The sequence below is a fragment of the Phascolarctos cinereus genome, unplaced genomic scaffold (assembly GCF_003287225.1).
Source record: "Phascolarctos cinereus isolate Bilbo 61053 unplaced genomic scaffold, phaCin_HiC Scaffold_5;HRSCAF=322, whole genome shotgun sequence".
Classification (NCBI taxonomy): Eukaryota; Metazoa; Chordata; class Mammalia; order Diprotodontia; family Phascolarctidae; genus Phascolarctos; species Phascolarctos cinereus.
Window position 1 is genome coordinate 427,998,409 of NW_027555958.1, and position 288,358 is coordinate 428,286,766.

A 288,358-nucleotide genomic window follows, 5' to 3' on the forward strand; every position below is an offset into this window, starting at 1 on the left:
ATGATACAAACCGCTATATCTAGGAACCATTCCTTCATGGGGCTGCATTTGTACTTCTCTGAAGTCCATCTGGTTCTGCCATAGCTTTTAGCCATATCAGATTCCTTCTTGCTCTTCCAAATAATTAAGATGCCTCATATTTTGGGTAAGATTTCATTGTTATAACCCAATCTTTAGCCTACTATTTGCTTCATTAAAACTTCTTCTCGAAAGAAGACAATAGAGAAGACAAAGATGATGCATACTATAGTAAGGTCTTCAAAGATGTTTTGTATTTTGAAATTTAAAGAAGCTAAGGCAAAGAATCTTCTCAGCCAACAGGAAAATAACCAGTTTCTCTCTTCCTGGTTACATGACTGGTTCTCTAAATAATAAAAATAGCTAACATTTATGTAGCACTTTAAGGTTTATGAAATATGTGTTAACTCAGTTGGTCTTTACAATAATCCTGTGAGGTAGGTACTATTATTATCCTCATTTTACAGATGAAGACTGAGGTTGAGAGTGGTTAGTTGACTTGACAATGGTTGTTGTTCAGTCATTTCTGAGTCTATATGACCCTGTGGACTTTGTCCATAGGGTTTTTGTGGCAAAGATACTGGAGTGGTTTGCTATTTTATTCTCCAATGTATCCCCATTTTACAGATGAGAAACTGAGGCAAATAGGTATTAAGTTCCTTGCCCAGGGTCACACAGCTACCAAGTGTCTGAGGCCAGATTTGAACTCAGATGTTCCTGATTTCAGGCCTTGTGCTCTATCTACTGCACCACTTAGCTGCCCCTGACCTTGGTTACAGCCATTAAGTGTTTGAGGCAGGATTTAAACTCAGAGCTTTTTGACTTCAAGTCCAACCATCTATCTAATGTTCCACCTAATAGAATATGCCTCAATGTATTAAAATATTAGCACCTTACAGATAAATGGATCCATTAAAATGTCTATTCTCAATCACCTAGTGTTTTGCTATTTGCCTTTCCAACAATATTTCACCACCTACCGGACAATGAGGTGAAGGAGACAGGAAAAAAAGGAGAAGTGAAATATATCAACAGGTTAGCCACACTCAATTGGCACAAATAGATTTTAGGTTGTAAAATGTGAGCAGCACCAGATGTTTCTTTTGTTTCTGGGAAGACCTTTATTGCCTCAAGCTGCCTCTGACTTATGAATGTTCCATCACTGAATGCTGATTAAAAGTAAAACACCCAGTATGACTTGTTTCTCCCCCTCTTACACAAACCAAAAGGGATTTGGTTCCTAGAACCCTGTCAGCAAATGTTGGTGATGTGACCAGACAAACTGAGGAAATCCTACCCTCCACTCTAAAAAGCCTCCAGTTTTGTTTCCTGGATTCCATTACACAGAGCTCTCTATAATTGAAAATGAAGAATTACACCAAACTCTTCCAGCTGTTCTTAATGCTTGATGTTCAATGGCCTGAACCAAACAAAATTGAACAGAAAAATCCAGCCAGAACAAAGCATACTGACCATGGGGGTCTTAAGCAGCTAGTTTTTGATCTGGTGTTTTAAAAAAAAATAGGTTGACCAACAATGTTCCAGTCTGTGATCCAGAGTAGATTCAATGTAGTAGGCTCAACCATTACCTGTTGATTTGATTTCGTTAAAGATAAAACCAAATTGTAGCTTATGGGGATGAAGAAAAAGTATTTTAATAAGGTGAAAGAAGGAGGATGAGAAGGCACATACTCTAGTAGGGCCTTAAGGCACAACACAATCTCCTATGCCTTTTTGTCTATATCACATTGCAACCTGACTTGGTGAGCAGGCATTGGCTCTAGGAAAGAAGATGGTCCTGGAACTATGGTTTAGTCAGTAGGATCTTTTGAAGCACATGCCATGGGTAAATTGTCAAAGGGTGTTGGAATTACAGGAAGATAGGGCTTCTTTGGTTTTCCAAAACCCAAGCCCCTGCTTAGATTTCCAATCCTTACGGTCATCAATAATGAAAAAGTGTTTGTAAACACAGATGGGGATTGTATATGGGATTGCAATGGTATGGGGAACTTCCAGGTGAAGATTTTTTCTCTGTCAATGCAGGTCAGCACCTTAACAACTGATTCGAGAGAGTTTTCTACGGTACTAAGACGCTGCAGTGATTTGCCATTTTCTTTTCCAACTAATTTTATAGAGGAGAAAACTGAGGCAAACAGGGTTAAATGCCTTGCCCAGGGTCACATAGTTAGCAAATGCCTGAAGGCAGATTTGAACTCAGGTCTTCCTGACTCTAGATCTTGCACCACCTATAGTAAGTCTTTATTATAAGGGCTGTCTTGTGTTAGTCAGTATTGTCTTGATGAAGAATGAGGGAAGGGTAATAGGGAGCACTCTTTGGCTAAAAGAAATTCTTAGAAAGCTGAAACAGTGCCATTCACACACACAAGCATAAAAATCAACACATAGGAATCCTCAGAATTAGTGTGGATAGCAAATTGAGAGAATTCTGTTAAGCATTGTAACTTCTTACAAATTAGGTAATGAATTAGTATAACCCAACCCCACATTTTATCTCTCATTGGTCCCCTCCAACTATACTGCAAATCATGGTTGTGACTTTTGTTTTGTTTGCTTGGTTTCTGTACAAAGCAAACATATGCTATGATCATACCACTTCTCCAACATGTTTTTCATAAATGGGAAAGCCTAGAAGTGGAGAAGTATCTATCTGTCTATCTATCTATCTATCTATCTATCTATCTATCTATCTATCTATCTACCTATCTATCTATCTCTAGAGTCTAGAGGTCTAGACCTAACAAAGATAAGCGCTCAAACTAAACAATAAGCCTGAGCAGGACCAACTACATGTTGAGGGCATGGAGGGCTCTTGGGTCTGCTTTACTTGAGAGTTTTCCATCTTATCCTTATAACCTTTAGTTGTATTTATTGCTATTGGATACTGGAACTCCTCTATATTCACAAAGTTTCCATGGGATATATGAGACGTATGTGAGGTCCTCTACTAGAGGATGGGGCACATGCATGTGGGTAAGGACTGAGAAGGGCCATGTGGGTTTTGCTTTTGGGAGTGGGGAGGAGGAATGAGGAAGAGGTGTCATCAGACCACCACTTTGTTCGCTATACTCTGAGTCTCCAGTATGATCCTGACATTCCTAGCGGTAGTTGGTCCCTAAGCGATGGTATGCTTGGCAGGGAGACAACTACAATCTGATGGATACGTGAGTTTATTTCCCATTCACTATCTGTGCAGGTCTTTAGTATAGCTAGCTTTTGATAGGACGGGGCTGTGTCTTTGGACATAAGCTTCCCCATCAGGGATAGCAATCAAATAAGCAGCTTGAATCTAAATAATCATTTCCCTTAAACTAATAGTATTCAGGGGCCAGACAGATATAATTTTAGTGTGTCTGTGTAAAGCAGAGTGGCTAGCCTCCTGGCCCTTTCTCTGGCTCCCCTCCAGGAAGGTATCAAAGTCTCCAATGGAGAAGGGTGATTAGATTCCAGATAGATATACAAATATATTCATGCCTCGCTTTAGACAAACTATATGTATATAAATAACCTATAGGGATAATATACACTCCAATTGAACACAATTGATTTTTTAAAATCAGAAATCTTTAAAAGTTATTTATGGTACATTATTTAGGAAATTTTGCCATCTAAAACATTTGGGAATTGAACTCATCCTTATGGCTCAACTATGTAATTTGCTTCATTCATTTCTATTCCTGGAATGCAGAAGAACAAAGCCTTACAAATTGGCACCATGACAAAATGAATATTAAAAAAAGTTTGCAAACCAGAGAAATGAAGAAAAGGAACAACTCCGAACCAATCATTTCTAACTTAAGAACTTTGGAGAGGAGTTTCCTGTGTCAAACTCAAGAAACTCTCTGTATTGGGGATGTCTTCATTTGAAGTTGGAGAGAGGAGGGAAAGAACATATTTTGGCAGATGCTGTGATATACTGAAACCCAGAACAGCCAATCAAATCCGAGTGAGTTGTGGGGAAGTTTAATCTTTATCTTTCAGAAGCACACCTGGGATTTTTAAACATCAGACAACCCAAGAATCACACTGAGAGTTGAAAACCGAGTTTTCACTTTGTGGGACAGATGTAAACACCAGGAGTAGACTAGTGGGGATGTGAAAAAAGCTATTTCCTTGCATATGATATAAAATATCTGCTTTGATTGATTCTCCCCCCCATCTTCTCTCCCTATCACAGTATGGAACCAAACAACTAGCTGATGAGTCAATAACCATTTATTAGTGCCTATTATGTGGCAAGCACTGTGCTTTTCACTGGACAAATCACTTAACCTTTCCAAGCCTTAATTTTCTGATCTGTAAAATGTAGTAAAAATAGCACCTACTTCAAGGTCTGTCATGAGGATCAAATGAGACACTATAGCATAATGCTTTGCAAGCTTTGAAGAGCTACCTAAATGCTAGTTCTTATTGTTTTGTGACATTTATACCACCTTCCATGAGGATATATGGCCCTGAGATGTTAGGGTCTAAGTGTCATAATTCCACTGTCCTCATTGGAGAAAATTTATACTGATGATTTGAGAAAAATCTTTTTGATTTTCTTCTTGGGGCCCCTTCTCTTTTTAATCTGTACTATCATCTTTAGTGATTTCATTAGTACCCATAGGTTTTATAATCATCTCTCTGATAATGATTCTTAAATCTTTATATCTAGCCTCAGTGGTTTTCCTAAATCATAATGTTACCTTCCCTCTTCCACCTCCACTCAGTAAACTTCAATGGCTACCTAAAGTCCTTTGTTTGGCATTCAATGAACCTTTATAAGCTGTCCTCTTCCTGCCTTTTCAGTCTTTCTATGCTTTACTTCCTTACACTCATTCTACAATCCCACCCTACTGGCTTGGTGCTCCTTACACAGCCTGTCTTTTAATGCCTTTGCACTGATTGCCCCTCTTTCCTGGAATGCTTTCCCTTCTTTCCCCCATCTCTTTTAATGTCTGGCTTCCTTTGAGATTCAGCTGAAAGGTTGCTTTCTGCCGAAAGCCTTTCTTAGTTCTCCTAGCTGCTAGAACTTTCCCTTTTAAGTTATGATTTATCTATTCTGTATCTTGTATGTACCAATTATTTACGTGGTGTCATCTTGACTAGGGTGTAAGATCTTTGAGGAAAGGGATTGTTTTGCTCTTTCTTCGTACCCTTGGCACCTTATATAGTGCTTGACACATAGTAGGCACATAATAAATACTTGCTGACTGATTAATTGACAGTCTTCCTTCTGCCTTCATCTTTGAATGCTCTTGGGATAATTTTGCTTAGTTGGATATCTTGCCAAGCTTTATGTAAAATGGCATTTACCCTTCACTGCTTTACTCCCTATTTTATAAGATGATCCTTTTCATAATTGTCCATCATCCTTCTCCATAAGATTTTACAGATGAGTTTATATTCTAACCCTATGTAGCCTTTGGCAGCCATCCCTCTCAATTAGGTGAATAAGTCAGATTTTTTCTGACAAATGTGCTTTCTGGGCTCTTTTAATCTCCTTGCTGTGTCTCATAATTTACATTAAATTTTTGGATAAAATTATTAGGGTTGACATCTATGTCATTTGGTTGTCCATTTCCCATTTTAACTTTCAATTATTTGTTCAAATAGTTTGACATTAAGTTGTTTCAATTGTATACCTTATCTTTTCCTCATTCTTTCCTCCCCATTCTAATCTTAGTTCTAATGATTTGATTATAAACAGCTGAATTTAAGCATAGTTTCTATATCAATAATAAGTCTTTAATTATCTATTACAATATAAAATCGATGTCCTTGTTTTGCTGTTATTTGGTACTCATCACGTTCAGGGTCTATCAATTATTTTCTGAAAGGAAATGTTCATGATGCAGGGATATGAGGCTCCTCTTTAATCTGAAAGTTTTTGGACTTTCTCGTTCATTCTTCCTGAACTATTTTCCCCATCTATTTCCACCCACCACCACCTTTTGCCACCTGTGCCTCAAAATCACTACATATCAGAGTGCATGTTGATTTAGTTTGAAGGGTCATACTTAACAAGTTTATAATCGAATTTCTCTACCACATCATCTTCATCAATTTATTTGCTGCATAAGCTGCAATTATCATAATTATTGCAATTCATGGAGGTGGGAAATGGAATTTCAGACTATTTATTTTCCTGACAGCCTTTTTGCAAGTGTTTATATCAAGTACTAAAATGCACGATGACCAAGAAGGAATTTGACTAATGAAATATATGATTGGAAAAGGCGATAGGCTAGGGATATGGCTGGATGATTATAAGTACTGAATTAATTACTGAAGAATTATGTAAACTTTGATTACAATTTTATGGTCTTCAATCTTTTTGATTTATTTTATAATATTTTATCTATTTGCATGTATTGTAGAGGATCAGAAAAGAAAGTACGGCAGTCATACATTGAGTTGCGGTTGTCCAGTTACGGTCTTCATGGCAAAGACACTAGAATGGTCTGCCATTTTCTTCTCCAGTTCATTCTGTAGATGAGAAACTGAGGCAAACAGAGTTATGTGACTTGCCCAGGGTCACCCAGCTAGTAAGTACCTGAGGCCAGATTTGAACTCAGGAAGATGAGTCTTCCGGTCTGGCACTCTATCCACTGCACCATCTAGCTGCTCCCATATATTGAGAGCAAGGTATAAAAGCCAGATAGTCCAAATGGTACACTAGTATCCAAAGAATATTAAAAAACCTGGAGGAACACCTCCCTTTCCTTTATGGGTTCTGGGGCATTCCTTTATGAAGGATCTAAGTGAGGAACACACATAATATAGGATTAGAAGGTCTTGAATGTAGTACTTATGCCATTAGATGGACTACTCACATTTCTTACATGGTACGTCCATTGAGGTGTTATAGAGTTATTCCCCATAATAATTTTCAATTCAGTTAAATTCAATAAAAAATGGTTAAACACCTACTATCTATGGACACAACTGAGATAAAGAAAGATAATCTATGCCCTCCAGGAGCTTACAATTCTAATGGGGAAGACAACACACACACACACACACACACACACACACACACACACACACGCACACACACGCACACATACACACACACACACTGAAAAGCAGTAAGGTGGGGCCACCAGGAGGTACCCAGTGCAAGACCATGATGTTCTATGGTGTTGAAACCAGGCAGAGTTGTTGATGGAAAATGAAGAGTTACCATCACTGTCTTGTAGGGGGAGTTATAGATAGTCTGGTAGCAAGCCTATGCCCACCTAAAGAAAGGTTAAATAACTTCCTCCTCTCTTCTAATAAGTCTGTAGTGATCCTTTAAGCATCCCATGATAGAATACCCATTCTAGATCCAGATGTTAAATGGAAAGTCTTGGGCTAAGGGTGATAACTTCTCAATTATCATTAGTAAATTTTTTGGGGGGACTTGCACCCATGATTTCCCTTAGGTTAGATTCCCAGATAGGAAACTTTCTGTAGCCATAGAGATCAGAAAGTGTTCTGTAACTTGTGGTCTTAAGAGTAGTGTCTGGAGGCCCTCAGAAGGTGTGACTTGCCAAGGTTATAAGAAGCAATATGTATTCAAGGCAGGACTTGAACCCAGATCTTCCCGACTATGAAGCCAGCTGTCTACCAATGGCATATACTGACATTTGTTATTGTTAACTGTAACATGAATGTTTAAAGGTTTTTGATGCCTTTTTAATACCACACGCTTTCCTAATATACCACCCCTTCACTGAACCATTGTTTATATCCAAGAAATACAAAATAGCAAAAGTAAGCAACAAGGGACCTCATCAAACAGTGTATGGAACATCCAGAACATTAATCTCCCACCCCTCTACTGAGAGGAAGCATGTACTATTACTATTAGTTGATATTTTCTTCACAAATTGCATTGGGCCCTGGGAAACTAAACAGTCTCTTCATTGGTCTAAAACATCTGCACTGGTAAAACAAAATGGATGCATGTTGCCGTTGAATTGTGTGGGAAATCCATTGATTTAGTGTATCTATACCTGTACCTGTAACTGCACCTGTACCTGTATCAATCTGTATCTGTATTTAACTATCTCTACCTGTATCTGTATCTGTTCCCAATGTTCTCAGGCTGCTCTCTGCCACTAAATCTCTTTTGGACACCAGTAATTCTTTTTTTTTTTAAAGAAAGTGAAAAAAGTGTGCTTCAGTGTGAATTCAGAGTCCATCAGTTCTCTCTCTGGAAGTAGACAGCATCTTTCACCATGGATCTTTTGAATTTGTCCTGGATTATTGTTGATCAGAGTGTATAACTCATTCACAGCTTACACTAACACCCTCACAATATTTCGGTTACAATGCGAAATGTTATCCTAGCTCTATTCACTTCACTTTTTGTGTTTAAGTATATGTGTATGTGCATGCATTTATGTATATGTATGTATGTGTATATATGTGCTCATGTATATGTGCACATGCCAATACATATGTGTTTGTATGTATATGCACATATATGTGAACATACACAATGCAAATATATTTTATATGCTTATGTATATATGTGCATATGTTACATTTTATATTTGTTTTACATATATACATGCATGTATGTGTATGCATGTATGCATGTGTGTTTTCAGTTCACAGCTGATGTAATGCTTAACAAGATTTTCAGAAACCATATTGCTTGTTTCATGTAGCACAATAGTAAAGCCAGTAATTCTTCCTATAATGTTACTATAATGCTACTGTAATTAATTGTGAATCATAATAAATATATATAGACATACATAATGCACAAATGTGTGTATATACACATCATCTATCTATCTATCTACGTATCTGTCTATGTATCTATCTATCTATCTATCTATCTATCTATCTATCTATCTTTCTGTCTATCTATCTATCTACACACATTCAGGGTGTCCTAAAGTCTTAGAGAAGTTTTAAAATTTAATAGCTTAAAATATGAATAAGGAGGTGATAGTCTGACTATACTCTACCTTGCTCAGATCACTTCTAGAATATCATTTTCAATTCTGCACACTGAATTTCAAAAAGAACATTGATAAGCTGGAAAGCACCCAGAGGTGACTAATCAGGATGGTGGCATATCAGGATATGTTGTGGAAACTGGAGATATTTAGGTTGGAGAAGAAAAGACTCAAGAGGATATGATGTCTCTCTTTCAGTATTCAACAGATTGTCATGTAAAAAATCAAGTCAAATATGTATGCAAAGAAAATATGTATTCAAGAAAAATCATTTGACTTGTTCTATCTATACAGGTGAAATACGTATGTGTTTATATATCTACACACATATGGGAGAGAGAGAGAGAAGAAGAAGAAGAAGAAGAAGAAGAAGAAGAAGAAGAAGAAGAAGAAGAAGAAGAAGAAGAAGAAGAAGAAGAAGAAGAGGAAGAGGAAGAGGAAGAGGAAGAAGAAGAAGAAGAAGGAGAGAAGAGGGAGAGGGAAAGAGAGAGAGAGAGAGAGAGAGAGAGAGAGAGAGAAAGGGGGAGAGGAAGAGAGCAAGTCAAGTGATATTTTTCTACATGACAGCCATCAAATACTTAAAGATAAGTATCATGCCTCCCTTAGTCTTCTCTTTTTCAACCTAAACATTCCCAGTTTTCTTAATTGATCTTGATATGTCACCTTCCTGGTTAGTTTCCTCTGATGCTTTTCAGTTTATCAATGTTCTTTCTACAATATGGTGTACAGAACTGAGAACAATATTCCACAGGTTTCTGAATGGGTCAGAGTTACTATCACTTTTTTCCCCTCTATGCCTTTCAATGTAACCAAATGACCATTTTGAGCTTCTGTTCCACACTGTTAACTCATTTGAGTTTGCATTCTGCTAAAAACCTTGAGGCAGCTAGTTGGTATAGTAGATAGACTGCTGGGTTTGGTGTTAGGAATTGTTCAGTTGTTCTTCATTTGTGTCTGACTCTTCATGATCCTGTTTGGGGTTTTCTTGTCAGAAATACTGGAGTGGTTTTCCATTTCTTTCTCTAGCTCATTTTACAGATGATGAAACTGAGGTAAACAAGGTTAAGTGATTTGCCAGGATCACATAGCTAAGTCAGTGTCTGATGTCAGATTTGAACTCAGGAATATGTCTCCCTGACTCCAGGCCTGGCACTCTATCTGTTGTATCACCTAGTTGCCCAGAAGGAATTAGGAAGATGAGTTCAAACCCAACCTCAGATTGATGATCTCAGGCAAGTCATTTAAACTTTTAGCTGCCTCAGTTTCCTCAACTGGTAAATGGAGATAATTATTGCACCTACCTATCAGGGTTGTTGAGAAGATTAAATGAGATATTGTTTTTAAATGGCCTGACACACAATAGGCACTTAATAAATTATTGTTTCCTTTCTTCCTGCAAAACTCAGATTTTTTTTTCAAACAGACCTAACATGTCTCTCCCATATCATATTTGCAAAATTGATTACTTGAACCTAAGTGTAGATTTTACATTTATCTGTATTAAATCTCATCTTACATTAAACCAAATGTTCTATTTTGCCAGCATTTTTGCTGTTTCTTGTGCACAGTCTTCTAAATCTTAGCACCTTTCCTTTCCCAGTCTATCTCCTGGGCCTATAATCCTCTTAGTGTTCATTTATGCCTCACAGAACCCCTACCTTGCTTCAGTGCTCATCTCAAGAGCCACCACCTTTAAGAAACCTTCTCTGATCCTTTCATTTTTAGAGTTCTCTTCTCTCAAAATTTCCTGGAATTTATTCTGAATGCATTTCATATTTATTTATCTTCACATGTATTATTCTCCTCCTTTAGAATGTAAGCTGTGTAAGGTCAAGGTTCTTTCATTTTTTTCTTTTATCCCCAGTGGCTGGAACATAATACGTGCTTAATAAATGCTTATTGAGTTAAATTTAATTTTATTCAGGTGCACTTTGGGCTAAATGGCTTCTGAGCTCCCGTCTAACCCTGGAGTTCTGTTTCTATGATAATGGCAGCCTTGAACTCAACAGGCTCTTCATCAGGGATTCTAAGCCTTTTTTTTTTATAAGAAACACATTATTCTCTTATTTTAGTCCCTTTTTTCCTTGGGTTATTTATGGTGGCTGAGGGATAAAATCATCAAAGGGATGGAATGATCAAGGACTGGGTGAGAGCTATCCAGGCCCAAGGACATGCCCTTGGAAGGTAACAGGAGGTTGTTTGAACCATTCTTCTATTCCCTCCCTTCCCTTCACTTCACAGGAGATAGAATGACATTTTAAGGATTGATGACTGGTTACCTGGATTGGACAAGAGAAGAGTGAAGGGATGAGATAATAATGAGGGAGAATTATGTATACTGGAAAAAAAAGAATTGCTGGACCTAGAGGGGAATCTCTGAATGTACAGTGTCTTCATGAAGCTACAATAACTTTTGTTATCGAGGAAAGAATAAGGGTAATGCTGCTTCGTTTTCATGCCTGTGTGATGAGAATAAATTACTGCTGTGGTGGGATATGACTGAGTGATGTTTGGGAAGGAGCATGGGAGGAACAATGCGTAAGAGGCACAAGCAGGACTGGGACAAAAGTAAAATGTGACTTAGTGAACATAATGTCCTGTGTTCAGATGGCAAAGATACATTGAGCCATCCTATGCAACCTGGCTGTTGAGCATGCCCAGTTTGCCTAATGTGGATCCCCCGTATCCTCTACTACATGGGTGGGAAAGTCTTTTTTGATTGACTGCCTGCATCTTTAAAAGTGATGAGACTGAGCTGTTCATTCTCTTTTCTGAATCTTTTGTCTGCACTCTCTTTTCTGCCATCTTTCAACCGTGAGTTCTTATTCTGTTTCATTTTTTAAAATTTATTTTATTCTGAACTTAAGAAATAAAACAAGCATTTCTATAACATAGTAGAATAGAAAAACAGATGATTGTACATGAAACTGCAACTCTATTGTGTACAACTTGCTATTCCTTTTAAATATATGTTAAAGTTATCATGTAACATTTTCCCTTTTTTTTCCATCCAGCCCTAGAGAGAGCTACCATTAGATACAAATATAGTTCATATATGTATATATGTATATATGTATACATATGTGTGTATATAATATATACACATGTATGTATATATGTGCATATATATATATATATCTATATATATATATAATCATTCTATACATACTTTTATCAGTTCTTTCTCTGGATGCAGATAGCATCTTCCATCACAGATCCTTAACAGTTAATTTGGGTATTCATAATAGTCAAAATGACTTATTAGCTCAAAGTATTGCTATTACTGTATACAACATTCTCCTGATTCTACTTGTTTTGCTCTTCATTATCTAGTGCATCTATCCATGTTTTTCTAAGATCATTGAGCTCATCATTTCTTATAATACCATATTATTTGATCATGATCATCATCACTAATTCACTGTTGGTGGAACTGTGAATTTTGAAGAGCAATCTGGAATTATACCCAAAGAGTTATTAAACTGCCTATCCTCTTTGACCCTGCAATACCACTAGTAGGTCTGTTTCCAAAGTTGATTTGGGAAAAAGGAAAAGAACCTATATATTCTAAAATATTTGTAACAGCTCTCTTTGTGGTGGCAAAGAAATGTGGACTCTTTTTCAGTAACTGCTATCTGCTGTGCCTAGTGTTGATGCCATGAACTGAACCAGTGAGAGAGGAAGGATTTCTTTCCCCTGTTCTCCTTTTTTTTTAACCCAGTGATGAGAACTGGGTCTGGGTGTTTGTTTCTGTACTTTGTTGTTTGTCCTCAATTTCAGGTGCTGGAGATGATACTCAGTACCTAGGAGTTCAAGCCATGATAACTTTGGAGCCAGGATCGTATGCGGGGTGGTGTAGTCAGCCAACATGGCATAGAAGCCCTGAGAAGCCAGAGTGGTAAGGACTTGATCCCAAGGGGAACTTTGGATTTGGAACTGGGACAGTGTTCAATGGTAACCAAGCTAGGCTGTGAACCTAATGCCTTTTCTCTCCTCAGAGACTGAGGTGGTAGGGGTGATAAGTGGGGATAATGCCCCCCATTTGTATATTTGTGATTATGCCTTTTGGAAGTAAATATTCTTTTGTAAAACCTACTGTGTTACATATACAAGTCCATTCCCCCAAAACTTTTAGGTGGAACAATATCCAGCTCTTTGTATGGTGCCAGTGAATTGGGAACTAGGGGTGCTCATCAGTTGGAGAAGGACTATATTTATGGTGTATGGATGTAATGGAAAATAATTATGCTATAAGAAATGATGAAATGGATGTTTTCAGAGATATCTGGGAAGATTTATTTGAACTGATGCAGAATGAAGTAAGCAGAACCAGGAGATTAATTTATACAGCAACTAATAATGTAAAGAAAAATAACTTCAAAAGATTTAATAACCCTGATCAACACAATGATCAATAGCAATTCCAGATGGCTAATGATAAAGAATGCTACCCATTTCCTGACAGATATGATGAATTCAGATTACAAAATGAAACACACTTTTTGGATGGGAGCATGGGAATTTGTTTTTCTTGACAATGCAGATTTGTTACAAGGGTTTTCCTTTTCCATCTGTGATGGGATCTATTTTAAGGAACAAAAATAGATTTTTTATTAATTAAATTAAATATTTGAATTCTAAAAATTTATTTTGAAGAATAAAATTTAAAATGAAATAGATGAAACCTTATAGGTTCAACAAAGGCATTAGATAAATTGAAGCTTTGACTAAAGTATATGAGTGACCATATTGAAGGAAGGGATGGAGTGTAATGTTCTATTCCTCCTTTTCCCCTAAAAGGTGTATGAGATCAATTCACTTTAATACATCAACAAACCTTTATTCATCACTTATGATGCGCTAGGCATTGTATTAGGCACTATAAATACAAAGACAAAAATTAAACAATCCCTGCCCTCAAGGAAATTATTATTATTTTTTCATAGGGTAAAACAACATGTAAACAGGTAAGTAAATATTAAATATCTACAAATTAAATTCAATAACTGGGGAGATAATAAAAGGTCTTATTCAGGAAGTTGACCCTTGAGCTAAGCCTTGACTAGAAATAGAGATCCTGAGAGACTGTGATGAGGAGGGAGATTTCAGGCTGGGGAGACCTGTCCAAAGACAACGAAGAAGGACATTTCTCTGTACAAGAATCAGCTAATATAGGAAGTAGAGCTCTTGAAGTGGAGTAATATGAAATGTTTTGAAAGATGGTTTGGAGCACATTGTGGAAGACTTTAAATGCCAAACAGCAATTTGTATTTTATAGTGGGGAAGAAAGGGAGCCATGGAAGCTTTTTGAGCAGGAGAAGTGACATAGCTGAATCTGTGCTTTAGTCATGTCAACTGGCATTAATGAATTACAAAGGGGAGTAACTGGAAGTTGGGAGACCAGTTAGGAGGCATTATGTTTTGATAACATGTATGTTATGATATGAATTGAGTAAATTTTGCTTTGAGCACATTTTTCAATATTTTATGACATTAAGATAAATACACATGCATATTACATATATAGTGCGTATAGTGTTTACACATAATAGGTGATTATAGGATCAAAGATGTAAAGCTAGAAGGGACCTCAGAAGTCATACTCTATGTTTATTGAATTTAATTGAATTGAAAACCAGCTTCAGGAATCACTTTCTCTATTACTCTCACTTTAGCTTTATTGAACACTGTAAACTTTAAAGGACTGTTTACATAAAGTTAAATGGCTCTTCAAGGTTTACAAAGCATTTTGCATATTGGATCCTTATTTTACAAATGAGGAAACTGAGGCTCAGAGAAGTTAAATGATTTGCTCAGGATCACACAGCTAGTAAGTGTCAGAGGCTTAAACTGAATAACAACTTCTTTGTCACTCCAGTCCCAGTACTCTATGTACTACACTTTGCCATTTTTATCAGACGCACAGGTATAATTATTTCAGCTTTTCCTGGTATGATAATGATGATAGCTATCATTTATATAGTGCTTTAAGTTTTGCAAAGTACTTTACATATGATGTCTCATTAGGTGGTGGCGTGCACCACAACTTATAGTCTATAATTTACAGTCTTAGAAGATTGTGCAAGGCTCAAAATCACACAGCTAGTAAATGTCAGAGGGGGAAAGGATTATGCCTCCTCAGGGCACATGGTGTAGATGTTTGGGAGAAGGGGATATGAGGATAATAAAGTATCCCTAAAATCTAGAAGAGAGGGATGTTGACGTGGCGCCCTTGTGTGGTGGGCATCAGGGATGGGGAGTCTTTCTTGGGATACACCGTGTGGATGTTTAGGTAGAGGGAACACAATTATGTCAATAAGTTTATAGGGAAGAGAAGTTTACTTGGTATGCAGGAATTTAAATCAGTACCACTTCCTGGGCAGCTAGGTGGCACAGTAGATAGAGCACCAGGCTTGGGATCAGGAAAACTCATCTTCATGAGTTCAAATCTAGCCTCAGATACTTACTAGCTGTGTGATGCTGGACAAGTCACTTAACCCTATTTGCCTTAGTTCTTCATCTGTAAAATGAGCTGGAGAAGGAAATGGTAAACCATTCCAGTATCCTTGCCAAGAAAACCCCAAATGGGGTCACAAAGAGTCATTCAGGACTGAAACAAGTTAACAACAATAACACCTCTGGGAAAATGTCCTAGGGGTACAAGAAAGGACACATGCTGTCTATCGTTGGCTAGTCTCACACCACCCCAGATAAGAGTCATAGCAAGAGTAGTTAGTATTCAACCTAATTCTTTCTTTCTTTCTTTTTTTTGGCTAGGCAATGGGGTTGAATGACTTGCCCAGGGTCACACAGCTAGTAAGTGTTATGTGTCTGAGGCTGGATTTGAACTCAGGTCCTCCTGAAGCCAGGGCCTATCCACTGCATCACCTAGCTGCCCCTCGACCTAATTATTTCCACGCTCCTTCTTGCACACCAATCTGATGTGGTGATCATTTTGAGGTTCACCTCTGTATAGCTGCTTGAAGAAAGGATGAAGTGAAGTGATGGGGAATTTAATCTATTTCAATACAACAATAATACTTATCTAGGAATACACATCCCACATTGCTTTCTGAATTAGCTTAAGGTGACATTGTGCTGGGGGTACATGTATAGAGTCACCATGAGTATTAGCAGAATCTGAACATGTACATTGACATGACATAGTGTTCTAGAATGTGGAAAGAGGTATAAAATATTAGGACTTTTCTTGGTGGAAGAGATATAAAAATGATTGAAATGCCGATTTTAAAAAAAGTGTCCATTTTAACTATCTTCTCTGTTGGTTTTGGTAGGAACTACTTTTAGTCCTCTCCACCAGCTTTCATCACTTTGGGAAAAAAGAGTTGCCTGTGATGGAATAAGATAAATCCATGTGTTGCCTGCTTTTGCTCCAGGCCCGGGGAGAGGGCACACAATCACCCTCGGCCTAGAAGACAGGTCGAATTGGTTCCTGAAAGTTTGCTTTCACCTAAGGTTAAGGATGGAAATATTTATTTATTTGTTGTGATGATCCTTTTACTATAGGGAGCTTCAATAATCAATGGTGCAATTCACTGACAGTTTGATTTCTCAACAGCGCATTTGCTCAGAGATACGAAGCCAGAGTTCAGGAGTCCAAGGACTTGAGTTCAAATCCCTCCTCAGTACTTGGCTGGCCTCGAAAAAATTACTTCATTTTTTCTGAGTATGAGTTTCCTAATCTGTAAAATGAAGAGGTAGGAATAAATGGCCTCTGAACTCTTCATCTATGCTTTTTTTTTGTTGTTGTTACTATTATTATTATTATTATCATTAAGGCAGGTGTTGCAAGTCTATTTATTTTTTTTTCAATCCCCTATTTCTGGTTCCCTGAAGATAAAATAGACATTTAAAAATTCTTAATAAAACCCTGATTGATTGAAATGAAAATAAAGTTCTAATTATCTCTTCATAATTATCACTAAGCCTAGTGTAATGAGGTTTAATGGCCTCAGTTTCTTTCTTCCTTTTAATTTTTTTTAAATCAAACAAGCTAGATCCTCATATTCAAATCCAGTAAGTACTAGCCTTCTGAGGTGGGAGCACTGCAATTCCCATGGACTCGCTGGGCTTTTAAAGAGAGACATTAGAATGGAGAGGTGTTTTCAGATTGGGACTTTTGTACTGAGAATCTCAGGGGCGGTGGCTCCTGTTTTCATAGCTGAGCTGTCTGCTGCCTTGTTCAGGCAGGGGGAGAGGGGTTTAGGGGCCTGATTTCTACTGATAAAGTCAAATGGGCCAGAGTTTTTCATATACATTTTATTAGCTGCTTTGTACCCAACTAAAATTTTTTAAAAAGGTAGTTGAGCAGGTCAACAAGGGATCAAAGACAGACAATGGCTGCTTTTAAGGGTTGCTGCCTTGCATTTTTATCTATATACAGAGAAACTTGGGCTTATTAACATTTACTTTTCTTCTTAATTTTCTTCCAGTAAAAAGTGATGTACTGTATGGGGTTAAGTTTCAGGCAGCAGGTTTAATTAAAAAGCAGCAATCTTATTTTCATTTAAATGTGTTTTTAATTCCACAGAACTACTGTTACTCATATCTGAGTTTTCTTTTATTAAATCCTTAATGAATGGTCAGGGCTACTGGACATCTCTATTTATTCTTAGCCAATCCAAGCTGGATACATAGCAGTTCCAACTTACCTACCCTGCAGTGAAGTGAACCAGCAGGCATTTAAAAAAGAACTTCCTACCACATGCCAGACAAAATAAAACAATCTCTGTCCTCAGGGGAGACAAATGAACACAATAGGAACACTGTTGGCTTTGAAATCAGAGAATCTGGGCTCAGGTTCTCTCTGACCTGTCCTATCATGTGACTTTGGGAAAGTCCACTTACTTCACTGCTCCTCAGCTTCCTCCATTAGATTATGCAGGAGGTGCACTAGATGACTTTGGAGAGTCTTTCTGGCTCTCGGTTTTTGATCCCGAGCTTACATTCTATTAGGAGAGACATATGCGTAAGTCAGTGTTGTTGCTGAGTTGTTTCAGTTGTGTCCAACTCTTTGTGATCCCATTTGGGATTTTCTTGGCAGAGATACTGGAGTGGTTTGTATGTCCTTCTCTGGCTCATTTCACAGATGAGGAAATTGAGGCAAACAGGGTTAAATGACTTGCCTAGGGTCACACAACTAGTAAGTGTCTGAGACCAGCTTTGAGTTCAGATTGATGAGTCTTCCTGACTCCAGGCCTAATGCTCTATCCACTGCACCACCTAGCAGCATATGACATAGATACATTGCAAATTTTTTTTTGGGGGGAATATGTGTAGCTTGAGAGAATAGGAAGTTTCATGTAGAAGGTGGCTCTTGAGCAAAGTTTTAATGGAAATGGAATTCTAAAACACAGAAGTGAGCATGGAATGAATTCTGGGCATGGTGGTCAACCACGGCAAAGATGGAGATGGAGATATATGGCAGCTAGCGAGATGACCAGTTTGCCTAAAACATAGAGTGTGGAGATGGGAGCAATGTGAATAAGTTTAGGAATGGCACTTTAGTCAGGCTATCCCAGGAACATGCCTTCTCTTGATTTTGTCCCCTTCCTCCCACCACCTCCCCAGGAATTCCTTCCTTTCACAGGAAATGTGATAGTTAGAGGCAGTGCAGTTAGATGGAAAGCATTACCCTTACAATCAAGAGAAAACTGGGTTCAAATCCTGCCCTTGATATTTACTAGCTATATGACTATGGGAAACTTACTTATTCTTTCTGAGCCTGTTTCCTTGTCTGTAAAGTGGGGTTGATAATAATACTAGATATTGCTACTTCATAGGGTTGTTGTAAAGATGAGGGGAGACAATAGGCATAAAGCTTTACATAAATGCCAGTTATCATCATTCCTGGGGAATGAACCAGTCTACTTTACCTTCTCACTTCAAATTTCCTCCAGATGTTCTCCTCCCCAGTCCCATGCTCCTTTCTAGTAGATGGTGACTATCTCACCTCTGTATTAACATAAAATTAACATAATCATAATACTATATATGATATATATATATATTAACTAAATATAATATATATATATAATACTAAAAACATAATAATAACAAAATTAACATGAAATAGGTGTTGAATAAATGCTTGGTGATTGATTTCACATCCTAACCCAGTACTTGTTGGAATTCTGGTCAAATGGAAGGATCAGACTTATTTTGGTAGGGTGAAAAGTAATAGCGTGACAGTCCAGAGAAGCAAACTGAAGGTTTAGTGCCAGGAAAAGATGCCACAAAATCAGGGCTGTCCAAAAATCAAAGGGGCTGCTTTGGGAGGCAATGTGGTCCACTCATTAGAAACAGTGGCTTGATGATCACTTGTCAGGGATGATGTAAGAATTTTCCTTTCTAGGTGGAGTTTAGATTCTTGAGTGTGGCTTTTTGACTGAGTCCAAGTTTTACAGAACAAATCCTGTTATTAAGGGGATTTGTTCTGTAAAGTTTGGATTCCGTCAAAGGGCCACATTTGAGGACCTAGAGGGCCACACGTGGCCTCAAGGCCACAGGTTTCCCAAACCTGATTTAGGAAATAATTGCCTTCTGAGGTCCCTTCCGACTTTGAGATTCCATAATTCTAGGTAGTGGCAGTATGGGAGTGGCAGTGGTAGGTGATAATGGGGGTACTGGGAAGGATCATAGAAACAAAGGTTCTTAGAGCTGGAAGGGACTTCAGAGAGAAGACAGTCTAACCCTCTCATTTTAAAGATGAGGAAATAGAAGCTGGGAGAGGTGTTTCACACTGGAAATGGCAGGGGTAGGATTTGAACCCAGGTCCACTTTGCCACACTGCTTCCTGAGGCAATGGGACCCCAGTACTTGGAGAGTGTTGGGATTAGTCCTCCCTGGTAGGTTATAAAGAGAACATAGACTATTCTGTACCTGCTGACGATTCAACATATAGAAGCTTGGAAGCTGGTTTTGGCCCTGATGAATCAGGATTAGTACTGTGTGCTGATGAAAGGGCTTTTCGTTGTGTGAGGAGGAAGTTTCCATAAGTCTATGAGGAGGGGAAGGAGCAGAGACAACCTCATCTCCTTATCAGGCTACCACTTGTTCCGGAGCACATGGAACCCTTTCCTCTGGTATTTCTTCTTTCCTTATCTCATGTGAATGAGAATTCTGACATCAGAGCACCTTGGTGGCTGGTGAGCCTATGAAATACAATGAAGCCCTCTGAAGACCCAAGACTGCCAGGGTCCCAGAGCAAAGAACATTGGGACCATTGCTTCCCTAATTATGGTTACTTTGGCTAAGTTTTAGTTAAAAATGTTCAGCTTCTGTGCTACTTTATTGACTCATAATACGTGTTTAGCTTTCCTAATGGTTATTTTTAACTCCTGACATTTCCCCTGTTACAAGCAGAAAAGCCCTTCAGAAATATTCAGAAAGACTGTGGGATACAAACAAGAGACTCTTGCTCCTCAATAACAGGGAGACCCAAAGGGTGGTCATAACCAGTTGTACTTTAACTTTGAAGTCAGTCAGTAAACATTTATTAATTACCTACTATGTCCAGGTACTATGCTAAGGGCTGGAGACCAGAAGAAAGGCAAAGGACAGTCCAAATGGTGGAGACAGCATGCAGAAAAGTATGTATAAACAAGATGTACACAGGGAAGTCTCCTTTGCACAGGAGTGCAAAGTGTATTGGAAGGACTGCCATATGGAAGAGGGCTTAGACTGTTATCCTTGGCCTCAGAAAACAGAACTAGGAGCAGTGGATAGAAGTTTCAAAGAGGTCAATTGAGGCTTCATAAAAAGAAAGGCTTTCTAAGACTTAGAGCTGTCCCAAAGTGGAATCAGCTGCCTCCAGAGGCTCCACAGGGTTCCCCATCACTGCTGATCTTAAAGAAAAGCCTAAGCACTGGCCATATTGGGGACAGAATTCTTATTCAGGTACAGGGTGGGCTAGATGGCTGCTAAAGTACCAACTTTGAGGTTCCATGTTCTCATTCTTCTGCATACCATAGGGTAAGAAAGATCATGGATCACTGCAATGACTTGGAAATGGAAAGGGAGGTGGGCAGGCCATTCCCCAGAACCTTTAGAAGGAAAGAGGTGATGAGGTAACTAGTCCAGGATGAGTAACTATACTCGAGTATTCAGAGTATCAGGTCCTGGTAGAAAGGGCTAAAGAAAAGGAGGGGAAGTACTGAACTAGCAACGCTCCCTCCTCTTTGCCACTATTTCTCCATCCCACTCCACATTCTTCATTTTGAAAACCTTAAAGTGTCATATCTGTAAGCTGTTATCATTACTACAGAGAAGTCATTCTTCTCATCTTCAATGGTGCTCAGACAGAAAGCATCTGGGGACTAGTCACTATGTTGCTCTTGTACTTTTGTATTTAATACTTTGTAGACTATTGTATGCACAGTTAAAATGACTGCTTTTTTGTAGTCGAATAAAAGTGTTGGGATGCAAGCTCTTCCTCTGTGAGCTCACTGAAAGCATCTTCTGGACTGCTCCATCAGCAGACAGGATAACAGGAAGGATAGACACTTCATCCTGTTCCCTCATGGTTTGGATTTGTTCCACAAGATTCAAAATCTTGAAAGCTTTTCATTCCATGCAGCTAGGAGAATATGAAACTGGTGCAGTGACATCTATTTAAAACACTGTTCTTATGCTTGTAGGGATCAAGGATGTGTCTGGGCATGATCATTAATCATCACGATTGTTGTGCTCATTTCCCAGTCCCTATTCTAGTCTGTCACCTCTTACCTTAGCCCCTATCTCCACCTTTCATCTACTCCTCCACAAGTTGCCATTTCCCTCTTACTCAGAGTCCCCATCTCAGATCCAGACACCTAGACTTGTTGAAGCTGGCCTTGGTAAAACTCTCTTCAAACCTCCACAACTATAACATCATCACCGGCCTTTGGGAGCTGGGGGGAACCTCTATTCTCACTGCTGGTGTGTGAGAAGGGATGATCATAGTGATGCTTTGGGGAGAGATGCTGCTAGCACATTGCTGGAGCTTTCATCTTACTTTCCCTGAGGAAAAAAAAATTATAAATAGTATTTGGATTCTACCCTCCCTCACTTCTTTCTTCCTTGCCTTCTTCCCTCCTTCTCTTCCTTCTTCCCTCACTCCATTTCTTTTTTCCTTCCTTCCTTCCTTCCTTCCTTCCTTCCTTCCTTCCTTCCTTCCTTCCTTCCTTCCTTCCTTCCTTCCTTCCTTCCTTCTTTCCTTCCTTCCTTCCTTCCTCCCTCCCTCTCTCTTTCCCTCCCTTCCTTACAGTTTTCCTTCCTACCTCCCTTCCTTCTTCACTTTCTTCTTTCCTTCCTTCTTTCCCTAGGCTAGCCACTGGATATACACAGAAAAAAAAAGGAAGAAACAGCCTCAGCACAAAACACTTAAATTCCTCTAGGAGGATTTCTGGTGTCAGGAGAGATCTGGATTCAAATTCCACCCCTGCCATTTACTAGATGTATGACTATGATCAGGTCACTTAACTTCCATGAGCCTCAGTTTCCTAATCTGTAAAATGTGGATAATAGCACCTATCTTATAGGGTTGTTGCAAAGTTCAAATGAGATAACATGTATAAAGTGCTTTGAGAACCTTAAAGCTCCACTTAAGAAGTCAGCAATACTTGTGGTTGTTGTTATTATTATTAGCTGTTATAGTAGATGTTCAGGCTAGTACTTATAGGTTATAAAGTTTTCCCTATTCATTGGCTTTAGAACTTAACTAGTACTTTCAAAATGGTTTCTATGTGAAAATGCATTCTTACAAGCCACTTAGAATGGGCAGCTGTAAAGTTGAGGACAGCATGTCCTTCTTTAAATTCTACATAGATGGAACAACCAGGTAGATGTTACCTGTCATTTAGAGGCAGTTCTCAAATACAAGCCTTCATCAGAACACAGGCCACACTCAATATTACAAATTGTCCCCAATTACAGGCCATGCCACCCTTCCTTTGTTGAATCTCAACTATTTTGCCTTCTCCTCATCTTCTCCTGACACTCCCTTCTTTCCATTTACCTTTTCTACTATTTTTGTTTTCCTTTCCCTTCCTCATGGATGAAGTCTATTTCATGAATGTTAATGGCCTGTATCAGATCATTGTGATTCGGTAGGTGAGAGGTGGCAGCATCCCTAGATTTCTGCCCATCCTACATCCATGGCTCTTTTTTCTTTCTCCCAGCAGATGGCAGTAAAATACTGTACAAGTTCCACAAAACTCAAATCTGAAATGTCATCTTTTTAGGGGAAAAAAGTCTAACAGGTCATGAGGTTGTGAGATGGGAAGAAGGAATGTTTGCAAGCAAAGAATATTTCGTACTTGAAAAATCCCAACACTGCATACATTTAGGTGGCTAGCAGGAGCTGAGTTGAACCTGCCCAGCAATTTAACAGAAATCAATAGCCTTCCAGAAAAAGCACAAGTGTATCTGTGTGTGTATGTGTGTGTATGTGTGTGTGTGTGTGTGTGTGTGTGTGTGTGTGTGTGTGTGTCCATGTACATCATAGACTGAGTAGGTTTCAGGGAAGTAGTCTTCTCAGAAGTTCGTTGTTAAGTGTTGCATGAAATATTACATTCAATCTGCATGAAATAGGAATTTAAGATGTTTTTATTAGTATCCATATGGTTATGCTCGAGTTTGGACACGAGGGAATTTCTGTTCTTACAATCACTCCTATTAGTGTTAATGGGAATGATGTGTGCAAATCCCCAAATCCCAGTGCATTGGAACAAGAATCGACCAGAAGGGCTTAAAATACATATTGGAATTAAATTTGGTGGTGGGGAAACTGAGAGAATAGCAGTTGCGATTACATTTTAAAACTTGGTGGTACTATTTCGCCTGAAATGACATAGCCCCAAGTGTTACTATTCCAATGAAATGCTCAGTTTAGGAAAGCTGTCAGCTGGGTTCAGAGCCGGATCCTGGAGTGGGTTTCTCAGATTGCTGACACTCAAAGCTGGAACTCAGACAACCCCAAAGAGCTTCTCCAGCTATTCCTTGTCACTGCAGAGGTGGTCTTTAGGTCTAGCTTCCAAGAAGAAAGAGCTGTGATAGCATGGTGGAATGGAAAATTCTTTAGATTTGGAGGCAAGAGGACCTGGATTTCATCTGAGTTTTGCTACCTTTGTGACCTTGGGCATGGTTGTTTGGCTTCTCTGGACCACCCTTCCTCATCTACAAAGTTAAAGGCCCGGACAAGATTACTCTAAGGTCCCTTACAGCTGGAAATGACTCAGATCCTACTCATTCATTGTGTGGTCTTGGGCAGGCCATCCACTCCTCTGGGCCTCAGTTCCTCACCAGTAAAATGAGATGATCGGATTAGATGGCCTTGATATTCCTGTCCACTCTAAATCTCCATTTTTTTCTCAGTCCTAATCCCCATCCACCAATCTGCTGTTTGACACCATTTGACACTGTTGACCTCCTGGATACTTGCCTCATTTACCCCCTACTCATATGGGAGTTCTTTCTCAGTCTCCTTTGCTGGCTTATTATCTCCATCATGCCTCCTAACTGTGGGTGTTCCCCCAGGCTCTATTCACAGTGCTCTCATTTTCTCTGGACACTTGGTATACTTTTGTCGTTATTGTTCAGTTGTTTAGTTACATTTGACTCTTTGTGACCCCATGGACCATATTATCCACAGGATTCCCTCCCTCCCATTTATGTATTTATTTTTAGTTTTCAACATTCATTTTTGTAAGATTCTGAGTTACAAAATTTCCCCCCTTCCTCCCTTCCCAAGATGGCACGCAATCTCGTATAGACTTTACATGTACAATCATATTAAACACATTTCCACATTAGTCATGTTGTGAAAGAAGAACCCATGGGTTTTTCTCGGTCAAGATACTGGAGTGGTTTGTCATTTCCTTCTCCAGCAGATTGGTGCTCTTACCTGCCTCTATTTGTTTAGCTCTATGCAGATGACTCCCTGCTCTGCATATGCTTTTTCAGCCTCCCCTTTGAGCTTCAGCACCTTGTCACTGGTGGCTTATTGGAGGACCTAGAGGTCTTCCGAACATCTTATGCTCAACGTGTCCAAGGCTGAACTTAATATTCTACCTTCTCCAAACCCTTTCTTCTTCCAAATTACCCCATTTCTGTCAAAGGCACAACCGAACTTCCAACCTTGCAGACTCATAACCTCAGCATTTTCGTAGACTCTGCACTCTCTCTTGCTCCACATAGTCAATCATTTACTAAATTTGATCATATCTACCTTTGTAACATCTCTCACCTTTGACCCCTTCTCTCCACTCACACAACCGCAGCTCTAGTTCAGGCCCTTATCACTTTTCACAGATTATCGTAGCAGCCTCCAAATTGGTTTCCCTGTCTTAAATCTTTTTCCACTCTGGTCCATCTTACATACTGCTGCTAAAGTAAATATAGATCTGACCAAGTAACTCTCTTATTCAATCAGCTCCAGTAGCTACCTATTACCTCTAGGATAAAACATAAATTCCTTTGTTTAGGTTTTAAAGCCCTATATAACTTGAGTCTATTCTATCTTTCTAGCCTCATTAGACATCACTCCTCTTGCACTCTTGAATCCAGGCAAACTGACCTTCTCTCGTCCCTCACACATAATAATTCATCTCCTGTGTCCATGCTTTTACACTGGCTGTCCTCCATGTCTGAAATTCACTCCCTTCTTTCCTTTGCCATATAAAGTCTCTCTTTTCCTTTAAGATGAAACTCAGATGCCATCTTTTCCATGAAGGCTTTCCTAATTTCCTCAATTGCTAGTATCTTCTCTCCCAAATTACTTTGCCATTACTACTTTGTACATAACAGGAGTAATAATAATACCATTTATATTGTACTTTAAGGTTTGCAAAGTGCTTTACAGATACTTTTTCACAACAACCATGCAATTTAGGCTCTGTTATCCCATTTTACAGATAAAGAAATGGAAGGGCAAGGAAGTTAAGTCAGGGTCACTTGGAGTTACTAAATATCTGAGTCCTTCCGATTGCAAGTATACCACTCTATCCACTGCATCACCTGGCTACCACATATTGTCATAGTGATTAATTTTATATCTACTTTATTTTTTAAATACATAGTTATCCCTTCCATTAGAATTTTAAGCTCCTTGGGAGGAGGGACTGTTTCATTCTTTGTACTTGCATCTGTAGTACCTAGCGTAATGTCTGGGCACGTAACAAGTACTTAATAGATATTTATTGACTGGTTGTTTGGTTGATAAGCCCTTGTTTTCCACCAGGTTTGATCTTATATTCTTCCTACCACATCCCTGGCCCTGCTTCTCTCCTTTTCCTTACCAGTCTTGGGCTGAGACTGCAAGGTCTCATAGCCAGCCTTGTCCCTCCTCAGAACACCCTCTTGGAGCTGCCTCCTCAGCTCCCTCTGGTTTCCATAGCTCCTCCTCTCCCAAGCAAGTTCCCTCCAGAGTGAATCAGTTTGAATCAGCAAGAGAGAAATGTCAGCCCTGCCATGGATTCCAGCTGTCCCTGACTGACAGCCCTGGTCTGGCACCTGACCAAGGAAAGAGAGATAGGAGGGATGCAGCTGAGACATTCCCTGCCCCTTCCAGCTGGGAAGATTCTGATGCCAAGAAAGAAATCCTTTCATGTAGGGAGACAAAGAGCCATCCAGCCTTCCTCTCGTGCTGACCCATATCTTTTTTCTTCCCCTCTTCTTGGTCATGTTGCTCTGGGTAATTAGAAGAAATCTGGGGCCAGGACTGCTGGGGCTTCCGTATGGCCTTATGCCAATGCTAGACCTGGTTCTCTTTAGTGTTTCCTTAGGACTTTTAGGCTTTGTTAGAACACACTGTGCCCTTGAGAATGGCCTAGTTTCACAATGGCTAAGTCAACAGATATTTTAATCACCTAGTCTTGCTTAAATACCTACAAGGTTTGGTACTGGAACTTGAACTCATGTTTGGCACTGTTCAAGGATAGAAAAGAATGCCCCTCATCGTTGCCCTTCTATAATGAACTTCCTATTCTGGATTTAGAGTTAGAAAGGACTTTGTGGCCATCTAAACCAAAGTAGTCCCTGCTATTACCATCATTTCAGCCTCTGCTTGAAGACCTCCAAGATGGGAGGACCTACTATCTCCTGGGGCAGCTCATTTCAATTTTGGATAGATATTACCATTAGGAAATTTGTAGAAATCAAACCTAAATTGGCTTGTTCACAACTTCTGCCCATTGCTTCTGGTTCTTCCTTGCAAGGTGAAGCAGAAGAAGCTTAATCTCTCCAGCCCTTCGGATACTTAAGGATGGCTTGTGTGTCTCCCCTCGCATCTTGCTTCTCCTGGTCTTCTCCAATCTCTACCTAGGGCCAAGGATGTGTTAGAATACTTGAGCTGTGTCATGCAGGGAGAAGGGTAATAGAACAAATGATACGTGAACTGAGTGATAAATTTGGAGTAAGGATAAACTGAATTTGAATCCTGAATATCCCATTAAATGAACCAGTTGTGGGACCCTCAACAAGTCACTGAGCCTCTCTCAGTCTCAGTTTCCCTATCTGTAAAATAAGGATAGTAATAGCATCTACCTTGTCAACAGGCAGACTCAATGTCATGAGACTTATGTGAAAACCAGGTAGGTTGTTGTGAGGATTAAATGAGATGGCATATAGAAAGTGCTTTGTGATCCACATTGGCTATTTTTATTATTGGGTCATAGATTAAGTAATTCTGCAATTTTGAGTTATAAGGAATAGTGTTTTCTAACCGTATCTGTCCTTTACAGGCCTTTAATAAATTAAAAAAAAAACGCCTTTAATACACATTATAAACATGATCTCACTTGATCATAAAGCATCAAAGATTTTGAATTGCTATAAAGGCCCTTATAGGTCATCTAGCCCAGTTTCCACCTCTGACAGATGAAAGGTTTGAGGCTCAGAGGAGGCTAAATGATTTGCTCAGACTCACTTAGGTAAAAGTCCAGAGGCAGGTAGGTTGCTTAGTGGTTAGAGCGCTGGACCTTGAGTTAGGAATTCAAATCCAGCTTAAGGGGCTTGCTAGCTGTGTTACTCTGGGCAAGTTACTTAGCCACTACCTCACTTTCCTCATCTGTAAAATGGGAATAAGGATATCACCTACCTCCCAGGGTTGTTGGGAGGAACAAATGAGATCATATTTATAAACTGCTTTTTAAACCTTGAAATGCTATATTATTGTTGTTTTTATTAAATGGAAGAGCCTTGATTTAAACTGAGGCCTACTGATCTCCATGAGATCTCGATGAGGTGCTATAAATATCACTTCCACTTTTACAGTTGAGGAAACTGAGGCTTAGAGGGGCAGTGACTTAGATACCTGCACACTAAGTGCTTGGGGCAAGATTTGAACCCAGGGCTTGCTCACTCTAAGTTCAGTGGCCTCTCTACAATACTGTTCTGCCTCTCTTATCTGGCCTTTTGCCCTTCTAGGCTAGGCAGAATTCTTATCTTGCAGATAAGGGAGTGTTTTCTAGCTATGCCATGCTCTTCTTATGGGTTATTAGGAAGAAGGACTTGGCAGCTGGTCTGTTGGGGGCTCTCTATCAGGAATGGGGAGCACAGGGACCTCTTTTTGATTTTTATTTGTACCTCTAGAGCCCAGCATAACCCTTGACCCAGGTGGACACTCAATAAATATTTGTTGATTGCTTGTTGAATGGATGGAAAATGAGGAGGAGATTCTAAATTCAGCTCTCTGGTTTTAGTTTAAAGAGGAGGGGAAAAATACTCCTCTTTTTTTTTTTTGAAAACTTATTTTCCCTCATGTCCTATAAGTTTTGAATTGCCATAGTAGAAGAGAATCTTTTTCATTCTCCATTCTGAATGTAATGAAAAGCAGACAAAATTCGCTTCAACCTAGCCTTGGTTCAGTAATGATAAGCTTCACCGGTAGAACAAATTGGCTGTTGACAATGGTTGACTGTCTCTTCCACATCCTAATAGGGACACAAAAGAAAAAAAAAACATTGATTATAAGACTGAAGTGCCCAAATTGTGTTTTGTCCCTTTAAATCTTATTGACTTTATAATGGAGACCTTGGGCCCTCTTAAATGGGAATTTAGTCTGATATTACAATTACTTTTAATCTCACTCAACTCATGCTCTCTGAAAGGTTAGAAATGTTTGGTCACCAGGAAAAACAACAGCACATACTGACAACTGTTTGACAGATGCTTTGCTTAGAATCCAAATGGTTCCAAGCAAAGGAGAAATTTAACATAATTAATAGGGATGATCTGAGGCTACTCTTAAAAACAATCCTAATTTAGAATCATTACTACTGAGATGGATAGCTTCTATTTTCTTAGCACACTGTCTTACTATAGTATTACCAAACATAACCCAGGATCCTTGAACACCTATCCAAACACCAGTACACTTAGCAACTTCCAGTTTCCAGCCATCATCATTCACTCAGAAAGAACGGTAGTAAAAATCAGAAGTGTTCCGCCTGTGGGGTGAATAATGGGAGGTAAAGACCTCTGCATGCTGTCTTTCCCAGGTTAGAGTTTATGATTGGGAAGATATCCCAAATTGAAAAGTCCAATCCCTCAAAAGGAGTTATTTTCCATGAGTGAGCCAGTCTGCTGAACTCATTATGTCTAAAAATATATATATGTACCCTGTGTGTGCAGACTCCTTCAATCCCCTTGCAATCCACAGACCAAAGGTGAAGGCTGAGGCAAATTGAAGATTGAGGTGTCCGGAGAGGGATGTGCTTTAAGTAGCAAGTTACCACCATCTGTTTTCTCCCTGTTTCATAGAAAGGACTTTGGTTTTTAATGAAGTTTCTAGCTAGGTTTATCTGATACTTATTACCTGCCCTAAACCCAATAAGAAGGAAAAACTAAATGAGATATCTCAGACAGAGATATATTTTTCATAATGGTTATTTACAGAATTGAGGCAGGAGAGGAATGAAAATGCTTGGATGTCTGAATATTGTTGGATTGATAGGAATGGGACATAATTGTGAATGAAACATTTTGGCGGGAGAAGACAAGTCATAATGTCGTTAAGGTATTTCTATTTCAACTAGAGAAAGTGTCACTTCTAAATTCCATCTGGAGTACTATGTTTGGTCCTGGGTACCAGATTTTAAGGAGGATATGGATGGGTTATAGTAGCCCAGAGGAAGGCAACAACATGGCTAGGGAAGCAGGGACCATTCTATACAAAGTGCAATGGAAGGGAATGGAGACATTTATCCTGTAGACAAGAAGACACAGAGAAAAGATGAAAACTGTATTCAAGTACTTGAAGGGTTGTTACTTGGTAGTAGCACAAGATTTGGTATTCTTGGACATAGAGAGCAGAACTAGAAACAGGTAATGCAAAATGTAAAGAGGCAAACCAGTTTCATGTAAGGAAACTGGCCAAGCAATGAGAACCATGCAAAAGTAGAATGAGCTGCCCTTGGAAGTAGTGGGTCCCTTATTAATGTCCAATTAGAGTCTCAACAACCCTTTGAAAGTGATAATGTAGAAAGAATTTTTCTAGTGTGAATTGGAATAGATGTCCTCTGAAGTCATTTCCAACTTCGCAAATCTATTAGTATATTTATATACAATCCAGTTTTTGTACTGAGGAATGATTTCCATTTAGGGGAATTGAGATAATTGTGCAAGCCCCTTATCTAGGTCTAGCCTCTCTTCTGAGCTGTGCTCCCACATCATCAGTTGGTTTTTAGACATCTTGAACTAAATATCCAATAGACATGTCAAATTCAATATGTCCAAAGGAGAACTCGGCATCTCTCCTTAAACTTTCCCTTCTTCTCTGCTTTCCTCTCAGTTACCAAGGCTCACAACTGCAGTCATTCTTGCCTCATTCCTACTCATCTCACATATGTGATCTGTGATCAACCTGGTCCTTTCTACTTTTACAACTCTTGTATTTGTCCCCTTCATTGCACTCATATAGCCACTACATAAGTTCAGGTCCTCAACACCTCCCACCTGGACTATTACAATAGTCTCCTATTTTGTCTCCTTGCCTCAAGTCTCTACTCCCTCTATTCTCCTTGCAATCTATGATCCAGCTACACTGGTCTAACTGAGGATAAGAGTACACAGCACTTCATCTTCCAGCCCTTTGCTCTTTTCACTGCCTGTTCCCTATGCTTACAACGCTCTCCCTCCTATCCTTCACTTCTTGGTTTCTTGGGCTTCGTTCAAGACTCAGTTTACATCCCTCCTCTTCAGGCCATTCCTAGTCCTCCCAGACTCTAGTGCCTTTTTCTCTGAGATTACCTCCCATTTACACTGTATATATTTTCTTTGCTCCTAATTATTTACATGTTTATCTCTCCAATTAGAATATAAGTTCTCTGAGGGCAGAGGCCATGTTTTTGCCTTCCTTTGAATCACTAGCATTTAGTGCAGTTTCTGCACATAGTAGGCACATAATGAATTCTTGTTGACTCACTGACTGGCATTTTAAATAAAATGGACGTGTGATCTTACTGATTTGCATGTTCTCCACAAAAAAGCAATTAGCAACCCATGCATGACTGTCCATGCTACTCTCCTCTTACCCATGTCCTCCCATATGTTTACCTGAGGGAGATTACTTGACAACATGCTGGGTGGGAGCCTTCAATTTCTCCAGACTCAGTGAGAATGCTAGTGGAGGGCTTGAACTGTCCATTTCTTATCTCTCATGCTCGCTATATGACCAGCCCATCTGGTTTTTGATCATATATTTCCCTAATGATATCTATTACATCACTTTATCTGCTACAGTCTATTTATATTCACATGTACCACTCCATTACCCTCTGTGTGATATCCATTTTTAGTGCTTGGAGGTTTTTGGCTTCCATGTCCTATTGCTATGTGAATGAATAAACAAAGTTAAAAGCATTTATTAGGCAATTACCATGTTCTAGGCATCGTGCTAAATACTAAGAATACAAAAACAGAGAATCAAAGTACACTCTGCTCCCAAGAAGCTTACTTTCTAATAGGGGAAAACAACATATAAAGGGTAGCTTAAGGTAGGGCAGTACAGAGGGATGGATTGGGGATGCCTAGAAAATATTTAGTTGGTCTTGGAAGTGTGTGGCATATCAAAGCCACTGAGATAAGGTGAAAGCTCATTAAAGAAAGCCTGTGCCCTGAGGGCCAGATTGCAGGCAGCATAACTTGGAAATGACCAGAAACAACACTGGCCACATTTTAACATATAGCAAAATATATGGACAAAATGATAATGGTGCTAAATGAGTAAATGGATGCTGGTATGTATAGATAAGTCCATAACTACAGAAAGTATGAAGTAATGATCCCACAGTACTTAACTCTGGTAAAGCTTTTCCGAGTTTTTCATTTAGATTTCTACCTAGCAACTTACACAAGAAGTATAGAACTTGGAAAAGATCCAGAGGAGGGTAACAGAAATGATGAAAATCCTGGCAAGTGGGCTGTATGTGGGCAGGATAGAGCTGGGGATATTAAGCTTGGAAAAGAGAAGGCAGAGCAGTGTTTATTAACAGTCTTTAGGGATATGAAAGGTTATTGTTTGGATGGTATAAGCAACTGTTTTCCATTTCAACTGCAGATGGCTGTGAAAGAAAACGAATCCACAGTGCTAAAGGGATGAAGTGGTCAATTTCATCTTAATATGTAAAGCAATGTAACTGGCATTAAACAAGTTGTAACTTAGAAAAAAACCCTTATGTGTATAAAACATAATATCTAGCATTTATATAGCCCCTTAAGTTTTACAAAGTTCTTCAATATATTATCTCACTTGATTTTCATCATTTGGTGCTATTTGTAGAAGAGGAAACTGAGGTAGGTAGGTTAAGTGCCTTGCTAGTGTCACATAGTTTTTTTTAGAGCAGTATCTGAACTCTAGTTTTGCTGACTCCAAGTCCACCAACCTATCTATTATTGCTGCCAATCTTATGTATCGAGTTGTGATGCACAAGTACCAATTCTGAAAGAAGACTGCAGAAACTCAATGGAGATAAATTCTGTAACAAGATAAAAATGGATTTTTCTGTGGTTCAGGGTCCCATAACCTTAGACTACCCAGAATCCTCTGATCATAGATACATAATTATGCCAAAGAGAGACCAGGTGTGTGTGTGTATAGTATGCAAATACAATGCAAGTGCTTTAGAAGTGATGAGGATCAGAGAGAAAAGGTGGGAACTGTTTTGGGCAGAAAGATCAAGGAAAGGCTAGGATTGGAGAGACCTAAGATTGACAATGTGAAGCCTCCAATGCAGAGTAAGAGGTTGAAGATATACCACATGAGAGAGGGGATGTTTTCTGGAACAAAGGCCTACACAGAGCAGGCAAGAATACAAAGGTTATGCATGCAGTCAAAGAGCTTTAGTGAGGAATATGACTGCCTTTACTTCTGTGACAAAGGAAAGGAGAATATGTGGAATGTAAGTGAGAAGTTGGGATGAATGGATGAGGGGAACCAAGAGAAATAATATGGCCTACATTTTCCAGTAAAGGGTGAAGTTAAGTCATTTCTTCTGAGTGTGGAAGGTGTGTTGGAGGTGGGAAGAATAATAGGGAGGAGAGAAGAAAATATGGAATCGATGCTGTGGAGAATGAAATTTTGTTGTTCACTCATGTCTGACTTTTTGGGGTGCATTTGGGATTTTCTTGGCAAAGATACTGAAGTAGTTTGCCATTTCCTTCTCCAGCTCATTTTACAGATGAGGAAACTGAGGCAAACAGGGTTAAATGACTTTCCCAGGGTCACACAGTTAGTGTCTGAGGCTGGATTTGAATTCAGGAAGATGAGTCTTCCTAACTCCAGCCCAGCACTCTACTGACTGTGGCACCTCGTTGCCCCCAGGGGAATAAAATGGGAGTCCATAAAAGTAGAAAAGGTTGTCTAATAAAAGCAAAGAATCAGCTGAGAGTAATGTCTTCTCCTCCTGTGAAACTGCTGTCAACACCTGGAAAAAAATAGTGAACAGTATAAGCTCTCATAGATATACTAAGCATAAATAAAGTATTCTTGAGAGATTTACAAGTGTCAAAGCCACATGAGCTTGCAACATCTATCCAAGACTGATCAATCCATCTGTCTGTGTGGCTGTCTGTGTGGCTATCTGTCTACCTACCTATCATCTATAATCTGTCTCTTTCTCCATCTGTCTTTTGATTTATCACCTATCTTTCCACCTATCATCTGTGTAGTTATTTATCTTTCTAGTTAGATATATATGCAGCAGGTGTATGCTGTATACAGGTGGTCACGTGTTTATGCATAGGTACATATGAATATATTTAGAGTTTTCTGTGAATTTCTGTATAAATATATATTTGCATGCGCACAACTTATCTATGTTTATGGGGTAGGTAGATGGTATAATGGCTAGAATGCTTGTCTTGGAGCCAGGAAGATCTGAGTTCAAATCCCATGAAAAGGCATAAAAACCTATTACAGTAGAGAGAAAGAAGGGAGGAAGAAAAGCATAGTTTGAACCTTACTCTCATTGGATTTGGCTCAAAGAGGGAATAGCATAATCAGTTAGGTACAGAAATCTAACTTACCCTATAGGAAGTAGGAGGGGAAAGGGGAAGAAAAGGGAGGAGGCTGATAGAAGGGAGAGCAGACTGAGAGAGGTGGTGGTTGAAAGCAAAACTCTGGTGAGGAGGGAAAGGGAGAAAGGAGAGAGAAAAGCATAAACAGAGGGGAAAATAGGATGGAGAGAAAGTACAGATAGTAACCCTAACTGTGAATGTGAATGGGATAAACTCCCTCATAAAATGGAAGCTGATAGCAGAGTGGATTAAGAACCATAATCCTACAATATGTTGTGTAAAAACCTGGAAAGACTTACATGAACTGATGCTGAGTGAAATGAGCAGAACCAGAAGAACACTGCTTTAGCTTTTTACTAGCTGTGTGATTCCAGGTCCCTCTTAATTTCAGTTTCCCTTTTGGTAAAATGTGGGGTATTAATAGTGCTTATCTCATAGAGTCATTGTAAGAATCAAATGAGATAATATGTGTAAAAGCATTTCACAAAGCTTGAAACACTATATATATCTTCACATATTTCCTCACATAATATGTGTGTATGAAATACATCAATATATTTCACAAAGACCTACTGTGATGCCTCATTGTGACTCTGTGTTCTTGGGACTATTCCAGAGGAGCATTAGCTCTGGCAGGTTCTATCACATTGGAAAAAATTTGAATATGGCCTTTGATGGCAGAGCAAGTTTTTTTTTTCATTTATTTTTTTTTTGTTTTTAACAACAAGCTACTTAACTACAGATCAAACTGATAGGAAGTAGAAAAAGGCATTTAAGAGGACAATGATGGGAAAAGCACCTAGATTGAACCAACTGCACATAGAAAATATCCCCAGTGGAGGTAAACAAAATTGTGAGGGCATTGATGGCCACACATATAAAGTACATGAAGGAGAGGAAGATAACCAAAGGCTTGGGAAAAATCTTCAGACCTTATTAATACTGAAAAAAGTCAATGGAGAGAAGATCAATATCTACTGGCCTACCTGCCTATTCTCCTATCTCTACAAAATCTTTATAAGAGTTAGCTGTATATGAATTGAAGACATCCTCAGTGAGGGTATTAGCTGGAAGTAAGCAGCTTTCACAAGTGTTATTAAGCAATGGGCCACATCATTATCATTTCACAATTAATTGAAAGTGCAGAGTGTATAAAATCACATTGTGCTTATTTATTGTTAATTTTTAAAAAAATTCCACAGAGTAAAACACAACCTTTGGGGCTCTTACAATAAGTTATCTTCTATCCATCTGTCAATATCATTCAAGAATCCTTGAGAGATAAAAGAATATAAATAACCTTATTCAGTGATGCTCTGATTGTAATCAGCACTTCAGCCATGAGAAGGGGTGATATATGTTGATCAAAGGCATTCATTGCTGTGATAGAGGAGACTCAGAGCAGAGTCAGAGTTGAAGTGGGATTCTCTGTAAATGGTAAGACCCTTGGGGTACTCTGTTTGTGGACTATACGGGACAGCATGGCACAGGGGAGGGACAGAGAGAGAGAGAGAGAGAGAGAGAGAGAGAGAGAGAGAGAGAGAGAGAGAGAGAAGCTGGCCTTGAGATCAGCAAGATACATGTCAAACCTGACACACACAAAATTTGCATAACCTTGACCTATCCTATTCATTACATAGGAAAGCCCAAGTGGATGAAAACTTTCTATTGCCCAGATTTTTTAACATGCATTTGGATGAACACCCTAAAGAGCTTGTCTATCATTGTGCATTTCTGGAATAGACAATGCAGTTAGACAATGAGCTGGGTCTAGATCTGAATAATAGAAGGAGAACAGATTCTATTGTCTTTAAGAAATTATAGAGCTCCTTTACTGATTCCAAGGTGTTCCTGAAAGCAAATGTACATCTTTTTTCAATACTCAAGATTCTACCGGTGTTGCTATATTGCAGTAATACATGAAATTCACTTCCCTCCAAAGACATAAAGATGAGTACCACACAGAAGCCAAGGGAGAGGTGAATGGTAGGTTTGAGCAGGATGTAATATATAGCCAATGAAGAGCTCTGAAAATGAACACTAATAAAAGATATCATGAAGGAATTGTCTAATAGGTGGAGAAGATGGTGGCAAAAATGGGGACTGCTGGATTGACAACCAGAGTGCTCCAGTGTTACCCTTATGATTCCAGGGATGCATGAAAAAGGCTTCCAGTGCATTGGGTAGACCTCTAGTGGAAAATCTATGGGAGGACACAGACAAGTTACAGGTAGTTTCTTAATTGCGAGATCTAAAGATCATTTCTTAGTCATCAGCCTTTTCCACCCCTTTGCAGCCTTTGACATTGACAATCATCTTTTCTCCTTGAAATTCTCTTTTCTTTAGGTTTCCATGATATTGCACTTTCTCTCTCACTCTCCTTTTGCACACCTGACCACTCCTTAATCTCCTTTGCTGGATCTTCAACGAGGTCATGCCTGCTAACCATGAATGTCCCCCAGTGCTTTCTTCTGGGTTCTCTTCTCTTCACTCTCTTATTTCACTTGTTGATCTCATCATATCCCATGGATTCAATCATCTCTGATTTCATATCCCTGCAGATGATTTTTCCAATCAATTTGTATTGACCTAACCTCTCTCTAAGCCCCTAGTTTCACATCTCCAACTGTTTATTGGACATCTTTAACTACGCATCCCATAGGTATCTCAAATTCAACGTATCTAAAACAGAACTCATTTTCCCTCCCCACCTCAAACCCTACCCTCTTCCTAACTTGTTGTTATTGATGGTAGTACCAATTCCTCACTCACTCAGGCTGACCACCTGTGTGTCATCCTCTGCTCCTAAGTGCCTTCTCACCACACATATTCAATCAGTTACTAAGTCCTGTCGATTATACTTTTATAACAACTCTTGTATAAACTTGATACCTTCTCCCTTCTAACACTGACACAACCTTGGTATAGGTACTAATGACCTCACATGTGGACTATTGCAGTAGCCTGATGGTTAGTCTCCCTGCCTCAAGTCTCTCCTCACTGCAGTCCATCCTCCTCTAAGTTGTTAAATTGATCTCCCTAAAGTATAGGTCTAACCCTGTCATTCCCTGCTATTCAATACATTCCAGGGGCTCCCTATTGCCTTCAGAATACTCTGAATAAAAAGAAAAAAAAACACACTTGGCTTTTAAATCCTGACATAATTTCATTCCTTCTTACCATTCTAATCTTCTTAAACCTTACTACCCCACCAGATACTCTTATATTGGCCTCCTTGCTGGTCTTCACACAAGACACTCCAACTCCCAATTCTAGGCATTTTTACTACTTGTCCCCAGTGCCTGGAACTCTCGCCCTCCTCACCTCTGCTTCCTGGCTTCCTTCAAATGTCATTTGAAGTTCCACATTCTGCAAGAAGCTTTTCCTAGTCTTTTTAATCTTTAATCTCTGACATCACCTCCAGTTTATTTTGTATATATCTTGTCTGTGTATCATTATGTATTATCTATCCCATTAGAATAGGAACTCTTCGAAGCATGGACTCTCTCTCTCAACTTTTTTGTATTCTGAGCATTTAGCACAGTACCTGACACATAGTAGGTTCTTTACAAATGCTTGTTGAATTGACAGGATAAAGAGGCATGCATTTATTGTAATCTGAATCCTAGTCTGAATGAAGATCACAAATCTGTTGAGTATTATGTATATATGTACATATAAATATACATATCTGTATGTACACACATATTTGTATGAATGTATGCTGTGCATTATCTATACATATTTGTGTTTAATGGATATATGTGTGTGTACATCTTTCTCTATGTATATGTGTGCACACACATGTATATATGGTATACATACACATGTATATACATACATGTATGTGTACATACATGTATACATGCATATATATACACGTACTTATGAATACCAATTTGGCTTCCATCTCCACCACATATGCAATTAGGGAGATAATCTGGCATCAAGTGAGGTATATAATAAGGACATATATGCTCATCAAAGGTGTTTGCCATTGTTTTGGAAAATGTTCTGCTCATAGTCCCAACAAAAGGATTCCTTTTTGATGATGATATTCTGGATTCTTCAAAGTCTCCCCAGTGAAATGTACCATGATTAGGAAGAGATTGATCTAACCATCCACACTGGAATAAATACCAAAGTAGTTTAAAAATTTCATTAACTCACAGAATTTTCAGCAGAAAAGACCCTAGCATCCATCTAGCACAGTTCACATAGGAATCAATCGGTCAATCAACAAGCATTTATTAAGTTATTTGCCAGCCACTATGCCAAGTTCTGAGTATAAAAAGAAAATAAATGAAACAATTGGAAAAAGAATCCTTGCTACAATACACCCAACAAGTAGTCAACCATAGTCCCCATAGATGGGGAACCCATTATTCTCAGAAGCAATCTATTTCACTTTGGGAGAATTCCAATTGTTCAAAAGTTTTTCCTTATATAATTGATTTTTCAAAACATTTTTTATGACTTTCCCACATTGTTGCTCATTCTGATAATCTGGGTCCAAGCAGAGAAGATCTAATTGCTCCTCCATATGATTGATTTTTAAGTCTTCTTGACGGTAGTTATCAACCCTCAAATCCCCTAAATTCCCCCCCCCCAGGTTAACTACCCTTATTTCCTTCATCTGATCATCATAAGTTATGGCCTTGAGACTCTCCACCATTCTGCTTGCTATCTTCAATACAATATCTAGTTTATCAACACCTTTCCTAAACCATTAAAAATATCAGATAATCCTGGACCATAGATCCTTGTACTCACTCCTCTCATAACCTCTTCCAAGGTGAAATTAAACCACTAAGAATTACTCTTCCAGTTTAAGCATTCAACCACTTTCAAATCCATTTGATTATATTATCTTATAGCTTTCTTCTTTCCACCTCCACACTCACAAGAATAGGATGAGATACTTTATTGAAGCTATACTAAAATCTAAGTAAACTATAATATTATGAAGTCTAGATAAATGTGAAGTGGAGCTGGATGGACAGACTATGTATAGATGGTGAATTTTAGTAAGAAGTCTTTGTAGAAATCAGTAGTTCATTTGGAAAACTTTGTCATCATTAGGGAATCCTTTTGTTTGGATTATGTACAAGGCAACTTTCAAAATTGTGGTGAGCACCTTAGGTGAGCATATGGTTCTTCACTTTACATCTAAATTGATGCCAAATTGTGTTCATAGTTGCACATGTCTACATAAATTAAATGCATGAATGGAAGACATTTTCCTTGAAGAAGGCCTTAATGGCTGCATGTGGTTCTTCTGAAACAAATCATAGAATCACCAAATGTCAGAGTTGGAAGGAATTTTTGAAGCCTCAGGGTCCAAGCCATACCCCCATCAACATCATCTATAAAGCATACTCACATAGCTGTGACTTGAAGACCTTTGGCAAAGATAAGATGCAATATATTTGTGAACATAGCTAACATTTATATGGCACGTACAATGCAATAGCCACTATGCTAAGTGCTTTACAATTTTTTCATGTGATGCTCACAACAACCTTGTAAGGTAAGATAAACCCCATTTTGAAGATTAGGAAACTAAGACTAAAAGAGTTTTTTAAGTGACTTGTCCAGAATCATATGGTTAGTGTCTGAGGTTATGTAGCAAGTACCTGAGGTCATATTTGAATTCAGGTCTTCCTGACTCCAGGAACTAGCTGCACTACATCTGTGAAAATATTGTATGAAAGTTAGCAATTGTGATGATGATGATGATGATGATGATGATGATGATAATGATGATGATCCAATATTTCCAAAGGCATCCCGTTTTAGATAAATAGCTGTCTAGTCATGACTCTTCTATCTTGTAATTGTGAAATTGACTTTTTTGACCCTAAGAATAAAACTTTACATTTGTCCCTATTGGATTTCACTGTTAGATTTAGCATCATATTCTAGCCTGTCAAGATCTTTTTCAATCCTGATTATCACCCAATGTGTTAACTATTTCTCTAAGGTTTGTGTTGCCTTTACATTTGATACCCATGGCATCCATTCCTTTATTGATGTTATTGATAAAAATGCTACATCACAACAGCATCAGTCCTGTTGTGTGCCTTTAAAATTGTGCTGCTGTGAGCATGAATTTCTTCTGTATGTATTTAGGGTAAGTCCTCTGGGGCTTGCAAGCTTCAATTTCTTACGTTCCAAGCACTGAGAGCCTAAACAAAATACCCGCCATTGGTGCCGATAAAATTGGATGAGCAAGATCTTTGTTTCAGTTTATTTTTCCTTTTTACCTTGGATCATCATTCTCCCTTGACTAAGGAATGGTTTTAGGATGATGTGGCTTAGCTGGACTTCATGCTAAGTTATCTCAAGGTTTATTTTCTTCACAATTCCTTTTTACTGTCTTGTAATCTGATATTGCTTGTAGGTTCCCATCATCCTCTGCCAGGATGTTTTTCAAATGAACTTGTCCTTTAAATCAGTGTAGTCTTCGGCTGCCATATCTCTACTTGGCAAGATTTGCTGCCTGAGGCAGTTTCTGAGTTTTTTCCTATGCTTGTTCCCCCACTTCAGAGCCCCTCCCCCCTCTTATTTATGGCTTTGTATCAGTTGCATTTCCATTTTTCAGATTTGACAGCTTTTTAAAAACAGTTTGGGTTGGTGCTGCTGTGATTGCACAATGTCATCTTTTCATCTTTGTTCTGTCTTCTGATTTGGTGTTTACTTTGACCTTTGCTCTCATCAGTGGATGATCTGACTGCACGTAGCTAGGCAAGGGATTCTTTGGTTGCTCTATATTTTAAAAGAAAAAAAATTAATAAAAAAGCGCCTACTTACAGCTTAGGTTTTTGAAACACATGGAAAGCTAAGGATTCTCTCTTATGATCAGGAATTTGAATTATACATGTAGAGCTCATCTAGGGCTCTAAAAAAGGACCTCAGAGATTCCTCATTTGACAAATGAAAAAACTGGGATCCATGGCAAATTGACTTGCCCCAGGTCAAAAAGGTTGTCAGTTAGTCAAGAAACATTTATTAAGTAGGAGGTGGCTTAGTGGATAGAGAGCAGAGACTGGAGTGAGGAAGACCTGAGTTCAAATCTAGCTTTAGGTTCTTGTTAACTGTGTGACTCTGGGTAAGTCATTTAACCTCTCCAGGTCTCAGTTTCCTCACTGTAAAATGGGTGTAATAACAGCATTTACCTATCAGGGTTGTTGTGAGGATTAAATGAGATAGTATTTGTATGGCGGTTGGCACAGTGCCTGGCACATAGTAGGTGCTTAATCGATGCTTGCTTACTTTCTTCTTATATAACAGGCACTATGCTAAGTAACAGGGATATGAAGAAAGGCCAAAACACTGTTTCTGTTTCCAAGGAGTTTACATTCTAATGGTAGTAACAGCTGGTAAATAATATTACATTGTACTAAATCTAACATAATCTAAATCTAAATAATTATGTTAAATTGTGGTAAATAATTATGTTAGATCTTACCTAGTTACATTGTGATTTCCTGGAGCGGGGGCTGTCTTTTGCTCCTTTTTGTATCCATAGCACTTAGTACAGTGCCTGGCATACAGTAGGTGCTTAATAAATCTTACTGACTGACTGAATGTTCATACAAGATACATACAGAGTAGAAGGAAGGTGATCTCAGAGGAAAGGTAGTATCAAGGAAGTTTGGGAGAGTACTTCCATTTTAGGAGGTCCAGTGAACACCCACAAGAAATGTCCAACTAGATTCCAGAAAGTACATCTTTGGTGACCTGTCTCATCTTCCTGGTGTTATTGCACCTACCATTTGTCAATCTCCTTCAGTTCTGGCTTTTTTCTATCTTATGTACCTATTTTCTTTCCTTCATGAACCTTAGCCTCACCCTTCTTCCTTGTTTGTTTGACTATGTGTTACTGCTGGAAGTTATTAATGATAAGTTTCTTATGCAAAGTAGCTATCTGGCTGAACTAATTTGCCATTATTAATGATGGATGATTTGCATATTTGTCTTTGGGCTAAAATGTCCCCAAAGTCATCCATGTATCATTTAATTCTGTATACTTACTAAATACAAATTTGTTTTCAAAGAACCTGTGTGATTATGAATCATTGGGTACAACTGCCTAAGATGCTCGGCTGCCAAATCATGGATTGCTTAGACTATTAAAATGTGTATAAGAATATGACACAATACAAAACATTTATTAAGTGCCTATTATATGTGTCAGGCTCTGTGCTAAGCACAGGAGATACAAATAAGAAAAAGAAAGATGGTCCCTGCCCTCCAGGAGCTTACAATCTAATGAAGGAAGACAACACACAAAAGGAATCTGGAAAGAGGGAGGAGGGGAATAACAGGAGGGACCCAGGAATAAGGGTTCCCCATTATCTGGAGTTGAAACCAAGAGACCTGCACATGGAAAGTGGAGATTTAGCTGGTAAGTCCAGGTCCAAGTCCTCTATAAAGGGAAGCTTTGGGAAGAGTTTAGTACTCCCTGCTCCAGCCCTCTGATCAGAGGGAGAGAGAAGGCTAAGGGAGTTGAGAAGGTATTGAATATCCAAAACTGAGTTAGCAGCATCATGGATGGAAAGAAGTGCATGTCCAGGGAAGGAACTTCACTAACAATGGGGTAAGAGAGGACAATTTATGACGTGCTCTTTTGTTTTCAGATAGTTTGTGTGTGTGTGTGTGTGTGTGTGTGTGTGTGTGTGCGTATGTGTGTGTGTGTGTGTGCACGCGCACGTGCGCGTGCACATGTGTGTGTGTTAGTCCTTCTTCTAGGTCTTAATCAAGAAGCATTTATTAAGCACGTATAATATATGCTAGTCATGGTGTTAAGTTCTGGGCATACAAAGACCAAGTTCCTGATTTTGAGAAGCTTACATGCAAATGAAGAAGGCAACATAAACAGATACATACACAACACAAATGAAATAAATACAAGGTAACATGGGGAGGGGGAAACACTAGCAGCTGGGGTTACTATATATTCTGATTTAATATCCTTCCATATACAGTGCTAGGCTCTTGGTATACAATTTATAAGTCAGAGGGAAACTGATTATTATTTTCTCACTATTGACTTGCTTATTATATATTATTGCTTGCTTATTATTTTTAATTTTTATTTATTTAATTTTTAATTTATGGAATAAAACAAGCATTTCCATAATGCATAATATAAAAGATGATTGCACACGAAACTGCAAATCTTTTACGTACAACTCGCTATTCCTTTTAGATATATAATAAAGTTATCATGTAAATTTCCTTTTTTTGTTCTTTTTTCTTTTCCTCTGCCTCCCACCCTAGAGATGGCTGCCATTAGAAACAAATGTGTGTATGTATGTAAAATCATCCTATACATACTTGTATTTATCAATTTTTCTCCAGATGCAGATGGAGTCTTCATATGTCTTTTGTTGTTAATTTGGGTATTTATAATAGTCAAAATAACTTATTTGCTCAAAGTCATTCTTAAAACAATATTGCTGTTACTGTACACAACATTCTCTTGGTTATGCTCATTTCACTCTTCATTATTTCACACAAGTCTATCCATGTTTTTCTAAGATCATCAAGCTCCTCGTTTCTTAGAGCACAGTAGTATTCCATCACAATCACATATCACAACTTGTTCAGCCATTACTTGCTTAGTGTTCAACATGACTTAGTGACTTTCCCTCTGTTACTGGCTCTTATTTGCCTCTGAGTTTAATGAATGAGTGTTTATTGCATGTCCAAGTCATTTTTTGAATCTTCATTCTGTCTTGCATCTCACACACACTCATTTATATCTGAGTATATATTCACATGCATTCATTGAATATCTTCCCATTGAATATCTCTTTCTTATATCCCTATTCATCTTCACCATTACTGCTTTGTAAAGATAAAGCTTCTATAAATACTGCCACCCTACCACCCTAGCCACCATGAATACTGAAGACCTAGAAAAGAAAGTTTTTACTTCCGAAGTCCCAAGTACTATAGATTGGTTCAGCATCAGAAAAGGATATGGTTTTGTCAGTGGAAATACCATTAAAGAAGATGCATTATCATCTGCTTGGCTACTGTAGCCTCATAGAGCCTTTCCATCTGATTTGTAGCTGAAACTCTCCATATGTGTTGTCTTCCCTTATTAGAGTATAAATTCCCTGAGGGCAGGGAATTAGGGTGATATTCCCAGCACTTAGCTTAGTGCTCTGCACATAGAGAGTCCTGATTAATAAATACCTTTCCATCCATTCCTTCATTAATTAGACCAATCCCTTATGTCTTTATCCCCTGAGTTATTCTAACAGCCTCCTTCTTGTTATTCCTGTTTTCAGTTCCTCTTCCCTTTAAATCATCCTGCTTGCTCCTTGCTGTCAGATTTTTTTAAAGACTGACTGTTGGCTTCATCAGTGTAGGGAAAACACTGTAAGGAGTTTCCTTGAAAAACACAAATTTGCGCTTTTCTGAAATGAATTCTCTTAGAGAGTTGTCTAGAAGTGCCCAGAACCTGTGGCAATGCTCCCAGAACAGTAGCTGCTGACCATAGCAGCTATACTGGGAGCTAAGGTAGATACACCAAGGAAAGATAGCCTCAGGGACCATGAATCCTTGAGACAGAGATGTGCAGGTTAGGGATTTTAGAAAGGCACCAATCCTTGGAGCCTCACAGAGAACTGAGGGGAGCTTCATAAGGATGCTGTAAAAGGAGAACAGGACTCCCCATGACCACCTCTGGCAAGTTACCCTTCTGCCACATGTGGTCTCCTTATGTGTGCCTTAGTAATTGTGCTTTAAGTTTGGGCTCACTCTCTCCAGCGACCTTGTGTGTTCAAGGAGAAAGTAGATTTTCTGTTTGGGGGTGATTGTTTTATAACAACTGTACTTGTTAGATCTGCTTGGTAAATTCTCTTTCTAAAAGCTAAGTAAGTCTAGTAGATAATCAGTAGTAAACATGCTCTTTTGCTCTTATGAGCAACAGTACTGGAAAAACCTTATTCCTCAGGGCTACCTTTCTAATCTTGAAGAGCAGTGATGGCAAACTCAGATAGAAGCAGGGCTGCTGGTCCGCACATAAGGACTCCTGCTAGTTGCATATTGACTTAGAAAAGCCACATATTAACATTATCTACATTTTATTATATTTTACATATTTTATAAATTATTTCCCAATTACATTTTAATCAGGTTCAGGCTGCACTTGAGATTATTGTGGGTTGAATGGGGTCTGTGCATGTTTGACACCACTACTGAATAATACTGATCAGCTACCCTCTGGGGCTCTGGTACACCAAAGGGAAGTGGCCTTAGAAGGGCACCATACATTAAAACAATAAGAAATATAAAATACTGTATAATTGCTGATATTTTAAGTAGCACTCATCTCCATCATGATGCCTTTTCCGTGACAACAGCCCTCATTTGTCAATTCCTTACTTTCATTCCCTTTGAGTTTTTTTTTTTGGGGGGGGTCAGACTGCAATAAGTTGGTATAAGTAGTTCCTCTTGAAAGACTCCCTAAGCCAATGATGAGCAATAAACATCTGCTCTGAAACTCCTCCTTCTAGAGTATTTCCTGGGAAATGGAGAGGTTAAGTGATTTGCTCAGGGTCATAATCCAGTATTTGTCAGAGGAGAAACTCAGACCCAAGTCTTTTGTCTTTAGAGATGTTTTCTTTCTTTCTAAATTTTTGCAGTAAGTAAATTAAGTAATCTAGTAAAGTATCTCTCTTCCTCCTCCTCCCATTTCTCTCTCTGTCTCTCTCTTTCTCTCTGTTCTCTCTGTGTCTCTGTGTCTCTCTGTCTTTCTTTGTGGCTGTCTGCCTCTTATAAATGTATGTGAATAAGTAACTGGGCCCAGAGTGTACTCATAAGAAAAGACCACACTGCCTTTGCTTTTGATTCTTCCAATGACCCTAAATGGCTCACTTCTGAAAAAGCTTTGCTTTTGAAGCTTTCAATGACCCTAATGGTTCACTGCTGAAAAAGCCCATTCCTTTGGCATCTCAATTCTTCAAATGATGCTCTGTATCTGTGAATTATGGGACATCACAATTTCTGAAGGTATTGTAGGAACTGTAGTTTGTCCTAGAATCCAGGAAGAGGAAAGGAGTTTTTATTCTGTTTTCCATTCCTCACGATTATGATCTTGTTTTCTCATAAGTCTCTTGCCAATTATGGCTCCAAGAATGAATTAATAGAATGTGATTCCCCTAGCATTACCTTGGATTATCCAAATAGCAGGCTTTAATGTTTGCAAAGGACTTTACACACAGTACTTCATTGGAGCCTCACAGACTAGAAAAGGAGATACTACAGGGTTTATTATCATCTCTATTTTATTGATGAGGAAACTAATACTTGGAGTGGTGAACTGAGTTGCCCATGGAAAAATAGATACATATTACAGGAAAGATTTGAATTCAGATTTTTCAAATTCCATGTCCTATACTATATCCAAGAGGCCACACTGTCTCTAGGAAGCCTTGGCCAATTAAGAGCAAGTTAATTCATTGTTTAAGAATTGATATGATAGAGAACTATTTAATGTTAGTTTTTGCTTTATTTCTATCATTGTCTCAATTTTTCAGAACTCCCAGTGGAGTTGTTTAGGTGCATAGTTTACTTCTTCCCTCCACCCCTGGCATGTGGTTGTTCTTGTTCAGTCATTTTCAGTTGTGTCTGAGTCTTTGTGACCCCATTTGGGGTTTTCTTGGCAGAAATATTGGAGTGGCTTGCCACTTCTTTTTCCAGCTCACTTTATAGATGAAGCGAACAGGGTTAAATGACTTCCCCAGGGTCACATAGCTAGTAAGTGTCTGAGGGTGGATTTCAACTCAGAAAGATGAGTCTTCTTGACTCCAGACCAGGCATTATGTTCACTTCCACCCAGCTACATCCTCTCCCTGCCCCTCCCTCCCCCCAGCCACATTACTCAGGTTTAAATTTAGGAAATCACAGCAGTACCATGGCTTTATCAGGCACATCTCTTAGTCTGATGGTGCTATGGTTGGGTAAGTTTCTTGCCAAAAACTAAGTTCATCCACTTTCCTCTATTTGTAATCTTGATCCTAGAGTTGACCAATTTAACTGCTTCATATTTGTGATTTAAAGCTCTTCACAGCCTGACCAGAACCTAATTGTCTAGTCTTCTCATATGTTGTCTCACCTCTCTCGTTCTGCACTTTCAACACTGGTATTCTTGCTGTTCCTCAGACACATCACTCTTTGCATTGGCTGTCTCCCATAACTGGAAAGTATTTACATCTTAGAATCACATACCTCCTTCAAGACTTTGCTTAACTACTGACTTCTATATGAAGCATTGGGTGCTCTCCTTCCGGTTACTCAGGTTCACAACCTTGGTGGCATCCTTAACTCCTCACTCTTTTTCACTTTACATATAAAATCATTTACCAAATCTTGTCATTTCTGCCTCCAAACATCTGCCATATATGTCCTTCTCTTCACTCACTCAGTGTCATTCTAGTTCAAATTGTGATCACTTCTTGCCTGAACTATTGCAATGGCCTTTTCTTACCTGAAGCCTCTTGCCAATTGACTCAATCTTCCACAGAACTGTCAACATGATCATTCTACAAAGTGCAATTCTGACCACGTCAAAGCCCTCCCTAATCAGGAAATGCCAGTGGTACCCAATTATTTCTAGGATCAGATATAAAGTCCTCTGTTTTGCATTTAAATCTCTTCACAATCTGTTCTCTTCTCACTTTCCCATCACTCCCATCTGCACACTCTGTAATCCATTCATTACTGGTTTACTTGCTGTTCTGAACACATCATAATCCATTTCCCCTTTTTGTACTTGTGCTATAACAATCTTCCACTCCTGGAATTCACTTCCTCCTTACCTCTGTCTCTTGAAATCTCCAATTTCCTTCCTAGTCCACCTCAGTTGCTACCTACTACATAAAGTATTTCCCAATTCCCCTTTTGCTAGTTCACTTCCTCCCTAAACAAACTTGTATTCATTTTGTATTTTTGTTTTCAGTTGTGTTTGACTCTTCATGACCCCATTTGAGGTTTTCTTGGTGAAGATATTGAAATGGTTTCCCATTTCCTTTTCCAACTCAATTTACAGATGGGGAAACTGAGGCAAACAAGGTTAAGTGCCTTGCCCAGGGTCACACAGCTAGTTAGGTATCTGAAGCCATTTTTGAACACAGGAAGATGAGTCTTACTGACTCCAGGTCCATTGCTCTATCCACTGCACCACCTAGCTGCTCATCCATTTTCTATATATTATGTGTATAATTATGTAATTAGAGCCATCTCATATAGCATGCTCAGAACTGACCCCAAGGTCTGATTGACCATATGCCCAGCACTTGGGCATAGCAGAGATGAGGAGCTTCATGTCTGCTTTCAGCCATGTGGTGAGCAAAGGATAAAAGATGGATTTTTAAAATGATGTGTCTGTGAATATTGGCCTATTGTTAGGTCCTAGCTGACAGAAGTGACTCCACGTTTGATCAATGTTTAACTTTCCTAGATGCTGTGAGGTCCCTATATATGCAGTTACTGATTTAACTTCTTCTAAGTCAGGTATGCAAAATGTGCAAGGTTCTCCTTTAATAATTAGTTTAGCAAACTTTCCTAATCACAATGTCCTTGTGGTCAATAAAGGTGTAGGGTGACTCCCCCTAACCAGACCCCTCCCCCCCATCTCTGCAAATATGCCAGCAACAACATTAAGATATCAGGAAAACCAGAATTCTAGGCTCTTAACATGGATATGCATCCTCCAGTGTGCTTGAGCTACAGTTTCCAGTGGACTGAAGGGTTGGAGAGCCTTAGACTTGCATGTCTATGAGTCACAGTGATCCTTGAATGCCTGTGTTACTTCTTGGTAGCTCACTTAATCTCCTCAAGGAGGTGAATTGTGAGTGGTCCCTTGGTCCTTCCCCCATCCCATGATAGCAATAGTAGGGTAGGGTGCTCCATCGGTTAAAAGAAAGGATAGGTTATGGTTCAGTTTCTAGCTTCAATTGTCATGTGTGGATAGTTCTGTCTGTGGACTCACCATGAAGAATTGTGGGGGATGCACTAAAACTCATGTATTTTCCCTCATTCTGCCACTTCTCCCAATGGAGCACAGATTCAATAAAGCAGATGTGCACCTGAGTACCTGATTGGTATTTCTGCTTTGTCTTTCTTTTCCTGAATAGGTGATACAACATCAGCCTTGCAGTGAACATGCCCAGTTTTGGAGGTGAGGATGTGAATGAAAGAAGCCCAAAAGTCCTGGGTCCAAAGGATAGAGCTGGCTAGTGGTTGGAATCTCTTACACTGGAGAAGCCAGCCACTGATAAGAGGACTGGCCCAAACCTGGTGGTTTCACCAGCAGAGATATTCCTGGAATTTGCATAGTATAGAATAAGATGAAATCCAAAATGCTGACTCGGCAACCCCACAAACTGCTTAAGATTTAAATATTAGCTGCCAAAAGACTGTAAATGTGGTTTACAAATTAAGTTACTAAACCCTGCTTAAATTTGTTTTGTCAGATTCACATTTGTGAGTGCTCTATTTACCATCCTTTTTATTTATAGGAAATAAATACCTGTTCCATACTTAATTCATCTAGTACATTGAGTATTGGTCAAGTTTCCATTTTGGGGAAACACTGGGTATGATCTTAAACCCAAAGCCTTCAGTAAGTTGCCCCCAGTGGACTGACTATAGGGGTTTAATAAGTGGAAGAATGAGAGAAAAGGGGACATAAATGTTTCCCCAGGGCTGAACCTACACTGGGAACTGAGTGTAGGGAGGCTACTGCAGGGAGAGGGAGTGAGAGAGTGCCCTCACTCCTCTGGATCCAGCAGCAGATCTTAATGTTAGAGTTAAATACGAACCCTGTTCCATCAGGATCTTGGAGGGCAAGGATTTTTTTGGTGCCTGAAACAGAGTAGAGGCCTCATAAATATTTATTGAGTCATTGTCTATCCTCCACCCTTCAATCCCTTTCTCTCTTATTCTGTTGTTGCTCATACATTGCCAGACTCCAACTTTGGGTTACTCTCACCACCTACCTTTTCCGTCCTTACACCCATGTTGTTGAATGCTACAGAAAGAAATCACACAACTTGCTGACAGAGGCATTAAAAATTTCATATCAATGACACCTCCATTACAGCAAAACTATCCTATAATTCTTCTTTGGTTAGCTTTTTATCACATTCTCATAGCAGTTACTTATTTCTTTTCCTTCTTTAGTGGTTCTTCCTGCACTACGTCCTTCTTTTCCCCTAGCATAGGAAGACTCCACCTAGTATTATACTGAGAAAATTGAGCACATCTGTGAATTCTATCTTCTTCCCTTCTTCACATCTCAAAACTTGTTTGCTTCGTCCCTCATTCTTTGCTGTTATTTAAAAAAAGAAGTGTTCTTCCTCTTCCTCCTCCTCCTCCTCCTCACCAAGGTCAACACTTCTACATCATAGGATTATAGATGTAGCCCTTGAAGGGGCCTTAGTGGACATTTGGGTAACTTTTTTTTTCTGGATGATAAAATAGGGGCTCAGAGAATTTAGGTGACTTTCTTAAGGTCAGTGTTAGAGGCAGAATTCAAACTCATATCTTCCCAATTCCAGATCCAGAGCTCTATCCCCTATACTACTCTGCCTAATTGAATCCTTGTTTTCATTTCTTCTAGGCTCCTGTGATACTTTACCCCATGATCATCTGTGTCCATCCTTTCCAATTTCAATCTCTCTCTATATAATAGTTCTTACTGTTGCTTACAAATGTGCTCAGGTCAACCCTGCCCTTCAGAAACCTTCCATTGACTCTGTCTTTCCCATTACTATTGTCTTATTTCTCTTTTTCTTTTCTCAACTGAAACTCTAGAAACAAAATCAGCTACATTTCCTGCCTCCACTTCCTCACCATCTGCTCATTTCTCAGTCCGTTGCAATCTGGCTTATGTCCCTAGCACTCCACTGAAATTGCTCTCTCCAAGGTTACTGATGATCTCTTAACCGCTAAATCCAATGGCCAGTTCTTAGACTTTATTCTGCTTGACCTCTATTGCCTTTAGAACAAAATATCAACTTCTCAGATTGGCAGTCAGAGCTCTTCACAATCTGTCTGCAGCCTACCTTTCCAGACATATTTCACACTACTCCCATTCACACATATATTCCAGCCAAATCTGGCTAATTCCTATTCCCCAAACTCAGCATTCTGTTGTTCTCCTGACTGAATGAATAAATGAATGAAAACAAAATTCATTAAGTGCTTACTATGTGCCAAGTACTGTGTTAAACTCTGGAGACACACGTACAAAAGGAAGATAGTTCCTGACCAAGAGCTTGCATTCTAAAGGGGTCACCCTACATATGTAAGGAGTGATGGCCAAGGAGGGTGTTTTGGACAGGAAGTCATCAGATGGGGAGTGGAGGAAAGCTGATAGATTGAGAAGGTTGAGCAACAGGGAGAGGGAAAGATGAGCAATGACCATCAGTTAAAGGTGACATTTGAGCTAAGTCTTAATAAAGTGAAGGCTTCTAAGATGCAGGGGTGAGGAGAGAGTGCGTTCCAGGCACAGTGGATGAGCAAATATCTGGAGCAATGCTATTATTGATTGGATTGTGGTTCCAGGGCTGGAAAGGGAGAGGGGTAGCAGGAGGACAGATGTTGAGAAGGTGGCAGAAGTGTAAAGTGAAACACGGCTGGCGTTAGATAGAGTGGGCCATGCGGTGCCCTTATCTTGCTCAAAACTTTGTAGTACTTCTCTATTACCTTTGGGAAAAAACCAGAAAATCTTTAGCCACACGTGGGAAGCCCTACTACTACTTTTCCAGCTTTTTTTTTTCATATTACACTTCTTCATATACTCTGTACTCTGCCCAAATTGAACCAGTAATTGTTTCTTGATCTCGATTTGTTATCTCCTACCTCCGGATATTTTTCTCCTCCACCATGGTTGGAATGCACTCTCTTCTCACTATTTCACCTTGGAAGCCTTAGTTTTATTTATAACTTAGCTCAGGCATCACCTTTTACTGGATGGCATTCCTGGAGGGGATCTCCTAGTTGTTCTCCCTTCTCAAATCACTTTTTATTTATCATTCTGAGTATATGCTGAATGCAAGAACCAGTTCCCCTACCCCCCACTCCAAGTAAATTTCTTGAGAGCAGGGACTCTCAAGATTTGTTTTTTTTTTTTTTGGATGGAGCCTTTGTATTCCCAGTCCTTAGCACCATGCCTTGCACATAGTAGGTGCTTAATAAATATTCATGGAGCTGAATTCAATCGAACTGTTTATTTATGGGTTTGCTTGAGTAAGGGAGGAAGGACTTTAAGATTAACTGGTAATTGGGAGTATTTCAATATGAATGCACACAAAGGTTGAATTTTGATGGGTACATCCTATAAATTGAAAGATGACTGAAAGATCAAATATATCCTTCCCACTGGCAGATCTCTTTCTCCCTTCTGGCAGGTGAGTTATAACACTTGTCAACTCACAAAATGAAAAAAAACCAAAATTCTGCCACTAAAAGAGAATATTTTAGATATGTAAAGGGTGGGGGATCATTTTGAGATCATTGCAGCATGTGTCATCAAATTTCTTAAAAAACCAGGCACAGAAGAGCATAGAGATCATTCTCCCTACCTGTGTGCCCCCCTTGCCCCAAGCTTCCTTCGCCTAGCTCTGCTGACTGTTTTGATCCCGAGCTGCCAAGACCGCCTATGGAGAAAAGACAAGTAACTCAGCTCTGGGGCCCTTTCAGTTTCTTCTTGCTCTCACTGTTGGCAGCAGCCTCAGAGGCCAGAGTTCTGTTGACTGAGAGCACAACCACTTTTCACTGTTAGCTGTGCCTGCAGTGAGCTGTTCGGGGTGTCTGCTCCTGTTTGTCTGATTTGAAAAAATCAAGGCGTGGGATGACTATAGCTTGTGTCATGTGATCAAAGACAGAGGAAAAGGACCCAGGGCTTCAACACTATTTATAGCAGTAATTATTCTAGCAGCAAAGAACTGGAAACAAAATGGATTCCCATCAATTGGGGAATAGCTGGTCAAGGGGTGGTGTAGGGACTTAATGGAATATTATCATGTCATAAGAAATGACAAATATTACAGATTCAGAGAATTATTGAAGACTTACATGAACTGAGTAGTGGGGCCAGGGGAACAATTTACAAGATGACAAGAATAATCTGAAGAATTCTGATCAAACTAACAAACAATAGTGTCTTCCAAAGACTGATGATGGAATATGCCTCCTACTTCTTGGCAGTGGGATAGTGGATTAAAGATGCAGAATGAGCTGTGAATGATCAGATATGGCCAATGTGTTCATTTATTTTGATAATCTATACATATTTGTTACAAGAGAGGGTTTCTAATTTAAGCAAGGGGCTGGGGGTGGTGGATTAGTGGGTAGGGATAGATATATCAGGAAAAAGTATCACCAAATATATTTAAATGCATAGAAAAAAATGGAAAAATCATAGAAGGGGACACAAATAGAACAGTTGCGTTATTACATTGCTGTCATATACGTGTATGCGATGTGTTTACATAACATATGTTCAGTTTCTTATATTTCTCTTTCATGTTCTTTCGCAAATTAAAATGTTTGTGCTTAAATTCATAATAAAAAGAAAATAAAAATTAATAGTATGCAGGTTGTATCTGAAGGCCAACTCTGGAAGCACAATGATAAAATGGATAGAAAGCTAGATTTGAGATAGTAAGACCTGGGTTCAAATAAATTCCATTCAACAAAAATTTAACAAGTACCTATTCTGTGTCACATGCTATACTTGGTTGGTCCTGGGAGTATGAAAACATAACTGAAAACAGTCCTTTCCCTCAAATAGCTTGTTTTCTACTTGTAGGAGTAGTTGAGGGGAGGGCAGTAGTGGTGATGGTGTGGACAGTATATGCAAAATGTAAATGCCAAATGTATATGAAATAGGAGACCGCAGCAGGACCTGGGATTTCACTGCTATAGGAACACCTAGGGAGGACCTTCCTTTATCACTTCAGGTTGGCTCCTTCTCTGTAATTTCTACTGTCTTAGAGAGTTGCTGACAACAGTGAGAGATCAAGTAATGCCTAGGCCCAGTCAAGGTGTATTCAGGTCTTACTAGATCTGAGGTCAGCTCTTTACACATGACACCATAATGCCTCAAACAATAAATAAAAACTATTTGGGAGGCATTGGTTGAGGACAAAGGTTTGGGGAAATTAGGTAAGGCCTTTACTAGGAGAGGGCACTGGAGCTGAGGCTTCCAGAAAGTAAAGGGTTTCAAAGAAAACTCGTTCTGGAATGAGACAGCCTGGATTCAAATCCCCTGATGTTTCCTCACTTAACGTGCTCTACAAAAAGAAAAGGTTGGATGAAATGGCCTCTGGACTCCTTTAGGGCTCTAAATCTCAAATCTTATGATAGATCTTGTGAGGTGGATTTGGGGAAGGGAATGGGACTCAGACCATTCAAAGACACACAGGAAAGGAATGAACTGTTATATTTGGGAACAGCAAATAGTTCACACAAAAAAATATGTTTTCCAGAATGCCTGCATGTGGGCCTTTTCTTGAAGGTGATTCATATCATTCCTGTTTTCCATTTTTTTTGGTGGGGGAGGAGAGGATTCTTCCTCCTATTAAAATTGAGCCTACCCACAGAAAAGCTTAACATGCTTAACAGAAATTCTGGGGCTACTTTGTTCAACCCTCACTTGCATCAGCAATCTGGGTCTCTAGAGGGCAGCTGGCTACTTCTCTCCTCAGAGCTGTGAGGATAATCCTGAGAGGTTAGTGGTGTTTCTCTAGTACAAGTGTTCACAAGCCCCCACTGGTGTGTTTCCCTACATTGAGGATTGGTTCATAACAATCAGCTAAACATAATTAATTAGCTTTTAGAAACTAATATTTACTAAGGTGGTGTAGAAAGAATAGTTAGAGCAAGACCTTTCCCCCTCCCCATCTCCAATATATCCAGTATATCAAATATACTATATATAGGCTCCCAGAGAAATTGGAGTCAAAGCTACAGAGTCCACATGGCAAAAGAATAACACTACCTGGTTGCTGGAAGTCCTTTGGCTCCCCCCGCCCCCTTTGTGGATTTCTCATCATTTACCTTAGTTATGCTGTACATTGCTGCTGTGCTCTTTGGAGAGTCATGAATTGTCTTTCACTAGTGTTTCTTGTTTGTCTTCAGCTCCCAATGAAAACACAACTGTCAGCCACTGCTGTTCTGGGGACACTCGTATGACATCCATTGGAAGTACCCAGTCTTCTGACCTTTGAAGTTCACAAGGCCATACTCTCTGCTCAGTGATTCCCTCTCAGAGACTTGGCTGCACCCACCTTTCATTACTAATCTGGCTCTCTATTGGAATATCTGATTCTGAATGGGCTTATTATTTTATCTAAGCAGCCCAGGGCATGATTGAACCTTTTCAATCAATCCCAAGACACTTCTTTTGGTGTCATTTTATTCCATCCAATGGCTTTTACTCTTTCCAAATTGATTAAGGTCTTATTTCATTCCTAGTCTATGCCTTTAATTGATTGATTTAACAGAGATGTTCTTACCTGATGAAGGAATCAAAGTGTAGAGCATCTTGTTAGTTACTATAAGTAGGAGAGGGATTAAATTGATTGATTGATTTAATAGGCTCTCACATTTACATAGGTATGAAATGAAAAAATAATCTCTTTAGAGAGATTATATGTTGTAATGCAAATACATTGATAGAATCAGAAGATGTGTCAGTTCTTCCACTTACAAACTTTGTGACCTCAGGAAACTCTCAAGGCCTTCATTTATCCATCTCGAAAATGAGGATGTTGAAATAATTCAAAGAGTATTTATCCATGGGTAGACTTGTAGACGTAGACTTTCAGAGGACTGAATTTAAATACGCAATTTCCATATTCAAATCTCACCTTTGCTATTTATTATGTTAGGACCATGTATTTGCTACTTAATTTCTTAGTATCATGATTTTGGGCAAATCACTTTAACTTTCTTGGTCTGTGTTTCCTCATCTGCAATATGACTAATCTCATATATTCATCACAACAAAAACAAAATGCAATGGAGCAGATTTGCCATCATTTTTGTAGGCATTTAGAGTAATCATTGATAATTGCTAAACCACTCCATTTGAATCTAAATACTTGAGGCATGTAGGAAAACACAGTTACAAGGGGCAGTCGGACCTACTCAATGATATCCAAAAGAAATCAGTGATTTAGATAAGCACAAGCATAACATGCTTATTACTTTCATTAATTACATGAAATAAAGTGGAGAGCTACTCTGATGGATGACAGAATTTGGATTGAAATAGATTTTGAAAGGCTGAATCTAATGGGATATTTTTGTTGTTGTCTGGTTAGTTGTGTCAGACTATGACTCCATTTGGGGTTTACTTGGCAAAGATATTGGAGGAGTCTGCCATTTTCTTCTTCAGCTCATTTTACAGATGAGGAAACTGAGGCAAACAGGGTTAGGTGACTTTCCTAGGGTCACACAGCTAATAAGTATCAGAGGCTGGATTTGAACTCATGAAGATGAGTCTTCCTGACTTCAGGCCTGGAACTCTATCTACTGTGCCATCTAACTAGTTGTGATATAGTGCTATTAATTCAAAGTCTTGTGCTTTATGCCAGAGGTATCAAACACATGGCAGGCTATATCATTCCAAACGTTAGCCTGAACCAGATGAAAATGTAATTGGGAAATATTTAAGAAAATAAATAAAAATACAATAGAACATAAATAACATTAATATATGATTGTCTTAAGTCCATCTGTGACCCACAGGGATCCTTATGTGCAGTTTAGTGGCATCATTTCTATTTGAGTTTGTCACTGTTCTATTTTATATCCAAACTATTCCACTTTTTGTCTATAACATTTCCTTCCCCATATACGTGCCTTTGCCTGTATCTGGAATGCTCTCCCTATTCACTTCTGCCTCTTAGAACTTCCTGTACAGAAGAGTTCCTACACAGGAAGAAAGGGTAAACATAAAGAATTTATATAAATGTAGGAGGATTTTTATGATCTAATGCAGAAGATAAGCAGAATCTGAACATTCTAAACAATGAATTCATCAATGGAAAGAAAAAGGTCACCAGGAGGAAACCAAACTCTTACATAATTATATACACACATACACATATATATATATAACATACATACATATACACATGTGTGTGTATACATACATACATACATACCTACCTACCTATATATTCTCTCCAACAGAACAGATAATGATACAAATTTCTTATTGGCAGAGATTCAGGGGAACATGAGTGCGGAACCTTGAGTATAACTTCATACACGGGATAGGATTGGTTATTTTTGCTTAACTGTTTCTGTATTACTAAGGAAGGTTTGATTCTTGGCATTAGTGTTATCGCAGAAGGACAGTGAAAAGTCATCAATAAAATCTACAAAAAGTCCTTCAGCTGAATGAATGTAAAAGTTATATCCAGATCAAAGAAGGTAATATTCCCACTATACTATATACTGATCAATGTTTATTTGGACTTTTTCCTGCATACCACACTCTAAGAACAATGACATGAGCGTGCATGTTCAGAGAGCAGTGTTTGTCAGGAAGCTGAAAGACTTGGAAACCATGTCATTCAGTGGTCAGCTGAAGGAACTGGGGATGTTTAGCCAGAAGAAGCTCTGACACTGGATGGAATGATTATCATCTTCAATTATTTGAAGGGTTTTAGTGTTGGAGGTGGATTTGATTTCTTCTTGTTGGCTTGAAAAGTCCAAACTAAACAAAAATGTTGGAGATTAGAAGGAGGGTGTTGTTTTTTGTCCTTCATTCTCCAAGAGGATAATGACATAATGAGGGTGATGTTTTGACTTGTGAATGGATTGGGTATGGGGCAGAACTGTACAAAGTCATCAGCCTCACTCTCTCCTTCAGTCATTGGAGTCCAATGGCAAGACAAGAGTTAAGATGATTGGCGATGGCCCAGGATAGCAGGATCACATATTTATAGCTGGAAGGAGAAGGCAGATTTCACATGAAGGTAAGAAAGAACTTCTAATTAATTATGCCTAGTTCCAAATGGGATGGGTTGGTTTGTGATTAAAGGAATTCCTCATCAGCAGAGGTGTTCAAACAGAGAAATAGGCTTTTGGAGATACTATACAAGAGGCTGATGTTTCAGATAAGCTATGAGTTGGACAACAGAAGAGGCAGTAGATTTGGAATCAGAAATTTAGGTTTAAACCCTGATTCTCTTACTTAGTGTTTTGGGCAAGTCCCTTAATCCACGTGTGCTTCAGTTTTCAAAGAAGAAAAATGAGACGGTAGCATTAGATTATCTCTAGTTGTCTGAGGTTTTGTTTATCACTATACCTTCCATGAACCGAACTACAAAAAATGAGAGTTCTAGAAAGAGACCAAAGTTTTTACATGAAAATCAGATGATGATGGAAGGATGATGGAAGCAGGAGGGCCACTGAAAGAGAATAGAAAGAGTTGGTCAATCATATAGTGGTATAAAGATAAATGGAAGGATACTATTCTTTTTCTTTTTTTTTTTGAAAGATGGTACATGCCCCACTATCTTGACTGGCATAAAATTATTTGAGTGAGAAAAACTGTTTTTTGTCTTAATTAAGGCAATGAAAGCCCAGAGGTTATGAGTTTGAATCCTTATCCTCAAAAGAGAGAAAAATCTACCAAAAAGCCAAGTACTTTTCAATTCCCTTTAAAATATACCTGCAACAGGCAATATTTACAAGATTTTGAAACATATATTATTTGAGTGTTATTGAAAGAATTGCAGTTTCTCCTTTTCTGTCAGAATGTGAATCACAAATTGAAGAATGTTTAAGGCATCTGGAACCCAAATTTTCCCACCGTTCTGGGACAGGTAATGTATCATGTTGTAAGAAATTCTTGTGACTTTGATAATTCAGGAATCCAAACGGTTTGTGGTTATCTCATCTGACTTTTTGTCTGTTATTATCTCAAATAACAAGAAATGTAGCATAACTATTGACTTTACCACACTGAAGAAGTATTTTTCAGTAATGACAACAGTGAAGGTTCTCTAAAGTTAGCTCTCATTTTAAAGTTACAAAATGATCGCATTTTTCTCTTGCTTGTCACAGAATGCAAGTTCTTCCATATTCAAGTTAATCAAATTCAAATTTTTCAGAGCCAGAGTCCATCTAAGTCAACCCATATCCAAAAAAAGCATCCCCTCTGTGGTGTAGAAATACACCTTTCTCTTTGTTTTGGAGAGATGGGGACAATAGGTGTGGAATGCTTCAGATATTCTCAGTTGTGGTCAATGAATTGGTTGGTTTGGCTTAAATATCTTGTCTGCTTTGTTGCAAGGGAAGGTTCACTGGGTAAAGGAAGGCAGGAATGACATATTTGAAAATAACAAATGCAAAAAAGCAAAGTACATAAAAAAATAAAATAAAAAAATGAAAAAAAAATCTTTTCAACAACAGAGCTGATGAGTGGTCATCTAACCTTTTCTTGAAGACCTCCGGTGGGGAAGAGTCCACTATCCTTTGTGACAGTTTATTTCACTTTTGAGTAGTTTTAATTGTTAAGTATTTCTTCATAGTGAACTTGACTTTTTTTTTAAACCTCTCCATTGTCCTTAGTTCTTCCTCATCAGGCAAAATAGAACAAGTTTAATCTTTCCTTCATGTGACCTTCTTCAAGTTTAACCTACCTGTCATGTCTCCACTAAATCTTCTCTTTCCTAGGCTAAGCATTCCCAGTTCCTTCAACTAATCATGCAGTTTGGGAATTCTTGACTTGTTTTTTTGGGGGGTCACAGACCCCTTTGGTGGTTTGGTAAAGTGTATGGACTCTTTCTCAGAACAATCTTTTTAAATACGTATAATAAAGAAACATAGGATTCCAAAGGAAACCAATTATACACAAATATAGTCATCAAAGTGCCTTTTAAAACCAGGTTCAGGGATCCCATATAAAAAGCCTTTGTTAGTTGTAGTCAGTATGATGTTTAGTTTTACTCACCTGTCTTTTCTTATTATTTATCACAAGGCAAGGTTCCCTGGGTAGGCAAGGGTGGGAAACTATATTTGAATATGACTAATTTCAGCTTATAGTATGATTTTGATCTTTACAATTCTGGTTGTTTTCCTTTGGAACTCTCCAGGTTAATGATATCCTGCCTAAAATGCTCCTCTGAAAACAGAATAGAATATTTGAGATGTAGTGTGACTGGGGCAGAGTACAATGCAAACTTCATCTCCTTACCCAGGATTCTTATGCCTCTCTCAATGTACCTTAAGGTCACAACATCTTTGGGGCTGCCACCCAATACCCCTGACTCATGTTGAACTTGAAGTCCACAAATGTCCTGATTTTTTTCAGAAGAATGGCTATCAAGTCATGCCTCCTCAATCTTTGACTTCTGGTGTTGGTTTTTTGAACTTTACATTGGCCCATCTGAAATTTCATCTTACTCAATCTATCCCAATGTTCCTGTCTGTTCAGAACTTTTTGGATGCTTACTATGACATCAGTGCACCATTTCTGCTAGCTTTATGTCATCTGAAAAAAAATCAATATTTGGTTCTTACATTTGAATTTAACTATTACTCTTTCAGAGAACTAGATATTAAAAAAGGAAGTAAGTGAAATGACCAGCAGGAAACTCAGCTGAATTAAAGTAAGGAATCTCTTCATATTCTTTCAAAGTGAATGCACACTTTGTAGGACCGAATATCAATCGATATTTGTTAAAGCTGATGTATTGTAAGAACAGCTTGAAAGGCAGCAAGACTACCATTGTCCCTGCTCCCCTGCCTCTTCCCCACCCCTTTAAAATGAAGGGCAAAGTAAGCGAATGCCTAGATCACATGATTCTCTAGGCTGTACTGCTTTTGGGTTGTACCGCTTGGGTAATTTTGGAGAAACACATTTCATGAACATAGGATTTTTCACTCTTCCCCCATTATCACAAAGCTTCCCCTGCTGTGTCTATGGGGTGATTATGCCTGATTCAGTAGTCTGTAATACTCTCATCTCACTTGGAAGTGTTGCATACAAATCATCCATTAAAAGGGTAGAATAGAAGATATCATCGAACGTTACTTTAGGATTCGGTAGATGCCTTTTCAATTTTGTGTAGCTTCAGGGGAGGCATCCCTGCAAACTGCTTTCATTTGAAACTTCTCTCATTTCCCCACTAATCCATAAAACCACTTTCCCTCAAACATAGCTTCATCACTCCCTTCTCTCCCCTTGTGGTCTATGGTTATGAAGCAAGGAACCAAGTGGAATGTGCCTCATTTGTTAAACTCTAGAATTGTTAACTTTACCTAGAAAAGTTTTGTGCCAACTTTCTTGGTCAGGTAGATGGCTGGACTTGCCTTTTGAGTCACTGCATCACCATTAGAGAAACCAACACTTTGGTCAAGGTATGTTGTGGGAAAATACAAATAAGATGCTTTCACTCAGGTGGCTGTCAGGCCCACTTCAAGTGATGACCAGCTTTTGATTAAACCTTGGAGCTCATTCAATCAAACTGATAACTTAGTTTGCTGAGACTGTTATATAAAATGCAATTGAGTGATCTTGGGGCAGTCACTTCATCTCATGAGCCTCAGTTTCCTCATCTGTAAAGTGAGAAGGTTGGACCCAGTGGCGAGTTGAAGTTGTTTCCAGCTCTAAATCTCTGATCCTTTCATGTCCATTGTAGAGAGTCAGTGTGGCATGGTGAATTCTGGAGTTTAGGTAGGTAGGTGGTGCCATAGTGCAAAGAGTGCTGGGCCTGAAGTCAGGAAAATTCATCTTCCTAAGTTCAAATCTGGCCTCAAACACTCACTAATTGTGTGACCTGAGGCCAACTCATTTAACCCTGTTTACCTCAGTTTCCTCACCTGTAAAATGAGCTGGAGAAGGAGATGGAGAACCTCTCTAGTATCTTTGCCAAGAAAACCCCAGATGGGGTCACAAAGGTCAGAAATGACTGAAATGACTGAAGAACCACAACCTGTAGTTTGAGAAGGCAATGCTTCTGACATAGGCTAGCTATGTGATCGTGGGCAAGTTACTTAGCATCTCAGTGCCCTAAGTAATTCTCTGAGATGATAAATTGCAGAAGAATTGCTGTTAAACAAAAGTGGGGAGGCTTTTCAAGCCAGAAGTTCCCTAGAGCAATGAAATCATTGGTCTGGTTCAAATTAAGCAAACAAATAATAGTAATAATAAAAATAATAATAGTAGGAATTAGTAACCGCCTGATCATAACATTGATCCACAAAAGTCTAAAAGCAATGTTTTTTTTTTTTAATAGATGTTGTTAATCTGATTAACCCACTATGGCATTTATTCTCTTACCTTAGGAAAACCATTTAACCTTCTTGGAGTTCAGTTTTCTCAATAGCAAAATGAGGAGGTCAGAAAATGGCCTCATGTCCCTCCCAACTCTAGCTCTGCAGTCCTTTGAATACTCCTAACATCCCAATTATGATACAAAAACCTCTTAAATATGGTGACCTAGTAGAAGAAATCAAAACCATGTGGAATAGGAAGAAGTCTATCTAATCTCCATTTTTCTGATTCTTATAGGAGCTGTCCCAAAAATACTTTCTCTGAGTCTAAAGGAGTTGAATTTTCACACCAACAATTTCATTGGATTATAAATAATCACTTATTATCTATAGCTTTTCAATATCTCACCAAACATGAAACATAAAAGAGGCAATAACAACTTGTCCTGGTAACATTTCTATATAAATGTCTTTGAATATAAAGATGAGAAGAATTAAATAATAATGATAATAATATTCAGCTAGCTTATCAACTAGCTTTAGTAATGCTTAGTATATGTCCCTGCCCTCAAAGAACTTATAGTCTGATATGAGAACATGCAAGCAGCTGTGGTGCAAAGAAGATAAATACAGGATAAAAAGGAGATAATCAACAGAGGAAAAGGACTAGCATCAAGATGGATTAGGAAAGGCTTCTTGCAGAAGGAGGAGTCTTATCTGAGACGTTAAGGAAGCCAGGAAAACCTGGAAGTAGAGATGAAGAGGGAGAGAATTCCAGCCAATGAAAGTGGATGGAGTTGGTTGCTGGGGTTTCTTGTGCAAGGAGCAGTAAGGAGGCCAGTGCCACTGGATGGAAGCGTATGTGTTGGGGTTGGGTAGTGGTGCTAAAATGAAGTCAGAAGAACGTAAATTCCTTGACGTCAGGGACTATTCACTTTACAGTTAAGAAAAGTGAGGTTTAAGAAGACTAAGTGATTTATCCCAATTCACCCAGCTGGTAAAAGGGAGAGGTAGGAATTGAACTCAGGTCTTCTGACTCCATATCCACTAAACTGAATAGTAGTGCCTTACATAGACCTGACACAATCATTTCTAAATTTTCGTGCTGCCTACTTTGACATTTGTATGTAATGCATTGAAATCTTTCAAAAATGATACTTATGTGTCTATGGATGTGCCTGTGAATTTATTTATTCATTTGTGATGGCACTTTTTTTCCTTCATAGGTAGAAATACTCTCAAACAATGATGCACACTGAAGTCTATCAATGCCTGCCCATTCTATTGATTCATATCCCCTAATGAGTTTGGCATGGTCAGGGACACAGGGCACCCAATATGATGGGGATCTCCTTGTTTTCTCTGACATGAAGATACCAGTAGAGCATATGGGCTGTCCATTGCTTTCAACATATGGCCAGCACATCTTCTAGAAAGCAGACCATCCCATTGCTTTTAATACAGTATTCTTCTAGTATTCTCTAAATTCCTTGAAGCTAGGGCATAAGCTCATCTGTATCCCTTCAGCATCATAGCACAGTATCTCCAATAGAGCAGCTGCTCAGTCAATGTTTGCTGGATGAATAAGCTTAGAGAGCTGACCCACAGTCAGGAAGACCTAGGTTCAAGTTCATCCTTTTATACTCCCTCTGCCTTGGAGTTGGCTTCCTCTGATTGGATGGTTATTCCTAGAATCCCTATTTAAGGAACACACCAGTTCTTCATTTCTAATCAAGCTGCACTCTTCTGGATGTGATGTTCCCATGTCAAGTACCATCTTCCCCACTATCAGCTTCCTTTCATGTTGTCTCTTCCCCATTAGAATATAAGTTCCACGAGAGCAGGGACTGTCTTTCTTTTTTCCTTATATTTGAATTCCCAGTGCTATGTACAGTTCCTGGCACATAGTAAGCACTTAATTTATGCTTGTTGACTGATTGTGGGACTTAGGATGAGTCCCTTAAGCTCTTAGTGCCCCAGACAAGTCTCTAAGACTATGAAATTGTAGGGAAAGTATAAGTCTGCATTGGTAAAAGGAGTTCTTTACAAAGAACTAAATCTTTCCTTCTATGATCCTAATCACTTAATAAGTATTTGTTGGACTGAATTGCATCTAATAGAGGCAACAATAGAGCTTGAGTTTTACAAGAGAAACAAGATGGTGGTGGTGATATTTGCAAACTTCATAATGAGGATAGAAGAGAGAAAATAAAACAGATTCAGATCTGTCATTTTGTCTTGACTTAATCACTCCAGTCTCTGGCTAGGGTATTTATTACTGATAATGCTGTTATAACTTACTAATTATCTAAACACTCTAATCACTTTCTCCCTCTTCCTATCCTCCCTCTCCCTTTCCTTTTCCTTTCCCTCTCCCTCTCTCCCCTTCTCTCTCTTCCTCTCCCTCCCCCCCTCTCTCCTCTCCAACTAGGCACCTAGGTAGTACAATGGATAGAGTAGCTGGACCAGGAGTCAGTCAGAATTGTGTGCAAATGGCATTTACTAGGTGGGTATCCCTGGGCAAGTCACTTAGCCTCTATTTCTCTCAGTTTCCTCACCTGTAAAATGAGGATAATAATAGCACCTACCTCCCAGGGTTGTTTTGAGGATCAAAGGAGATAATAATTGTAAAGAGCTTAGCACAGTTCCTGGCATATAGTACATGCTATATAAATGTTAACTATACACACACACACACACACAAGCACATAGTTTACACACACATACACATACACTGAAATGTGAATAAAATTGATTTGTTGTTAAAAAGAGCATCTGAAGAAAGCCTTGAGTGTGAAGGGTCGTTCTACCTACTTCCACATTTATTAGGGAGAAAAAGGAAATTGGTTTGAGGAAGAAGACAGAACAAGTCAGAGCAGTGGATGAGTGTTGAAAATGGGAGATGATGAATAAGAGTCACCTAGCTCACCCAAGTTCATAAAGGCTTTGCAGAAAACATCATAACTATATTACACTGAATGAAGAAAAAGCTGTTGTGATAGCCAAGCAGGCTTTGGTGAAGTAATAAATAGCCTGTGGGACAATGACAGTCACCAGGAAGAAGGGTGCATTGAAAACTTGGGTATCTGAACGATACTTGAACAAAGGTTGTATGTCAGCATGTGGTCTCTCTCTGTAGAGGGTAGCCAGTAGTCACAACTTACAGCAGGTAGCAGTTGTCATGACTTATTTTTTGTTGCTCCATTCTTACCACCTAAAATTTCCAAAGTTTATTTGGTGGTTAGGGCATTTACCTTTTCGTCAGCCTTTTCTCCTTTCTCATCCCCCCCACCCCTCCATATACTGGATGCTCTTTCAAATCCATTTCCAATTAAGGAAAGAAGATAAAATAATCATTTTCATGCTGCCCAACTTGGTCTTTTGTAGCTGTGATACTGTAATATGACTCTGAGTCTAAGGGGAAACAAAACCTGTCTCAAGGACAAGTTTAGTGGAAGCCTGTTATTACTTTTTCTTTCTCTCTTTTATTCTGTGTGTGTGAACAATTTTAAGGGTAATTGTACTTTAATAGAGACTCTGTTATTTACAATAACTGAAAAGTGGAAGGTGGAGAAAGAGGAGTTATTTTAGTCCTATTCAAAATGTTGCTGTGGCTTAGAATCATAGAGTTGAGGGGGTCCAATCATGTACCTGATGCATGGATCCCCTCAACAATAACTTTAGTGTCAGGGTGCTGAAAGGGTGTGAGGGAGAAGGAGGAGAGAGAGAGAGAGAGAGAGAGAGAGAGAGAGAGAGAGAGAGAGAGAGAGAGAGAGAGATTTACAAATGTTGTCCTAACAGCCTTTTAAAGTAGATAGTATATCATTATATCATTATTCCCATTTTACAGATGAGGAAACTGAAGTGTAGTAAGATTGTGAATTGCCCATGCTCACACAGCTACTAAGTATCAGAAGTATGATTTGAACCCAGGTCTCATAATTCCCATCCAGTGCTCACCACATGTAAGAAAGATGAGAAGACTGGAAGGTTTGTGATCAGCATCAGAAGACAGAGCTCCAGTAGTGATCTTTGAAGTAGGAAACCACAGATCAATGAAAGTACTAATATGCACTACCATGAGGCCCCCAAATTTTTTCTTTTCTTTTGTAGGGTAAACTTGCCCAGGTACTTTGCCTGTTGCCTGAGTGATTATCGTCTGGATGTCTCTCAGTTCTTCAATGTCCTCCTTTGGCCAGTGTACCCAGATAAGGATATAATATTCCTTGTTTACTCTTAGACTTTTTTAAAAAAACTTTTATTTATTTTGTTCTATTATAAATTCCAAATTGTCTCCCTTCCTCCCTCTTCTTGCATTAGAGTAGGCCATCATTTTACATACACACATGCATATTCACATGCAAACACATATATATGAATACATATTACATTAATGTAAATCTATACTATGCATACTTATATTTAGGAGTTCTTTCTGTAGATGTGGATAACATTTTCCTTCATAGGTTCTTTGTAGTTGATTTGATTATTTATAATACTCAGAAAGACTTAGTCGTCCATGGTTGTTCTTCGAGCAATCTTGCTGTCACCATATACAACATTCTCTTGGTTCTGCTGATTTCACTCTTTATTATTTCATATAAACCTTTCCATGGTTTTCTAAAACCAACCAGCTCCTCATTTCTTCCAGGACAGTAGTATCTCATCATTTGCTTTGACTTTGGCAGAGTTCAGACACAAGAGGCATCACGCCATAGTGATTAGAGAGTTGGCCTTGGAATTAGTGAGACTTAGGTTTGAGATCTATCTCTGACATATGCTGTGCTCCTAGACAAGTTACTTGGTCTGCTGGTGCTATAGGCAGCTCTCAAATACTGTAGGTTGGAGAATGGCTATAAGATCAGCATTGGCAGAAGGAACTACCAATAAATTTGTAGGTTTATTTTTTAATGTCTAGAATAGAAAGAATGTCTTCTTTTATTCTGAACACTCGATTCCTATATTGTAGCCTAAGTCAAATGACCTTTTTTTGGCTGCCATGTTCTTGTGAAGTTGAATTCTTTCTTGAACTTTTGTGCAAAACTTTCTATATGTTTCTATTATATTTCAACCTATTAGATTCAGACCAATGTTTCAGTCTGTCAAGATCACTTTAGATCCTGATTCTATACCTCCCAGATGCATGTTACCCCAAATTTAATGACATTTTAAATGTGATGAAATTTGATGAATGAGGTCTTCATGGACCTAGGTTTTTATTGAAATAATCAATAAAAAATTTGAATAAGAAAGTTAGAGCGCTCCCCTGGAGACCTCCTTCCAGAGATCATAATTTATTCATTTGCTAATCAATCACTACTGTTAAGGTAAAGTTATGGTTCATCCAGTTAACACATCCAATGAATTGTATTATCATTTAGACCAGTGGTGTCAAACTCAAATAGAAATGGCGTCACTAAACTGCATCACACATTGACTTAGAATACCTAACATTATCTATTTTCTATTGTATTTTTATTTATTTTTCTAAATATTTCCCAATTACATTTTAACCTGGTTCAGCAGTAGTCAGGAGCGTTGCAAGCTTTGTGGCCAGTGGGCCCTGTGTTTGATACCTCTGATTTAGGCCATATTTGTCTGCACTGTCTCTAAGTATTTATAAGATTCTTTGTTAAATACGTTCTTGAAAAGGAATCTCAGACTGCAGGTATTTCAGATCATCCTGATAGATTAAAAGCTCCATAAGGGTAAGCACTATCCTTTGTCTGAACTTTGCATCTTCCCCAGGGTGTGGACTTAGTAAATATTTAATAAATATTTGTCAAATTTAATCTTTGAATTACTGAAATCCAGAAATACTGTATACACAATTTCTCTGAGTTAATTAGAAAGGTTAATAGTTTAATCTGGCATGACTTATTCTTACTGAACTCATGCTGATTCCTAGTAATTGCCATTTCTCTTCCTAAATCCTTTCCAACCCCCCCCCCAAAAAAAAACCCCTGAAAAATCAACATTAATGGCACTCATCTGTAGTTTACAAAATCACTTTGAACTAATGTTCAAAGGCCATTTTTACATTTATAGTCTTCTGCTGCCTCATCTTTTTAAACTTTCTAAGGACCGCATCTCAGGGGTTCTTTCTCCTGAGGACTGCTTTAGCAGTATCCCAGATACTTTGGTATTTTGTCATCAGTGGAATTTTCTTTCACATACCTATTAATTGTTTCTATGATTTGTTCTTTGACCTACTCATTATTTAGGATTTCATTAGTAAGTCTCCTTTTGGGTCTATGTCTTTTGTTTTTACTTCCTGAACTGATTACCCCTTTTATTATGCTATAGAATATAAAGGATATGTTTACCATTTCTACCTTTCTATGTTTGCTTGCAATATCTTTGCACCTTAATTATCAATTTTTGTAAAATTCCGTGTGGGGCTAGGAAATGTGTATGATAACAATTCTATTTAGAAGATGTCATTAAGTCTTTTAGCTGTAATTTCTCCAGACATTTGTTCAGTTCTGTATTTTCTGCTTTGTTTATATTTGTTAGATTTGTCCAAAGCTGAAAGAAGAATGTTAAACTCTCCCACTATTATTGTCTTACCATGTAAGTCTTCTTGTAATTCAGTTAATTTTTCTTGAAAAATTTAGGAGCTAAGGATTTTGGAGCAGTCAAATTTAATATTGATATTGATGTGTTGTCTAAGGTTTCTTTCAGCATAATATAGTTTCTTTCCTTCTTTTAAGTTATGAATTTTTGTTTTTACTTTGACTGATAGCATGATTCCTACACTTACTTTTTAAAAATTCATCTGATAGTAAATTTTATTCCAATCTCTCATTTTTATTGTGTATGTTTTTGCTTTTTCTGTGTGTTTCTTCCAAGTAAAAAATCATTGGGTTTTATTCTTTGACCTGATTTGTCATTTTTCACATTATTGGAATGTTTAATCCATTTACACCTAAAACTATGATGACTAAGTTTATATTTTATTCTATTTGTCTTGAATATTATATTTCTGAATTAGGATTCCCTCCTCCCTCTTTATTTGTAAAGAGAGCACTTTGTTTCTTAAGTTATTTGAACTTAACTAACTTGAAGGCGAACCTTTCCCAGTGGGTTTCTTCCCCCATCTCTGATTATCTCTCCAATCCCTGCCTCCAATCCCTTTCCCTAATTCTGGAGTATTGCCTAACTTATTAATTCCTTTTACTTTCTTCCTTTAACCTAGTTATTTAACTCTCCCCCCCTTCCCTCTTAGTGAAGTAGTCAAATAAAAATACTATTCCTTTGTTTCTGCTTCAACTTGTTAGTTATAAATTTCATCTTCTATGCTTTCTAAAAAAATGGTTTCAGTTCTCATTCTCTCAACTATTTATCTTCATTTTCCCTTTCAGAGTTTTATTCTTTGATTCATGGCCTTCATACTTATTTATTCCTTCTTTAGTCTCTGTATTCTTCATGGAAATTCCAAAATTTTCTATCTGTTTAATGTGGTCTTTATTGTCTCATCATGTGATAAATTATTTCTTGATAGATTTTTTCCATTCTTCATAAAGTGGAAAATACTTCATACTGTCTTAGAATGAGTATGAAGGCAGAGTTTTTTTTTTTGTCTTGGTAGCACTGGAGCTTAATATAGCATCATGAACATAGTAGCCTTTGTTGAAGTGAATTGAATTGAATTAAATCCAGAATCTCAAAGTTGGAAAGAATGTAAGAGGTCATCCAGGATATTCATACCTGATGTCTGCAGTTTATCTGGCAAGTGACCATCCAGCCCAGACTTAAGGCTTCTAGAGATGTGGAACTCTCTGCATCCCAAAAGAACATGTTCTACTTTGGGGCAGTTTTAATTGTTAGAAATTGTTCCTTACAGAGAGTAGAAAGCTATGTCTACACAATTTCTGCTCATTGCTTCAGGTTCTGACATGTAGAATGGAGCAAAACACATACAAGTTAAAAATTCACAAGTTGCATAACGAATTTGCAAAGATTGGGTAATTAAGCATTAAATTCTTTTGTACTGAGTGAGCTCTTCATCTGAGAGAAGGGTGAGATCAGAGAATGGAGTAGGCAAGAGTGGTTTCATAGCCGAGTGAACCCAGGTCTCTAGACTCCACATCCAATCCTATTTCAGCTATATCATGCTATTGTCTCATTTCCTCTGATCCTTACTTGATTACTTCTCACTTGACAGAATTTAGGGATATACATCATCATTCCTGAAAAGACAAGCAGCTGCTTCCTCCTCAGAGTGTCCAGCCTAGAAGGCATTTCAGGCAGGGGAGACAGCAAGAATAGAGGTGTGCAGATGGGAATTAGTGGGAGATTTGCTTGAAAAAATTCAACAAGCATTTATTAATCACTAAAATGTGTAAGCCTCTTTACTAAGTGACAGGGATGCATTTTCTTTTGAAAGAAAAGAAAGGGGGAAAAAAGACAGGCCCAGATTTCAAGGAACTTATATTAGGGAAGACACCAGATGATACCAGATCAAGTAAGTTTGAGGTACTGGTGGGACAATTCTAGATGTTCTGAAAGCAACTGGTTAAGCAGGATGAGAGTTCATGGGAGACATTAGGGACAGATGCTTAAATTTGGGAGTCATCTGTGTAGAGGTGATAATTAGATCTATGATATTTTGAAAAGATCATTAAAATTAAAAAAAAAACATATAGAGAAAGAAGAGGCCCTAGGAGAGAACCTTATGGGGCACTCACACTTAAGGGATAAGGGTAAGGCAAAGAATAAGCAATGGAGACTGAAAAGTTTTCAGACAGGAAGAAGAATGAGGCTAAGGCAGTTTATAGAGACCAAAAGTGGGGAGAGTATCATTGAAGAGGGCAATAAGGATCCTTTTGGCTCTGTAATCCCAATGCTTAGAACAGCGCCTGGCACATAATAAGTGCTTAATAAATCCATGTTGATGCACTGGCTGTTTATGGGACAGGAAGGGTCCTAGTCTGATTCAATCAGAAGATGTGGATAGATAAGTAGTGAGAAGTAATTGAACACAGGGTGTGGCACAGGGGATGTATGTCTTGGCTGCCAGGTAAAGAATTTAAACTTGGTGCATATGGAAAGGGGAACCGCTGAAGAGTGTTCGGTGTAGTTTACATCATGAAAGTAGTTTATGGCATTAGTCTGTCATCTGTGCTTAAATAATTATAAACTATTTTATCTTCTCCATTTTTATTCATAAATCTCTTTTCTTCCTACTAACCTGTAAGAACTGATTGTGAATCAATTCAATTTAACTCATAAAATTTTGTTAAGTGACTGCTTTGTGCAAAGCACCAGACACTGGGAATACAAGAACAAAATTAAGTCCTGCCCTCGTGGAGCTTTCATTCTATTGAATGTATTTAGCACTATCTTATAAGTTTTTGTAAAGGATATCACTGTGTCTCATACTTTCACTTTTACTCTTCCCCTTTTAAAAAAGTTTAGCTCATGAAATCTATTATGCACCCCTTTATTGCCTACCAAAATAATACATGTGAAATAGCTGCTCATTTCACAAATGATTCCCATGCACCCTTAAGATTTTACCTATCCATCTCAGAGGGGGAGAGGAAAATTGGATTCAGGAAAATGCATTTACTATTAATGATATTATTAGTATAATAATGAAAAATTTCCCAGGCCAGTTACATTTTGGGCCTATCTATGCAAATGTGGATTATGGATTTCCAAATAGTTTTGTAATATAAGTAAGGGGTAATGACTTAAGGTCTGGGTGCCCCAGGAGACTGACTACCTTATAGCCTGGCTACTGATTGGCAGAAGGAGTCATCACCTCTTGTCTGGACTATTACAATAGACTCCTAAAAGATCTCCATGCTTCTAGTCTCTCCCAACTCTACACGATCTTCCATTAAGCTCTCAAATTGATTTTCCTAAATGAAGGGTCTGACCTTGCTCAAGAAACTTCAAGCGATTCCCCTAATGTCCCTCAAGGCTCCTCTCTTTGGCCTTCATAATCTGAATCAAATCTATCCTTCCAGTCTAACTACACATTACACATCCTCTATGCTTCAGCCAGTCCAGTTGACTTGGAGATTCTCATACATAATAATCCATCTCCCATCTCCACATTCTTGCACAGACTTATTCCAAACACTGAAGCTCTCTGCCTCCTTCTTTCTGCTTCTCAGAATACAGAGTTGTTTTTCAAGACTCATTCTAACTGCTACCTTCTTCAAAGAGTCTTTTCTGATTCTTCAGTTGGTAGTCCCCTCCCTCCTCCCTCCAACTATGCATTTGTTGTTATAGTTGTTGTTGTGTGTGTATACACGTATATGTATGTGTATACATCTATATGTGTATACACACACACACATACACACACACACACACACACACACACACACACACATATATATATATACATACATACACATAAATATACATATACATACACATACATACACACAGATATAGGCAGTTAGATGGTGCAATGGACAGAGTGCTGAGCCTGGAGTCAGGAAGACTCTTCCTGAGTTCAAATCTGGTCTCAGACATGTACTAGCTGTGTGAATCTGAGAAAGTCACTTAATCCTATTTGCCTCAGTTTCCTCATTGGTAAAATAAACTGGAGAAGGAAGTGGTAAATCACTCCAGTATCTTTGCCAAGAAAACCCCAAATGGGATTACAGAGTTGAACATGACTAAAAAATAACTTAACAACAGCATATATATATATATATATATATATATATATATATATACATATATATATAATAGCAACAATATATATTATATATGCATATATATATATATATATATATATATATATATATATATATGCACACACACTGAATTTATATATCTGTGAACACAGTAGAATGTGAACTTCTTGAGGGTATGGACTGTTTCTGGCATTTGTATCCTCAGTGCCTAGATCAGTGCTTAGAACATTATAGGTGCTTGATAAATACTTATTGATTGATTTATTGAGTTTTCATATCAAGAGCTCACTGTACTTGTCAGATTATAAATCCAATCCATCTGGCCAATACAAAAGGGAAATAGAGATAAGCGACATTGAATATAGAGTAGGTCTCAAAGCCAAGAAGTCTTGTATTCAAGAGCTGTCTCTAATGTATCCTGGCTGTCTGAACCTGGGTGAGATACTTAACCTCCTGCCAGTCTAGGTCATTCTAAGACTATAAGTTACTTGCATTGCTACAGGGAGTTCCTTATACCAATGAAATCACAGATCTAGTCCTTTTTCCTAACCCTGTACATTGCTGATTAACATATCTCTGTGTCCTTGTTTCAAATGTGAAAACATGGCACTTTGGCTTTCTCCTCCAAAGATACCTCCTTTTTACTCTGTACCTTGTATGTACTTCTTTATTTACATGTTGCTTTTCTCGTTAGAATGTGAGCTCCTGGGGCAGCTAGGTGGTGCAGTGGATAGAGCACCAGCCCTGGAGTCAGGAGGACCTGAGTTCAAATCCAGCCTCAGACACTAGCTGTGTGACCCTGGGCAAGTTACTTAACCCCATTGCCCAGCCAAAAAAGAGAGAGAGAGAGAGAGAGAGAGAGAGAGAGAGAGAGAGAGAGAGAGAGAGAGAGAGAGAGAAGAATGTGACCTCCTTAAAAGTAGGCAGTCTGTCTTTTTTTTTTTTTGATAGCACTATCACTTAGCACAGTGGCTGGCATGTTAATAAATGTTTGTTGATTGATTGATCAACAACTCCCTTGCATATGGGTGTAGCTAGAATATTTCCTGCCTAAAGTAAAAATACTTATTTTCTTGTCTTTGTACTGCCATTAACCTTGGAAGAGGACATTTAAATAGCATGGCTTCACTTTCCTTATCCACAAAATTGACTCAATGATAATCAAAACTTATGTTTTTACAGCCAAGTTTTACAAAATGCTGACCTTACAAGCACTCAGTGAGGTAGATAGCACACACATTACTTCTTCTTGTGTTACAGAGGAGGAAACTGAGGTTTGATGAGACTTGGGGAAATCGATCAGTGCTAAGGTACAAATGCACCTCTCCTGGGTGACCTTGGTCAAATCACCTATCTTTTTTAGGGCTTTGTATGAAGACAATTGATCATTTGGATTTCTAAGGGCCCTTCCAACTCTAAGGGCATGCTCTAAGCTCTCTTTGCCTGATTTTGCTTGAGGTCCCTTCTTGTTCATTATCCTATATCTCATATAACCCCTACTTTATAAAATGACTTCTGAAGATTGACTAGCAGAATGCTAGTCTATAATGCCACAGCATGTGGTTTTAAAGCAAAGAACATGGGAGAAAGTACCTAGTTAGCAAGGCTAAACAATTATCGATAGTGCATTAATGCTTGACTTTAATCGTGTTTGAGTCAGTAGCATTTCTAGTATAGTACAGAAAATAGGATGGTGGTTTCCAGACATGTGATTTTCAATCCATTTTTTTAAACAAGCAAAAAAATCATTTTTCTTAGATAGGGCATTCTATTCCCCCCATATGAAACCTGGCAAAAGAAATACTGGGCTTTCTCTATCTGGCAGCAAAGACCCTCCCCCTCCCCATCCCCCAATTGTCTTCTTAGAAGCCAGGTTTCCCACTGACATCAATGGTAGGATTGATGAATATACTGTATCCTGGGTTTTAGGTTTGCCATATGGATCTGTGGCTGGGATCTTGCTCCTAGAGATGTCATTACATAAACATCGCCATTGCTTCTCATCCTGTGTGCTCTCAGACAAATTACTTTGCTCAGTATCACCCAGGCTACTGCAGTCATTACGCAGTAGGAAAGCGTGTTTCCTGGGCCAGCCAGCCTGATGTTAACTCACACATGGCTGTGCACGTGTGGCCACTTAATAAATACCCAGTCAGGATGATGTTTCTGACAGGCCACAGACTGTCCATGCAATAGACAAGGAGCTGAAAGGAAAGCAACCAGCCAGTATAGTATCAAATATAGAAGGCTTATGAATTTCCATTTCATTTTTGGCAAAAACTAAGAAAAGCTGATGCAAGAAAATTTCTTTCAGGCATTAGTTTATTTGGTAGGGGAGCATTTATAGGGCTTGGCTTAAATAACAAGGAAATACTTTTTAAAGTAAAAGTGAACTATTTCATATATTGATCTAATTCACATGGCAGCAATTATTACATTTAATTCTGCAATTATTTCTTTGAGGGGAAAATAGTAATTTTTTTTTCCATTAGGGAGATAGACAGCACATTTTCCCACACATGTTCTAACAAAACATCTATAGAAAAGTTTTCAGGGAAGATATGACAGAAATTCTTAGTGATTTCTTTGTTATAAATAATTTTTTAAAAGGTACTTTTTAAAACAGAAAAGTTAATTTATGCACAGTTTCATATTTACAAAGTCCTTTGACAAATGAGAATCATGTGGGGAATTTGGTAATGGGATCTATAAGACTTCAGACAATAAAAAACAAAGCATCTAAAAAGACCAGTCCCCCCCGCCCCCCCTAGATAATACTCACTTCAGGAAAACCAAGTTCAATAGAAATATCTGCTCTATGTACACTGTTTTTACATTTAATGACATGTATAGCAGTGGGCCTTTGACACATGCAGGCAGTAGCTTGACCATTACATCACGTTATACATTTCTCCAACACTGATTTTTTTTTTACTTAATTAAACTCATAAAGGCATAGAAGTGAAGAATCAGCAGAGCACAATTGCCCGTCGACAATTAACTTAAGAAGTGACTGAGTCTCTCCCAGAATATTATTCACAGAGGGAAATTGATTTCTCAGAGATGGGTCTATAAGTTGTTGTCATAGAAATGTAACTTCAGAGCATTTCCTTAAGTTTTTGAAAGGGGTTTATTCCTTCTAGTCCTTATTTCGTCCTCACTAGTTCTTAGCTACTTTACATGGACGAGTTTACCAGAAGGACAGCTCAGTGTTTTGAGTCTCCATTTTCTTTTAATGTTTTGTTCTTCTGTCTCTTCATTCTTATTCTAATGACCCACTTTAGGTAAAGAAATTCATTACTAAAGGAGGGAGGGAGACATGTTTTAAAGTCAGAGTTCAAGAAAAAAAGTGGTTCTTTCATGTTATTTGATCGTTCTGTAGGTAAGAAATAAGATTTTTGATAGATATGGCTCTATCTCTAATAAGAATTCAATCCTTCCCCACTTATCTGGTCTATTATTTTTGACACCAATTTACAATGGCTTGTATGAATGTATAGATTAATCACATATTTGATGACAGTCTCTATCCTGTAGATGGCATGACTGAGTTGAAGTCTGACTGTCCAGTATGTCACTTGGTGTTTTTACAATGCCATATTTCATGAATAAATGTTTAAGTCTGATTTCTCTCTTTATGCCAGTATTGAGTTGGAATGTCCTTTTATTTACCGTAAGCAGCCGGAACAACAAGGAACATTTTTGAATAACCTGTAGTATTCTTCTTGAATCTGGAAAAAAAAATGAAGACAAACAAAAGAAATAATACATTACTTTTACAGAATTCTGTGAATTCATTCATAGTAAATTTCCAAAATCTCTTATAATGATTTAAAAATCAAGGACAATGCAAAAGCATCATACTGAGAGGCCTAAATATCCACGTGTGAAACTTTCCAGAAGCAATTGATAATAGTGGTGATGAAATTCACTGTCTTTAGGAAAGAAAGGCTAAAGCAATTAATTCTCTTCAGATAGTTGTTTTCATTCACTGGGGTATCAGTTTTATGCATTACAAGCAGGAGATACTGAATGAAGGTGAAATACTTACTTTTCTAGATAAAACACAAAGAAATAGGAAGATGAACATCCCCTGGAAAGCATTGCTGATTGTGAAAAGGTATGCTGTCACCACCGATGCATGTACAACATGGAGAACCCCAAAGATCCAGGTGGTTCCAAGAAGGAAGAGCAGGGCCAGGGCTCCCCGTGCACACGACCTAAATCATATTTATAGCATTATAAAGGAGGCTTCAGTACCTTGTTTGACATTCTGAAGCCTTCCATAATTATACCGTGGAAAATTCACAAGCCAAAGAATCTTCTTAAAAAAAGACCGAAAATAATTTTGAATTATGAAAAAAGAAAGCCTACTGTAGTTACATGGGGTGGCCTTTAGGGTGTGCTGCTGTACTGTTGCAGGAACTTATAGCTAAAAGCAGGCTATGTGCAGCATTAAAAAAGCAGATAATTTTTTTTTCCAAAAGAGACTTTCTAATCTGAAAATGTTTTTTTTTTCCCCCTCCCCTCTTTCTGGTATACTGCAGACCAATATGATTTGATTTTAAATCTACTGTTCATGTAATTCCCAAAGGTAAAACATATATCTGTTATGAAGTATTTTCCCCAAGAAACCTTGAAAAATGTGCTGTGTGCTCCATAGGTCAGCCCATGTGCACAACATCAAAAGAATTTTCTGGCTTCCTTTCAGATGCGATACAGAAGAAGGTGCAGGATGTAAAACTAGATTTTCTTCCTTTTGATCTTACAACACAAATGCCTCTCAATTCTTCCAGGGTCAGAGTACTGATGTCTCTATGTTAGAAGTACCTAGTATGCTTGCGTATGTATATCACAAGCATATAACACATGTGAATGTGCGTATAATATATATGGGCATGTGTGTGTATGTACCTACATTTTGACAAAAAAAAAAGAATTGCCTATGACTTTCGGTGAAATATTATACAGTCTTATTCACTGACTATACTGATGACTTTCATTGCCTTGAAAATGGAGTAACTAATGATTGGTTTTTCATTCATTCTTAGTCCAATCACTCCTTAGTATGGAAGATCTTTTAGCCCTGTTCCTTAGAAAATGAATCATTTTCAACTTCATTAAAACCAGCTCCCTCCATGAGACTGCAGAGGGGAAGGAGTAACAGAAAGTCATCAATCACACAATAGCTAAATCCTAACTATAAATCTGGTGCAACACATGGAAACTGCAGGAGTGTTTCTAAGCAACACAAACAGTACGTTGTTTTCAATGTTCCCTATTGTACACTTCAGCTTTCCCTGCACAAACGGTTTTCAAGGTCTCAATAAATCAGTTTTAAGGAGAAAGAGCTGATGGAGAAAATCATGGCAACATGCAATCTAGGACTAATTCTCCACCCCATCAAAAAATATCTTTAGAAGATTTTGTCCTTCTTAGAAGGAAAATGACTAAGAAATGACCTTGTGCTTTCTGAGCACAAGCCCAATCATTTTTTGGGTAACAATAACTGACATTTATATAGTGTAAGCCAGCATCCTGATGTTCAAAGACATCAAGAAAGACCCCTAGCATGTTGGGAAGACCCCCTGTGGCCAACTTGTTGGAAGATATGGAGAAGAGTAACAGAAATGGGACACTCGGATAGTTTGAGATCTGCATGCTCACTGAGGACACACGTCAATGAAATTATTGGTTCACTGGAGTATTTGAGTATATGGCACTTAAAGGTTGGCTAAGCACCATCTAGTGTACTAGTAATAACAACAATAAAAGCTAGCATTTTGTGTAGGGCCTACTATTTGTCAGGCACTGTGCTAAGAGCTTTAAAACTATTATGTACTCATATGTCCTCTCAACAGCTTTGGGAGGTAGGTGCTATTATCTCCATTTTACCATTGAGGAAACTGAGGCAAACAGAGATTAAGTGACTTGCTCAGGGTCACATAACTAGTTAGTGTCTGAGGCTGGATTTGAACTCAGTCAGGTCTTCTAACTTCAGGCCTAGCACTCTCTACTCTGCTACCTAGCTGACTCTAGAATGTAAGTTCTTTGAGGTCATCGACTGTTTTATTGTTGTCTTTGTACTCCTAGTGTCTAGTAAGCATTAAGAAATAATTAGTTAATTGAATTACAACCCTGTGACTTTACAAATAAGGAAGCTGTGGCTTTGACAGATTAAATGTCTCATCCAACGTCATGCAGCTAATATATTAGGCAGGATTTGAACTCAGATCTTCCTAACTCCAAATCCTGCTTTCTATTATACCAACATAGCTTATCTATGGTGATTAAAAACCTTAAAAAATATATTAAATGCTATTGCAAAATAATGAGGGTGAACTTGCTATTTTCTGAGTACTTTGGCCATAGGTTGTTGGTAGCATAGATTAATGAAGGGTCTACCTTATCAAAGAAAGGAGACTTGGAAGAAAACTTACCTTATATTTTCATAACAACTAACTTCTGGTTTTAGCATTGCAGTATGTCGAAAAACTTTATAGATGATCACCCCAAAAGCCAGCAGATTAACCTGAGGAAACATATTAATTTCAATTGACAGTGAAATAATTTTGAATGTTATGATTAGAGGCATATTGAAGAAGATGAGAAAAGAGGTAAAGATTTCACATTGTAAGGAGCCTGGAAAAATCATAGCAGTTTTACATCTTAGAAAAACAAAATCCTTTAATAGACATGAGTCAAGCAAATCTGTAACTCGACCTAATCTTAACATTATCGCCACAAATGTTTATTGATTTATTTTTTTGGTAAATCTGTCCTATTCCCAGTGTAGATTATTTTAAGCAGATGCCAAAAAGGCTCTTCAGATTTCCCACTATCATACATATTGATCAGGGCATATCATCTGTTGCCAGCAACATCAAAAGCTCCGTGAGCATGGAGGTAATTTTGGATTTGGAAAGTGTTGGGAATAATTTAGAAAACAATTTTGATAGAGCCTTTACTGAATGGCATGCGTTACATTTTTACAAGGGTTTCCATGAAGAATGCTGTTAGTGACTTTTCTGAAAAAATTAGTTACTCTCCATTGAAATAGACAAAGGGGATGTAAAAGAAAACTGGAACCTTTAGGAAATAACGATCAATTGCCCCACACAGTCAAATACCCAATAAATGTCTGTTTAATTGAATTAAAAACCATTGCTATGTTTTGTCAGATTTCATGAAGTTTCCTACCCTTCATCCTGTCCCAGATTAATCTCACGACACTGATGACTGCAGTTTATTTCCTTTCCTACATTTTGTGTCAAAATCTCTTCAAATATTTATAAGGTAATATTTTTTTTTTCTGTAAGACATTCAGATTCTATTAACATATGCTTACTTGTAATTTAATTCTTTGCATTTGGTGCCATGAACTAATTATATGTGAATCTTTCCTACCATTTTTAAATCTTCAAAATTTTTTTAAAAAATGGATAACTATTATTATTTATCTGTTTGAAGGATAAAAGTCCCTGACATTATTTGTCTTTGTAAAGTTTTAGAAATTAGTTCAGCTTATAGTGGAGGGGATGGGCATCTGATGAAAAGCAAACTTCGCTTTAATTTTGTACTTATCCATATATGAAGTACTCAAATCAAATGAACATAGTGACCTCAACACGTAGAGGCAAGAGTATTAGATGGGAGTTAGCAAGAGTTTTGGATTCTTATCCTTGATCTTTCATTCATTCACTTAGATCAATATTCTTTTGTTAAGTAGCTTGTGCTTACAATAATAATAATAATAATAATAATAATAATAATGATAATAATAATAATAAATAATGACTTTATATTTGTTTAGCATTTCTCAGGTTTTAATCCACTTTGATTCAAATTCCCCAGTGTGAGTCATAACATCCTATGAAACATACACACCTCAAAGGTAATAAACTGGCACCCATTTTACAGATGTCCTAATTGACAGGACTTAACACAATGCAGCTTGCCCCAGGATAACATTGAAAAGCCATGGTACCCTGATTCCTCATCTAGGGCTTTTTTCCCCCTAACTACTACACTTGCTTTGAATATGTTTTCCAATGGTTTTTCATTTTTGAAACTGTGATAGGCAAAATGATGATAGGCTAACTTTTAAACAAATCATAATAGGGAATTTGTTAAATTTCTCTTGTCTTTGTGTCTGGAACTAACACTAATTAGAAGCCTCTCTTTATGATCTATTTTATGGGTTGTTGGAAATTTTATAAATTGCTATGCATGTTACAACTTTAACCAAAGGGCAGGTCCAGTATTTGCTAAAATATAACAGCATAAGAATAAATAAAAGGAGCTAAAGAATTTTTGTGCTGTTGCTTCTCTATGAGGTTGATCTTTGGAAGCAAAATCTTATGGGTATATTATAAGATGAGGTTTAGGCTCTTCTATACTGGAAAATGTCCATTAATTCTAATTACTTCATTAATTAATTCTAATGGGAATAATGCTTCCCTATCAAGAGAAGAGAAGACCTTTTGTAATTGCAGAGGGGTGATAAAATTGATTTAAATAAATTTAGGTGACAATATTTGAGTAGTCATGCAGGTAACTATTACGATAAATAAGTAATATTTTTATGTAATAATTTCCAATGTCATAAAAAACCTGACTATCCCAGGGACTCTTAATTTTTCTCTTATTATGGATCACTTCTCAGAATAATGTTTGTTGCCTATACTCATAATTGAAGGAAAGGCTAAATTTCATTTAGAAGTCAGTGACATTGAATAAGTAATTTTTTTTTTACCAAGTTCACAGTTCCTCTGAAATGTAGTAACCCTTGGATTAATTCTAGGTTTTTCCAGTTCTAAAAAACTATAATTTCTTTCTAACATCATCAATTAAGACAGAATGGATATTGTATAAGGCAAAAGCTAAAAAAAAAAGCCCACATGAAATATGCTAGAAGTTACTTTTTATGTCTTGAAAATATTTGTGAGACATTCTAAGCTACATTGGTTATCTTGGTAAAAACAGGAGTTAGAAAATATGAAAATGTTCAAAGCAGTTCCAAAGACCCACACATTTTGTAATTTGCAGTATGTTCTAGCAACACTTCTCAAGTTTTGCTTCCAATATAGCTAGCTCTAGGTTGGGGTGGGGAGAGAAAACTGTTGCTCACACCACTCTGGGTTCTGTGGAGTGCTCACTTGTTTGGGCTTTGCAGTCCTGTGCCATATGCTGAAATCAGGGAATAGGGAAATGCAATGTTCCCAAGGGACAACTCATACCTGGAAACTACATTTTCCAATGCAGAATGGAAAACTGTTCTTGTGCTCATAAAAACCAGGTGCTGCTGGGCAGTGGCAAACTAATTCTTATTTCACGAAGGACATCCTTGGATGTTTTTCTAAATCTGCATGTGTGCCCATGTTGAAAGCTTCCCTTTATTGATGGTATTATTTACAATCCAAAATTATTTACTAATCCAAAATTTACATTCATTTGCTTCTTGATTCTTGATGATATGAGCTATAAGCATATGGAACTTGTTACCTGGAGATGTTATTATATACCTCTTCAGTATAAAAATAGATTCAAGAAGGGTTTTGATAAATTCAGGGATAAGAAATCCACAATGACATATTGAGGGGATGTTGAGGATATTTAGGGCATTTCCTTAGCATCCAGAGGTCATAATGGAAAGTTCACATACTCTCAGCCTAAAACCCCTTAGGGCCATTTTGAGAGTAAACATTAAGCTATCCCTTGGGATCTTGTCATGTGACTGTGCTGCTTGACATATTTATCAATGACTTGGTGAAGGGCACAGATGGGATTTTTACCAATGATTTGGTTACAGGCACAGATGACATCCTTATCAAAGTTGAGGATGACACATAGCTAAAACAGGTAAGAATTAAAAGGTTCTTAAAAGGTTAGAACATTGGGCCTAAAACAAGTGACATAATTTAACGTGAATAAATTTAAAGCCTTGAACTTGGGTATAAGAAATTGACTTCATGAGTATAAAACTGGAGAGGCCTCTTTAGAAGGAAATTTGTCTGGAAAAAAACATCTGGGGGTTTTATTGGTTTGCAAACAATAACTTAAATGTGAAATGACAATGGAAAAAATGAATGTAGCCTTGGACTACATTAAGCAATACACAGCTACCAGAAATAATAAAATAGTAGTTTTTCTGCACTCTGTCCTGGTCAGATTAAATCCAGAGCAGGGGTCCTCATCTTTATTTTATATAAAGGATCCCTTTGGCAATCTGGAGAAGCCTATGGATTTCTTTTTAGCATAATGTTTTTTTTAAAGCATTAAATAAAATACACAGGATTATAAAGGAAAATAGTTACCAAAATATTTTAAACAACCATGGACCCTAGGCTCTAAATCATTATTAGAGAAGTGCAAATTAAAACAACTCTGAGGTACCACCTCACACCCGTCAGATTGGCTAATATGACAGAAAAGGAAAGTGATAAATGTTGAAGAAGACGTGGGAAAATTGGAACACTAATGCATTGTTGGTGGAGTTGTGAACTGATCTAACCGTTCTGGAGAGCAATTTGGAACTATGCTCAAAAGGCTATAAAACTGTGTAAACTCTTTGATCCAGCCACTACCACTACTAGATCTGTATCCCAAAGAGATAATAAAAAAGGGAAAAGGACCCACATGTACAAAAATATTTATAGCAGCTCTTTTTGTGGTGGCAAAGAATTGGAAATTGAGGGATGCCCATCAACTGGGGAATGGCTGAACAAGTTGTGGTATATGAATGTAATGGATTACTATTGTGCTATGCATGAGAAATGGTGAGAAGATAGAATTCAGAAAAACCTGGAAAGACTAAATGAAATGATGCTGAGTGAAGTGCTCAGAATCAGGACATTATACACAGTAACAGCAACATTGTGTGATGATCAACTATGATAGACTTAGCTCTTCTCAGCAACACAATGACCCAAGACAATTTCAAAAGACTCGTGGAGGAAAATGCTATCCACATCCAGAGAAAGAACTATGGAGTCTGAATGCAGATTGAAGCATATTATTTTCACTATTTTTTGTTTCTCGTAGTTTTTCCCTTTTGTTGTGATTCTTCTTTCACAACATGACTAATGTGGAAATATGTTTAATATGATTGTACATGTATGACCTATATCAGCTTGTTTACTGTCTTTGGGAGGGGGTGGGGTGTAAAGGGAAGTGGAGTGGGAGGGACGGAGAAAAAATTGGAACTCAAAATCATACAAATGAATGTTGAAAAGTATCTTTACAAGTAATTGGAAAAAAATAAAGTACTATTAAGTGGAAAAAAAACGGTAATAAAAAAAAATCACAGACTCTCAGTGCAGGACCCTACATGTTGGAGGCCTGATAAGTTGAAGAATTCCTTGATGAAGTCAAAGAAAAGTGGCTTTGCATCCTTATCCTATAAAAATTGGTTGGTTGATGGAACTAGGGATGTTTAGCCAGAAGAACTCAAGGGAAACCTGGTAACAGTCTTCAAGTACTTGAAAGTCTGTCACGTGAAAGAGGGATTATATTTGTAATTGCTTGGCCTTAAAGGTCATAAATAGGTATAATGGCTGCAGAGAGACAGATTTAGGCTTGACTTCAAGGAAAACAAATCCTAATGACCAGCACAATCCAAAAGTGCATTAGCCCATCTCAAGAAGCAGTGGGTTCCCCCTCACTGAGATATTCAGGTGAAGACTGGATTATCACTTGTGCATTATAATTGGGATTGTTTTTCAGGCACAGGTTAAACTAACATGCTGCAAAAGTCCTAGCCAATTCCCAATTCTGTGATTTGTTTGATTCTGTTATGTGACATTTCTTTATGTTCCTGTGGTCATTTAGTGACCCCTAGAATGAAAGGATTAAAAATAACTTCCTTTGTGTGTGCTGCCCAATTCTAGATCTATGATGCTAGTATTCTATATAAATATTCTCTCCTAACCATGTTGAGTATGGGGTAAGTTACTTGCAGTTACTAGTGCTTAATTTGAGCCAGTATAATTTTTCACAGAATATCAAAGCTATAATCTTAAAGCCACTGTGGGTGAAGATGATGAAGAGATTTGGAAGAAGACACAAATACAGGGGAAAGAGGGAAACAAGGTAAAGTAGACAAGAAGAATAAGAATCTACCCACAGGTGGAAGGAGGGACATTTACCTAAGTGACTGACAGTGACTCACTGACTGTGGCAAGGGTGGAAAATGATAGGTAAAATCAAATCAAGGACATCAGAAGAAAGGTAAGCCAGGCTATGGAATTTTTGCAATCTGAGCTTTAGCATTAATTTTTGGTGTGCAGAGGAAATCCCAAAGGGACGAAACACATGAGACAAGTCTTGATCACAGTCTTCTAATGAAACAAAATGATAATAAAAAAGAAGTGAAAACTAATTACTAAAATTTTAACATGTATTAATGAATACAGTTTTAAATTATGGATTATCTAAGTACTCTAATGACAACAACCACACAAAGTCCTCCCACTTTTGATTTTCCATATTTTCCCCTAATGGGTTTCTCTTATCAGTGATCTGGAAGTTTTCAGTGACTTGAGCAGATTGAATGACTAATTTTGCTAGTCATTCACTCATTCTGTAATTCAGTGACATATCTCTAACTAGGCCTGTATTCAGGATGGGTCTATTGCAGACCACTAAATTAATGTTTGTAGAACACCTGCTATGTATAAAAGGGACACAAAAAGTATGATATATATCTCTGTCTTTAAGAAGCAGATGTTGTTGAGGAGACAGACCAGGACATATGAGAAAATATACATGAAAGAGGGCTCCTTGGTAACATATGCTCATGAAGATTGCTTGTAGTACTTAAAGGGTTGAGTATGTCTAATGGTTTCCTCCATGAGTAGAATGTAAGCTTCTTGAAGGGAAGACTAGTACCACATTGTTATCTTTAGTCCCTGGGTGGTGTTAGAGATAAAAAATAAAAATGGCACAGTTCTTGCCCCCAAGAAGCTTACATTCTACTTATGGGGAAAAGCATTAGAGATACTGAACAATGGGATGTATGTATACTTTTGTTATCCCAGAAATAATAGACACACATTGGGTGTACCCTCTGTGGCAGTCATAAGAGAAGACATAGTTAAGACCTACCCAGGATGAGCAAGTATGGATGGGGTGCAATCTGCAATCTTGGAGGGATTGCCAACACTGATCAAATCATAGATCCATTTGAGATGCTAAGTATTTGAGAATTACCTCCAGAATCTAGATAGTTCCTTGTACAGAGTGGATACTTTAGTATAATCTTCACATTGATTATTTCATAATATTATATTTTATATATATATATATATATATATAGTATACATATATGTGTTTATATATGTATGTGTATGTATGTGTATATATAACTATGTCATCATAAACTACATGTTACAATAGGTAGTATTTAAAGCTTTATGGTTTGCAGAGTTCTTTACAAATATCTTTTCATTTGATTCTCCCCACAACCCTGATAGGGAAATGCTACTACTACTATTATTATTCTTATCATCTCCATTTTACTGATGAAAAACTTGAAGCAAATGGAAGGTAAGTGACTTAACCAAGATCACACAGCCAGTAAGTATCTGACATTGAATTTAAACTCAGGTCTTCCTGACTACAGGCAGAAAAGCACCTAGATGCCTCTAGGATTATTACTCTAGTCTCATTATTTTTATCCTGAATGTTGGAGGTTTTAAAATGCACAAATACTTAGAGATGAGCACTGATTCACAATTGGTTTGTTTTACAGTTTTTGGACTATCAACTACCACAGCCTGTAAAGTTTTCTCAGGACTGCACATGGAGAATATGCACATCCAGAGTGTGAAAAAGGAGAAAGAAACCCGCTAGTATCCCCCACCATACCTTGCATTACAGGAAAGACTGGAAATGGCCACAGGGGTGACATTTGTCTAGACCAAATAAAGAGACCACTTCTAAAAAGAGAAAGTAAGTTATCATTCAATTTAGAAGTCTGTTGATTTTTTTTTATTCCACCTTCAGGGATATTTATTTACAGACTGGAATCTGTACTCTCCTTCATGATCCATATTCTTTGCAGAAGATCAGTGGGCACCCTATGCTTCTAGTCTCAGTGTATTAGAGCTCGTTCAGTGCCTGTCTTTCTAGAACTGGAAAATTTAACAAGAAGAGCCAGTGAAAAAGCAGGAGATAATTCTGAAAGATTTAGATATACAAGTCCTGATTCAGTCTGAGTGCTTCAAATTCAGACTTCAAAATGAATCCCCCCAAATCAGTCATTTTTCTTTTCTTAGTCTCATTCTCAATAATTGATGAAGCCATCTATATGCTGATGTCAGATCTCACCAAAAAGAATGAGAAAATTTCTCCTGCTGCTCCTTTAGATGCAAGCTTGAATTTTTTACATACATCAGATGGAATCTGGCTCCTTTGGAAATGTGTGATGTTCAGAACTGCTATATTTCTTCAACTGCTCCTATTATCTTGAAATTAACCAATTTATGATAGCCTCAATTTTGTCAAGGGCAAAAGACACAGGTCATTGTGTCTGCCTGGCCAAAGACATGCGTGAATTAGTGGCCTTTTCTCAACCAATGTGCTATTTTAGTTAGGGTACCATAGTGTTAAACAGTTGACAAGGCAACAGTTTAAACTTCCAACTTTTTAAAAACTATGCCATATTAATTGCAGAGAATTGCTCACAAGCTGGCAATCAAGCCGTCTCGGTTTTGTCTCCTGTATGATTTTTCTTATTATTTCCTCCCAATTGGCAGTGCTTCTGTAAATGCTTTAGCTACAGCACTAGTCATGTAGAGCATTGGAAAGCTGGAGGTGGGGGGGGGGAGGAGAACAGCAAGAGACGCTAAAAATTAAATTAGAATAAAGAAATGCTCAGCAGTAGTACATGCGAGATTTTGCAATTATAATTGCTCTGAAAAATCTCAATTATTTAAAATATGAATACTTGATAGCTAAATATATTTAAGACCATGTCTAAATAAGTATTAATTTTGTCATAAAATTATGCATTGCTATGAAAATTTAATAGAAAGTTTATAATTTATGCTCTAGATATAGCATATTTGGCAAGTATGCCAACGTCAACATTTCTGAACATGTTCTCAAGAAGGCCTTTATTTATTTATTCATTTATTTTTTAGGTTATGCCTATATTTTACTTTAAAACAAAAAACCCCCCCAAAATTCTGGCACAAATCATAACCAACAGATGCTGTCCTAAAGTAAAATTAAAATCACTACCATAATTAATTCAAACACATAATCTTTATCCATATTGAAAGCTTCCATTCATGAAGACACTCATTCATTCCACAAGCATTTATTAGTGACCTACTGTGTGCAGAGTAGTGTGCTAAGTGTCTGAAGGCCGTACAGAGTTTGAAGAGACATTCTCCCTCCTCACAAGCGTAGCTCAGGTACCACTCCTACACCATCCTTTCCCTGATCCTTCTTGTTAAAATGGCTTTTACTTTCCCTTTGAAATTCTTTGTATTAACTTTGGTTATACTTTCTACTTATCTGCATGTGTGTAAGTCTGCATATATACACGTGTGTGTGTGTGTGTATTATATATATATATATATATATATATATATATATATATATATATATTTATAGAGTTTTCCCTTCCTCTAATATAATGTAATTATCTGAAGGCAGGAGTTGCCCCTTACCTTTGTCTCCCCTGCTTAGCCTAGAGTGCATTGCACATTATGGGGAAGGGTCAGAGGGAGGAGGGATTTCATTGATGTAAGGTAGAAAACTGCTACCAACTCCCTCTTTCAAAGAAGTTTAGCTGCAGCTCTTTGGTGCCCTGGGAGGACTGCATTGACTTTCAAAAGGCCCCATCACCAGTAGTACTTGAACCTGGTTAATTCTGACACAGACGCTGGCCATCTATTCACTATGCCAGGCTTTATCTTATCTTGAATACAAGAAGCATTTCCTAAATGTTTGCCAACCTGAATTGAACTAATCCACACAATAGTAGGCATTCAGATAAATTGATTTGATACTACTGATATCAAAAGGGCACTGCTAGAGATAGACTTTCATCAAAAAAGACACGACCTCTTACCAATGCTATATTCTTAAAAGTATGCAGGGAGGCAGGATGGACCTTGGGACTTTAAGCTCTTGGGGAAAACACACTCATACCCACTCAGAATAAATACGATCTATGTGACATGCTTAACATCCGACAATCTGAGGTCAACCTCAGGTGTCATTCTTACTGGTTTAAATTCTGCTATTTTTCATCTGATTGCAGATTAAGCATGCAAATTAAGGTGAAAAATAAAAATGTGAAAATTTGAAATGGTCGGTTCAAAGCCAAAAAAAACTCTCAAATAGGATAAATGACAAAAAGATGCCAAAATAAATAGAAAAAACCATATCAAAAAAGATTTAAAAAAAACTGTGAATTAGAATATGGCATTTTCAGATTCCACTAAAAATTCCTTATCTGATGAAACTTAAAGAGTGTGCCAGAGGACTGCATGTCATAGCAGGCTTGACTCTACCTGAAAGGCTTCAAGCATGGCACCAGTGATAGATTATCTCTGTTTTCCTGAGAATCAGTCTAGCTAAGTACTCAGAGGTAAATAACAGTAGGGCTGGCCACTTGGTGATGGATTCCTTGGATATGGCAATACGTAATAATCCCAATTACTAATAACATCTAGAAAAAACTTCCACAAAATGGTCCTCAGTTCTGGGGACCCCCATTCTATTTCTTTGGTGAAAGTGGAAGACAACTAAATATTTTGATACCGGCCACGTTCAGTCAAGAGTTTTTTCCCCCCAATTCCATGATGACATAAGATCATCATTTCAATGAATATTCATCAAGCAAAAGCATTGTAGTCAGTTCTAGGAGAGACAAAAAGTTTAGATAAGACATAGGTCCTTCCGTCACATAGGTTACAATCTAGGTATTGGATATGACATATATGTAGATAACTAACAACCTTAGTTTGGGAAATGCCAAACTGAGTCAAATTCACTACTGATTGAGCCCATTATGGTCTCAGATAATGTCATGGGAGGACATTTTTACAGAATACTATAGTTGCTTTCCTAGACATTAATTTAAAGAAAATTAGAAATAGACCACTAAACATCTTAATTTCCATTAATAACTCCTCATGGCTCATTAATTTTTGTAAACCTTTTAGAATCTAGTTCTATTTTCAGTTTTTCATCTCTTTTTTTTTTAAAAGGGAGGAATATTTTATTAGGGACAGAGTATTTGAAAAGTATATTACTATAAAGAGTATATGAAGGGTATATACCCCAAGATGTAATCTTTACTTCAGAAATAACATTTGAGTTAAGGAAATGGTGAAAGCTTCAGCCCTTATTTACCCATATCATAGGCTACTTAAAAGTACTTAGAATTCATCACACCTTACATATTTTGCTGGGAGGTTATTTATCATCAGCCTATGCATAGGTGGACCACAATGAAAGGAATTAATCAACAGCAGACTTTCTCACTTAGAAATATATTCCCATAGGTTATATCTACAACTGACGTATATATTTTTTTAAATATAGCTAATTTTCTAATCTTAGTATATACTCTTAGGTATTAAACTACTGCTCAGCCCTTATAGCTTTGTGGGATTAAAAAAATATAGTAGCACTGGCAATATAAAAATAACTCTTTAAATTCAACTCAGTAAGTAACTGGAAAAAAAAGAGTTAATAATGAATAAAAATGAGGGATGTTGTGATGATCTAGTGGGCACACCAGAAATCTTGCAAGTTCATTTTTTTTTTAGGCATTTGGGGTTAAGTGACTTGTCCAGGGTCACATAGCTAGTAAGTGTCAAATGTTTGGTCTGAGGCCCGATTTGAACTCAGGTCCTCTTGAATTCAGGGCCAGTGCTCTATCCATTGCACCACCTAGCTGCCCCAAGGAGATCCAGAATCTTTTTATTTATTTATTTTTTTGGCTATACAATGGGGTTAAGTGACTTGCCAGGGTCACATAGCTAGTAAGTTTCAAGTGTCTGAGGCCAGATTTGAACTCAAGTCCTTCTGACTCCTGGGCCAATGCTCTATCCACTGCACCACCTAGCTGCCCCCTGGTTCATTCTTAAAAGTGTTTTGTCATTGCAGATGGAAAGAAGCCATAGACTGATGGTAGGGCAGGAAGTAAAGGTGAAAGAGTGGACATATATTAAAAGTATTAATAGGAAAAGTAATTTTTTATTTGACAGTGAAGTAGACGGTGATGAAAAAACCTTGGATGTAAGATAAAAGCAATGATAGATACTGAAAAATATGGGAGATACTTGATTGAGACCTAGTTTTATACCTGAATTCCTAAAGGGTAATCATAACTCAAGAGTAATTTTAATTATGGAAATTTCAGGCATCCAGACAGGACTGAAAAGATGGGGAAGGAGGAGAGTAATGAATCATTTTTAAACAGCATTTGAGACAACCTAAACCAGTTGGCTTACACAAGGAGGCTGATCTATTTCATATTGTTTAGTGAAGCCAACTTTGTAATATGAAAAGTCATGATCAAAGCATTTTGTACAAAAAAATCCAAGAAATGATACAAAATAAGATTTAGAATAAAAGTAAATATTATACTACATTAAACATTTTTTTCTAACTTTTAAAAATGCTTTTGTATTTATTTTTAATTTTTATCTTTATAATAACCCTATGAGTTAAGCAGAACATGTTTGTTATTGCCATTTTCCAAAGAAGAATCAAAGACAGATTAGGGAAGTCACTTCCTAAAGTTTACCAAGTGACATAGTGAGAGTAATAGAATTAGGGATAGTATCATTTAATTTACATTCCAGTGCCTTCTTCAGGTCACTCTGCTAAAAGAGATACAGTTGGCAATGATATTTAATTAGGTCCTATCAATTAATAAAATAAATCAACAATCTTTTAGTAGGTGTCCACTAATTACTAGGCACAGGTCTAGTGTTAGAAAAATATTCCTAATGAATAAGCATAATCTAATAACAATTTTAAGAAGGAACCTTTCAGGCATTTAGGAAATGAAGACAGTGCTCACTGGGTATTGACCTTACAAGGACAATACTTACTATGGCCTTAGACCTTAGTATGACCATCCATGATCTTCAAAGGCAGACTAAAGGTAAGATGGGATTAGAAGTTGGTTAGGGCTGAAAACTGAGAAAAGAGAACATTTTTTTTTTCTTGAGAAAATGAAGAAATCTATAAGCAAAGAAAAACCATAGAAAAAAAGGTACAAAGCAAGAAACCCGAATTCCATAAGCACTTGTTAAGTATCCCAGCTATATATAACCAGTACTTTTCAAGGGAGATACAAAGGAACAGAGCCCTTTCAGTCAAGAAGCTTCCAGTTGAGTTGAGCAGACATGTAGAGGATTCTAAGGCAAGAGAAAAGTAACTCTCAGCCATTGCATATGGACACTTAGTTGGGCTCATAATTGAACAATACTATGAGGGAGGGCTGGGCTGCCTTTAGACAACAGCATAGCTCTTTTAATGGCCCCAAGCTCCTCTCTGAAACAAAAATTCATCTTTTTGACACCAACATTATTCTAGTGAGGGCTGTATTGTAACTGTTTAGTCATTGTAGATAGATAAAAATCATAGAGTGAGGCTAGGACAGGGAGCAAAAGTGAAAGAGTGCACATATATAAAAAGGTAAGTCACACCTCATGGACAGTGGAGAGATACTCGATGGGCATACCAAGTTTTAAACCATTACAAAGAATTCCATGGGAAGGGCAGGTAGGTGACTCAGTGGATAGAGCTCAGTGGATAGAGGACCCGAATTCAAATCGGCCTCAGACACCTGAACACTTACTAGCTGTGTGACCCTGGGCCAGTCACTTAACTCCAATTGCCTCAACAACAATAACAACAACAGCACAGCAAAAGAATTCCATTGGAGAAGCAGGATGATGATGATGATGATATCTAGCATTTATATAGCACTTTAAGGTTTGCAAAGTATCATACTTGTTATCTCATTCTAACTTCACAATAACCTTGTGAGGTAGTTGCTATTATTATCCTCATTTTACAGATGATGAAACTGAGGCTAAAAAATGTTAAATGACTTGCCCCCATGGTCACACAGCTTGTAAGTGTCTGAGACCAGATTTGAATTCATGAAGATGTGTCTTTTTGATTCCAGGCCCAAAGCTCTATTGACTGTCCCACCTAGCTGCCCACTAGGGAGTCTATCCAATGTGAAGGAGTCCTAGTTCCACTGATATTTTTTGGCTACCTTTGGAACATACAGGACATCTACTAGCTATCCTTCACTCTTGCCATGTGGAAAAAACCTTTTTCTTTTTTGCTTATTCGTTTCTTTGCTGGGGCTCTCCACTCTAAGGCAACTTGGTTGCACCCTAGGTAAGAACACTAAAATTGGAGTTAAGAAGACCTGATTTCGAATGCTGCCTCACTTTCCTCATTTGTAAAGTGATCTGCAGAAGGAAATGGCAAACCATTCTAGTATCTTTGCAAAGAAAACTCCAAATGAGGTCACAAAAGGTTGGACATGACTGACAATGACTCAACAAAAATGAAGTGAAAAGAGTAAGATAGGATGGGCAAACAAAGTTGACATGGCCCCCACAACAATGAGATCATTGCGCTGTTTGTGTATTGAAATTTATGAATATGAGGTTACTACTTCACCTCTAGGCCACATGTTAGGTGCTGAGGAAGCTTGAGCTGCAGGAAAAATCATCATGAGGTATTCTTAGCTCCATGATGCCTTGGTGAAGGAGGTGGAAAGCAAGGCATGAAAGGTTGTAGGGAAAAAAAAAAGCTGTTGACAACAATAAAGTAGATAGAAATACTCTATTAGTGACAAAGAACTGTAGGGATGCAGAAAAGAATTTGACAGAGAAGTCCCTCTAAAGAAATAGGTCTAGTAACACATGACAAGAAGTATGAACTTAATCAAAACTCTCAAAAGACTGGAGTACTAAACTCATTTTTCAGCCTGGATTCTACGAGAGAAATGAAGAAAACGAAAAGGAATTTGAACAATTAGATCTAATGGAGGCCCTGCAAAAATAGCTATCAATAGAAACCAAGTAAGAGAATACTTGAATGATCTGAACATGTATAAATCAGCAAGTCTGGCTGGCCTGCTCACAGGGATATTAGAGATCCTAGCAAACACTACAGCAGTTGTGCGCATGATGTTCTTGGCAAGTACTTTAAAAAAAGACCTCATTTAGAACTGGGAAGAGAGCATGTGATGCCAGACTAGCTTTTCTTCTTTCTTCAACAAGACAGGAAAGGAGCAAGCTTGACATTTATTCTCAGTAAAATAACAGACTAGATGTTACAGAGGGAACATGTAAGAATAGCAAGAGGATGATGGAAATGCTAGGAATTGTTCTTGAGCTTTATTCTGCAATTGCTACGTCTCTCTGTACTTACCTGGGAGTTGTGTGGGTAGACCAGGAAATGGGGTTGGGGAGGAGGAATTAAAAGCATCCAACCCAGGCCCCTTCCTTTATCCTCTTGCTGTCTCTAGATGATATAGGAAAACTTCTGTATCACATTTTGGGGGATATTATTACAAAACTTATTTGCGATCATAATCAATCACACAATAGAGGAAGGGAAGAAGCATTAATAGTTCAAATCTGGCCTCAGATGCTTATTAGCTGTGTGACCCTGGTGACCCAAGTCACTTATCCTGTTTGCCTCAGTTTCCTCCTGAGCTGTAGAAGGAAATGACAAACCACTCCAGTATCTTTGACAAGAAAACCCCAACAGGGGTCCCAGAGACATGATTGCAAAAGGACTTTACATTGTGTGCCAGGTACTGTGCTAAGTGCTTCACAAATATTATTTCATTTCATCCTCACAAGGGAGGTAGATGCTGTTACGATCCCTGTTTTATAGCTGAAAAATCTAATGCAAACCTAAGTTATGTGACTTGGGGTAGCTAGGTGGTTCAATGGATAGAGCACTGGCCCTGGAGTCAGGAGGACCTGAGTTCAAATGTGGCCCAAGGCACTTGACACTTACTAGCTGTGTGACCCTGGCCAAGTCACTTAACCCTATTGCCTACCCCAAATAAACAAACAAACAACAAAGTTATGTGGCTTGTCCAGTGTCACACAGCTAGTAAATGTTTGAGGACAGATTTGAACTCACGTCTTTCTGACTTCAGGTTCAGTGCGCTATCCACTGTGCCACAATAGTTTTCCTCCACTTTGCCACTATGGTGTAGGACCACATTAATCAAGGGATCATAATGGCCTTTTTGAGATCCAGTATGACAGAAGCACAGAAACTCAGACTTAGAAGGACTTTCCAAGAGCATTTCATCCAACCTAAGGATTATGCATTCTAGATTGAATGCTAAAAGAGACCTAATACTCCATATAGTGGAGCCTCTATTACAGGATACATTTGTATTATAATACAAATAATATTTTATTGTTTGTGGTATTGTGCAAAATTTCAGCCTAAGAATCCCCTCTATTACAAACCCAAGAAGTAGTGAACCATTCATTTCTTGGAGACCTAATAATAATAGCTCATGTTTATACAGTGTGTGCAACTTGGCAAAGTGCATCATATGCATTATCTCATCAGATCCTCACAATAACTGTGTGCAGCAGGTGCCATCAATATTTTACATACAATAAAAACTGACCCTGAGATGGAAAAAAACTTTCTAAGGGCCACATAGCAAGTAAATATGTAAGAACTTGGATCCATATTTTCCTGATTGCAGATCTGGCATTGGGTATCTCCATTATATCACACAACCTCTTAGTGAGGAGGTACCTTCAGCATCCGAGGCTGCCCATTTAACTTCTGGATAGTGTCCTAGGTTGTCTTTTTTCCATTTACGTCTATCTAGCCTAAACCTGTCTCTGTAATTTCTACGCATCATTCCTCATTCTGCCCTCTAAGGGAAATAGAACACATCTAATTCATCTTCCACATGACTCTCTAAATACCTGAAGGAAGTTATCATGGTCCCATCCTCAAGTCTTCTCTTCTCTGGGCGAAGCATCTCCAGGTTCTTAAATTGAACCTTCTAGGTTGTGATCTCAAGACCTTTCATCATACTGGGTTATTTTACACTGGATGCTCTCCCACTTATCAATTTCTTTCCTAAAATGTGCCTCCCATCCAGAACTGAATACAAAAACATAGGAAAAGTAGTATATTTCCCCTATATCCTTTGACCAATTAATTTCCACAAAGTAATTTCATATTTACGAGGTTACTATATTATGTATCCCCAAAGAATTTATCAGGGAGAGTGCTTCCAGTCAGGAAACACTCATGAGTTTGGAAAAAAAAATTAGAAACTACAAATTTATTTTTTATTCTAAGTTTTCATTTATTCTACCTATTTTCTCCCATTTAGATAAGCTATTACTTAAGAAGGGATGAACCATTGGTGGAGAGGAGCAAATCATAAAATGTCAAGGTCATTCAGTCACATGAAAAGCAAGCATTGAGCTGATTGAAAGTACAAAATGTGGGGGAAAGGTGAGAACATTGAAGTGCTCTGAATCACTGAGGTCATCACACAAACCTCCCCACAAATAAAGCACTACTAAATTAAAACATGGAATTAAAATGTTAAGGTGGTTAACCATAACCTTTAAGAATTTACAGTGGGTAGCATTTCTAATTCAATTTTAATGTGGTCATCAAAACACACTACGTTATATACAAACTATGGTTTAAATTCTTTTTATCTTATTTCTGTGTTGAAATTATTTCTTTGTTGAAAACTGCAAGAATGCATACAATATCCTTTAGGAAATTCAGTTAGTAATACTTTGTTGAGTGGTATAGTGGAAAGAGCTCGTGATTTGGAACTGATGGAACTGTACCTGAGTCTGGCTTTGTTACTACCTGTCTGAATTTGGACAACTCACTTTATATACTCAACCCTTAGTTTCTTGATCTGAAAAATGAGAAGGCTGAATAAGATGACCATTAAGGTCTCTTTTAGTTGCAGTCTCTTCAATTATTACCTTGAAATGTCTCTGCTCCAATTAATTTATTAGATTAATCACACCAATCATCTTCTGGTGATGTTATAAAGCTGAGAATCATGGAAGACTACAATCTCTGAAGAATTTATGTTGCAGCCAACCCAATGGGCAATGGGAAGCTAACAGTGGCTATGAGTAGTCTGCAACACACTATAAACAAGGACATGAGCTAAAATCACCGGGGATGGGCAGGCACATGTAGGCCAAGATCTGGAGCACTGGAGAGAGGCCACAGATAGACTGGTGCATTTGAGAATGACAAAGCAAATGCTGGCATTGTCAGGGTTTTACAGCTGTAAATTAGCTAGGTCTCCACGTATGCAGAATGGTAAAATGAATTGAAAAAGTCCATACTTGGTGAGATGTATATAAGGAACTGCAAGATCAAGAGTTAAAAAAGGGATAAGGATGATCAGACAGAAAGCTACTCGACTGCAGAGGCAATGACTTAAACTCAAAGGAAGGCTTAATTTTTTTAAATAGTCTTTTTTGGCCAACACTTAATTAGCATTTGTCTTAATCAAGAAAATACTATTCTTCAATGCTGAAAGAATCTACGAGAAACATCAGTTTCTTTTAAAAAATTAAATTATTTTCACAAACTGTTTCTTCACACTTCTATACTTTGATCTAATCGGCAGTATAGTTAAAATTGTTTCAGTAATAAAGATTAGAAATGTGAGAAAGAAGAAATAAATTGTGCAAATTATCTTCAGTTTGCAGCTTGCTTTACAAAGGTTTGCAAACCTCTTTCTTGTAGTACTCCATCTTTTAAATGCATGACCTGCTTCTTTTCATGTCTGGTTGCAATCTTAAAATGACAAAAGGCATCATTCTCAGATAGGATCGACTGGGCCACTGGTTTACACTTCAGAATTAAGAGAGATCCTCCATATTAATGAGCAAACACCTCAGGAAGCAGGGTTACCACTCAAGAAATCAAAAGAGAATGGAACTTAGACTCCAGATGGGAAACATGGGAGTAGTTTGAGTTTAGTTAATGAAGTGGATTAAAGGAAGACTGGATATTTGGGGGGTGGCTGGGTAAGAAGGAAAGATTTTGAAGTCCAGAAGCCATCAGCACAAACTAGCTTTGTTCTTTGTCATTCTATTGAATGTCTCAAAGACGTTTTACTTTGTAATCCCAAAACACAAATATCACAGGGATTCATTCATAAGAGCCAGTAAATACCATTTACAAAGCTTGTTTCTTCCTGTTTGGAGGGAATGAAAACTCTCTATGGAGAAATGATGGCAGTCATTTGATAGAGAGCTCAGTAGTTGTAATAGCAGCTCCCCTGCATGTGATCAGTAAATGCTATGAAGTCCATGACATCCATCCCTTAGGTTGGGGACAAAACACGAACTTGTACAATGTCAGAAATGACTGATTTATACTTGAAAGTTACATTACCTGCTGTGGTTCACTAGGGAATGAAAACACTACTTCTCCTTTTAAGATACCCCACCATTTTCTCAACTCTTTTCTCCCCCAACTTTAAAGTAAGCTCTGGAATAATGGTTTTGGTGGGTAGTTTTAAGGTCCACTCAGCTCCTCCAAAAAACTTGAAACAAACAAAATGCTTGCAAGAATTAAAATCAAAGAATAACAAAGTAGAACTGGAATGAAGAGACATCATAAAAAAAGGGAGGAATGAGCAAAAATAAAAAAGGAAAGTTGGTTATATGGCAAGATGGACAATGGACAGACTGTGTACTCCATTAATATTCTTTTGATGTTTGGAGAAATCAAACAAAGCCCACAATGCACTTGGTTGATGCCCTCTGACAAATGTACGGAGGGAAAAATGGACAAGTCAATAGAGGTTGGGCAGGCTAGAATGGGTTGCAGTCTGTACATTTGAAAATAGCCACACCAATGAAATCATAGATTCAATTGAGTTTTTGAAAAATCAAACAGATGCTTCTAAGCCTTTAAAGATTTAGAATGCTATTTTCAAGATTTAAAAAGTCTTTCCATTTGAGTATTTGAAAAATATATGTACATAATTGTAAATATACATATTTATAGATATACATATAGCATATATATGCCTACCCACCAATAGTTTATATTATACATAAATTTATATATATATTATATATATATGCATGGAATTACTCAGGTATAGGGATTCTTAGCAGGTCTGCAGATAGATTTCAAAGGGTCTATGAACCTGGGGAAAGCAACATCTTAATTTTCAGTAACCTCTAATTGAATTTGAGTATTTCTTTCAGTTACAAATGTAGGCAACAAAACCCTGTTCTGAGAAGGGGAACATAGGCTTCCCTGGAACCAAAAGCATTCATGACCATCATTCAGTCAATAAGCATTCCTTAAGTGCCTATGTACCAGGCACTGTGCCAAGTACTGGGGGTACAAAGAAAGGAAAAAGACGATCTCTATTCTCAAAGTGTTCACAGTCTAATGGAAGAGACAACATGCAAAGGACTATGTACAATGAATACATGTACGTGATAATAAATTGGAATAATAATAATAATTAAATATATATATTGGAATAATTAATTGGAAATAATTAACAGAGGGAAGGCATTAGAATTAAGAGGCATTGGGACACATAAAAAGGTTAAGAAGTCCTGCTGTAATCCAAATTTAGCCATGATTTTCACTTTTGGTTTCTGGTGTTTGTTCTGATGCTGAAAGGATTAAATGATAAGCAGTGTGGTGTGGTGGCTAAGAGAGACAAAAAGACCCTGTCTCTGTGAGTCTAGGCTAGGGAGGGAGGAAGTGTGTGTTAACAGGCCTGGATCTAGAATAAGAAGACCTGGTTTGAGGCCCATCTCTGATACTTGCTAACCGTGTGACCTTCAACCTCTCTAGTCTTCCATTCAATATGTGTGAAATGAGATCAATGGACTAAATGATATCTAAGGGCCCTTCTGGCTTTAAATCTTAATCTATGACCAAAAGAATTTAACATCTCAAAGACTATTGGTTACAGAAGTCTTCCTGTTCTTCAGTGGTGAGGGGAATTTTCACAACAGGATTCCTCCAAACTGATGAAATCATGGGTCTAGACAACCTGCCTCCTCCATTCTCTCCTCCCTTCCCCCCCACCCAAATGTCAGGTAAAACTTCTGTTAACACAGCCACATTTGAGAAGTGGTATTTGCTGCATTTTAAAATACAACTTCTTAATTATAAAGCTTTTCACTAATCGCCTTACTTCTTACACATATCTGCCTCCCCCTTCTCCCAAATGGAAAGATACAGGAGTGGAAGGAATGAGAAAAGAATGCCATAAGATAGCCATCACTCCAAAAGACGGGGACCAAAGTTGCCCAAAAGTGTTTCCACTGTGCATTCCCTGATGATCATGTCATTTCCTAATTATTGTCAGACTTCCCACATTCATTGACAGGCTATTATAGTCAGAATGGATGCTGAAAACTTCCAGCACTTAGAAATGCTCTTAAGACATATAAAAATATCTTTATTTAGAATGGGACACATAATACCTGCCAAATTTGCAGGTTGGAAACCACTTCCAATAAGAATTAAAAAGCCCTCTTTCCAGCTGAAATAGGCCTATCAATAGATGACTTGTCTACCCATGAGAAATAGCAGGTTCTTGTCTCTGACGTTGCAATTTAGTATAAAATAGCTTTTATGATGACGGGGTACATAGGAATGATAAAACTGTAGAGATGACAGTCTAATCTTCAGAGATGACCGATCATCAATAAAAGATTAAGTAATGTAACATCCCAAATGCCAGATTACCAGTCAGTTGGCACACATTTCTTCCTGAATAACACTGAGATAACCACAGCAGGAAAATGCTTTTCCTTATAAACTAGAAATGATTCCCTCTTGTCTATTCCATTCCCCACAAAAGACAGAAAGGGAAAGAATAAAATGAAATGACCTTTGTCAAATATCTTTTTTTTTTCTGACTAGCAGCTTTAAAAGGCAGAATGATAAGTAATGATCAGAAATATCCTTGCTTTTCTTTTGTTTTCACATGTGACTGTCTTTAGAATAATGATAATTATTAAGAAGCTTGTGATTACTCAAATTTAAGAAAAAAGAAATAAAATACACATACAAGAATGATGAGACATGCTGGTCCTATAAAGCTCCAAATAAAGTTATTTTCTGTGCTGAGCCAACATCTGAAAAATAAAAATAAAATAAAAATAGATATAGATGATAGAGATATAGATGACGATATATATGCTTCTTGTATTTTATACTGCGTGACATTGAAAAATATAAATACTTGGTACTTCCTGAAAGTCCCGATAAACTATTTCAGACAAGGAATATGGTATAGAAGATAGGGAGCTGGCATAGAATGGAGGAAGACCAGAATTAAAGTCATACCTCTGACAAATACTATTTGTGTGACCCTGAGCAAGCGATTTTACCTCTCAGTGCCTCTAGCAACTCCCTTGGATTGTAGGTGGTAAAGAAGTTGCTAACCTGGACTGTTATTCAATGAGCTCCAATGGCTTCATCTTGCCTCCAGGAGCAAATATGAAATGTTTTGTTTGTCATTCAAACGCAGCTGTCCCTTACCCTCCAATCTTTTTACACCTTACTCCCCAACATATGCCCTTCCATCCAGTAGTGATACTGACAGCCTGTATGTTTGTTCTATGTACAAGACAGTTTATCTCTCAGCTCTGAGAATTTTCTTTGGCTATCTCCCATGCCTGGAATGCTCTCCCTCCTGTGCTCCAACTACTGACCTCCCTGGTTTCCTTGAGATCCCAGATAAAATCCCACCTTCTCTAGGAAGTCTTCCCCAACCCCTCAATTCCTGTGTCTTCCATCTTTTAGATTATTTCCTATGCATCCTGTATATAGTTGGTTTTGCATGTATTGGTTTGCACGTTGTCACCTCTGTTAGATTGCAAGCTCCATAAGGATAAGGACTGTCTCTCTCTTTTTGTATCCCTGGTGCCTGGCAAGTAGCAGGTGGTAAAAAATATTTGTTGATAGATTGATCGATTGGTAGAAGGAACTTCTGTTCTTAGGAGTTCCCATAGAAAACTACAGGTCTAGTACTTATCCTAAGGAAAACAAAAATAAATAACATGTAACACTTATAGACGTTTCCAGAAAGGTGCACCAGTACACCAACTCTTTCACTGAAGAGAAGGGGAAGGAATTTGATGGGTGTACTAGAATACCCTTCTAGGATGACTTCTGCCTGTAAATATGTTGAATATAAGCAAGCAAAGGGAAATTAGCAGTCATGCCCCCCAAAAGCAGGTCTATGATTATAGCAAGCACTTCAATGAAACAGCAGTCACTTACACTTTTGTTGTCCCATAGTATCTATATCCTAGGGCTGCTGAAAATCCAACCACCACAGCTGGACTGAGGTAGCCAAAAATATAAAAATTCTTGTGTAAGAATCCCTTGTTGTAGATGACGCCCACGACGATGAGATAGAGGTGAATACCTTCAATGCACATCCATGCAAAGGCAGCTAGAAAGAAATAATGTAGCAATCCAGCAATGATTGAACAGAAGAGCTAGAAATCAACCAAAGAAAGGAAGTGGTAAACAAATTTTCATTAGTATTGTACAGCATAACTTTCCATAACTATGCCACTTGGCAGCATGATTGTACGAATTTAACAGTTAAAAATGCTTGTTTTATTCCATAAATTAAAAATAAAATAAATAAATGTAGAGAAAAGAATTTAACAGTTAGGAAAGTGCATTAACCTTGTAAAAATATTCAAAGATCAAAGGATTTAGACTTGGAAGGATCTTAGAGCAGAAGCTGGTGCTAATGATCTTCATTATAGGAATAGGAACTGAACCTGTAATTCAGTTGGTATAGAGAACTCCCAGGTAATGAAACTCCCTTTACCAATATAAGTCAGCACTTACTCTACACTTTATAGCCTTGGAGAATGGTCTGGATCACTAAGAGGCTAAGAAACCTGACTAGGGTCACACATCATCATTATAAGTGATGTTTATATAGCTCTATAAGATTTGTGAAATACTTTAATATGTTTTCTCACTTGACTCCCCAAATAACCCTACTGGGAATATGCCATTATATTTTCTACTTTAAAGAAGAGCCATTGAGGCTCATACAACCGAAATTACTTTCCCAGGATCACATCACTCTTACTTGTCCAAGGTGGGTTTTGAACCAAGGTGTTCCCGATTCAGGGCTTGAAGCACTATACCGCACTGCCTTAATCATCTAGTTAAACAACCTCATTTTATAGATGAGGAAACTGAGACCCAAGGAGTTAGGATGACTTGCTGAAGGTCACACAGATTGTAGTGGAGATCAGATGTGTTGGGGTGGCCATGGTCACAGACTCTCTAGCTTGGGAAGGACATCAGAAGTTAGCAAGTAAAACCTCTGACCCTAATGATAACTTCTTCTAAAACATCTTTCACAAGCGGTCATCCAGCCTTTGCTTGAAGATTACTAGTGAAGGAAACTCACTACCTCTCAAGTCAGCACATCCCATTTTTGTAAAGCTCTTTAGGAAGTTTTATTTCTTGTTTTTCTTTATTTCCCCTTCTTCTATTGAGCTGAATTTTGCCTCTCTGCAGCTTCAACCCATTGCCAGGCATTCTCTCCTCCAGGGCTAAACAGAATGATCTAATCCCACTCCCAAGTCAACTCTTCATATTCTCAAAGGCAGCAATTACATAGCCAATAAGTCTTCTCTCAAGTTAGTCATCCATCCCTAGCTCCTTCAGTCCATTCTCAAATGTCACAGCATTCACTCCTTTCTCACCATCTGTATTCTCCTCGAGACATACTAGTTTGTTAAAGTCCTTCTTCAAATGAAGTATCCAGATTGGAACAAAACACTCCAAATGGAGCCTGACCAGAAGAAAGGCCAGTAGAAGTCACTTGTCTTATTCTGATTATGACTTTCTCAAAGTGTCCCAAGATTATGCTAAGGTTTTTTTTTTGGCTGCCATGAAATTCTACTGTGTCACTTTGAGCTTGCAGTATACTAAAACTCTCAGATCCTTATATCCCACAAATCACTGTCTAGCTATGCCTCCTCCATCCTATATTTGTGGAACTGATATTTTAAAGCTAAGTGAAGGAATTTGCATTTATACCTCTTAAATTTAATCTCATTAGATGTGGCCCATCATTTTAACCTGTCAAGATCTTTTTAGATCCTTTGTCATTCAGTGTTGATACCTCTCTCTTCTAGCTTTGTATCACCAGGCAATTTGATGAATATATTACCTATGCTTTTATCCACATCTCTGACAAAAATATTGAATAATATAAGATCTAGGAGACACCCATGGGAGTTCTCCATTAGAAACCTCTCTTCATGTTGACATTAACCCCTTAATAACTACTCTCTAGGATCAATCTTTCACCATGTTCTAAATCTGCCAAACTGCACTATAGCCCATAATTCTTCATCTTGTCAACAAGAATATTGTGAGAGATTTCTATGAATGCCTTAATGGCATTTCATAATTGATGATCTAAAATTATTGTTGACTGAAGGATTGGCTACATGTTTTAGTTTTCAATTAACTGGCTATTTATCTATGTGATGTCAAACATCTCCTTTTCTTCTTTCTTCTTCTTTTACCTAAACGCCAAACTTCCTTAAGACCATCCTTTGCTTTCTAATCTTCTTTCTCTACACTGTCTACTTTGTTGATAAAGGGTGCTTAATTTGGCAATGAGTTTGCATACAGGCTTAGGCTTTTGGGCAGCTAGGTCGAAAGAGTGCCAGAACTGGAGTCAGGAAGACTTGCCTTCAACTCAACTGAGTTCAAATCTGACCTCAGATACCTAGTAGCTGTGTGCCCCTGGGCAAGTCACTCCACCCTTTTTGTCTCAGTTCCTTATCTGTAAAATGAGCTAGAGAAGGAAATGGCAAACCACTGCAGTATTTTTGTTAACAAAATCCCAAATGGGGTCATGAAGAATCTGAAATAACTGAACTGAAATTAGACTTTTCAAATAAGATGCTCAGGGAATGATCATTAATGATATTATCTGAGAAAAGCTAATTGTTTTGTTCCTGAAGAAAAAAAAAGCTGAGTGAGTGTGTGTGTGTGTGTGTGTGTGTGTGTGTGCACATGTGCATGTGTTCATGTGTGTTTGTTTGAGCACCATCAAAAGAGAAACTCTCTGGAATGTGTTAAGGATTAACTGTTAAGAATTTTGTCTTCAGATAAAAACCTTCCTAGGGCTAGTTGTTTTGTATTTCTTTTTTTTAGGCAATTGGGGTTAAGTGACTTGCCCAGGGTCACACAGCTAGTAAGTGTCAAGTGTTTGGTCTGAGGCCAGATTTGAACTCAGGTCCTCCTGACTTCAGGGCCAGTGCTCTATCCACAGCCCCACCTAGCTGCCCCCTTTTTTTGTGTTTCTTTTTTTTTCTTTCCTAGGACTAGTTGTTAGTTAAAATCTAGGTTCTGTGTTTAAATATTGGCTTTGTAATTTTTACAAAAATTTATTGATTTATAATTTACCAACTATGTGATGCTGGGAAAATCACTTAACCTCTCTGATCCTCTTTTCCATATCTGTGAAATGAGATGTGGAGATGGATGGACTTTGAGGTCCTATTAAGCACTAGAATTACCTGTGATGCTAGGGTTAAAGAGAAACAAGCAAGATAAAGGCATTCATTTGTTCCTGGAGGATTTTAGATCCATAAGGGAGGGAAGGGTCTTGTAATCTGACATGTGGAAGCACTGAGGAAATTGTCATCAGCCTGGATTGTGTTTTCCCTATGAATGCCAATTTCAGTTCTTGAGTTCCAGCTAAAAGCTCTACCTTGATCCAATCTTCTTCCTGCTTCTGAAAGACAGTGACCTAATAGAAACATCACTAGACCAGGAGACCACAGCTTGGATTCTAATGCTGCCACGTCTACATATTCATGGATCTATCATCTATGTACATATGTATCTAGCATCTATGTCTGTCTGTCTTTCTTCTAGCTGTGTGACTCTTGTTAAGAAACTTAAAGAATCAAAGCCTCAGTTTTCTCAATTACAAAATGGGGTTTACAGTATGTGTATGACTAGTCTCATAGAGCTGTTGTATGGAATATGCTTTACAAACATTAAAATGAATTTTTATATTAAAAGACATAAAGTCAGTTTCCTCATCGGTAAAATATGGTTGAACTACTTGACGTTTGAGTGATCTCCAAGTTTAGCTCTATGATCTTATGAGCTAAGAAGGTATGTCTTTTGTGTACTGACAATATTTGAAGCTGATTTCCAAAGATATGTAACACTGATGGGATTTTTTGCTAAAGAACTAAACAGAAATGAGTTAATAAATTATACTAACATTACCAAATTTTAGTCTCCTCCCTCCATCTGATTTTGACTTTTGGCAAGAGTTGTGGTGAGAAGGAAAGGGATAGTTGGGGGAAAATAATATTCTATAATTGCTTCATGGAGATGGCAAGTGAAGTAACGTCCCCAGCCAATACCTGTCAGGAAGTTCAAAACACCCAGAAAATACCAAAGACCTACCTTATTACTGTTTGTGTTAATTCCAACAAGGAAAACCAGCTCTGCCAGAAAGAGGCTGCAGCAAAGATTCTTGTGAATGGTGGTCCTTGTGCTCTGAATTTCACTAAAAAACCAGAAGGTGACAATGCACATGGCCAGGCAAACCAATGAAATGATTATTCCAAGTTGAGTGATCCTTGTAAGAATATCGTAATCTTTAACACCCTGAGGACCAAAAATAAGAAAAGTCTTAAGCGATTAACTCAGTTGCTTGTCATATGGTAAACCTTTATTTTTTGTGAATCATAATCAAAATGGTCAGTAGGTGGAGAATGAGCATTCTTTTAGAGGAAAAACATCTTGCTACTTTTGACAGGCTTTTATGTGGCATTTCTTAAGCTGCAGGAAAATTAGTGTTTGCATTTTTTGTTGCCTATGATATGAATTAGCATGATGATTTTAAGATATCTTCACCATCATTTGGGTGACACAGTGGACGGAGCACTGGCCCTGAAATTAAGAAGACCTCAGTTCAAATCCAGCCCAACACTTTGCTTTATGACCCTGAAATTCACTTAACTTCCCTCAATCTTATTTTCCTCATCTAAAAAATAATACCACAGTTGACAAGGTTGTTATGAGTATCAAATCAAACACCAAACTTGTATAAAGCACTGTGCAAATCATGAGCTATCTAAATGCTAGCTAGTGTTTAAGTAACATTTCTTTATAATTCTAAAACAATTTATTAGTAAATATCTAGGATGCTGCTAATTTAATTAAATTCACAAAATGTCACAAAAACACTTTTTCCTTTTTCTTTTTTTTAACCAAGCAGTGATTCATTCAAAACATGCTGAATAAAATTATAAGGAATGCTAAATATATAGAATATTAAACGTAATTGGTATAGCTCAAAGACTTTGAAATTGGTTTGCTTATTTATTTATTTATTTGTAATTAGAGAAATATATCTTGAAAGTGTGGTTGCTCTGGCTACTTGGTATCCAGTGAAAAGAACTTTTGAAATATTTGCCTGCACATTAGTTTGGGAGAGATTTTAGTTGGTCATAAGCTATACCCAAATATAGATTCTAAATATTGGCAGAGATATCCCTCTATTCTAATTTAGGTCATGATATAAATTGTAAAATGAAAAAAATCATCTTTGATGAATATGTATTTATGAATCAGAGAACACTGTTCCAGTGTATATATATTCAGATCTGCACCTACACTTGAATTTTGGGGCCATCAAAGCAGCAATCTTGTGGGTATGGGGGAATTCAGTGTAGAAATTCTCTGCCTCCTTATAAATCAATAAATCACTTATAAATGTTTGGGAGAGTGTTACCTGAAGTCTTGAGATATCAAATGAATTGATTATGGTTATTTAGCTTTTAAATGTCAAATACAGGACTTGGTCCCTGGTCTTTATGACTTTAAAGCCTGCTTTGTACCCATTAGAACACACAGCATGCCTCTGCCTCTTCCCCTCTCTCCCTTTCTCTCTCTATCGGTTCCTTCTTTCTATGTATATACATGCAGTACATATAACAAAAATAAGTATATACAAACATATGCACACACATTTTCCTTATATGTGCATAGATTAGTGTTTCAGAGGCATTTAAATAATAGTAGCCAATAGCAGTCAGCATTTAAATAGTATTTTAGGGTTTGCCAAATGCTTTACAAATATTACCTCATTTTATTCTCACAGTAACCCTGGGAGGTTAGTGCTATTATTATTCCCATTTTACACATGAGGAAACTGAGGCAGACAATGGTTAAATCACTTGATCTGGGTCATAATAGCTATTAAGTAGCTGAGGTAGGACTCTAGGTCCAGTCCTCTATCACTACACCCACACCCACACCCACGTGAGTGTATTTGTACATATACATGTATACATATATATTTGTGTATATAGACACACATACATAATGCACATGCAATTAATTAGTCACATTGTCTTGCTGATAATTTTGTGTCAGGGTAATGAAAGCATTATAGGAATTCAGTCATAAAAATAACTAGGTTTTAGATATCAAGATATAGGCATCCACAATAATGCAGTAATTTACTGAGGCAGGCTAAGTAAAATCTGACTGACATTTAAAACAAAGAAATCTGGAATAAGTTATTACATCACTGTTGAAATACATCCTGGACATAAGGACCTAGGAATGTGTAGGCTTAAATGAAAGGTTATTTCCATTCTGTAGAATTTACGTGGTGAATTTACCAATGGAAGGGAAGTGAGATGAAATCAAAGATATATTCTCTTTAGGAACACTAAAAAAAAACAACCTCCTACAAGTCTTATCTTGATACTAAGTGGTAAGACCCCCAAATACACTTACAATAGAGGCACCTGAAGACATCAGAATAGCAAAATGTGTCAGATGATTACATTTACATGAGGTATGAGTAGAGTTGGAATGCATCAGTTCACAGCCTTCTGTAGACCAGCTGCCATTCATTGTATTACTTGAATAGTTCCAAAAGGCACACTCACTGCTATCTTTCTCTCTAGGCTGAAAAAGAAGTGTACTGTTTTATTGAGGGAGAAAAGAAAAAATTTCTCATTTACTGTTGGCACATTTGAAATGCAACTCTACTATATTCTATGACATCAATGGAGTTTGGGTCTTTCTTCCAATGGTACAGTTCTTGACCCATTTACACCCACTCCTTCTGTGTGACTTTTAGGTTATATGATGACCCACTTAAAGATGTATTTTGTAAAATCCACATCATTGAAGTTGACCTTCAGTAAGGAGACATATTCTAAGATCACATGCCCATGGTGACATCACATCTTCTAAAATAATGAAACAATAAAAATAATAGAGGCAATAATTAACAAGTACCTGCTATATGCAACCCTACAGAAGATTAAAAAGATCAGATAAGATGTTGGCCTTGATTTTAAGGAGTTAATAGACTAATAGTGGGGTAAGTTACCAACAAAGGTGGAGAAAGAGGAGACAGATGGAGAGGAAGAGAAAGAAAAAGATGAAGGAGAGCATGGGGAAGTAGAATGGTAAATATTATTATTACCATTTTGTAGATGTTTAAACTAAGATCAATTTAAGGCCTTGTCTCAAATCACACATTTTCTCTTTCAAAGTCCATCTGTTCTTTTTACTCTGTGTTCATGTTTTAACATGCTCATCACTTTCTAAATTATTGTCCTTCCTGATTATTCTTATCAAGGAATTTTCTTGGACTAAAATTCTCAAAAAATATTATCTATTTAGTTTTAGGAAGGGAATTGGCTGAGAAGCATGCTGCATGGAAGTTCAGGGATGGTCTCTGAAACATCTTAAATATGCTTTAAAAATTCTACATATTGGAGAAGTGAAGGAAGCAGCCCTACAAATGGGATTCCTAAATTATACACCATTCAGAGTTCAACATGTCAGAACATTCTTATTGAAGTAGATTGGCTGCTCTGGGAATCCTAAACCCAGGCAAGATGACTATTTTCTTATGAGCACAAATAAAAATATTGAACTTTGTACAAAGACTGCATGTTGCTGCTCATTCCACTGTCAACGGTCTTTCTGACATCTGACCCACAAAGTTGCTAATAATACTGTGACTTGAACTTTGAAGCACTTGAGTAAAGGAGTTTTCTGTAGTGGTTCCTTTGGATGTTCCATTTTCTCATTATATTTTCTGTCATCCTCTTACTCTGTACTGGGAAGTATGTGTGTGTGTGTGTGTGTGTGTGTGTGTGTGTGTGTGTGTATGTACATGTCTATGTGGAGCTGGTAATGTATTGTACTTCAGAGACCTATGCAAGATTTCCACGTTGTGCTGATCTGTTGTATTTTAGAAATATAGGTGAGAACAAAATATTTATTTCCATAGAATATTAATCGATCAATTTCCATTTATTAAGTAACTACTATGTGAGCTAGGTACTTAAGATAAAGCATTTAAGTACTTATGCAAACTAAGTATTACATATATATGTAATGAGATATGTATATGAATTACATACATAATGTGTAATATATGTACACATACATACACATATACATTTGTGTGTGGGTATATATATATATATATATATATATATATATATATATATATATATATATATATATATACCCACACACACAGAGCCACACACACACACACAGAGCCACACACACACACACACACACACACACACACACACACAGACACACACACATATATATATATATATACCCAAAATAGAAAAATTAAATAATTCCCGTCCTCAAAGAATTTATATTCTGAGCATCAGTGTGTGTGCAGATGAATACATATAGAATAACTGCAAGGTGATTTTTGAGGAGTGTATAACTAATAGCTAGGTAAGTCAGAAATGGCATCATGCAGTAGGTAATATTGAGCCAAACTTTGAAAGAAACTAGGGTTTATAAGGAATACAGGTGATAAGGGAACACATTCTAGGTACAAAGGTATGGAGACGGGAGATAACGTGCGTGAAGAAGAATGAAAAGGTCAGTTTGGTTGGAATGATGAATGTGCAAAAAAAAGAGTAATATATAATAAGGCTTGAAAGGGAGATTGAAACCAGGTGGTACAGGATTTTGAATTCTAAACAGAAGAGTTTATATTTGATCCTGGAAATAATAGGGAACCATTGAAGTTTATTGAAGAGTGACATGGTCAGACCTATGCTTTAGAAAAATCATTTTGGTAACTGTGTGAATGGTGGATTGGAGAAGAGAGGGACAATACTGAGGGACCAATTAAGAGGTTATTGCAATAATAATCCACATTAGAAGTAATGAAGGCCTGAACTAAGTTGGTATCTGCGTGAGCTGAGAAAATTTATGGATTCAAGATGTGGAAGTATAAACTAAAAGAGTTGATAAGTGACTGGATATATGGAGTGAGGGGATGAGGAAAAGTCTGAAATTTCAGACTTGATGATTGAATGGGTCATGGTGCCCTATATAGAAACAGATAATTTAGGAAGAGGAAATGGATTGTGAGATGGGGGTGGGGGTGGGAGATAGTAAGTTGTGTTTTGGAAATATTGAATTTAACAAGACATCTAGTTTTAAATGTCCTAGAGACAACATGGCATAGTGTATGGGGTGGTAGTGGGGTCAAGAATACCTGTGTTCAAGTATTGCCTCCAAAATTTACTAGCCATGTGACCATGGGTAAGTCACCTAAATTCATGGAGCTCCAAGTGACTTTCTAAGACTACATATTGCAGATAAGTTGACAGTCTGCATCAGTGGAGGAATTTTCAGTACCAGATAGTCCTCACAACAATGATATCACATGACAAGACCCCACAAAAATATTTTTTTAAAGAATCAGGCAACAGGTATTTATTAAGTACTTACTGTGTGCGAAGAGCTGTGCTAAGTATTAGGGATGTCAAGAAATGCAAAAAATAGCTCTTACTCTCCCAGACATCACATTTGCTTCTGAGAATATACTACTAGGAAGAGGGATGTGCATGTGTGTGTGAGTGTGTGTGTACGTGTGTTTGATGAAGATAAAATCTTGTATATGTGTCCAGAAACATTTTATATCGTTATTAGCATTTTATAAATAAGTTGAATGAATGCTATGCTACACAGAAGAAGGTGGAATAATAAATATCTTGGCATATATTAATCCTTTAAACTGAACATTAAAAAAACCCAAAGCGTAAGTGGTAAGATGGTTGTTGTTCAGTCATTTTTAGTTATGTTCAGCTCTTTGTGACCCCATTTGGGATTTTCTTGGCAAAGATACTGGAATGGTTTGCTATTTTCTTCTCCAGCTCATTTTACAGGTGAAGAAACTGAGACAAGCAGGGTTAAATGACTGGCTAGTGTCTGAATTTGAACTCATGAAGATGAGTTTTCCTGATTCCAGGCCTGACCCTCCATCCACTGTATCACTTAGCTGCTTTAAAGATAAGACAGTATGCACCAGTAAGTATTTGCCAAGAATGGTGATATCTTGTTTCACTTATAAGATTACCAATGTTAAGATGATTCAATTCCTCCCATAGTATAGCACCTTACTGGTATTTGGATAGAGATGTCACATTTTGAGTACTAATAATTAAATTAATGCTTCTAGTATAGAAAACCACATAATTCTTGGAAATCTCTGCTTCCTTTTCTTTTCTTTTCTCTTCCCTTCCTTTCTCTTCTGTCTTCTCTCTCTCTTTTTTCTTTTTTTCTTCCTTCTTTCTTTTTCTTTCTTCCTTTCTTCTTTCCCTTCCTTCCTTCCTTCCTTCCTTCCTTCCTTCCTTCCTTCCTTCCTTCCTTCCTTCCTTCCTTCCTCCCTTTCTTCTTCTCTTCTTCTTCTTCTTTCTTCTTCTTCTTCTTCTTCTTCTTCTTCTTCTTCCTCCCTCCCTCCCTCCTCCCTCCCTCTCTCTCTCTCTCTCTCTCTCTCTCTCTCTCTCTCTCTCTCTCTCTCTCTCCTTCTGCAATTCCTCCTTCTCCTTTTTTGTTATGTCATTACATAGTAAACAGAAGTAAAAGGAGGCCATACAGGATTGATTTTTTGTTTAAGGGTTTGCCAGGGCCAAAGAATCCATCATCTGTTGCCTAACCTGCTAAGGGACAAGTCTGTCTACCAATAGCAAGGTTGGTTATAGAACAGAAAATACTTTCTAGAAAAATGCTTTAAGCTCTTTCTGCCTGGCAGACCCCAACATACCTTGGGATCCAATAGCAGAGCCTTTGAGAAACTTGTATCTTCTCAACATTAAGATGAAGCACTGGAGAGGAGTGTTTGGTCAAAGGTGTCTTGAAGGTTCTCAGCAAGGTGAAAAAAAAATTTTCATTCTTTGTTGTGTTCCAGGGCAAGGAGACAACTTGTTTCATGGAATGATTAAGTGCTTTCCCTCAGAGTGGCCATGAGGGACAAAGAGGAAAGGGGCCCACTATGAAGAAGCTTGTAGCTTTGTGCCCCAGCATCTGTTACTGAAAATGTAGCAAAATTTGGTGGACTTAAAACATTATCCAAACTAAGTCAATAAATACTTTGATATTCAATTACTTCACTGGGAAGGTGGACACAGGGGAGAACAGCAAAAAAAAAAAATATGCTGGAAAAATGGTTTGAGAATTAGAAATGAAAGAGACCAAAGATTTTCAGATGATTCAGAAGCTTCATGTATGCATATCATGAATATTTTGTTTAAGAAGAATTGGAACAGGTTGGAATTAGCCAGCATGGATATATATCAGAAGGAAATGAAATTGATTATATATTAACAGACATAAAATTACTCATTGCTGATGTGGGAATCACTCATGAATTAGCTCTTTCAGTGAAATCATCTACTAATTAAAGCAATGGACAAAATCAGCACCATACTGGAAGAAACAATAAAGGTGAGAAGACACTGAATACAATTATGACAACTCTATCCCAACCTATTTAAGCGAACTGTTTTCTATTCAAAATGGGAAAAGAATAAAAATAAAGTTTTTGACTTGATTATACTCATTTCTAAGAGAAATATAGTTAATATAAACCAATGACCACAAGAAGGAGATCAAAAGATCCTGGAGGAAGGCAATTTGAGTGGTGAAAAGACTTGAAATCTTGCTCTATGAGAATTGGATATATCGAATGGACATATAGAACGTTTGGCTTGGAGAAGAAAGGAGTGTGTGTGTGTGTGTGTGTGTGTGTGTGTGTGTGTGTGTGTGTGTGAAATAATGACTTCATATACATTTAAGGTAGAAAATGGATTTGAATTTTTTAGAGGGTAGAACCAGGAGCCAAACAGAGTGGAGGTAAAGGAGGAGCAACTTAAGGTGAAAAACATGCCAACAATTAGAGCTATTTAAAAATTGAATAGGAAGTAGGGAGTTTCAGATCATTAGCAGTCTTCAAGCAGAGGTCAGGTGACCATTTGTCTACCTAGATGTGTAACCTTTGTCATGGTGCCTAGCATACAGTATGTGCTGAATAAATGTTTGTTGATTGTTTGATGGTAAAAGAGAAGATTCTTGTGTAGGTATAAGTTAGATACCAGGTGACCTTGAAGTTTCTTTCTAACTCTGAGACTCTATTCTTCTGTTATTGCTGGAAGAAAATAAGGCTGATTTTCTGTTTCTGAAAAATCTGTTTTCATTTCTGAAATTGTTCACACCTTTTTTTTTCTCAACGTGATGTTCCACAATATGTTTAATGTTGCTGATTCCTATTTACTTACTTTCCACAAGCTTGTTTCTCTCCACTGTATGATGTGTTTGTTGATGTACAGTGACATATTTTTGTTTGTGTGTAGGCATGCCTGGCCCTTTTGTTATAGCAAATGCATCTTTTTTTCCCCATTAAGTATGGGAATGATTGGTCAACTTCAAGTTTCTCCATATGGCTTTACTGAGGCATTTTAATCATGTACTAAGATTGTCCTTTATAATAGTACTCTACTCCTGGAAAAATCAAGACATTTTCAACCACTCCATATGTGAGAAGTGGGGAATAAAAATAATAACTGCCATTTATATAGCCCTCTATCTAAATGATCTTATTTTATCCCTAAAACAACTCTTTGACATAGAGAGTACTGGTATGATGATCTCCATTTTATAGAAGAAACTGTACAGTGATAGAAAAGGCAATGCTCATACTGGCTCATCAGTTATTTAGAGCCAGGAGGAATCTTAGAAGCCATCCAATCCAGCCCCTTCATTTTACAGATTAAGAAATTGAAGGCAAAGAAGTTTAGTGTCCTGACCAAGGTCACACAGTAAGTGGAAAAGCTGGAATCAAAAAATAGATTTTCCAACTCTGTTCAATGAATCTGTTCAATGCTTTCTCCACTCCACCACCCCTGCCTTCAGGCATAGGGCACATGTTGAATCTTGAAAGTTTCAAAATAATGATCTACTGGGTCTTGTAGGTCTTGTGATTCTCTTGCTATTTCCTCCATGTTGTGTTTTTTCTTCATATTAAAAAGAGACTTTAATAATTTGATGGATCTGTGATACAGTCAATGTCAGTAACCCCTCCCATGATGCAGATTACAATGTACCTACTCCTTGTCTGTGTCTTCCTATAAAGTTTCCCACTATGAATCCACTCAGTGTTCTGGATATGTTGCTGTAGAACACTTGACATGTTGAGAGAACCAAGAGAGTATGGAGTCTGTCCATTTGTCATCCACTACTCCTGTTATTTGTTGGATTGTCTCTGCATATTTGTCCAAATCTAATCCAATCATCCTTTCACTATTTAGTTCTGGGCCTTGCTCATAGCCCTCCTGTACTGTCTATCATGACAAATGAATAGAACAACAAAGAGATGAAAAATGAATGCGTGAATACATGACTGGATAAATGCATAAAAAATCATTAAATTCTCCCTATGTGCCAAGCACTGTGCTAAGTGCTGGGGACATAAATGTAGATGTAAAGGCAATTTCTGTTCTCAAGAACACTTCACTGTATAGTCATAGGGAGGGACAACATGCACAACCACTTCAGTCCAGGAAGTTATAGGTTGGTGACTAGGACCACAGAGAAGTCATTGGATATACCCCTTCTAGGAACAATAGCAGAGTCGATTTGATTATGTTCCAGAAATGGAGAGGTGGTGGAGGAAAGATATAGCCATAGAGACCAGGAATGTTTTTGTTTTTTATTTTTCTTTGTATCCTCAGTGCCTGGCACAGAATAAGCATTTAGTAAATGTTGGCTTGAGAAGATGGTAGAGGAGTAGGAAGTGGAGTGAAGTATAACTAGGGAGATTGAAGGGCTAATGCCTATGGCTCTTGGTCTGGGGAGCAGCTGTTTTCTTCATCAATGACAGTAGAGCCATCATATCTGGACTGTCATTGTAGAATCTTAGGGTTGGAAGAGCCTTTAAGTATCATCAAGTCCAATGTATCCCTGAGCAACAATCCCCTCTATAACACAATTGGTAAGTGTTCATTCAAAATTCTCTGAACTACCTGAAGTGAGTGGTGCCCTCTGACTCAGGAAGAAACTCATTCCAGAATCCCTGGGAAAAGCACAGTGAGAACAACTGAACAGAGAGCCATGCACTCAAACAAGGTCTGTGCTGGAGGTGGTAATTTTGAGGACCTTGGAGGATTCAATCTCAAGATGTAAAAGAATAATTTAAGAAGATAGTGTATTTTATTTGGGGGGAGGTTAAAAAAGTTCAAAGGAACGTAATAAAAGGACTTGTGCTAACTTTCCAATGAAACATTTTTGGACTACTGGTACTTAATCTCTTTATTGGATTTATTTATAACCAGGCCCAAACACTTTCAAAGTCCTGTTCGACATACCAATTGAAAACAAGGCACATGAATTCCCTTCCTATGAAAGTGATATATTTCAACTAGACCCCACGACTTCACATTTTCTTGTAATACATAACACGTTTTCTTGAGGAAAAAGTGGCTTTCTAAGGAAACAAGATCCTTAACACAAAACTAAAGTCTGTTTAGTTTTAGAAGCTCTCTCTCTCTCTCTCTCTCTCTCTCTCTCTCTCTCTCTCTCTCTCTCTCTCTCTCTTTCTATTTCTCTCCTCTCCCTGCTCCTCCGTCTCCCTTTCTCTTTCCTTCTTTCTCCCCTTCTTCCTTTCCTTTTCCCCCCCCCTCCCTTTCTCTTTTCTCTCTCTCCCTCCCTCCCTCTCCTTTCCTACCTTCCTCCCTCTCCCACTCTCTATATGTACATATAAAAATATAGAAGTATGTATATATATATATATATATATATTTATAACAAGTATATATAGATGGATAGCTATAAATACATAAATAGATTAGCTAGATAGATTGACCAACATGTCCAAATATGATGCAAACTTACCTTTACATGACTTAATGTAAATGTGATTTTCTCAAGCTGGTAGAGTGCAGATGGCTTTGCACTAATTGAGACAGACACAACTGAGGAGATCACAATTTCCTCCTGTTCAGGACTCTTGTCGCTCTCTGTTTCCTGGGAGTCACTCTGAGATGATGAAAGCAAAGCTCCAATACTCTTATAATGCAAAAACACAACTGCAATGGTGCCTGTTAAACAAATAGCATATTTGGTGGACTTTTCCATAGAGAAAAACATATGAGATCTTGAGAGAAGTCTAATATATGCTGTAATTTTCATTTAAACATGCAAAGTCATATGGAATATTTTGAGGAAATGGAAGAGCTTCAAACTGAAAAAAAAAGTCTTCTTGATTTATCTGTGTACATCTTGTAGCCTTCCAGTAAAATGTAAGTATCTTGAGGACAGGGACTGACTGACTTTCATTTTTGTCTTTGTCTCTCCATTACCTAACATAGTGTCTTGAATAAAGCAAATATTTAATCAAGGCTTATTGAATTGAACTGAATTGAATACAGCAGGCACTTACCTGGCATATGTACTAACAAAGGGAAAGTTGAAATAATTTATATATATATATTATATAACATAAATTATATAATATATATTATATTGAATATATATTCAATATATTATATACATGGTTATATATAAATCATCTTTTAAACATCTAAGATTAGGAGTGGGTATTTTTTTTTATAAAGGGATTTCCCCTCTGAATTATATACAGAACATGTGGAAAAAATTTTTATATAATTTCATGCCCAAATCCAGAATAAGGATGATTAATATAAAGATAACTTGAAATTTGCAAACAGGAAAACTACATACGTAGTCTACTAGATGTTTTTGCATGTTTGATAAAGGAGGGAGTTCTAGATAGAAATTGTCAAAGATTTCTATAATCTGAGAGTCAGAGAGTTTCCAGAAGTTGCTTAGTTTGGTTTCCCAGTTATTGAAGGAATCTATTCTATATTCTTGACATGATTTAGAGAAGCCATGGTGTGTTCAAATATCTGAAGGTGTATTAATATGGAAGAGGAATTAGATATAGTATGTATAACTACAGAAGGTAGAACTATGATCAATGGGTGAAAATTACAGAGACAGGTTTCTGTTCAGAGTGAGGAAGACAAAGTTAACAACTTGAACCATGAAAAATGGAATGCTTTAGGGGCAGCTAGGTGGCGCAGTGGATAGAGCACTGGCCCTGGATTCAGGAGGAACTGAGTCCAAATCCATCCTCAGACACAACACTTACTAGCTGTGTGACCCTGGGTAAGTCACTTAACCCTATTGCCTATCCAAAAAACAAAACAAAACAAAAAAAATGGAATGCTTTGGAATCAGTGAACTCCCTGTCACTGGAAATTGTCAAACGTAGAGTAGATGACCATTTCTCAAAGTAATTACGCAAGAAATTCCTGCATTGGATTAGAAGTTGGACTGTATAATCTCTAAGACAAATTTCCAGTTCTAAATTCCATGATTCTGTGATTCTAATCTTGGATTCTAAACATGCAGTCTTCCCGTGATGGGGAATTTACTACTTCGTAAGGCAGCACATTCCATCTGCCTCCCTCTAATTCCATTTACTAATCCTAGTCCTGAACTCTGGAGCAGCATAAAATTAATCTAATCCATTTATCCACATGCCAGTCCCTTAAGCATCTTAGCATTAGTCTTATCTTTTTCAGGCTAAGCATGCCTAATTCCTTCAATGGCTATTCACTTAACACTATTCATAGAAGTTTCACTATCTTGGTAAATTATGTCTAGATACCGACTAGTTTGTTATGGTCCCTGTGAAAAATACACCTCAACTGGATCTAATACTACCAATAAATCTGACAAGTGCATTTTGGAGTGAAAGTCTTTATTAGTATTGTAGACTATTAGATATAGAAATGGTACTTGAAATTATTTAGGTCAAATACTTTAAGAATTTTTGTTGTTCAGTCATTTTTCAGCCATATGCTGACTCTTCATGACCTCATTTGGGATTTTCTTGGTAAAGATACTAGAATGGCTTGCCATTTCCTTCTCCAGCTCATTTTGCAGATGAAGAAACTGAGGCCAACAGGGTTAAGTGACCTGTCCAGGGTCATACAGCTAATAAGTGTCTGAGGCCAGATTTGAACTCAGAAGACAAGTCTGTTGCCCTGGTACTCTATTCCCTGTGCCACCTAGCTGCCCATTTTAAGGATAAAGGAAACTAAAGGCCAAAGAGGTTGTCATTTTGTTCAAGGTCAAACAAGTGGGAAAACTGGGATCCAAATCCAGATTGCCTCATTTTCAGGTCTGTGCCTTTTCCACTGAAGCATTTGTAATAAGTATAGTATATCTGTATCAAGGAAATCTAAGATTTCCTAGACTTCTTCAGTAACAACATGTTCATGTTGAGTTTGTGACTAATTAAAATCCCCAGAACTTTTCATATGAATTGCTTTAAAGTCAGATCATCGCCATCTTATATTGTGAGATGATTTTGAGGCTGCTGTCTTGATTTTCTTTTTTTTTCTTCTTAGCCCCTAGAAGAGCCTGGCACATAACAGGTGCTTAATAAAATGTGTGTTGTTTGACTGATTCATTCTTGTTAAATTTCATTCATTGGTTTTGGTTCATCATTATAATCTATTGAGACAATATGAAATCTGGTCATTAATTGAAAGTGACATCTCTCCGTTTTATGCCATCTGTAAATTATGTGAACATGTCTTCTTTCATGCAACTGAATGAACAATGTTGAACAAAACAGTGTCAAAACCAGATGACCGTAGCTGGACAACAGGCTCAATCAGCTAGAAATCCACCTAACTGGCATATTACACCATACACTCACTGATAGAGGGCTTCAATTTACTCCTTAAAATGTTTGTTCTACTATTTCCCAATGGAAGAGCATTCTATTTGATGGAGAAAATGGAATCAAAATGAGAGTTAAGTACCTTTATCCTTTCTTGGTATCTATAAACATGTATTTTTTTGGGGGGGGGTTAGGCAATAGGGTTAAGTGACTTGCCCAGGGTCACACAGCTAGTCAGTGTCAAGTGTCTGAGGCCGGATTTGAACTCAGGTCCTCCTAACTCCAGGGTCTGTGTTCTATCCACTGTGCCATCTAGCCGCCTCCTGTAAACATTATATCTTCCACTCTAAGAAACAGCTTTATCCCTTTACTCTTCTAGCTAAAATGTCATTTTGCTGTTATTAGCATTTTTTAAAAAAGCTTCATTTTTTCTGGGTCTTAATGATATTATTCTTCAGATTTATGTCACAGCTTTGAAAGAATTCTTGATTATATATATGTGTCCTCTGTTTCAGCACGGTACAGTGGATAGGGTACTGGATTTGGACTCAGGAATACCTGAGCTTGAATCCCACCTAGCTGGGTTACCATGGGCAAGTCACTTAACCTCTTTGTGCCTTTATTTCTTCATTTATAAAAAGTGGGGTGGTGGATTTGACAGCTCCCAAGGTCCCTTATGGTGCTAAAACTGATTCTATAATCTTTAATATGCATTCTTTTAAATCTGAGCTCATCAAAGAGATTTTTATGCAACATTGGTTTCTTTAGACACTTCCTCTTTTTCTTCCTAACCTATATTACTAGACATTTTGGTCAGATTTTCATTTTATAGATTTTTTCCCTCTCTTCCCCTCATCTCTGTTGTCAATAATGCAGCTAAATAGTGAGCAAATTGTGGATGTGACCAGTGAGATGGGATTATTGTAGTTATCTGGGCTGTCCCCCTGAAACCTGAAGTGAAATGAAATCTTAAATGTAAAAAAAAAGCCCAAACCAAAAAATCTAGTGCATGCCTCTGCAGACTAACACACCTACTGCAAACTTTTACTCTAAAATACACAAAGAATCACTGAAGTAAAAATATTGAAATACCTCCATAGAAAACTTAGCCATTATTTGCCATGCAATTTTTGGTGAGTCTCTTAGTAAATTGAGTTCATTCTATAGAAGAGAAATAGATATTGCAGAGAGTGAAGGTGGGCAAGGATGAAGGCACTGATTCTTGCCTACTATCCCTGATTTAGAATGAATATGTCTACAATGAAATCGAAAAAAAAATACAAGTTAGTAGAGTAAATGCAAATTTACATAAAAGAAACCACATAACCTCTGGTGCCTTAAAAGAGCTAACTTAATAACTCTGCCAATAATTTAGTCTCATAGTTTCTTGATATTCTCAGTGAGTTTCTCTACTGAAAATAATCACCATACTTGATCTTTTTCTTCTACATGCATACCATTAAGAGCTGATGGGTGAATGTCTGGGACACTTACAAGAGCTGGACAAGGAGAAGGGAGCAGTGGCACAGAACTGGATATGTGACACATACTGCTAGCAAATCCACCCCAAAAGGGAAGCGACTGCCCGTGGGGTTTATAATGGGAGAGACCCTATGGCCAGGCATCTACTGGCAATTCGTAAACAAGCTAGTCTGTTATATAGCAACAGCATATGGGTATGAGGTTGCTTAGAGCAAGAGAGAAAGGGAAATAGGCTTTCATTACTCTGCTCACTCATGGTACCCCATACCTCTTTTAGAGGACAAACTACATGATGCGTTGAATTATAATTATTCCTGTACATACATCTTCTTTCCTATTAGCTCATAAGTTGTTTAAAAGGTAGGGATGCTTTCATTATTTTTGTATCTTCCTCATTGTATATTGCCATACATAGAGTAGAACGCGATAAATGTTTGTTGAGCTGAATCCAACAAAACAAATAGATACTCAAGTGCTTATTGTACACAAAACATTGAATTGAATATATGCGACAATCTTGTGTGAATAATTATTCTTGATGCATGTTACAGTTGATGTACTTTTTAATTCAACACATTCTGTTCAACAAATATATAATTACCTACTATATGATGTATATGTATACATATATATTTGCAAAGAATATGGTTATATGTCTATGTATGTATGTATTTATCTATCTAATTCAGTTCTGTACTCTGCAAAGACTAGTCACAGATATGCTGCTGTTCAGTTGTATCCAACCCTTTGTGATCTCATTTGGGGTTTTCTTGGCAGATACTGGACTAGTTTGCCATTTCCTTCTCCGGCTTATTTGACTGACGAGTAAACTGAGGCAAATAAGTTTAAGTGATTTGTGCAGGATCATACAGCTAGTAAGTATCTTGAGGCCAGATTTGAACCCAAGATAATGAGTCTTTCTGACTCCAGGCCTGAATCTCAGTCTACTGTACCACTTAACTGCCCTATTTCTTGATGTAGATTTTCTGAATTAGAAAAAATCAACCAGAATGTGTTAAGAACACACACACACACACACACACACACACACATACATACACAATTTAATAGTTATTCAGCTAAGTGTTCTGGACACTACACATACACACACACACAAACATACCTACAATTTGGTCCACACCTGTGATTTCATTGGCATAGGAAGCATTCCCGCAAATAATTTATACCAGTCTCTCATCTACAACTTAAAGTCTTAGACTGTTGTCAAGGGCACTGAGAGGTTGGTTAAGTGACATGCTCAGGGTCACACAGCTAGTATATATCAAGACCTCTTGGCTCTGAGGCCACTATTTCTGTGACATAACCTAATGAGCTTCCTTTCAGTTGAACAGATTTTTATTAAACACTATGTGCATGATGTGATTCTCATGAATGATAAAACACAAACAAAAGGAGGCCATTCTCTTACCATTAGAATCATATTCATCTTTTCTCTTTGGGTAGATTTTTATATAATTTCCTTCCATGTTCACATGAGGATGAATATGTTTCATATGATGAGAATCAAAAGCAAATAATTTGAGACCTGAAAAGAAGCAACACAACCCTTATATTTATTTGAAATAGTATAATGAATAAAAGTTTTACACAATTAGAAAATGACCCTACATTAGTATGTTACAGTATATGACCTATGTCAGTTTCAATGAAGACAATTAGCAGACTTGGTTATTAATCATCAGGTTCATATATAGGCCGCACAAAAAGTCTCAGTGCAGTTATATGCAGTAATACCTTAGTGTTGTTGTTTTTCAGTTGTGTCTGACTCTTTGTGACCCTACTTGGGGTTTTCTGGAATGGTTTGCCATTTCCTTCTCCAGCTCATTTTACGGATGAGGAAACTGAGGCAAATAGGAGTAAGTGTCTTTCTCAGGGTCACAAAACTAGAAAGTGTCTGAGGCCAGATTTGAACTTAGGAAGATGAATCTTCCTGACCCCAAGCCTGGCATTCTATCCACTGTGCCATTTAGCTGCCCCATAGTAGATTATTAGCTATCAATTAATTATTTAACTAATAATTAACTAATCAGTTAGTTATCAAAATATCTAATAAGTTATTATAAGCACTCTAATAACTAAAATACTTTGAGGCTATTAAAGCTCAAAACTGCAATGAAATTTTTGTGACACCCTGTATTTGTGGCTAAAATTTTTAGTTTTTTTCCCCATGAAATTCCACTTTAAATTTACCCTATACAAAATGAGATTAGGATACAAGCATTTTGAATGGATTATAAATCACAATGACTAGAATCCTTACAAAGAAATTTAATGTTTCTGGATTTCAAAGTAAGTCAAGCAGATGGGTTTGAATAACAGCTCTGAGATTATTTTCTAAATAATGTTGGGCCAGGCACTTCTGTGGCCTTCATCTGTGTAAAAGTGGGGATAGAAAAAAGAAGGTGTTCTAACCCTATGATTCACCGACCTTAATACTCAGATGCTAAGGCATCCATAGATGGACAAGAATACAAAATAATGAGTAAATAGAGTCTCATTTTAAGTGAAGAATACTTCACACATTCAATCACAACAGAATTATCATATGGAAATTCAGGCTTTTTCTATCCTAATTACAATCATACAATCTTTCACTTCACATTAATGGTAAATATTAAAATACCTAAATGTATTTGTGAACCCATTGATGTATGTGTTCCTTCCAATAATATTGATTGCAACCTATATGTACCTCCTAATTATGTGTTACTTGTCCATGTCAGGCTCCCCAAATCCCGGTACAGTGTGTCTATATGTGCTACAGAACTTTTTTGTTTTTCACATGAAATGCTCAGTCTGTGTAGGCATTACCTCTTCCTCATGTCCTTATGGACATGAATAGTCTATCTTCATCAACCATATATTTCTCTGATGACATTCTTTATTTCTGTTATTTTGTTAGGCATTGCTAGTAGCTAACATCTACCATATATCTCTCTGTTTCTCTGAGTGATACTCATTTCTAATTTTTCATCAACTATACTATTCCATAACTAGAAACCATACAATATTGACAAAATATCAATGTTTAAAAGATGAGACTTTTTTTGGGGGTGGGGTAGGGAAATTCAAGGAGTTTTGCAATTTCCAGGAAGCAGTCCAACCTATTCTTCTGTTTAAATCTGGTCTAATTTATTGTCCATTAAAACTATTTGTCCAAGATTTTACATATATGCATACCTATACACATACACATACACATACACAGACACATACATATACACATATACATATACACATACATATACATATACATATACATATACATATACATATACATATACATATACATATACATATACATATACATATACATATACATATACATATACATATACATATACATATACATGGTATCCTAAAAGTCTTAATACAATTTTAAGTTATTAAAGCTAAAGTAAAGCTTTGAAGGCTTTTAAAACTCCACCACAATTTTTGGGACAACCTGCACACACTATACACATATATGCGTGTACATGTATATTTGTATATATTGTGTATATACACATATATAGGTTGTCTTCTTGACTACCTATATGCACTTACACAATATAAATGTAGATATATGTATATAGAAGTTTATACATAGCTGTATCTATGCAGATATATAGAAATGTATCTATCTATATATTTTAGCTATAGATACACACATAAAGATAAATTTAGTGCTTCATACATACATGCATGCATACATAATACACACACATATAAATGCCTACACATACACATGCTGATACACAATATACACACAAATAGATCTGCATAGCCTGATGGCTGAGCTCTGTAAGTTTGCACACATGGACATGTATGTGTATCTACATGTATACATATAGGAACATAATGATGGCTGAGAAACATTGTCCATCTAATTAGATATCATAATCTGAACAACAGGCATAATTAACTAACTTGATTTTTTTCTTGTGGATAGTCATATCATCAGGCTGAACACTATGAATGATCAGATCTCACCTAGGAGATCTTCATTTTTCTGGAATGTGATGTAACCAGAATGATATCATCTGAAAACAGCACCATCTGGAGGAACTTGCCATCCCAAAGGAATCATTCTTCATCTTGAGCTCAACACCATATTTCTCCATTGCAATGGTGAATAATACATTTGGGGAAGATATATTTCCTTATTTTATTCCTCACCTGTTATTAATCATCAAAGGGTCATCAAATAAGTTATATCTATTGTTCCATCTTCCAAAGAATCTTAAATCATTTTAGTGTGTGTGTGTGTGTGTGTGTGTGTGTGTGTGTGTGTGTGTATGAAATTAGACATAAGTTGGTGATTCACATGGCTGACTTTGTTGTGTATAAATGTGGTCCAAAATCTTTTCCATGCCTTCCATATCTTTATCCTTCCAATACCTTGTGCATCAATTCCTGAATGCTTTTACATTATATCACCTTCAGCAGAGATCTCATCTATTTATACCTGGTTTAATCCAGTTGCTTTTTTCATCTTCATTCCTTTGAATGTCAGTTTTACCTATTCTATGAGCACGTATAGGAGTATGATTAGAATCCAAGTGTAACAGCTTTACATTGTTTTGGTGGTGAAGAAAGTTTGATATAATACTAATGTAATTAAAACAACAAAACAATAATAATTTGTATTTATATTTCTAAAGTAAATTGCATTATCTTCAGAATAATTCATTGGATTAAGGAGCTTGAATAGTATTTTCTCCATTTTAAATATTAAGAAACTGAGGGACATAGAAGTTAAATGATATATCAAACTGAAATGGTTAGCAAATGGTGAAACTAAAGTATGAACCCAAATCTTCTGAAATTCAATTTATTGCTATTTATAATATGCCAAACTGCCTCAATGTTGATGTGTATCAGGGTACGTATAATACAGAACTCAGTGGCTATCTCAAAAATTTGACTGATTTCCTGGAATGCTCCCTAAAGGCATTCTAGGGCTAATTCCATATTTTACAGTCTCTATTGAAGGGCATGAGGATATAGAAAAGGAATGATCAGTGATTATTATTGTTTAAATGTCTTGCTAATTCTAAAATTTGCATTCTCAAAGAAGAAGTATGTGTGTGGAAAAAGGGAGTGCTTTGGATGAAGTATTTCTTGATTAATTAGAAAATCTCTAGAAAATGAACAAGGGGATAAAGTACAACTTCCCTGATATGGGTAGCTCCAGATGTCAGACAATAGTGTCAAAGTCAAAGAGTAGCAGGCGATGAGGGAGTTAGAAGGGAAGAAATAAGTTTACATCCATTGATCAATATATTTTTGACACTAGAAAAAGCTAAAATAATTTTTGATGGCTAATATAGAAATGTTTTGTATGACTTGACATGTGTAATGGGTACCATATTACCTGCCTTTTCAATGGGTGTGGGAAGGGCTAGAGAAAGGGAAACAATTTGGAATTTGAAATAAAAAAATCATGTTAAAATAAAATTGAAACATTAAAATGCTGCTATAGCTTTTTTTTTTAAGGAAATAGGAGCATCATACACAAACAGTGTAAATCTAAAATTTCTGTTATTAAATAAATATCTGAGAAGAAAATGAAACTATATTTCAAGACTAGAGGGTCACATAAGGAGTGATTTCTTTCCTTACCCATGTCGCTTGAATTAATCTCTAACTGGGTTGTCTTTTTGAAGTTCTGGGACATGCTTAGCATGGTCTGCTCCGTTGTGTGCATCAGTTTAGTGAGACTGGTTCTTCTATTATCTGCAGACAGCTTGTCCCAAATTGTAATTTTATCCTTTTGAACCAAATTGTTTACGGCGTTAACAAAAACCTATTGGCAGGAGAAACGTTTTTTTTTTTTTTAGTATTGGAGTCTCTCGCTATTCACAGGAGCAAAGGAAAATATAATCACAAGCCTCGGGCTACTTACATTAATAGTTGTATTAGTAAATGCTTCCTTCTCAGAGATATTGCTACTCATATAACTCAAGAATGGAGAAGATGCAGACAGTGCTTCGACATTGGTAAGCACATCAATGGGGAAAAGTGCTTGCCCAGAATTTTGGTAGATTTCTTGCAGCAGATTTAAGGGCTCCTTTATGTTCTTAATCTGGGAAGAAAAGAGGGGTAGCAGTGACAGAAGGAAGAAACTCAATATATAGCACTGAATACTAATTTTTTAAAGATGAAAACATAACGTATTTTTTCCTGGAAATGTTCTGTTAACTTGGGTAACGGCGTATAGACACCCATTTGTACATATGCATACTTTCACTTTCATACACATGTGTATAAACATATATACATACACACATATACAGAAAGGTATATATTTGTATATACGTGTGTATGTATGTGTATATAAGACCTGTGATTTCTTTGGTGTGGGAAGCTCCTGGTGAGGAATTTCCTCTATAATGCAGGTTGGCACCTTCTTTACAACTTAGTCTTAAAGAGTTGGCTAGTCACTGCATAGGTAGGATTTGAACACAGGTCTTCCTGGATTCAATAGTAGCTCTCTATCTATTCTGTAGAGTTTTTTTTTCTCTGTAAAAAAACATAACAGTGGTAAATAGAAACCCTGATTTGGACCCAGGGACTAGTTATGTAATCTGACCAAATAACTTGAATGGAGGTAGTTATTTTGGGAAATAACAGCAATCTTTTCAGGATAGATACACTGGTGGACAGTACTATGTCAATGTGTGCTACAGTGGAAGGGCTCACCAGTCATTGCACCTGAGTTCTGCCTACTAACTATGTGGTCTTATAATTTCCTTGGGCCTCAGTTTCCTAATCTCTAAAAAGAGATGGTTGAATGAGATGTCCCTTCCCATAGCTCTAAGTCTATAATCCTCCTCTAGACTCCTGATCAGAGATGTCAGAAACTTCTGTTGATATAGCTTCTTCTACCAGTGTTTATCAGTACCAGGTTAATGACTTAAGAATCTTAGAGTTATCTGAAACTGAGTAATTTGCCCATGATCTTAGCTAGTGCTCATCAGAGGTAAGACTTTGACCCACGCTTCCCTGACTCCAAAGCTGGTTATCCATGGTACCAAAGCTGATCCATGAGGTCTCTCTGGTAAGTAGTGCACAAAAGCAAACAATTTATTTTATAGTTCTTCTTTCCTGCTAAATGATATATCTATATATCTATATTTATATCTATATCTATATGTATGTATATACACATATATATTCCAATCTACTTTAGTTAATTGATGTATCAAAATAGGAAATCATTTTTCTAAATAATAAGCACACAGCTAAATATTAAATAATAAATTAATCATCAAATTAGACTTTTGAATCTAATCCAGGAAGCACATTTAAGTTTGATGATAGCTGAACTCTGTTTTTGATACTATCCAAACGCTCATGGCTGAGATTTAGCTGGTTCACTTCAAAAATTGATTGTCTTATGAACATATTCATTTATGCCACTTTTTCTTTGAAATTTGCACCTTTAGGGGAAAATATGGTTACATGATGTTTCTGACTTGGATTTACAAAGGTCTGGGTTCAAATCCTGCTTCAAACTCTTACTAGTTTTGTAACCTTGGGCAAGTCCCTTAACATCTCTGTGCCTTATTTTCCTCATTTGTACAATGAAGGAGTTGAATTAGATGGTCTTGAAGTTTCCTTCTAATTGTAAATCAATAATCCTATGAATTTAACAAATACTCCTTTGAATGGGACAAAATAAGGCAGGCTTTTGCTATCTTACTTGTCAGCTGTCCCCATTTTTTTATTGAGTACATTTTCCATCATGCCAAATAATAAATCACAAAGTACAATTAAATGTGGAAAAAACCCTATCTTCACTATTTATCACTAAGCAACAGAAACAGTTTGGTTATTTTCCAGTTCATCAAATTTTTGATGCTACCCAAACAAATTATAGGAAATTAACAAGCTAATTAAACCTTAGATTTAAATAAGTAAGCTACTTCCAATGTTCTAGAAGTCTAACTGCAGGCTCCCATTCCTAAAAAAAAAAATCATTTTGAAAGCATATTTACAGAAACAAAAGTGTCAAATTCAAATAAACCATGATCTTCAAAGCTTATGCATAAACCATTATACTTACTTCAATTAAAGTTTTGTTAATATTTGCAGCAATGCAGACATCATCTAAATGACAGTTTGCCTTCGCATTTTCTGTAGAAAAAGAAAATTCACCATCTGGTAACTTTGTTTTATATACTGCAAATGGTTTATTGAATAATTCAATTCCCAGTTATTAAGTAGCATATATGCTCACTGGATATATTTGAATAATTTCCAATGATATATGGATCTTTTCCTCAAACTGTTAAAAAGAAAACAAAAGCACATTTCTCAACGTGTCTGATTTTTTTCTTGTGTTCAGAATAATCTTATTTTCATCCGGAAACTTGACTTAAGTTACTATGCATGTCAATTATATCCTCATATAGTTGTAATGACAACGCTTTGCTTCTCTTCTTGATGAACCTTATCGGGGCCCTAAGGAACAGTGATGGTCTCTTTAGAAGAGGTCATTCTATCATAACACAGACACCTTCATAATATCATTTACCTTGGCAGTAAGTGCCATCACTTGGCTTAAATTGCAATTTTCCTGTGGATGGTTGATAACCTTCTTTGCAGGCACAGTGATACCCTCCATGTACGTTTTCACATTCAGCATGATCCCCACAGGCATCTGGGGTTGCTTCCTGACACTCATCTATATCTGCAAATATTGTGAGAAATTGAATTTTTTATTAAGTATTTACAGACTAACACCTTGCTACCTTGTTGATAATAGCACTGCATCCTGTTAGCCATTTCATAACAAAATTGTTTAAAAAAAGTGAGGAAATGAAAAACCAAATGTAATTGGAACACATCTGAAAATGCTATCAAGGAAAAATGACAAAGTAACTTTAGCTGAGCACATAAAAAAAGCATTTGGTTTAAACAATCAGCTTTGATATGATGGTGAAAACTGTTTCAGAGACCAAATTCATGTGTGTACTTCTTTCCACCTATAAACAAAGATTAAGCACAAAAAAGCGTTTGGGTATTTAGGTGACTGAAAGCAGTTGGAGGACATTCTTTGTATTTAAGGTATGCCTTTTAAAATTAATTTAATAAAGATTTGTTTCTTTAAAGAAAGCTGTTCCTGCTATTTCTTCAATGATATCCAAAATGTAGTTCTTCTTGCATATTACTAAAGCAATTATCACAATTATTTTACTCAGCGACATCAGAAAAAATAAACAAGGGTCTTTCACGTTAATATTTTCTGAATCTGGTACTTCAAATATCAGTCATGCACTTTAGCTAATGTCGAACACTGAAAAGTACTCCTTAAAATGTTTGCTTTATCTTCTTCAAAACATTTCTTTTTTTTTTTCACCACAAGTTATTGTGAACATTAAATTAAGTTGCAATTTCATTATGTCACCATGTTGGCTACAATACATTCCTCTCTAAGGTTACTTTGCAACTGCTTTTGTATGTGTATGGGTTCTCCAGTCAGTTGCCAAAGTGATCTTAGAGCAGATCCAACCATGTTCCTGTCCTGTTCCGTAAACTTCAGTGGCTCCCTATTATCTTCAGGATCAAATATAAAATCCTATAAAAGTCCTTCATAATCTGTCCCCTTTCTACCTTTCCATTCTTTTTCTTATTTTTAAATTAAATTTTATTTTATTTTCAGATCTTCATCCTTTCTTTCCTACTTTTCTTATACTCTACTTGGCTCTGTGATCTCTACGATCCAGTGGCACTGACCTTCTTGCTGTTCCTCCATCTTCCAGTTGCATGACTTTTTACTCACTACATCTCCTCAAATATTCTCTTTTCTCAGCTCAACCTCCTGGCTTCTCTCAAGACTTGGCTCAAACCACACATTCTACAAGAAGCTTTTCTTCCTCCCTCAAATTGCTGGAAGCTTCCCCCTGAGATTTTCTACCATTTACATTCTATGGATCTTGTACATGGGCAGCTGGATGGTAAAGTTGTTAGAGTGCCAGGCAGGGAGTCAGGAAGACTTATTCTTCCTGAGTTCAAATCTGGCTTTAGACACTTACTAGTTGTGTGACTCTGGTCAAGTCATTTAACTCTCTTTTCCTCAGTTTCCTCATTTGTAACATAAGCTGGAGAAAGAAATGGTAAAACAGTCTAGTATATTTTCCGAGAAAACCCCAAATGGGATCACAAAGAGTAGGACCCAACAGAACCGATGAAACAACCACCACCACCCTGTATATACATAGTTGTTTGCCTGTTGTCTCCCTCATTAGACCAGGTACTCCTTAAGGGTAGGGGATGTGTTTCTATCTTTCTTTGTATCCTCAAAACTTAGCATTGTACTTGTATTAAGTCTATAATAAATGCTTGTTGCCTGACTTGTGCATTCATTCATATATACATGTTATCTCCCACATTATAATTAAACTTCTAAAGCACAGAGACTGTTTCATTTTTGTCTTTGTATCTCCAGCACTAAAATAGGACCTGACACATATTAGGCACTTACTCAGTGCTTGTGGGTGGATTTGTATCCTCGGCTCCTCAATGGTGCTTGGTACACCACAGGCACTTAATAAATACTTGCTTGTTTGATTAATTGCTCTATTTATTTCAGTGTCCTAATTTACTAATTATTTTGGTTTATATTACATTGTTATTTGTAGTAATCTTATGTTTAGCAGTTTGCATTTTTTAAAAAAATATTTTATTTTTAATTTATGGAATAAAACAAGCATTTCCATAATGTGGTATAATAAAAAAAGATGATTGACAACAATTTGTTCATGTCCCTTGGCCACTTATTTATTGGGAAATGACTTTTGGTCTCACACATTTTTTTTAGCTCCTTATATATATCTTTGATACTAGGTACTTATTGATGCTACATGATGCAAAGATTTTTTCCTATTTGACATTTTTTCTCTTATTCTAATTGAATTGCATTGATTATCTGTGTAAAAGCTTTTCAATTTCATATGACCCAAATTATCTATTCTATTTCCTATGATCGCCTCCATTCATTTTTTAAATGGTCATAGCTATGAAAGGTACCTGAACTTATCCTCTTCTAAATTTTTAATGCTGTGACTGTTACCATTTCGGTCATTTGCCCATTTTGAGCTTATTGGGGTAGATAGTGTAAGATGATCTAAACCCAATTTCTGCCAAACTGCTTTCCAGTTTTCCTAATATTTCTTGTTAAATAGGGAGTTCTTCCCTAAGCAATTTGTGCTTTAAGGTTTATCATTCATTGAGTAATTGAGTTTTCTTGTACCTAAAAATTATTCTCCCTAAAAATTATATTTATTTGCAATATATCCCCAATAGAATAAAAACTCCTCAAGGCCAGAGATTGCTCCCTGATTCTCTGAATGTCAGCCAGCTCCCCCTTTCCATTTCCTAAGCAGCAACTCTATCAGAAGCCACATACAATTCTCCTTTTCTCCTAGAGAAGAATACTCAACATCTTTCACCTGTCTGTATGGTCAGAGCAACTCCGTTATTGCCAACTCAGTGTAGTTGCCCACTAACCTTTGTGCCTATGCAATATCACTAAACTTGAGACCCTAATGTAATTTTTTTACTCCAGTTTATCTTTACTCTTTTCATTAACTGGACTATCCCTTTGTGTGTATAACGACTTCATGGCTCCATAGCCTACATACACCTAGGCTAAATGTCACCAATAACTGAATATCCTGGTGTTTTTATTGTACTTACACTGAAATCAACTAGATATTTTCCAAAATTTGCAAAGAGAGAAATATAATCTTGCTTGATAGGCAGAAAAAGGAAAAGGAATAGAAACGCAATGCTCATCATACTCAGGACTTAACAGTATGACATTTCTAGCAGATGAAGATTGTGTGTGTGTGTGTGTGTGTGTGTGTGTATGGGGGCATCGTAAAATAGATCTTGCTATGTTATAAAATTAACCATATTGTATGACTCTTTTATTCAAAGGACTAGAAAGAGGAAGGAAGAAATCATTTTAACTCCTTCCATAGATATTATAGAAACACACACACATATGCATTCTGTATCAATAGAATATAACTTCATAGAATCAAATTCTATGATTTCACGAGAGTAGGGTATTTCTAATGTGAGGGGTCCATTCCTCTGGTGCTAAGCATTTATTAACAATCTTCTATGTGCTAAATGCTTTATTATTATGTTATTTGATCCTCATAACAATGTTGGGAGGGAGGTGTTTTTATTATCCCCATTTTACAGGTGAGGAGAGTAAGACAGAGGTTAAGTAAATTGCCAAAGGTTACACAGTTAGTAAATATTTTAGGCTGTATTTGAACTCTGAATGTCTTCCCGACTCCTGTTCCAGTACTCTGTCCATTGTACCTTTTGGCTACTTCTATCTGAAAAACAGCTATCTCTATCTATAGCCTCTATTTACAGCCTTATAAACTCATCTTAGATTATATCCTTACAATGTCCTGGAACACTGAGAGGTTACTTGATTTGCCTATCTGCTATGTAGCTTTTGTTATTGTTCTTAAGTCATGTTTGACTCTTCATGAACTCATGCACCATAGCATGCCAATGCTGTCCATGGCATTTTCTTGGTAAAGATATTAGAATGGTTTGCCATTTCCTTCTCCAGTGGATTAAGGAAAACAGAGGTTAAATGACTTGTCCATGGTCACATAGCTAATAAGCATCTGAAGACAGATTCAAATTCAGGTTTTCCTGACTCCAGGACCAGCACTCTATCCCCTGAGTAACCTAACTCTCTGTTACATAGCTAGTATGATCTGGAATCCAGGATTTGAAACCCGGTCTTCACTCTAAGGCTAATTGTGCCACTCTGCCTGTCTTATTCTATTGGAGTTTTTCATTTCTTATTTACAGTGCATTCTAATGACTATAATTATCAGACCTGTCAAGATTATGCATCTACCAACATTTGGAGTTAGCTGAAATCCAGGGAAAAGAGGCATACTTGGGTAAGGTGGTAATAGATGTATTGCTTTGTTCAAATTCCCTGAGGATGACCAAAGTACACAAAGAAAATTACTACAGGATTGAAAAAGAGAAATAGTTGTATGGCTGCCAAAGAAAGGTAATCCTTAAGAACAGCAAAAATTGGGGAGAAATAGCATTTTTCCAGAGAATCTGTTTTGCACTGTAATCCTAAAAATAATCCATGAAACAAAACATAGGTAGAAGCTTTAGCTCTGGGAGTTGGGTACAGGACTTCAACACAACTCTCAATGCCCTGGACCAAAGAGTATTTAAAGTAGAACTTGGGGGAAAGAAAATAATTCAAAGTATTAGGGCCATTCTATGAAAGTGCAATAAAAGAACATTGTTAGAATGGATTTTGAAATAACAACTATATTACATCTAAAATAATTGTTCTGCCTTTTAAATTCATGTTATTAGAGAGAATATCTGTGTGTGTGTGTGTGTGTGTGTGTGTGTGTGTGTGTGACTTCTAATGAAAACAGAGGTAATTCTATCCTTGAAGGTATCATCAAGGACTGCATAAAGTGGCCCTTCGTGATTTGGGGTTTTTAAGTAATATGAGCAGAAGACAAGTAAGATGTATTCTGGAAACAAGATATACCTGGGAATGGAGCAGCATTAAAATTATATTAAACTCCAGTGATTAAGATGTTAAGGGTTAGATTTTTTTTTCCTTTTTGTAACCAACCCACTTATGTTTACAATTGTAGATGATAATTAAAGGCAAATTCCACATTTTAGGTGTCAGGTCTTTCCTGATGGTAAACTAACAAAACATATTCTGCTCAGGAGAATTAAGAATTCTGGGCAGGAACTTCATGCATTGAAAATTCTAAGTGAAAATAGTTGATTATTTTAGAGTTGAAATACTAGTTCTTATTTGGAGGAGCAAAGCACTCTGCTGACATCTATTTGAAAATTTCAAATAGTATGTATATTTAAATATCTAGTGCAGCGAATAATGGATTGGGGGTCAGGGGACTGGGTTGCCAGCCCTGGCTGTGTCTGCTTTAGAAGCATCTAATCTTGTCTTGGGGAGCTAGATGGCTTAGTGGAAAGACTGCCTGGCCTGGAGTCAGGAAGACTCTTCTTCCTGAGTTCAAACTTGGACTCAGATACTAGCTGTGTGGCCCTAGGAAAATCTCTTGGTACTGTTTGCCTCAGTTTCCTCATCTATAAAATGAGCTGGAGAAGAAAATGGTAAATCATTCCAGTATCTTTGCCAGGAAAACCCCAATTGAGGTCACTTAGAGTCTGAAATAACAACAACAACAACAAAAATTTTGTTTTATTTCCTATAAATTGAAAACAATAATACTTATCCTGGCTAACAAGAGCAACAATAATTTATAGAGTGCCTTAAGGTTTGCAAAGTTCTTGACATATGTTGTCTTGAACCTCATAACTACTTTGTGAAGTAGGTTTCATCATTATGCTCATTTCACAGATGAGGGAATAAACTGAGAATGATTAACTGACTTGCCCAGGATCACACAGCGAAGTCAGAGGTAGTATTTAAGTTTGGATTTTCCTGTCTCCAATTCTATTACTCTATTCACTTCACCAATTCAGCTGTCTGTGGTTGTTCAGTTGTTTTCAGTCATGTCTCACTCCTCATGACCCAATTTGAGGTTTTCTTGGCAAAGATGCTGGAGTGTTTTGCCATTTCCTTCTCTGGCTTAGTTTATGGATGAGGAAACTGAGGCAAAGAGGGTTAAATGACTTGCCCAAGGTATCACAGATACTAAGTGTTTGAGACCAGATTTGAACTTGGGTCCTCCTACCTCAAGTCTCAATGCTTTATCCACTGAACCATGTAGCTGCCTTCTCTACCTCATTAATTTTCAGTATTACATATTTTGAAAAGTGTAAAGCAGATTCAAGACACTATTATGATAACCATTCATCATCATCTTCATATCTTAAATGATAGTTTTTCTTGAAGATTGACATTGTTTTCATCATAGCTCACAATTATATAGCACTTTAATGTCTGCAAAATATTGTACATGTCATGTGACCCTCAAAGTAACCCTGAGAAATAGGTGCCATAGGGTATTATTATTCCAATTTTACAGATGAAGAAACTGAGGTTCAGAGAGTCCATTCTCACACTGACACGGGTAACCACTGTTGAGCTATCTGCAATTCTCAAATTTCATTTGAAATCACATCTTTTGTTTTGTCTCCATCTTTTATCCACAGAGGTTAGCACAGTACTTGGCATGTATAATAGGTACTTAACATGCATATTGATTGATTAATTATTATCTTTTATTTTTATATAATCTTCATTTTTGACAGTATCCATCCTCTATCCCCCTAACCCAGTAGGTCAATGTTTAGGCCTCCATATTTTAAAAATGGGCAAGACAGGCAGTATGGTGGAGTGAAGATTGCTGGATTGGTTAACAGGAGACATCATTTTCAATCATACCTCAACCATCATTTAACCTGTTAAAGCCTCAGTTTCCTTATCTCTAAAATGAAGATAATAACACTTGTAATACTTATTGCACAAGGATTGTTGTGAGCAAAGCACCTCAGAAATGTTGAACATTATGGAAATTAGAGCTATTCTAAAGAACTTGATTCCCCAACATAGGGCTGAGAATGTCATAATGGGCAGAACCAAAAATTATACTTCCATCCAAAGATAGCTCATGAAATTCCTTATATGCTTGGCACCTAACAGGTGGTTAATAAATGCTGAAGGATTGATTGATGTGCTAGACAAGAGATAATAGTTTCCTCATGATGGCTTCCTAGGTGCTAGATGTAGCTCTCCCACTGCTTTGCCGGATGACTTTGGGCCAAGCTAACATTTTTGAGTCTCAGTTTCTTCCATCAGGAAAACAGAGCAAATGAACTCTAAATTCCTTCCAGTTCTAGCATTCTATTATTCTACATTATTTACTATTGAGTACCTTGTGGGCTGCTAAGTGGTGGTAAATTGATTGATGAGAACTTCTCAAGTTCCAAAAGAAAGTTAATTTCAAAGGTCAAAGAATTAGAGTCACCAGAGAATTTGATTCTGAAAACTGTGCCTATTAAAATCCCTGAATATCTTCCTCCCCTATCAGAACCAATTCAAACCTCTAGCCCCTAGTGAATTCAGTTGTTGATTTTCAGTAAATGAACAAATTACAGTGCAAGAACATTTTCAATGTCCTCCAGATAGTCTGTTTATTATAAACACAAGTTTGGAATAATCTTCCATTGGCATAGGAAATGAATGTATCTTATTCATAGGAAATCAAATATTTTCAGAAGATATCTTCATGAACCTGAACTAACTTGCTAAACAGTACCATGGGGTCATGCATATTCCATAGCAGTGTCACTTAACGACAAGCTCACAGCAAAAGCAAAGGGAGAATCTGCCACACAGAAATCAAAACTGAATATTTTTCAAGACCCACTGGGACCAACATCTGAATACAAATTTACAAAACTCAGAACACAAACAACAACTTGTGACCAGAATATATTTTGTTTCTTGGGCATAACAGATCAATTTTTCAAATTTAATATTTATTCAATTTGTTGCAACTGCACCCTAGGCCACTAGACCTCGGAGCTTTCTAAAATTATTTTCTCTGTATGTTATTTGATTTGGTTTTCACGGCATAAATTCTTCCTACTTCTGAAGTCATTGGAAAAACTAATGCTCTAAAGCAACTTATTAAATATAAGGATTGTTTGAAGGAAGTGGAGACATTTATCCTTGAGAAGAGAAGACTTGGTTGGGAGGCATGGTAGATACCCTTAAGTTTTTGAAAAACTGTCATGTTATCATAGATTTTGAAAATTGTGAGAGATTTCAGTTGTCATCTAGTTCAACCTGTAATTAAAACGAAATTGTCACAATAACATCCCCAGAAGTGTTCATCCAGCCTCTTGTTGACAGTCTTCAATAAAGTGGATTCACTTTTGGATAGCTCTAATTGTTAGGCAATTTCTCCTGATGTTGGGACTAAATTAGAATTTAGACTTGACTCTTTTATCATTGCTTTTGGTTTGTCCTATGGGACCAAACTGAACATTTCCAATGCTTCTTCCTCACGGCAGATTTTTGAATATTTAAAGATAGCTATCTCTGCTTGACTCTTTTCTAATATTACCAATTCTTTCAACCAATCCTTGTATGACATGGACTCAAATATATTCGCCATCCTGGTTGTCATCTTCTAGATGCTCCACTTTATCAATGTACTTTCCAAAATGTGGCATCTAGAACTGAAAAAAATTGAACAAAAGAAAACCAAAAAAGTCCAGATGTCTGACCAAGGCATATTCTCTCTTGACTCCATTACTGTCTCTGGATATCTCTACCTTTCTCTAGCAACCTTCTCATCCTGGAAGATGGCTACACCTAGGGATTTGCTGGAGCCAGATTGTTTTGGCTCTGCAGAGCTGATTGTTAAATTTGCAGTGTGAGTACTTATACCTCAGAGACCAGCAAATGCCACAAAAGAGGGCTTGATTTATTATTTCATTGATTGTCTAGACTTAAGAAAGTGATGGAGAAAATGTTGATTGTGAATAAACATTAAAGTTTGTAGTACTCCCCCCAAGGACTGGTTGTTAAACATTTACCAGTGTACCCCTGTCTCCACCATCCAAGCCCCACCTCTGATTGGTGAATTCCTCCTACCTCCACACCTTCCATTTGAGGAATGGCCAGAACAATCCATGCTCACTCTTGTCTTAGCTTGACTCCTGACTCTCCAGCTTTCTTCACCTTGCCATACATTCCTGCTTTTCAGTTCCCTTTCTTTTTTGTACTGTCTACCTGCACTAGAATGTAAGTTCCTTGATGGTAAGAATTGTCTTTCTTTTCCCTTGTATTTGTGTTCCCAGTATGTAGGCAGCTAGGCGTTGAAGTAAATACAACACTGGGCGTGGAGTCAGCAGGAGATGAATTTAAATACATTTTCAGACACTAGTTGTGTGACAACTTACCCTCTGTTTTCCTCACTTTCCTCAACTACAATGGGGATGATGATAGTATCTGTCTCTCTGAGTTGTGAGAATCAAGATAATATTTGTAAAGTACTTAGGACAATGTTTGGCACATAGTAAGTGATTAACTAATGCTTGTTTCCTCCCTTTCTTATCCCAATGCTTGGCATAGAGTAAGTAATTAATAAATGCCATATCATTTCTCTCTCTCTCTCTCTCTCTCTCTCTCTCTCTCTCTCTCTCTCTCTCTCTCTCTCTGTCTCGGCAAGGTAGAGATCCCCAAGGCTCATTTTCTATCAAATTAATCTATCTCATAAGTAAGAGTCAGAAGACAACTTACCTATACAAGTAGTTCCATCATTAGTTACGAACTTGTTTTGGGAGCTGCTGGATATAAAGCCAGGTGCGCACATGCAGAAATAACTTCCCTCTGTATTAGTGCAGTTGGCATTTTCACCACAAGGTTGTGTAGAGTTTTCACACTCGTTATCATCTAAGAAAATATAAATTGAAGGGTCATTTTATTTTTAATTCCTGAAAATATATTATTTGAACATAATTGAAAGTATGCTCTATTATTCTGCAGCATCTTAATTTGATGATTTCAATTGTTGGAAATTTAGAATAAAAAGCAGAGAAAATTATCACTACTAGCACATAATGCATGGTGTACATAGAAAACCAAAGAAAATGTTGGAGAAACATTAATAGCTTTTGTAAAGTGGCAGAATAAAAATGAAACACTCAAAAATCACCAGTACTTCATATGATAGTAACAAAATCCAGAAAAATAGCAATATGTGAAATTCCATTAAGTGTAACTACTAAACGCATAAAATATTTTGGAGTTAACTCATCAAGACATATATATATATATATATATATATATATATATATATAAGATTTATATGAATGTAACTAAAATACACACTATATGAATGAAAAAGTAGGGCTTAAAAGGGAAAAGAGTTGTTCTGGGCTCATAGTTTTGTTGTAAGAGCTAGCATTTGCATAGACAGTTAATGTTTACAAAGTGCTTTACATATGTTAACTCATTTGATCCTCACAACAACCCTATTAAGTAGATGCTATTATTATCCCCATTTTACAGATGAAGAAATGGAGGCTAAGAAAGGTTAAGCAACTTGGCCAGGGTCATGCAGCTAGTAAGTATGTGTGGCCAGATCTGAATTCAATTCTTGATTCTGAGGCCAGCACTCCAACCGTTGTGCCACGTAGTAGCTATAGTAATGTATTAAACATGGCAATGATAGCTGAATTGATTCATAGATTTAGCACTATACCAATTAAGTAGTCAAGTTACCTTCCAATGGGAGATTTTATTCAACCTGAGGAAACACTTGCAAAATTCCTAGAGGAAGAAATCCTGTCTCTAACATCTACTATGTATATGACCTTGGTCAATGAACCTATCCAAGTCTCTGCTTCTCATGTATAAGATGAAAGGAAAATAATTGATGACAACCAAGTTACCTTCTGGCTTTGAATCTATGATTCTACAAAATTCCCAGAATTTCAAGGGAAATTATGGAAGCTGATTTAGGAATGAATGAGGCATAATATTACTAGATATCAGACTATATGCAAGGCAGTAATCATTGGAACTACTTGGTACTGGTCAAACAATATGAAAGCAAAGCCTTACCTGAAACATTCCAACCCTCACCTCTGTGTCTTTACAAAGATGGTACCCCGTGCCTGGAATGAACTTCCTCCTTTTCCTTTGCTTCTTAGAATCTCTAGTTTCCTTTCAAGATCAAATCAAACCTCACCTCCTACATGAGGCCTTTCCTAAGCCAATCAGCTGTAGTACCTTCCTTGTAATTATCTTGTATTTAATTTATCCATATCTTGCATATACTTATATGTTCATATGCTGTTTCCCCAATAAATTGCAAGATATTTTGTTCAGTGACTATTAATTGTTTTTCTTTGTATCTCCAGCAATGCCTGTCACACAGAAGGGCCTTGATAGCAGCTTGTTGGCTGGCTGGTTGAGAATGGAAAGGTTAGGGAGAGTTCAAGGTAACACTTAGGTTTCAAGCATAGGTGAATGGGAAATGCTGATATCCCTAACAAAAACAGTGAAGTCGGAAGAAGAACCACTTTTAAGGAGACTGATGAAAAGTTCTGTGTTGGATTTGTGGAGTTGGAAGTTCCACCAGGACATACAAGTACACATGACAAGTTGACAGTAAGAAATGAGTTGAAAACTCAAAAAAGAGATCAGGGTTAGAAAGATAAATTTGAGCATCTTTTTGATTGAAGGGATAACTAGAGCTATGAGGATGAATCAGATTTCAAGGAAGAGAAGAGAAGGCAAATGACAGAATCTTGGGGAACCCCAGCTTCAGGAACCAGGGAGGGGACTAAACTGAAAAAGGTCAATGGTCAGAAAGATTGGAATAGAACCCAAAGAGTCCATTGTTTTTAAGTGACAAAAATGCCTATCCATTGAGTTAGAGGTCAAGAGGATAAGGACAACAAAATGCCATTAGTTTTTTTTAGTAGTAAAGAAGTCATTGGTAGCATTTGAGAGAACAATTTTCTCTCCAGTGACCTTAGCTCATAAAGGAGAGATTATGTCCTTAGAGCCTTAACACTTCCGTTTCTAGATTCCCTACCTTGAAGCTCCTCTGTACTGACTAGTAAATGCCTCATGTGGCCCACTACATCTAAGTTGGCTCCAGCCATGCTTCATTTTTACTTCTTAGACATCTTCTCCTCAGTTGCTTTATTATCATTGTAGTTTGTACCCTCCAACTCCTCTTGCTATTTTCAGTTCCTGAACCATAATCAAATGAATACTGTCATCAGTCCTAGAAGGGATGTGTCAATCTATTTCCCTATGGTTATCATCCCTGTAACTTCTACAAAACCCAATACCCTTCTCTGAAAATCACTTTTCTATATTTCTTGTCTTCTGCTATTAGAATGTAAGATCCTTGAAAGCAGGTGTTACCTTCACTTTTGTATTGTATTCTGAGGACTTGGCATGGTTTTTGGATTTATTTATTCAGTTTCTATCAAGTGGCAAGAAAGAAAGATCAATGGCAAGGGATTGACATGAATGAGTTGGAAAAAAAGATGCAGCCAACATAAAACACTTTTTAAAATAAATTTGGTACTGAAATGGAGATGAATTAAAAATTAACTTGCTGGGACAGAAGACTCCAGTAAAGGGTCTTTTTAAGATTAGGAAGTCTCAGTGGAGGTGTAAAAAGAGGGCTGAGCTTAAGAGTCATGGGACTTGAAATCAATGTTGGCTCTGCCACTTATTACCCATGGTTCCTTTTGGCTTTAAATATGTAATCCTGTAAGCAGGACTTAAATATACACACAATACACACACTTAAAGGTTGTAACATGTACTAGTGAAAGATGAATTTATACAAATGAAAGCAACATCTCTTGAAATCTTGAGTGGGAGGGACAGTGGTGAATATGTTTGTAAACATGAAATGGGAAAGGGAGAGACAGAAAATAAGAGTCAACAAGCATTTATTCAGCATTTATTATATGTTAGACACTGTACAAAGTTCTGGGGAAGCAAAGAAAGGCATCTCCTGGTATTAAGGGGACATATTGGTGTTGCTGTTTATTCAGTTATATCTGACTTTTTGTGACCCCATTTGGGGTTGTCTTGGCAAAGATACTGGTTGGTTTGCCATTTCCATCTTCAGTTCATTTTACAGATGAGGAAACAGAGGCAAACAGGATTAAGTGGTTTGTCCAGGGCCACACAGCTAGTAAATGTCTGAGGCTGGATTTGAACTCAGGTCTTCCTGAACTGCAGGCTCAGTTCTCTATCTATTTCACCACCTAGCTGTTTCTATTTACCAAGTAACATTGAGGAAAGTCTGGAGGAGTTGGAAGGAATGTGACCAAAGGAAAAGTACAAGGCAAGTACTTAACATCTGTATCACTGCCTCTTCAAGAGTATATGTTCTGGAGTGGCAGGCTATATTATATTATATTCATGAATAAGATTAAGACTATATGTGGGATTGAGAGATTATGTTTAGCAAAGGTCAGGACTACTTTCCTCTCAGATAGACACGAAAGAGGCAGAGAGGGATAAGAGATAGGAGTTATAAGGTATGGAGAGAGGAGGCTGGAGGACCTAAGGATGAACTTCCCACTAAAGGAGAAGGTAAGGTCATCTACTGTGAATGCAGAAGAGATAGCATCTGGTGATGTCCTATTAAGATAAGCATTACATAAGGACACCAACTACATTTATTCTCAGACAATTGTAAGTAATCCTGGAAAGTTTTCTGTTCTTATTAGTTATAATACACTCTGAAAATGTATTTATCTAGAAATGTAAAGTCGATCCTCAGTATCCTTCAGAACCAGCCTTGTCAACTCAAACCCAGAAGGAAACAAAGGCTAGAGTCAGTTCTCATTAATACTATCTATGCTAATGTAAGGATTAGTGAATTGCAGCAATTAATCTAGTGGTAATGATTATCCAGGACTGTCACTGCTTCTACTCAGTTCATTCTCACCCCAGTCCTAACCCTTCATGGTCACTTTTGTTGCTCAGCTTCAGGCTGTCAGTTTCTATGACAGTCAGGACGTTCTTATCACCCATTACTTTCCTGGTCAGTCTTCTGATTCTTCCCCTCCTCCCTTCCAGTTAAAAATGTTCTATTTCTCCAAAATTTTGAGAATATTTTGAGTGGATTTCTCCTTTGCCTTTTTCATACTTTATGCCATATCACACTCATTTGAGAACATGTCTTATTCCCCAGTACAATTTAAGGACCTTAAAAACAGGGTGCATATGTTTTTATACATTTGTATCCCTGATGCCTAGCACAAAATTATTATTATAGCTAACACTTAGGTAACTCTGCAAAACACTATACACAGTTTATCTCATTTGATCATCACAAGAACTCTGTGAAAGAGGTGCTATTATCATTCCCATTTTACAGATGAGGAAACTGAGACTGAGCGAAGTTAAGTGAGGTTAACCTAGGGTCACACTACTAGTAAGCATCTGAGGCATAATTTGAATTCAGGTCTTCCCGACTCCAAGTCCAATATGCCATACACTGTGCCAACTAGTTCCTGGACTAAGAAATATTTGTTATGTGGAACTGAATCAGTGTTACTGTGCCTATTGCTCTCAAAAAAAGTCATTGCTATAGCTTGAAAATGGTATTCATTCCTTCATTCAAAAATATTTCTTAAATATTTCCAAAGAGCAAGGCACTGAGCTAGGTTTCCAACTTAGACCTCCACCAAAGCAGTTTAAAGCCAGTCCACTATTTCTTAACAGATAATTTCATCAACTGTTTTTTTTTTTTTAAAGCCAACTTCTGGTGTTGAGCCTCTCTCAGTTTAGTTAGACTGGTTTTGGGATGACAACCCATCCCAGGTTTTTTTTTTTTATTTGAAAGCCTTTGCATCTTGGTAGGATTAACTAAAGCTTACATTCCACCTGTAATCGTGAGAGCTAAAATCTACCTCCATAAAATAATGAAATGTCAGGGCAAGACTTTATGTACTGTGGTCAATAGAGAGAAGAATAGATCCTAGAGGCAGCATAGAGTAGTGAAGACAAAGTGGGACTTGTGAGTCATGTAACTAGGTTCAAATCCTGACTCAGACATCTCGTAATTGTGTGACCCTGGGCAAGTCACTCAACCTTAGCATTGGTTTCATCTATAAAATAAGAGTGTTGGACTCATTGTCCTCTAGGAAACCCTTCCAGATCTAAATCCAGCAAATCTGTCTTTCTTTGCTGTTCCTTGCATGTGGCATATCATTTCCAGTCCGTGTCATTATGCAGGCTGTCCTCTATTCCTAAAATGTACTTCCCCCCTTCTGCCTGTTTCCCTAGTTTCCTGCAAATTCCAGATTAAACACCACCTTTGTCATGAAGTCATTCCTCATTCCCCCTTCCACAGCTGTTCCCCTTCAAAATTACCCTGTATATATTTTATAAATATGTATATATGTGCATTCTGGCTCCCTTGGCACAATGCAAGGTTCCTGAGGCTATTTCCAGAGTAGGTGTTTAATAAGTGCTTGTAGAATGATTGATAGGTACAGTTGTAATATATGATTTGTTTCTATGATAGTTATCCATAGCAACCCAGTAAAAGATTTGGTTGGCATATCATGGACTAGGTGAAGGAGAATTTTCCTGTATCTTCTACCTGAATTTTGTCTTCTGGTACATTTCCAAATATCATAGACATGACCAGTGGTTCAAAAAATAATTTTCCTGCAGCTTGGTCTGGAGAAAATGAGTTAATGAAGCTGATCCACATTGAGAGAGCAGGCAGCATTCATTGAAACCCTAAGTCCTCCTTTCCTTCTTTTCTTCCCTCCTTCCTTCCTCTGTCTTTCCTTCCTTCCTTCCTTCCTTCCTTCCTTCCTTCCTTCCTTCCTTCCTTCCTTCCTTCCTTCCTTCCTTCCTTCCTTCTTTCCTTCCTTCCTTCCTTCCTTCTTTCCTTCCTTCCTTCCTTCCTTCCTTCCTTCCTTCCTTCCTTCCTTCCTTCCTTCCTTCCTTCCTTCCTTCCTTCCTTCCTTCCTTCCTTCCTTCCTTCCTTCCTTCCTTCCTTCCTTCCTCCTTTCCTCTTCTTTCCCTTATTCCTTCCTTCCTCCCTTCATTTCTTCCCTCCCACTTCCTGCCCTGAATATTCCAAGAATAGGATCAATCTTCTGTCTTGCGGAAATGTGTTCTACAATTAATCCAGTTTTAGGTTTGAATGAAATCTTAATTAATTTTAAAGCCAGAATTCATGCTATTAACCAAATGCAAAATTATGCATAGTTATCAAGATAAAGGAGGAACATATAAAAGTTAAATTTCCTAATTTAATATTAGATCATAGTGGGAAAGTGGCATAACAAAGGTTTATACCTTTAAAAACATGAATAGCTAAATGTAAGGAAATCTATCTTATTTAAACTGCCATTCCTCATTAATTTATAACACTAAAAAAAGTTTGTCATATTTTAAAATGTAAATTTGATATTTAAGTTCTATGCAATTTATAACCATGAAATATCAATGTGGGAAGAATTAATGAATAACTAATCATTCAATCAAAGGAAATTTGTGTTCAACAGGCCATACAAAGTCTTTCTACACATATAACTTTTTATTTTTGATTTTTGGTGGGGAAAGGAGAACATTAGTAAAAGAGAAAGGTCATTCCTATTCTAGGTGTAAATTAATATTTTATTTGCACAATATTTGAAAGTACAATGATTATTTTATTATAATTCAGTTTCAATTAGCATCTTCTATTTTACTATTCATGGATACATTTATTTAAACATAAATATGAAAATAATTTGTTCAATAATGTGATCATCTATGAAATCAGGATACTAATTTATCAACTTGGATACAATTTATTAAAATATCTTAATAAAAATTAAGTGAACTTTACTTCTCAAATTATATCTGGAATAACTTGAGAATTTTTAAAAATACAAAACATTCTAATCAAAACAAATTTTTACATGCAAACATTTTGCCAGTTTTTGAAAAAGAGAACAACTATCAGTGACTGATATAATGGATATGAAAACTGTTTTTCTAAATTCAAGATACACAATGAAAAGTACATAATACGTGATTCACTTTGCTGTAAATAATGCTCAAGCTTTGGATTAAAGGAATTTGTCTATTTTATGGCAGTCATTTAACTGAAAATTGACATTTACTTGGGGATATCAGATTTAAAACTGTTCAGAGAAACAATGTAGGAATCCTTGGTTTAGTATTGTAAAGGTTAAATTGGATAGAAAAGAATGAAATGGAACCTTTTGAGAATGAAATTCTGATCTCACAAATGCAAATGATTACTATTTGGAAGAAAAGGAATTTTGGTAGGAGGGTGATGGTGGATTTTCTTTGGGAGAAGTACAGAGATCCCTTCAACAAATTCAAATTTAAAACAAAAAGAGGCTTACAGAAGATAAAAACAAAGGAAGGCGACTGAAGAGGATTTTTTTAAAAAGTGGTATCATATAAGAATAATAAAAGAATATAAAATTCCAAACCAAACTCTGGGGATTAACTAGCAATAATAATAACAGCTTACTTTTACATAGGAAAAGCTAAATGGCTCAGTAGAAAGAGTGCTGGGCTTGGACGAGGAGTCTTCCTGACTTCAAATCTATTCTTAGACATTATTGTGTGACCCTGGGCAAGTCATTTAAACCTGTTTCCTTCAGTTTCTTCATCTGTAAAATGAGCTGGCAAAAGAAACATATAGTTAGAGTGACTGGTGAAACCTATGGGACCTCTCTCAGAATAATAGTTTGAGTGCTTAGAATAAAATGTACAGGATAATAAAGGAAACAAATTGTAGTAAAGTAAAATTATCAAAATATTAAAACAAATTTATAAATCTAGGTTAAAAGTCCTGTACTATAGAGAGGCTACTTTGAGGCATCTGTATCACTAACCTTCTCCACCTGTGACCTGATCAGCTCATTATTGACCTATGAATCCCTCCAACCCTACATACATACATATGGACCAAAAAGTGTTTGCAAGAAATTTTTTTCCCTCTAGTTTCACAACAGGCAAATCACAACCTCACAAAACTTGGGAAAAAAAATAGGCAGCCACTGAAATGGAAGAAGCAGTTTTCCTTGAGACTACTGTTGTTATGAAGAGCTTTTATGTGCTCAACCAGTATTTCCCAGCACAACTTTTGTACATATAAACAAGAAGAGCCTATGGGAGGCAAGAAGGTCCAGGGAATTGGTCTTGGATGCTATGTGAATAGAAGAGACTATGGATGGAATGTACACGGTATGTCAGAACCTTGGATAGCTCCTGCTTGCTAGATTTTTCTTATCCATTTCTTGTTCCCTAATACGAATGCTAAAATAATGTGAGTATAATACAATCAAGAACTTAACATTTATCTCCACTGATTAGTGTTTGCTTACTTAGATGTGAAGTTGTTTTTCAAGTCTTAAAAAAAAAAACTAAAGGAGCAAAATCATTATTCTGAGAGTTCCTTTAAATAGAGAAAATTCAGATCAAGAGATGGTTGCAAAAATTAATATGGTAAAAGTCTATCAGTTACTTTGGCTGAAATCAACCACATTTAATAATAACCCCAAGGTTTAATGTTAAAGCTTACTCTTTAATATTTCAAAGATCCATGATTTTATTGGTGTAGATATTTCCCACCTCCAATAAAGATCAAAACCTTTCTTTCCTTATTAGGGAATTTTCTTTATTTTCCATGGCTAAAAACAAAACAAAATAAGAATCGTCTAGTAGTCTGCCTTTTACTGATGAAGCTTTCTAAAAATGGGCAAGTCTGGTCCTTGGATGACTGTCTGCAAGCCAGCATCTTAAGTCTTTTCATAATGAAAAGATTATTCAAAGTCAATGCTTTGATGGAAGACTCTTGCTAAAACCTGTGTCACCCACACAACATGTAGAGGTATCATAGAGGGTGCAAAATAGAGGTCCTAAATGTTACACAGTAGAAATATAATAATATACACATTTGAATTTTTATGTATCATTATAATGAGAATCTATTTTCTAAACTGTCTCACTACAGAGACTAAGATGGCAAGAAAAGTGATATTCAAACACAACATTATCTTTTGATCTGGATTAAATCACTAATAATTAAAAGGATGCAAATTAAAATAACTCTGAAATTCCACCTCACATCTATCAGATTGACAAATATGACACAAAAATAAAACAACAAATGTTGGAGGGCCTTCAGGAAAACAGGCACATTGGTGCAGTGTTGATGGAGCTATGAATTGGTAAAACCATTATGTAAGACAAGTTTGATTTTCATAATTTTTGTAGGTTCTTTTCCACAAAACAAAAGACTCTGCTTCGAGTGAAACCTATACATAAAACCTCCACATTTCCTTGAAGTAGAATTCTACTTTTATTAATGTGGTACAATGCTAAGAGCAATCGATTTTGAGTTAGAGAATATGAATCTATTGATTAGCTGTGTGACCTTGCCCAAGTCACTTAGCCCTCTATGTGCCTTAGTTTCTTTAGCTATAAAATGAGGGTTGATCTAGATGATTTCTGAGGTCTCTTCAACAACTAGATCTATGAATCTATTCATCTGTGATTTAGATGGTATGGGTTCTTTCACTGATATAGAATAAGAGGTCTTCACTTGGGGCCCAAGTTTGGGGAGCCCTTCGTAGGTTTCAGGACGGGAAAGACATGTTTATTTTAAGACAATTGGCTCCCTTGGTAATCCTATGTATTTTATTTTATGAATTTAAAAATGTTATTCTTAGGAGAGGCCCATAGGTTTCACTGTACTGCCAAAAGGGTGCATGTTACAGAAAAAGCTAAGAGCCCTGATGTAGAGGGACCTCAAAAGTTGCTATAACTAAAAATGTATTAAGGACATACAGCTCATTAACAGACCACATCTGAGACCTTTTTAGCCTGGTAGGACATATCAGATGTTGCTCTCTCTTGATCTGTTCTTTGAAAATTCAATCTAACAAACATTTACTAAGTGCCTTCTACATTCAAGAAGCAGTACCATGTTCTGAAGATATCAAGACAAAGGAGCTTACTATCTATTCAGAAAATGCCAAAAGTACACAGAAAAGTAAATATGTTTCAATCTAAAAATTAACTCTCCCCCTCCATGTATATGTGGTATGTGGGTGTGAGTGTGTGATTATGGAGAGAGAAGGGTTAACAAGAGAAAGGAGGAGGAGGAGGAGAAGAAGAAAGAGGAGGAAGAGGAGGAGAAAGCGGGCAAGGCAGAGACAGTGATGGTACAATAGATGAAGAAACAGCCTGTAAGTCAGAAAAACATGGCTCCAAGTCTTCCTTCTGACATGTAATGGCCTGGGTGACCCTGAATATGTCTCTTAACCTCGCAGTGATCTAGCCCAGAGGTGTCAAAGCCAACCAGCCCAAACCATTTTAAAATGTAACTGGAAATATTTAACAAAATAAAAATACAATATGACACAGATAATGTTAATTTATGTTTTTCTAAGTTAATTTACAGTCTGCAGGAATCCATTTGTATTTGAGTTTGATACAATTGCTCTAGGCAACTCTCTAAGACCAAAACTCCTAGAGAAGATAATGACCTGTTTTAGTAGAGGAAATTTCCTCTTTTGAGAATTCCCTATGTCAAGGAAATAAACAAGTCTAGGCCTTTTTCTCAGTTAATATAATTATTCACGTATAGCCATAGAGATAAAGAAGCACTTGTAGCTATAGAAATAAGCATCATGCTTAAATTGCTAGAAAAACATACACACTTAAATATAAAATATATTTGCATATAATTTCTGTGTGTTATATAAACATATAGTTATTTATCACATATACTTATATATGCTTATTTTTGACTATATGTGCATATATGAAATGTCCGCCGTCTCAGTATAGTTTTAAGCTGTTAAAATTTAATAACTTAAACATTATACTTTTATGTAATATATTGCATATTTATGTATAATACATGTAACACATATACTTAATAGGATAAATATATACTAAAATGTAATAAATGCTTATATATTTGTTTCTATACTTATATATAAACATATAATTATATATCAATATAAACTTACATAATTATTTCTGTAGCTATCTGTGTATGTGTGTATGTATGTACACATGTGTGTATATATCTGTACATATGTATATATACATGTGTGTGTACAGAGTCTCCAAAAATCTCAGTCAGACTTTTGGGACATATTATGTGATTCATTACATAAATATATCTATGTCTGTATCATATGTATATGATACATATATTTGTGTACATTACACTTAGTTCTATAGTTATACGTGTCTCTATATTTATTGAGAAGTAGCGAAATGACCTCCAATTTCAAAGTCAGGAGACCCGGAATGAGTGCTTCCAAGACTCTAAGCCTCATTTAGCACATATGAGCAGTGAGGACAATAACACTTATATGACCTCCCAGAATTTGGTGAGGCAAACTCTTGAGAAGCCTTAAAGCACTAAATGACTGAGTTATAACAGAAATCAGGTGACTATTTCATTTGAAAACTTTCCAGTGGTTCCAGAATTGAACAGAAGCTGAAAATAATTTTTACTCCAATTGGGTATAGATTCAGTCACTCAATTACTCAAATATTTATTGAGTTCCCAAGTGTGAATTTGGCTCTACCTGGAGATAAGTGAAATTTAATCAGAAAGACAAAGTCCTTGCCCTGTGATCAGAGTTCATATTCTAAAAGTAAGTTAACATAGAAACATGTAATTGAGTTTTTTTAGGTTAAAATTTGGAAAAGTTTTCTATGGTTTTATTACATATCACACACACACACACAATCACACATACTGCATATCCATTCCCATACATTCCTAAATTTAGGTTATTTCACAGTAGAATCCTGGGAGAAGTTCGAATTGACTTTAAAAGGAATTGTGCACTCAGATCAGTTATAGGTAATATGAAGGAAGATGAAAATTGGATCCCCTGTGAGTTTCACCTGTAGAGGTGATATACAGAAAAAAGAGGTGCACTAAGAAAGGATGTGAACCAGGCCTGAGATGGAGGTCTCAGGAGGCTTTTCCTGAGAGTCAAGAAGTGGTAATGAACCACTTTCCATTATCTAACTGAATATGTTTATAAAAATAAATTAAAATACCGAGAGGTTAAGTGCCTTGCTAAAAAAAGGAAAAAAAAGTCAAATGAAGAAGAGAAAGAAAATCCTGTCATTGACTCTGCCTCCTCACTTTGTGATTTGAAGCCAATTACTTAACCTCTTAGCTCCCTTATCTACAAATTGGGGCTAATGATGCTTTTTCTTTTCCACCTCCCACCCTCTCAGACATGCTATGTGAATTAATTAGTTAATAGCCCATTTCTCATTTTTCTCCATAACCTATAGAGCTTATCTGAGTGAGGACTCCTTATTGAATTTTAAAGTAACAGAGACAGACAATGATGTCTTGGAGGGAAAAAATGTAATTGCTAATTACAGAGAATCTTCAACTTTTTCAAAAGCTAGGTTCAAATATTTAAATTTACAGCAAAGTACTGCATTACTGTAGTTTCAAAATGGGAATTTAAATTCCTCAGTCACAGTTTTGTCTACTGTTTTCCAGCCTGAATCATTTGGTTTTGCTACTATAATTCTTTTAATTCTTATTGGGCAACTAGGATAATAACATTTAAATCGGAATATCATTTAGGAAATTTAGTATGACATGTTTGATGTGACTTAAAACTTTCAAGTTACATGCAATTCAACTAGTAAGAAAAACTATTTTAAGATGAAAATAGGATCTGTATCAAGAAAAAAATTGAAGATAACTTAGAAGTCTTCTATGATTGGGGCCAAGCTTGAGTGTGTTGGAGTCAGCTTATACTGGCTCTTGAGAGGCAATTGTTAAATTTTCTGTAAGACAATTTACACTCTGGAAATTAGCAAATGCTCCAATTCAAGGCCTGATTTATTATTTTCTTGGTTGTCTAGGATTAAGAAAGAGATTGAGAAAATGTTATTAATGCAGATAAAACTTAAAAGTGTGTCATGTTTTCAGAAAGCTGGCTGTTAAATCTTTACTATTATCTCACCTCTCACTATGCCCCCCTCCCACGATGTACCCAGTGTTTCAATTAAACTGGATTATTCATTATTAATGAGCACCCTCTATGCTTTACTTTCTCTGTTCCTTGGATTTCTCACTATCCCCTATGCCTGGTGTGTGCTCACTTTCCTGCCCTATCTCTGCCTCACAACATCTGAACTCTCCTTCAAGTCCTATCTAATATGCCAACTGTTCAAATCTCTACTGATATGCCATTAATCCTTTTTGTGACTCATCTCTTTGTCCTCACTTTGTCCCAAAGTCCCATGTAGAACCCATGTAATGGAAGCTGGTACATTTGGTCTTGTCTTACAAATCCATGTGTGTATATGATATTTCATCAACTACAATACAAACTCATTGGGATAATGTTATCTATCATTCATTTTTGCATTTTTATTTGTGCTTTAGTACCTTCTGCATAGTAGTAAGTAGTAAACATAGTACCTTCTATAAGGTAAGTGCTCAAAAACATGTTGGATGAGTAAATAAATTCATTCACATTTTAAAAAATAATTTTAGTTAGCTAAGAAGTTACATGCTTAAGGGCAGGAAATGTTAATGCTTGTCGTTTAGGAGTTATTTTATTTGGGGTTGGATCTGTAGAGAATTGCTGCATTTTATATCTAAATTCAACAAATATTTATAATGATGTGCACATACTGTGGTAGGTATTGGAGATGCAAAACCCTGGTATATTTCCTACTCTCAAGGATTTTATATGCTACTCAGGAGGATATAACATGTCTATAGGTAAGTATGATGTAATAAAGGGTATGACGGAATCAAAGGAAACATCCAATAGCTTCTTTAAGAACAAATGACACCAGGCCAACTTAATTTCCTTTGATGATCAGACTACAGTAAGGGAATGTAGATATAGTTTATGCAAATTTTAATAAGGAGTTAATCAAGTACATCATGTAATGATTATACAACAGTTAGAGAGATGGGCTCTATAATTGGGTAAATTGGGAAGTGGTTGAATGGGCAAAGAGGTAAATTATTAAGTGTTTGACATCAAATATCCAAAACAGGGCACACCAAAGATGACCAAAAAAAAAAGGGAATTGTCAATGTTGGAGGGGTTGTGGGAAGACAGGCACCAGCAAAGCACTTCAGTGATATGTGCTTAACCATGAACTGTTTTTATACCCTCCTCACCAACAACTTGAATAAACTCAGAGTTGGGGAATCAAATCTACAGATTACCCAAAGTTGGGATGAATTGCTAACATATTAGATGAAAAAATCAGGATTCAAAAATATCTTAACCTGTAAGAACATAGGGGCAAATCCAATCTGATAGCATTTGATAGGGATCAATTTTAAGTTTTTATCTTGGATTGAAAAAAAAATCAACCTCACCAGTAAAAAGAGGAGTCAGGAATAGACAGTAGGCTTTTTCCTCCAAAAAATAATATCTGAGAGCTTTAGCACAATGCAAACTATATATATGTATATATGTATATATATATATATATATTATATACACACACACATGTATATATATACACACACACACACACACACACACACACACACACACACATATATATATATATATATATATATATATACATCTATGTCTATCTCAACATTCAGATACAGTAACAGCTAACATTTTTATGACACCTTATGATTTCCCAAGTATTTTATATATGCTATTTCATTCTTATGATAACCTTATGAGGCAGATGTTATTATTATCCCCATTTAACAGATGAGGAACCTGAGATTGAGAAAAGTTAATGACTTGCCCAGGGTCACTCAGGCAGTAATGTAAGAAGCAGAATTTGAACTTCGGTCTTTCTAGTTCTAAGTTGAGCACATCTACCCTACTATTTAGTTGTCCCATATACATTTATATTTATGTACTTGTGTGGAAATACATATGTTCATATATATGCACACACATATCCACATGCATATGTAGTTATAGAGAGAGTTAGCCATATTTATATAGGTATGGTCTATATTCTTGACCCTTGTCTTCACACTCTTGTCTCTTCCATTGAACCTATACCTACTTTTGTGGAAAAATGTGCTCTAAAGTGTTCTCTTAGGTTCCTTCAGTATTAAATATGTCCGTGTATCTTTTCATGTTTATCTAATTCCTTATATTTGTTATTTCTCACTGAATAATATTCAACAACATTATGATTTCTATTTTTAATCATACCCAATTGATGGACCCCAATTCTATTGCCTGTGGTTTGCTACCAGAGTATTACTATAAATATGATTTTGTCTTTTGCCTTTGACTTTCTTGAGGTACATACCAAGAAATGAAATCTCTAGGTCAAAAGATTTGAAGTTGAGACACAGTAATGTATAATAACAAAGTAATTATTTGTACCGAGGTAGCTAGGTAGTATGATGGATAGAGTGCTGGGCCTGGAGTCTGGAATACCTGAGTTCAAATCTGGCCTCAGACACTAGTTGTATGGTGCTGGGCAAGTCACTTAACCCTGTTTTCCTCAGTTTCCTCATCTGTACAATGAGTTGGAGAAGAAAATGGCACACCCCTCCAGTATCTTTGCCAAGAAAACCCCAAATGGGGTCATGAAGAGTTGGACATGGCTAAAGTGACTGAACCAATTGGTTGTACCATTTCACTGATATGTCAACAGGGTATCAATATAATTCTGTCGACATGTCTGACTTCCCATTTTTTTGGTCATTGTTAGTATGGCCTTTTTTCAAAGATTGGTTTAATTTTTTAAAGTGTAACTCCTTCCTAGTCCTACCTCTGTACTCACCCCACCAAATCCCTTTGTTATTATTACTGTTGCTTCTCACATTCTCACATTACGCTTTCTTCCAAATTAAGGATGGGATTTTGAATGACCTTTCCAAGCAAAGCAGGCATAGTTTCTGTAGTTTGGACTGAAGTTCCAAGCCATACTAATGATGCATGGTGGGTGATCACCATTAATATGTGATTGTACTTCGGTTCTGCTCATGATGAGATTGAATTATACTAGTATGATCAGATACTGGCACCCTAGGATCTGAACAACCATTTAGCTTGTATTCCATTTTCCAACCTATTGACTGCAGACTGGGAAATTAATTAAAAATGGGATGAGCTTCCTCTCCTCTTCTCCAGTGAGCATTATGCCACTGGAAATTTTCACATCAATCATAACAACTTAAAAGCTGTTGAGTTTGACAAGTGCCATTAGCCCTGCACACATTGTCCCTGTGACAGAGCTGCCTGGAAGGCTTTGCAAATACTGCTCCTTCTAAATAAGATAACCCCTCCAGAGTCATATTATCACCAAGGCTCAATGGTACCTGGGAGCCCAAATGTGCCTCCTTGTGTAAGAATCTGTTGGTCTCCTTACTACTTGCATATATTTCGTGTGTTTGCATGTGGACTTAGAATACTGAAACACAACCAGACACACACACACACACACACACACACACACACACACACACACCCCACTGGAGCTGCTATTGGTGAAACAACCAAAACGTATCCTGTTTGTTTTTCATGCACTCATAAAATGCACAGCTAAGCCTAATTCCTCACATTTGTTATTTCTCACTGAATAATATTCAGTTACATTATGATTTCCATTTTTAATCATTCCTTAATTGATGAACTCCTATTCTTTTCCTGTACTTTGCTACCAGAGTATTACTTTGAATATGACTTTGGCTTTTGTCTTTGACATTCTTGGGGGCATATGCCAAGAAGTGAAATATCTGGGTCAAAAGATATGGACAGCTAAGCCACACATTGTATCATAACAAAGTAATTGTTTGTACTGAGGCAGCTAGGTGGTGCAGTGGATTAAGGGCAGGGTCTAGAGTCAGGAAGGCCTGAATTCAAACAGGCCTCAGACACTAGCCGTGTGACCCAGGGCAAGTCATTTAACCCTTTTTCAATAATCTTGAAATTATTTGGTTCACTATAATAATCATAACTCAAAATTATGTATGAAATACATCATAAATAGAGTGGTGGCCTCAAGGACTGGAAGACATGGGTCTCTGACACATATTGCCTCTGACATATATTCCACTTAACCTCTTGATTCTCCAAGCAACTGCCTATGGGTACAAATGGCAATGAGGTCTCAACCTGCATTTGTAAGAGAGTTTTTTCTTCTGGGATTTTTCTAATACAAATAAATCACAGCTCTAAGCTCTCTCATTATCCCTATATTTATATAGCAATTCAAAGTTGGCAAAACATTTTATGCATAGCAACTCTCTGAAGTAGGTAGTACTAGGATTATTTCTCATTTTTGCAGATGAAGACATGGAGACACATAGAATATAAGGGACTTGTCCATAAACACACAGCTGAGCAATGGCACAGGTAGGATTTGAACCCAAATCCAGCACTCTATCCATGCCATTATAATGCAGATACAAATACAAATCATATTGATATCATCATAGTAAAGGCATTAGCAACTGCCTAAATGTTGGAGGGGGCAGAATGCTGTAGTGGAAAGAAGATTGGAATTTGGAGTCAAAGGATCTGAGAGCAAATACTGTTTTTTCAGCTCACTAGTTAGGCAACATTGGGGAAGTGAATTAGCCATATTGGGCCTCTGTTTCTTCATCTGCAGAATGAAAAGTCTGAATTTTAAGACTTCTTAGGTGCCCTCTAGGTCCAAAGTTCTAATCCCATTCCAGGTTGTTGTATAATTTTTTAAAACATTCAGTAAAGTGCCATACGTAATTAAAACATAAAACTTATTCTGATTTTTTTGGGGAGAGAGGGATGGTTGAGTATATACAGTGTGTATGTGTGTATTTGTGTGTTTTAGGGGTAGTGAAAACACCTTCGATTTTCTGTGGCATAAATGTAAGCAGCATTCTGTGGTTTGGACAGCTTGGGTCCAAGCCTTCCTCCAAATACATATAGTTCATGTGACCCAGGTCAAGTTACTTAACTTCTTACTGCTGCTACATAACTCTCTAAGTGTCTAAGTTGTAAAACAGTTGCTGATATTAAGTTTTAGAAGAAATTTCTCTGACCAAGAAGCTGCCTACACAGAAATGAAATGGTAAATGTCTACACCCAAAAGTCGTCCAGTAGAAATAAAGAAACCAAGGTTTCTTTATGTCTGTTGCTGTTTTTGCTGATTCTCCATTTATTCATTTGTTGAATGAAGTACCAATCACCATATCAGCTTTATCTCGATGCTAGAAGTAAATATCTGCAGAAGAAGGGGGAGGGATATTATGGAAGATTCTGTGATTCTCTGACAAGATGTTATTGTTATTTTATACACTTCACTAACTCCTAAGGCAACAACATGGAAAGCAGACTTTTAGGGACACTATTAGTCCTTTTATCCATATTGCTCATTGATGGTTTTCAAATTTTTGCTTTGATCCTTTCTGCTTTATCATAGAAATATATCCTTCATAGGATTCCATATTAATCTCTATGAAATCTTTTATTATGTTACTTCATGCTAAAGTCCTTCAAGAGTTCCTCCATAGGATATATTTGAAATGCCTCAGACTAGTATTCAGGGGTCTGTACAATTTTATCCCTGCCTGCTTTTTCCATCATTATTTATTACTATTTCCCTATATAATCCCTCTTTCCCAATCAGACTTACCTCTTCATTGTCCCCCCAAAATATGCAATTCATATTCTTCCTTTAGTGCATTAGTCCATTCAATGTCATTCCCCAACTGCTTGAATTCAGTCTCTCCTTTCTAATTAGTAAACTATTGTTTGTATTGTAAAAGCCAACTCAAGTCTCATTTCTGCCTGTCTATAGGATCATAGGATTTAGGGCTGGAAGAAATCTTAAAGGTCATCTAGATTTAATTAATCATTCATTCATTCATTTGCTCATTTGTAATGAGGGACTAGCCACTGAGTTCAGTTCTTATGGACATGCACAAAGTGACACTGATGCAGTTCTCCCTATGGAAAAGCTGTGGAGCCTTCCTTTCAGCTGAGTTGGATATGTAAAGGAATGCTTTAGAAAAACTTTGTAGTATGTGCAGAAACTTTGTAATTGGTTCTAGTCTTCTTATCACATGATGTAGAGAAGACTGTTTGATTGGCTTCTGCTGCATAGGCAGAATTGAAGTTATATTCAAAAAGGTTTGGTTGGTTCACATAATCATTTATTTACATATGTATTCATTTCTCCTCTCTTTAAAATAAGGAACTGCCCCGAGAGGTCAAGTGTTTTATAGTTCAGTAATTTTTGGGCATGTCCCACTCTTTGTGACTCCATTTGGGGTTTTCTTGGCAAAGATACTGGAGTGGTTTGCTATTCCCTTCTCCAGCTCATTTTACGGATGAGGAAATTGAGGCAAACAGAGTTAAATGACCTGCCCAGGATCACACAGCTAGTAAGTGTCTGAGGCGGGATTTGAACTCAGGAAGATGAGTTTTCCTGGCTCCAGGCCTGGCACTATATCCACTGTGCCACCTAGCTGCCTCAAATATATTGTCCAATGCTGAAATCCAAGAATTAGTGTAGAGATTTAATTTGAGAGTGGACATTATTTTATTCTTTTGTGTTTATATGTCCTGGAAAATGCCTGGAAAATAGTAGGCACCTTACAAAGATTTAAGACTACAAAATTTAAGACTACAAAAATTGCATGCAACAGATTCCTTCTAAAATGATCATCTTCCTCCCAACCCCTATGAAATAGTGGGTGTTATTTCCTTCAAATAAAAGTTTTTCTTTATTTCCACTGAATCCTTCTTTACTCAAAGACTCTGTTGTTTTAAGGCCAGTATATAAAGCAAGAGGGAATTGGATAGATTCCTACGAACAGCTTAGTCACTGGCTAGAAATTTGCCTTTATATAAATCTCTCTGGGCCCCAGTTTCTTCAATTAAAAAAAGAGGAATTTGGATGATTCATCCATCAGTCAGTCCTTTCTGGCTCTAAATGATTTTTCATGATACATACACATATGTATGTAATTAAACAGGGTGGTGTAAGGGCTAGAGAGCCATGAAGACCTAGGTTCAAGACCTATCCTTAACATATACTGGCTGTGTAACTCTAGACAAGGCACATATTCTTTCAGTGATCTGGTCAACTCTCTTAGACTAGAGGTTTCCAAGAAGGTACCAATTTGCTTTGGTAAAGGCAGTTTCATCACCTGAGAGTTTCCTATTCCAGTGAAATAGTACCATTAGATTGTAAGTTTCTTGAGGTTAAGGATTATCTTTTGTCTCTTTTTGTTCAGAGTTGAGCACAATGCCAGGCACATTTTTTGTTGTTCAGTCATTTTCGGGCATGCCCCATTCTTTGTGACTCCATTTGAGGTTTTCTTGATAAAGATACTGGAATGGTTTAACATTTAGTTTTACAAACCAGGAAACTGAGGCAAACAGGGTTAAGTGACTTCCTGAGTTCAAATCTGAAGGAAATAGCAAACCACTTCAGTATCTTTGCCAAGAAAACCTCAAATGGACTCACAAAGAGTGGGACATGCCCCAAAACAACTGAACAACGAAATACTTGACCTCTTAGAGCAATTCCTTATTTTAAAGACAGGAGAAATGAATACATATGTAAATAAATGATTATGTGAACTGACCAGTCCTTTTTGAATATACCTTCAGCTCTGCCTGGGGTCACACAGCTAGAGTGTCTGAGGCCAGATTTGAATTCAGGAAAATGAGTCTTCCTGACTCCAGGCCTGGCACTCTATCCACTGCCACCACCTAGCTGCCTTCCCTGGGCACATAGTAGGTGCTTAATAAATATTGATTGATTGGTTGATTGAAATAACAGGTCCAGATCCTAAACTTTTGTTTTATGTTGATATATTTGCATATTTATTGTTTGCCTCCCATAGAATGTAAGCTTCCTGAGGATTGGGATCCTTTCCTTTATGTCTCTGACTCTCTAAGGCTTAGAACTGTATATAATAAATACTTGTTGAATTGCATAAGTAGCTTCAAATACAGCAGAAACCTTAAGAAAGATGAAAGTTCACAAAAGACAGTATGGGTAAAAATATTTAAAATTCATATTATTAAAAAATCTTTTTCCATCTTGTATTTAAATTTTTAAAAGTTTCCATAAGCTCACTGTAATGACTAGTAAACTACAAACACTTAAAAAGTTGGAGATATTCACTGATTCTAATGATGAGGTGTTTCATAGTATTTTCTTTTATATAAATTTTATATGAGAAGCAGTTACTTTTTGTTTTAGATTATTTTCAAATTCTCTATAGAAAAATCTGTTTTTGATATATTTATGATTCTTACTGAAGAGAGTAGCTCTATAGCAGAAATATCTAAAATTGTGTTTTTATGGACTAGTCCATGCTAGGAAGCCAAAATTCCTTTTTAGAATATTGGATTGAATTTTTTCTTCCAATCTGATTTACAACTTTTTTTTAATTAAAAAACAGTCTGTTTCAATTATAACTTTTCCTGACTTTAGCTTGGAAGGATAACAACCATGTCAAAAATCCAAAATAAATATAGCTGTTGTTAATAATGACTGTCATTTATATAGCTTGCAGGGACTTTACACAAATTGTCCAATTTGATCCTCATAATTACCCTGTGAGGTAGATAATACTGACATTATTATTTACATACCAGTGTTGAATAGTGGTTAGGCTGTTAATGGAAGACCTGGGTTCAAGGCCTACTTTTGACATATACTGGCTCTGTGAGGTTAAGAGACTTTCTAGTTCTCTATCCATTTCACAAAAGGTCCTTGTCTGGATTGGTAGAGGGTGTCTCTCTCTCTTGGGAGTTCCTCTATACCAGGGAAGTCATGGGTCTAGTCCCTAAGTCTAATAATGGAGAAACTAATGGTCACAGAGAATAAGTAATTTGCCCACATTCATACAGTTAGTAAGGTTTTGAAGTAGGCTTTGACCCAGGTCTCTTTTGACTTTTGGTACAATAAGCTTTCTGTTATCATAGCATTTATCAGATGATACTGCTGAAGGATGTAAGGAATGAAGACAATTCCTAAGACTTAACTTTATGTTTATTGTGTTTACACAATGGATGAAATACAATGCTGGCCACTAGAAATAGCTTCTTATTTGAGAAAAAAAAGTTGATTTACAACATTCTATCTACAGATTTACACTTAAACATCCAATTGGTTCAATGTTGTCATGATTTATAATGTGCTAATGATGGTGGTCTCAATGTGCTCACGCTTGTCCCTCGTGCATGTCTCTTGTCTGTGTCCTACTACAAGTTTGCCATAGAGTGCTATCCACCCAATCCTCTGGAAGCCTTTCTCATTCTCCTGACACCCTGTGAATAACAGTGGAGTGCTCCAGCTGTCCATCTCCCACTCTTTGCTATTACCATGTGACCAGTCCATCTTCTCCTCTCATACTTTTTTTAACATCACTTACTCCTTTTCTTCTTCCAAACTGCTCATTGATTGCATGTAGCTTCCTCTTCTCACCTTCCAAGTGTCTTTTGCTATTATTCTCTGTGTGAGAGTCACTTTCAATTCTTTAAAAATAATGTGTTCTATAAAATGGTGCTGTATAATGACACACATAGAATGGCGCTGTGAAAAAGATGGGCCTTTCTTTCTGGGAGATGCCAGAGGTCATTAAAGGTGCTTTATAAAATTTTCTGAAGGTAATCTAGCCCATTTGATTCTGGGCCAACACTGTGGATCCAAACTGATATATGATATAAAAACTATGTGACACATTTTAAAGCACACATGAAGCTCATAGAAAATTAATTATAAAGTTAGAGGCCTCCTGACCCCAACCAACATTTTTTGTCGTTACTTATCTGTACTTGTGTATCCTACCTAAAGAACCTAAGATCCTTGAGGGCAGACATGATTTAGTTTTTTTAATTTTTTATTTCTATCCCCAGTTCCTGAGCACAATGCTTAGTAAATGCTTATTAAATTGGATAATTGAATATTGATAGATAAAAAACCCCTTTAAATATTTTGTGCAATTTAAATTGTGAGATTATATATTAAGCAAATAACTTACATTTTATAATAATTTAAGGTATTATTAACTATGATAGAAATAACTATATAAAATATTTTTCTAGCTAAGCTTTTCACATAAATGAGAATATTTAGTACATGGGAAATTTACTTAATTTCTTTTCGCTTTAATTTTCTTACCTGTAAAATTTGAAGGTAGTGAGGTGAAATAGAAAGAGCAGTAGATTTCAAGTCATGGAATCATAGATTTAAAGCTGGAAAAGGCTTTTGAGCTCACCTTATCCTCTCCCCTCATTTTGGAGATAGTGAGGAAACTAAGGTACAAGGGAGGGGAAGTGAGTTAGTTACCCAAGGACCTACAGATCATAAGCATCAAAGGTATGTGCATATGGGGGGCGGCACTTGAATCTAGATGCTCTTAATATGGAGCTAATGCTCTTTAAACTGGACCACCTTTGAATCCTGCCTCTGTCAGGAACTGTCTAGTTGACAATGGATAAGTCACTTCCCCTCACTGGGCCTTGATTCCCTAATCTGCATAACCAGAAAGTTTGACTAGATGATGTCTAAGACTTCATCAAACTCAAAAAATATACTAATCTAACAATGAAGCTTATAGTACCCAGTTCTGAGTGTTGTTGTGACGCTCAAAGGGACAAGACATTTAAAGACATTGCAAAATGTGCAGCCCCATAAAATGTCAGCTATACGGAAGATTTCTTCTAATCACATTTTTTTTTCTGTACTCATTTTTTATAGAACTCAATTCTGAAAATCAGCCAAAAAAATTGAAACCACAAAAACAGTCTTCCTGAAGTTCTAAAACTGAATACTTAACATCAATGTTTAATGCACAGCTGTGCTGGTTTTTTTTTTTTAACAATGCAACATTCATGCCAACATATTTAAAATAATAGTACTACAATTTCTGTAGGGGCATCTTGCCATAAAGAAAGATTGAGGCAAGAGATGAGCAGGCTTACAATGACATATTTACTCTTCTCTTTTCTTGTGAAAGTCCTTTGTTGATTAGCCTTATGTTGGATGGAATAATGACTGAATTGGTCAGTCACTGTGTAAAGAATAATTAGGATTTACAGATGTTCAAAGCTGAAATACATTTTATAAAAAATGCCAAAGAAACCTGAAATAATTTAAGGTAAAAAGGGCTTTCAAAAGTTTTGGTAGACCATAAATCTTTATTATAAATTATTATTATATTTTCTGGGAGGAATTGAGATCCACTGTATTTTATTTTAAAATATAAATTCAATTTTGAATATGTGTTAATTTTTAGAAATTATCTATTTCACCTATAACAGATTGAATGAAAACCAAATAGCATATTGCAATTAGAAGGCATTCTTGGATAGCGTAACCTATTTTTAACAAGTATAAAATGATTACATATGCTTCAGTATTAGAAAAAAGGCATTCTTATTTAAAAAGATACTTTTCATGTCTTTAGCTATTCAAATTTTTTGAAGTGCTTTTATGATCCTAAAAAGTACTGATTTATGGAATCCCAGAATCTCAGAGTTGGAATGGATCTTACGGTGATCTACTGCTTGAACAAAAATGCCCTCTTAGATACACTGGAGGAGTGGCCACTCATTCTTTCTTTGCAGTCTTCCAAATAAAGATCAACTCATTATTACCTGAGTCATCCCATTTCATTTCCGAATGGCTCTTATTGTAAAGCAACATATCCCGGGCAGCTAGGTGAAGCAGTGGGTAGAGCACTGGCCCTGAAGTCAGGAGGACCTGAGTTCAAATCCGGCCTCAGACCAAACACTTGACCTGTACTAACTGTGTGACCTTGGGCAAGTCACTTAACCCTGATTGCCTCACTTAAAAAAAAAAAGAGAGAGAGAGAGAAACATATACTTAATTGACTTCTTTGTAGGCAAGCCAATCAGCTTCACTGGATCTCAGTTTCCTCATCTGTAAAATGAGGAAGTTGGGCCTGATGACCTCAGCAGTTCCTTCTAGTTCTAGCTTTATGGCTCTCTGATCCTTATGTTTCTCTGATCCTTGGGACTCATGTTTCCTGGTTATGCCCTCTTGGACCGAGCAAAGCAAGTCTATTACCTACTTGATAAGTTTTCAAATACTTGAAGAGGGCTATCATATTTCACCTGCTAACTCTTCTCCTTTCTAGGCTAAATATGTCCAAGTCCTTTATATGATCTTCATATTTCCTTTCCCTATCTTTGTTGCCTTTCCATGGACGCTGTCCATAGTTCAGTTTGTTTCCTATGATAATGTATTGGGGGAAGGGATCAGGATTTGTGATTTCATTAAGGTGGGGTATTTGGTAAGAAAATTCCCTCAATCACATCTGCAGCTCTTTTTTTAATGTGACTTTAAGGGAACTGTCTGAACACTAAGGGGCTAAGTGACAATCAAATTAAACAACAAGCCTACTATGGTGCCTACTACGTGCCAGGAACATGACTGGGCACCAGAGATACACAGTTAAAAATGAAACAATTCCTTCCTTCAGGGAGTTTAAATTTTAATAGAGGAGATGACTTGTACACATATAAATATATGTACATATTAGTATATGAATATATATTTTTTAAGTATTTATAAAATACATCCAAATTATTGTTACTCAGCCAGTGCGTATCAGACCCAGGACATGCACCCAAACCTTTCTGATGCTATGGATGGATTTATGCCAGTGCAGCTCAGAGGAAAGAATTCTGACTTGGAAATTTGAACCCTGCTTATTCCACTAACTCCCTATGTGATTTTAGGCAGGACACTACATGTTTCTGGGTCTCAGTTTGCTCATCTATAAAATGAGGGTGATGGAGTAAGATAAATTCAACAGTGTCTTTTAGTTCAAATCTATGCCTCTATCAATTAGATCATTCTGCCTCTCATGAAGATGAATTTAAAACATCTTCCTTTTAAAAATTTCCTTAGGTTACCATTTAATGATTTTTCTTTTCCTTAACCTTTCCATAGGTCTCTTAGTAAATATTTCCATGATATATCATAAAGCCCTTTGGCTCTGAACCTGTTCTCTTCATTGGAAGCTATAACAACGTGGTAGCTAAATATTGTGTATGTTTTACTTTAAGCAAAAGCTTAAGGTGGTGAAGGGGCTAAAGAGATCAGTGCTGTGACCCTCTATTGGCTCTATTGCAAAAGAATTTGAAAATAAACTTGCACCCAATAAAGTTAAGGTTCCAAGAAACAATTAGGACACATACAAAAACACTGGTTTATGGGGCATACAATCAACATATGGACCTTTCTGAAACTGCTGGAGAGTTCATTGAGTTAAATACTGTTATTGTTCCAAAAAAGGCCTGAGTAATTTAATTTATAGCTGTTCAAACAACAATGATGCTGAGGGTAATCAAATATTGTAGCATCAGGTCATAAAATAATTGCCTAAAGGGGTCAGTTGGAAATTGCTTTCCTCCATCATTTCTGCAGCATTATACAACTGGTTAGGTATACTCAGCTAGCTGTGGGAAGACAATTTTGCCAGTTGGACTGACCCAGGAAAAAGGCATGATGCCTTATTTTCTGGACCACTGGTCTGACCCAGGATGGGATGAGGAAATATATTTCATATATTAATATCAAAGTGCTTAAAAGGAATGAAAGTGGCTTAAAAACTTTGCCCGTGCCTGAGTCAGTCTTAAAACAAGGTGTTCACAATCATTATGCTTGGGGTGATGGCATATTTCTCCCGTGATCATCCCGATGTCTTTTCTAGCCCAAGGTTGCACTGTTTTTTTTCTTCTTATGTTTAATAACAGCCTTTTGTGACAAGCCACACTCAAGTCTTGGAGGCATCTCATCTTTATTTGATCAAAGTATAGAGCAGGAAAGGTCAAAATAAGAACTTTAGAATGCAAAAAGTAAGTGAAAATAGCAAGGACATTCAAGACGCCTTAGTTGAGCCTACTTTCCCGATATATATTTAAAATGTTTGGTTTTGTTTTCCCCTAACTGTACTGCTAGCAATGTCATTCTAAAATCCAATAAAATCCTTCTATTTAAGTTCTTTCTTCCTGAAATGTTTCATCAATCATGGTAAAGATGCACTCTGTCATTGGATAATTGCAAACTGGCATTCCAAAAAGGGCATCCACATGTCCTCATCCCCCCTTATCTGTGTAGTGCATAGGGATGACAGCCAATTTATTAGGTGAGATATTGTTACCCTCATCAAATAGAATACTGTTTTCTCTTTCTGTGATGTGTTCTGTTGTGGAATCAGGTTGACTGTTTCAGCTGTGTGTTCAAAGGCAGCTGTGCCGACGGTGCCAATGCTTAATAATTTCATTGTGTAGGTATGGCTTAGAGAAAGGGGATCTTGTTGGTGTAGAATCAGGACCTTAGGCCTTTCTAATTTTGTTGTACTTTTAGAAAGCCTGACATTAGTGCTCAGGCCTGTGGATTGCTTAGGTATAGCTGGCATAAATAAACCACAGAAAAAATGTATTCCTATGGGGGAAAAATTCTCTCTGAGACAGCACAATGAAAAGCACCTCTTCCACAGGTAGTATTTGTTTCTAGAATGTCCCAATCATGATTCAGTCCCTTTTTTCCACTAACCATACCTTCATCAATCTCCAAATTTTGTACTTTCTTCTCTAACATTTTATTACGCCACATTTATCTTTCTTAGAGCACTGGACTTGGAGTCAGGAAGACTCATATTACGCCTTAGATCCTAGCCGTGTAATACTACACAAGTCACTTAATCTACATCTCAAGCTGATTCAGTTTTCCATGCTATAAAATGGGATTGGTAACACCACTTTTCTTACAGGATTATTATATCAAATGAGATAACCTATGTAAAGCACTTTGCAAAACTTAAAGCGCTATAAGAATGCTATCACCATCACCACCACCACCACCACCATTATCATCATCATCATCATCATCAATCATTATCTCAACTCTATACTACATTCAATTAATTGTCTTCTCAACAGTTGCAAAACTGTAAATTGGCATCCCTATTCCATACACCAGGTGGCTGGGGAATACCACTGTAAGATCCATTTTTATGTCTATGATCCTGTTCTTTCCTTTGTGTACAAAAGTTTTAAAAAAGTCCTCATCTAATCAAAAATAAAAAAAAAAGATGCAGAGTATTGAATTAGCTCTTTGACTCTGAAATTGGAGATCCATTTTCAACAATTAGCTTACTTACTAGTTTTTTTTTCCATTTGCTTAACAAGCATTTAAGTGTTTATTGTATGCCAGGCACCTTGCTAGGCACCGAGATAAAATAAAGAATGAAAGTCTCTACTCTCAATGAGCTTAAATTCTACTGGATTAAAACAAAATGTATACAGGACTAAGCAAATACAAGATATATGCAAATAACATTTAAAAAAATAATTTGGGGAGAAACTAGCAACCGAGGCAATAAAGAAATGCTTCATACAGTCTGCACTCTTTTGTTCCTAATTTCCCTCATCTTTAAATGAATTCAGTAATTGTTTTGTAACATTTTATGTATATCTTTCCTTTTTATATCACAATTCTTACTAGATATATGTCCCCCTACCTCACCATTATGTGAGCCTTCTTCTGTAACAAAGAAAAAAATCAGTTTAGCAAAACCAATCAACACAGCAACTGTGGCTGACCATAGTTCCACACCTCTTCAGGGAAAAAGGGAGGTACAGTTTCTCTTCTCTTCTCCCATGCCAAAATTGGTCATTATAATTACACAGCTGTTGCTTCTGTTTTATTATTCTTTTAATTTAGGCTGTTGTTGTCATAATCAATTTTGTTCTCTTATTTCTGCTTACTTTAGTCTGCATCAGTTTATATAGATCTTCGCATGCTTCTCTAACTTCCTCATATTGATTATTTCTTAGGTAATAATAATATTCGATTTGTGCATCATATTTTCCTCCAGTCATTCACAGTTGAATATCTACGTTGTTTCCATTTTTTACTACCTCAAAAAAGGCCTATATTTTAGCATATAGAATCTTTCTGTCTTTAGCCTTTTTGGTATTTTGTGTGTGTATGAATGAGTGCACATATAGTTCTCTCTGTCTATATATATATATATATATATATATACATATATATTATATATATATATATATATATACACATACATGCACACATGCATACATACACATATATGTACACACACACATATACACACACACACACCCTGACCAAAGGGTATGAACAGTTTAGTGACTTTTCTTCCACATTCTAAATTCTTTTCCAGAGCTGTTGGATCAATTTACAGCCCCACCAACAATGTATTAGTGTGCCTTTCTTCCCACAGCCCCTCTGACATTTCTGCCTATTGTCATCATTATTAGTTTGCTGGGTGTGAAGTGTTACCTAAAGGGGTTTTAATTTGCATTTCTCTCTTTAAATTCAAAGAATACACTACATTTTAAGCAATTTCAAATCTACTAGAAGGGCTGGGAATAACTGTTACAAAAATTTTTCATCCTATCATCTCAATTTTCTTTGCCTTATTGATAAAAACATTCACTGTGCCAGTTGAAACAGCTGCTACTTTAAGATAGTAATAGTTTTTGTTTCTTCTAGTGTTAAAGCAATATATTATTGTTGTTATTATTAGTGATTTGGTTCCAGCTTTGATGTAGTTTTTGATAGCTTGCAATTCTTATTTTGAAAACTGCTTGTTCATGTCATTTGAACCCTTATCTATTGGGGAAAGGTTCCTGAGTTTATCCATGCTAAATCCCTCTATATCTTGGATATAAGTCAGCAAATATTTACTGGGCAACTACTATGTGCAACAGATGGTGTTATACACTGTGAAAGTTACAAAGCAGAAAAAGAAATAGTCCCTTACCTCTTATAGCTTACAGTCTAGTATATGACATCGATTTTCTGGAGTTGTTTTCAGCGCAAAATCAGAAAATATTCAAAAACCTTTTTTTCAAGGTAGAAGTACAACAGAAATAGTACAGGGAGCAATCAGGTGGAGCCATAGTGGATAGAGTGCTGGGCTTCGAGTCAGGAAGACTCATCTTCCTGAGTTCAAATCTGGCCTCAGACATTAGTACAGGGAGCAATCAGGTAGAGCCATAGTGGATAGAGTGCTGGGCTTCGAGTCAGGAAGACTCATCTTCCTGAGTTCAAATCTGGCCTCAGACATTTATTAGCTGTGTGACCTGTGCAAGTCACTTAACTCTGTTTGCTTCCATTTCCTCATCTGTAAAATGAGCTGGAGAAGGAAATAGCAAACTATTCCAGTAACTTTGCTGAGAAAACACCAAATGGGGTCACAAAGAGTCAGACATGACTTAGCAACAACAATGCCAGAAATAGGAAGTTTTATTAACAATTATGAAGGCTAGAAATTCTTCCTATCACAGCACAAACACTATAAAGTTCAATAAGTGAGTAGATTTTTATCTCTTTGTCATTTACAGATAATCACTCAATGTTTCAGTAATCATTAGCAATGTTTTATTTCTAACACCCAAAGAAAAATGAGAGAAATCTATGAAGACAATTGTTTCAACCTCAAAAGTTTAAAAGGAAAAGAGTATTCCTTTAGAAATGAACTCTAGTTATATGAAAAATCCTTCAAAAGAAGGATGATGAAACATGAAATAGCAGAGCCAGTTTTTGACTTGTAATCAGGTACATTAGGGATGGTATCTTGCCTTAGACACTTGGGAGCTATGTCAACCCAGGGAAGTCACTTAACCTTTCTTGGCCTCAGTTTCATCATTTGTAAATTGAAGGGGGGTGGATAGATGACTTCTGAGATCTTGTACAGCTCTAAATCTAGGTTCCTTATGTGTATTTTAACATTTTGTAGATCTAAATAAACTTTTGAAAAAGTGTTAAACTTTGATAAGTTCTTTAACATGAAAACCAAATCTCACCATACATGGAGCATCTCTTTCCTTTTATTTGCTTGTCTTGAAGGTTAGAGGAGAATCCATTGTGCAGAGGAACATGTAGGCCTACTTAATTTTCTATTGAAATCTTTATTGTCAGAGGGGACTTGAGTCCTGAATAGCTAAACCTAGGAATTAAACACTAAAGAGAAAGTTACTTACCTCATTACACTATCAACTTGGTAATAATTGCATGAAACTATTTACCAGGGATAAATTAGAACAATAGCTTATAGTATTCTCTGTGTCCTGTGTTGTAACTGGAAGGTTGCTTTGCAGTTGACATGATGGAAGAATGGAGAGTAATAGGGTGGGATTTGGAAATTCTGGTTTCTGGTCCTGCCTCAGGTACTAACTAGCTGTGGAATTTGGGATGAGTTCTTGATCTCTCTGGGTCTGAGTTTCCTTACTGTAGTAATAATATGATGTTGTAAGTATGGTGAAGGATTTTACCAATATTTTCTTATTTGAGTCTCACAACCATTCCATGAGATAGAAGCTACTGTCATCTTCATTATACAATTGAGGAAATTTAGGCTCAGCAAAATGGTGTAATTTGCTCAAGGTCAAGTACCTAGGAAGTGTCTGAGACAGGATTTAGACCCTGGTCTTCCTGCCTTCAAGTCTAGCTATCTAACATACCATATTTCCTCTTATGTAAAATTAAGGGGTTGAATTAAATGAACAACGGCATCTTCTAGATTCTAAAAACTGTACAGTGGGCTTAAATCTTAGTCTCTCCCGATGGAATTTGGAGACAATCCCAGTTTTTACAATGCTTGGTGGTTGTATAGAGTTGTATTAAGTATACCTTTATTACAGCAGCATTGTTTTAATTTCAGTGTAAGGACAGTAGTTGCATCAGGTTAGGATGAGAAAGATAGGATTTACAATCTTGTTTAATAAAGATTGCCTTATTAATAGGAGACACTGGGCATAAGTGGATAGAAGCCAAAGCAGCAACATGAATATTGGTTTACCATGAGTCAACTCAGAGTTGGTGAGTGATTCAGAAAGAAGCTTCTGGGGGCAGTTAGGTGATGCAGTGGATAGAGCACTGGCCCTGAAGTCAGGAGGACCTGAGTTCAAATCCGACCTCACACCAAACACTTGACACTTACTAGCTGTGTGACCCTGGGCAAGTCACTTAACTCCAATTGCCTAAAAATTAAAAAGAAAAAAGCATCTAAGTTTCTGCACCTTAAATGGCTTTCTCTGAGGGATTGTGAGATGTGTGGAAACTAGATGGGAATACTGGGGTCAATGCTACCAAGGCAGGAAGCCAAGTTACTGCAGAAAAGTGTGACATGGTACCTATGGCTTCCTGCTCCTAAGTCTAGCCTTCTTTCAAATTCAGTCTCTGATCAGTATCAGCTGTGTGATCAAACTGTCATTTAAGCTCCTATCACATCTTTTTTAAATTGATTGATTAATCTGTGTTGCTAGAAGGATCTTACATTGGGAGATTCCTACATCTCTGAAATCATGTGCCCAGACCCCTTAAACCCTACCCTCTACCATATTAATTACATAATGCAGGAAAATAGATTAACAGTTGATTTGGATAAAAGCATGGTTATTATATGTTCAAATTTATAAATAAATATTTTGACAGAGGCCAGAATTTATACATTCTTATATAATTTCAATGTGAATACTTGTTGCTAGCAATACTGGTTAGATTATTTTCCCTTTAGTAAAAATGTAAGCACCTAATTTTACATAAGGACAGATGGACTCGCAAAATGACTTGCAACATGAAACACTTAACATGAGAAAAATCAAAGATTTAGAGTTGGAAGGCACCTTGAAAGACCTTTGAGTCAAATCACTTTCTGGAAGGGAAAACTGAGGGAAGAAAAGGTTAAACAACTTGACCTGGGTTCAAATCCTGCTTTTAATACTCATGAGCCTTGTGTCATTGTAAGTATTAAAAACAGGATTTGAACCCTGGGTTTCTTCTTTCCAGGTTCAGTGCCTTAGCCACTACATCATTTTTCCAATTCAATCCCAAACACCTTTAATAAGTGACTATGTGCCAGGCACTGTGTTAAGTGTGAATGATACAGATATAACAGTGAAATATCTCTCATTTTAAAAAAGATTTTATATTCAAATACCTAAATTATTTTACACTGAGCACTGAGTTATCTTTCTATTGCCTAAAGTGATGAACTAGCTGATTATTCAAATTATATCTGACATAATATTTATCTTACAGGAGGATTTTTGGAGGGTTTATAATATGGGGTTTTTTTGAGGAAGGGAACTTTTGGGTAGGACATTTGGCTTCTGATATGTAGGACATTAATTTCCTTCTAGTATCTCTTTTTGGAAATATGTACAAATCTCCAGATTCATTTCTCAAGTTTTAATACTTGTCACAGTAGCTTTATTACCACCATGTATCTGCTCATGATTCCGTCTAATTTTTTTTTTGGCACCATAGTCACACTCTGTTTGCCAAGTCATTTCCCCCCTCTTTTCCTTTACTTTCCCCAACTAAAAGAAAAAAAGAAAAAGGAGAGGAGAAGGAGGAGTCGGGTAGAAGGACAAAATTGCTTGCAGTGGCCAGCTCTAAACCAGGTGCAGGCTTGTCAACCACAAACGGTAAACAAAATGAGGATGAGGAAAACATGTGCTCTAATTGTAAATGAGGCCAGACAGGTGGTATCCTCTGGTTTCTAGCTTGTTGGCACTCTATTCTCAAATGTCTGATTTCCCCCTCTTTGCCCTCTTATTTCTCTTGCTCCTTTTTACTGTTAAATGCTTGATTCAAAGAAGACTTTTGTTTTGGAAGCTCCTGATTTTCCTACATACTTTATAATGTGCACGACCCTCCTGTGTTTTCCTTTGTTCTAATGCCCTTATTAACAGGAACAGATTATCACTTTTTCTCATAATAGTGGCTGTTTTGCTATTTAACTCACAATACAGCTGTCATCCCAACAAAAATTAGTAAAGCACTCTATACTCACCTCATCACTAAAAGAACAAACGGGGATGTGATCAAGCTCAGCCATGCAACCTATGTATAAAGCTCATCAGATTAAATTAGGACCTTCCTAGGTTGTTTTGAAGCATTCAGTGAGAGATGTATGGATGTAAAAGAGCTTTGGGAAGTACAAAGCATAGAATTTGAGTCTCGATTCTTTTTTTGTGATTATCAGACAAGGCAATGGAGGGAGAATCCCAGCTCTGATACTTACTGGATGTATATGTTGAGGCCACTAGGTGGCATAGTCAATAGAGCGCACGAAGTAAAATCCTGTCTCCTTCTAGCTGTGTAATCCTGGACAACTCATTTAACCTTCTGTTGCCTCACTTGTAAAATGAGGGAGTTGGCTTCGAGGATGGTCTGGAATGGTGGTATATGCTTGTAATCCTTGGTATGGAGAGGATGAGCCTGGTGTATCTCTTGAGCTCTGGACATCTTAGCTACAGTGGGCTACTGATTGATATTATATAGTGACCGCCAGAAATGGAAGTAAGGGTGAACCAGCCCAGTTGAGAAATGGAGTAGGATGCTCCCACGCCAATTACAGGATAATTAATCTTGTGAAACTCCAGCCTAGACAAGGTAGGAAGACTTTTTTTTTTAAGTCAACGGCAATAGGAACTACATGAATAGGGGTCTCAGGAACTACAATGGCAAAGAATAAAAATACACTCCCTACTCTCCCACCCCCACCAGAAAGAAAAAGGTTACTCTTAGTATGTGAGTTTGAATCATATTGGAGTGGTTGGGGCTGGGTCCTGTCTGAGGGCACCACCCTTACCTGACAAAATGGGGGCAGATGAAAGAAATCAATCAATCAATCATTCAACATTTGTTATGCTCCTGCTATGTGGCAGGCATAATAACCTATGTACTGAGGATACAAAATGAGGAAAATAATCCCCACCCTCAAGGAACTTACAGTCTGATGGAAATGAACCAGCCCCAGCCCAGGGAGAGACTCTGAGGAGAGACAGGAGTCAGTGCCCACCAAGGCTACACATACTACTGCAAAAAATGCTTAAACACTTTTGTTGTGCATGAGGCCTTACTTACCATCTTTGACCTCATTGCAATAGATGCATTAGATCTCTGGGTCAAAGTGTACGAACAGATGACTGATTTTTCTCATCGAATTCAAGCGTCTAGATCTAACACTGCCTCAGTGTGCTTATCTTCCCACAGCTGTTCACCACTGACTATTTTCATCTTTTGTCACTTTGTAAATCTGATGAAACCTCAGAGTTGTTTTAAATTGTATTTCTCTTATTAGTGATTTGGAGCAGTCTTTCATATAGTAGTCAATAATCTGGGGTTCTTTTAAAAACTATTCACATCTTTTTTGATCAACTGGTCAACAAAGCATTTATTGTCCACTTGGTGCCAGGGCGTGTGCAAGGTTCTGAGGCTTTTAAGAAAAAAGAAGAGTAGTCCCAGCTCTTGGGCAGCTTGCAGTCTAGCTGAGAGAGACAACTTATATACACAAACGTATATGAAATATTGCTAAAAGGTTATTTTTTGGAGCGGGGAGTAGCAACAGAGAAGGATCATGAAAGAATGTATGCAGGAGGTGGTAAAACTTGAATGAAATTAGGGATTCGGAGAGATGACAATGTGGAGAGAGTACATTTCAGTCAAGAGGGCCAGTCAGGTCAAAGGCACGGAGTCAGGAGATACAGTAAGGTCAGTTTGATTAGACTGGTATACATGTGAAGGAGTTATATGCGATATGGTTGGAGAAGTATATTGAGGCTACTTCATAAAGGGTTTTAAATGGCAAAAAAGATAAAGGAGTTTATATTTGATTCCAGATGTAATTGTTGTTTGTCCTTCATGCTCAGAGGACCAAAATGACATCAAGATACTGGGGTCAACGTACAGTGTTTCCAGCTGCGGCTGATCAGACCAATATGAGCTCAGAAGGCTCTACCACAGGTCGGGCACACATATTCCATATGGACATTTGAAGTGGAGATGTCTCTGAATTGGTGCAGCTCACATTTCTTTGGAGCTACTGCAATTCAGTGCCTTCTTTGATGCAGGCACACTATGCTGGATGATCCTATACCAGTTTTTTGAGTATAGGACTGAAGTGGTCAAACTTCAAAAACAAAAAATATGCTTAAAAAATCACTGAAGTGGCTATGTGGATGATTAATTAGTTTTAGGAGATGCTTGAGGCAAGGAGTCAATTAGGAGGTTATTGCAATAATAAGGTGGTGGTTGATAAGGACTTAAACCAAGTTGGTAGCTGTGTGATTGGAGACAGGGGGAAAGCTGGAAAATTTGTGAAGGTTTAAATAACCAGATCTGACAATTCAGTGCTTATCTCTGGGGGCAACAGGCCTTACTCTCCTTCATATGTGGTAATTTCCCACGTATCCTGGATATCAGTCAGCCAATGTGTATTGGGCACCTATTATGAGTGAAAATGGTTCTAGATGTGATGGGAGTTCCAAGGGAAAAGTTAGGTAATGCCTGCTTTATATCTCACAGATTGGAGGTGGTGAATTTTATATCTATTCTCTCTCTCTCTCTCTCTCTCTCTCTCTCTCTCTCTCTCTCTCTCTCTCTCTCTCTCTCTCTCTCTCTCTCTTCCCTCTCTCCTTTCACTTTCTCACTCTCTCCATGGCCAAAATGTAAATTTGTTCCATTTAACTTTTATTTCTTAAAGGGCAGGGCTTCCATTTGGTGGGCACAAGTTGTGGGGGCTTAGTGAAAATTATGCAAACAAAAAGAAAGAAAGAAAAAGTCATTGGAGAAACACTTAAAAATACACCAAAGACAGTTGAAGTAAATTCAGTAGCAGACATAATCAATCTGGGCAATTTTGTTATTTTTTGTGTTAAATTTAATACTCTCAAATGTTCACACAGGGCCCTGATCTCATCAATTCTGGAGCCTCCCAAATGATGCAGATCACAATCCATCTGTGGTTACATTTAACATACACTCAAAAAAATAACTATACTTAATGGAAAGTCACAGATTCATATACAATCCTTTTTCCTGCTCTTCTATATTTCAAAGTTCAAGCTCACTAGTTTGTCAATTTTATAATAAAAAGATAATTTTATTTTTAAAAATTTCAAGACTAAAAATTTAATAAAATAATTTTGATGTCACAGAGTATAGAAATGATAGAGAATAAACATTTTCTAATGAAATTTTTCTTATCCAGCTTTGTATGAAATTAAAAAAAAAGAGTTGAGCTACTCATATTTATCAGTCAAACATTTGTTAAGTGCCTTTTATGTGCCAGCCACTGCATTAAATGCTGGGGATACAAAAAGAGGCAAAAGATGGTTCCTGCCCTCAAGGAGCTCACAGTGTAGTGGGTAATGTCATACACACACACAAAACACATACACACACATATAGTATCATAGCTATTAAACCAATCTTAAATAATATTCAAAAATATTGAGATCAGTTACATTCATTTCCTATGATTTCTTTTCTAGCTGAATCTTCTTATGGCTCTTTATGACAAAATTCTATCGTAAGGCATGTACACATGCACTAACAAAATTTCTGGGCAGTAAATGACCATGCATGATAACCTAACCTAGTTTCCATTATTTTATTTGTATGAACAGTATTCCCACAATTTTATGGATAAAAATGTGGTTGCAATTCCCTGAATACTATGACGTTGCTAATACATATTTGCCAGCCCACGCAGACACACACAGACGCACACAGACACATGCACACACACACACACACACACACACACACACACGTGAACTTTTGAGGTACTAAAATATGCCAAAGTCTGCAAAACTCCCCTACTTAATTTTGTACTTGGGGAACCTGATTTGCAGGAGTCCTTCAATGATTATCTTTAGACATACTGGAGGCAATCACCTGCAGATACCCACCTCTGGACATGTGTTTTAGGACAGCCTCACCAAGTGTCATCTCTTCACATAGGCTTTTGCCAAGCATTCTAGCTATTTTGTAAGCAAAGTAGAATTCTCTGCCTTTCACAAAGTCCTCTGCTTTAAAATCTTTTTATAATTCATCCCAAACATGATCCTAGGATTTTATTAAAAGAATGGGGGAAATGAATGAAGGTAGAGAAATATCAACAACATTAGCTTCCAGACAGTAAAGATGGAGATAGATCAGTTTCCTCTTTTTTAAAATATTTTTCATCCAACACAGGAAAAAAATGAATATTTTTGTTCCCCCTCAAGCACAGAAATGTAGAGCTCTTACAAGTAGCTAGGAGATAATTTGGGGATAATAAGAGCAGGCTCTGCTTTTCACCACAATGAAATTCTGGAACACCTGTTAGGTGAAACTCTGTAGAGCGGAATCATAGTTTTCCCACAAGAATGATATTATAATTGGGAGATTATGTTACTGACAGAGGCATCCTAGTCAAATAAACCAGCTGTAACCAACAATATTTGACAAAAGCAAAGATATAATAACTTCAAATTACTAGAATTACTTAATATAATAAAACTAAAGTAAAATCTATGATCTACCTTCCATCAATTTAGTGCTAAGAGGGATACAGTGGATGTGGGGGATAAGGAGAATGGATTTACAGTTTAGGATTTAAAAGCCCCCAAATGTGAAGTAGAGTTGTGGAAAATTTATCTGAAAAAAATGTCCATCATAATAAACAATAATAAGGGAATACATGCTTATAAACTACCTTACAATTACAAAGCACTTATGCATATCTGATTTTTTGTGTGCTTCCTTTAAAAAAGTTTTTTTTAAATCAATGCTCTTTTCATTTTTTGAACATCACTCATAGTTCTCCCCCCCATCCCCAATAGAACTCTTCTTTGTAATAAATATATATAATCAATAAAAAAAATCAGCACCAAGTAATAACATTACTAGGTCTGTGCCACAAAGACATTGAAGACTGTATTTTTTCGTATCATTCCATGACTTATAGCCCAAAATCACTTACTATTATTATGATCATCTTATCTTCTCATCTTTGTTCAACGGAATTCTGACAGAAACAGCCCCAAGATTGGCTGCAATCTTTTTTTTTTAATTCTTGGGTAGGCAGACAAACTGCTTTTTGTAAATGAATAAAAGTATTGAGTATTTTGTGAGCTCATTCCTATTACTGTTATTACTATTCTACGTCATTACTATTATTACTACTATTTGTGTTCATGGTGCATAGTAAATCCTTGTTTTCTTTTTGAATATAGTTCCTTAATGGATCATAAGTTCTATGAGGATAAGGGCTCAATGTTTTCCTTAATCTTTGTATTGTCCCTCCCTGACAGTTCTTCCCAGGGCATATCACATTTTCCTACAGAATAAGTAGGAACTTAATATTTTTGTGATTGAATTGGGGCCAGTCTCTTTATACTTAGGAAATGTTACTCCCAGTTGCCCTTGAGGTCTCTCAGCTATAACTATTAGTCAAATATACCTTAAACATCCTCCAGTGACTCCTCAATTTAGTTCAGCCTATTTTAGGAACAAGGTTAGCTATTTTAAGCTCAATTCCTGATCAGCATCTGAATGGGGTGTGGAAAATGCAAAAAAAACCTGCCAGGAGTTTTGGAGACCAGTTCTGGATTTTTGTAGAGTATCAATATAAATGACCCTAACTGTTGCTAATCCTTCCTTGCACGCACTTAGACACATATCCTTCAAAACACACACACACACACACACACACACACACACACACACACACACACACACACACACACACACACGGCACTGCATCTCCCTGAAGGAAGATTTGGTTTCCAACCCTGAAATTGAAAGATTTCCAAGATTAGTCATGTCATTCCCTTACTCAAAATTCAAAACTGGCTCCCTGTTTCCTTTAAGACAAAATAGAAACTACTTAATCTGGTATTTAAGTCCCCCACAATCTGGCCCACATTTACCTTTCCTGACTTCCATGCTTATTTCCTACTAATTCAGCCAGAATGGTCTCCTAGCTACTCCCCAAGCACAACCTGCCATTGAGAAAGCTAGTTGGTAGAATGGATAGAGCCATAGATTTAGTCAGAGAGACCCAAGCTCACAATCTTATTTTAGACACTCACTAGCTGTGTGACCCATTCCACATGGGTGGTTTAGTGGTAGAATTCTTGCCTACCATGTGGAAGTCCTGGGTTCAATTCCTGGTCCATGAATATGAACTGTATGACCCTGGACAAGTCCCAACCTCTTTCAATCTCTCAGTTTCCTCATCTGCAAAATGAAGCTAATAATAATATCTACCCCCCAAGGTTCTTTTGAAGATTAAAAAAGGTTTTATATATATATATATATGTATATGTATATATGTATATATGTATGTATGTATGTATGTATTTATACACACACACACACACACACACACACACACACACAGGCCCTTTCCTTTCTTTCCAAACTTATTACACTTTATTCCCCTTCACACATTCTATGACTCAGTCACACTGACTTAATTATTTCAATATAGTGATAGCACCAACCACTAGTGGCATCAGAAATAGTTTCCTGTAGGAGATGGCCCCTGAGCTGGGCTTTGGAAGCAAACCTGGGGTTTCATTAAGCAAAGTAAAAGAGAGGGCCCATTCCAGACATTGGGCACAGCTTGGGCAAAGGCTAATGTATTAATAATCTACTGGGTTCGTAGAAATTCATTATCATTATGAGTCATAATTGTGGTGGTGATAAGGATGATGACAATGATGATACTAAATAGCTGTCATTTAAATTGTGGTTTGGAGTTTGCAAAATGCTATTCATGCATTATCTCACTTGATCTTTCCAACAACCTTGACAAGGATGTACTGCAAATACTTATATTTTATAGGTGAGAAAGCTTGGACCTAGAGAAGGTAACTGATGGGCTATTTGTTCCCAATTTTAAGTGAAAGAGTTATAACTGGATCCTACATCTTCTAATGGCAGATCTGAGGTTGTGTCTACACTGGTGCAGGCTGTCCTCATTCATACCTGGACAATTGCAATAGCCTGTTGGTTGATCTCCTTGCCTCAAGTTTCTCCCCATTGTTGTCTGTCCTACACTCAACTGATCTTCATGAAGTGCAGATATGAGCATATCATTCCCCCTTCCACACTCAATCAACTCCATTGGCACCCTATTGCCTCCAGTAAGAAATATAGAAATCCTTTGTCTTATAAGGCCTCCACAACTTTGTCCCCTCCTACCTTTCTGATTCTTCTTATTTGGGCAAGTAGGTGTCTCAGTAGATTAAGAGTGCTGGTCTTGGAGTCAAGAAGACTCATCTTCATGAGTTCAAATCTAGCCTCAGAGACTTACTAGCTGTGTGACCCTGGGCAAGTCACTTAACCCTGTTTGCCTCAGTTTCCTCATCTGTAAAAATGGGCTGGAGAAGGAAATGGCAAACCACTTCAGTATTTTGCCAAACCCAAGAGTTGGAGACCACTGCAAAATGACTGAGTGAATATTTTATTTACTCCTTTCCTAATCTCTCCCACTACATGCTCTGTGATATGGTGACCCTGACTTCCTTTCAATTCTTCACACATGACATTCCATCTTTGGACTCCAAACATTTCATTGTCTATCTTCTTTGTCTGGAACTCTCTCCCTCCTCACCCCTGCCTACTGGCTTCCCTGACTCCTTTCAAGTCTCAACTGAATTTCCGCTTTTTTCAAGAAGGCTTTTCTCCTTAATGATATCTCTATTGATTGCCCGGTGAATATATGATTTGTACACAGTTGTTCACTTGTTTTAAACTCCTTTAGAGCAGGGATTGTCTTTTGTCTTTCTTTTTATCCCCCAGTGCTTAGCACACTGCTTGGCACCATGTAATCAATGCTAGCTGACTGACTAGCATTGCTGCCTCTTTAAGACCTTCTTGTATTCAGGCTTTGGTTAGCTCACTAATTAATTACACATCTTCCTAAGAGTTTTATCACCAAAACTATGGTTACAAATGTGTCACAGAGTCTGTTTGTCTAGCTCCTGCACACATTTTAAATTCAAGATGGATTAATTTATTTTTATTGCATTTCTAAGCATCCAGCTTGTCACCAAGTCAGAAGAAGCTTGTTCGGTATGAAGATGTGCTGATTTGTTTGTTTAACTTTTTCTGTTTTATTGTTTTTAGTTTTTTAATTGTCTCTAGTCTTTTCTCAGTAGGGCATTTCCCAATTCATTGATGGTAGCTTTTCTCCCCTGTTTCTGGGAATGAAGGAAGAAGGGAAGGAAAGAAAGAAGGAAAAAAAGGAAGGAAGAGAGGAAGGAAGGAAAGAAGGGAGAAAGGAAAGGAGGAAAGAAGGGACAAAGGAAGGAAGTGAGGAAAAAAGAAGGAAAGAAGGGAAGAAGGAAGGCAGGGAGGAAGGGATAGAGGAAGGGAGGAAGGAATGAAGAAGGAAACAAACATTTATTAAGCACTTACTATGTGACGGGTACTGTGCTTTATGGCCATATTCTCTGGATATTCTACTATAAGCTCAATTTCAAGAAAAGAAAATGTACCTATAGTGATGAAATACACATGCACACAGGTGTACATTTATGCATATATCTCAAAATATGCTGCTTTTGGGCTTGGACCAGAATATTATTAGGGCATAAAAATTAAATTGTGATTTCTGGAATAATCACTTTTCTCACATTAAGTTTAGGATGGTATAAACATTTAAAAGTATTGTTAGATGTCTTCCAGACAATATCTTTGAGTTGACACAGCTATCTATGGTCTCGGAGTCAGGAAATTTGGCTTCAAATCCTGTCTCTGACATTTCCTGGCACTGTAACCTCTGGTAAATCTCAGGCTTTCTGTGCTTGAGATTTATAATCTCTAAAAGGAATATAACAATATCAATAGCATCCATGGGGTTGATGTGAGGAGCAGAAATGATAATGAGTGCAAAGTGTTCTCCAAGCCTGAATGTGCTATATAAATAGTTATTATTTTCAAATATGTATTGCTTACCTGTTCCCAAAAATCTTTTTTTTTTGGGGGGGGCGGTAAAGGTAGAGGTAAGAATGACATTAAAATGTCCATTTCTCCTTTTTTTTATTAGCTTGCTCACATAATTTAATAAAAAAGAACACCTTTCTTTATCTTTAATGTGCCAAATATATTTAAAAACTATTTTTCCGATTTCCCCAATGCCTTCAAGTTGCATCTAATTTCCTTCTTTAGCTCATCTCATCTTGCTACACTTTCATTATTTCCTTGTTCTCCCCCCATACAATCTGCCTTAACTTCCACCTTCTGTGGAATTCCCATTTATAATTCAGTTCTCTGATAGATCTATTCAAGCATTCCTTAGCACTTTTGTTCATAAGATTTTTTTCTACCTTACACTCTCATGCTATTTTTCAAAAGAAAATAAGTCTCCACTGAAGTTTGCAGGTATATCTCCTTTCTATTAAAACACTTCAAATGATTTCTTAACCATGTGGGGCTTTATTTTATTTGTCTTAATTTTATTTCTTTCTACCTACTCCTAGAATCTTGAACTTGGGGTCCAGTCTCTTTATTTAGAGTTGTCTCTGCTCCTTAATTGTCTTTTTTCCTTTTTCCTGTTTGTACCAAAGTTATGTGTCCCAATTAAGGAGTTTCCTCAAATTTGTATAATCCAGACCAGTGACTCAGCACATTATGACCCAATCTGTAGGCCAAGGGGGAGGCTGCTGGGAGACAGCAAGTGGCCCTAGATATCACTTAGTGAGAGAAGTGAAAGGACAGTGACAGACTGAGGGCCTACTATGCTGGAGTAGCGAACCAAGCTGATCATCTTGAGCATGTAGGTCAGAAGTTGACAACTTTAAAAATTAATTTTAAAATAATTAAATAACTTACATAATTTAAATAATGTGGCTACATCACCACTCCCCTCAAAAATCTTCTGTGGTGGCACCTTAGATAGAGTGCTGGACTTGGGAGTCAGAAAGTTGTTTTTGAGTCATTTCAGTCATGTCTGACTGTTCATGACCTCATCTGGGGTTTTCTTGGCAAAGATACTGGAGTGGTTTGCCATTGCCTTTTTCAGCTCATTTTACAGATGAGGAAACTGAGGGAAACAGGATTAAGTGACTTCCTAGGGCCACACAGCTGGTGTCTGAGGCTAGATTTGAACTTATGAAGATGAATCTTCTTGAATTCAGGCCTTGGCACTCTATTCACTGTGCCACCTAGCTGCCCTAAAGTTTGAAAGACCTCATTTCAAATCCTGCTTTAAACATTTATTAATTGTCTGAAGCTGGGCAAGTCACAAAACCACTGAGCCTCAGGTTACATATCTGTAAAATGGTAATATTAATAATACCTTTCTCATAGGGTTGTCCTAAAGCTCAAATGAAATTACACACACACACATACACACACACACACACTTACCTATATATGTATCTTAGAATGTTCTTACTCCTCATCTCTGTTAAATTTCTACCCATCCTTTAAAGGTCAACTGCCACCTTCTCTTTGAAGGCTTCCCTGAGTTGCCAGTAGATCAGTAAACCTTCCCTTCAAACTTCAGAGTACTTTGTTTTATCTCTCCCTAATTGATTTATCATATAATATTTTAATATTGTCTATTAAATTTGTCATATAGCATTATAGTTATATATGCCAGTATCTTTTACCATTAAAAGAATGTGAGATTTATGAGGAGACAGTCATGTCCTATCTAAATTTTGTATAGATTTGAATACCTGACACAATGCTCTCTATAGCAGACTCTTTAAATTTTATTAGGATACCCAAGAATTTTAATTTCCTGTTCAGTTTCTCGAGATTTCTTATTTAATTTCCTTATATTTCATACCTACTATGTGTAAAGCACTGAAGATATAAAGACAAAAATGACAAACAGGTCCTGCCCTCAAGGAGCATAATCAACATGCTCAATGAATGAATGTAATATATAATGTTGTTTTTATAGTGGCTGGTATTTTATGCAGTTAAAAAAACAACAACAATAGCTTGGTTTAAAGGTATAAAGGATATTAGAGGTGATTTTGTCTGACCCAACTCATTTTATTAATGAGCAAATTGAGATCCAGAGAAAGTAAGTGACTTTCCCAAAGGTTAAATGACACAGCTAGCACTAATGAGGTGAATTCAATTCAGTTTAATAAACATTTATGAATCAGTAACAGAATCCTGTCTGCCCAACTCCTACTGCCCTTTCCATATCCCGTGATGATTAAAAAATTATCTGGATCCTCAAAAGTAAATTTAATAAAAATTTATTCTGATAGAAGATAATTTCATGAAGCTAAGGCAATGTATTCTTACGCTTTGATTTTCCTTCCACAAAAGGTAAAATTGAGAATGATTTTCCTACCTAAATGCTTACTAAATAATCCTGAAGGACTTTTTGCTATTCTGGTGATTCATCTGATTCTCTTATTATAATGAAATACGTATTTTTCTGGATTTGTGGTATCTTAATAGAAAGCACAGAAGATAGGTTTTCATTGGATGAGATGTTTAAGACCAAAATAAGTTCTCACATAAGCTTGGCATCCTATCTTTGGGAAGCTGAAGGGGAGCCATGAATAGGAAGTGGAAGGAAGGTTGACAACAGAAATTAGAGTACCAATTGGTGAACTGGATCAGGACTGGTTGAAAGACTTAAGAAAGGAAATGGTTCACTTGTCTTAGTCCTTTGGGAGCTGCTGAAAACAGTAGGAAGCCTGACAGGTAGCAAAAGATTATATAATGAGAGTGAGAGGAATGAAGTCAAAGGAATTGAAAATAAAGAATTTTAAAAAAGGAGAAAAGAAAAATAAAGAGTAGAAAGAGAAAAGGTTAGGGGAATAAAAGAAGAAAGGAAGAAAATGAATGAAAGGGAAAAAAAGCTTATTATTTAATACTATGTGTCCAGCAGTGTGATAAACACTAGAGGGGAGATATTCCTAAACTCTAAAGCAGTTACCATTGTAATAGTGGGACATAACAAAGAAAGGGGAGTAATAGCTAGGGAGGGATGTTTTGTTTTACAAAATTACTGGGATGGTAAGCAGACTCTTAGAGGAGTAGATTAACACACTCTTTTCAGGAGCCCTCAGTATTAATTTGATTATGGTTTTGAAACTGGACAGTATTTAGAGCAGGGGAAAGAGGGCAGATACGGTCCTGGAAGCAAAGGGGCTGGTGAAAAGGGAGCCTAACAGGGCAGTAGGGAAAGTGGAAAAGAGAAAAGAAGAAAACATAGAATCAAGGTAGACTAGAAAGGAATAGGACAGTTAGGTGGCTCAGTGTGTAGAATATCTGCCCTGGCTCAGTGGATAGAATATCTACCCTGGAGTCAGGAAGATCTGAGTTCAAATTTGGCCTCAGATATTTACTAACTTTGTGACCCTGGGCAAGTCACTTAACCTCTATTTGCCTCAGTTCCTCATCTGTAAAATGAGGACACATTGGAGAAAGAAATGGCAAATTACTTCAGTAGCTTTGCTAACAAAACCCCATGGACAAGTTCATGGGGTTATGTAGAGTTGGAAACAACTGAACAACAACAAAAATAACAACGGCAGCATATAATAACAATAATAGCAACAACAGTCAATTAACAGTACAGAAGGCTTTACACACATTTTCTCCTTGAGGAAGTGGTGAACAATATGGGAAGAATAAACATGAAATAAATAAAAGAGGGAAAGACATTTGAAAGCAAAAAGGTGGGGGTAAATCTGTTGGAAAATTAGAATGGGTGCAGAAAGGAGGAGGAGGGAATAAACGGAAGGGATTAATTTATGGTTCTTTCACTTAATGGGACTGTGGTGGTAAAATTCCTAGCTTAATTTGCTGATTTTCAAAGTGGAAAATTGTAATCCATATAAATCCATATAACAAAGAATATAAATAAAAACTAAATCCAAGTGAAAAAAAAGAGAGAGAAATTAATTCATAGAGGATCCTAAATAATAAGAATGCATATTAACAATGCATCATTATAAAGGTATCTAACACAAGGACTAGATGAATAGCCCTATAATTATGAGGATAATTAACAATAAATGTCTTTGGCAAAATTTGGGCTATGAAGTAATTGCAATGAATTTAAATTGTAGTGCAGGTTTTGAAAAATCCCAACCAGCATCTGCACAATAGTGAAAGCCATTTGCTGTTGAATGAGACATTTTCATTGTACTCATTGTTATGCATGATGGGAAGCTTAGTCTACTGGAAACTGCATTTGGCTTGGAGATCCCGGCTCTAATCCTTTAGTTCCTAGAGTTCTCTCTCCTTAAATTGTCTTCTGTTTCTTCATCTGTGTAAATACCGTAACTCTCACCTCCCTACCCTACCTGCCCACTTCAGACTGCAAACCCTTTGAAGACAACGACTTCCCTCCTCTAGCTGCCCCATTTTTTCTTTGTAACTAGCCACATTCATTCCTCTCTTGGCCTTGTGCTGGGTTTATGGACTCGAAATCATGTTGTTTTGTCCTATAACTTCCCCCAATGCTTGGGGCCTCATCACCTTGGAATATCCAACTACTAGGAGGTGGATTCTCAATGTGGGTTGTGAGGCCACTTCCTGTCCACCATAGGTGAGTTCCTTCTAGAAAGGCTCAGGAGAGACTAAGGCCAATCTTCATTCTCCTCTCTGCCTTGTTCCTATACCCTAGAACCATGTCCCCTACACAAAGTACCCCTCCTCCTGCTTTTCAGCTCCGCCTTCTGTATTGTCTTTCCCCATTAGAATGTAAGCTCCTTGAGTTCAAAGACTGCCTTGTATTTTTATCCCAAGTGTAAGCTTAGCACAGTGTCTGGTATGCAGTAAGCCCTTAATGATATGCTTGTTTCTTTCCCTCATTACTATTAGCACAAAATAGGTATTTAATAAATATGTGCTGAGTCAAATTCAATCCTGGCTCTCTAGCCATGACCTTAAATAAAAATCTTTACATGCCTCAGCTTCCTAATATGTACAAAATATGATGCCTCTCCCATACATCTCACATACACCAATCAATCATTCAATCAACTGGAAAGCATGTAAGTGATAATTATGTATCAGATTTTGTGCTAAGCACTAGCCATTCATAGACCTGTTATAGTGATGAAATTAGATAGTACATTGGAAATCTTTTAGCCATCTTACTCTTATTTTACCATAGCATAGTATAAAAGAAATAAAATTAAGATTTTAAACACTTTTATTGGCTGAGGATATATGGCATTATATGCTACATTAGTTGGAAAACTGACTATGGCAAAATATATTAAATGAGATATCTAAAAACTATTCTATATTATATTTGAATTCCTCTTTAATTGAATTATTAGATGTTCTTGTGTTACTCTATATCGGTATATTTCTTAATAAAAATCAGTAACAGTTAGGGTTTGCAAAGTGCTTTGCATATATTGTTTCATTCAATACTTGTAACAACCTTGTAAATAGGTGCTCTATTATTTTATTTTACAGAGTAGAAAACAGAGTTTGAGAGAGGGTAAGGGACTTGTTTTGCCCAGAATTGTATATTTTTTGAGTTGAATAGTTATCCAGTTATTTTATGCCTACCCCTGCCCCAATCCCATCTTCCACCACCATGTATTTGGAAGTTGTCTTAAAAAAAAATCAAGTGTGAGGTTTCACTTTTTATCTCCACAGTGTTCAATCTTCTAACTTTAGGATTTTTTTTTGGACCTCTCAGCTATTAAGTACATGAACTATCCCTTACTTAGTATCCTCTGAAAACCCCCAAACACCATCTATGCTTTACCTAAATCACTGGTCAAAATGTGAAAGAATATAGGCTCAAGCACAGATCCTGAGGACATTCCACTCTACTAGAGACCTACATCCCTTCAAGAAGAAATCAAACTACTAATGAACACCTTTTTTACTTGCCCATTCAACTATCTCCAACAAAATCTAACTTTATCATCATCTCTCTTTTCTAGAAGAATACCTGAAAGACTTTATCAAATATTTTCTAAAACCTAAGTAAACTAGGTGGTACAGTAGGTAGAGTACTGGGCCTGGAATCAGGAAGACTCATTTTCATGAATTCAAATCCAGCCTCAGATACTTACTAGCTGTATGGCCCTGAGCAAGTCACTTAATCCTGTTTGCCTCAGTTTCCTCATCTGTAAGATGAGCTGGAGAAGGAAATGGCAAACCACTCCAGTGTCTTTGCCAAGAAAACCCCAAATGGGGTCACTAAGAGCTGGACACAACTGATAGGACTAAACAACAGCAAAGTAAACTACATCTATATAACATGCAGGGAATATTTTAATAACTTTGAATTTGATTATAAGTTTTTAGACAACTTAATTGACCTGGTACTGCCTGACATTTGAAATATTACTTCATTAAAATATTTCACTATGAAACCTGATTTTTTCCTGTTTTTTTCTATAACTCCAACTTTCAAAACTTATGGTATAGAGTCAGGCATTGTAACTATTACAATCAAATTGAAATCCAAATGTTATGTTTGCAATTCAAATTCAAACATTTTCTGAATTGTTGACTTATCACTAGCTAAAAGCAGCTGGAGTCCTATTTGAAATGATTGTCAATTTTAAGTTAAAGCACTAGTCTGGTATCAGAAATAGAAGGGGAACATGTTTAGAAAGAAGATCAGCTAACAGGTCAAAAAAAAATAGGAGGACAAAGGGAGACATCCTAAAGCAAGAGATACTTTGAAGACATATTAAACTCAATGAATGTGGTGAAATCCAAACACAGATTGATCATTTAAAGAAATTTGGATGGGGCTTTTAGTGTCTGTTTTAATACTAAAATTTCCATCCCAGATGGAATGGTTTCAGCCATCCTACTCTAACTTTACCATAGCATATGGCTAAAGGAAACTGAAGTTCATTTAAATTTCATTTAGTAAGTATGTGTTAATCTCCTACTATGTGCCAGACACTATGCTAGGACTCGGGGTATATAATGACAAAAAATGTGTAGTTCCTGCCCTCGGAAAGCTTGCATTTTATTGTAGGGTAAGATAGCTGCCACTCTCAATATCTAAAAGTGTTCAATATATCTAATAAACAAAATTATGGCATTTATGGTATATATCCCCAGTTTTAAACATATACACTGTTTAATACATCAATCTGCATCAAGGTTGGCAATTATGATACACTTGTAAGAAAAATATGGCAGTGCCATGAGGTCAGTATTCTACATTGGCTGGTACTTAGTACATGTATATTCACAGAGTGCCCTATTCCTTTCCATTCTAGGGCCCTCCCTGAACCCTATTATCCCAGATAACCCAGTTTCCTTGTCCACTTCTGCCTGGCTGAAACAGGATCTTGACATGTTCAAAAGCCAACCCATGGACATAGCCATCAGGAAATGAACATTTGTACCATCTTTTACCCTCCTTTAGATGGTATTCCTTCCGATTCTTGAATATACCCATCATTGTCTCCATCAGCAAGTCTTCTCTTCTCTAGGCTAAACATCTTTAATTTTTTTCAAGCAATGCTCGTATGGCATAAGCCAGAGGCCTAATATTCCTTTCTCAATGTCCTTCAGCTTAATGCTTTTCCTAAAATGTGGCCCCAGAAAGGATCATCATATTACAAAGAGATCTGAAAGCCACAGTCATTCTGATATGAATATAAGATAAGAGGTAGATACTTTAATAGAAATAATAACAGTCAATAAAAAATTATTGTGTCTGCTATGTGCTAGGCACTGTGATTAAACATTGTAGATACAAAAAAAGGGGAAAAGAGTCTTAGCCCTCAACTAGCTTACAACCTAATGGAGAAGACAACATGCAAACAAATATATACAAAGCTAGCTATATAAAGGATATAGAGGAAATAACTAATGGAGAGAAGGCACTAGAATTAAGAGGTACTTGGGAAGATTTACCACAGTTGTTGAGGATTTAGGTGGGGCTTAAAGGAAGCCAAAGAGGTCAGTAGCTGGAGTGAAGGAACATTCCGGGCATGGGGGACAACCAGAAAGAAACCTGGAACTGAGAGATGGAGTGTGTTGTTCCTGGAACGTCCAGGAGGCCAGTATTGCTAGATCAAAGGGTAACAATTTTTTTCTTTAAAAAATTTAACTACGCTAACAAAATGCCTTAAGATTGAAAATAATTGGTATGACTTTATCTCATATTTTCTTGCCAAATTGCAAAAATTAAAAGAATGAAAATGTTGGAATGGCTTTTCAGGAGGTAAAGTACCCCGTTACTTCTCTTAGTGTCCTCATTAGCACAGTACTTGGCACATGGCCAATTCTTAATAAAACCTTTCCAAGTTGAATCAAACGTTTCCTTAGCTTCTCCCTCATTTACTTCAAAACAAGGAAGTATAATCTGATTCTTGGGCTTTGTGAAGGATATCTACAAGTGACTTCATTTCTACTTTTGCAGCACCTTAAAGAACTTGAAAAAGATCAAAGATGGAAAAGGAGCCATCTGTACTTGGGATGCTCTCCCCTCACATCTGATTTCAACATTTATCATCTTTCTTGCAGCTTGGGTGTTCCCTCCTTGCCCTTCTCTGACCCTCTCATCCCTATTTCAACCAAAAGTTAATTTTCACCTCAAATCATCTTAGGATACTTTGCCTGGCTCTATTTTTTTCTCTTTATCCATTGTTGTATCATTACAGTTGTGTTTAACTCCTCGAGACTCCTTTTTGGGGCTTTCTTTGCAAAGATACTGGAGTGATTTGCCATTTCCCTCTCCAGCTCATGTTAGAGATACAGAGACTGAAGCAAACAAGGCTAAGTCACTTGCCCAGGATTACATAATTTGTAAGTGTCTTAGGCACAATTTGAACTCCGATAGATGAGTCTTCCTGACTCCAGGTCTAGAATTCTATCCACCTAGCTGCCCATATGGCATCATATGCATTTGTTTGACATTGAAAGCTCTTTGAAGATGAATGGGGCTGTTGGTTTTTATCTTTTCATGTCAAGTGCATAGCACTCTGCTTTGGCTGTAGCAGGTTTTTAATAAATGTTTACATCAAATTAAAGAATATTTCCAGATTTCTTGAAGTCAAAATCTTCATGCCATCTCTTGATCTTAAGACGTCTTCACTTTTTGGAAAGGTGAAAGCCAGTGTACTTCAGAGATAAATTAGAGGACATTCCATGGTCTCTCCTGTTTCTGAATTTATGCTTATCACTTCCTATAACCAGTTCTCTTTTGTCCTCCTAATTTTATTTTATGAACCACATCATTTACCATATGCTGTGCTATAATACTGATGTATAGATGAAGTAAATGCAGCTACAGTTTCTGACATTTTAAGGTTATTCAATGCTATTTTCATACTGATAGGCATGCATTAGGACAAGATAGCTCTCACTGAAAGTTGTTCCTTTTCTTTTGCCATATCCAGCCAGCTTCAAAACAGTGAAGGATCTCAGTTGCCCCACTAGAATCTGGCCTTTACGAATATGAAAAGCTACCCTTTTTTCTTACCAAAGTACTTTATTTGATAGGAAATGGAATGATTGGATTGATTTCATGGCAGAGATGTGAAAAGTCTTAATAGAGAGAAGAAAAATTCAAGCAATAGGGGTTCTAATTTTTCCTGTTTAAATATTTTTCTAAATTTAACTTTATAGAGTTTATTTCATACATTTGATTATCTAAGGTTCTAAGATTAAGGGAAATCTCTCATACCAGAGTCTTTATTTGTATTCATTATTGTTATTGTTCAGGCCTTTTCAGTTATGTCTGACTCTTTGTGACCTTATTTAGGGTTTTCTTAGCATGTATTCATTATATTAAACAACAGATATGCTCCAGTGATTCCAAGAAGTTCAAGTACAGAAACTTTTTAAAAAATTATTCTTGCCAATATTTTATTGGGTGGGGCCATCCTTCACTTTCAGAACCACGCCCAATGATGGTCTTACAACTAACCCCTAAATCAAAAAGGGACAACGTGAAAGGAAAAACATCCATAAACCCTAAATTTGGCATGAAAGCAAGACATCCGTAAATTTATGGCCCATCAATGATGTCATTACTATCTGCTTATAATTAAATGTAGAGTGGGGTCTAACAATAAGGAGGTCAGAATATTTACAAAAGTAGGGAAATTTGGTAATCGCACAGAACAATATTCAAATTGAGCTTTAGTTTTCTGTAGGGGCAGCATAGCGTAGTGGATAGAGTGCTGTACATGGAGTCAGGAACACTCTGAATTCAAATCCTAACTCTAATACTTACTACTTGTGTGACTGTAGGCAAGTCACTAACCCTCTGTGTACCTTGGACAATTCCCTAGGTCAAACCTAGGTCCTAGTTAACTGAAATCTGTGTTGGTAGGAGGAATTCCCAAAGCTCAGGAAATTATAGATTCTTGAAATTTCAGACTGAGCAAGAAAATTTGTAGGAAATAGGGAGGAATGAATATATTACAATCTCTCCTCCAAAAAGAAACCTAAAACAAATTAAGGATCTTTTGAAGTAAGAGGATAAGCAAAAGCTTTTTATTGAGCCTTTTCTTTACAAGGAATGTCTCAGTAGATATTGATTTTGTATTACTTTTCATAACAATTTCATTCTGAATTTTAGATAAGAATATTACAGACAGGGGAAGGGACTGGATCTGTGACTTTAGTCATAGTGCACTCAATGTAAGGAAACTCTCTAGTAATGTTGGTCGGCACCTGTTCTGCAACTGATAGTCTTAGAGACTTTTCTAGAGAGCAATGAGAGGTGAAGTATCTTGCACAGGGTGACACAGCCCATCTGTATATTGAATCTGGCTTTGTATCTCAGAGGTTGGCTCTCTGTCCATTCTGCTAAAGTACTTTTTAATATGGAGTATTACATCACAAATTAAATTTGTGCATCTATTATACTATCTCCCCATATCTATCTAACCATTGCTATTTGTTTGTCTGTCTGTCTGTCTCCTCTTTCTATTATCTATCTGGTTATCTGTCTATCTGTTATCCATCCGTCTGTCTGTTATCTCTCTTACCTATCTATCCACCCATCCATTTATCTATCATCTGTTATCTATCTATCATCTGTCTCATCTATCTATCTACCTACCTACCTATTATCTATCTGTCTGGCTGTTATCTCTGTTATCTATCATTTATCTACAACTTCAAAATGTCTCTAACAATGAATAATCTTTTTAGATTAGGGACCCTTACCCTTTCCTGTGTTATAGTACAGGAAGTCTGGTAAAGCCTGTGGGCTTTTCAAAAACTTTTATACACATAAAATAAAATATACAGGATTACAAAGGGAACTTATATTGAAATACAGGTGTTAAGATAAAGGTGTGAATATGTGCATGCCTATCTGTTTATGTATGTATATAAAAGTTCATGGACTCCAGGTTAAGATCTCCTGTTCTAGACATATATTGGCAAAATTAATCATCTAGTTACATGTATGAAGAAAGTTTACAAGGACTATAGGGCCAGAAATAAAATGAAATTTATAACAAAAATGAGTTAAGCAAGCATCAGGCAAAGGAAGAGACACTCAAGAAAGAAAGGACAATCTTCTGTGAAGCAAGTTTACAGAATAATAGTATCTGGTCCTTTAGAAAGGTTTGGGGAAAACTCAATAATGAGGAAAAAGACCCCTTCTTTTTTGTCTTCAAAATGCAGTGAGCATTAGGCAGCTAGGTGGAAGATAGAGCAGTGGACCTGGAGGTAGGAAGACTTGAGTTCAAATCCTTCCTTGGACACTTACTGACTGTATGAGGTTGGGTAAGTCACCTAACTTTTCTCACCCTCAGTTTCATCTTCTATAAAATGAACCTAATAAAAGCACTTAACTCACAATGTTGTCGTAAAGATCAAATGAGGCATATATCATGCAGCTAGTCAATAGACATTTATTAAGTGCCTACTATGTGCAAGGCACTGTGCTAAGCTCTGAGCATACATAAAAAAGCAAAAGAGAGTCCTTGTTCTAAAGGATCTCACAATCTAATGGGGGAGACAAGCAAATATTTACAAGTGAGCTGTATGTAGGATAAATAGGAAATAATTAAGAGAAGGAAAGAACTGAAATTAAGGGGGGTTTGGAAAGGTTTCCTGTAAAAGGTGGGACTTAAAGAAAGCCATGGAAGCCATTAGGTAGAGATGAGGAAGGGGAATATTCCAGGCATGGGAGAGTCAGAGAAAATGCTTGGAAATGAGAGATGGAATATTCCTTGAATGGCCAGGAGGCCAGTGTCACTGATTGAAGAGTTCATGGCAGGGACAAAGATGTAAGAAGACTGCAAAGACAGGAAGGGTCAACTGGAAGGGCTTGAATGACAAGCAGAGAAGTTCATGTTTGATCCTGAAAGCCAATGGAAGCCAATAGAAGCCACTGTGGATTTGCAAACCTCAAAACTTTACATAAATAGTAACTATCATTTGAAGCAAAAGGATCTGGAATTTTCTCCTGGAGAGCTCTTACTGGCTATGTGATTTCAGCTAAGTTACTTAACTTCACCATTTCTCAGTTTCCTTACCAATAAAATGGGGATAATAATTCCTATCATGCTTTCCTATAACATTATTGTAAAGAAAAGGGTTTATAATCTAGAAAGAACTATGTTAATATGAGCTATTTTGATTAAAATGTAACCTACATAAACAATCTATAAATTGGAAAAGAGTAACATGTTACAAACATATGCTGAAATGGAGGTAAGTGAGGTCACGATTATCAGCACAACTGGGCAGATACCCAACATGAGCATTTGGCATTCACTTGGTATTTGCTTGATGTAAATGAACGAATCGTCTTCCTGCTTTATTAGTCAGAATTTACAACCAAATAGAAATTTCACAACTGTCAATCAATTTATCAAGCTTTGATCGTCATTTCAGAAATCTACTGAGCTCTCCCAGAAAGTAGTGGGTCCTCCTCTTCACTGGTTAAAAATACAACATTGAAGCAAAGACTGTATGGTCATATATATTGATTTACTTGGTGCCACTTCCATTAAATCGTGAGCTTCTTGAAGTGCAGGGACTTTTTGCCTTTCTTTTTATCCCTGGTGCTTAGCACAGTGCCTGGCACATAGTAGGAGCTTAACAAATGCTTATTGATTGACTGATGACCACTTATTGGGTGTGATGCAGAGGACAAGAGTTAAACTACATGAATTCTGAGGTCTCCTTCCACAATGAAATTTTCTGATTCTGCTTCATAACAAAATGACAAAAAGAGAGAATTTTATTTACAAAAGTGAGATTGGAGCAGTTTTAATTCCACTAAAGGGCTATTCCCTAAGAGGCCTAACCTGAAAAAGTTAAGATGTTATTTTTTTCTCAAAATGTGCTATATTGTATTTATCAATTCTAAATTACATTCCGGCTTAAAAGAATAACCCAATATTTTAAATCCCTTTTGAATTATTTTTCCCCTATTTTGTAATGATTTGACATTTTCACCCAGTTTGGTATAACCCAAGAGCTGCATAAGCATATCATCTACTAAATATTTGGGTCAATCATTAAAAAGCAATATAAGCTAACAGCAAAACCTACAAGCAAATCCAATGGGACATCACTGCATACTGCCATTTAGACTTGAATGAGGCTATTTTGGCATGGTCACTGAAGTGCTGGTCTGAGAGTCAGGAAGTTCTTGGTTCAGATCCCACCTCTGACTCTGACTAGCTATGTGACCATGAAAATGTCATTTATTCTCTGAGCCCCAGCTCCCTTATCTGTAAAATGAATATAATAATACCTATAGCATACACCTTATAGATTTATTCTGAGGTTCAAATGGGAAGATGATTGTAAAACATTTTGGAGACTTCAAAGTGATACATAACTATTATTATTATTAATCTTTTCTACTCGTTAATCCAGATTAGATACTTATTCATATTGTACTGCCTAAATTTACTAAGAAAAACAGGATCAAAACTCAATTCAGAATTACTCTTTACTTCATCACCATAAGAGAATTTACAGTTGCTGTGATTTAACTTTTTTAAAGTTCTGAAAATAACCTATTGGCAGAAAAATAACTGCTTCCTGATGGAAACTTTCAGAAACATTTTTCTACAAATAAACCAGTTTCAAAAATTGAAATCTAAAGTACATCTGATAGGCCATACTCCTCCACATCCTGGTGTATAACAAAATTGCTGCAATGAACATAACATTAGTTGAACAAACATAAAGCTATAATCAGGCATCTGCTTGTCTGCACCGCGCTCCATATGCACCAGAGTGCTGTTCTAATTTCTTTGGTTTTCTCAATGGGTTTCTTTAACTATATGTCTAGAATTAATCTTCAGAAGCCATCCTCCATATGGCATAACATTGGAACCTTTATGACATGGAGGACACACAGCTCTCTTTTAAAGAAATAATAACAGGCCATACATATGTAGCAACAAGAACAAAAAAATTTGAAATGACTAGTTACATCTTTGCCTCTGTTTAATGTAAACACAATTCATTATCAGATGTCTGATCAAATTCCAGAATGAATAATTCTAAAAGACTATACATCCCTTCCCCAGTCCACTTTTTCAAATACTAATATGATTCAGTCACAGAACCCTGTAATGAATAGAGTCCTGGTCTTGGGTTCAAAAGACCTGGGTTCAAATCTGGCCACTGACACTTTCTAACTAAATGACCCTGGACAAGTCATTTAATTTTGTTGTGCCTCAGGCATTTCCCTACGAGTTATTTACCAAATCATTGGTGCAGTCTAATCAATATCTGCACTGATGCCACACTGGGAGTGCCCTATGCGGAAAAAAATTTCAAGTCCACATAGATCCGTCAAGTGTTTGTTTAAATATCATTCAGATTGTATTTTAGCATAAACACATTCTGGAGAAGCAGGAATATGTTTTCTGTAGTGTACAGTAAATGCAGAAAGCAACTCACTAACTATGGTTTTGATTTTGACTCTCAGATTACGTGCACACATGGAAAATAGAGACATAAATGTTGACCAGGTAATTATAATGTAGACAACCAAAATAGTTATGCAAATCAAACGTTTTTTAGGCCTTAGTTTCTTATGAAAAAATAAAGGATTTGGAATGGATGTTCTGCTAATTATTATAGTGCTGTGTGGTATATTAATTCAAGTACTCCTTTCCTTTTTAATGTGTTTAAAAAATTCTTTAAAATACACCCTAACAAAAAAAAAAAAAACAAGAAATCTTAAGTTCCTTTCTCCATATCTAATTTCACAATGACCCTACTAATTCACTATGTAAATCCAACATTTTTGTAAGAATATTTTGCTAAACGTTATTTTATTCACATTTAATGCCAATGTTAATTCAAATGAAAACCATCAATCTTCAACTAGAGTGACTCAACTAAGCTTGATGCTAATTATATAAGACCCCACTCATCAGACAATAAACAGGGGTTGTTCAACTTCCATGTTCTACAGCAAAACGGTGGCTTCCTTCCTCATGGTGATTACAACTATGATTAATTGCAGAGTTCAAGGTGAAGGAATACTATGGTTCCAGGCATGTACGGTTTCCTTTAACCTAGTCAAGACATAGTGCCAGATATTTCAATTAATGCTCACCAAGGTCACAAAATCAATTTCTTATCAGCCAAAAACACTCATACTGTAAATTTTATTTTCAAACGATAATCTCTAAATTAAATCTATGTCCCTAAAAAATACAGTGCAGAAACTCAGTCCTCAGGTTTTCTTCCCGATAGCATTTTCACAAATGGCACAAGGCTTTGTGCTCTATATTTAGAATACAATGTTTGGTTAGATTCTGATCTTGCTAGAGAAGGTCATTATCTCTATCCATGGCAAGTGAAGGCCCAAAGCGTTAATTTCCTCCCTAAAGTGCTTTATATATACAAGATTTGACCAATTTTTGACATTTATGTCTTTTAGGCAATGCAGTTGGGGAAATTTAAAAAATAATATATAAAGAACTTGGGCAAAAATATTCCAGCTAGATTTCTGCATGTAATATAATGATATATTGGAGTATTCATACACACACACACACACACACACACACACACACACACACACAGAGGAAAATCCATGGTTGAAATCGAAAATATCATCCAATTGCATTAAATATAATCCATGTAATAGAACCGATCTCTAATGAAGTCAGTCTGACCAATAACACTCAAGTTATTCACATTTTAATGCAAAAACCATCTGAGTTGCATCTAAAGATATCATCTTCCATTACACTTTTTCTGCAGCATTCTTCTTCATATTCTAATTCCTCTGAATAGAACATTTTCTACTAGTTTCTTTCTCAGACCTCACAAATATAAGCATAACAATGATGATTTAAAGCCCAAGACCTTTACAATTCACTCTATGGCAAGGATCTAGATAGCTGAAGGTATTGCAGTCGGTAATCTATCCCAATAACCTTGCACCACAATGTTTTATTATTTAGTGAAGTATACCTTCCTTACTGAAAACAAATCACATTTTTATTTTGTAAAAACCTTTCCAAAGTTTACTGTTAAATTTGTGATACATTTATACAACTACTAAATCCATTTTGTGCAATACTCTTTCATATTTCTGCCTAACAAATTAGACAAATCTATTCGTTACTCCTGGGCCATGGGACCAATTTGATGTTTGATACGGGAACACAGGATATAAAATCATATCTCTGGCAGACAGAAAGTGGAACATTATCTGAGGTAATACATTAACAGCTTCTTAAGTGAATTTTCCTACAACAGCCAAACATGTAATCTGTTGGTAGATTTCAGAGTCACTGAAAATGATGAAAAGGAATTTTCCTAGAGAAAGGAAGTTAGTAACACTTGGCAAGGGTTAAAACACATTTTTTAATTAAACATATACATCTCCCTATATGAATAATCAACTAGACCTTCAGAAAGCCTCTTGTGGCTGGGGGGATGGATTTTTTCAACAATACCCTTCACATGTTTAGTTGTATTCAGATGCTAATAATAGTCCTTTCAAAGACATAAAGAAAAAAGTTTCATTCCTTCCTGACTCATACTTAGAGCAGGTTAAGAATAATATAAAATTTAGTGAGCTAAGAGTCCCTCAACCAGTGTACATTCAGGCACAAAGACACTTCAAACAATGAGTGAGAGTAACATGTGGCCCTGTGAAAATATCCCATATATTAGGAATGATATTTTAAAAGGCCAAACTAATGAGAATATTAATATATACTCAACAAGAGTCTATTCATTTGAGTAAAAACAGAAACAACAAAGAAGCCAGGCAAAGATGTGTCCATACTCCACCATTATAGAACAGTTTCTGTGAGGTGATGAGAGGCAATGTGGTATAATAGATAGAGCCTTGAACTCAAAGTTAACAAGACTTGCGTCTAAATACCATCTCAGACACTTACTAGCTATGTGATCCTTACTAGCAAGTAGCTTAAAGCTCTCTGGTCCTTATTTTATTTTTCTAGGTAAAAAAAAAAAAGGAGTTGGACTCAATGACTCCTAAGGTTCCATCCAACTCTGAATGTATGATCCTGTCTGTAGAATTGGAAAGAGAGCACTGAGTTTAGACACCACATCAGAAACCAAGATGTCAGCATCCAGTTGGGAATGTTAGATAGAGTGATGACCTTGATGTCAGGAAGATTTGGGTTTGAATCTCACCCCTGATACTGGCTAAGCCACATCACTTAATCTTGTCTATAAAATAGGGATAATAATGTGAAGTTCTTAGTGAGTCTTAGTTTTCTTAGCAGTCTTAAGATACTCAGATGAGATCCAATCTAATTCAAGAAGAATGCAGTAAACATATACTATGTGTAAGGCGGTTGGGGAATATAAGGACAAAACAGTAAACAGGTCCTGCCCTTATGTTTTCTATTATAAGGAGATTCTTGCTCATGAATAGATTACCCTAATTGGCTTCTAGGGTCCTTTCCAAATCTGAGATTCTAATGTTGATTTTGGTGATCTAGTTTTTTTTTTCTTGATTGAAAACCTCCGTTAAGTGTGAACCTGATGCCTCTGGAGGCAACGCATTCTACCTAAGGATTGCTCCCATTGTTGGACAGCCAGGTGGCACAGTGGACAGAGTGCTGGGGCCTGGAGTCAGGAAGACTCATCTTCCTGAGTTCAAATCTGGCTTCAGGCACTTGCTAGTTATGTGACCCTAAGCAAGTCATTAACCCTGTTTAGCCCAGTTCCCTCATCTGCAAAATGAGCTGGAGAAGGAAATGGCAAACCCCTGTAGTATCTTTGCCAAGAAAACCCCAAATGGGGTCATGAAGAGTTGAACACAACTGAAAGGACTGAACCACAAATACGTGTGTATACATACGCACATACATATATGTATGTATGTATACAAACATGTTTGTTCTATTTACAAACTATTTACAAACAAGACATATGTATATATGTAAAGTATACCATATATATACATATATATATATATATATATATATATACGTATACATATATATGTCTTGTTTGTAAATAGTAGTTTGTATATTGTCTCCTCCTTTAGACTGTGATCTCCTTGAGAGGAGGGACTATTTTTTGCCTTTCTTCTTACGCTCAGCGATTAGCTCAGTTCATGAACGTTTGTTGATTTTTTTTCTTAGTCCATTGGGGAGACAAAATTTTTTTTAAAAGTTCCAAATATTGACCCAGAAGCTTGGGCCAATTTAGCAAATTGACAAAAGAATATTTAGCCTCTCCTGGCAGATCTCCTAGATTCAAATCCTGTGTTAGACACTAATTATTTGACCTTGAGCAATTCACTTAACTCCTCTGGGCTCAGTTTCCTCATCTGCAAAAATGAAGGGAAAGGCTAGATGGCGAAGTGGACAGAGCACTGGACCTGGATTCAGGAGGACCTGAGTTCAAATTTGGCCTCAGACACATAACACTTACTAGCTATGTGACCCTGGGCAAGTCACTCAACCCCATTACCTAGCTCCCACCAAAAGAATGAAGAAGAGGAGAGTGGATTGGATGGTTTCTAAAGTCCCTTCCAACTATAAATCTGTGATTTAATCTATGATCCCACAGTAGCCAATTCCCCTTTTGGAACTGCTCTAATGGTTAGTATGCCTTGCCTTCCATCAAACCTAAATGTGCCTCTCTCTAATCTTCACACATAGCTCCCGCTTCTGTGCTTTGGGACCAAATAGATGAAGTCTAATTCCCTTTCATTGCTATGATGTGCCCTGTTAGGCTGGTCTTCTTCAGGCTAAGGGTTCACAGTTTTTTTTTTTTTTGATCCTCATATGATGAATTTTCTAATCCTCTCACCATCAGAAGAGGTGGTCCTCTTCTGTGCACGCACTAAAACTGACATCCGAAATTAACCTATTACTCCAGATGCTGTCTGATCAAGGTATGATACAGCCAGCCATGCAATAGGGTTACGCATATTGAATTTATGTCCTCTGTAAGCACTTTTTAATACTCATTCAATTTTATGTTTTCTGTTGCGTTATGATTATTTTTGTATACATATGATTTTGTCCCTTCCAGACCATAAGATCCTGAAGTGAAGGAACTTAATCAGATTAATATGGTTTTATCTTGTTCTATGAGTGGCCCAGTTCTTTGGAAATTAATAAGCACTCAAAACACTTTTTGAAACGAGCTGAATTATCCTGGGTTCAAATCATACTTCAGACGTATGCTAATTGTGTAACTACAGGTATGTAATTAAATCTCTCAAAGTTTCCTCACCCTAAAGTGAAGGATAATAATATTTTATTAATTAGCCCAAGGACTGTTGTGAGTTGAGAAGGGAATGTTTGGTCCTCTGAGCTGCAAATGCCAAGATGCCAGTCAGTTCTCATTTAATTTCTGATTTTTAATTTTAAAATTGGGAAGGCACTTTATAGATCTTAAGGGACCATACAACTCTGAGTGATTACTATTATCATCCCTACACTTGCACATAATTTAGAACAAGACTAGTAAACCCACAGCTATTGTCCATGTGTACAGAAACTAAATGACATATACAAAATGGCTAAAAACTTCATTTTTGCCAAAGATTTGATCAATCTTGTGACACCAAACCTTTTATTACAAGATGCCTTTAAGTAATAAATCAGCACTGGTGAAAATATTTGTATGTTAACTAAATGAAGAGCTCTCTGGCAGATGTTGCAAATAAAAAGTTTCAATAATGACTTTTTGTTTTTAGAAAAGATATGGTCCCTGACCTCATGAAGATTATAATCTAGTAGGGAGAAAAGAAACACAAATGAGTATAATACAAAATAATCCAAAGGTAAGTGAATAAGAGAGGTGCAATAAAACTCTCCTGTGATCGCGGAGGGAGAAAATCTGTTGCCTACTTGGGGGGAGGAGATGGTCAGGGACGACTTGATAAAGCAGATAATATGGAAATTCCGTATTAAATTTGGATGATTTGTGGAACTGAATACTGTAAACTTATAACAACCAACTTTGTTCCGAAATAATAAATATAAGAAGGCACCTTCTCCTATGTATTTGGAGAGGTGGTGGATTACGGAACACTGCATATGTTTTCAAACTTTTTTGATATATTGGTCAGCTTTGCTGCATTGTTTTCCCTCTGTGTTTATTATTATTATTATTATATTAGTCCCTATTCTTTATTATTAGAGATTGCTTTTTATCAGAGAGTGAGAGGAAGGACATATTGGTAAATATAGGTGACATGAAGATGAAAGACATCAGTGAAAATACACTTTTAAAGAAATGAATGATGAGTTTTTCCTACTTTACTTCTTCCTACCCACCTTCTGGCAGAAAAGTTATGGAACAGTAACATTTCTCCAAAATTGGGCATTTGAAGGTAGAAGGAGAGAGAAGAAGAGAATCAGTAGAAAACCAGGCAATCCTCAAATTGAATCATCAGTTTCTGAAATAAGAAGAGTTGGCTACAGAGTATGTTGATTTCCTATAAAACCTGGGAGCTGACATTCCCAGTTCAAAGCAAACACCATTGGTATTTACAAATCTTCAAAAGTTGATGAGGCAGGAAGGTGACACAAGACACCAAGAGACACAGACCATTATGATGTGTTGGTGAAGTATTCGTGTTACCCCTTTGCTCTCCTGCCAGTCGTATGATTACCAAGCAAGAGAAGACTAAAATGGATGTGAAATCCCACATTTAGGGCCCAGCTTTAATCTCTAAACAGCTCAAAGCAATAGAACTGAAGGAAAATTGGAGAAGGCTAAGCTCACCCTTTCATTCCCCGTGTAAATTGAAGCAAGTCCCTGCAGGACATCTTCCAAAAATGCTTGTTCCTGTTGTGGCTTCACCTTCACCTTGGACTGTATGATTTGTCCTCTACACTTGGTACACAACAATTACTTTAGCACAAAGCAGAAAGGGAAAATGAAGGCTTGGTATTCATGAGTGTATAGGAGAATGTGGGTCTGTGTGATACTTCCATACTGTACGTCTTAGTGTCAAGGTGTGAAAATTCTGAATTGTGACTTCTGAAACAAGTAGTTTTAACAGATTTTAGTCCTCTATTATAGGGGTTCTTAACATGGGCTCCATGGCAGATTTTGGGGGCTCTGGAAACTTAGATTGGAAAAATACACTTTTATTATCACTAACCTCTAACTGAAATTTAGCATAATTCAATAATAAATTGTTTTAAAACATTATCCTGAGAAAGAGGTGTAGGAAAAGTTTATGTGTGTGTGTGTGTGTGTGTGTGTGTGTGTGTGTGTGTGTGTGTGTTGTGTAAAGGTTCAGAGCCCTGCTCTAATGTGATTTCTGAAGCAGGCAGGTTTAGATTATTTTAATGCTCTGCTTTTTTTTGTTTTTTGCTCTGCTTTTTAAATACAGAATTTGGCAACTCAACTTTGGTGGATAGGGAGGTGCTTGTAGGAGGCAATGGACAGAATACTATAAGTGGAGTCAGGAGGATCTGAATTTCAATCCTCCTCCAGTGACAGGAAACGTGCCATTTTACTAGGGGTGTGGCTATAGCCAAATTGTTTGACTTCCTAGAGTCTCAGTTTCCTCATTTATAAAATGTGAGTAAATAGAACTAAGGGTGCAAGGTAGAAAAAATAAGTGTTTGTTTATGAAAAATTAAAAATAAAAGATTAAAATAATATTTAAAAATATGAATGTTCCTTTTTAAATAAAAAGATTCATACATTTTTATAGGAATGTTAAAAGCAGCAGACAGTAAAAATACTGCACAAATGAATGAATATGCAAGTTCCTTTGGATAAGACAAGGATTTTTTTTAAAGCGTGTGTAAATGTGAACTTGAAAGAAAAATCAGTGACAACTGGTATATTTTTATGTTAAAAATGTTTTACAGCATGAAAAACATGCAGACCAAAAGACCTTGAACTATTTTTTTCTCCATACAAAGCATTTACTGCTGTTTAGTTGGTTATCAACAAGGAGAGAGAAGATAAAAGAAAGAAAAGAAAGAAGAATACATATACTGGGTAATGGTGGAGATATTAAAAAGAAAATATTAAAAACATCATTAAAAGCTGGTTGTCAAAGGTCCAAATGGAGAAAAATTATTGATGTTAATAATGGTAATTATGACAGTTGCCACCGACCTATAGAATAAAGTCTGAAAGCTGATTACTAAGAGCTGTGGTCCTGGCAATAATAGCTAGAGAGGAAACATATGCAAAGGTGATTGATGGGGCTATTCTGAAGGTCACTGAACTATCAAAATGTGATGATGCCATTCAATTAACTACCCCATAAAAATCCAAGATTATTTATTGGAAAGAATTTTGTGGAGTCTGTACAACAGCATATTACAAATTCCTGCTGCATGTAGAGAGCAGGCGAACACCCGATCTAATGTACTATTAAGCCATTGTAGCTTTGCTCTACATATTTTAAGCATTAAACTAATTATGATGAGGCTTAGCCTGACTATGCTGTATATTTAATCTTTTTTAAGAGCCTATCAAATTGAATCACACAATACAACTTGTTTATGCTATAAGCAAACACATGCAATATTAACAGTGCTCAGTACACTGGCTTAATTAGAAAAACCTCAGTGTTGTCTTAAATACATTTAGGGGTATGATATTGTGCCGTTCTCATCTGAACTCACCATTTAATTATATTTTAAACATAATTTATGTGACTTGGAAAGTTTTTTTTTCTTTGTTGAAGGTTGGTCTATTGACCTCTTCAAAGGAATCATAAGAATCACATAGAAGAAACCCCAGAAGCCACTCACACTAACCCATACAAAGAAAGGGATCCTCACAATAACATGAGTGACAAGTGAACATCTAGCCTCTGCTTTCAGACCTTCAAGGTAAGGCAACCTATCGCCTCTCTAAGTAGCTCAGTCCTCTTCAGTACAATGTCAAGGCATTAGGGTTTTCTGTTTGTTTGTTGTTTTTTTTTTTTTTTCTCCCTGGCATTAAGCCTAAATTTCTCTTTGACAATTCCACTCATTGGCATGTCTGCTGAACAGGCAGCATAGGCTGAGATCCTGCCCCTCCTTTATTCCAAAGCAATGGGCAGCCATTAGGAAGCACCAAGAGAAGTGTAAGCTTTTGGCATCATTAGCAGGATAAGCTGGTTTATTTATTTCATTTGTTTCCCGTGCTTCCCCATCACACTTATTCTGCTCTTCCTTCAGCTGCTTGTGGCTGCCTTGGAGTCCATTCCCATGGCACACCTGATGGCTGAATGCTCCTTCTGCTAGCAATAACCAAGCATCATCTGAAATGCTCTTCAAAACCCACCTCTTCCACAAGGTCAGTCAGTCGACAAACATTTATGAAGCCCTTACTATGTGCCAGGCACTGTGTTAAGCATTGAAGGTATGATGATAAAAGTGACAGTGTTTGCCCTCAAGGAGTTTTATTCTATTGAAGGAAACATAAAATCTCCCCAGTTTAAAAAAGCAAGCAGGATTTACTTTGCAAACATAAATGCCAATACTCTACCTTCATTTGACTGCCTATGGAATGAACTTCTTTTTTTTGCTTAAATACAGTCAACATATGGTTTAACATGCTAACATCTTTAAAGAATAATGGAAGAAAAAGAACCCATCCAAGTTTGCATCAAGAACTGATAGAGCGATAGAAATTTCCATCATTGATATGAGCAGAATGGATGCCATTGCTGGTATCAGCTTTGTTTCAATGTCTTCTTCCTGCTTACGGTTTTTCAGGTCCCAATGCACTGTCTCGGCCACCTTTTGCACTCATCCACTGTGCCATTCATGACCTGAATGCTGCTACCGAGCTTATGAGCTCACTATACTGATAAGCCCTGTCTCAACAGTTTCCATTTTCCATAGAGTCACAGGACTTAGAGCTAAAAGAGGTCTCATCTAGTCCCAGAACTATAACTAAAGTGAGATGACAAGGCCTCATCTCCAGGTTACTGGGACAAGAGGGACAAAGTTCTCACCCTTTAACCTGTGATCTGCTTGTGTTACAAGGACCACCACTCCTACCTCTTGCCATCGTAACTACCACTGAACTGAGCTAAGATATTCTTTTGTTCTTTGTGCCACCCCATGCCCATTTAACTGTGTCTTTTTTCATTCTTTATGCCATTACCATTCCTTCTGCCGAATTTGCCCTACAGTACCCTAGTGCTCTAGAGAAAGCAACAGCCTTCTTTAATCTACCAGCCTCATCTTAAGAGATGAGGATCCCAATAACAAAAAAAGATTCAATGACTTTGCCAAGGTAGTAAATAGTAGGGGCAAAATTTAAATTAAGGTCCTTTGTCAGTGTGGTTCAGCGGAAATAACACTAGCCATGGAGTTAGAAGGCTTGAATCACTTAACCTCTCTATATTCTCTGAGGTCCATTCCAGCTTGGACCCTAAAACTACATCCAGACATTTTTCCACTTTGACCACTGCCTGTTAAGGCATATTATGTGATATTGTGTTTCCATGCAAAACTAGTAGCAAGAGTCAACCTTGGCTGGCCTCATGAAGAAAAAAAAAAACCTCATGCCTCTATGCAATCACTTGGGATCCGGAGATTCTTCTCAATTGGCTTCCTGAAGAGTCAATCAATCAATTAATGAGCATTTATTACATGCTCACTTTGGGCCAAGCCAAACACTGTGTTAAGCTCTGGATACAAAGAAAAAGGGAAAAGAAATCCCTGTCCTCAAGAAGCTATTATTTTAATGGCGGAGACAACATGTACATAAGTAGGTTTATGCCATACATACAGAGTAATCTGAGAGGGGAAGGCACTAGCAGCTGAGGGGACTGGGAGGGGCCTCTAGATGGAAGACGGCCTTTGAGATGAATCTTGAAGAAAGCCAAGATGTAGAGGAGAGGAAGGAAAACTGTCTAGGAAGGAAGGAACTCAAGACTCAACAATCAACCTCAATATATTATGAAAGAGGTAAAATGGTGGTCAAGGAACACATGAGCACGGCAACATCACATGGAAAGGTTTCTCAGTTGGTTTTTGTGCCTCTCATAGCAGCTAACCACAGTGAAAAAGGTCTTACTCCATGTGATAAACTACCTTTATGAGATCTGTAGGGGGACTGTAACGGACAGAAGTCTTGGAGTCCAGAACACCTGCCTTCTGGCCCAGCCTCTGATACACATCAGTTGAGGATTCAGGAGGAAACAAGTCACTTAAAGTTCTCAACTCTTGAGGTAGCTCTCTAAACTAATTAATGACAGGTTAAGCAGTGGACCTTCAATAAGAGGGAGCCCCTACACAGGTTATTTCCCACAGGGATAAATCATAGATGTAGACAACACCTTTCCCTCCTTTAACTGCCCCCCCGAAGGGAGAGGATATAGGCCTGGTCCATCTCAAATTCAATATTCACCAAGTCAAATCTCTATGAAATCAAGTTTTTAAAAATCATATTATATACAATTGGTAATGCAAGAGAATAGTAATACTTGTAGTCAAGTCTTCTCCTACCCAAAACAATCCTAAAAGCTATGAGAGAATGCTTACCTTTACATATTGTTATGCCATTTCCTGTGAATCCCGGGAGACAATAGCAGCCTTCGATTTCATTTCGAATCTCACATTTTGCTTGTGCGTGACATTGGGTTTTGGCACAGTTCTGAGCAAAGGCTCCATCCAGCAAAGTGGACAAGCACACTAAATGAAAGGAGACACTTAAAATATACATTTTCTTTTTGTTTTTCTTTTGTAATTCAATTGGGGAGTGTACAACTCAAACCATATAACCGCATCTATTGAAAAATTGGGAGGTTTAGAGGACAAGGCTTTGCATCCCAGCTATGCTACTTATTATCTGTATGTCATATGGCAAATCCATTCACCTTTCTGAGCCTCAGTTTTCTAAAACGAGAAGGTTGACCTCTCAGGTACTGCCCATTTCTAAATCTATGATCTATGCTCCCATGAGTGGTACTGTAAACAACAGATTGCAATCATTTTTTGGTAAAAAAATTAACATTTACTTGCTTCTTTAGCTAGGACATAGAGCTTTCAATTAGTCTATTATCAAACATTTATTAAGCGCTATCTATTTATCTATCTCTATCACTATCTATATCTATATCATCTATCTCTATCTATTCATCCCTTTCTCTGTCCATCTATCATCTACCTGTCTGTGTATCTCTCTGTGTCCTTTTCTGTCTCTCTCTGTATCTGTCTGTCTCTCCCCACAAATATAATTCCTTGATAGCAAGGACTGTTTCATTTTTTTTGTCTTTGTATTTTCAGCCCCTAAAACAATGTTTGACACAGACAAGGTATGTAATAAATACTTGCTTAAAGATTGACTGATATCCTGGGTGTTGAGGTAGGGGCTGGGAATATAAATACAAAATTGTCATCCTCTTACCTCACAGAGCTTACTTTCTATGACCCACTAGACTTAACAGTTGGAAGGAACCTTAGAGACCCACCTAGTTTAACCCCCTCATTTTACAAATAAGGAAACTGAAGCCCAGGAAGGTAATGTGACTATCTCAAGATCAAATAGGTTATTACACCCCCACTTTGGGTAATTTTAAAGTTAAATTAAGATGATTTTAAGTTCACTTTTCCAGAAATTTTTTCTGTTTAGCAGCCAATGCACACTATGCCTGAAAACTTTCCAAAGTTTGAATAAAAAGTTGAAATAGTCTATTTTTTCCCCTTAACTCGAAAAGTCATGGCATGTGATATAGGGTCAATAGACTGTGTTTCACCTATTTTCTGTAACACAAATGTTAAGATTTTTCAGCCTTTACTATTCACAGAACAAAGACCAATCTTCAGGAAATGGAAAGAAGCACAATCTGGAGCAACTTAAAAACAATGAAACACAGGACAGAACAAAACTTTATCTCTAAGTGAATGAAAATAAAGTTGGACAATCTTTAGTGGACTGTTAAGAAGAGATAAGGGAACTCCCTGGGAAGGCACACCTCCCCCTTCCCTCCACCCACCCCCAAGTTTTTTTAAATTGTTGTTTCAAGAGGCCAACTTGCAAGAAACCCACTTGGGGCTGAATTGGTATGAGTTATATAAGTTATTGTTCCAAGAAAAGTGAGGAGATAAATTTTCCTTATCTGGTAGCAAGAGATTCCCAGGCTAAATCCAAGCGCTACACAGGGGCTAGATGTGACCATATCTCACTCAAAATCCATTTGCTGTCATCAAAGGATTTAATTTCTTCATATAAGAACATCATTTAAAGGGGTATTCGAATGAACCCCAATGCTTGTAGTTTCCATGGCTTGAAATGAAGGTCCTTCCAAGAAGCCCACTTAGTGCAGGGGCTTGGGATTTAACAATTTCTTTTCCCTCTGGGACTTTCTTTGCCAAGGGAGGGAAGAAAACCAGTCTCTCAGATATAGAGGCCAGAGGAATAAACTATTGAGTTGAGAGGCCCAGAAGAGAACCAGACCGTGCATTTAGTACACAGGTTCTTAATTGGAGATCTGTGAACTAAAAACAAAACAAAACAAAACAAAACAAAAACTACATTTCAATGTATTTGGTTTCTTTTGTAATCCTATTTTTAAAAATACATTTTAAAAACACTATTCTGAGAATAGGCTTGCCACACTGCCAAAGAAATTGATGCGAAACAGATTGAAAACCAGTGATTTAATGCTAAAGAGCTTAAGCTACTCACTGCATTTTAAAGCTGAGGAAATTGAGGTCCAGATAGGAGAAATCACTTACCTAAGATCGAACAGGGATTAAGTGGCAGGATCCCATCTGAACCTGGGTCATCTGACCCTAGACGTTGAGGGTGAGTGCCACAATGATCTCCCCAACTCTACGCCCAAGCAAAATGCTGGCGTGCCCCTGCTCCCTCCCAGGGTCAAGGATAGTAACTCACCTAGAAGCGGGATCAGTTTCATTGGGCACAGAGGGGACGAGCTAGAAGCAAGCTAGCTGCTTTGGACTGGGGCTGTTTGGCTTCTCCAGTTGCGAATGCAGGGAGCTTGTTCCACCCTTGCACCCTGGATGCAGCTGGCTGGGGGTAGGGAGGTGGGGGGGTCAGCTGAGGTGGAGGGAGGCCTCAGTGTGCTGGAGCAGTGACGCTCTTCACTTCCTTTAGAGACTTCCGGGCCCTTTTGTGTATGTATGTATGTATGTGGGAAAACAACGAAGCCACCTCCCATGTCCGGCCACCAGAACTCTACCCTAACCTGGCTTGATGCCTGGTCTTGAAATGTTCTCCTTATTACTCCAAGACTCTTCCACATCCTCTTGTGCTCCTGGAGAAGCTTCTACCTGTCCCTCCCTCTCCACTTCTCCACAGCCATCTCACTTGTCTCAGGGGTCCTTTAGTGCAACACTCTCATTTTACAGATGAGGAAACTGAGGCCAGGAGAGGGTAAAGTGTCTTGCACATGATACTAAGAGACAGTCAAGATTTTAACTTTTATCCTGTGATTCTAAATCTTCTGGAGAGCTCTTGATACTCCAAGCAAACAAAACTGTGCATCCCGAACCGAGGCCGAACTCCAAACCTTATACAAAAGAGCCTCTTTTCTTGAGCATGGAATTGCACAAGCATATCTGCTTCCCTCCAGCCAGCCCTGTATATACAACTCCAAAGAGGCAGGAACCCAAGATTGGCTTCAACTTTTTCCTTCTAGCCATTTATAATCTTGAACTCCTCATCTGTAAAATGGGTTTGTTCCCTGACTCACCTACCAACCTCTTAGGATGGTTGTGAGGATGATACATCAAAAAGTGAGTCATAGATTTACAAGTGGAAAAAGGATCTTGGGGGTTATGTGTACAACTTCATTTTACAGAGAAGGAAACAGAATCAGAGTGATGAAATACTCTCCAAAGACACAAAGCTGGTAAATTTCAGAGCTGTGACTTGAATCCAGGTTTGCAAATCAGTTACTCTTTCTACTACTATATAGAGGAATTATATTATCCACAATATAAATAAATATAGTATAAATGCAACACAAACAATAATATAAATAATAATTTATAATTATATTTTAAGCAAAATAATTATAAATACAATACAACCATAATATAAACAGGATGTTTGTAAAACATTGAAGCCATACTCCCCGACAATTTCATTTTTATACATCCACTGTTTTGTCCATAATATGAGTTTAAGAAATATTAGTTGAGTTGAATCTACAGTTTCTCTAGTTCCCCAAAATGTTCATGTGTATATCATTTTAGCTGAATAGCTAACATCATAATATATATATGAATGAATAATATATTCTGGTTTAAAACTCAAATAACTAACCACTTTATTTTAAATTCAACTAGCTTAATTTTGTTCCAGGCTACTATAGCATTTTGCATATTTTGGTTTGATTCCACTTCATGGGAATATAGCTTATCTGTATCAAAATGTATGCATATAGCAAGTTCAGTTTCAATGTACACACATTTACAACTTAGCTTCAAAAAGCACATTCCTAAGTGTCTCTGTTTCTCAAAGAACAGAGCCAAATTCTAAACTAGATTCCTATCTAATTCTAAGATTCTACAGAGCATGTGCATGTATGTGTGATATAAAGAATAACTATCAAAGTGGTTAACAAGGGTAAGGCAGCTTCGACATTTGCAAAGGCCGTGTAAAACTGTAGGGTGCAAAAAATATATGAGATACATAATTGCTATTCCAAGCAAGCCTTCCTATTAGGGTAGGAGTTACAATTTTATAGTTTTGTCTGGAGTGGGGGGAGGGGAGTATGGCTAATTATTATGCCCTACTGCTCCCAATATTTAGAATGAATACTGAACTCCTCTCCTAAAATAGTTCATTTGTTTCTGTGTCCCATAAGCATGCTTTTGCTTTAATAGAAACTTGAGAGAGCCAACTCAAATTCAAATATCCTATAAAGTACCTTACTTTGTTCAATTCAAGCTCCATATACAAAACAAGCTTGGTGGGGGTTTAAAAGGTAAATGAAAAAGTTTATCTTCATCCCAAATAATTTCTCAGTCATATCTTCCCCCCCCCCTTGTTTTTGTTGGCAGATGGAAGTTTACTCAAAACAACATAATTCTTCTCAAAGGAGAGAAAAAGAACTCAGAGAGAATAGGCAATGTTTTGCAAAGAGCTTTCAGTTTTAAGACTGCTCTTTTGTAAATCTCAAAATTACTCAGAATCCCCTTTATCAAAAAAAAAGTTTTCTTCAGGAATTAACGGAGTCACTATGTGGCTTCATCATCATGTATCTAATCTATCTTCTTGAGGAAGAAGAAAAAGTTTAAATTTTTGTTTAGGAAAGTGGTTTATTTTATAAATTTTAATCTATCACCAAAAAAATCCTGAAAGAAAATTTTAAGGGTTTCTTAGAATTACTATTAAAGGAAAATATAAAGACTTGAAAATAAATCAATTTCCCCTAGAACTTTTCCAACATTCTTCAATTAGGCACTATAACCCTGAACTTCTGTTACAGATCATCAATTGTCTATTGGACTTTTTAAACTAGATGTTGTAGAGAAATCACAAGCTCACCAAATCTCCCCTCTTAACTTCCCTAGTGCTATCAAGGGTACCACCCTCCCTTCAGTCTTTCAAGTTCCGGGCATTGGCATTATCTTGGACTCTTCACTCTCCCTCATCCCACATAGCCCATCAGTTACCGAATGCTGCAGTTTCTTCCTCTACAACATCTCTTCACTTTGATTCCTTTTCATTCTCATAGCTACCATCTTAGTTCAGTCTCTCATCACCTATCTCCAAGATTATTGCAATAACCTCCTCATTATTGTCCCTGACTCAAAGATCTCCCCACTCCAGTTCATGCTACCAAAGTGATTTTCCTGAAGTACGGATCTGACCCTATGACTCTACTCAATCTCCTCTAGTGCCTCTTGGATAAAATATCAAGTCCTCTGTATAGCTTTGAAAGCCCTTCACAACCATGTCTCAACTTGCTCTTTTAGTCTAATTGGACATTACTTTCCCTTCTGCAATGTATAATCCAACCAAACTGACCATTCCACTCCTCACACAAGACATTCCATCTCTTTCCTGCCTTCATGACTCGGCACTGTCTCACAAGCCTGAAATGCAAGACCTTGTTAACTTGACCTCATAGATTCCCTGTTGTCCTTTAAGACCCAGCTCAAATGTTATTTCCTTCAGAAAGCCTTTCCTGATTTTCCCAGCAGCTAGTGCCCTCCCTCCCAAGCTACATGTTATTTCATTATTTTTTATTTATTTTCATTTATACTGTGTATACATATATATGTATTTCCCACCATTAGAGTGTAATCTCTTTGAACAATTTTAAAAGAATTAAAGAGAAAGAGGGAAGGGAACACATGTTTATTAAGCACCTGCTATGTGCCAGGAGCTACACAAAGTGCTTTACAAATATTATCTCACTTGATCTTTATAACAACCCTGGGAAGTAGGTGCTATCATTATCTCCATTTTATAGTTGAGGAAAAGGGGGCACACAGTGGTTAAGTAACTTGCCCAGGGTCACTTAACTATTTCTTCCTAGAACTCAGTTCTTCATGACTTCAGGCCCAGTACTCTACCCACTATGCGACATAACTGCCTCAATTTAGAACTTTGAAAAACACAATGACCAACTGTGATTCAGGAGGGTAGACGATAAAACATGCTACCCACCTCCTGGCATAGAGGTCATGGATTCAGGGTACAGAATGATCTAGACACAAAGTTTTGGATCTGGGTAATGTGGGAATTGATTTTGTTTTGACTATATATTTTTGTTACCAGTGCTTTTGTTTTCTTTTTTCCCCCCAGTGTAGGTATTGAGTTGCAGTAAGAGGAATATTTTTATTGACCACAAAAACAAGATTAAATTTTAAGGAAGAATATATTCTTTGCTAGTGGTGAGTTTCATTCCTTGTATTTATATTCCAAGTGCCTAGCACAGTGCCTGGCATGTAGTAGGTGCTTAATAAATGCCTTCTGATTGATTGATTTCTTGATCTTTAACTACTGGAGACATCATCATCACCGTAAGTTGAGATTAAAAACACTTCTCAAATACTTAAATGGATCTATTATTTCATCATTTTGGAAGTTCTCTTCAGTGGCACAGATGGCATCCTATTTATGTCCACCTGTCCTTTCCACATTTTCCTAATAGTTGACTGCAAACAGTCCACCCAGTCTTTTGGAGGCCCTCCTCCATTTCTCCTAGAACCATGAAGCTATCAGGTGAGCACCCTGGCTGTCCTATTATCATCCCTTGCTCTTTCCACATACCCTGTCCTTTTCCTGGTCATAGTAACACTTCTTTGGGGCCTATGTTGTGTTTATTTGTGTCTAGATAGGATCATAGCTCTCAAGCCAGAGGAGAACTCAAGGGTCATCTGGTTCAATTCTCTCAATTTACAGTTAAAGAAATTAAGGCTCAAAGAGAAATTACTTGTCCAATGTCACATGAGTGACAAATAACAGAACTAAGATTCAAACCCCCAAAGCAAAGTCCTCTGCTTATTTATTGCTATGCCCTCCTAGAAGATAAAATAGATGCTAATACATTAAAGAGAAGCTTGTTAATTTTAGCATCATTGTTGTCTAGTTCAATTCAATTCAATTCTACATGCATTTATAAAGTATCTACTATTTGCCAAGCACTATGATTGATGTTGATAGATAAAGACAAAAAAACCAAGCAGACTTTGCCCTCAAGGAGCTTACATCTCACTTGCTTGCTTTGTGAAAGCTCTATCCCTAAAAAAAGAGATTGCAATTGACTAAGACACTTTCATACATTCCAACATGCCAACTTGATTGTAAGCTCCTGGAGGATAGGGGCATGCACTCCACACTCCTATTTCTTTCATGGGTCTCTTCTCCCTACTTCTCCCCAATCTACCTCTCCCTGCCCTAATCCTCAGAAATTGTTTTTTTTCTTTTTTCTATCAGAAACTTCCCTAATGATAAGTTTTTGGTCAGAATAGACTTGTATCACATTCAAATTCAAACTTATGTTAACCTCATCAGCCTTGAATCTTTCAAAGTTTCTATCAAACACATTGTCTCGATGCTGCTGAGCAGAGCAAAAGTGAGCTCTGGAGGTCTATCATACATTTCCATTTTATTTATAAATATAAAAAAGACATTTTTTACAGGCTCACCAGATTTCCATTTATATCAGGAGACAGGGTGAACAGGGGGGCTTAATTGGCTTTTATTCTCCAAACTCCTTTAGAAAAACAAAAACCACATCTGGCAAATTTTACAGCTGATTGACTGGAAGGGAGGAGACCTGAGTTCCTTCCCCAGCCTTGTCTTTCCATTGTTCTGTGACCTTCAGAAAATCACTTAACCTCTCTGTGGTTTCATTCACCATCTGCAGATCTCCCAGTTTCCTCTCTCTCTCTCTCTTCTCTTCCTTGGTCTGGATTATGAAGATTAATAAACTGGTAACTCAGACTTTCGGCCTGCGCCCCTTGGTTCCTGCTTCAATCCCTTCTCAGAGGGCCAGGATTTGCCTGGAAGTATACCCAGATTCACGTTAATAACCAGCTGCTTTTTAACTCACTCCTGTTGCATGTCATTAAAAAGAAATCTCTGCTTGATCCTCTCATTTCTATCATACTGTTTACCCTGTTCAGAACCTTTTTTCATTTAAGGGGGAAAAAAAAGATTAAGGTGACCTCATTTTGTCAAGGGTAACAACAGGCATCCTTTTAAAAATCACCTCTTATTCCAGATCCTTTGCATTTTCCTGTTTTTGCTGAATGCGTGCTAGCATCTTTTCCCTGGTCTGGCTGTTATTATGAACTAAGCTGTCCACAGTGGCACCAGGAGAGGTTCTAGCTAATTTGAAATCCTTCGGGGTGTATGGGTCCTTTAAATGATTTCTCTCAATGGCCATTTTCATGAACTTGCCAACCTAGGATCTCATCTTTCATCATGTGCCGAAATTATTGTTTATTATACCCTTTTGCAATTGCCTGTGTTGTTCTCCTATTTATTTATTTGTTTTTACTAAATTAAATACTGTAATTGTGTGCTGTCAGCATCTTTCTATATCTTGTTATTCACCCCCATCTTCCATATTATTAATAAGGCTATTGAAAGAGTGAGCCTTTGGTACTGATCTCAAGAGAACATCATTATTAACTTCAGTTCGCCCTGAGAATTATCCTTTTAGTCTCATTCTTTACTTCTTATTTCCTCTCAAGTTTTTAATCTCTGACAGGATTTTGCTTCTCCTTTCATAACAGGTTTTCTTAATAGCCTTCTGTGGGAGGTACTGTCTAAAAATGAAAGAGATGTTTTGAAGGTCTAAATAAATTGCATTCACTGGGTCCCATTTGTTCATTTGCTTCATTTTAAACATTTTGTTTCTTGCTATATTCACCAGGTTCTGGTGGCATTTCCATTTAATGACATAATGAGCATAAATAAGTTCTGTCCAAGACAGCAATAACCTTCACTGAGTTTCAGTGGATTACAAGTGAGTTTACAACTGAACAATTTACCTTCCCAAAGTTGATAACAAAAGATGATAGATTTAGGATCACAGAACCAGATTTCAGAGACCAATTTTCTTATTCTGCAAATGACAGCACTGAAGTCTGGAAGGTTGAGTGACTTGTCCAAAGCAGTGAGTACTTATTTGGATGGGAAGCTTCAAAGTTGGGATCTGAAGCCAGGAACCACAAAGCCAGCAATCTTTTGGTTAAGTCATATTGCTTAATTTCTCAACATATTTTCATCCCTATGATGTCCAATTTTGAAATAAACATCTTATTTACAAATGATTTTTAGTTGACCTTGGTTTAATTAGTTTCCATGGGTATTATGCCTGGCTGGCTTTTAAAACCCTTCGTAGTTTGTCCTTAATCTATTATACTAGCCTTATTATAAATTAGTTCTGTAGCTTCCTCCTCTGGCCTCATCTCCTTTAGGCCATACTCACACTTGGAGGTTACTTCTCCAGAGGGGAAAGGGAGCCTCAGTATCTAGGGGTAACACTTTGGGTGACTAACAGATATGAAAACTGAGTTCCAGAGGAGTAAAATGACTTTTCTAAGGTCACATAGGTAGTAACTATGTGATGCAAAATAAAAACCTGAGTCTCCAGTGTTGTACCATTAGAGAACACTGTCCCTAAAATGTGCAGTTTTACCTCATTTGGGTAGAGCTTGTATTGTCCATTGTAATGTACATGCATGCTGTCTGATAATAAAACTATTTCAACTTATTGGGGTGTTTACTGCCCTTTAGGTCAGTGATGGAGGTGGTGAAATGCCATCAACTCTAGTGACAGCTTTACATGTGTTAATAGAAATTGAGTTTCTTGAAGAGGGAAGTCAGCAGTTAAAATGAGTTCCTTGGAAAATGAAACCATTCAAATTGCAGAACATCACTTAAATGTCTATGCATTAATGATGAAACAATGTGTGTCTCCATTAAGAAAACTAACAAATTGATACTGATGCCATTTACCTGATTAAACCACTCTGGAATGTCCTTTTTTTGATTGGTATACCCAAAGATCACTTACTAGCTATGTGACTCTGGACAGGTCACTTAACTCTGTTTCAGTTTCGTCTTCTGTAAAATGAGCTGGAGAAGGAAAAGGCAAACCACTCCAGTATCTTTGCAAAGAAAACAAAAACAAAAACGAAAACAAATGGGGTCATGAAGAGTTGCATGTGAATGAAACAATTGAACAAAAGACCCAATGGTATTCACTCATATGTAGCTCCCCTCAAGGAAACATATGCATATAAAATCAAAGAAAATGTAACTGGAATGCCATTTGGGTTCTACTCTTTAGTCAATTAAGTGTGGAGGTTTGGAGTTGAATTAAAATCAGGAAACTTGTACTCTTAGGCTGGAGTGCACATAATAGCTTTGTATGTTTAAGATGTTTATTTCTTATTTTCTCTAGTTACTTGAGATGAGATTAAAAACTATCTTACTTAAAGTATTAGGTGGGTCACATCTGTGTTGAGTCAAGCAATTTATTCCTTTTCAAAATCATTGAGTTGCTCAATCTTTAGCTTCAAACTTCTTTGGTTGAAGGAGGTACTAGATCTGGAATTAGAAGACCCATGTTTGAAACTCAGATCTACTATTCTTGTTTGACTTTAGACAAGTCACTTCATCTCTGAGGTACTCAGTTTGCTCGTTTGAAAAGTAAAGAGTTTGAAATAGATGTCTAATATCTCTTCAGCTCTAAAATCTCTATGATTCTACTTGGTACTGACTGAAGGGATGTGTGTGTGTTTGTGTGTGTGTGTGTGTGTTTGTGTGTGTATATGTGTGTATGTGTGTGTGTGTGTGTGTATTTTTGTGAAAAATTGAGAGGTAGCATGGCTTGGTAAATTGGACACTGGACATGGGAATCAGTAAGCTCTGAATTTAAATGACATCTCTGTGATTCTAGGTGAGTCATTTGAACATCTCTGTACCTCAGTTCCTCAACTGTAAAATGAAGACTAGATGTTTCTGAAGTCCCTTGTAGCTCTTGATCAGATCCTTGGACAAATCTGATTTTGCTTTGTGAATTAGAAAGTGCAATGCAAACGCAAATTATTCTCTTACTTGTACATTTTCACTTCATTTCATCCTTTGTGTTTTTACTTATGTGTCTTTAAACCTGATCTTTCTTATGCCTAAAAACATTCTCTCTTCTTCCTCAGGGTAGCCAGGTGGACAGTAGATGATAGAGTACTGGGTCTGGAGTCAGGAAGACTCATCTTCCTGACTGGCCTCAGACACTTACTAGCTGGATGATCCTGGGCAAACCATTTAACCCTATTTGGCAAACTACTATAATATCTTTGCCAAGAAAACCCCAAATGGGGTCACAAAGAGTCAGACACAACTAAAACAACTGAATAACTTCTCCCTCTGCTCTTAGAACACCAGCTTCTCTCAAGACTCCTCTCAAGTACCATCTCCTCACGGTAACCTTTCAGAAGAAGGGCAGTGTTGTGGTGAAAGGACCTGGTATACCTTTGTACAGATCCTGTCTCAGGCTCTTAGGAGTTATGTGACCCTGGACAATTCATTTAACCAGACTGAATGTCAGTTTCATCATTTGTAAAATGGCAATGATCATAGCACCTACCTCACAGGGCTGGTGTGAAGATGAAGTGAAACAAAATCTATAAAGTCATTTGCAAACCTTAGAGCATTGTCCATACAAGACAATAGAGTTAGAGCTGGGAGGCATGTTAGAAGCCATCTAGTCTTATCCTCTCATTTTACTGATGGAGAGAACTGAGGTCTACAAAGAACTTTCTCCTTCTGCAAAAGTTAGTTAAGTTGGTGGAGCCAAGATGGCAGAGTGAAAGCAGCAACTTGCTTGAGTTCTCCCCCAAACCCCTCCAAATATCTATAAAAATGGCTCTAAACAAATTCTAAAGCAACAGAACCCAGAAAAAGACAGAGTGAAGCAAATTTCCATCCCAAGACAACCTGGATGATTAACCGGAAAGGTATATTGTGTTGGGTGGGGAGAGGAACGCAATGTGGCGTGGACTCACAGGCCACAGTGAACCTGGAGCAGGCCTCAGAGGACTGAATCTCGGGCAGCTGTGGAGGCTTCCAGACCTCTCAACCCACAAACAACAAAGACAACTTAGAAGATCAGTGGGAAAAGTCTGTTTCTGTGGTGAGAGAGGAACTAGGTCAGAGCTAGCTCTAGAGCACAGAGAACAGGCCCCGGGGCAGTGGCTGCGTCCTGAGCTTCAGGCCCACAGACTGATGGGGAATCGAGTGGCTGATCAGAGGGGGATTGCAGGGACCTATTTGCCAGTACTGATGCAGGAATCTCTTGCTTTGCCCGTGCTTGGATCAGGGTCACAGTTCTGGTTGGCGGTTCTGGGGTGAGGAGGAGCGCTGGCATGGTAGAGCTTGTAGTAGCAGTACAGAGGAAAGCTTCTTCACAGTTCTAAGACAGAAAGGAGTGCTTATGGTCACTAATATATCAGAACACAGGTCAGGAAAGGAGTAAACACCTTGCCCCTTATCATACCACCTTGCAAGAACTGAAAATTTACAGGTCCCTACAATATCTCTGAAAACAGCTGTATAAACCCCCAAAGCTTAGGACAGTACATTCTCCATATTGGAAGCAGACTCTCACATTAAGAAAGAGTTTAAAACTCAAGTAATTGCCTGGGATCATGAGCAAGCAGCAGAAAAAGAGTCAGACTATATTATCTTACTTTGGTGACAAAGAAGATCAAAACATACAACCAGAAGAAGACAACAAAGTCAAAGCTCCTACATCCAAAGCCTCCAAGAAAAATATGAATCAGTCCCAGGCCTTGGAAGAGCTCAAAAGGGATTTTGAGAAACAAGTAAGGGAAGTAGAGGAAAAACTGGGAAGAGAAATGAGAGTGATGCAAGAAAATCATGAAAAACAAGTCAACAGCTCGCTAAAGGAGACCCCAAAAAAATACTGAAGAAAATAACACCTTAAAAATAGCCTAACCCAAATGGCAAAAGAGGTCCAAAAAGCCAATGAGGAGAAGAATGCCCTAAAAAGAAAAATTGGCCAAATGGAAAAGGAAGTCCAAAAGATTACTGAAGAAAATACTTCCTTAAAAATTAGAATAGAGCAATTGGAAGCTAGTGACTTTATGAGAAATCAAGACACTGTAAAACAAATCCAAAAGAATGAAAAATTAGAAAACAATGTGAAATATCTCATTGGAAAAACAACTGACCTGGAAAATAGATCCAGGAGAGAAATTTAAAAATTATTGGACTATCTGAAAGCCATGATCAAAAAAAGAGCCTAGACATCATCTTTCAAGAAATTATCAAGGAAAACTGCCCTGATATTTAGAACCAGAGGGCAAAATAGAAATTGAAAGAATCCACGATCTCCTCCTGAAAGAGATCCCCAAAGGAAAACTCCTAGGAATATTGTAGCCAAATTCCAGAGTTCCCAGGTCAAGGAGAAAATATTACAAGCTGCCAGAAGAAACAATTCAAGTACTGTGGAAACACAATCAGGATAACACAAGATTTAGCAGCTTCTACATTAAAGGACCGCATGGAATATAATATTCCGGAGGGCAAAGGAGATAGGATTACAACCAAGAATCACCTACCCAGCAAAACTGAGTATAATCCTTCAGGGGAAAAAATGGATATTCAGTGAAATAGAGGACTTTCAAGCATTCTTGATGAAAAGACCAGAGCTGAATAGAAAATTTGACTTTCAAATAACAAGACTCAAGTGGAACATGAAGAGGTAAACAGGAAAGAGAAATCATAAGAGACTTATTAAGTTGAACTGTTTACATTCCTGCATGGAAAGATGATATTTATAACTCATGAGACCTTTGTCAGTATTAGGGTAGTTGAGGGGAAAAATTATATGTATGTATATAGATAGATAGATAGAGGGCACAGGGTGAGTTGAAGATTAAGGGGTCATATGGAGAATAAAATTAAGGATGAGAAGATTATACTAGGAGAAGAAGAAAGGGAGAGGTAGAAGGGTAAATTATCTCACAAAAAAAAAAAAGAAAGAGCCTTACAGTGGAGGGGAAATGGGGAAGGTGAGAGGGAATGAGTGAATCTTATTCTCATAGGATTTGGCTTAAGGAGGGAATAACATACACATTCAATTGGGTATGGAAATCTGTCTTACCCTACAGGAAAATAGGGGGGGAGGGGAGAAGAGAGCAGGGGGATGATAGAGAGGAGGGCAGATTGGGAAAGGGGTAATCAGAAGCAAAAACTTCTGAGGAGGGACAGGGTCAAAAGAAAGAATACAATGAATGGGGGGGCATCATAGGATTAAGGGAAATAGAGTTAGTTTTTCACAACATGTCTAATATGGAAGTGTTTTGCATAACTGCACATGTACAACCTATATTGAGTTGCTTGCTTTTTCAGTGAGGGTGGGTGGGAAGGGAGGAAGTGAGAAAATTTGGAACCCAAAGTTTTAAAAACACATGTTAAAAAAAAGTTTTCACATGCAACTGGGAAATAAGAAATACAGGAAATGGGGTATATAAATCTATCCTGCCCTACAGGAAAATAGTAGGGGAAGGGGATAAGAGAAGGGGGGGAGAGATAGAAGAGAATGCAGACTAGGGGGAGGGGTATTCAGAATGCATGCCATCTTGGGGTGGGGGGAGCGGTGAGATGGGGTGAAAATTTGGAATTCAAAATCTTGTGGAAGTAAACGTTGAAAACTAAAAATAAATAAATTTACACAAAAAAAGTTAGTTAAGTGACAGAACTGGGATTCCAACCCAGGCCATCTGACTTGAGGTTCACAGATATTTGTTAAGTCATGTCTGACTCTTCCCGACCCCATTTATGGGGCAAAGATTCTTGGCAAAGATACAGGAGTGATTTGCCATTTCTTTCTCCAGGGTCTCCATTGTACAAAAAACTGAGGCAAATAGGGTTAAGTGACTTGCCCAGGGTCACACAGCTAGTCTGTGTCTAATAGTGGATTAGAACTCAGGACCTCATGACTCCAAGCCCAGCACCCTATCCACTGCATCCCCAGCTACTCCTTGTACCATATATGTATAGTTAGGTCATATTGTATAGTAAATGGAAGACAATCCTTGAAGTCAGCTGAACCTGAGTTCAAGTCCTGTTTATGACCCCTTTTAGTGATGTTACTGTGGGTTAGTCTCAACTTCTTTGTGTCTCAGGTGAACCTATAATACTATAGGTTATAGAGGAGTGGCTATTGGAGGGAGTTTCAATCCTGGGTCTTCCTCAAGCTGTGTAAGCCACAGTTCCCCACAGCCAAGCAAAAACAAAACTCTTGAAAACAACAACAATTAAAAAAAACAAACTAAAGAAATGTGAATCATTATTATTCCTTTTATTGCTAGTGTTTTCACCCTCATCAGAGTATCTTGTAAAGTTTTTTTTTTTTAAAGCTGTATTTCCCCAGGATAATGCAAACTCATTCACTGGGGACAGAGACTTGTAGAATTTGTCTATATGGCTTCAGAATCTAGTACAATGGCTTGCACACACTAGATGCTTAATAAGTGCTTATAAGATTAGATTGGATTAGATTTCTCAACTGGTACGATGTGTTTCAGAAATATTTTAATTTCTTATTTTCTGTCACTAGATAAGAAGATGGTTGTTTTTCTTTTTTCTGTATTTGTGACTAAAATGCTTTTGAGAACTGCACAGTACAGCATATCACTTGAAGAGAGTCACAAATCCTCTTTGACTATGTACTTTTTGAAGTCTGAAATTAATTTTATGCTCTGCTTATATTTTCAGCACTCAGATTGATAAGGTTGATGGGTACAATGTGGATTGAAGTGATGTGTCTTGTTTACACTGTTTCCTGGAGGTCCATTACCATAACATTTGAAAGGAACAGTATGATTATAGTCTTAAAGGTTGTCATGCAAATGTATTAATTTTGTTCCATTTCCTCACTGTCCTTGTCAATGGGATGGATACATTACATTCCATGTTCCATTTCTGATAGACTCATGAGGCTGTCACTAGTCTGGATTGATCTTAAGCTGTGGTTATCATTAAAACACACACACACACACACACACACACACACACACACATTGAGGATTGTATCCTAACAATGAGCTCTCATTGAATTTAAAGCTTGAGCAGCTTCATATTCTATTTGCTGTTATAACTCTGCAACAAAAATTGTAATGACGGCTAAAAATGGCACCCAATCGATCCATTCACATTAGAATCTTTGAATTTTAATTTTGTATCCATCGTTAAGGACAGAATATTACTGTAAATACCAAGGGAATCTTGCACTGGGTAAAAATAAGTTGCTGGAACCTTAACTTTCCCAAATGTTTTAGTCAATTCCCTGATGGAGACCCTATTATCACAGTACAAGGAATTTCAGGTATGCCCATCCTTTAATACAAACCATTGTCAAGTATGTATTTGATACTTTCCTAGGTTGGATGGAGATGCTTTTGAGAATCAGTGCAGCTTAGCAGCTTACATGCTAGTCTTGGAGTCAGTCTATGGAATCACAAATCACAGAATTTGAGAATTGGAAGCAATTAGCAGCACTCTATTCCAATGCAAACATGAAAAGAATACCCTCCATTATAAAGCTGATAAGGTACTGTCCAGCCTTTTACTACCCAGATTTGATTCCCCTTACCAAAGGTATTCAGAGGCTCGTTTTCCTCATCTGTAAATGGGGATGTTGGTTTTTATCTGTGATTTCATTAGTATAGGGACTCCAGGTGAAGGGACTCCTTTTACCAAGCAGATCAGCAACTGCTCTGCTTTTGGCATTGTTGTCTAGTCATTTTTCAGTTGTGTTTGACTCTTTGTGACCCTTTTGAGTTTTCTTAGCAAAAATGTGAAATAGGTTGCCATTTCTTTCTCCAGCTCATTTTACAGGAGGAACAGCAAACAGGATTAAGTGGCTTGCCCAACGCAACTAGGAAGTATCTGAGGCTGGATTTGAACTCAGGTCTTCCTGACTCCAGGCTCAGCACTCTATTCACTGTACCACCTAGCTACCCCATAAGTACTCTGCTATTCAGAGTCTTAAAGAGTTTCTTTTGGACACTGAGAGGCTAAATGACTTGTTAAAAGTTATATAGCCAGTATGTATTTGAGGTGGGCCATTAACTCAAGTATTCCTGACTTCAAGAATAGCTTTTTATCCACTATAACATTTCAAAATCAATTGACAAACATTTTAAAAAATTAGAATATTTTCTAAATTAAATTTTATTTTCAAATGAAGATCTATCTTCACTCTTTCCCCCACCCACTTACTATGTGTCAGCTAGTGAGCAACTGGTGGCCCAGGGGAGAGAGCGCTGGTCTGGATCTGAAACACCTGAGTTCAGATCTGTGACCACTGATAAAGTCTAAATTGAGAAACATAGCTATACAGTGATCTTTTCCACATCACGACTTTCCCCATTGTGGTTTCAATATATTGTGGGTCAGCTTAAAGAAATTATACGGAAATTTTTGGGAAGTTTTGTGAAAGCCACAGATTATATGTGAAGGCCAGCAGATGACACAGAAACTATGACCAAATACTTAACCCAAATTTTAGAATAAGATACTATAAACACCACATAAAAGAAAAAGAAAAAAAAATTCAGACTTCCCTGGTACAGAAGGAGGGCCAAAACCTTTATTCAGATTTTTCAGATTAATGAGATGTCACACACTTTACCCCCATCATGTGGAAGGTATAACTATAGCTACACCACATTGAAGCCTGGGTTCTGCCCTCAGCCTCTACGTCTCCTTTCTTTGTGTTAACAGTCTTGCAGCAAGACTTGGACAGGCTGCCTTGTGGAGAAGTCTAAGTTGCTAAAGACCCTGGAAGTTTTAAATACACACACACACACACACACACACACACACGCATGCACACACACATATATACACACATATATAAACACATATGTATGTATGAATATGGATATGTGTATATGTACACATATATTATATATGGTTACATGGATATGCTTATATGTATACTTATGTATGTACACATGTATACACATACACACATGTGTATGCATATATGGATATGACAGTATGACAGTGGTAGAATGCTTGGCATGGAGGCAACAAGGATTTGGGCTCGTTCTACTTCCGAAATTTACTATCTCTCTGATTCTCTGTAAGTGACTTAAACTCTATATTCCTCAAGCTTCTTCCTAGGTCTTTTCTACTGAGTCATAAATGATTTAATGTGGTAAGTGCAGTTACCATACCAGGAGAACTTTACATTATGAAATCACAGATTGAAAAAACTTATATTTGCTAAGTCATTGTAAAATGCCAAGTCCTCTTAGTACTGGGCTAGAAGCAGATGCCAAAGCTCCTATCTGTAGTAACCAGGAAGGGCAGCTCTAGGCATGCTTTATGGGGGCAATGGTGGTGGTGATATAGTCAGAGTGGTCCACCAGCAACTATATATGTATGTATGTGTATAGTATATATGTGTGTATGTGTGGTGTATATATACATACACATGCATACTATACACAAATACAATCTACCTCTTAGTAAACACATCTTTGTATTCCAAGCACTAACACAGTACTCAGCATATGGAAGGTTTTTAATAAATGTTTATTGATTATTTGATTATGACTCTGCTCCTTTTTTAATCCTACCATAAATTTAAAAAAATACTACAATTTCAAAGATTTCAAGCATAGAAGAATTTTGTTCAATCCAGTTTGCCTAAATTCAGTTAGTGACTTTAATGGATTAGGAACACAGCCACAGGGAAAAAATGGGATAATATTTGTCAGAGAAACTTGAAAACAATCTCTGCATGTGCTAAGTGATAATGGAAATCATTATTAGTTTGTAAGGAGGACATTTATGTGACATCAACACTCAGCTTTGAGTGGAGCAATATGGTTTATTGACAGAGTCTTTCGGTTTGTAAGTAGTTGATGAATCGTACAAAGTACAAGAGTGTATGACAGCTTTATTGGTAAAAATATTCTGGGTTGGTTTTTCTTTCAAATTCAATCAAGATGTAGTATTAGTTCATAGATAAGAATGGTATGTATTTAAAGGGGCTGTGTGAAACTTATTGATCTTTACAAGCTCTTTTATATCTCCTATTAATCACATTAACTTGTATTGATGTATACTGACAATATTTCTTGTTTATAAGGTATGAAACTTTTTCTCACTCCCTATACTACTTCAAGGCTCAATTCCTATGTGCCAGCATATGAGTTATAGAAAGCCTTTCCTGATCCCCTTCTTGGTATAAAGCTCTTTCTCTCCTCTTCAAATTCTTTCTTACTTACTCTTCTGTTGACATGTTATGTCCCCTCAGATGAATAGAATCACCTTGAAGGTAGGTATTGATCATTTTTTCTTTGTCTTATCTGTGCTAGAATAGAATGCAAGCAATCATAAACTACAACCATGGCCAGCACATGACAGAAGTCTAACATATACTTTATTGAAAAGTTAAACATTATTTTAGCAATGTGTTTCTATATGCAGAATTTAAGAAGAAAAGTAAGTTTTGGAGGAAGTTAATAGAGTAAGAGAATTGGAGAATTGGAATTCTCACTGGCTATTGAGTCCAAATCTTACAATAAAGGAATCACCATTGTAATACCCTTGAGAAATGGTTGTCTAGTCTTTGTCTGAAGATATCCAAGGAGAGAAAAGCCACCACCTCTTAAGAGGAATTCACAAATTCTTTTTTTTCCTCCTAAACTGGCCTCTTTGCTACTTCCACACATTGTTTCTAGTTCTGCTCTCTGTGGCCAGATAGAACCCATTCAATCCATCCTCAATTGCACGTGACAATCCTTCAGCTACAACTGTTGTGTCCCTTCGGAGTCTTCATTTCTTCAAGTTAAATATTCTCACTTCCTCCAATTGATCCCTTACCATGGACTCAAGTATGTCCAACAACCTGGTTGCCCTCTTTTGTATATTCTTCTTGTAAATGTCCTTCTTAAGCAATGGTACCCATACCATTGATCATAATAATCCTTATGGAGTCTGAGGAGGTCAGGGTGCACTAGGACTATCACTCGTTCGTGAAAGCTATGCTCCTCATAATGCAGACTAATTGAATTAGGTTTTTTTTGGCCTCTGTCACACTGCTGGGCAGCTGGGTGGTGCAGTGCATGAGTACTGGGCTTGGAATCAGAAAGACTCGTCTTCCTCAGTCCAAATATGGATTCAGAAATTTACCACCTGTGTGACCCTGCACAAGTCACTTAACCCAGTTTGTCTCAGTTTCTTCATCCATAAAATGAGCTGGAGAAAGAAATGGCAAACCACTCCAGTATATTTGCCAAGAAATCCCCAAAATGGGATCTCGGGGAGTTGGACACAACTGAAATGACTGAACAACAAGAAATCACACTGCTGATAAATGAACAGCTTTCAGTCTACTAACATTGTCAGATCTTTTCCAGAAAATCTGCTATTTAAATATGCCCATCCAATCATATACTTATGAGGCTGATTTTTTGTACCCAACTGTAAGACTTTATATTTATTCATATTGAATTTCAGCTTTTTGGATTCAGCCCAATGTCCAAGCCTGTCAAGTTTCCTTTGGATCCTAATTATTGTCTAATGTGTTAGGTATCCCTCTCAGCTTTGTCCACAAAGTTTGATGAACATGCCTCCTAAATTGATAAAAATACTCAACAGCCCAGAACACTGGGTCACGCCACTGGAGACCCCTTGCCATGTTAACATTGAATCATTAAAAACTACTATGAATTTTTGAGTATGGCCATCCAATTCATTCTGGATCTCAATAAAACAGCAGAAACAAATGAATAATTTTATATTGTGCCTGTGAATGTAAGAGGACCCCATAATAATCTTGGCATTCAGGGACAAGGATAATAACTGTTTAAGACTGTCCATGTTTAGTAAAAAAAAAAAAAGTCACGTTATCTGTCACGTCACTCCGCGAGGGCACTCATTGAATGGCAGGAAAACCGAACTGATGTAACACTGAGATGCTTTCAATATAACTTTATTTTAATAAGAAAAAGAATTGCATAATCCTGACATTCTTGTCAAAAAGAACTGATTAGATCAATATGTCTGCAAATATGACTTATAGTCTTTTTTCCCATTAAGCAGACACAATATTCCATGTTCTAGTTACCAGTTGGGGGTAATGTTTGCAAAAATCATCCTTCCTTATAACAATGCCTTTCCATAAGCTACCCAATATTTTTTATTTTAAAATAGGGAACCTCAGAATGAATAACTACTCACCAAATCCACTTCTGTGACTTCTGTGACTGTTAAGAAACAGCTGACAACATGTATATATGCACACTTATATATTAATATATACACACACACAGTACAAATATATACAGTATTTTAACATTTGAGAACCATAGTGTCCTTAGAGACCACTTTCTGTTCACCTGGAAGATCTAAGGGAACAGGGAGCTCATATTCAGTGCTGGTCCTAATCAAAATTGTGAAGTAGATGTAGTTTATATACCACCTAAATCACACAATCACTTCTCTTTTAGTTTCCTAGATATCACTCAGCAGTTTCTTTCCCTGCTTCTATGAATACTACCCTCTCATTGTCACTACATACTTTTCATACTTTTATGACCCTTTAAAATGGGCATAACAAAAGATCCTGTCTTGAACCATCTCTTCTCTCTAGTCCTGGATCCTCTGCATCTCTAATTACCTCCTTCCATCAGTAGTCATCTTGAAATCTAATATGACTTTGCAGATAAACACATATGTAGCCAAGCCTCTCCCATCTAATGCTGGTGAAGTTGATTTTTTTTTAAAAAAATCCAAATGTAAGACTTTACATTTCTCCTTAAAATTTTTTTTGTTCAGTCTTTAAATCATGTCTAACTCTTTGTGACCCTGAACCATACTATCTATGGAATTTTCTTTGCAAAAACTCTGGAGTTGTTTGCCATCTCCTTTTCCAGTGAATTAAGGCAAACAGAGGTCAAGTGACTTACCCAAGTTCATACAACTAATAAATATCCTAGGCTGTATTTGAAGTCAGGTCTTCCTGACAACAGGCCCAGTGCTCTATCCAATGGGCCATGTAGCCGCCTCTAAATTTTACCTTATTGGACTTGATCCAACATTCCAACCTGCTGAAATGTTTTTGTAACTTCATTCTGCAACCCCTCTCAGCTTTATGTCCTCTGCAAATCTTACGAATATGCATTTCTGACTTTATTTGAGGCATTGATTATGATGCTATATAGCATAAGGCCAAGCAGATTAGGGCATTCCATTTAACCATATAGCCCACATATCCCAATCTTGTCTACAAGAAAAACATGAGAGAGTTTGTTAAATATTTTAATGAGGTGTTGGCAAACTATGCCTATAGCTATTCCCTGTTCTACCAGACTAATAATAGTGTAAAAAAATGGAAATGAAGTTAGTCTGGTATGATGTGCTGTTGATGAAGCCATAATGGTTCATAATGATTACTATTCTCTTTTCTATATATTATAAGATGGTTAATTTAGGAGAGGTCTTGATCAAGTCATTGAGTTTCCTAGTCAACATGATGGATTTACAGGCTGGGAGCCTTTGTTTGGAGTCAACTGAGAGATATCTTCCCAAGAGATGTGGTCATGTCCTGTAGCAGCTTGCTAAGAGGATGAAGAAAAATCTGATGGAGGTTCAAAAGCATGGACTTTTAACAAAGGAGCTGCCCCTCTCTGTGTTCTATAAAAGTGAACAAGCACTTTCTCATGTTATCTCTCTCTGCAAAAGATATTCTGTTTTCAGTCCTTTGTCACCTTTCTGGATCTCTGATTATTCAAAAAAACACTGAGTGTGGCTCGGCAATAATTTCCTTCATGTAAATGTATTCTTAAGACATAACAAGATACAAATGAGTAAGAAAAGAAAGCAAACCAAAATTGTGATATTCCTCTTTCCATGAGTTATAATATTGAAATTGCTTGGATAAATTATATGCATATAATATATACATACATAATATATAGTGATAGATATCTTGTTAAATCATAGTAGGCATTGGACTTGGAAACTAGAAGTTACTTGCTATCAAAGTATTAGAACTCAGTAGGCTATCATGATAGCTTTTACTCAGACAAAAAATCTTACAATCCATAAAGAACTGGTTGAAGAGTTAATGTCTATATATACAAAGCAGTATATATATATATATAGATAGATAGATAGATAGATAGCTATAATCTAGATACATATAGACTACAATTCCCCTACTTTCTCCTAAAATCCCTGTATAATGGAGGGAGACAATTTAAAAATAATTGACTTAGGTTCCTATTTCATTTAGTGCATTTAGGCTCATGTTATATTCATCGAATTAAAATCAATATTTTAAACTCTGTGCTAAATTGCGTATGTTATGAGGCTTCTGATGATATGTTTAATATCACAATTTTAACCTTGCTTACTCCTTTGCAACAGATACCATACTCGCAGTGTTTCCTCTTAAATCACCGTCTCATTCACGATAAATGACTGTGCTGGAAATGCTTCATCTGGTGGGATGAAGTGACTGTTCATTTGGCTAATGCACTTCACATCTGTCATTTTCACTCCCCCAATACACTTTCACAGCATGGTATATAAACTACACTGGGTAACTTTAGGAAGTACCTTCCATTTCAGGGGTCGCCATGATGTGATTATGAATTCTGGAATGGTTATATCAGAAGAGTTTTGTTTTATTATTTTTTATGATCACTTTCAAGGCCTTAGCGCGCTCACTTTATCAATGTGGATTTTCAGGTCCTCTGGTGTCATTAGTAGGGTTTTAAGGGCAGGTACTAAGATGAGGTCTCTTACTATGGTTGCTTTATTCATGTTCCATTTGCCTGTTAAGCTGTTTGTAGATAGGAGAAAGAAACTGAGAATCCTAGAAGGATAGCCCAGTGGATAGAGCACTGGGGTAAGAGTAAGAAAGAACTGAGTGCACAACCTGACTCAAGATATTTACTAGCTGTAGAACCCAGGGCAACTCATTTAATCTCAGTTTCCTCAATTATAAAATAGGGATGTTAATAGTACTTGCCTCTCAGGGTTATGAAGATCAAATAAGATAATACTTATAAAAGCATGTAGCACAGTTTCTGGCACATAGTAGGTATTTAATAAATGTTTCTTTCCTTCCTTAGCTGGCACCTAGTTCCAGTGGTTCATTTTTCCATGAAAAATCTAAGTGGGCCCTGAGATCAAGCTCTGAAGTTTTAGTTCAGGGAAGTAATATGATTATTCATAATATTAATTGTGACTTGATAGCTCCCAGAGGTCTTAACCTCCAATGCCAGAACTGCAGGGTTCTAGTGTGGATAATTTCTGAAATATAAAACTCGTTACGGCTTTCAGTTCCTGCATACTCAGATCTCCAGTAACTATATGTGCAAAGACACTGGAGATAAACTGATCTACAAAAAAGAAATTTAGTGCTTATAAAATAATTTAGCAATAGTACATGGTAAAATAAGACATATTTTTTTTCTTTCAGCTCTTCCAAAATAAGTGGAGAAAGAGGAGAGAGAAAGAGAAAGGAAATACCTATCAGCCAACATGCTTCAGTTTATCAACTATAAGGTAAGGTCTTTCTTTCAATCTGGCTGCTATAGTCCTGTGTACCTACTGTGAAAGATGATGTTGGCCACTCTACTCCAAATTGTATCTTCCCTTTCCCTAGTTTTCCTGTCTAGGCCAGGCCTGGTGCCTTCTGGATGAGTTCCTCATTTGCTCTTCAAATCACCAAGATTCCTGTAGCTACTAAATCTCATCTCTTCCCCACAGCTTTGATATAACAGTCCCTTCCTTCCTTTAGGAGATATAGAAGTCCTCCCTGGAAGTTTGTGGATAGGATTACATTCTGTCAATCAGTCCATCAATAAAGATTTATTAAACTCCTACAATGTGCTAGGTACTTATGTTAAGTGCTGGGGATACAAAAAGAGGCAAGAAATAGTCCCTGCCTTCAAGGAGTACAGAATTGAAAGGGAAGACAATAAGCAAACAAATATGAACAAATAAGTTGTATTCAGAAACATTAGGAAATAACTGAAAGAGTGAAACTATTAGAATTAGGTGGTTGCTAAAGTGTTTTTTTTTAAAAGATATGATTTTAGTTAGGACTTGAAGGACACCAATAGTAAGATGTGAAGAGGCAGAGCATTCCAGGCAGTGGGGACAGCCAGAGAAACTGCTCAAAGCCAAGAAATAGCATCTGTTTTGAGGAATGGCAAGGAGGCCAGTACAAGTAGATTGAAGAGGATTTGTGGGGTCAGGTATAGTAAAGTATCAGAAGACTGGAAATGGAAAAGATGCTAAGTTATGAAGGACTTTGAATGCCAGAGGATTTTTTTTTTTTTTGTATTTGATCCTGGAGGTTATAGGGAGCTGTGGAGTTTATTGAGTAGGAATGGGGGGTGGGGAGAGAGAATGACGTAATCATATGTGAGCTTTAGGCTTATATTTGTTTGGTGATTACATATCACTTTACACATTACATTACATTTGGTGATTGCACATCACATTACATATCACATATATATATTTGTAAAAAAAATAGATATACCATATCCCAAGATAAGGTCAAAAATTGACACATGATTTAGAGTTAAAGTGTGATGTCATAAGTAAAGTATGGAAACATGGAAAAACTCATGTTAGATCTATAGATAAAGGAAGTTTATGATGAAACAAGGGATAGAGAGGATCAAGGGAAGTAAAGTAAATCATTTTAATTACATGAAAGTAAAATTTTTGCACAAACAAAACCATTGCAGTCAAAATTAGAAGGAAAGCAGGAAACTGGGAAATTTTTTTACAAGTTTCTCAGATAAAGACTTCATTTTTAAATATATAGGAGACCGAGTCAAATTTATAAAAATAAGAGCCATTTCCCAATAGATAAATGGTCAAAGGATGTGAACAGCCAGTTTTAACAAGAAGAAAGCAAAGCTAACAACAGTCACATGAAAAAATGCTCCAAATGATTACTAATTAGAGAAATGCAAATCAAAACGATTCTGAGATACCACCTCACACCTATGAGATTGACTAACGTGACAGAAAAAGAAAAGACAAACGCTAGAGAAGTGGAAAAATTGGGACACTGATGCACGGTTGGCAGAGTTTTGAACTGGTCTAACCATTCTGGAACAATATAGAGCCATTCTCAAAGAGCTATAAAAACTGTTCATACCCTTTGACCCAACAATACCAGTGCTAGTTCTGTATTCCAGAGAGATCAAAGATATGGGAAACAGGCCCATATGTACAGAAATACTTATAGCAGCTCTTTCTGTGGTGGCAAAGAATTGGAAATTAAGGGAATGCCCATAAATTGTGAATGGTTGAATAAGTTGTTGTATATGATTGTGATGGAATACTGTTGTGCTATAAGAAATGAGGAGCAGAATGGTTTCAGAAAAAACATGGGAAGACATATGAACTGATGCAAAGTGAAGTGAGCAAAAGCAGGAGGACACTGTACCCAGTAATAGCAATACGTAATGAAGATCAACTGTGAAATATTCAGCTGTGCTAATCAATGATTCAAGACAATTCCAAAGGACCTTTTATAAAAAATGCCATCCATCTCTGGAGAGAACAGATGAACTCTGAGTGCAGATTGAAGCATACATTTTTCACTTATTTTTTTACTTTTTTTTTTTGGTAACATGGCTAATATGGAAACATATTTTGCATGATTCCCTATGTATAATTGGTATATTGCTTGACTTCTCAATGACTGTGGGTGTGTGTGTGTGTGTGTGTGTATGGCAGGACAAAGGGTGAAAATGTTAAATAAATAAATAAAAGATATAGACAAAAATAAATAAAACATATTTTGGGAAAATGTACTAGCAGTTGGGAGAATCAGGAAAGACCATGTAGAAAGTAGCTGATGAGCTAAGAATGCTAGAAAATAAAGAATTCTAGTAGGTAGAGGTGAAGAGGGAGCACTTTCCAGAAATGGAGCACAGCCAGTCCAAAGACATGGGGGATAGAAGATGGAGTGTTACATTTGTGCAACTGCATGAATGGCAATTTGGTTGGACCAATGTGTGAATGAAGGAGAATATATAACAAGTCTGGAAAGATAGCTTGAAGTCAAAGGAGTTTATTGAGTAAGGGGTTGACGTGGTCAAACCTTAGCTATAGGACGATCACTTTGGCAGCTGCCTGGCATATGAATTGTAGAAGGGAGATACTTGAGACAGGTATCCCAAATGGAAGGCTACTGCAGCAGACCATGCAAGAGGTGATAAGATTGATAATGTGAGTAGAGAAAGCAGTATCAATGTGTGACACCAGTGCTCCAATAAGATAACTACAATAGCTAGCATGGGGTCTGAAACATTATAGTTACTCAATGATTATCTATTTAAAAAAAACTTTTAAAATTTTATTTTATTTTCAATGAACAAGCATGATTCAAGAGAAATAATGAGGAAACATACTTCTCACCTACTGATAAAGAGGTGATGGACTCAAGGTGCCAAATGAGATGAATTTTTGGACATAGCCAAGGAGAGAACTTGTTTTGCTTTAGTATTACGAATATTGGATATATTTTTATTTTTCATGAAAACATTATAGTCATGGGGACATAATTTGGATAAAAGAATAAATAACAATGTTTTTAAACATCTAAAATCATAAAGTCCTCTCCTCTCCTCTCCTCTCCTCTCCTCTCCTCTCCTCCCTCCTCTCTCTCCTTCCTCCTCTCCTCTCTCTCCTCTCCTCTCCTCTCCTCTCCTCTCCTCTCCTCTCCTCTCCTCCTCTCCTCTCCTCTCCTCTCCTCTCCTCTCCTCTCCACTTCTCTCCACTCCTCTCCTCCCCCTTCACCTTCTCCTTCTCCTTTTTCTCTTCTCTTCCCTTCTATTGTCTTCCTTTCCTTTCTCTTTTTTTTCCATAGTGGAGGGCAGGTGGGAGAGAGAGAGCAAATAAATACTGATCAATGACTACTTCGTTAATTGAAATTGTGAATTGGGTGAATAGAAAGTACTATAAGGGAAATCACTTATATGATGATAAGTTAACTTTCTACAAGCCTTTAAGGTTTCCAAATTATTGTAAGGTAGGTAGTGCAAGTATTGTTATTACTCCTATCTTATAGATGTGGAATTTGAGTCTTTGAGAGAGTTAAGTGACTTTCTGAAGATCACAATGTTGAGTGTCAGAGCTGGGGTACAAAGCTGAGTCTCTTGCATTGCTCTTCATTTTATCATACTGCTTTTACTGGCACTACTAATTCTTTGAATAGCTATTTTAATACCAACATTAAAAAAAAGAAACAAAAATTTCATTGGAAGGCAGGTTCCCATTCTCAGCATTTAGATTCATTCAGTTGCTCTTAAAAATAATTTCTCTATTTCTTTATGCCCTATAACACAACCTTCATGTTTATATTTTCTCTCTCCCTTCTTTTTCCTCTTGCTCTCATCCACAGAAATGGGTTGGAATGAACAAGCCAGAAGAGCTGACTGAATGAGATGGCAAATGGATTCGAGAAATAATGAGCCAAGTTTCGGAGTAGAAATGTCCCTGCAATATGTGTGTATATGCATATATAAAGTCATTTTTATTTTTAAATTAAGGAAGGCTACCTAGGACATGAATATGGAAGAAAATCCTACAAAGCTTTGAAGAAATAAAATCTTTCTAAGTGAATGTGGGAAGTATTTGGGTTTGTTAGGAGTACAGCCTTCCTGAAATTCCCTTAATGTTTAGTTTTTTCATGAATAACCACTCCTACTCCCCCTGCTAAACTAAAAACACATGGGAATTTTCATTGGAGGTTAAAAAGAAAACCTGCATTAAGTCAAGCTAGTCTTTGATTCATATTCAGAGAAACAGGTTGTGATTTTCTGTAAACTTCCACGATCACATTTGTGTACATAAATCCTTTTGCTGTATGGACTATAAAATGTTACATGAAAACATTATAGTCAGGGGACACTAATTTGGATAAAAAAGTAAATAAAAATGTTTTTAAACATCTAGAATCATAAAGTCCTACCTAGAGGTAAATCTGGAAGGGATGTTAGAGTTCAAATCCAACCTCCCATGTTTCCAGATGGGGAAACTGACATTTAGAGAGATGAAGAGGCTTGCCCACTGTCATGCAGGTCCTAGGTAGAGCTGTTAACATGGTTGGCATGGGTAGTCTCCTTAAATGGACAAGAAATTGGATTTATTGCAAAAGCCAAGTAAGGCTTCATAGAATGATATAGGTTACAAAGGGAGACGATTGGGCCAATTGGTAAGAATGCAGCAAATAGGAGAATGATGGCAGGTGGGACACCTGATAGCTAAAATGAAATGTATAAGATGCATATGGTTGAATTTTACTTTTTCCTTTTTTCATTTGATGATCAAAACTACATGACAGACAGTGCAATATGAAAACAGATGAAGTGAATTTCCACATGGGTTCTGCCAAGTTTCCCTTCTGCGCTGAGTTCTTCGAAAGCCCATCTTCCATTCCCATGAGTCTCCTGGAATCTTCAAATTCCACAGTTGACTTGCTCATTCTGCCACCTGACAGAACAGGGGGTTTGCCCCAATGCTTTTGAAGGCCGGTTTATTTATTGTGGTACCAGGATATTTTTCAATTCAATCTGATGGGTGAAGAAGTTATAAAATCCTGCAAAGCTGTAATCATCACAAGGCTCATTCTGATGAAAGCTGTAAGGGTGGATAATAAATGGAGTGTAAGAAAAATGTGATTTATACTTACATGGCATTCTGAGGTAAAAGGGAATTCAGCTAACGAGACAACAGATTCTTTCACTCATTTAAGACAGGGTTCAGCCCAGGAGAAGTTTCAAACTTGCACAAAGAATTTGGTTTTTTTTTTTTGGTGATTTAAAAATACAATCTCTGCTCAGTCTTTATGATAATGAGCATACCCTTTGGCAGTGATACAGTTCTACTGGCTGTCACTCAACAACACAAATATCTTCAAGTTATTCTGAACTTTCTATGTAAATGGAGCTTATGGGGTGAAGAAATGGTAAATTGGCTTCACTTTTGCTTAATCTGTGGTCTCTTTCCCCCTATCTGCATCTCATTCCAAATTAATTTTTTTTTACATTCAGAGATGTGTGACAGGATGAAGGGAAATCTGCAAGAGTCACCATATGCAGCATGTGAAAATCTGTGACATATAAATGATATACATTCTTCCTGACTATTGCAAATTGTATGAAAGACATCCAAGATGGTAATATGTTTTGAAACAATGAGTTGAAGGATGCTAGATCATCTCTCTAACATATTTAGTGACATGATGTAGCCTAATGAAAAAGGAGCTCTGGTGAATGAGGGAAAAGGTAAATTGAGTAGTTGTTGTTTTTTTTTTTTTTCGGGGGGGAAGGCTGCTTGTAACAGTATCTGTAAATTAAGGAGAATTAATTAGCTTAATGATTAAAAAGGTAGAATATGATTCATTTTTCCATGTAAGAGACCAGAAAATTAATATTAAATGTTTGAGATTGTATTTAATTATATCTTACCCAAAATGCTATTTGAAAATTTTATTAAGGAAAAAAAATCTCTTAATTAAAAACTTCACCAAATATTTTCTTTGTTTCAGAGATTTTGCTGAAAATTATAGTTAAAAACCTCACAAAAATATGTTAAAGATGGAAAGTGCTATAAATTGCTATAAAAATGTTCTATTTTTGGTACTTAAATGTAGTCCATAAACATTCATTTTTCTTGTTTTTATTGGGTCGTATGTGAAAAGCAATATTTCAGACTATGCAAATATCTAAATTGTGTTCTAAATCTGTCTGATACAAAAAACTAATGGCCAGAGCTCAGAAGGCCTGCTAATTTTACATCCATTTCTCCTTACTTGTATGACCTTGGATAAATCACTTTCCCTCTTTGGGCCTCAATTTCCTAATTTGTAAAATAAAAGGCTTCAACTAAATAATTCCATACCTTAAAGTACTACATAATTGTCTGTCATTTATTGATTTTTGTTCTGGCTCTGCAATTTGTTACTGTCATATTTTTGCATGGGAGTAAATTACACTTGAGTATGATGGTCATAATGGTGACTCTTTCGGTTCCCCTTGGGGTTTAATTCTTAAGGAAAATTTTTCTAATGGATTGTGACTAGAACTGGGGATTTGCTTTGTCTGCAGAAGTCCATTTCATTTAGCGCTCTCTACTAACACTATTTATTCTGGCTGTACAATGGTGGTTATAGAATTATTTTACTTTGTACTAAATAAACAAAGGCCAGGAAATGAATAAATACTAAGATATATTTGAATTATAAATGAAGTACTTTAGAGTGGCAACTGAACTATGTTCAGTAGGAAGAGATGTCACTGTGAAACTTTGGGTTCTTAATCTTACATTTTTTTAAGTCTCTTTTTTTTTTACCCAAATGTTAAAAGTAAATACAAATTAAAAAAAAATGAATAGGGTCAATTTTCTATTTGTCACAACAAATTTGACATGTGCATGCCAGGACATAAATTACAATCCTTATTAGTCACTACTTTGAAATTTTGGAAACAAATGACTTTTGCTATTTTTGTCAAATAACATTTTTTTTTTAAAAAAAGTTATCTCTACAGGATGGCAGAAATTCCACCTGCAAAATTCTAGTCAATCCTCGCTGTTCTGCACGTCATGTGATGTGTTTTTTTTTTTAAAGCCAGGTTTTCCAGGTCTTATAAAAGGCTGACAAGACATCCAATAAAATCATAAAATCTTCTGCACAACAGAGAGGGTTGACTCTTGAATTTTGCAGGTGGAATTTCTGCAATCCTGAGGGGGTCATGTGACCAGCAAGATAGAAGCCTAGGCATTTTCTCCAGTTTCACAATTCTCAAAACTGCCCAAAATAAGATTTATGCACAACAGATGAAGTAATTACAACTGTCTCTGCAGACCAACCTGCCTACGATTTTAACAAGGTAACAGGGTGATTAGTAGAAGAGGAGGCTAATCACTACCACAGTCTTTCAGCACCTTTCCCCCAACCAGTCCTTATGTTCTTTAAAAGTCACATAATCTAATTCACTGGCTTGTGCTCTCTCTGCCACCACACCATTCTATCATAACAAGCAGCAGTCCTTTATTCTGCCCAGCCCCTGCTGGAGAAAGTGGATGTATAGGAAAGCAGAAGCCTGATTTGTTTAAGAATGCGCCACTGATCAGACAGAGAACTAAAGAGTAAAGGGAACTGAGACAGTGTACCGGCATGTGTGAGGAGCTACACAAGGCCAGAAGGAAAAGGGACAGGCAATCAGCTGGGGTCAATTCTAGCTCTTGAGAACTCTCTTTGGGCAGGGACTGAGGCTGGCAAAAAGTGAATTCCCCAATGTGGAGAAGACTGAGACAGTTTTGAGATCCAGGGGAAGGAATAAAGAAGTTAGCAATAGTAAAATATAAGGGGGAAATGTCTGAAACTACCAAAGATCTCAGGAGGAAGTACATTCCTGAAAATGAAAACCTTGAGTGGAAATAAATAAAACAAGACAGAAGATATTAAAACATAAAGGAAAGTGGTCACCAAGACATTCAAACCAATATATGCATCTCTAAACAAATATTGCAAGACAAGGGAAATCAACCAGAAGATGAAACAGAAGATTCTATGAAATTGAAGGAGATTATGGAACCATAGTAGGATGCGCATGAATGGTTTAGGAGGAGAATCATGAAAGCAGAATTTATGGATTACACAGTGTAAATATTTAGCAGAATGGAGAAACTGAATGTATGGTGGCAATTCTCTCCAAAGAAGTGAAAGGGAGCAATTGATTGGGAAAATGTATGAGAGACAGAGAGACAGAGACAGAGAGAGAGAGATTCAGAGACAGAGACAGAGAGAGACAGACAGAGAGACACACAGAGAGACACACAGAGAGAGACAGAGAAGAGGAGAAGGAAGGAGAGGAGAGGAGAGGAGAAGATAAGGGAGAGAGGAGAAAGGAGAGAGAAAAAAGAGGAGAGAGAAAGAGGGAGAGGCAAAATGAAGTAATGGTAAAAGAACATTATCTCTATGCAAAAACAATGATCTTGAAAATAGAATGAGTGTAGACAATCTCAGAATCATTTGTCTCCTAGAAAGCACAAGTCAAAAAATCTGAATGCTGTAATACAAGAAATAATACTAGAAAACTTCCCAGAACTTCTGTACACAAAAAATAAAGTGATAATCAAAAGAATAAACAGATTATCTTTACAAAAAAAATAAAACAAAACAAAACTCTCCTGCACACTCCAAAACATGTAATGGTTAATAACAAGTCCAAAGACAAACAACATACCCAGAAAAAAAAGAACTTCAAAAAAAAAAGGAATTTCAAAATAACACAGAACTATTCAGCATCCATCAGAAACTGCAGTAGGGAAATGAAAAATATATTCCAAAAAATAAAAGAGCTTAAGATGTAAAGCAAAGTGACATACCCTGCAAACCTGAACCTAATCATTAATGAAAAAATATGAACATTCAATAAAAGAGAAGCATTTGAAACATTTCAATAGACATGAGCAGCTTATTTGCTTTGCAAACATCCCAGACAACAAAAACACAAGAAAGTTAAATAAACATAGCTACCAAAACGAAAACACAGGTAACTAAATTACCACTTCTCTGGAGACTATTAAAAGGGAAAAAAAAGAGAAGGAATCTATTAGGTTCAAAATAACAACAAAGAGACCACTAAAAGTTTTTATTCTGAAAGGCTACAAGGCAAGAAATATGAAGGTAGAATTTATATAGAAGTGATGGTGGAGGGATAGGCCTGAAATGCCATAGATGAGATAATATTTATAAACTGCTTCCTACTATGCCTTGCACATAGTAGGCATTTAATAAATGTTTGCTCCTTTCCATTGTCTTCACCCAAAACAGGTGAATCAGTGTGGGAATAAATCTCAGAACTGGAGTACATGTAAAAAGGGAGAGAGAAGGTAACATCAATAACAACAATAACAATAGCTGACATTTATATAGCTCTACTGTATGTCAGGCACTATGCTATGTGTTTTACAATGATTATCTCATTTGATCCTTACAATGACTCTGAGAGGTAGTTGCTATTTTTATTCCTACTTCACAGATGAGAAAAGTGTGGTAAACAGAAGTTAAGTGACTCACCCTAGGTTACACAGGGTGTCTGTAACTTCTGAAGCCATATTTGAACTCAGATCTTCTAGATTCCAAGTCTCATGGTCTCTCTACAATGCCACCTAGCTGCCCAGAAGATTTAAGGAAATGTGTTGTGTAACATAACCATGATGAAGGGAAAATAAGTCTTTTGATCTTTCAGGAAAAAGGCCTGGGAGAGTGGTTGTGGTGGCAAACGGAGGGATTTAAACAGGGGTATAAAAAGGAGAAATTTCAATTCAGTGGTGGGAGGGCATACCCCTATAAAGTGTTTCCATGCAGGGCATAGATATATTCTGAAATGAGAGATGAAGAAATTACAATGGGTATAATTTGCAGAAGTTTGGTATTCAGAGATATCACTGCCTTGGAGAGAGTGTTGTGCCCCCGCTGACAGAATTCTGCCACAGGAGAAGAGAAATCAGAGCTTCTGAAGGCAGCTACCACCCAGAAGGGAGGGAGGACATGAACCTAGAGAGCAAAGCTCATGATGATTGGGAAAGAAAATGCTCATGGGGAAGGCAGGGGGTGAGAATAAACTACATAGTCAGGGACACAGGAAAATTTCTACCACAGGGCAATATCCTCTCTATCTCCTGAAGGAATTTATAACTCTAAGAGTGAGGTACAAGAGAAGAAAAGGTGGAGGTAGAAAGATCTATAAGGCAATAACACGGAAATTGTTTAGAAGAGGAAACTCTTAATAGACAGTTTGGAGACTTTAATTCCATGAAGTAACTCAAAAAGGGAAAAATAAGTACAAGAGCAATGAATTAAAGAATAAAAGTTTATAATAGAAAGGGAAGAGGATTGATAAGGAGAACAAGGTAAAAGAAATAATTTTTAGAGAAATGTGCAGAAAATTAAAAAAAAACACCTAACAAAGACATTGAAAGGAAGATAGGGAATTTAATTAACTACTTGACTGAGGGGAAAAAGGATAGAATAAGAGAACTATATAAAAGCAAGAAAAAGGAATTACTGTTACACAAAATTTCAAAACTAGGGAAAGTGGTGACAAATGGGGTGGGGATCAGAAGTGAGGAGAAGAAAGCTTGTGGGAATAAAATTGACTTGAGTAGAGCAAGCCGAATAATTGAAGAGAAAAAACACTATCTTTGCAGAGGATGAAGAACAAAAAAAATACTAATTCAGAAAAAAAAAAACATGAGAGACACCTGGAGGAAAATGTAAACCTAACTCTCATAACTTTAAATGTGAATGGAATAAAATCCAATAAAATGAGAGTAAAAGATTGCATAAGAACCCCTTCCCCCATATGTTGCTTACAAGGAAAAGATCTATAAAGCAAAGACAAGGAATAAAAATGATGAGCTTTAGCAAAATTCACTATGTATCAGTTGAATCCCCAAAAGCTGGATTTGCAATCATGCTATGGGACAAAACAAAAAACAGAAATTCACACTATAAATAGAGATGCAGAAAGAAATTACCATATGCTGAAAAGAACCATAGACTAAAAACCAATATCAATATTAAACTTATCCAAATCCTTAAGTATCTAAACATATAAAAGAAAAATTAACTACATTGCAAGAAGACACACACATTAACACAGTTATAATAGCATATTTGAATATCTCTATCAGTTTTGAAGAAAGAGCAACAAAATGGAAAGTATAGAATGTAGCAACTTGCTGGAGAAAGTTATGTCAAGGTGTTAATAATTTATTAATCATCTACTATGTGCAGGCACTATACTAAGTGGTGAGAATATAAAGAAATAATTAAAAAATAACAGTTCCTTCTTTCAAGGAACTTGAAGTCTAACATTAAATTATAGCTATTTTATAGAGTGTTCTAAATGGGACTGCAAAGGAAATATACATATTTTTAGCACCAAGTGGAACTTTTACAAAAATTGGCCACGTATTAGAGCACAGGGATATTTCAAAGAAATGTAAAAAGTCAGACATAGTAAAATATCTTTTAGACCATAATTTAATAAAAGTAATAATCAGTTCAGGGAGAACAAAAAAAAGATGCAGATGTAAATGAAAATTTAACATAGAAATTTTAAATGACGAGTGAGTCATTGAATAAATCATAAGGCAATTATTAATTTTGTGAAATAAAGTGATAATGGTGAAACAAACAAAATATTTGGAATGCAGATAAAAAAATCCATAGAGGGAAAATTATATCCTTTAAAACATACATTAAAAATAGAAAAATAAAAAAATTAATGAACTGAATATACAACTGAAAATTAGAAAGCCAAAAAATAAGTAACCAAAATGAAAAAAGGATAATATATTAAAATCAGAGAATAAACAGGTAAATTATAAACAAAAGGAGTACAGAAATGATAATCAAAATTACAAGCTAGTTCTTTGAAAAAACTAACAAAATGTTAAACCTTTAGTCAACCTGATTAAAAATAAGAGGACAGAAAATCTAATGAACCACATACCATCAAGCAAGGCAAAATCAGAGTAAAACAAGAAGAAATAAAAAAAGATTACCAGAACCTATATATATATATATAGATATATCTATATATCTATATATATCTATATATATATGCATATTTTAACAAAACAAAAGAAATAGAGGCATACTTTTGAAAATATAACATTCCCAAGCTAATAGAAGGCCAAATAGAGATATTAAATAACCCATTCTGAGAAAAAAAAACTATCAATGAAAAAGCACCTCATTCTGATGCATTCACAGGGGAATTCTATGAAAAAAAATTAATACTTATACAGCCCAAATTAAAATTGAGAAAGAAAACACTCTACCAGGATTCTTTTGTGAGACCAATGCAGTCATAATACCTAAATGAGAGAAGGATATGGTTAATTCATCCAAGAAAGCATTCACTATAACAAAGTTGGATTTAAACTCAGCAGTCAAGGATGGTTCAACATTAGCAAATCAATAAACATAATTAATATTAAAAAACAACAAAAAAATAAAAATCATATACTTTTCTCAAGAGATACAGAAAAAACCTCTGATAATGTATAACACTCATTTATATTCTCTCGCTCTCTTTCACACACACACACACACACACACACACACACACACACCAAAAGCTACTACCCAATAGAAAAATGGTTAAAAGTTATATAGAAATAGTTCTCAAAAGAATTGTGAACTATTATGAACATCAAAACAATTTTGAAGTTTCACCTCATACCCAGAAAATTGGCAGATGACAAAAAAAAATGGGACAAGTCAATGTTGGTAGAATTGTGATAAGACAGGAACTTCTAAGCATTGTTTGTTGAGTTGTGAATTTGGTACAACCATTTATAAAGCAATTCAGAATTAATAAGTATCTAAAATGTCCAAACACAGTTTGACCCAGAGATTTCACCATGAAGTTTATACTCCATAAAAGGTCACTGATTAGAAGAAAGTCCTCTTATATATCGAAATATTTATAGCAACACTCTTTGAGGAGCAAAGAACTAGAAATGCAATAGATGCCATCTATTGGAGAATGGCTCCATAAATTGTGGTACATGAATATATCATGCTATAAGAAATGATGAATATGATCTATACAGAGAAACATGAAAAGACTTTATGCAGAATGAAATAAACTGAATTAAGAAAAGAATATACACAATGACTACAACAATGCAAAATGACAAGAACAACCCCAACTTAATCAAAAGTGAACTTTGCAAAATATAATTTGCAAAATAACAAGTATGTTAATGAAAAGTTACCTAAAATTGTAGTAAGATAGCTAATCAGCAGCTAAGCAGCAGCTAGATGGTTCAGTGGATAGAGCTCTAGGACTAGAGATAGAAAGACCTGAGTTCAAATCTGGCTTCAGACATTTATTATCTGTATGCCCTGGGCAAGTAACTTAACATCTCTTTACCTTAATCTATTAGAGAAGGAAATGGCAAACCACTCCAGTTCAACACAACTGAACAACAAACAGCAGCTAACCCTCTATCAGGAGTTCTTGACTTGGAGGATCAATAAAATTTTTAATAATTGAACAGTTGCTTTCCTTTTTAATGTTATGTATTTTATGCATTTAAAAGTACTATTCTGAGATTCTATAGACTTTGCCAACTGCCACATATCTTGATGACACACAAAAAGGTTAAGAAACATTGCTGTAGATATCTTCTTTAAAAAATCAAAACAAAAACTCTTTATATTCACAATAAACCAACTTTTATGTTAATCATATTGACAGAATACTTTTTATTACTTCTTTATTTAATCATATTCAGTGAAAAAGTCAATGACCAAATCCTCTCTTTTTATAAGTTGTTTGAAGTTATATATATATATATATATATATATGTACATATATAATTCATATAGTATAATGGGTAGAAGGCCAGACTCTGATCTATAAGCTCTCAAAAGTATTTTCTTTGTACATCCACACAAGAAAGACCAAGTGGATAAAAATGTTTCTGTTGTACATATTAAGTTATACAGTTAGACACCCTACAATCATCTATTTATATCATCTCTTCACCATTATCTATCTCTTTCATCATAATCACCATCATCATCATCATCATCATCATCTCTTTCTAATATGTATACACACATATTTATACATATACACACATAATTCACATTTGTGCACAAATATGCGGACGTGTATATATTCTATATAGATAGAATGTGTATATAGATGCATATGTGTATTATATGTATCATTAAAATTTTGAGTTCTAAATTCTCTCCCACTCCCCTCCTTGAGGAGCCAAGCAATTTAATATCAGGTATGTATGCAAAGTCATACCAAACACATTTCCCTATTAACCACATTGCAAAAGAAAACGCAGGCAATAAAAAGAAAAATAAAGTAAAAAAAAAATGCTTCAAGCTACACTCAGAGTTCATCAGTTCTCTCTCTCTGGAGAGGGATAGCATTTTTCACCATAGGTTCTTTGGAATTATTTTGGATCATTTCCTTGATCAGAACAGTGGTCTTTCACAGTTGAATATCATTACAATTTTGCTGTCACCGAATACAATGTACTCCTGGTTCTGCTCACTTCATTTTTAATGAGTTTATATAAGTCTTCCCAAGATTATCTGAAAGCATGTGTCCTCATTTCACATAGTACCAAAGTATTCTATTACAATCATATACAACTTGTTTAGCCATTCTCCAATTGATAAGCATTCCCTCAATTTCTGATCACACAGATAGATTCTTTTCTCTTTTCTTTGATCTCTTTGGGATGCAAACTTAGTTGTGGTATTGTCAGGTCAGAGAGTATGCACAGTTTTATCATTCTTTGGCCATAGAACTAAATTGTTCTCCAGAATGATTGGACTAGTTCACAACTCCACCAACAGAGCATATGTATCTTAATTTTTCCACATACCCTCCAGCATTTGTCATTTCCTTTTCTATCATGTTAGTCAATCTGATGCATATGAGGTGGTACTCAGGGTTTTAACTTCTCTAATCAGCAGTGATTTAGAACACTTTTTCATGTGACTATGGATGGCTTTGATTTCTTCTTCTGAAAACTTCTTGTTTATATCCTTTAACCATAATCAGCTATGGAATGGCTCTTATTTTTATAAATTTGACTCAATTCCTTATATATTTGAGAAATGAGGCCTTTATCAGTGAAACTTTTTGTGAAAATTTCCTCCCAGTTCCCTGTTTTCCTCCTAATTTTGACTGCATTAGTTTTGTTTATGCAAGAGCTTTTTTAACTTCATATAATCAAACAATTTTTACTTGTTCTTTTAGCTTGTTTGGTCTTAAAGCTTTCCCTTATCAATATATCTGAGAGGTATATTTTTCCATGCTCCCCTAATTTACTTCACCCTTCATGTTAAATCATGTATCCATTTTGACCTCATCTTTGTACACAGTGTGAGATATTGTTCTATACCTAGTTTCTGTCAAATTGTTTCTAGTTTTCCCAGTAAATTTTGTCAAATAGTGAGTTCTTAACCCAAAAGCTTGGATCTTTGCAGTTATTGAACACTAGATTACTATGACCATTAGAATGACTACATTCCATTGATCAACCATTATATTTCTTAGCCAGTACCACATTGTTTTGATGATTTGCTGGTGAGTTGTTTTCAGTTATGACATATTCTTCATGACCCCTTTTTGGCATTTTGTTGGCAAAAATATTGGAGTGGTTTGCCATTCCTTCTCCAGCTCACTTACATAAGAGGAAACTGAGGCAAATAGGGTTAAGTGATTTTCCCAGGGTCACACAGCTGGAAAGTGAATTAGGGCAAATTTGAACTCAGGTCTTCCTGATTCCAGGGCAGGTCCAGCACTCTATCCACTGTGCCACCTCAGTATATTTTTTTAATGATTAACACTTTGCGATATAATATGAAATCTGGAATTTCTAGGCTCCCTTCCTTCTCATTTTCCCCATTGATTTCCTTGATATTATTGGCCTTTTGTTCTTACAGATGACTTTTGCTATTATTTTTTTCTAGCTCTATAAAATAATTCTTTGGTAGTTTTATTGGTATGGCATTGAATAAGCAAATTAACTTGGGTAACATTGTCATTTTTAATATATTGGCTCAAGTTACCCATGAACAATTAATATTTCTCCAATTGTTTAGATTTGTCTTTATGTGTGTGAAAAGCGTTCTGTAAATGTGTTCATATAATCCCTGGATTTATCTTGGCAGGTAGATATCCAAGTACTTTATAATGACTGCAGTTATTTCAAGTGGAATTTCTCTTTCTATCTCTTGCTGCTGGGTTTTATTGGTAGTGTGTAGAAATTCTGCTGATTTATGTGGGTTTGTTTTACATCCTACAAGTTTGCTGAAGTTAATTGTTTCAACCGGTTTTAAGGTTCTCTAAGTAAAGTACGATATCATCTGCAAAGAGTGATAGTTTTGCTTCCTCAAGACCCTTCTTTTTAATGCTAGTATTCTATTGCTGTTATCATTTGGCTACAAGACATGTAACACAGTATTCTAAAGAACTGGAAGTTAGCATCCCACTGAGGGTAATGAGGGCGTCATCAGGCAGCAACAAGCGATAAATAAGTAATTTAAAGAAGAACTGGGATAATGAAGCCAGAAGAATATATAAATGAAAATGAAGATGGGCTAGTTATGTGGTGAGTCTGAGGGAAAGCAGGAAAACCACTTGAGAGATCCATTGGTCCTAGTAATGTCAGAAGTCAAGAAGGGCCCCCAACATGCTGGGTAGATCTTCTGTAGCAAACTTGTGAGAGGATGTGGACAGGAGTCGCTTAGGATAGAGAGACAGAAATATATTGAAATCTGCATTTTGTGTGTGTGTGTGTGTGTGTGTGTGTATAATTTCTAAATGAGATCACATTTTCATTTGAGTAATTTGATATTACAAAAAATATTGCCTTCATGTGGTATTATTATGTATAGCAAGTGATCAATACGACTATTTCTATACTTCTGTGTGAACACATTAGGGATCGTAAGTGGGCAGGCTACTCTCAGATCTTAATTAATCTGTGACTTAGTATATACTTCCTGCATAGTTATCTGATTCACATTAAGGTTAAGTAATTTGGGTTGTAAGTGACAGAAGTAAGATTTGAACTCAGGTCTTCCTGACTCTTAGAAGAGCAGTCTATCAACTAATAACACAAAGCAAGCATTTGTGTTTACACACATACACACATATCCCGTATACATATATATATATATATATATATATAAATACATATGGGATATATTATATATATACACACATATGCACCATGGTTATACATACATATATGTGCATACACATATACCATTTAAGTCTTATCATGGTCACATGAGATAGATATTATTGGTTTTGATATCCTAATTTTGTTAGAAAGCTGAGTCTCAGAGAGGTAAGTGATTTACCCAGGGATGCAGAGCTACTAAGTGTCAGAGGTGTGACTGCAAACCCACTTCTCTATCCACTACACTTCTCTACTCTCAATCCTCTATATATTTTAAAAGATATTCCCTCACTGAAACACAGTAGCATAATGAAATAAAGTGCTTCAGGTAATCCACCTCAAAGGCTTAAATAACAGCAAAATATTATGCTTTAATAAAGTTATCTGGTTTCCGAAGTGTTCTTTTAGATTGCAAAATTCATTTTTTAGAACAAATAAGAAAAAAAGGAAAAAGATGAATCCCTATCCGATTGCAAAATTTAGGGATTTCTTTTAAAATTTGACCTTTTTTACTCCAAATTTCAAAAATTTGCAAGGGAAAATAACAGGTTTTCTTTATATGCTAGGCAAATTAAATATCTCTGTGAATAAGAATATGGTACATATGGCGATACCTTAAATAGGAAATTCTGATACTGGCAGGATATTTTAGGGAAAGGCTCCATAGTTTTGTTTTAAGAGTGTGTCCCATCACAGCTGAGGATATTTCAAGGGAAAGATAGTGCAGTTTACTGGAAACTCTGCAGCTTATTCCTTGGTCCAGTTCCCACCCTAGCTCTAATTGAAGTGAATCTTGCCAGATGGGAGCTACAGCCAAGAAAGTGAGTAAAATGCTGGGCATCATCAGGAACATACTGAAAACAAAACCAGAAAACATCCTCTTATGCTTATATGAAACTATGGCACAGCCACACACCTGGTGTAGAGTGGTCACCTAACTGTGAGTAAAAACAAAGATGACATTTGTATAGCAATTTAAAGTTTTCAAAACACTTTATTTATATATTATCTCATTTGAGATACAACTTCTCTTCACTCAAACTTTCCCTGTCCTGATTCTAGCTCCTACCACTTTTATTTCCAGAGATATACAGGTGACACTTTCATATTACGACTTTCCCCATTATGGTTGCAATATATCACAGGTTGGTATAAGAAATTAAATGGCAATTTTTGGGGAGTTTTGTGGAAGCTGCAGATGACAGGTGAAGGCCAGCAGTTGACACAGAAAAAGTTTAGAATATCAAAAATGCATAAAACATACATATAGTATTGCATAATATCAATGTATTTTATCTTTTGATACTATAATAATTCAGACTTCTTCTCTGGTATGAAGGGAGGGCCAAAATTATATATGGATTTTCCAGATCACCCATGCCCCTAACCCCTGCAATGTGGAAGGGATAACCAACTAGACCTGCTCAGACACTTTTTCTACATTGAAAAAGAAAATCCTTGGTGTAATTGGGGTAGTGGCAAATGTAACAGTAGCTTTAGGGAGGCAAGGAGAGCAACTGGGACTATGGGCATTAAAATTGCATGTAAATAACTGGACAACTAGAGCCTCACAAAGAGTATGGGAAGGATGGAAGTCATCCTGGCACCAAGACAGGAACTGGGACTATCCAGTAATTCTCAAGAGTAACAAAAGTATGAAAACAATGACAGCACCGAAAAGAAGAAAGAAAAGTCAATGGAACAACTTTTACTGATCTTCCTTCACTCTCCTTCCCAGTTAACCTATCTTTTCTTCATCTCAGTCCTTTCTAGAAATTACTTGATGAAGAATCATCTAAGCATAAAATCTAGAGCTGGAGAGGACTTTCAAGATCATCTATTCAAAGCTTTCATTTTACAGTGAGATATATATACATATATATATATATTATTAGGAGAGTCATGAAATATTCACAGACTAAATATTTGCAAATTGCATATTCATAAACTAGAAATGGCCTAGAGAAGTACAATTGTAATGCTGTCAGGGAAGGCTAAAGCCCAGAGTGAATTTAAAGATCTCCAAATTCAATTCAATTCAATCCATGCCTTCCTTCAAGGCTCAGCTTCTTCTTTCTTCTACTCTAGGACTGTCTTGATCATCTCAAGCTGATGATGCCATTTCTCTTGGAAATTGCACTAATATATTTTGCATTTAGTTACCTGGCTTCATGCTGTTTTCCTTTAACAGAAAACAAGCTCATGAAGGGCTGGGACTGTTTTTTATCCCTAGGGCATAGCATAAGTCAGAGATACACAGAGAGAGAGAGAGAGAGAGAGAGAGGAGAGAGAGAGAGAGAGAGAGAGAGAGAGTACAAGCTTTTTTAGGGATGTTGTAGAAGGCAATTTTGATCAGGGAAAGTTGGATTAGAGGACCCAACATCAGCTTTCTTTCAATGCTGAGATGCTGAGATTCTGAGCAGGCACTGTATAAATGCCCATTGTTACTTGTGTCATGGTTCTGTGATTCAAAAGAAAAATCAAGATGAGCTGTATCCCCTGCTTGGGAGAAGGTGTTATAATAATAATAATAATAATTTAATTTTGATCTTCCTTAACATTAAGAATAATCTTTCACTAGAAACAGTAGAACAAATGTGGTAAAGTGAGAAATGAGTTCCAAAGAAAGTGAGGAGACAGTAAAAGAGAACCCAAGCTCTTTAAACAATTTAAAATCTTTATGTCTCGACAAACTATATCCAGGGGTACTCAAAGAACTTGCCTATAAGGATATGAAAGCACTTTCTGTGATCTTTGAAGAATCATGGATAATGGAAATGACTATAGATTAGCAAATGAGGCCCCATTTTTCAAAAAAGTAGGGAAAGGGTAGATTTTATAATCTATAGACATAAGAGTTTAATATCTATCCTTAGCAAAATCCTAAAATAGATTTTAAGACGGATAATATATGAACAATTGGAAAAGGGTAATCACTAGGACATATAATGGGTTTGTTAAGGGTAAGTCATGCCAAACTTAAACTATTTTATTTTTTTGATAGGATTGCTAAATTGGCCAAATCAGGGAAATGCTACAGCTTTATTTTTTCTTGATTTAAGTAAGTTAAGTGATTGAGTATTTCACGAGAGACTTCTGCATAAGTTGGATAACTGAGCACTGGTTGATAGGACAATTAAATGTTTCATAATTCAGGAGAAGTGAAAACCTCAGCTCAGACAGATTTCAACTAACAAGGAATGACCATGTTGAAGTAGTGTTGTGTGAGAGATTGGTATCAACCTGGATGGAGGCCCCATACGATATATAGCAGTATTCCATAGTTGGTTCTATTTTTTATCAAAGCTATATCTTTACAAACAGTTTCAATGAAGACACGATAACATGTTTGCCCAATTAGTTATGACACAACAAAACAATGCACAATTTAATAGGGAGAAACAAAATGACTGAAATTTAGGCTAAAATTAATTGCAGAAATAGAAAATATCTGACTTAACAGCAGTTGATATAATTTTTTGTTGAAGTAAAATTTTTAATTGATCGCAATTCACCATTAAATGACATTGTTATATAAATGCTAAAAAAAAACCAGTGAAAATTTAAAGCTGCATTAACAGTGCCCAGAATATGGCAGTTAATAGGCCCATTCTTCCTTGCTTTTATCTTATGACTTAGTTTGAGGTACCGTATTTTGAAAGGGTCATTAACAAATGAGTGCATTCAGAAGATGTGTCTCAGTAATGTGGATGTTAAAGCCAAAGATGCAGATCCCAACCCATCATATCTGCTCACTTCTGTCATTGTTTGTCCTTTGTTTTCAAAGAGTGTGAATGATATCAAGGGGTGATGTCTTGACTCGTCCTGAATTGGATATGTGAGGCAGAGTTGTGCAGAGCCATCAGCCTTATTCTCCCTTCCAGAGTCATAGAAGTCCAGTGGTAGGACAGAAATCAAGATGACTGAGTATGGCTCAGGATGCAGTAAATGACCTTGGCATCTTTGATGTCTGACCAAGCTTTAAGTGCTCTTCAGTGCCTGCTTTAGCTGCCTTCATGACAACAATTGGAACAAATTGTCCTCATCTACCTATTCCACCAGGGAAAGTCTTCATAAGCTTAGGGTAGACCCACCTCTTAACTTGCAAGTGAGTTTAAGGCCTGTCAGTTACCCTCAACCTGGTTTAGTGGGAGATGATTTACTGGGGTGTGGCCACTGCACATGCAATAGCTTATTGGAGCTGCAGGTGAGAACTGAGTGCCAGGTATACATCAAGAGTGAATGAGCAGCCCTGAAAAGTCTGAAAAGGGCTCAGCAAGCCTTCATATCAGAGGTATCAGTCCTCCTTGAACACCTTATACATCCTGCTTAGTCCTGTGGAACGCTGGTCAATGTCTTTTCATATGTTGAGATGAGAGGTTAAGTCAAAATACTAGGACCTTTTTTTTCCTTCTAACATCACAAGAATATCAGTGGATCCAATGGTCTGTCCACCACTTGTCCCTCTCTTGATACAAGACCTATTCACCATCTTTTTTGATCACACATTTCTGACAATAGCATTCTTTACTCTAGTTCTCCTTTGTAATTCTTGATTTTTTTATATGTTATAGTCTATTCACACCCTTTATATATCTTTCTGTGGTCCTCTGAGTGATATCTATTTTCAGTTATTTCAGGACTGTTATATTTCCTGACTTGCCACCATACAACTACGCTGGTAGAATATGTATATTAAAAAGAGATGAGTTTTTTTTGGGGGGGAGAAGTTTAGGGTCAGTGAAGAAACTTCACAATTTTCTGTAAAGGGGTGTCATTATATTGTATGCATATGATACTTAAATGGATCAAATTTGACATCACTCCCATTGAGATGGGCATGTACTATGACTCCGTGGGGATAGGGCAGAAGCTTTGGCCACTTGATAAAGGATATATACAGTAAAGCAATTCTGAATGATCATCTTTCAATTAATTTTATGGCAGTTAAAACGTAGTCTACTGTTTAGTGTTGATTGCAAATACCTTCTTTTTCTCTACTAATACTTTCATCAAGAATTCTCATTTGAAGATTATTCTCATTTATGTAGGTTTAAAAGTAGAAATCTAGGGGCAGCTAGGTGGTACAGTGGATAGAGCACCGGAGCTGATGTCAGGGAGACCCGAGTTCAAATCTAGCCTCAGACCAAACACTTGGTCTGAGTATGTGACCCTGGGCAAGTCACTTAACCCCAATTGCCTAAAAACAGTAAATAAAAGTAGAAACCTAGATGGGAAGTTCATATTGATGTTCTCTGTTACTTTTGTCAGAATTATTAAGGTCCAAGATTCACCCTCCCACACACATTTTTACTCTTTTCCCCTACTTCTGACACTTTATATCTTGGTTCCTAAATGTTCTCAAAAAATTGTACCAGTTCTAGCATGGATTATCTTTATGACCACTTCATTGATTTCCACTGCTTTTCCTGTCATTTTCTTTTTTACTTCAGTGACACTTTTCTTTCCTGTATGCACATATGGGAATGTGAGATTAAAGTCAAAGTATTGTATCTCTACTATTCTTGTAGGTGAAAAAAATTCTGTTGAAAGAATACACACAGATCTTTTCTATTTTTCTTCCATTTGTCATCCTCCTTCCATTTTTTCCTTTAATGGTCTTGGGATGGCTTAGTTGTTTCTCTTGACAAAGTTTATTTAAATGGATTCTACACTTTGTCTTTTTTGTTGTTGTTGTTTTGGTTTATGAGGCTATACTGTTTATAACCTTCTGTGCTCCTTCTTTGTAAGAGTTTATAAACGAGTTTGTATTCTAAATTGATATTATCATTGGACTTTTATTTCTGTATTTTTGGCAAGCAAACATGTTTTTGTTGACAAAGGCACTTTTTGAGCTCTTTTGGTTTCTTGGCCTTTGATTTCTTTGGGTCAAACTTCCATATAAAATTATGGTAGCATGTTTCTATGTCTTTCTTAGCATGTTTCACTGGCAATACATTATTTGAATATTTCAGGAGGAAATCTTTTAAATTGAACACATACTGTTTTTTATTTTTTTATTCTTCTAACTTTGTAATAATGTTCGTCTTTGCTTTAACAAGTTTTGTCTGACTGTACAAAGATATTTGATCTAGCAATGACTTTCATATCAGTAACGTGGCATTTCCTATCTGTTAACATGAAATCAATTTCTTTTTTGTGATGTTTTTTGAGTTTTTACTTTTGTCAGTGCCAGAACAAACTATAACCAGAAGCAGAACCAAAACTAAAACAGAAAATTTAGAAACCAATGAGCATCCAGTTAGAAAGCCCAATCTGTATGTGCAGAGACTCCCTGAAGTAATAAAAGGACAAAGCTTATATAGGTTTGAGTTTAGACAGGAGGTGAAATGGATATGGATACCTCTTGATTGGATAATGCCTCTTGCTGGAGGCTTGCAGGATAGGAATAGGGGATATAGTTTCCCTTGCTAGGACTAGTAACAGGCAAAGATCTTCTTCAGGTCAGCTATCTCTTGTAACCTCACCATGATAGGAATGCCCTTTCTGTTTCAGCAGAAAGGAAGGTCATAAAAAGGTCTAGGTGGAGTATAAACAGAGTCAGGGGAAGATATAGGAACTGCAGACAAAATGGAGTTGCTTTAGTTTTCTCGGCTATCCATGTCATGCTTAGCACCTTATTGTTATAATAATAATAATAATAATAATAATAATAATAATTATTATTATTATTATTATTATTATTATTTTGAAGAATGTATTAATGATGTAGAAATGTGAAATTTTTGAGTAGTCTATGTCTTTGGTCCTTCTCATTCTTAATTCTGATCCATATTTTCTAATATATTTCTCATTCTCCTCATCGATTACCTCCTTTTCATTAAAATCACCAAGAATAAAAAACATGTTGATTTAATAAGGAGAGTCTTACTCCATGAATGACAACTTTCACTACATTCACAAATTATATAATTGAGTTTTTCCTAGAATATCTGTACCTCTTTATCATCAGTACCAGATATTGGCTGATAAGTTGCAGTTATTTTCGTGGTGATTTTTTCTCAAATACTGAACACAAGTCAATTAAATATACCATGAAATGATGTTTCTTGTTGCATTTAGTTTCATGCTAAAACTTATCTTCTTAATTCCTTTATTTTCCTCCCCAAGCAGAATGTGAGCTGTCATTCCATTTAGTTGAAACTTATTTTTATCTTCTGATTTCATTTATACTGTGAATATAAAGATTGATACGATTCAGTTTTTTGAATAATAAGCCCATTAATTGGTCCTTGAAAAGGTATCTGGCATTCAGGTATCAATGGTTAAGATACATTTTATTGACAATCTAAAAATTTACTTGACCTAGTATGCATAATTCTAGTGATTACATAAATCTAGTGATTACTTTAATCTCCAGATTAAAAAGCATAAGATTAGAAATTAAGACCAAATATCATTATTTACAAATGATATGATAGCACATTTGAAAAATATAACTATTTCAGCAAAAATAATAATGGAGATGATAAATGAGTTAATCAATATAGCAGGATAAAATATAAATTCATTAGAAACAATTTGAAATTTTATTCACTAGCAATAAAGATAAAGAAAAATATCATAAAAAAGAAGCTTCATTTAATATAACAACAAAACCCAGCAACTATTTGGGAATTAAACTACCAAGAAATACATGTGACTTGTAAAGAGACAAAAGCAAGCTAAAATTATCTAATTAAAAGAAGACCTAAGTAATTGAAAAAACATTTGATGTTTCCCAATGAGTCTGATTAATATAGTAAAAACTACAATATTCATAGTTTAAACGCATACACAGAAGCATATATATAAATATATACCTATGCATACACACATGTGTGTATATATAAATGTATGTATATATATGTATATGTGTGTGTCTATATATACATATATATGAATATATGTATATATCAATACCAAATGAAGTACCAAGGGGTGTCTTGATAAAATTAGATAAATTCATGAAGAAATTAACATTTAAAATGCTCCATACCAAAGGAAACAATGGGGAAAATGCTGTTACTCTTGCATTCTAGACTGATAAAAATCCATATGAAGCATTAGTGATGACAGTTATCTTGTACTAGGCAAACAATGGAGGAATAGGATAGTGAAATAGAACAGATATACCAGAAATCCAAACAAATGTTCATAGTCAGTAAGTTAGTCAATACACTTTTATTGAACTTCTCCTATGTGCCAGATACTGTGTTAAGCACTTGGGCATACCAAGAAAAAAAAAAAAGTAAAAGATAGCTCCTGCTCTGAAAGACCTAACAGTCTAATGTGAATAACTAATGCAAATAACTATATAGAAACAGGATATATACAGAATAAATTCGCAATAGCCAACAGAGGGAAGGCATATGAATTAAAAGGAATTGGTCAAGGCTTCCTGTAGAATATGGGATTTTACCTGTGCTTGAAGGAATCCAAGGAAGTCAGGAGGCAAAGATGAGGAGGGAGAGCATTCCAGATATGGGGGAAAATCAGTGAAAATGTTGGAGATAGAAGATAGAATATCTTTTTGGAGGAATGACAAGGAGGTCAGTGTTTTCAGGTTGTAAAAGGGGGTTATGAAGTATAAAAAACTGCAGGGCAGGCAGTCAGGTGGTGCAATGGAAAGAGTGCCAGGCCTGGAGTTGAGAAGATTGATCTTCCTGAGTTCAAATTTGGCCTCAGACACTTACTAGCTGTGGTACCCTGGGCAAGTCACTTAACCCTGTTTGCCTCACTTTCCTCATCTACAAAATAAGCTGGAGAAGGAAACAACAAACCACTCCAGCATCTCTGCCAAAAAACCCCAAAATGGGTCAAGAAGAGTTGAACATTACTGAAAATGACTAAATAACACAAAGGTTGTGCAGAAAGGTTATAGAGGGGTTTGAATGCCAGAGGATTTTTATTTTTGATTTTGGAGGTGACAGCCAGTGAATTTTATTGAGTAGAAGGCTAACATAGTCAGGCATGTTTTAGGAGGATCACTTAGAGACCTGAGTGGAGGTTCTGTCTAAAACAATTTGATCACTTGAATAGATTAGCTACATAAACCAAGATGTGGCCTTGTTTGATTCTATTTAAAAAAAATCTTTTATTTTTAACTTATGGAATAAAACAAACATTTCCATAAAAGATGATTAGGGAAAAAGGAAAAGAACTTATGTTTTAAAATATTTGTAGCAGCTCTCTTTGTGGTGACAAAGAACTGAAAATCACAGGGATGTCCCTCAATTGGGGAATGGATGAACAAGTTGTGATATATGATTGTGATGGAATACTACTGTGCTATTAGAAATAATGAGGTCAATCATTTTAGAGCAACATGGAAAGACTTTCATGAAGTAATGAAGGAGCTAAAAGACCAGAACCAAGAGAACCTTGACTCTATTTTTTACAAGGGAGGGATTAGGGAGAATGGTGAGAGACTACTGATAGTGATGCTAGGAAGAGTGATGCAGAGGTAAACCAGTATAGCAGCATAATTAGTGTTTGATAATCCGAAGTTCACTAACCACTACAGTGAGGACTTAGTATTTGACAAAGATTGCTAGCGAAGCTAGAAATCTGTATGGTGGACATTAGGTTGGACCAGCAACTTACACCATATACCATATTAATTTTCAAATAGATTCACAGCCTAGACATAAAATATAACATTATAAACAAATTAGGGGAGTCAGGAAGGAGATATATATATGTATGTATGTATATGTTACTGTTATGGAAAGGGGAAGTGTTATGACCTAGTGAGAGGTAAAGAGGAACAGATGAGATGGCCAATTTTGATTACAGAAAATGGAAAAGCTTTTGCAGAGACAAAATCAATTTAATAGTAGAAGGGAAACAATTATTCGGGAAAAATTTTTTACAGCCAGCTTTTTTTTTTTTGCTAAAAGAGTGGTATCCAAGATATACAGAGAACTGATTCAAATACTCAAGAAAAAGAGACATTATACAGTAGATAAGAGGGTAAGGATATGAAAAATATCTTCTGAAAAGAAAAAATACAAAGGTAAAAATGCTTCAAATCAGTAAGAGTAAAAGAAATGCAAATTAAAACAATGGTGTGATCTTAATTTATACTTATCAATTTAACAAAAAATGACAAAAATGTAAGATTATGATTATTGGAAGAGACATGAAAAGGTAGGCACTTCAACATACCCTTGCTGGACCTCTAAACTGGTGCAGCTAGAATACAAAGCAATAACCACTTATTAAGCAAATACTCTACACAAGGACATTTGTTAGGCATGAAGAATTAAAAAAAACCCTCAAAAACAGTTTTTGCACTAAAAGAATTAACATTCTAATGGCTAACACCACAAATATATTCGTAGGTATAAACAAGATAACGATAAAATAAGAAGAAATTTTGGGAAAGGAAGGCATTGGCAGCTTGGGGAATCAAGAAAGGTCTCCAGGGAGGGACGAGATGGGGAGAAAATTTGGAACTCAAAATCTTGTGGAAGTGAATGTTGAAAACTAAAAATAAATTAATTAATGAATCTTAAATAAAGGAAAGATCTCCTACAGAAATTGACATTTGAGTTGGCTTGAAGGAAGCCAGAGATTCCAAAATTGGACTAAACTATGCACATCTTTTGATCCAGCAATGGTTCTGCTAGGCACTTATAAAGGATTTACAGAAATATAAATATATAAAAGAGATAAAAGATTCAGGGAAATCACTAATATGTAAAAATATTAATAATTGAACTTTTTAGTGTAACAAAAAGAAAAAAAAATCCCTGATTTTCAAAGTTGAAAGAGCTGTAGACCAGTAAGTAGTTTAACTGACAATTAGAAAAAAATAGTTTTCTATATTGTTGTTGTTTATTTTTCATTCTCGAAGAGGACCACTGACATCACAAGGGTGATGTCTTGACTTGTGTACGGATTTGATGTAAGTGAGGCAGAGCTGTGCAAAGTTATCAGCATCTCTCTCTACTCTAGAGTTTTCTGTAACGAGCCTGACAAGTGGTCATCTAGTATTTGCTGTAATATTACCAGTGAAGGAGTAATCACTACATCCTAAATAGTTACTCATTTTTAGGAAGGTTTTCCTTACTTTAAGTTTTACTCTTTTCAACTTTTACATATTTTTCCTAGTTCTTTCCCCAGGGCCAAACAGAACAGATATCTATTTCCTTTTCTAAATGACAATTCACCAAAAGCATGAAGACAGCTATCATGTACCCCCTTTTCATCAAGCTAAACATCCTTAGTTCTTTTAACTGACCCTCATATCACATGAACTCAAGGCCCTTCACTATTCTTGTTACTCTCTTTGCAGTCTCTCCTGCTTATCATGCCTTTCCTAAAATGTGCTTCCTAGAATTGAACACAGTATACAGAAATGGTCTGATTGGAGCATAGTACAGTGAGATTATCACTTTATCCCTGTAAGATATTCTCCTTAATTGTAGTCCAAGCTTGCATTAGCTTTTATAACTCTAACAGTGCCTTCTGGATTTATATTAAACTTGAACTCCACTAAAATTTCTTAATTTTTTTTCAGACAAACTATTGCTTAATCATGTCTCCATGATTTGTACTTGTGAATTATGTCTATCTTAATGAAGCTTAATTTCCTTTTATATTTTTTTGCTGATGTGTAACTTGAAAGTAAAGGTAAATTACAAAAGTAATCATAACCTTTGACCCAGTCATTCACTATTACATTGATGGGAATAAAGATAGCATTTATAGATAAGAGCACCTAGTATGTGCCAGGCACTGTGCTTGCACTTTACAAATACTATCTCAGTTGATCTTCTCAAGAACCCTGGGATTTTCTACAGTTGAGGAAAATGAGACCCACAGAAGTTAAATAACTTATTGAAGGACATGCAGTGAATTCTTAAAGTAAGATTTGAACTCAGGTCTTCTTGACTCCATGCCTAGTACTCTCTCCACTATGGCACCTAGCCACCTCAGTCCTTATATCATTATGTCTTTGAAACCCTTGTAAATTCTGAGGGTCCTTATCCTAACTCCTACTGTTAGAGATGAGTTGGATCTGAAGTACTTCATGATATTTCTTGTTCAGAGTTCTAGGGAGTAACTCTTAGGAGTTTGGAAGTTATTACTGAATGTAATCCCCTTGAAAACCCACAGTGGGATTCACCTTTCTCCCCATTATCAGCTAGGACCATTTCTTTTTTAAAATTTTTATTAATTTATTTTGATTTATCAGCAATTACTTTCATAAGCTTTTGAGTTTTAAATTTTTCTCCCTCTGTCTCCCCACTCCCTCCCCAAGACGACTCTCAATCTGATATAGGCTATACATATACATTCCTATTAAACGTATTTTCACATTAGTGATATTGTAAGTGGCACAGTAGATAGAGAACTGGCCCTGGAGTCAGAAGGACCTGAGTTCAAATCTGGCCTCAGGCACATAACACTCACTAGCTATGTGACTGGGTAAGTCACTTAAACCCAATTGCCTAACATAAAAAAGAAGAAGAAAAGCTAGGACTATTTCTTCAGTCAGTTTTAAGTAGCTTTCAGAAAGGAATATTTATTAAAGTGATACAAAATACCCTCTTCTTCCAGGTCTGAGATACATTAACCTACAAAGTGCAGACAGAATCTAAGATGAAGTGGGCTTAAATTTAGAGAGAAAATGTGGCAAAAGGGCAACCCAGCTCCTGGTTTCTGGAAGACCTTTTTTCCACATATGGGGAAAGTTTCCCTATATGGTATAGTTTCTTTTCTAGGCTCTTCTGTGAGTTATTAATCTGTATGCAATTGGTCCTTGGTTTCAATGCAGATACTGACATCAGCTTAACCAGGGATACCACCTATGGATAGATGAGAGATCAAGAACACTCTTGATGCTTTGGAACTTCTCCAGTCAACATGGTGGAGAGAGTGAAATAGGGTCAAGGCTGAAGTTTAGGCCTCTTCTTTCCCTAGGTGATCCCTTCTTGTGGAGTGGGTGCCAGGAGGAATTCCACACTTATTACTTTATCTGGAATTTCTTCTTTCTTAGCTCATTTGAAAATCTATAGATAATCCTGCAGGCATGGCCAAGTTTCCTTGGCCTATTTAACAATTTTTATGCAAGCAATATGATCTTTATCAAACTTCAGTTCAATTCTAAGGTCTTTTATCCGTTAATCTAATGGAATGAAGATTGTTTCAACCCAACCCTTGTTATCAAAGGCAACAATATAAAAGAAGTATTCAGAGATTTTCATAAGCATTACTTGTAATTGTAACACAAATGGGAAACAACTTAAATGTTACAAATAAACAAGTATATTAATGTAATTGACTCATAACACAATTTTAGGCTGCCAAATGCAAGGAATATGATGAAATCCTGGTTACCTTTTGAAATAATGTGAAGCAAACAGCGGTAATGGTAACAAATAGAACCAGAACAAAGTATATACCAGCTATGACTATGTAAGAGGAAAAGTGAGCAAAAATGAATGAGAAAAGATTCCTGATGGAGACTTAGAGGAAATCAATGTAAATTTATCACTTTTTATATGGTGGGATTACTTAAATGCAAATAATTGCCAAGCAAGTTACATTGTATTGATATTTGAGATTCAGTTTGTAATCACTCATTTAAAAATAAATTTTAAAATGTTAATGTAAAAAAAATACTGACTTAATAAAGAAAACTCCAAATCAATAAAGTAAATCCCTTATCAATTTTGCCACTGCTGTGTAACCCTGTTCCAGACACTCAACTTTCTTAAGGGCCAAAGACCATGTTCTTTAAGAATCAGTTGAATGAAATTGAGACGGTTCCTCTGGAGAAGAATAGGCATTTTTTTAGGGGGGGAGAGGAACACATTATAGATATCTTCAACTATTTAAAGAGCTGTCATTTAGTACATGGATTTGAATTGTTTTGCCTTTTTCCACAGGGCAGAACCAGAATCATCATGTAAATTTAGGCTTAATAAATGGAAGAATTTTGTAACAATGAAAATTATGCAAAAGTGAAATGGGCTGCCTTAGGTGGTAGTGAGCCCATCTTTTAAAAGATGCTATAAGAGATGTCTTCAAATAAATGCTATGTACTTTTAGGGCTATATCCCAAAGATACCCTAAAAGTGGGAAAAGAATCTACATGTACAAAAATATTTATAGCAGCTTTTTTTGAGGTGGCCAAGAATTGGAAATTGAAGGGATGCCCGTCAATTGGGAAATGGTTGAACAAGTTGTGGTATAAAAATGTAATGGAATAATATTGTGCTATAAACAAAGATGCGCAGGTGGACTTCAGAAAAACCTGAAAAGACTTGTATGGACTGATGCTGAATGAAGTGAGCAGAACCAGGAGAACATTGTACACAGTAACAGCCATGCTGCATGATGATTAATGTTGATAGACTTAGCCCTTCTCAGAAATGCAAGGATCTAAGACATTTACAAAGGTCTCAGGATGGAAAATACTATCCACATCCAGAGAAAGAACTATGGAGTTTGAATGGAGATCGAAGCATACTATTTGCTTTGTTTTTCTTCTGTTTTCTTTTATTTCCTCTTTCTGGTGGTTCCTCCTATTGGTTCTGATTCTTCCTTACAACATCACTATTGTGAAAATATGTTTAATTGGAATGTATATGTATAGCCTATACCAGATAGCTTGCCATCTTGGAAGGGAGGGAGAAGGGAGAGGGAGAAAATTTTAAAACTCAGAAGCTTATGGAAGTGATTGTTGATAAATCAAAATGAATTAATAAGAAATAAAATAACAAGAAAACAAATACATGCTATATGACCACTTTTTGGTGCTTCTTTGGTAAAATACCTGTTGAATTGGATTAGAATTCTAAAGCTTTCCAGACATGAATAAGTAAAACAAGGCAAGGTTATTGTTTTCTGTTTTAAGTAATTCTACTAGCTTTCCCAATTATCCCTTTCCAATGTTGATGTTCATATTTTCAATTGTTTAACTAAGTAACCACCTGATATGTCTTCTATCAGAGCATCCCAATATTTCAGTGTTGAACATTACCATATCTTTTGTTTGAGGTTGTATTTCAAGTGGAGGATCAAAATTAATGTGGCTTCTCTACCCAATGGCATTTATTTTGGTTATAAGATTAGAAATGTAAATTTGCAATAAAAGAAGAAAATAGAAAGCTGGTTTTAATGAATATTTTACACATGACTAATTAACAGAATCCCCTACAGGAATTTGGAAGTAATAAGGAATTGACTGAAAATAAATTAAAAATTAATAAAGGAGTCTCCAAACAACTTTGTTTATGAACATTTACCAGTTGCTTTCTTAGTTATGAATATTTCAAGCTGTTTTGTTATTCAGGGTGTATTATTCTTGGAGTGTTCATAATTTTAGAGGTGATTAGACAAAAAGAGAGTAACACACAAAACAAAATGTCTTAAAATGATAAAAACCTACCTGGGGAAAACTTGCTAATGTAAAAATAATGGCTTAATATTCATGTATTTTGTCTAACAATCCCTGCAAAATGAAGGCTTTTTTCTGTGTTTGGATCATGAGGTTCAGATGAAAGGAAGTGCAAATGATGCAGGTTGATTTCATAGGACCAATGGTTTAGAAGAAGAAAGGACCTTAGAGATCATCATGACCAATCTTGCATTTTACAGATGGGGTAACTGAGGCCCAGAAAGAAAAAGAGACTTGCCTGCATAAAAAAATAATATCTGGGACTAGAACTCAAGTTTGCTGTCTCCTAATTTAGTTCTCAAAATATGTAAATGAATGAGAACTTAATCACATAACAACAACAAATAAATGATCCTGGAAATTTACTTATGCTAAAATACTGTAACATTTTGTACCTGGAATGGTGATAGGAAAGAAATGACTCCTCGTGGATCAAAACTAGAGCATTATATTTCAGCGAGTTTAAATTTTTTTTAAGTCTTCATTCATTCTCTCAGGTCTACCTTTAGGAATGTCTTTTCTCAATGGATTCAAGCTCTGAACATAGATAAAAAATACAAAACTGGAAAATATTACATATTTAATGAATCAAGGATATGTTATTTCATTGGTATGGGTCACAAAATATTGACATAAATTTTAAATCAATTTAAAAAATAAATTTCATTGAATCAAAAATGTAATTTAATTTTAAAAATTAAGTGTCTGCTGTATGTGTGGTAACACATAGACAAAAATGCCTACCAGATTTCACTGGAGGCATACACAGGACATGATCATATATAAGTAAATATAGAGTATACACAGAACGATGGAAAACAGTTTCAAGTAGAGAACATGAATGACTTGGAGATTAGGAAAGGCCTGATATAAAAGGTAGCGCCTGTGCTGTGCTTTGAAGGAAGCTAGGGATTCTATCAGGTAGAAGTGAGTAGGCAGCACATTCAAATCATGAGGTTCAGCCAATGCAAAGGTGTGACAATGTATTCCTAAAATAAAACCAACATTTGAAACAAAAGAACTTTAGTTACAGAACTTCCTCCAACCTCTCTTTCCTCAATAAAACCTCAGAAAAATTTAGAAGAAACTAGAATTTGTGTAGTGCTTTGATGTTTGCAAGTCACTTTACAAATATTTTTTCATTTGATTCTCGTAACAACCCTTCAAGGTAGGTGCTATTATTATCCCATTTTACAAATGAGGAAACTGAAGCAAAGAGACATTAATTAATTTGTCCTGAACTCAGGTCTTTATGGGTCCAGGTCTAGCATATTATCCACTGAGCCACCTCCCTACCCTAAGTACAGTAATTTCCACTCTTTTATCTGTTTTGTAGGGATCAGTTGTTGTTATTTATTTGTGTCCACCGATTTGTGACCCTATTTAGGGTTTTCTTGGAAGAGATACTGGAGTGGTTTACCATTTTCTTTTCCTGATCATTTTACAGGTGGGGAAACTGAGGCAAATAGGTTTAAGTGACTTGCTGAGGGTCGCATAGCTAGTGTCTGAGGCCAGATTTGAACTCAGAAAGATGAATCTCCCTGACTTGAGGCCTGGCCCTCTATCCACTGCACCATCTAATTGCCCTTGTATGAGTTAAGCATATAGTTACAGTCATATTTGGAGATTGATGGGTTTCACATTCATGGTTCTGATCATTCCCAGGTCAGCCATCAATAATTACATGAGAATTTTTAGAGATTGGTGGCCTGCTCTAGAAAATCACAGATGATATGCATATGTAAAAAATGAAAACAAAAAGTAGAGTCATAAATGCATTAATGCTGTATATTATTAATCTATTTTATCATTTGCAACCATAAGTACATATATTTAAATTTATAATAAAGAGTTAAATTTTACTAAAGTTTCAGTGCACTGAAGAACGGCGGGCTATGCACTCTTTTTGAGAATGCCTCCCCTTTGTATCTCTACCATCCAAACAGTCACAGGATTTTGTCCCTCAGTAATCTTTGTATTGTGAGCTTTTTTGTAGGAGAAGAAAATTCGTGTAGCTGTTGCTGTAGCTATACAAGTGGCTGTGAAGACTGCTGAGTATGCAATATACAACTATACCTTCAGGAGAAACTGCAATGTTTTTATGGGTGCGGTGTGTTGTTTTACTTGTTTTGAGTATTAAAATACTCAGAATTATTAAAAATAAAAGTTTGGGGTGGGGCCTAGATTTCACATTTGTGGGGGTCCTGTGCCCCTAACCCCAGCAAAGTTGAAGGATGACTGTATATGTTTCACATTGTATACCACAAGGGACTATAAACTCTTTAAAGGTAGGGACTGTTTCTCTTCTGACTTTGTATCCTCAGTGTCTAGCACAGTATCCGGCACATAGTAAGTCTTTAGCAAATGTTGGTTGATTCCTTGCTGCCAAAGAAGTCGTGTACTTAGTGGGTGATTGAGATAAGGGAAATTCATTCCTTGGGAAGGAAGAATTGCTAAGGCAAACTTTCAAACTGAGTGGAGAAAATGCCTCCTTTCTCCAAGTGGACAGACACCACCTTGAACAGTTGAATTAACACTGTAAAAAATGATGACAGATCTGAATATTTAGTAGCAAGAAACTGCTGCCAAGTTACCCTAAGGGCGAGCTGTAAATCTCTTGCAATATTAAAATCTCTTGTTATACTTAACCCTCCAAGGATGTACCAGGATGGATGATTTCAGGAGGAAATAATAGGGATTCAGGGGCTTTGTAATCTTGAACATGTTTCAACAGAAAAGAAAACCTTTGTTAGATTCTGAAGGTTAGTTATGTCAATGACTATCGATAGTTCAGTCAGATATGAAGTAAATACAATGTTAACAAGGCCTTCCCTTTACGTCCTGGTGCTGCTAAAATTATTGGAACATCATCTAGGAACAAATCAGAAAAGAATGTAGAGCTGAATCTTCACTCAATTTTCCCAAGATGGATTTGAGGACAAAATGATATTGCCAAAGTAACAGAGTTGTGTCTTCATTAACTCAGCACTAACTGGCCCATCTGTGCTCCAGGGTATACTCGCTATACTTTTCTGTACCTGATTTAGAGCAACCAGGTGAAAAACTTTTCCAGTGATGATTAGAATAAGAACTGACTGTTAGGAGTGGGTAAGGCTTTTCCAACTGTGATTTTGTTTTTCACTTATTCCCCTTCTCTGGAGGAAATTAAAGGTTTGAGAAGACTGGGGCATCATCTGGGAATCACACTGAGGCTTAGTAAGTTGGGTCTGTTTAAAGAAAGAAGTGAGGCAGTCAAGATGTATTTATTAAGTGCTTACTATTTGCCAGGCATCATGCTAAGTCAGGGAAATACAAAGACAAAAAGAGAGATAGTATCTGCCTTGAATCTAATGAGTAAAAACTGCATATGAAAGGAAGTTAAAAAGAGGTAGGAGAAGGAACCCAGCACAGAGGTGGTCATTATGAGAAATGAAGATACAACATGTCTGAGATCCCCCTCTCCTTAAACAGAGGGGAAGGAATAAAAAAAGGAAAAAAAAGAAAGTTACAGGATAATTTTATTATATATTTAAAAGGAATAGTAAGTTATACATAACAGAGTTGCAGTTTCGTGTCCAATCATCTTCCCCTCCATGTTATGGAAATGCTGGCTTTATCTTTTAAGTTTAGAATAAAACAAAAACATTTAAAAACTGAGGTACTGGAAGAAGCCATAGAATCAGACAGAAGGGCAATAGGGAGGAAGGTACTTCTAAAGTGTAAATTTCAGGGTTAAAGTGCTCTGGGATGAAGAGGGGGCCGAATGAGGGGGAAGAGATAAAGGTAAAGAAGGAAAGAAGGAAGGGAAGGAGGAAAGGAGTAAGGAAAGGGAAAAGGGAGTGAGCAAAGAAGTTAAGAAAGGAAGGAGGGCAGGAGAGAAGTATAAACGAGTGTGTTGGGGGAAGGAGAAAAATAGGAAGGAGGGAGAGTGAAAAGAGAGAAAGAATTAGGGAAGAATGAATGAAAGTTAGGACAGGCATGAACAAGGAAGGTACAAAAAAGAAGCATAAGGGGAAAAAAGCAAGGAAAGAAAGTAAAGAGGGAGAAAGGGGAAAGGAAGGAGGGAGCTGGAATGGACAGAGGAAAGGAAGGCAAAAAAAGGTATGAAAGAAGGAATGTGAGAAGGGAAAGAAATAATAAAAAAAAGTAAAAGAGGGAAGGAAAGAGGCAGTATGAAAGGAGAAGAGCATAAAGAAGAAGGAAGTGGAGATGGAAAGAAAAAATTAGGAAGGTATGAATAGTGTGTCTCTCAATATCTTGCACAAAAGCCTTTTTTTAGATTGCCAATTTATGATTTAATGGGAAGATCCTTAACCTGAAAACCTGGAGACCTATGTTCTAGTTCAGGGTCTACCACAAAAAGAAAAAAAAATGTGGTACCTTGAACTAATCACTTTTTTTTTTTTGGTAATCTATTTTTTTTTTTTAAGCAATTGCGGTTAAGTGACTTGCCCAGATTCACACACTTAAGTGTCAAGTTTTGTCTGAGCCAGATTTGAACTCAGGTACCCCCGATTTCAGGGCCCGTGCTCTATCCACTGAGCCATCTAGCTGCCCCCGTAATCTATTTTTTTTTTCATGTAAGTAGAGGGGGTTATGAGATCATGGATTCTTAACTTTTTAATGTTATGGACTCCTTTGGCTTCTTGCAGCTTATGGACTACTCAGGTAGGAAAAAGGTTTTTAAACACATAAAATATAATCAAAAGAATTACTAAGGGCACAAATTATACTGAAATAAATATATCAAAATATTTCTTTAAAAAAGTTGACAAATCCCTAATGAGGAACACACAGACTACATGATCTTTACATTCTCTTTAATACTCCTCTCATTGCCCCAGATAATTATTTTCCAGGGTAACTGATAAATAACTATAAATTCCATCTGAATGGACATTGTTAGTGCTGTTTTTTTCTCTTCCTCTTTGGATCCTCTTCATCCTTACACTTGTATTGCAGCAGGGTGAAATTTTCTCCTTTTCCTTTGTCTTCCTCCCAACATTTCTAAGAACTAGAGCATGGGAATTTGTAATTAGAAATTCCTGGATAGCAAAAGGCCTGCTGGCGCTTTAGGAATAAGCCAGTTGTAGCCCCAGATGACATATTCTTGGTGTGAAACACTCTTTTGAACATAGTAGGAAGTTAATAAATACATGAATGAGTGCCTGATTGCTGCATGCATTCATGAACACCCTAATGAATACTCCAATTGAAAATTGCACCCAGAACAAAGATAATTCTTGAACATCTCTCCTTTTGCAGTTTAATTATAACCCATAAATAAGGTAAAAAAAATTAAGAATAAAGATAATACTTGCATAAAATTGACTTCTACCATATGTATTGCTTGCTTTGTGAGTTTCGACACCTAAGCTACCTAAAATAATTTGCTGAAATTGAGTAGAGATATTCATTTTGATTTTTAAAAATCCATTTTGAATTTGCATTAATATATTTAACTACTCACCTTTTCAGGAGCTGCATTATAAGGCATTTCAATTTCATCATTTATGGCAAAGTTTTAAATATTGAAAGAAACTTCTGAATCCTCATTAATGGAGATATGAAGTTACCTAAAGTAGATGAAGCTACAACTCTGGAATTTCAATTTTTCTGTCTTTGAACCTATTGATTTCCACCATCTTCCTTCAGTAAAAGTTGAAAGATAATGCAAATAAACAGGAAGGGAAACTGAAGGGGAACAGGAAAGGGAATAGGATTATTTCCCTGCTTCTCACCAAACCCTACATCAATAATACGTCATGATGCCAGGATAAGCCAGGGACACTAAAATATTCTCTGGGAAAAAACTACCATGAACTCATTCAGATCAACAGGGTAATGTAATAAATTGTCTTTTCAAGGCAAAGAATGCTGGTGACCTCCACAAATTAATGCCTCTCCCTGATCCCTCCAGCTGCCTACACTTTCTCTGAAATTCTTTCACTTATACTGTACATATTTTATTTATATACAGTTGTTTTCATGATAATTCCTCCATTGGAATGTTAGTCCCTTGAGGGTAAGGTCCATGCTTTTTCTCTCTTTGTATCCTCAGTGCTTAACCCACAGCCTGGAATGTAGTAGTTTCTTTAAAAAAATGTTATTTGATTGGCTGACTCTCAGTTTCTCATAGATTACACTATAAGAAGATTAGGAAAGTTGTGTTCTAATGTTAGCTCATAGACTAGGTCAATTATGTGGCTTTAGGGAACGCCATTAAATTCTTGGTGCCTTAATCCTTCTACGTTGTTCAATAGGCATGTTGCTTATCCACTTCAATGACCCTGGTGATGTGAATGAGTTTCCTGACAATTATTATAGAGTATTGGAAAATTAAAAGATCATAGGTTTGGAGCTGCAAGACCCCTTAGAGGCCACGTGGTCTAGCTTTCTCTTTTTACAGATGAGGAAACTAAGGTCTAAGGACATAAAGAAACTTATTTAGGGCCACATCTGAAGCAAGTGGCAGTGCTGGGCTTTAAATTAAGACACATACACATACATGTATGTACATAGACACAAATATGCATATGTGTATATTATCTAATCTAATAGATCATATTATATTACTGACTCAATATGCTCTTGTAGTCCACTAAAACCCTTATATATTTTCCCTCAAATTTAGTGCTTTCTCCCCCAAAATAAAGCAAGATACATTGAGAATATCCATCTTTTCCAACCTTTTATTTCTGTTCCATGACAAGTCCTACCTTCTGATCATATATAGGCTTTATAAAGTATATTATATTATTTCTTAAGTGAAAATCAGCAATGATTTCATATTATTAAAGATTTTAAGATTTCATTGTGTTGGCTCTTATTGCACAGCTCAGAATCTCTATCAAGCTTACATATTTTATAGCTCATATTTTGTGGTTTTAATCTAGGAATGACACATCTTCAAGCTTTAGATCACATTGGATAATTTAGAAAGTTACAATACTTATGCTTTCCCTGGAGCTAGTCAAGGAAAAGCAGAATGACCGCCTCTGAGGATGCTATTTAGAGCATTCATGCATAGGGCAAGGTTTGGACAAGATGACCTTTAAGATCCTTTATGGCTCCAAGATTCTAATATTCTATACTTCATATTTTGAAGATCTGGCCTGCCACCAACAGCACATTTATTCAAAAGATCCAGCGGAGCATTGTGGTGTGAGTCAAGACAAAGACCGAATTTAAGTATGAGCTCAGCTCAGGATGAGAGCCATCTGAGAAGATTCTAGAAGCATTGAATTTTCTGTTACAATGATATTAAAACAAATCTTATTAATTGACCTGAATATTTTATGCAACAGCATCATCTTAACCTCCCACCTGCAGACACAACCAAGAACCTTAAGAGTGAGGTGCAAGAGTGTTGACAATTTGGATATCAGAACTTAGCTTTCATTTGCAAATTTCTTAACACGCAGAGATAGTTGACACCAGGTTCACAGAGTCACTGAATATCAGGATTGAAAGGGACCTCAGAGGCCATGTAGCCTAAGCTATACATGAACAAATATCTACTTTACATTATATCTGAGAAATGGTTATTTATTTTTTGCTTGAACAATTCAAGTGATGGAGAACCTGCTGTTGTTGGAGACAGTCCATTATAAGGTTGGATTCTTTTTTTGCTTTTTTGGGGGGAAGTTTTCCCCCCTCTGATATGAACCTAAATTTGTCTCCATTGCAACTTCCAAATGTTGTGCTTAAGTTTGCCTTTTATCAACAAGAAAAATATGTTTATACCATGTCTAATATTGCTTTGACATTCCTCACAAGTATTTATCTTGTAGCACAATGCTGAGACTGCCATAGAAGCTCAATAAATATTTTTTATGCTGCATTGATTGAAAAGAGGGCATGAAACATGAAAAAGGACAAAGAGAAATAGAATTTTAGGAACACAATGAAACACAATGGGCTAAACTTCTCCCTTTGCATAGAGAGCTCAATTAGGGAATTCTTTATTTCATGCAATAGAGTTAAGTTATGCTAAAGGCATCTTCTTTAATTCTCACTTCAACCAATGTTGAACCAGCTATATTTTTGCCTGGAGAAGAGAAGCTTCACAGGGGTAGGAGGAATCATAACTTTCTCCAATTATTTGATGAGCTGTCATGAGGAAGTGGGATTCAACTTACTCTACTTGGCTCCAGGGTGGAAAGTATAGGAGTATTGGGAACAAATTTCAGAGAAGCAGATTGAGGTTTGATGTAAGGAGATGCTTCTTAATGATTGGAGTTCTTCAAAAGTGAATGAACTGCTTCCACAGGTCATGAGTTCATCCTTACCTGAGTTCTTCAAACAAAGGATGAAAAACCACTTGTCTAGTATGTTGTAAAGACAATCTGTTTTTACATTTGGATTGGACTAGAATTAGAGGCTAGAGAATGACACCTGAGGTCCCCCAGAGCCAGGGAGCTGACTACTTTTATATGGCCTGAAAGCTAATAATTTTTTTTTTACATTTTTAAATAATGTTTCATTGCATTCAAAAATGTGAAACTCATTCTTGGCCCATAGGCTGTACAGAGACAGAAGGCAGGCCTTCTGGCTGTAAACTGCTGACCCCTAGACTAGATGAACTTTGACACTCTTTATAATTCTGAAATTCTGTGAAGTTTAGACACTTGGAGGCCAAGAGCTAAGAAAGCTATTGCACGTTCTCAGTTGTCTCTGTAAAGTAGGAGGTGAGACCATCTGCTAGAAATGAGGCGGAAGGAAAGAAGAGAAGGTTTGGAACAGCTTTGATACTGTGGGAAGAATATTGGCTCTAAGGTCGGAGTACTTGGGTTTGATGATTGTCTCCAACCTGTGTGACTTTGGGCCAGCAACTTTCCCTTTCTTAGTTTCGTTTCTTCATATGTAAAATGAGAGGGTTATGTCTGAAGATATCAATTATTCTCTAGTATATGAATATCCTCCCCCAAAAGATCCACTCTGGTACTCCAGCTTTGTTCAGATGAGACCTTACATTCTCAATGGCAAGTTATGAATGCATAAATCAATGAATAAAAAAGCATTTTAATCACTATATGCCAAAGCACTGTCAATTTTCATGCATAGAAGTAGGAAAAATGAGACAATTCTTCTCTCAAGGAGCTCACACTATAACGGGGAGAGTCAACACATAGAGGAGAGTTCAATCATTGAGCAGATGGCAAGTCTCAGGAGTCCTTTTGTTGCATCTGGCTATTGGATAGATCGCCACTACTGGGAAGTCGGGAATGGGCCTAAGGACATGGTTGGCTTGGGAATTCTGGTTTCTCTCAGGAAGACATGGCAATCTGAGGACCAGGTAAAAAAAGGCCCTGGCAGGAAGGCTGAAGATAGGGTCTGGGGGAAGTTACCCTGCTTTGAGCCAACTCTGGCTGGGGATCTACAGCTCTGTCAACATTGTGCTGAACACGGAAAGGCAGCAGCATATTGCAAGGGAGAAGAATCTGAGTTGGAGTGAGAGAACCTCAGTTTCTTCATCTATAAACTGATGGGATTAGACTCAGTGACCTTTGAGGACTCTTCTAGTTCAAAAATCTATCATTCTATCTTGGCAACATGTTGACTGAAGACTAGTCTAGCTAAATTTACAGAGACTCATGATCAGGTCAGGTTTGCCAGAAGTTGATGCATATTTTGACCTTAATAACTTTCAAAGAAATCTGACAAATAGTAACAGGGCTCTAATTTGTTCATATCATTGGATAAAGCATTCGCACGAGTCTTTAAAGTATTGGAGAGAACCTCTACACCCTCTTGACGTTCCTTTCCTACATTTGTCAGTGCCATCTGACTTGACATACTGGTGTAACCTAAAGACTCCTGGGACTTTCCATCCACCCTACGGCTGAGCTTTCTTGTATAGGCTGGTTTCCACATTTAGAATGTGAGCTCCTTGAGAATTAATCTCTCTCACCTGGTCCTATTGTCCAATCTAAAACCTGCTTTGCCTTATTGTGACAGTTACTAATAATAGAAAGATCAGCTCATACTTCTATAATAAATGGAGGCTAAACAAACAGTAAAATCTAATAAAGTATTGAATGTAGTAGACAGATTTTCCCAGGGCAAATACATAATACACACACCACACACACACACACATAATTTTTATTGATATTTTTGGTTGTTATATCATCTTCATTTCTAAATCTATCCCTTCTGTGTCTCCTCCCTAAAAAGCCATACTTTGAAACAAAGACAAAAAACAAAAACAAAAACAAAACAGTTCATCAGATTGAACAGAGATGAAACCAAGTTCTGAATGGGTATAAAACATTCCATATCTGTGGTTCTTCACCTCTATAAGAAAGGCAGGAAAGCACATTTCTTTATCTTTTCTCTGTGGCCAATCTTGGTCCTTATAATTAAATTTTGATTTTTTTTTTGTTCCTTCCATTTACATTATTACGGTCGTTATGTATGTTGTCTTCCTGCTTCTGTTCACTCCACCCTGCATCAATTAATGTAAGGAGTATACTCTGCAATCCAGTAATGTCAACTGGCTAGTCTTTTCAGGAGACACTCCATCTCCCTACTCCGGGGTGACCCCATGCTGGAAGACTTTCCCTCTTCATTTCTGCCTCCTTGCTTCCCCTGCTTTCTTCAAGTATTAGCTAAAATCCTACCTTTGATCGCAATCCTTTCCCAACACCACCCCTCCCCTCAATTCTGCTGCCTTTTCAGTGTTAATTATCTCCAGCTGATCTTTTGTGCAGCTTGTTTGTACACAGCTGATTGCATGTTGTGTGTCACACTAGACTGTAAGTTTTTTGAGGGCAAGGCCTGTCTTTACCTTTCTTTGTATCCATAGCACTTGACATCATACCTGGCACACGGTTCTTAATAAATACTTGTTGACTGATTGACTAAATGGAAGCCCTTGGATCTCAAATCCTATAAAATGTCCACAGTAGGTCTCTTACTCTAAACTGAACAATAAAATTTCAAATACTTCAATGGACATGTGATCTCAATGTGGATTATTTCCTCCTGTTGTCACAAATGGCAAGCCAACTTTGTTTTCTTATCTTTGAAAATTCTTTCCCTCCTCATCCTTGAGAAGAGTGCCTAAATATAGTATTTGACTTAGAAGGGAAAGAAGCAGGACAGTTTTCAACCTCTTCATGGATGATTTGACTTTTTATCTATTGCTTGTGAAAATGATTCTGGAGAGTCTATTCCATTCTTTCTTTGTTTCTTCCATCTCTCTCTCTCTCTCTCTCTCTCTCTCTCTCTCTCTCTCTCTCTCTCTCTCTCTCTCTCTCCTTTTCTCTCCTACCATTTCTCCTCCTCTTCCCCCTTTCATCTCCCCTTACTTCTCTTTTTCCTCCTCTTCCCCTTTTCCTCCTCCTCTACTCCTTTCTCTTCTGCATTTTCCCTCTCCCCTCCTTCTTTTCCTCTTTATCCTCCTCCCCCATTTCTCCTTTTCCCTTCCCCACCTTCCTCATTCCCCCTTCTTTCTCAACTCCTCCCCTTCCACTCACCCTTCTCCTCTTCCATTCCCTCCTCATCCTCCTCCTCTCCTTCCTACTCCTCTGAAAAACGGAAACAGTACCTAGGCTGTATAAAGACAGACTCTTTAAATTTATCTACCTCCAAATTATGCTAAAGAAAAGCTCATGCTTAGCTCTTTTAGGGATGCATTTTTTGACATTAATTGCAAACACAGCCTTAAAAAGATTAGGGCAGTCCACTTTTATACATCTCTCAAAGTGGTGAAAATAACAGAAATATGTAATGGAGAAGCATAGGTGGACAAATGAAAGCATTTAGAAAAACGGCACTCTAAACATTGCTTGTTACAAACTGATATAAATTTGTAAGAGAAGTGTGTGGCTGAGGGATTTACTATAACTTACAAAAAGTTGGCCTTCTCTGAAACTCTAGGCTATTACTTGTATGGGCTATGTTTTTAAGAGTCTCCAGTGTTAGCTTGCCTTTCTGATGTATACAACATAAATAGAGCATTGGAAGAAAATAATAACCTAAACCCTGTTGTGGGAAGCCTATATGGGACCTACTCCAAGAAATAGATTATTTCCCATTATAAATATCTTGGTTCTTTTATAATGTTAGCATACATTGTCTCTATTTTAAAAGATCAAAACTGGCTAGTTGGCATGGAATGAGAACCTCAATGGTGGCTTTCCAAAAGCTTTGATCAATTGATTTTTTTTTCCAGAGAATTTAAAAAAATAGCTTAATGTTTTTTTTCCCAATATTTATGATTTTCTGATTCATGGGCCTGGCCATTTGACTGGAAGTTAAAACACAAAGAATCAACTGAGGAAAGCTTCCTTGAGACACCTTTAAGTTCTGTCAGCTACCACAAGAGATGATCATTCAAGGTACACAGCTTACATATTTTGATTGAAAGTTAAAATCTGGTGAGCTGCCAAGTCAATCTCTCATTCACAGAGCCATACACCTTGAACTGCAATGGGGCCTTCAGGCTATCTAGTCCAAACCCCTAAACTTACAGACAAAGAAACTGAGGCCCAGAGAGGGGAAGTGGATTTCCATTGGTCTCATACAACTGGCAAATGTCCAAGGTGGGATTTGAATCCAGGTTCTTTAATGCCTGATGCAGTGATTTTTTTTTTCTGTCTGACACTGGCAAAACTCTGGTTATGCTATTTCAGGTAAAGATATTTCTTGATGTGGCTGCTCAGTCATGTCTGACTGTTTGCGACCCCACGAACCATACTGTCCATGATGTTTTCTTTGGAAAAGGTACTGGGGTGATTTGCCATTTCCTTCTATAGTGGATTAAGAGAAACAGAGGTTAAGTGACTTGCTCAAAGTCATATAGCTAGTAAGTGTCTGAGGCCAGATTTGAATTCAGGTCTTCTTGACTCCAGGCCAATTGCTCTACCCACTGAAACACCTAATTACCTTTTAGGCAAACAGGTTAAATGATTTGCCCAGGTTCATACAGTTAGTGTCTTAGGCTGTATTTCAACTCAGGTCTTCCTGACTCCAGGCCCAGCAGTCTATCCATTGGGCCATTTAGCTGCCTTTAAAGGCATTTCTAGGAACATTCAAATGTTGCTAGATCCATTATTTTTCATCCTTTTTAAAACACAAAGTTCAAGTCCCCCAATTTTGAAGTAAAGCTGTTAAATTCCTTTTGTCAAATGATTTAGAAATGCAATTTGCCCTCCCCTTCTCTTTCTTCCATTTCCCCCCAAAAAAGTAAGTAACTAAGATGAAAATTATTATCATGGAAAGTTTTAATTAAAACCTACAATATATATGGCATTATAAAAAGGAATAAAAATTTCCAAAGCCTTAATAATAAGTCTATTTGTCCAGGAGTCCTGAAGCAATTGTGCTTTTGAAGATAAGGCCTAGAACAACATTAGTCTTTTTTTTTTTTATAAATGCCTGTTCACTTTTGAATCTTTCTTTCATGGAAATTTTCTCTCTTCTTTGTTTGAGAAATTACCCTGGGTGTATCTCCCTGGAAGGCAGGACCTTCTGCAGAGGATTTAGGGAACAAAAAGGGGTTTGGATTAAAATATGGAGAGCTGCCACTGAAATCCTGGCAATATTTCTCCAAACTGGCAAGAACTTTTTTTTTCCCCAATAAGAATCCTATGGGGTTTATCTTTGGGGGATTTTGTGCATTAAATGTACTATAAGAGGAACTCTTTTGTAAGGACCCATCAGGGGTAGAGTGTAAGCAGCAGTGTTAATCAGGCCTTGATGCTACAAGAACCTGCAGGTAGTGAATGAACAGCTGGGGAACAGTTTGAGACGCAGATGCTGCTATGTTGTTAGGAGGCCCATGGTGAAATTCATGGATGTTTTACAAATAACACGTCCATTGCCATTCCAGTTGTGAATACTCAAGTGGCAAATAATAGTTAGATGGTCCTCATGCCAATTGCCCCCAGAACTGAAAAAAAGTTTGTCTGCATTCACATAGAGCAGTGAGCCAACTCAACCTTGAGACTTATATGGTCACTGTCAATATTGACAGCTGAAATCATTTTGCTCCTCTACCCGCTACCGAACCTGACTTTGACATCATAGCTGGGATAGACTATAAATAGGGACATTTTCTCTTATTTCGGTTTTCACCTTGACTTGTCTGTGTAGCCAAAGAACTGTCCCTTGAATATTTAAATATGCAGAGACACCAGCCACCTCAATCCACTAGTCATTTAGGAGGGATTAGAATCACAGCACCGATTTTCTTTACTGCCCAGACCTTTGTCGAAACATGGAATAAAGTGGTTAAGTGAATCCAGCAACAAAGTAACCGAGCTCTATGAAAACCATTATTATGTTGAAGATCTGGCAGGGTTTCTGAATTATTTAACACCTCCCTTTGCCAGGCTGACCTGCTGTGCTGTCTAAGTAAACTTCCTTTTCATGCTAACAGGGCAAATCTAGTCATACTGAAGCCTTGCTATTTCTTAATCTTGTGCAAATTTATATGTGACTCTGTTCTTGACATTCTTAGTCGATCACCAAAAGTTGATGATATTTTACTGCCAGTCCCTGCTGGAGAATCTTCTTCCAGTCCCTTTCATGTTATTTTGGTGAAATAGTGCAGCTGATCTACGGACAATAAAAAAGCCCAGCTTTTTTTTTTAAATTATTGAATTGTATCTCTAAATTTAAGTTATCCGGACCTTAGTTATCTCTGTCTTGTCTCTGTCTCTCTCCGTCTGTGTCTTTCTATCTGTCTGTCTGTCTCTTCTCCTCTCTCTCTCTCTCTCCCCCTCTCCCTCTGTCTTTCCTCTTCCTATTCACTTTTTTTCTCTTCTCCCTTTCTCTCTCTTTCATATACACAAAATATTTTTTCTCTTTGTGTATCTATCTATCTATCTAGTCTCTATAGATGCAGAAATATAACAGCTAACATTTGTATATTGCTTTAAAAGTTTGTAAAAAACACTTTGCATGTATTATCTCTTTTGATCCTGACATCAATCTTTTGAAATAGGTGTTATTATTCTATGCACACATAAATACAAAATGCATCTATAAATACCTACATATATGAAAGTCAGTGGGGAGAAATGGACAGAAAGCTGGCCTTGGACCAGGCAACCATGAAGTCAAGTCTTGAACCTGACACATACTGACTGAATGACCCTGAGCAATACACTTAACCTCTCCTCATTCTAGGCCAGCAGTTCTCAAAATGTGGTCCAGGGACCACTGGGGGTGAAGGTAGGGCTTGAGACCCTTTCAGGAAGTCCTCAAAGTCAAACTATTTTCATAATAATAATAAGACATTTTAATTTGTAATGTTAAATATTGATAGATATAACCAGGGCAGTGCTAGAGCCAGCTCCAGTCAGTTAAATTTACGCCTCAGAAATCACCAAATACTACAAATCAGGGCTTGGTTTATTGTTTTACTTCCTGTCCAGACTTAATGATGTGTTAGAAAAAATGATGATAATTCAGATTAAGCTTAAAAGTGTGTCTTGCACTCTCAGAGAGCTGGTCATTAAACATTTATCAGCATACTTTGGATATAACCAGCAAAAATAACAGTTCTTTGGGGAAAGGAGCCTTCAGTAATTTTTAAGAGTGAAAAGTAACACCAAAAGGACAGAGAACTGCTTCTCTGGGCAACTCTCTTTAGACCATATGATACAAGGAAGGTACTGACCTGCACTGGTAGAGGGTGTTTCCTCATTTTGGCATTCCCTATACAAATGATAACATATGTCTAGTTCCTATTCCTATATTAGGTAGGTAGATAGAATGTGTCTCTGTATGCATATAATTGTATAGATAACCTATTGAGCTGGCTCTCCATATATTTTCTACAAATGGCTTATAAGCTCGATCCAATTCTGAATAGGGAGAAATGAAAGGATGAGATTGAAATTGAGAAACGGTGTGATACTTCCAATTGTCCAAAGCTACTGTCTGACTCAAAAGCCCAATGATATTTTTCTAATGATACAATGTGGCCAAGAATCATAGACCAATACACCCTTTGAAGAATCAAAATGATGTTGACCCAAAGGATGATGGAGAGTCAGTTGCACTATATCACCAATGACGACTTGTATCTTAGAAATGGCACAAAATATACTGTCTAGGGAATGTATTTCCAGAAAAGAAGTTGAAGCGGATCTGTACCAAATGTGAGAGATAACAGCTGAACAACTCAAGTTATGAACTAGTACTATGGATTTTTAGGAGACCTAGAGGAAGGTTCCTGAAACATTGGGTAGATTGATGTTGCAGGACTTAAGGGAGCACATGATCAAAAATTCCATGGGATAAGTCAAGGATGGATTAGAACTTGCCACATTGGCTGTGGGACACCCATTTTGAAGACATCACAGATTGAGGAATAACTCTATGGAGTTATCAGCTGACTAGGCTGTTACAGTTAACTTCTAATTTTCTTATTTAGGATGCTTAATTGACCCTCCTGATATCCTGATTTGTAAGATGAAACAGCTAGGTAGAGTGCCAGGCATGGAGTCAGAAAAACTCATGTTTATGAGCAAAAATCTGGCCTCAGACACTTACTAGCTGTGTGACCCTAAGAAAGTCCTACCCTGCTTGCCTCAGTTTCCTCATCTGTAAAATGAGTAGGAGAAGGAAATGACAAACCACTATAGTATCTTTGTTAAGAAAACCCCAAATGGGGTTACAAAGTGTCATATATTACTAAAACAATTGAACAACAAGATGAAACAGCTGTTACTAAGATGTTAGATATAATGCCATGGGGATTCATATTCATGTACAGGCTGGACTAGATGTCCCTGAGCTCCATTCCAATTTTAAGATTCTGTGAGAAGTGATCCTTGAACTTTTGCAAATCTTTCAGACCATTCTTTTTTTTCCTTTTTTTTTTTTTGCTTTTTGGTGAGGCAATTGGGTTAAGTGACTTGCCCAGGGTCACACAGCTAGTAAGTATCATGTGTCTGAGACTGCGTTTGAACTCACAGCCTCCTGACTCCAAGGCCAGAGCTCTATCCACTGTACCACCTAGCTGCCCCTCATACTATTCATTTTGAAATCACAACAATACATTAGCTCCTAAATTACTATCGCCCAAACTCTTGATGCTATTAATAGCCCTTGGAGTTGAGGTTTGTGGGGGAATCAAAAGTGTTCTTTGTTACTAATATTTCAGAACATTTTTTAATATGATAGAATATATTAAAAGATTTCTCTATGTCATTGGTGATAGAAATCCAGGTCAGCACAAATCCATCATTTACAATGCACTACAGTGTTTGGTCATCTTTTTGAGTATGAGGACTTTTTAACCTCAAGTGATTTCTCAGGCCCTTACAGCATGCTGGTTCTTGTATTATTATAATCAATAGATTAAGAAAACATATGATAACAAAAAGTTACCATGAACTCAGCTAGTTTTTAAATGATGATGGTGTATACGTACATTTGAAAACCAGCAATTCATGTACGGTATAGTAAGACATTTATTCAGAGTATGTAGAAGGTATTACTTTTATAAATCAATCAATCAATCAATCAATCAATAAATAAATAAATACATAGAGTGTGTGTGTGTGTGTGTGTGTGTGTGTGTGTGTGTGTGTGTGTGTGTAGGAACTAAATAAAATGTTGTCACAATGCTTAATACCCATATGGATTTGCGGAACCTTTTCATGACTCAATAGTTATTACTCAACACCCAGTGCTGCTGAACCCACACATTGACAACATCTAGTATAGTCTTGGAATCATGATTAATTCTTGGAGTAGTAAACTAGGATTAAAAGTTGTAACATAGACCCAACAAAATCATCTTGTTTAATCTTCATAATAATCTTATGAGGTAAATACTACAAGTACTGTTTCTTTTTTCATATTAGGAAATTTATTCTGAAAGACATTAAGTAACTTGTCCAGCATCACTCAGCTATTAAGTGGCCAAAGAAGGATTTGAATCCAGGTCTTCTTAATTCTAAAGGCCAGTACTCTATTGCTCAGATGCCACCTGGAGGAGAGATATGGAAGTAGTAATTTTACCCACCTCTTGACAAAGAGGTGATGGACTTGAGATACAACGGTGATTGGGTGGAAGTAGGCATTGGAATAAGAAAGCCTTGAGTTCAAGGTCTGCCTTTGAGTCATGTCTGTTCTGCGACCCAGGGAATTACATCCAAATTACATCATCGGTGTCCCTAAGCAGCTTTCTAAGACTATACATTGCAGAGCAGGTACGGATGTCCAATGGTCATCCCCTATCCCACAAACCCCCCCCACAAAATTCAATAAACAAACAAAAACACCATAAACTCCTCCAGTAATACAATATGGTTTAATGGTTGTGGGTGCTATAATATAAAGAATAATAATTATAGATGACTTCATGGACCATAGAAATATGTATGGTGGGTGTGTGGATATTGCAGAATGATTGCCAATGATAACTCTTGTGTGAGAAGTATAAATGATACAACAACGATTTTTAAAGTTTTTTATTGAATGCCTGAACTTTAGTCACAAAATATCGAATTAAGCAATAATTCATCAGTGTAGCATTTTTAATCATGCTTTACATTGCCCAAAGATTCATTTTGTAGAATCTCCTTTTCCCTTTGGCCACATTTTTCAGTGAGTATACTTCTTTATTATTCTATTTACTGTTGTGTATGAAGTAGAAAAATGTTCTGTTGGCCTTTTGAATTATAGCTTCATCTGTGCTCCCTTTAGTTCAAGTCAAACTGTTAATTTCTAAACACCAGAAAGTGCCACAAAGTACCAGGAAACAGGGTCTGAGTAAGAAGTGAATGTTTTATGTGGCCTTGCTTTAGGTTATTGAAAAAATTTGAGAAAGGCTGAGTGACTCATCTATGTGCTATTATTTTTGATGAAAGTGCCATTGCCCCCACCCCAGATCTGTAATCCATCATTCCCAACCCAATAAACTTTGATACTTAACTTGCCTAGATCTCAACTTTTTGTTTTGAATATTTAATTAGAAAATTGGAAGATGTTGGAAAATTATAATTATTTTTCTTCTAAAGATTTGTGCTGTTTCAATGACTAAATTAGGGTTGAATTGTCTAGGCATATTGAGTTCTTATCTCTGAATCCAATAGATTGTTCTGGTATAGTAGTTAAAGGAACTTAGAATCAGAAGATCTGTGTTCTTGTGCAGGTTCTCTTAGAAGACAGAGTAGTGCAATGGAAAAGTCACAGGAATGAGAGTTAGAATACATAGGTTGTAGTCCCTTCTCTGTCATTAACGAGTTATGTACTCATAGGCAACTTCCTTCATTTCCCTGGATCTTAGTATTTTTACAGTTAAAAGGAAGACATTAGCTAGTATGTAATCAGGATAGGGATTAGACTTCTGATTTCAATGGCATAGGAAACTACCATGTGAGAAAACTTTCTTTACCAGTGCAGGTTAGCAGCTTTTCTGCCACCTATATAATTAGAGAGCTGGCTAGAGTACTAAGAAATTAAATGACTTTATTTTCCACCAGTTTCTGCTTGGTTTCAACTATACCAGCATCATGCTTCCCACAAGAGTAGCATATCACCAGAAATCTTATCATCATGTGAAGAAATTAAAGCTATCTGCGGTCATATGTAAAAATGCTCTAAATCACTACTGATTAGAGAAATGCAAATTAAAACAACTCTGAGATGCCATTTCACACTTATCTGATAGGGTAATATAACAAAAAAAGGAAAATGATAAATGTATGGGAAGATGTGGGAAAATTGGAACACTAATGTATTGTTGGTGGAATTGTGAACTGATCCAACATTTCTGGAAAGCAGTTTAGAACTATGCTTAAAGGGCTATAAAACTGTGCATACCTTTGATCTAGCAATACTACTACTAGGTCTGGATAACCAAGAGGAGAAAGGAATCACGTGTACAAAAATATTTATAGCAACTCTTCTTGTGGTGGGAAAGAATTGGAAATAGAGGGGATGCCCATCAATTGGGCAATGGCTGAACAAGTTGTGGTATATGAATGTAATGGAATACTATTGTGCTGTAAGAAATAATTGGCAGGAAGATTTCAGGAAAACCTGGAAAGATTTACATGAACTGATACTGAGTGAAGTGAACAGAACCAGGAGAACATTGTACATAGTAACAGCAAAATTGTGCGGTTACAAACTTTGATAACTTAGCTCTTCTCAGCAATACAACGATCTAAGACAATTCCAAAAGTCTCATGATGGAAAATGCTATCCACATTCACAGAAAGAACTATGGAGTCTGAATGGAGATCGAAGTATACTCTTTTTTCTTTTTTTGTTTTTTTTTCATTCTTCTGATTTTCCCCTTTTTGTTGTGATTCTTCTTTCACAACATGACTAATGTGGAAATATGTTTAATATGATTGTACATGTATAGCCTATATCAGATTTCTTGCCTTCTTGAGAAGGGGAGAGGGAAGGGAAGGAGGGAGAAAAAAGATTGAACTCAAAAGTGAATGTTAAAAATGATCTTTACATGTAGTTGGAAAAAATGCTATGAAGTGGGGAAAAAATCTTATCATCATGGCCATTGCTTCAGCTTTGGTATTCAACACCTCATATGCACCCTCAGTTACCTCTACCCCCCTGATTGGAAGGCTGGAAAATAGAACAAAACCTAATCCCAAAGCCTCCCTTTATAGTAACTCAGATCTTCCAAGCAACTTTTCATTTTCCAGTAGTTTCTCCGCTTGGTGTGGACTTCACCAACATCATGCCTATGATCTGGGTATCCTACGGAATTCTCCTTTTGTTTTCAGCTTCCCTTTGGGTATTGTTTTCCCTCATTAGATTTTAAGATCTTTGAAGGCAAGGACTAACATCCTTTTTAAAAATAACGTTTCCCTAGCACAATATCTGTCACATAGTAGGCACTTAATAAGTACATATTGTACTGTATTATAATGTATCATATCATTTGTCCATGATCTTACATCTAGAAAATAAGGTGGAATTCAAGGTCTGAAATTCTAACTCCTTGTCCAAGACTCTAGCATCATTACATGCTGCTTCAATCTGATCAGAAATATCTCTTCTAGCTCCATCATTTTGTGTTCTTCTAGGACTATCTTTAGCTCATGAGTTATCTGAGCTTAGGCAAGATGCTAAAACCTTCTTATCCTTAGTTCCTTCAATTTTAAAATGAAAATAATAATACCTTCCCTACCTCAGAGAGTTGTGAAGATAAGGATTTGTGAAATCACATCATCACTTGTGAACCAGAGGACAAAGACAGTATTACTGGACTACTGTTTGTCTAAGTGGATGGTTTAGCCTAATAATAGTTTATATGGATATGGTGCATCATACTTTACAAACATCTTCCTCATATCAAACCTGTTACAAAACATGTTATTTCTATTTTAAAGTCAAGAAAATGGCAGTTCATAGTCCCATCTCCAGTAAATGTCAGAGCAAAGACTCAAACTCCAGCCTTTTACTTGAGGCCATTCCTCTTTGCACTATACCATGCTGCCTTTGGAGATCAGAATTTCTCTTTAAATCAATATGATCAGAGAACTATAGCCCTTTGATGTAGCAGGAACTTAGAGTTCATCGAATTCAATCCCTTCATTTCACAGTAATGGAAAGTTAGGGTAAATCATTATCCAATCCTTCTCTATGAAAATAACCTCGTTATTTATATGTCAAACATCAACTTACATTCTATGAGACAATTTTTAGAACAGGAGATAGAATTTTAAAGCAAGAATTAAAGAAAAAAGAACTCAAAATGGAACTAGGTAGACTGCTTGATGTGATGACTACTCATTTATTACTATTTGTCTCTCTTAAGAATTACAAATGTACTTAGAATATGTTGAACATCTTCCAGGTGTTATATGTACTTCCTTCAGGTATCTGACATACATCTCTGTCTCTGTCTCTACTTCTATCTCTGTGCATTAATATAGAGACAATTCTGTAAGACACTAGCAGCTTTGACATTAGATATCCTTCAGTTATTTTGGTTCTTAGAAACTTGAAAGTCTTGGGACTTCATACTCTGTTTCAATTTTTTTTTCTATTTTT

The 288,358-nt window shown here is 36.8% G+C and overlaps 1 protein-coding gene and 2 long non-coding RNA genes across 4 annotated transcripts; 2 read left to right on the plus strand and 1 right to left on the minus strand.

Moving 5' to 3' along the window:
- The first annotated feature begins 11,474 nt into the window (after positions 1 to 11,474).
- Positions 11,475 to 87,254, plus strand: LOC110209916 (uncharacterized). Its single transcript, XR_002324967.2, has 4 exons — positions 11,475 to 11,789; positions 12,756 to 12,873; positions 80,599 to 80,713; positions 87,168 to 87,254. It is a non-coding gene; the product is annotated as an uncharacterized LOC110209916 (long non-coding RNA).
- Positions 75,722 to 211,773, minus strand: ADGRL4 (adhesion G protein-coupled receptor L4). 2 transcript variants are annotated; one of them, XM_020988659.2, is made up of 16 exons: positions 211,558 to 211,771; positions 209,202 to 209,351; positions 140,302 to 140,454; positions 130,567 to 130,722; positions 130,096 to 130,166; positions 127,933 to 128,112; positions 127,650 to 127,833; positions 123,454 to 123,570; positions 117,719 to 117,924; positions 109,283 to 109,456; positions 106,937 to 107,140; positions 102,737 to 102,957; positions 101,520 to 101,586; positions 79,858 to 79,949; positions 77,469 to 77,637; positions 75,722 to 77,148 (listed from the first exon to the last, which is right to left on the minus strand). In XM_020988659.2, exons 1-16 carry the CDS (start codon positions 211,577 to 211,579, stop codon positions 77,086 to 77,088), a joined length of 2,229 nt encoding a protein of 742 aa, XP_020844318.1. In that variant the 5' UTR covers positions 211,580 to 211,771; the 3' UTR covers positions 75,722 to 77,085. The 2 variants fall into 2 exon arrangements, with proteins under 2 accessions (XP_020844318.1, XP_078012663.1); XM_078156537.1 differs by lacking the exons at positions 75,722 to 77,148; positions 77,469 to 77,637; positions 79,858 to 79,949; positions 101,520 to 101,586 and adding an exon at positions 101,657 to 102,489 and having other exon boundaries at positions 211,558 to 211,773.
- Positions 87,284 to 113,831, plus strand: LOC144457842 (uncharacterized). Its single transcript, XR_013487389.1, has 3 exons — positions 87,284 to 87,367; positions 112,708 to 112,861; positions 113,742 to 113,831. It is a non-coding gene; the product is annotated as an uncharacterized LOC144457842 (long non-coding RNA).
- Positions 211,774 to 288,358: the final 76,585 nt, after the last annotated feature.

Excerpts from the sequence above, each read along its gene's own strand:
- ADGRL4 (XM_020988659.2), bottom strand. The coding sequence starts at position 211,579 with ATGAAACTGATCCCGCTTCTAG. Across the intron at positions 130,723-140,301 it reads TGATGGAACTACTTGTATAG|ATATAGATGAGTGTCAGGAA; the intron begins GTAAGTTGTCTT and ends CAATATTTGCAG. Across the intron at positions 107,141-109,282 it reads TGTCTTCAGGTGCCTCTATT|GGTGTTAAAGATTACGATAT; the intron begins GTAAGTGTATTT and ends TTTGGTCCTCAG.